This window comes from Mustela nivalis (genome assembly GCF_964662115.1).
Source record: "Mustela nivalis genome assembly, chromosome: 13".
NCBI lineage: Eukaryota > Metazoa > Chordata > Mammalia > Carnivora > Mustelidae > Mustela > Mustela nivalis.
This window is the reverse complement of record NC_139032.1, coordinates 88,398,877-88,680,440: the sequence shown is the minus strand read 5'-3', so window position 1 is coordinate 88,680,440 and position 281,564 is coordinate 88,398,877. Positions and strand designations below refer to the sequence as shown.

General features: G+C 53.4%; 5 protein-coding genes and 3 long non-coding RNA genes across 25 annotated transcripts; 2 read left to right on the top strand and 6 right to left on the bottom strand.

Moving 5' to 3' along the window:
- Positions 1-5,536: 5,536 nt before the first annotated feature.
- LOC309846676 lies at positions 5,537-20,101 on the bottom strand. Its single transcript, XR_014302073.1, has 4 exons — positions 19,507-20,101; positions 18,464-18,690; positions 6,809-6,987; positions 5,537-6,269 (listed from the first exon to the last, which is right to left on the bottom strand). It is a non-coding gene; the product is annotated as an uncharacterized lncRNA (long non-coding RNA).
- A 4,660-nt stretch (positions 20,102-24,761) lies between these two features.
- On the bottom strand, positions 24,762-39,856 carry PLPP7 (phospholipid phosphatase 7 (inactive)). The gene is made up of 3 exons (XM_082696046.1): positions 38,984-39,856; positions 25,603-26,019; positions 24,762-25,560 (listed from the first exon to the last, which is right to left on the bottom strand). The coding sequence occupies exons 1-2, from the start codon at positions 39,432-39,434 to the stop codon at positions 25,655-25,657; spliced, it is 816 nt and encodes a 271-aa protein (XP_082552172.1). The 5' UTR covers positions 39,435-39,856; the 3' UTR covers positions 24,762-25,560; positions 25,603-25,654.
- Positions 39,857-45,726: 5,870 nt separating this feature from the next.
- Positions 45,727-55,706, bottom strand: LOC309846674. Its single transcript, XR_014302071.1, has 3 exons — positions 55,349-55,706; positions 54,136-54,220; positions 45,727-48,335 (listed from the first exon to the last, which is right to left on the bottom strand). It is a non-coding gene; the product is annotated as an uncharacterized lncRNA (long non-coding RNA).
- On the top strand, positions 50,663-65,189 carry FAM78A (family with sequence similarity 78 member A). Of its 3 annotated transcripts, none has more exons than XM_082696040.1 (2): positions 50,663-51,619; positions 62,031-65,189. In XM_082696040.1, the coding sequence occupies exons 1-2, from the start codon at positions 51,297-51,299 to the stop codon at positions 62,557-62,559; spliced, it is 852 nt and encodes a 283-aa protein (XP_082552166.1). In that variant the 5' UTR covers positions 50,663-51,296; the 3' UTR covers positions 62,560-65,189. The 3 variants fall into 3 exon arrangements, with proteins under 3 accessions (XP_082552166.1, XP_082552167.1, XP_082552168.1); XM_082696041.1 differs by lacking the exon at positions 50,663-51,619 and adding an exon at positions 51,639-52,077; XM_082696042.1 differs by lacking the exon at positions 50,663-51,619 and adding an exon at positions 55,850-56,161.
- Positions 65,190-67,694: 2,505 nt separating this feature from the next.
- Positions 67,695-79,787, top strand: LOC309846673. The gene is made up of 3 exons (XR_014302070.1): positions 67,695-68,828; positions 74,191-77,286; positions 78,731-79,787. It is a non-coding gene; the product is annotated as an uncharacterized lncRNA (long non-coding RNA).
- A 2,536-nt stretch (positions 79,788-82,323) lies between these two features.
- On the bottom strand, positions 82,324-183,702 carry NUP214 (nucleoporin 214). Of its 14 annotated transcripts, none has more exons than XM_082695963.1 (37): positions 183,495-183,655; positions 180,386-180,581; positions 179,635-179,786; positions 178,600-178,798; positions 177,866-177,936; positions 176,732-176,795; positions 176,166-176,269; positions 173,941-174,047; positions 172,958-173,024; positions 169,747-169,873; positions 168,529-168,690; positions 164,594-165,032; positions 164,449-164,463; positions 162,800-162,972; positions 161,024-161,121; positions 157,600-157,686; positions 157,267-157,416; positions 156,152-156,310; positions 153,694-153,797; positions 151,419-151,601; positions 150,654-150,739; positions 150,470-150,553; positions 139,101-139,361; positions 138,024-138,185; positions 135,086-135,185; positions 122,910-122,985; positions 121,527-121,605; positions 118,661-118,751; positions 116,408-116,469; positions 112,505-114,322; positions 110,682-110,752; positions 98,210-98,363; positions 91,439-91,591; positions 87,182-87,353; positions 84,897-85,036; positions 84,045-84,069; positions 82,324-83,530 (listed from the first exon to the last, which is right to left on the bottom strand). In XM_082695963.1, the coding sequence occupies exons 1-37, from the start codon at positions 183,537-183,539 to the stop codon at positions 83,497-83,499; spliced, it is 6,270 nt and encodes a 2,089-aa protein (XP_082552089.1). In that variant the 5' UTR covers positions 183,540-183,655; the 3' UTR covers positions 82,324-83,496. The 14 variants fall into 14 exon arrangements, with proteins under 14 accessions (XP_082552089.1, XP_082552096.1, XP_082552095.1 ...); XM_082695970.1 differs by having other exon boundaries at positions 98,210-98,360; XM_082695969.1 differs by having other exon boundaries at positions 161,024-161,118.
- Positions 183,703-187,454: 3,752 nt separating this feature from the next.
- On the bottom strand, positions 187,455-205,948 carry AIF1L (allograft inflammatory factor 1 like). 2 transcript variants are annotated; one of them, XM_082696049.1, is made up of 6 exons: positions 205,783-205,948; positions 205,543-205,604; positions 194,882-194,948; positions 193,049-193,090; positions 190,504-190,666; positions 187,455-187,693 (listed from the first exon to the last, which is right to left on the bottom strand). In XM_082696049.1, exons 1-6 carry the CDS (start codon positions 205,811-205,813, stop codon positions 187,606-187,608), a joined length of 453 nt encoding a protein of 150 aa, XP_082552175.1. In that variant the 5' UTR covers positions 205,814-205,948; the 3' UTR covers positions 187,455-187,605. The 2 variants fall into 2 exon arrangements, with proteins under 2 accessions (XP_082552175.1, XP_082552174.1); XM_082696048.1 differs by lacking the exons at positions 205,543-205,604; positions 205,783-205,948 and adding an exon at positions 200,896-201,013.
- A 3,017-nt stretch (positions 205,949-208,965) lies between these two features.
- LAMC3 (laminin subunit gamma 3) lies at positions 208,966-264,288 on the bottom strand. 2 transcript variants are annotated; one of them, XM_082695977.1, is made up of 28 exons: positions 263,878-264,288; positions 250,325-250,629; positions 246,587-246,717; positions 243,592-243,758; positions 241,417-241,605; positions 241,215-241,332; positions 239,430-239,528; positions 236,636-236,772; positions 233,949-234,059; positions 232,484-232,676; positions 232,213-232,328; positions 229,714-229,932; positions 227,960-228,148; positions 225,636-225,881; positions 224,677-224,830; positions 223,846-223,988; positions 223,183-223,361; positions 221,739-221,880; positions 220,091-220,293; positions 219,418-219,494; positions 218,868-219,002; positions 217,631-217,778; positions 216,479-216,628; positions 216,205-216,307; positions 213,645-213,844; positions 212,974-213,120; positions 212,783-212,882; positions 208,966-210,487 (listed from the first exon to the last, which is right to left on the bottom strand). In XM_082695977.1, exons 1-28 carry the CDS (start codon positions 264,248-264,250, stop codon positions 210,237-210,239), a joined length of 4,725 nt encoding a protein of 1,574 aa, XP_082552103.1. In that variant the 5' UTR covers positions 264,251-264,288; the 3' UTR covers positions 208,966-210,236. The 2 variants fall into 2 exon arrangements, with proteins under 2 accessions (XP_082552103.1, XP_082552104.1); XM_082695978.1 differs by lacking the exon at positions 229,714-229,932.
- Positions 264,289-281,564: the final 17,276 nt, after the last annotated feature.

Genomic DNA, 281,564 nt, shown 5'->3' with positions numbered 1-281,564 from the left:
CAGTATAATCCCAAGTTCTCTGAAGAGGGAGGCCGGAGGGTTGGTGTCAGAGAGGTGTGACTTCAGGAACACGGGCTGGAAGGATGCTCCTCGAACATGGCAGAAGGTCTGTCTGCGAGCCCGGGGAACTTCCGAGACACTCAACATTTCTGAATCTCAGGGCAAGTAGGCCGAATGAAAGGGGTCAAAGAGTGCATGACATGTGAGTCAATTGATAGAAAATTCTAGAATATGTGAATGGATCTACTTTGACAGATCAGTGGGTGCCTGGGGATGGGGGAGGGGGGGAAGGAGGGTGACAAAGGGGACTTGTGGAGGCAAAGGAGATCTAGTGATGTGATGATTTCATGGGTGCCTACGTACAGTCAAAACACATCAAACTGTATGCTTTAAACGCAGTTTGCTGTCCATGAGTTTTACGTCAATAAAGCCACGAAAGAACAATGAAGGTATCTAGGAAAAGGCCAAGACTAGCTCAGGGTAATAGTGATGTTGAAAGTAGAACTCCAGCCCTTCCCCCAGTCCCAGGGCTCTAATTAACCCATAGGACTACTTGAGATACGTGTTTTCAGCCAGTCTCTCTCTCTCTCTCTTATCTACCTATCTATCTATTTATTTATTTAAAGATTTTATTTATTTGTTTGACAGACAGAGATCACAAGTAGGCAGAGAGGCAGGCAGAGAGAGAGGAGGAAGCAGGCTCCCTGCTGAGCAGAGAGCCCGATGCGGGCTCGATCCCAGGACCCTGAGATCATGACCTGAGCCAAACGCAGACCCTTAACCCATTGAGCCACCCATGCGCCCCTTTTTTAAAGATTTTTAATTTATTTACATGACAGACAGATCACAAGTAGACAGAGAGGCAGGCAGAGAGAGAGGGAGGAAGCAGGCTCCCTGCGGGGCAGAGACTAGGCTCCATCCCAGGACCCTGGGATCATGACCTCAGCCGAAGCCAGAGGCTTTAACCCATTGAGCCACCCGGGTGCCCCTGTGAGGTTTCTTAATAGCAAAATCAGAAGTATAAGTACCTTTGGGAGTCGCTGTTCTTCCTGCCGTAGTGAAACTGTCTGTAGTAAGAACTGTCACAAAAATAAAAACAACATGGCAAAGGACTAAAACGTATTTCTTCTATTTCTTCTTCTTCCTCCTCCTCCTCTTCCTCCTTCTCCACTTCCTCTTCCTCCTCTTCTTCCTCTTTCTCCCCTTCCCTTCTTCTTCCCCTTCCGCTTCCTCTCCTTCTCCTTCTCCTTCTTTCTTGATGGTTTTTCTTCATCAGCGAATACTATCGGAGGACCAGGTCGGGGGGTGGCTGACAGCACATCCCGGGACGCAGGTGGCAGCCCAGCACCCGCGCAGGCAGGTGGGGCGACAGGTGTTTTCAGCGCGTCTCAGCTTTCTGGCATCTGCCAGATTCTGCTCCGCGAATGAAAGACCAAAGTGCTACTTCTTAATTTGTGAGTCTCCAAAGCAAAGAAGAACCGGAGAAGATACGGTCTTGGCAGTAAAGTGAGTCATTTAATAAGAACAATGATTCATGGAAAAAACAAACCCGACTGTGGGGGAATAATCACCGACAGGGCAGCTGCTTTGGACCAGAGCGAACCGAGGACCCTGGGAGGCAGTTACGGAGAGAAAAAATAAAAATCACTCCCTGAGTGACTCCTGGGGAAGGAATGAAGCCAGAAGTATACCAAGTACAGTTGATTTTATTTTTTTAGTTATTTTTTAAAAATATTTTATTTATTTGTCTGACAGAGATCACAAGCAGGCAGAGAGGCAGGAAGAGAGAGGGGGAAGCAGGCTCCCCGCTGAGCAGAGAACCTGATTTGGGGCTTGATCCCAGGATCCTGAGATCATGACCTGAGCCGAAGGCAGAGGCTTAACCCACAGAGCCACCCAGGCGCCCCTATTTTGTTATTTTTAAGTAGCTCCATGCCCAGTGTGGAGCTCAATGCAGGGCTTGATCTCTTGACGCTGAGATCAAGACCTGAGCTGAGGTCAAGAGTCAGAGGCTCAAATAGACTGAGCGGCCCTGGCGTCCCCTTATTTTCTTAAAGTAAACTTTACCCCTGATGTGGGGCTTGAACTCACCACCCTGAGATTAATAGTTGCACACGCTAATGACTGAGCCAGCCAGGTGCCCCCAGAATAGAGTTCACGTAGTAGAATCTTTCAGTGGTTTTCAAAAAGGAAGGGAATGATCATAAAAATGTCTGCATTACAGAAAAGTTCATTGCTTATCTCAAGGCAAAGACTTGGACTACTCTAACTTAAACTAAAAATTTTCCACTTTTGCATTTTTCTTTTACAAAAAGTCGCATGTTTCAAATTTACTGGCCTTTTCAGAGATGACAATAGCTCTCAGTAATGTGCTGCCAACAAATCTGTCAGACACACACACACACACACTATCTGCACTTTGTGGAGGAAAGTTTGCTAGAGGATGACACAAAAATTACTTTTTGACAGATTTTCGCTAGGGACAGGTCATTATGAAAAATGGACATTTGGAATATTTCTAGTATTACACGATTGGGTCCTACATAAGAGCTCTTACATCTGCAAACTTAAATATGTTGGAAATAGAGGTGTTTTTTTTTTTAAGATTTTACTTATTTATTTGACAGAGATCACAGGTAGGCAGAGAGGCAGGCAGAGAGAGAGGAAGGGAAGCAGGCTCCCTGCTGAGCAGAGAGCCCGATGTGGGGTTTGATCCCAGGACCCTGAGATCATGACCTGAGCCGAAGGCAGCGGCTTAACCCACTGAGCCACCCAGGCACCCCGGAAATAGAGTTTTCTAATCTGTTTAAAAATCCTCCAAACAGGGGCACCTGGGTGGTTCAGTCGGTTAAGCATCTGCCTTCCGCTTGGGTCATGATCCTGGAGTCCAGGGACCGACTCCTGCATCGGGCTCCCTGCTCAGTGGGGCGCCTGCTTCTCCCTCTGCTGCTCCCCTTACTCTTGTGCTCTTTCTCACTCTCTCTCAAATAACTAAAATCTTTAAAAACAAAAAACAAAAAACAAAAAAACCTTGGGACGCCTGGGTCGCTCAGTTGGTTAAGCGGCTATGTTCGGCTCGGGTCGTGAACCCAGGGTCCTGGGATGGAGTCCTGCATCGGGCTCCTTGTTCGGCGGGAAGCCTGCTTCTCTCTCCGCCTCTGCCTGCATTCTGACTGCTTGTGTGCACGCGCACTCTCTCTCTCTCTGACAAATAAATAAATAATCTTTAAAAAAAAGAAATCTTCCAAACAAAGAATTTAAATGGATTTTTGGTCTACTTGTTAATGACATAAAAATATGATCCCTTTTTCATTTGTCAGGACAATTCGTAGACATTGTGGAAAATGAACCTTTCTTCAGTCAAAACCAGATATTCAGCCTTGACCTCTGCTCATCTTACAGAGAAACTACCAGACATGGGTGTCCTGAGACAGTAAAACCCTTCCTCCCAACAAACTGTCTTACACACACACTCACACACACGCACACACTGCCCCCAAACTGGAGCCTCCTGGAAGCCTCTAGATCCAACTCTTAATTTATAGGAAAAGCAGAGCCCAAAGACACGCACTAAAGTCTATCCAGAGGATACAGTCCTTGCTCTCCAACAGCGGGAAACTCTTGGAACAAACGTCCACGTTTCTCCAACAAGTTGCAAAGGTGGGGGCAGGGCCTGTTATGCATTGAACTGTGCCCCACCACTCCCCGACTCATAAGTAGAAGCCCTCACCCCCCAACGTGACTGCATTGGGAGACGGGCCCGTGAGGAGGTGATTAAGGTTCCATGAGGTCACAGGGTGGGACACAGCGGGGAAGGAGCCATCTGGAAGCCAGGAAGAGAGACCATTCCTGAGACCCACCCCGCTGAGCCTTGATCTCGGACTTCCAACCTTCAGAAGGGTCAGCAAAGGTGGGATTCTGTTCCTGCAGCCCAGGCCGACTCGCACAGTAGAGGGGCTGGGGCGGGGCTGCTCTGGGGAGGGCAGGAGGTGAAGGGGGACCGTCCAGACGTAGAGACACTTCCTATTAGTCAGTTATGGGTATTTTACCACATTGGAAATAAGTGAAACAAAAACCTTATCAATTAACCTGATTAATCCTCATCACCACCGTCTTGCACAATTTATGATACGGCGAGATAACAAGGAATTTGAACGCAGTGGGTATTGGAGGATAGTAAGGGATTCTCGTTTTCAGGTGGGACATTGCGGTTGGTGTGTGTGTTTAGAAGCGTCCTGCTGGGAGAGCTAGAGATAGAATCCTTGGCGGGGGAAAGGGTGCGATGGTTGGGGTTTGCTGTAGAGTAAGGTGATGGGGGTCGCCTGGCCGGCTCAGTGGTAGAGCATGTGGCTCTCAAACTCAGGTCAAGGTCGTGAGTTGAAGCCCCACATTGGGCGTGCACCTACTTAAAAAAAAAAATAGAATGTCGTGGGAGTGAATGGCTGCACATTGGGTCAGAGGGAACTTTGTTATACTCCTCCGTCTGACTTTGAATTTGTTCACAATTCTGCATAATGCAGAGTTTGGGGAAAAAAAAAATAAAGAAAGAAAGTTAAGCCAAAGGCAACCGAAAACTTCCATGTAATTGTAGGTAGAACTGACAAAAAACGTTGTGCCCTGGTTTACTGCTCTTAGCAAGGATACTCTTCCCCTCATCCCTACGTGTCCTGATCAGGTGTCTTCCCCAGCTGTGAAGGACATCAGGGCCGAGCATTGAAATGACCTGAATAGCTTAGAATACCTATAAAAGCATTAAGTCAAAATCTGGAAAAGATGAAGTATATTATTATATTTCTTATTAAAATACTAATACTGTTTAAGGGGGCCAATATATTTTTGTATGAACTATAAAGAAAATAAAATACAAATTGCTTATTAACAACACTGTGTACTGGGGCAGGGGCACCTGGGTGATCCAGTCCCTTAAAAGTCCAACTCCTGGTTTCACTTCAAAGCTTGATCCAGCCGTTCCGTCATTCAGTCCGTCATCCCTCCCCCCATCTGTCCGTTCATCCATCCGTCCATCTAAATACTTGTCAAACACCAACTCTGTCCCAGGCCCTGTTCCAGGCCTGGGGGCCAGAGCAGAGAACCACAGACAAAAACCCTTGCCTGCAGAGAGCTGGCATCCAGGAAGGGGAGACAGACAGTAAACAAAGAAACAGAGAAACCCGCAATGTCAGGTAATGACAGGGTGTAAAGATAGCAGCGGAGTGGGTAGGTGGTGGCCGATGTGGTCAGGACTCTCAGCCACCCTTGAGCTGAGCCCCGACTCAGGGGAGGTTTGAGCCTTCTGAAAATCGCGAATAAGAACAAGTTAAAAAGCCCTAGATTGGGACTTTGCTTTCCTTGATATTTTTCTTTGTTAACTTTGAAACTATTTTTTTTTTAAGATTGATTTATTCATTTTAGAGAGGGAGAGGGACTCTCAAGCAGACTCCAGACCCCACGCTGAACATGGAGCCCGACGTGGGGCTGGATCCGGCATCCTGGTATCATGACCCGAGCGAAACTAAGAGTCACATGCCTGAGCCACTGAGTCCCCCTGAACTTTTATTTACTTATTTATTTATTTATTTAAAGATTTTATTTATTTTTTTGCCAGAGACAGAGATCACAAGTAGGCAGAGAGGCAGGCAGAGAGAGGAGGAAGCAGGCTCCCTGCTGAGCAGAGAGCCCGATGCAGGGCTTGATCCCAGGACCCTGAGATCATGACCTGAGCCGAAGGCAGAGGCTTTAAGCCACTGAGCCACCCAGGCGCTTCCCCCAAACTTTTAAACGTCCTCCCTGTCTTTGGTGCACGGAAGGGTCAGTGTTAGTGTCCTGGGTGGGCTCTAAGATCCAGGGCCACCAACCAGGAAGGCTAGAAAACCAGAAACGGATGGTCTCACGGTTGTGGGGCCGGACGTCTGAAATCAAGGTCTCGGCAGGGTCGTGTCCCTCCAAGGTGCCGGGGAAGGAACCGCTCCAGGCCCCGCGGGGCTTCCGGCCTTCCGGGTGCCACATACGTCGCTCGGGTCCTCCAGTGCCTTGTCCCCACACAGCGGCCCCCGGTGTCCTCACGTCTTCTTCCCTCTGCGTCTGGTTCCGTGTCCCCGTCTGTCCTTTCCGTAAGGCGCCGTCAGATTGGGTTAGGGCCCACCCCGATGCCGCATCCTGCCTGGGTCACCTCTGGAAGAAGCCCGTCCCCGGTCCCCGAGGCAGGTCACCGCCTGGGCTCCGGGGGTTCGAGCCTCTGTCCTTCCTAGGTGGCACCATTCACGCCACATCTGCCGGACGCCGAGACAACCTCGTAGCGACGGTCCCGTGGAGCCTCAGCCCCTGGAGCTCGGCCTTTGTCCCCTGCCTTCCTGGGGCGAGAGGCCGGAGGCCCCAGCCGCCCCTTCAGTCCCCGGCGGAGTCTGCGGCGGGCGCTCGCGGGGGTCGGGCCGGTTCTGCGCCCCCCGCCCGGGCCGGCCACGGCTCCTCCGCGGCACACGGGGTGCGGGGCCCAGACCGGAGGGGGACGGGCAGCCGCGAGGTCAGCTGCCTCATGGTACAGAGGGGAAACTGAGGCCCAGGGGCCAAGGCTGGCCTCGGAAGACCGCAGAGGGAGGCAGGATGACCTCGGGTCCTGGGCTCGGCCGCCCCCTGCCACACTCAGCTTACACGTTCTGTTCTAGAAGACCTCACGGAATACCTAGGCCAAGGCCCCTCATTACGTGTCCTGCTGCACTGACCATGACACCCCACGCTCCAGCCCTCCATGCCTGGTGCCCTCCTGCCCCGCCCCCCCCCCCCCCCAGCTCCGCCGGGATCTCTCCCTCACCTCCTCGGGCATTTCGTCAGAGGAGCCTCCTCCTGGCTCTTCTCATCCCCTTTCCACAGGGTTTATGGTTGGAAGGTGAGGAGCCAGCCCTGGCGGGGTTGCCGGGGACAGAGGGCCTCAGGCCTTGGGATGGCCTGTCCCCCGGAGGAGCGGGAGTCGGGCCGGCAGGAGAGGGAGGCCTGCACGGGAGAAACGGACGGGGTGTGCGTGAGGGGAGACTCCCCCGGCGCCGTGTGACAGAGGGTCACAGCACTGGGGACAGCCAGGTTCTGAGAGGGAGGGAAGAAAGGAGGGAGACTATTACAGAGTTCAAGGAAAATCTAACTTTCGTGTTAAATAGGATTCAACCCTCTTCGTTTTACCTAAAACAGTATCATCTGTCACCTTTCAAACGCTTCAACCGACTTGACTTTTCTCCACAGAATTTATCACCTGAAATACTTGATGTGTTTACTCATTGCCCATCACCTCTCTCCGCTCTGTAGAGCAAGCACAGGGGAGCAGGGTCTTGGTTTTGTTCATCGCTGAGCCCTGATGCTAGGATGTAATACCCACTCACTAAAAACCCGTGGTGTCTACTTTAAAGTCATCTCCACCCCCAGCGTGGGGCTCGAACTCATGACCCCGAAATCAAGAGTCACACGTTCCACCGACGGAGCCAGCCAGGCTGCCCCTGCAGACGGGAGACTTGATCTCAATGAAATATTTGGTTCAGCAGGGACAAGAGCTGCATAATCATGATAAACTGTGGTTACTTATTATTATTATTATTATTATTTTACCAAACTTGTGATGTAACCATTCTGGGGAGATGGGTGTAAGCACTTTGGGGGAATGCAGGGTGACCGTGGACGTAGGGGGTGAGGGAAGAAAGTGTTTAGGAACCGTGGTGGGAGGTTAAGAGGTGATGTTGGAAACTGAAACATGAAGAAAGAGCTGGGTAAACATGATTTTAGGAAAGATGGAGGCGGGGGTTCAGGGAAACAGCCGGAAGCCTGAGGGATGTGCCTCAGGGAAAACAGCCTCGGGATGGGGAGAGAGGACCGTTATTTTCCAAGATAAGGCTTTTAATGCACTTTTCTTTTCTTTTCCTTTGTAAACTCTGTTCTTTCCTTACTTGTGTGTGTGTTTTTTTTTTTTTAAGATTTTTTTTAATTTATTCATTTGACAGAGAGAAATCACAAGTAGATGGAGAGGCAGGCAGAGAGAGAGAGGGAAGCAGGCTCCCTGCTGAGCAGAGAGCCCGACGCGGGACTCGATCCCAGGACCCTGAGATCATGACCTGAGCCGAAGGCAGCGGCTTAACCCACTGAGCCACCCAGGCGCCCTTGTGTGTGTTTTTTAAAGATTTTATTTATTTGATAGAGAGAGAGAGACAGCAAGAGCAGGAGCACAAGCAGGGGGAGTAGGAGAGGGGGAAACAGTCTCCCCACTGAGCAGGGAGCCCGATGCGGGGCTCGATCCCAGGACCCTGGGATCGTGACCTGAGCCGAAGGCAGAGGCCCAACGACTGAGCCACCCCCGTGCCCCCTTTCATCACCTTGTTAAAAATAAGTTAGTAGCATTGAGCTTGGAGGAAACAGAGACTCTCAGGGTTGCACGAGGTCCTCGAGTTCAGCCACTGGGCTCCCTCTCCGGGGGGCTCACTTCCCACACGCAGGTCAGCTGCTCCCATCTCTGCACCAATACCACGGGGAACTCACTGCCTGCTCTACGGAGTCACGGGCCTCGCTGGGCCCCGCGGAGCTCTGCTCCCACGTGGCCTGTGCTCACCGGTCCTGACTGTGTTCTCAACAGCCCCAGAGACAGAAGGGGTTTTACTGGGGTGAGGGAATGGCAGAGACACAGAATGCGGGTACTTTGTGGGAGCAGCAGGCCCCCGGAGCATCCTTAGCAAATGGACATTCATTTGAGGGCAGAGGCAGCTCAGCCTCGGGGAGCAGGAGGTGCTAGGAGGCCGGGAGAGGACGGGCTGAGTCGGCAGGCCCCTGGGAGCTGGGGGGCAGGTGCCTGGTCACTGCTGCTTCCTGAGTGCCTGCCGCCTGTGCCTGGCCTTCTAGGCTTCCTGTCCCACTGGCAGACGAGGACTCTGAAGGTCAGGGAGGTTGCTAAAGGGAACAGGACCCAGGACAGAACATGATGAAGGTCATGATGCCAAATCAGGCTGCCCTGTCCTATGAGCTGGGTGTCCTCCCGCTTTGCCTGCCCTCCTGTGCATCACAGGGGCCACGAACTTAAGTTGATCAGAAAGGGACAGTGTTGGACTCTTCAGCGCTGGGAAGCAGTGAAACCCACACAACCTGGGCCTGGCGCTCCGCAATAACCAACTTTTCCCACTAGAGGGCACTGCGGGACAGAAACCCGGTCCAGGCCAGGGGGACACCAGCACCTGATGCCATGCGGGCGGGTGAGAAGGAGCTGTCTCTGTGACAACGGACTCCTTGGGTCCTCCCTGCGGATCCAGGACTAGGTACTCTCCGGAACCCCCACTTTACAGGTTAAGAAATTAAGGCTCAGTGTTGTTCTATGATTTGTCCCAAGTCACCAAGTTGCAAGCGGGGGAGGAGAGCACGAACTCACCTCTGACCCCAGAGCCTCAACTGCTGACCACCTGACCCCCGCCCCTATGCTCTTTGGTTCTGTCTTTCCTCCTGGGTCCCTTCCAGATGGTCTCCTTGACCTCCGTGGGATTTGCCCAGGCTTGCTCGAGGTGCGGAGGGTCTCAGGAATTCACAGGAATCACTGCAGCCCAAGGCAGGGATGTGGGGAGTGGGCAGGCGCCTGGGGAAGGAGCTGGGGCTGTGGGACCAGCGGGGGGCATGAGAAGGGAGATCCCAGGCCACAGAGCTGGGAGTCCTCCTGCGCTGGCCCCTGGCACAGCCGGTCCCCCTGGGAGCCCGCCAGGCTTATTAATATCCTGCTGAGTCAGGGGGCTCTTCAGTTTCCAAATCACAAGACTCAGGGGCTGAGCGGGGCAAGAATATTCCTGACTCCCGATGCCCTGTCTCTCCCACCTGCACTGCCCACACCAGGCCAGAAGCCCCACAGCTCTGAGCTGCCCTGTGGCCTGGGGACAAGTGTCCTGACTGTGGAGACATGACCCCCCACTCCAGGGTTGGAGTCAGGCCGTGCTCCTCAACAGCCTGGCCCACAGGAGGGGCGAAGAAGCTGGAGCTCTTCTTCTAGAGAATGCTTTCCTGGGGGGGCCTACTGTGCGCCCAGCCCTATCCCGCTCACTGGGGGTTCCGCAGCGGGGGCAGCATGGTCAGGCAGCTCTGGGTCTGCCTACGCGGGGCCCCCCGTCGGCAGCCACAGCCAGCTGGTCTCAGCCAGGCACTGATGGAAGCTGGTCTTACCCGGAGCTCTCGGGAACACTTGGGGCAGGGTCCCGTGATCCCTGGTCCTATGGGTAGGCCCTGGCCAAAGGGAAGGGCACCAGAATTCGGGGAGGGATGTGGTGACCACGGCAGCAGAGCGGGCCGGACTGCAAAGGACAAAATAAAGCAGATACATCAAAAGACAGCCGCCCGAGACAGAGGCCTCCTGGGCCCTGGCTCTCAGCCCTTGGCACCCCTTCCCATCCTAGCTCCAGAGGGCTGCCCCGCACCCCTGTGTTGTAGCCGCAGACCCACGAGGCCCTGCGCAGGCAGGCGGAGCTAAGATCATCTGGGACCACCAGGTCCTCTGATTTCCCGAGTCACGGCCTAAAAAACGTTTACTGAGGACGTCCCAGGCTCCAGGGCCTGGCCTGATACGCAGGTCACCGACTTAGCTCCGCAGGTCTGTTCTCGCATTTTACAGACGCTGAGGCCCACAAGCCAAAGTCAAAGGCCACTAAGTGACAGAGCCAGGCCTCTAGCCCGGGGGTGGCTGATTCCAGAGCCTTCATTCTTCTTTTTTTAAGATTTTACGTATTTATTTATTTATTTAGAGAATCTAAAGCAGACTCCCCACTGAGCGCAGAGCTGAATGTGGGGTTTGATCTCAGAACCCTGAGATCACAACCTGAGCTGAAACCGAGAGGCAAACATTTAACCCATAGAGCCACCCAGGTGCCCGGCGATTTCCGCTTTTAACTGCCTCCCGTACCCAGGCCGTGCACCCTGCATGGGAACTCTGTCACGGCGACTGCCCCCCACAGCCTGCCTGCCGCTTCCCTCGGTGGGGCTGCAGCTCTGAGGCCCCTGTCCACTGAGCCCTTATCAGCCAGCTGCACAGGTCACAGAGCCCGGGACAGGCAGCCACCGCCCCAGGCCCTCGCAAGTCCCGTTATCAGGGCACACATTCCAACCGGGCCTCTCCCCAAGGAGGGGGAGATAAAGCCTGCCACTTTCCGGTCCTTCTTCAGAGTTTTGTCAAGTGGTGAGGGGCTTCTCTGGGGACCGTAAGGGGGCTGTGGGAACAGGAAGACAAGGCATTCTGCCTGTTTCTTCAGCCAGCTGGGGAACACACCAGGGGCTTGGCCGATTGGCCCCCAGGCCTAGAACCCGATCCTCCTTGGGGGGACCCCAGGATGGGGTGCCAAGCAGGGAGGGACAACTGCTTCCTTGGAAGCTCTGGGGCCCGAGGAGCCAGGATGAGGTTGGTGAAGAGGGCCGGGTCTCAGCCAGAGGCTGGCGGATGCTTCTGGAAGGGTCTCGAAGCGCCCACCTTCTTCACCCGCCTGCCTGCCTCGTGAAGCCTCAAATTTCTCATCCCTCCATTACTGTTACTGCAAGTCTCACCTCTTGGGGCTGTGGGGTAAAATATGGCATCGTGTGTAAAGGTCACCTGGCCGGCTTTGCTGGAAAGTCTGTGTGGGCCTCACACGCACGTTTATTCAGCACTAGCCAAGTGGCCGGCACACGCCAACCTCTGTGCTTGGCCAACTCCAGGAATGAGACACAATGGTTATACCCATGGCGTGCATGGAGAGTACAAGGCCTAGACTAGGAACTGGCTTGTCCGGGGTCACACAGCTCTAAGGGAGAACCAGGGCTGCATCCCAGGAGGTCTGATCTTGGCCTGCAGGCTCTTTGTTGCCAGGGTCCCAGGCTTTCAGATGAATTCACTTATCACCTTGTCTACACAGCAGGTGCTCAGAAGTCCCACATGAAGCCCAGGTTCCTATGGCAACAGTGCTGCAGGGGGGATCCCCCTAGCCCCCAGCAACAACTGTGTGGGAGCCGGGTGGTGGCCAGCTGGCTTTGGGCTCCAGCTCCGAGCCTGGAGTGGACATTCTGACGACAGGCAGAAGCAAAGCAAACCCTTCCTGCAGGAAGACACCACGGCCACATAAGGCCCCCAGGGCGCTCACAGACGGCACTGAATGGCATTCAGCAGAGCAAGCAGGCTCAGGGACAGTGAGACCCAGAAGCAGAATGGCCAGTGTGACGCCTACATCCAGAGATCAAGGGCATACTACGAGGGAGCCGGCAGAAAGGAGCGATCAGGAAAGGAAAGAGTTAAAAGTCAAATCAGGGGTTGGGGGCCTGGCTGGCTCAGTTGGTGCAGACTTCCGATCCTAGAGTTGTGAGTTCGAGTCCCATGTCGGGGGTAGAGATTACTTACAAATAAAATCTTTAAAAAAAAAAAAAAAAGCAACTTGTACGTCTAGAAGTGAAAAATATATTTCAGGGGTCCCTGAACTGGCTCAAGTCAGTTAAGCCTCTGCCTTCGGTTCAGGTCATCATCCCACGGTCCTGGGATTGAGCCCCGCATCGGGCTCCCTGCTCAGCAGGGAGCCTGCTTCCCCCTTTCTGTCTGCCTGCTGCTTCCCCTGCTTGTGCTCTCACTGACAATAAATAAAACTCTTAAAAAATACATATATATTTCAGTTAAAGTGACTGTCCATTGACTAGATCTGAAACTAAAGGGAAACGAAGATACGTGGGAGTTTTTTTCTCAGAGTGTGAAGTGGAGAGGGAGGAGGGGAGGGTAAAGAGACGAGAGTCCGGGAGGCCGGGGCGGGCCGGGGCGGGCCGGGGGGACTTCCTGTGCACGGCTGAACACACCGTGGGACTCTCCCCTCCGCCTGCTCGGGAGGAAACGGTTCAGGAGGAAGGAAGGTGATGGGGGAAGGTGATGGGGGACGGAAGGCCCGGGCAGGAAGGGTGAAGGCGCCAGCGGTGTGGGTAAGGGAAATCAGACAGGAGCAAGGGTTTCCCCTGGGGCTTCAGTCAAGACGTGCTGCCTCGCCGGACAGCCCGGGAAAGCAGATCCGGGTGGGTTAAAGCTGGAGGCTGGTGTTTCAGAGGGAGACCGGCCTTTGCCAGGGTTAGACCTTAAGCCAGCTACGCACACGAGCGTTTGGCAAATAAAGCAAGAGAAATAGTATGTATTTCAAATCTGAGAGAGAAAAGTGAAAAGAAAAAACAAACAAACAAACAAAAACTCAGTTCAAAAAGGGATGAGAGGGGCTCCTGGCTGGCTCGGTTGGTAGATCATGTGACTCTTCATCTCGGGGTTCTGAGTTCGAACCTCACGTTGGGGGTGACATGACATAAATAAGTAAAAATTTAAAGGAAAAAAAAAAAGGGACGAGAAAGGATAAAAAAGAAACAGGAAACGTAGAACATATAGAAAATGAAACAAAATAAGAAGGAAGAAATTAGTCCAAATATATCCATAAGAACAGTACACAGAATTAGACTCAACTCATCAGTGAAAAGATTCTAAAGTTGGGTGGGAAGTTTCATCCAGACGGATGAAGTTTAGAAAGGATCTGCTGGGGGGTGTCTGGGTGGCTACTTGGTGGGGCACCCAACTCTTGATTTTAGTTTAGGTCGTGAATCCGGGATTCTGGGATGGAGTGTTACGTCGGGCTCCGTGCTCTGCGTGGAATCTGCTCGTCCCTCTCCCTCGGCTCCTGCCCCGCTCGTGTGCGCTCGCTCTCTCTCTCTCAAATCCATAAATAAAAACTTTAAATAAAAATAAATTCTCTTATTCAAAATAATATATATATAAAGGATCCACTGAAAATGTAATGATCCAGAAAGGTTAAAAAATGAAAGGATGAGGGGGTGCCTGGGTGGCTCAGTCAGTTAAATGTCTGCCTTCGGCTCAGGTCATGATCCCGGAGTCCTGGGATCGAGTCCCATGTCGGGCTCCCTGCTCTCCCTCTGCCCCTCCCCCAAACTAGTGCGTGTGTGCGCACGCTCTCTCTCCCTCTTGCAAAATAAATAAAATAAAATCCTTAAAAAAAAAATGTGTGGGATGCACAGAAATGATCTGTCGAGGAAACTTTCAAGTTTAAATGCTTATCTTAAAAGAAAGGCTGAGGGACACCTGGCTGGCTCCGGTCGGGGGAGCATGGGACACTTGACCTCGGTGTTGTGAGTTGGGTAGAAAGAGGACTTTGAAAAAAGAGAAAGAGAGAGAGAGAGAGAAGTCTAGTGAAGTATAAGAATGTGGCAGAAAATGATGCCATTTCATGAAAAGACAAATCAGAGCTCATGTGTGCTAAAGAAAAGGGGGTGTGGTCGTGTAACAAGTCCGGGAAAGGAGGCTTCTGGGACCTTCTCTTTGTGAACCGAGCAAGTAAGGATGAAAGAAGCCCGCTTAGGGGGTCTGGGTAAGTGTCAGCTATTGCATCTTTGGTGCTTTTATCAGTGGAAGCTGCCGTTATCATGCTTGTGTGGGCTAGCCCAGACATGGAGACGGGGCAGGGGGTTAACGTGGCTCCCCCCACCCCCAATTTCCTGGGGTGGGGGTCCGGGAGCAGGGACTGGTCTGGTCTGGGAGCCTGCTCAGGGCCCCTCTGGTTAAAGTGAGTGCGCTTCGCTGCCGTGACCGTGCTGACAGCCTCCTGTCTGCGCCGGACTGTGTTGGTTACAATGAACAGAAACTCCGTCCTGTCCCGTCCCCAAGGGACTTGATCACTCACCCACCAGAGACATGTAAGGACCGAAACCCCAACACAGCCAGTTCTCAAAACAACCCCGTTCATCCCGTTAGAGATGCTGATGCCGGTGCTCTGAGCAGTCAGGAGACTCACCCAACGTCGTGCAGCCTCGACCTGCTGACCCAGAGCCTGGTTTGGGTTCATCCGCAGGAGGAAACACAGAGGAACTAACAGCCAGTGACTCCGCAGTCTCAGGACTTGTAGGAGCAGAATAAACACAAACCGGTTTCCCTGTCTCATCCACAGGGGTGGTGGGGTGGGTAAGAATTAGTGACAGAATTAGGTACCTAAGCCTTGCTGAACCAGCTGGGGTGGTGACTCTTGCTATAAGGCTCAGAGGCTTGGGCCACTCCCTAGCTGGACCCCACTGATTTTTCCAGCTGAGGGTCCTGGAGGTCAAGGTTGCTGGTTCTCAGTTTGGGCTGTCCTGGAGTCACCTGGGGAGCTTGGAAAAAAATCACCTGGTAGAGACCACATCCCAAGCCAGGGACATCCGAACCTCTGCAGGTGGGTTTCCTTATTCTTTTAAATAACTGAACAACATTGCTCTTTCTTATTCTCCCGCTCTGAGAGAGGCCACCTGCTTCCAGCGACCTCTTACCTCTGTCGGGCAGCACGATCTTGCTCTCAGCATGCCAGGCTGTGGACCAGCACTCGGGAGGGCCACCAGCATGCTTCGGGTTCATGAACAAGGGAAGGGCAGATGACACAGACAGGTAACTCGCAAAGAAGAAAAACAAAGGCGACAGCTAACAGTGCCTGAGAAAACATACAGTCTTTGGATGAATTTGCTGGGGCTGCCATTGCAAACCCCCCCAAACTGGCTGTCTTAAACAACAGAAATACTCCCTGTTGAACAGAAGTAACTCGTATTTACAGCAAACCTGGGGGTCCACTTTAATACCCATTCGAATGGCTACCTTGCAAATGCAGGGATGTGTGGGCAGGAAGGTGGAGACTTGGGGCTCCTGACATCCCACCGGTGGGATTGTACATGGTGCAGCTACTGTGGAAAACAGGTAGGTGGAGGCTCCTCCAAAAGTCACGCACAGAATTTCCCTGTCCCCCAGCCGTTCCACTCCAAAGTCTGTGCCTACAACTGACGACAGGGACTCACAGACACTCGTGCACGAACATTCATGACGGCACCGTTCACGACAGCTGGAGAATGCGGACTACCCAAACGTCTACCACAGGCTGGAGGGATAGACAAGATGTGGTCCTGCCACGCAATGGAATATTATTCATCTGTAAAAGGGAACGGAGTTCTGACATCTGGTATGTCAAGGATGAACCTGGAAGACACTACACCTAAAGCAACCAGATGCAACGATAGAATCATTGTATGATTCTATCTGCACGTTCTATCCAGAGGGACAGAGGGGCTCACCGAGAAGTTGGCGTGGGGTTTAATTCTGGAGTGATGCAAAGGGTTTGAAACAACCTTGTGAATATACTGAGGACCACCAAATTGTACACTTTAAATCGGTTAATTGTATATGGCATGTGAATTTCATCTCAATTAATAAAACAAACTGGTATAGATATATGGCTTTTCCATATCAGGGATCGCCAGGAGGCTGTTAAATGTCAAGGGGTAGATATTTAATTATTGATGGAGGCAGATATTCACAATATGTCAGTAAATGAAAAAAGTAGGTCATAGGACTACAGTGTTTAACGATTTTTTTTTTTTTTGGTCAAAATACATCATACTTTTATGAATGCATAAAAAATGTCTCAAAGGAATAACCAAAAAAATGTGTGCTTTTGGCTTTCCTCTACGTGCTCATTTTTAAATAATGAACATGCATTCTTATGTAACCAAAAAACAGGCTAAGTGGGGAAAGAGATGCTTTCTTAAATTAACCCTGTTCTCTGTGAGGCTCTCAGGAGACTCTCTGCGCATCTGCTGGCCTGGGACCCCGGACTAGACTTTCTCTCTTATACAGGGGGGTGGGGGTGGGCGGGGCAGGTCTGGGTCTTCCCCCGGGGACCCTTCTTTCTGTGCCAAGGTCACCCTAGGACCTTGCTCACTACTGTCCCTCCATGCAAACCCTTCTGGGTGAAGGATTTCAGCTGAGGAATGAGGGTTTCAAGACCCTTGCCCCGACTTGCCTGCCACCAGGGATGCCGCACCAGACGCAGCAGAGACCGAGCTGGGTCTCCAGGGGGCTCTGATCGCATCTCTGACCCCCCACTGGAGGTCCCTCCTGGAAGCCCGGCCCAGGCTTCGGCTCTGGGTGGGGCTCTTCCCAGGACTTAGCTGGGGCTCCTGCCAGACCTCGCAGCTGGGCTGCTGGCAAGAGGCTTTTTCTCAGGGTCCTAGTGAGCGCTGAGCTCTGGCTGGAAGGGCTCCCTCTCCCACCATCGAGCCTAGACGTGGGCCAGGCTCTTAGCCTCAGGAACAGGGAGGCCCAGAGTGGCGCCGTGGCCAGGGTGGCAGTGGCGGGGCCATGACAAGATGCAGGAAGGTTTCAGAAATTCTGCCGGTACCCGGCATGTCCTAGGCAGGGCCTGGGGACCTTACAATCCTCAGGAGTAAGAGTGTGTATGTGTGTGCACAAACGTATGCATGTTAGGATTCCAAGAGAAAACAGAGGTCCACTAGTTGAATTTGAACTTTGAATAAATGAACAATTTTTCAGTATACGTGCATCCCAAATATCACACCCTGCATTTTGACTTGCTAAATCTGGCAAGGCTGGTCTGTTTGCCAGTGTTTGAGTGTGCACATTAGTGCCAAAGCACACATGTGTATGTGTGTAGAAACATAGGCAAGGCCAGGTGTAACAGGGTCACTGAGTGTGAGCCCATGCGTGTGCCATTTTCTTAGGTAGGCGTGTGTATCAGTGTGTGTGCGTGAATGTGAACTTCCGTGTTTCCAGGTTTGCACCTACGTGTACCGCAGCCTGTGAGGCGTTGGGCGTGGAAGTGTCTGTGAACGCGCAGGTTCCCTAAGAGGGCAGCTGGAAGCCAGCTTAGTGGTTGCCTGGGTGTGATTTCACGCGGGAGGAAACGGCTCGGCCAGCCAGCCCGGACTGCGTGTGCACACATGTGCCTGTGCGCGGGAGCTCTGCGGGGCACGGGGAGGGCGCTCTGAGCTCCGAGCCCGTGCCAGGCACCCTGGTCCAGCAGCACCCTGGCTCCAAACAGCCCTCTTATCACGAGGCGCATTTCACACCCGGGGCAGAGTTAGGGGGAGCGCGGCCGGGCCATCAGCCCGCGCCCGGACACATGGGCTCACACGTGCGTTACATAAAAGCCGCGGGCCACAGTGGCAGCCAGATGTTCGGTTTCCTCCTGGAGCCCGATGGCCGCTGATCCGGGTGTCCGTGCATTTTTCTAACTCCTGCTATCCTGCCTCTTGCCCCTTCTGGAGTTTTCCACGGACGGGGAAAGGGGCTGGGGACACGGGGATTTCCGGCGGAACAGGTTGCTCCCACTTCCCCCAAGTGGGGGGCTCAGGAGGCTGGAGTGGGCTCTGCCGAGATGCCGGCGTCTCCTGCACAGCTCCTCGTACAGTGCTCATCCCACCCGGCCCACCCGGCCCCGGGAAGCGCCCCAGCCCCGCCAGCAGGGTGGTGCAGGCCTGGGCCAGGTGCAGTGCTCCATGCTCCATTCCTGCCCCCAGCCTGGCTCGGGTCCTGCTCTGCCCAGAGCCTCGCTCTTCCTGTGCTGATGGCTGAGAGCCAGCTGGCCTGATAAACTCACGGCATTCGTGCCCCTGGGCCACAGACTCGGGGCTCCAACAAGAGAACACGTTCACTCACGGTTCTAGAGGCCAGAAGTCCAAGGTCAAAGCGCTTTACCTTCTTCCTGGCTCTGCCCAGGGTCTTCCTTTTGTGTGTGTCCGTGTCCAAATCTCTTCTTGCGCAACCCCTGCCTTGCCGGGTTTGGGCCGCTCTCCGGGCTTCCTTTTAACTGAATCAGGTCTTTAAGGCCGTGGCAGCAAATGTAGTCACGTTCCGATGCTAGGGGTTCGGACGTCACCGTATTTCTGTACGGGGGGCGGGGGACACGGTTCAGCCCGTAATACCCAGGATGGTGTTTCCCAGAGAGGCGCCTCCCACCCCAGCCCCACCGTGGCCCAGCGGTCGTTTCTGGGGGAGCCTCAGAAACCCCAACTTCCTGCCTCTTAGTTTGACATATGATAACTTTATCAGGGGCCAAGGAGACATTTCAACGTTCTAGGTCGGGGGCACCCCTTCAATCCCAGCCACCAGCTCCTTTGGAAAGAAGGTTCGGACGACACACAGGGGACCTTGATGGGGCTGGAGGGGTCAGTGTGTGGCCTGGAGGCAGGGAGCCTGAGGGCGGGGGTTCAGGGGCAGCTCCACGGCGCCCTGGGCCCTGGGTGTGGTCCTGATGGTCTCACTGGGCCTCACGTCACCGTGTCACCGTCTGTGCAGAGGCTGCCGGGCTAGGTGATCCCAGAGACCTCGGCGGGGGCGGGGGGGGGCAGCAGCAGCCCCTGGGGCTGGGGGTGGGCCCTAGGGAGGCACGCGGGCCAGGCTCTCATCGCCACTGGAACACCCCACGTGCACTTAGGGGCTTAAAGGAGCAGCAAGTCATTGTCTTACCGCCTGTGGGTAAGTCCACGCCCGTCTCACAGAGAGGCAGGGGGCGGCTATGATCAAGGTGTGGCAGGCCTGGTTCCTTCTAGAGCGTCCAGGGGAGTGTCCATTTCTTTCCCAGCTCCCAGAGGCCCTTCCCCCAGCCCGGAGGCCAGCAGGCTGAGCCCCTACCCAGCATACTCCGAGCTTTCGTCCCGCCCCTTTCACTTCCAGGGATCCTGTGACTGCATTGGGCCCACCTGGAGGAGCCGGATTCAGCTCCCTGCGTAGGGTCCGCTGGTCAGCAGCCTTGATTCCGTCCGCTGTCCCAATGCCCACCTAACAGAAGAGTCATGGTCCTGGGCATTTGGAAGCGGAGGTCCCCGGGGGGCTGTTACTCCGTCCATCACAGCACGCCTCGTGCATCATCCGGCCCTCCCGACCCTTGGGCAGTGGAGACTGTCATTGTCATCCTTGATTTGTCTACAGCTGGGCAGCGGTGATGACCTCCTTCGGGGAGTGGCAACTCGTGGGCTTGCGCCCGGGCTGCCAGCTGGGAGGCCTGGCTCCTAGCCCCTGCCTCCCGCTGCCTGGGCGTCGCTTCTGCTCCCCTCCCATCTCTGAATGTCCCGTGAGGAGAATGTCACAAACGTGTGCACCGAGAGGGAGCTAGTTTGCACAGGGGTGTGGGTTCCAGCAGAGAGAAAAGCTTCCAGAAGCCTAAGAAACCGGTATCTACTCAGAGAGTCCTGGTTCAGAAAACGAATGCACGTGAACCACACTGGAATTAATACTTAAACATTAAAAAAGAGAAAGCGAATTCAGCAGGTGTGTGGCCGGTGGCCCCATGGGACGCTGTGGAAACACCCAGAGACACGACATCCAATGACACGAACAGCAGATTATAAAACAATATGCATCATTCCGCTTGGTTTGAAGTGTGTCTGTGTCCGTGTGTGTGTGTGTCTGTGTGTATGTGTCCGTGTGTGTGTGTGTGTGTGTGTGTGTGTGTCTATGAGAATTTGGGCGGCGGTGTAGGGCACGGTAACGTGCTGGGTTACCTCAAGGCAACGTGACAGCAAAATGATGGATTAACTGGAAGGTTAATTTCTTCGTGCCTGACTTTTCCGTTTCCCCGCAGCAGGAATCTAGATCCTTCGCCACAAGGGCATGTGGGTTTGGATATAGCATTGGCCCTACGAGCGGCCCTCCCCGTCTCCTGCTAGCTCACGCGTCAGGCCAGGGTGATGGGCACTCTGGACCCATAGGCTTGAGCTCTGGCCCAGGCTGGCACCTATGTGCGTGCGTGTGCACGTGCCTCTGTGAGCACACGGAAGGGTCACCGGGACAAGCCCCAGGGCCACCTCTTCCCATGGCGGGGATGCAGCGTTTGGGGGCCCCGAGTCTTCCCTCGCCAGGTCCTCACTGTGACTGTGATGAAGCCTGATGCTTTGGCCTTCTCCAAGGGTCCCCCCCCCAGTGCCTGCCCCCAGAAGGCCAACTCCCAGTGCCTCTGTTACCTGTGAACTTGGACTTGGAGGTGCAGCCCCCTCCCCCCAGGGCGGAGAAGCACTTTTTACAGATGAGGGCGCCGCTGCAGAGCCAGCAAGATCTCGGAGTTCCAGCCACGGGCCCACCTCACCCCTCGCAGCAGCCCTGGTCCTCCCACGCAGCTCCCTCTCTCCAGCCCCCCTTCCCCAGACCTCCCCACCAGACTGAACAGACGTTTTGTCCCTTTTCCGGGGCTGGAGTGGGCTTCCTCCGTCTCACGGGACTTGAGCCACAGGGACCATGGTCACAGACTCCCTGATGCCTGCGGTTGCCACGGAGACGGAAGGAGGTGATCGGTGCAAACTGTACTTCCAGCCACCCTGAGAGGTACTCACTGCCTCTGAGGTTCCTACAAGAGCTTTCCAGAAAGCCTGCTCTCGCAGGGAAGGAACACAGGTCCTCCACTCCCCGCCCTGGCCTGCCCGCCGCGACACCAGGGGCCAGGCAAACCACGCCGGAAGCCGGCCCGCGCCGGACCCACCATGACACGGGCACACGCCCACCCCCGGGTTCCGAGCTCCCAGCTGAGAGCTGCGCACCCGAGCCCCTAAGCCTCTGTGCCCGAGTGCCCCGGGGACACGCCTGGTCCTCTCTGGGGACACGGTGGTCCAGGGAGCTCATTCTGCTTTGCAACCTTCAGGGCGCCGGGCCCAACCCGGGGGCATGGCCTCCCTCACTCTAATGCTCACACCTGGGCAGGGCAAGCGTCCTCCCCATTTTATAGAGGGGGAAACCGAGGCTCAGAGGGATCAAAGGCTCGTCAGGGCCAGAGCCTGAAGCCAGGTGTGACTGACTCTCCGGGGTGCGCTCTTCCTCAACGCCCGCGGCCCCGCCCGACTCCAGCCTTGCCCTCCCCCCACAGGACCTTGACAGAGGAAGCCCAGGCACGCAAAGCTCTGGCCCACATCTTTGGGGCCGGGTCACCTCGAGGGAACAGGTCCTCAGGCCTTTTCCTTATGGCACAGGAGACACCGAGGGACACCTTCTCTGTCAAAGAGGCTCCCTCCAGATCCCCCCCAACAGGCTACGGCCCTGGCGTCCACACTCCCTTGGAGCCCTCAGTTGCAGTGACATCAGAGACGAGCCAACATTCCTGTTGCTTCTGTTGCCTGGACTTCTGCAAACCCTGCTCAGCCAGAGAGATGACCTTTGCAGGTTTCCGTGCTCAAGATCCTTGCGGGCAGCCTCCGGATTCCTGTTCTTCCAGCTCCCGGAAGGGATCGCCTTTGCCCTGGTGGCTGGGCACGTGGGTGGGGGAAGCTGGCCGACGGGGTGGGAGAGATTAGAAACCAAGAGGTGGGAGCGCCCTGGGTGGATCCAGGCCCGGCTCCGGCCCACAGGAGGAGCGAGTGGGAGCCCCTGGGGTCTGGGTCCAGCTGGCGGTGGGGGAGGAGAAGGAAGGGCAGAGGCGGTGTCCTAGTGAGAGCTCCTGGGGCTGGATCCTGCCCTACCTGACATCCAGCCTGGGGCAGTGACAGGGAATCTAGCCCAGGCGGACTTCAGACAACATGGCAGCCCTCTGGTACAGTGCGATTTGACCTTGTTTTTTTAAAAAGTGGTACACCTGAAACTAATGTGACCTTGTGTATCAACTCTACTTCTTCCTGCTTATTAAATATGGCTAAGTCCTTTCCCCTCCTCTCCCCTCCCCCGCTCTGCCCTCCCCTCCCCTCCCCTCCCCTCTCTCTTGTTCTTCCCCGCCTACCCCTCCCCTCCCTTCCTCTCCCCAGAGTCCGTTGTAAACTGAAGGGTCAGCTCCACTTTCTGAGAGGTTAGGAAAGGAGAAGGCTGAGATCTGAGGGTCAAAGAAAAAATCCTGCCAGTGCTACACAGACTCTCAGGAACGCAGAAGAGGCCAGCATTACCCTGAGGACCCCAGCAGACGCAGACAGAGCCAGGAAACAGCACAAACACCCCTCGCAGTCAGAGAGGCAAACATCCTTCACAAAATGTTTAGAATGTTTAGAAAAAGTATTGCGTCTTGACCCTGGGGTTTTGTCCCAGGTGTGCAGGGCTGATGTACCATCCGGAAACCAGCGCTCAGAATTCACCGTAAACAGAAAGGGCCGTTATTGGCTGTGGTCACAGAAGGGCATTCAGGATGCCCACGTGAGCACACGCACACACTGTCTCCCTGTTTCCGTCACCGCGAGCTAGGAGCTGTCCCCTAGCCACCCCTGCCCACCCACATCCCCCTGGGGACTCTGCAGGAGCAGTGGGGTGATGGCGGGTTCCCCAGGAATTGTACCCCACCCCTCCCCCTGCTCTGCCCTCGCGGGTCCCCTCAGAGGGGTCCGTCCATGACATCTGGGTGGCATCCTTGAGCACAGACCTGCCCGGCTTCCACAGCAAGGGCACCCCTGCATCACACACGAGCTCCCAGGGACCGCTGTCATCCCTGGCTGACCGAGCAGCACACGGGGTCTCCAAGGGGGGCTGGCATCCCTGCCAGGAAGGGCTGGCATCGGCCTGAGCCTGGGTCCCTAGTACCGGGGCTGGCATCCCTGCCAGGAAGGGCTGGCATCGGCCTGAGCCTGGGTCCCTAGTACCCAGGGTTCCCGACACCCCCAGGAGGTATCTCCCAGATGAGCCTTCCCAGGGGCCTTTCCTCGTAACCATTTATCAGGCCCTTGGCATCCCCCCAGCCCCCTCTAAGCCTTAGGGGGGTTGCTGAGAACCCTCCATTCTTCAGAAACCCCTTCTCATCCTAAAGACTCCAGAGACCACCCCCCACCCTCTGCAGATGGGGCACCAGAGGGCAGCAGCCCGTCCCCAGCCCAAAGCTGGAGCAGGATCCACGGTGGATCGCAGATTTCCAGGGCGGAGGCGAGGCGGGGAGGAAGACACCCTCACCCCTTCTGCTCGGGGTCTCATAAACTCAGCACCTGGGAGCATCTGGGGAAACGCGCAGAATGTATTTTAAAGACTCCAGAAGTAGCCAACGGCCTGGACCGGACGCAGGGGCTTTTCGTCGTGGTGGCCTGGCCGGTTGGGGGCCCCAGAACTCCTCCAGGGGAATGACAAGGTGCAGATGTCCTGGTCCCCTCCAGCAGGGCAGGGAGCCCTGGAGGCTCAAAAGAGAAGCCGGGGGTCTTGGGGGAGTGGGCGGGTACCCGTCTCGGGGGCCACGGCCCAGCTGGGTGTGGGGAGAGCCACAGCCATCCAGCATGTGAGGACTCGGGTTCCCTGCAGCAGGAGGGGCGGGCGGTCAGCCCAGAGGGCCATCCCGGTGGAGCACTCTGGGTCCGGAGAGCCCCCACCTCCATCACGGGCAGCTGGTGGGCTGCAGCATGTTGCCCCCTGAAACCTTGGGCAAGTCGCCCACCCTCTCTGAGCCTCTTTTTTCTCATGCACACGATGGGCACGTCAACGGCCCCACTCAGAGGGGTCGAGCCGTCACACACTAAGTGCTTGTTCCGGGAACCCCGAGCCCCGACCCCAGCCTGACGCGTGTCCCCCGTACCCTGCAGTCTGGGCTCAGCCATGGGGGGCTCACTCTCTTCTGTGACAGGCACAGCCTCCTTGTGCTCTCCTTCCCCTGCCCCGAACACTCCCCCCACCCCCCGCCCGCACTTCCTGGCTGGCCCCTGGCCTGAGCTCCCTGGACACCCCTCATCACGGCTCTCCTTGGGCTCGCCCGTGCTGGCCTGATGGCTCCTCTCCTGGCTCAGGGGCCTGGAGCCAGGGACACTTGGGACTGGAGCAGGAGAGGGTCTAAGGCCCCCAGGGGAGACCCTGACAGCAGCATCTTGGGGACTTCCCAAACGTCGCGACTCAGGCCCTGGAACCCCAGACAAGGACCTCAGGGAGAATGACCCATCAGCCTGGGAAAGCCCAGGAGCCCCTTGCCCCCTGACCACTTGACACCCTGGCCCATCTGGGGCTGGTGAAATCCCACCCTTGGATGTCAACACAGACTGTCCTGCCCGGAAACATGCGTCGCGCGAGAGAGCACGGGAGAGGGTCCGCTGCAAGTCCTCTGTATTGTCACGTGAAACGCACAGCCAGAACGGGGACTTGGAAAACGACCTATCAGGTCACATGGAGTCCGGCCCCTGAGGGCCAAAGCGGCACCGATGCCCATGGCCGGGGGCTCTCCGTAGGTGGCACGCGACACTGGGCCTTCCTGGGTGCTGGGAGGGGCCCATTTGTGCCTTGGGCCCCCCAGCTCCCGGTCAGCATCTCCCAAAACGTGCTTGAGGAGACGGCAGATCTTTGGGGGTTCATAGCTGTTCCTCGAGAAAAGGGGTCTGTGGTCAAATAAGTTGAAGAAACATGGAGTTCAACAGGGTCTGACAGGAAGCCTTTCTACAGGACTTGTCAGAGCCTTTATGACAACAACGGCTCTCGTGAATGGCCAGCATCGGGGGCCAGAGTATGCAGCATTCCCCAAGATTATTTGACCACAAAACCCTTTCTTCTTCCCAAAGCTTCTTGCAGGCCGGCGTCCGGCAGGGCGCCCTTCCGAAAGGGCTGCCCTAAGCTATTGGCGACCGTTAATGGCAGTGGCACCTGTGTCGGGCGGCGGCTGGGGGTGTCTTGCCAGGCACTGTGCTGTGGCACGGGGGGTGCAGCCAAGCACTCAGCAGTCACGACGACGACGGAGGGACAGGACAACGCTCCTGCCACCCTGGTTCTCGCCTCCCGTCTGCAGGGCAGAAGCCACGCACGGCTCTCCCCGGGGCCCCTGGCCCGCCTTGGGAGGACACGCCTAGTCCAAGTGCAGGGGCGGGGGGACAGACTTGGCTCCGTGGGCCCCACAGCTGCTGCCTCCTCTCCCAGGCCACCCCGGGTCCCGGAGCCACGGGCGGCCTCCTCTCCCAGGCCACCCCGGGTCCCGGAGCCACGGGCGGCGGCTCACCAGGCGGAGATGAGCATCTGACAGGTGTTGGAGGACATCCAGACCAGCTCCACCAGGCGGAACTGGAAGTAGCCAATGATGAAGCCCGAGATGACGTCGGTGATGTGGTGGCGGCCGATCATCACGCGCGACAGGCCCACACAGAAGGCCCAGAGCACCAGCAGGACCCGCAGGGGCACCGCCAGCACCAGGTGGCTGAGGAAGAACTTGGACACCATGGCCGCACGGCTGGCGTGCCCAGCGGGGAAGGCGTAGATGTCCATGGTGAGGTAGTCCAGGAGGCTGGGGCTCGTCTCAAACGGGCCGCGCCTCCTGATGAGCTTCTGGACACCGGCCACCGTCATGATGTCCAGGAGCAGAGCTGTGGGCGAGAGAGAGAGAGAGAGAGAGGCCCACGGGATGCTCAGTGTCCCCTCATAGTTCTGCACCCCACCCCAATTTGCTTTCTTCCTCCCAGCCACACTCACCCCTGAGCATGTTTCCACCGCAGGGCCTTTGCTTGTGCTGTTCCCTCCGCCTGAACACCCTCTCCTGGGCTCTCCACTGGCTCATGCCTTCCCGACCACCTGTTTACCAAAGCCCTGGCCCTCCCTACCCCGCCCGGACTTTGTCCTTACAGCGTTTCTCAGCCCGGACACATCACACACTTCTTAGTATTTATCTTGTCTCTCTTCCCTGATGCCCTGGGGACTCCGAGAGGGTCCGGACCCAATGTGCTTACTGTGCTCAGGCAAGGTGCTGCATGAGAGAGCAAGTCATCGGGGGCATCGGGGGCATCGGTAGCCCCTGCGGGCCCCTTGGAGGGCCTGACCCACCGCCCTCGCTGGTGATGGTTCTCAAAGGACCTCACTGGGGTCCCTGCCATGTAGAGAGCAGCACGTGACCATCCCTGGTTTTTTATTGTTTATTTACTTTTTAAAAAAGATTTTATTTATTTGAGAGAGAGCAAGCAAGCCGGAGTGGGGGGGGGGAGGGGGAGAGGGAGAGGAAGCAGGCTCCCTGCTGAGCAGAGAGCCTGACGCGGTGCTCGATCCCAGGACCCTGGGATGATGGCCTGAGCCGAAGGCAGATGCTTAACCACTGAACCACTCAGGTGCCCCCCCCCCGCCCACAAACCCTGTTCTTTAAAAGTTAAGGTGAAATTCATGTCACTTACAACGAACCAGTTTTAAGCGCACCCAGCAGCATTTAGTACATTCACAGGGCTGGGGAAGCATCCCCCCCACCCAGTTCCAAAACACTCTGATCACCCCGGCAGAGGGTCCCAGACCCAGTGAGCCACCAGCCCGTCTTCCTCCCCGCAGCCCTGGCCGCCATTCATCTGCTTTCCATCTCGATGGAACTTCCACCCACAGGGAATCACCCCGCGGCCCCTCGGCCATCCCGACCCTCCCGGTGTCTCCGTCCGTTCCTCATTCCTAAGGCTGGATGATACCCCCGTCTGGAGGCACCCCTGCGCGTGTCTCCGTCCGTCTGTCCGCGGACATCTGGGCGGCCGGCACCTCCTGGGGCTATTCCAAATGTTTGGGCACGCGTCTGTGTGGGTGCCTGTCTCCAGTTCTGTGGGCACACAGGTACGGGTGCAGTCACTGCGTGCCGTGGTGACCCGACGTGTCCCTGGGGGGGACCCTCACGTTCGCAGCAGCCAAAGGCATCGTCCCCATGTTACGGAGGACAAGACAAAACCTTAGAGATGGGAGCTTTCATCCCTGGGCTCCGCCTTTCCAGACGGTTCTGTCCTTTCCCTTCCCTACTGACTTAATCCTCCCTCATCCTTCAGGCCTTGGCAGGAATGTCACCTCCTCCGGGAGGCCTTCCCAGACCTCCAGAACTCCGGGTCAGGCCCCGAACGGCGCGTGCCCAGCACACCATCTTTCTCCTTTTCGTCACTCACTCACCCAGCTGCAGCCAAGGATCCGTCTGGCTGGGGAGACACTCGGCATCGACACCACCCCTCCATGGAGGTGCTGGCCGAGGCCACCTTGTTCACAGTTTTGTGCCCAGGGCCAGGCATGGAATGGCAGTCTCTAGATGTTCGTGGAGTCACTGCCTGGGGTGAATGGCCGGGGGTGGGGGGTGGTGAGCTCTTCTCCCATTTAGGAGCACGGGGGAGACCTGGGGCTCCATCCGTCCTGCCTCCCCCCACCCACTCTGTGCTGTGTGGCCTTGGAAGGTGCGCTCTGTCTCTCTGTGCTGTTAGCGGAAGGCACGGTGACAAGGCTCCTGTTCCACCCCGTGATCACAGTGGCATCCAGACAGCTAATGGGCTGGGGGTGGGGTGTATGTGAAATCTCGGCAGAAACCATCCCCACCCTTACGGAGGCCCTTGGAGACCCCTAGAGGTCACAACACCTTGGAGACCCCTAGAGGTCACAGCACCTGGAAACCCTTCTCCAGGTGACAGAGGAGACTGGGCGTCGCGGTATGGTGGCCAACCTCACAAGCGTCACAGAGACTGGAGTTTGCGTCCCAGCCCGGGACCTTCCTGGTTGTGCGACCTTGGACAAGTCACGCGCCTTTCCTCACCAGGGAGATGAGATCACAGACACCTGCCTCCTGGAGGAGGTCGGGCACAGGGGACCAGCCATCTCAAGTGTGTTTGGGACAGAGGGGTCTCCTGGGACACAAGACCTTCAGGGCTCAAACAGGGACATCCCAGAGAACTGAGGTGAGTCGGTCCCCCCCGACATGCCTGGCTCAGCATGGGTCGTCACTATTTGACAATTCACGGCGGCCTGGTGCGGGGAGCTTTTCTGGAAACTGCAGGGGCTTTCCAAACGGTTGGCTTACAACGGCTCTTGCTCAGACATGGAGAAAAATCCAACCAGCTTTTGAAGAAGAAAAAAAAAAAAAGATGCAGGAGGTAGTCGCTGTCGCAAATTTGCAAATTAGGAAACGAGTAAAATTTTAAATCACCTGTAATCCCACCGCCCGGAGGTCGCCGCTGTTCCCGGCTTTACCCGTCTACGGAGCATAGACTTAATATCATCCGCAACGCGCTCTGCACACGGGTCTGTAACCCGCGCTCTGCACACGGGTCTGTAACCTGCTTGGGAAAATCTGGCCGCACCCCTGCCCTACCCCTCGCTGCCACAGCTGTGGGAGATGAAGCCCGGGGGGTATTTATTTGAAGGGACCAGCAAGAGACTTCAGGCTGCTCCCAAATTAACCCTGGATTCCCCGGTTAGTGTGGGACTTCTTGGCCTTCCTGGTTACCTGCCCCCCACCCCCACCCTCGCCCCACCCCCACCCCTGCCCCACCCCTCAGGGCTGCTGCCTGCTGTCCCGTCTCTGGGTTTGGGATCTGAACCCCTGGCCTCTCCCGGGCCTTCCCCTCTCCATGGCTGACGTCTGCCCATCTTGGGAGGTGCCTGGCCAGCAAGGGAGGACGAGAGCTGGAAGTGGTGGCCCGCGGGGGGGGGGGGACCCCGTTCTACAGGCGTCCTCCCCACATTTCCATGGCAACTGGAGCTGGCCAGCTGGGGAACGTGTGTGGCCAGCCAGCCCACGGACCCAGGTGGAGGCCAGGCCCCGGCTGGGAGCCAGCTGGAGCCTTTGGAAGGTCACAGTCCCAGCAGGAGAGGAGGGACGGGGGACTGCCAGATTCCCCAGGGCAGGTGCGAGCTGAAGGGAGACAGCTGACCCCTGGGGCTCTCAGCCTCATGGAACAGCCGAAGCGGGAAGCCAGGCAGGAGGGGGGCAGTTCTTCGGGTGGGGGTTCCACTCGCAGCTTCTGGGATCATGGCTGGGGTCTTCCTGCATTCATTAAGGGTGAGTCCTTCACTTTTCGGGACCTCGACCTGCTCACCTGTAACAGGCTTGTCACAGGACACAGTGAGCTCAGTGGCCAAGAGGCGCCGACGGCATAGCTGTGTTATCCTCCCCCAGTGCCATCGGCCTGACCCGGCGGCTAGCTAGCATCAAGCAGGTGCATCGGCGAAAGGGTTTCCTTCTGTGACGCCCCACCGGGGTCAGATGTACTTGGCCCTGGTTCTGCGACCTCCGTCACCTGAAGGCAAGTCAGAGCGTCCAGGGCCTGGACTTCCCCGGTGCTGCGGGACAGTGGTCAGCCACAACCCGGGCGTCAGGTGGGCTGCTAGAGTCTGGGGGCGTCTAATGTGGACCAGGATCAGGGCCTGAGATAGAGCTGCGAGGGCCACTAGCCACTGGAAGACACGGTCGTCCGTCCACCTGCTGACCAAGTTTGTTAGCCAAAAAACCAGGGCGCTTCAACTTGGCAAGTTGTTGCTGGTTGGAAATCTGCCTTCCCAGACAAGTGTGAGTCCTGGCAGAGGTTTCTGCAGCAGAAGGCGGGCGGGAGGGAGAGGGTTGGCACCTCTAGGCTGCCTAGTGGGTGCCCCGGCTCAGATTCGGTGGCTGAAGGCAGGGAGGGCTTGTGCCTCAGACTCCCCACAAGCCCCAGCTCTCCTCACGGGTGGTCAGGACCCACTGGCCACGAACTGAGCTAGACCCACGCCCCCTTATTCTGTAGCAGCAGCAGAGCATTTCCCCGGGAAAGCATGTACAAAGGCTCAGTATACGAACCAGATGACACAGGCGGCCCACTGGTGAAGCCGGGGGCGGGGGCTTGGCTCCGTGACCCACCCCTGCCTTCCCACAGAGGCCATGGAGGCTGCCTGTGTCCCATGATTTAAAAACCCTGTCTCTGGGCCTTTGGGAACCTGCTATTTCTGGCTGATTGCGTCTCTTGAGGCCATAATGAGGTAGAGATGCCACCCCACTGTCCTGTGCCCCTCAGAGACCACTGAGCCACCTTAAGCCTTGTCCATTCATTCACTTGACTTCCAGTTCTCGGGTAGGTCAGGCAGGCCCAGGCCTGGGGCTGGAGAACCAGGCTGGCAGAGTGCCATCGGCCGAGGTGGTAGGTGGGCAGCAAGCATCTGACAGAGAGTTCCTTTACAGGTGCAAAGGGCCGGGGGTCTCCCCCTCACCATGTGGCAGCTGTCCTGTCCTGGGCTGTGGCTCAGAAGTCGAATGGCCTGCCCCAGGCCTCCCACTCCTCAGCCCTGCTCCTGCTGTCCCAACAGGCCGGCCCTCCCCTCCTCCAGCACGGTGACGGGCCCTCCCTGGGACCGTGATTCTGACACTGTCAGCGCATAATCTAGGGCCCAGAAATAGACGTAGATGGCGCCATCACTCAGGGCTCCGTGAATTCCGCTCACACGGCGCTGTCAAGTTCCCTGACCTACATTCCTCCTGGAGTTGGAGGCCAGGGGGCCCCTTGGGGAACGTCCGCCTGGCAGGACGCTTGGGGGCAAGCGGCAGGAGAGTAGCCGAAGCCCGCTGACCCCCGACAGCTAACCTGAGCGGGTGTCCTCCTCCCCGGCCTCCACTCCCCGCCGTCAGCCAGGGCACGCACCTGGGCTCCAGAATCAGAGGCCAGCTTTAAGGGCAGCTGCTTGCGAGCTGCGTGACCTCGGCACGTCCCTCTGTCTGAGCCTCCCTCCCCTCACTGACAAAATCCTGGAGGCTGCCCGGAGGGCTGCTCGTAGGAAGCGCTCCATAGACGGTCCCTGGGACAGGATCTGGCCTCCCTCACTGCCCCTCATGGCCATCCTGGTGGCCATCTCCAAGCTCAGATCCTCTCAGCAAGCAGGACTCTGAGGGGCCTGGACCCCCAGGGGGTAATCCCGGCCATTCCCCAGGCCCTGCTGCCCCGGCGGCCTCTGGGCCTCAGAGTAGGACGAGATCCTGCCTCGGTGCTCTCTGTCGCCCTCCCACCCCAGAGACCCTGGGGGCCTGTGCTGTCCAAGGAACCAGAGGGTTGCCGGGGTGCAGGGGTGAGGCAGGAACCAGAACTGTCTTAGAAAAGCACAGCTATGGAGTGGGGGGCGGATTTGGAATTGGCTGTTCTTCAGGTCTCCTGACTGCCTGTGGCTGGCAGCTTCTGTGTGTGTGTGTGTGTCTGTATGTCTGTCTGTCTGTCTGCCTGGGGGCAGGGGAATGCCTGGGCTGACCTCTCGTGGCCCCCCTGTGGAGCGGTTACTGCTTTTCAGCCTCAGGGAATCAGGCCGGGGCCGTACGGGGGCTCCCTGTTGGCGGCTGAGGGGACAGGTCGGGGGGCCATGGCTCTCACCGGCTGAGGCTGGGGGGTGGTGTCCCAGCTCTTCTGGGGTGGGGGTCGGCCCCCCTCATCCCCCATTCCAGCTCCTTTAGGAGTGGGGGGACCAGCCTGCAGTGCCGTGGGGCGGTGAAAACGGGCCTAACCTTTCTGAAGGGCATTCGGTCTCGGACTTAGAAGCCTTTGCAACACGTCTGCCTTGACTCAGCTCTCCTGCCTGCAGGAATACCTCCTCGGGAAATAATTAGGGATGTGCACGGCGATTCACGGTCAAGGATGGCCACTGCAGCACTCTCCGTAACACTGAAAACCGCACCGTGCCCTTGAGTAGGAGAAGGATGGGGTGCACTGCGCTCGAGTCTAGACAATCGTGCGCTCGGAGGCCACGGCCGGTGACCAGGAGGGTGTGTATTTATAGCCTCCGAGGGGGCGCAGCGGGGCTTTTTGTCAAGCGGGGAAGGACAAGCAGGATTCACGCAGGACGCCGTCCTTCTAAACTAAGATGCGAGCGTGTTTCTATGCAGAGGAAAGAAGTCTGGACGGCGCTGTGCTGAACGGTAATGGTGCTTCTCTCTAGTTTGGAAGATGAGGGTGATTTTCATGGTCTTTTTGTAATTCTGCATTTAAATTTTTTCCTTACCACAAACAGGCATTACTTGGGCACATTTTTTTTTTAAAGATTTTATTTATTTATTTGACACAGAGAGAGAGGGATCACAAGCAGGCAGAGAGGCAGGCAGAGAGAGGGGGGAAGCAGGCTCCCTGCCGAGCAGAGAGCCCGATGCGGGACTTGATCCCAGGACCCCAAGATCACATGACCTGAGCCAAAGGCAGAGGCTTAACCCAATGAGCCACCCAGGTGCCCCAACTTGGGCACATTTTTTAAAAAGGTTTTTTTTTTTTCTTTTTTTTCCCAGGACCATCTGGGTGCTGCCGTCAGGTAAGCATCCAACTCTTGGTTTCAGCTCAGGTCATGATCTCAGGGGCATGAGGTCGAGCCCCACGTTGGGCGCTGTGCTAGATGTGGAGCCTACCTGAGGTTCTCTCTCTCCTTCTCCCTCTGCCTGCTCTCTCTCTTTCAAATAAATCAATCTTGGTGTGTGTGGTTTTTCTTTTCTTTTTTTTTTTTTAATTTGTTTATTTATTTGAGACAGAGACCAGGGAGCAGAGCGAGAAAGAGAGAGTGCCCAAGAAGGGGGGGGAGAGAATCCGAAGCAGACTCCCCCTAGGCATGGAGCCTGATGTGGGGCTCGATCCCAGGACTCCGAGATCCTGACCTGAGCCGACATCAAGAGTCAGATGCTTAACCCACGGAGCCACCCAGGCGCCCTTCAAATAAATAAATTTTTTTAAAAAGTTATTTTTATACAAGGACAAATACTCTATGACTGCACTTTTACGGGGTCCCTAGGATAGACAGACTCAGAGAGACGGAAAGAAGGGGGTGGCTCCCCAGAGCTGGGGGAAGGGTGAGGACATTCCGCCAAGGGAAGTACGTGAATGAGGAGTTTGTGACTCTCGGGAACGAAGTTTCGCTTCAGGAAGATGGCCAAGTCCTGGCGGTGGACGGGGGGTGATGGGTGCACACAACGGGAATGCCTAAATGCTGCTGAATTTTAGCACGGGAATGTGGCTCAAACAGTAAATTTTATGTTATGCGTATTTCAGCACATGCACACAAAACTCTTGAAAAAACTAGCGCACGGTTCCGGCAGGATGCAGCTCTCAGGGAGGGGCACAGGGAGCAGAGGGGCCGGGTTGGGGGGTCCTGAGAGTAGGCGAGAACCTTCCAGCCTCTCAGCACTGGGACCTCCGCTCTGCTGGCCTGTAGTGTGTGTGTGCGTGTGTGTTTGTGTGTGCACATGCCGCCACCTCTCCTGACCTGGGCAGCCCCTGACGTCAGCCACAGCCGCACCTCCGGCCCCAGGCACCCGGGCGGCCGACACGGGGGCGCCGGCCTGTCTATCTCCCCTGGCCTGAGTGGTCCGAGCATGTAACTTTGCAGGTTTCCATTGCTCAACTGAAGAATCCAGACGCTAACGCCGGCTCTGCCTATCTCTGAAAACCATCGAGGTACAAGGAAATCAAGACCCCGCCGGGCACTGGAATCTGACAGCAACATCTATTCACTCAATGGAGTGCCAGGCAGTGTAGACATGAGCCTGTCCAACTATACGTGGCCACAAGGGCAGCCGTCAGGATGATGCCTGGGCAGGGGATAGCTGAAGGCCCCCAGAAGGACTGAGGTCTCCCACTGAGACATGACGAGTAAAGCAGGGGTGGGGGAAGCAGGGGCACCGCTCTCTCCCTGCAGAGCTGGCAGGGAAGGCTGGGGACAGCCTAGGTTGCCATCAGTTAGGGACAGGTTCTGTATCTCGGGGACAGTTATCACCACGCCACCCCTGACAGCAGGACCTGGTGGGCGGTGAGGGAGAGCTGACACCATAGATTAGACAGAGGGTCTGCATGGGGGCGCTGGGGGGGGGGGCGTATGGGCGCTGCAAGGCCGAGGGACCAGGTCTGGTTTCTGAACCTTCAAGCTTGAGGTAAAGGGACGTGGGGCTGAGACCATGATCCCCAAGGGCACGTTCACGGCCCAGCAGGTCCTTTGCTGCCCACGAGAAGGAGGCCACGGCAGGCAAAACACCCCAGGAGGTCAATTGAGAAACAGATGCTGTGTTAGCACGTGCAGAGTTAGGGGGCCACGTGGCGGGGGGCCCATGGAGCGAATGTCATTCCTGGGGAGGGGTTTAAGGGAGACACTCTCTTTATCATCTGCCCCTTGGAATGTTTGAATTTTCCTTACTGTAAGGACGGATATGAAAAGGTGCTCGTTATCACTAATCATTAAGGAAAAGCAACGCAAAACCATGGGCTACCACCTGTCACACTCGCTGGGATGGTTACTGTCAACACCCAGGGAACAGCAGGCGTTGGCAGGGACATGCAGAAATCGCAGCCCCTGTGCCTCGCCGGTAGGAACGGAAAATGGGGCGGCAGCCGTGGGCCATAGTACGGGGGCTCCTCGAAAAATGATACACAGAATTACCATTTGAAGCCACCAATTCCGCTCTGAGTATTTATCCCAAAGCCCTGAAAGCAGGGCCTTGAACAGACACACGCACCCCCGTGTTCCCAGCGGCACTACTCCCAGTCGCCCAAAGGCAGGAGCAGCCCGAGTGCCCACTGCCGGATGCCGGGTGGACACGGTGTGGTCGGTCTACGCACACGATGGAACGTTATTCAGCCTTAAAGAGGAAGGAAATCCTGCCACCTGCTACTGCATGGAGGAACCTGGGGGACATGAGGCAGCGTGAAAGGAACCCGACACAGAAGGATAAATACCTTATGATTCCACTTTTACGAGGTCCCTAGAGAAGTCAAGTTCATAGAGACAGGAAGTGGAACGGTGGGCCCCAAGGGCTGGGGGAGGGGGACATAGGGCGTTAGTCTTTACTAGGGGTTGAGTTCAGTTTGGAAAGGTGAAAAAGTTCTGGAGATGGGCGCGGTCATGGTTGCGTTACATGGGGAACGTTGACAATGCTTGTGAAGTGTGGATTTAAACAGTGGTCAACATGGTAGGTTTTGGATCATGACGATTTTTCACAATAGAAAATGACACATAGGGAGCGCCTGGGGGGCACCGTCGGTTAAGCGTTGGCCTTCAGCTCATGTCGTGATGCTGGGCTCCTGGAATCGAGCCCTGCATGGGGGTCCCTGCTAGGCGAGGGGTCTAGCTTCTCCCTCTCCCTCTGCCCCTACCCCTGTCTGCGCTCTCTCTCTTGTTCTTTCAAATAAGTGAAAAATTTTAAAAGTGATACAGAACAAGAAGAATGCGTCGTTTTCACAATCAGGAAAATCTCAATAAAGACGTCACAGCCACCAGACATGGGAGCCATTGTCCACCAAGGACCAGCCCACAAAGAAACAGGGATGGGCCTAGGTCACCTGTCACACGGCTCTCTTTGGGCTCATCAAGCGGAGTGCAGCAGGGGAGGGACAAGGGAGGGGGCGGGGCATCTCGTAGACATCTGGGGCCCGCAGGGGTCCTGGAACTGCTTTGACACGAGGGGTGGTAAGGACGGTGATCACCACGGGGGGCAGGGGCGTCGATGGGCGTTGGGACGCGCCATACTTCTTATGTGTTCTTTGGTGAAGTGTCCCAGCTGCCCATTTGACAGATGAGGGAAATCAAGTTCAGAGAGGCAAAGTCACTCGTCCGAGTCCGCACAGCAGGCCTAGGGTTTGCACCCAGGTCCAGCTGCCTCTGGAGACCAAGGTTTGCTCAGGTCCATTCTGGCTTTTTCTCCAGTCTGAGCAGCATGCCCTCGGGGAGGGAACACGGGGCAGGGGGCTGCGCAGAGGACTTCCTCCTGGCCCAGCTGGGACTCCTCCCAGGCCCCGGGGCTAGAGCTCCCATTTCCCAAGGCCCCTGAGTTTTCTGCTCTGGGGTCACAGGGAGCCCAGGTCCCAACTGTACAGGTGGGGCCTCCACTCCAGGGCACTGGGTGGCACCGGACCCCCACTGGGGAGCCTTGTGCCAAGGGCTTTCTCAGCTTCCCATAAGCCCTGGAGCCCCATGTACAGATCAGGAAACTGAGGCTCGGGGATGGGACTCCGCCTGACCAAGTTCACAGAAAGAGAAAGGGTCAGAGAAGGAGTGGACAGAGCCCAATCTGACCCTGGAACCTGTGCTCTAGGATTGAAGGCTGCCTCCGTGGCCCCCTGAAGACTGCAGGATGGACAGAAGCCCGTGGTTTCTGTGCAGTGGGTGGGCTGCTCTCCCAGGCGGAGGACGGTGCCGGCAGCCCCCTAGGCAAGCTGGGCCAGAGCTGTGGGACTAGAACCCACCTCGGCTACTTGCTGCAGTTTCCTCCCACGGAACTGGGGGGCCCACAGAGCACTCTGCCTGCTCGGAGCGGCTGCTTTGTGCCAGGCCCTCATTTCTCCGTGGTCTAGGTAACTAAGTACCTGAGCAAAGGGGCTGGGAGGTGGAAAATCTCTCCCCGGACCCTTTGCTCCCTTACCACAACCCTTCACCTCCGTGCTGCGTTCATGCTTCTGGAATGGACCGAGTGGCACCTTGACCTGCAGACGGACAGCGAGCGAGGAGGTGAGGGTCTGGCCGTCTGCGTATGTGGCTTTGGCTCCTGGGCCGAGCACTAACACTTGTGTGGGGTGGGTGTGTCCCTTGACTCCTCTGAGCCTCAGTTAACTCCCCTGTAAAGTGGGTATATTAATATTTATCTTATTAAGTCATTAAACATAGTTTTACATTATGACATACAGGACATTCACGGCACAGTATTTGGGCCACGATAAAGCTCGATAAACTCTTGTTCAAAAAGAGCGGCGTCTTGAATTTTGGCCTTCATCCTCAGAAGCCAACACCTTTGAGCTCCCAGCCGTGGGTTTTGCTGGAATGAGCCAGAAACTTCGGCTTCACAGGCTAGAGCTGCTCCCAGTTCTCACCCCTGCCCCATCTCTGACTAGCTGCACAACCAAGGGCCAGCCGCCTCCCTGTGCCTCAGTTTCCTCCTCTGTACCCGGAGAAGAATGACGGCCTCTCCCTCCCGGGCTGTGTGAGGGTTAGCAGCAATGGCATGCTTTATGCAATGCTGGGCACATGTAAACGACAAACTCATTCCCACTGCAGTGTCACCACCTCCAGCATCATCCGGGGGGGGACCCATGGACGGTCTGGTGGGCAGGTTTGAGAGGGAGGCTCAAGGGCACCTTCTTACCCCTGTCCTTGGACACCAGACCACCTAACTCCCAACACAGCTTTCTTGAACTGTGTTCTGTCTGGGGCTGCAACAGCCCCGGGGAAACCACGGGTCATGAGCCCCCGGCCTGGCGCCTCGGCCACCTTGCTCTGCCCCCGACTCCCGAGCCCGTGGCACTGCGCCTGGAAAGTGGCACTGGCCTCGGTGTCAGGCAGCCCTGGTGCAGATCTCCAGCTCTGAAGCCTTGGCCAGGTTGTTTTATTTATAGGAACCTCAATTTCCTAATCTGTAAAGTGGGAGTGATAACAGCAGCAGTCACGCGGGTCCGTTCCCGAGAAATCACGAGGAACGTCAGCAATTCAGAAGAACACGGGAACATTGTGGGTGCAGGAAGCACCCGTCCGAGTCCTCCCCACGGCCCACCCACAGAGCGTCCAGCCCCAGCCCCTCTGAGCGCCGGGTGAGCAGATACATGTTCTCCCCCCTTCCCCTAGGACCGCAGCTCTCAGCCGTCCAGCCTGCACCCCTCCCGGAGCTGTGTTCTCTCATCACGGTTTGAGAGCCTGGGCCATCCGCCTGCCTGTGCCCAACATGGTGGCTACGCTGGGGGGGGTCGAGGGGACCCACATGGGCCAGCATGGAAGGTGGGAGCCAGGGCTCCCCGAGCACCTGCAGGAAGTGGAGGTGCCTGGAAGCCGGCTGGATGGGGGCCGGGTGTCACCTCGTGACCGTGACCGGCGGGGAGGGCTGGCCTTCCGCGGGGGTCTGTGTGGTGCTGGCACAGGGCGGCGCTCGACTGAACGACGCTGGCGGCAGAGACTCTACGGTGAGACACACCAGGGACCCGCTCCCCTGGCTGCCCCCCAGTGACCCACCTGGGGAAGCAGCAGGTGAGGACCCTAGGTGGTCATAAGTGGGCGGAGCCACTGGCTGGACCTCCAGCTCCTGCAGGGCTGGGCAGCTGGCAGGGTCTCTGAGCCAAGCAGAGAGGGGACATCCGGGCAGCTCACAGATGTGGGCTGCCAGCAGCCTAGGAGCTCAAGGACCCCAACCCATGGGATGGGAGTTACCCCGCTCTAGGACACCAGGAACCTCCCTTCAGGACCCTCGCCAGACTCCTGACCGCCTCCCCGGAGACCACAACCTCCAGCACCCCTTCTCTCAAGTCGTCTCTGGGGCAGTGGTGCACTCTGCTGAGAGCTGGGCCTTTTCCCGGAGGCCCCACAGGGCCTCCACATCCTCGAGGTCCCCAGGTTGGAGGGGTCCCCTGGCGGCACATCCCTGGTTCTCTCTTTCCCAAACTGGAGGCTTGCCTGTTTCTGGGGCACCCTTCCTGCCTAACCTCATTAGATCATTCCAGTTGGTTTCTGAGGGCCTCACTCATCCTGGGCGGGTGGGGTGGGGTGGGGTGGGCTCCCTCCAGGGGGGCCTGGTGGCGTGGGCGGCGGGCGGCGGGCTCCTGGCGGGGGGGGGGGGGGGGGCGCGTGGGGTGGGCAGCAGGCGGCGGGCACACTCACCCAGAAGCAGGTTCATGAGCACCTCCTGGCCGGCCAGTGTGCTGCTCTTCACCAGGCAGAGGATGGTACCCCCGATCCAGGGGATGCCGTGGCCCGTGATGCCAATGAGCTTGACCATGGAGCGGGCGCTGGCCCAGGACGCGGCGCGGCCGGCGCACACCCCCAGCCGCTTGGACATGCAGATGTCGATGGCCAGCAGGGAGTTGAAGGCGATGCCCTTGAAGGAGGGGTTCAGCTGCATGCAGTCCTCCTCGGGCAGCTGCTGGGACTGGCGCCGCTCGCGGGCCCCATCGCCCGGGGGTGGGGGCTGTGCCGAGGGGCCCGGGGCCTTCCTGCCTGAGCTGCGGGGCTCCGGGGCCCCCTTCGGGGGCTGGTTCAGGGACAGGAACTCCGCCCGGTTGAGGACATTGTTGCGGTCCCGGGCCCGGGCGCGGCTCTGGGAGGCTGGCATGGTGCCGCTCACACGGCGAGGGCTGGTGCCAGCCCTGCTGCGAGGCCTGGTCCCCGAAGACAGGAGCTGCCCCGGGAGCCGCCGCCGCCCCCTGCCTCCCTGCCTTCCCCGCAGCAGCTGTTAAATACGGAGTGCGGGATTGCACATGGCTGTTTACCTCTGGCTGCCCCCGGGCTCCGGGGGGACGTCAGCGCCAGCTGGGCAGCCAATCGAGCCCACCGATGCGGCCGGCGCCAATGGAGCCGCCGGGGAGGCTGACGCGTGCACAGCTGTGGCCTGGCTGCCTCAGGCCTGGGCTATTTAAATCTTCCAATGGCTCACTCCCCGGGCCCCGGGGACTCTGGGAAATGTAGTCCCTGCTGCTCCAGCCTCCTCAGAGCCCCGCCAGAAGCCCTGGGTGTGGACCCTGGACCCACCCCTGTTTTTACCAGGTTCCCTCCGAGCAGTGCAGACTCCTGTGAGCCAGGCCTGCCTGCCCCCTTGGCCCGGACACTCGGACCTGGTCCCGTGGACGGGACAGCGGAGTCAGGTCAAAGACCTGACCGGGCACCAGACGGAGTGAAAGACGTCACTGCCAGCATCATCTTGGGGCCGTTGGGGCCAGGCCGAGCCCCTCCCCTCTGTGACAGCATTTCATTAAGCTGGCAGCCTGGAGTTTTATTTTTACTTTTTAATCAGTCTTGAATTTGGCTTCCCTGCCTCGGAGTCCAATCAAACGGCAATCTGTGAAGATTTGATTTCCACTGGAGGGAGGGCTAATTGATGGGTTGGTAAGGGATCTGTCCCTTGGAGGCTGTCTCTACTGCTCAGAGTTTTGCAGAGGACAGGGGCACTCCAGCGGCTCAGGCAGGCGCTTGGTCACTGGACACCTGGCACCACATGAGGGGCCTGGCACGTGCAGCGAATGAAACGTCCGTCCCTGTCCCTGGGAAGCTCAGTTCCTTGGGGATTAAACAAGCCACACATAAATGATTGGCGGTCTAGTGATGTAGGGTAGGATCACAGAACCAGGCCCTGGGTTTGGCTTGGGAATCATGGGGGGCTTCCCCAGGAAGGAAGAGCAGGCAGGAGGTCCCAGGCAGGGGAGAGCCTACCCCACAGGAGGCCCCGGAGGCCCAGGAGGCCGGTGGCTGGGACATAATTCAGAAGGACGAGAGAGAGTCTGAGATCCCAAAGAGGGCAGACCCAAGGGCCCAGTTGAGGATTTGGGGTTTGAGTCAGGCTTCTCCGTCCCCACACCCCGGATGACTGGAGGTACCCAAAGTCTCCACAGCCCTCATAGGGCTGACTGGGCCTGGGTTCAAGGGAAAGCTGGTAGAGGGTGACCGGAAGAGTCAGGAGTGAACGTCCTGGTCTCACAGTTCAGGGCAGCCAAGGCCTGTCTGCCTAGCTGGGCTGGAGAAGAAAGGCTGTGACTTCCCTTCCAATCATGGAGGCCACCTGTGAAGGCCCCAGCCCACCCCACAGCCCACCAGGCACCAGGTTCAGGGCCTCCCAAGGACAGTCAGCTGCCTGGGGTAGGGTGAGGGCTCTCTGGTCACAGGGCACCAGCCGTAGGGTCTGGGTCTGACAGAGGGGGGGCTCTGTCAGAGCTAGTTGGGCTCTGTCCCCAACTAGCTGTGGGATCTTGGACAAGTCACTTGGTCTGTCTGGGCCTTGGTTTTTCCACCTGTAACATGGGAATCATAGTGTCTACTTTTCAAAAGCTAGTGTGAGGTCAGTGAGATGATGCTTGTTAAACACTGAGCAGGGTCCCTGACACATAGTGAGCCTCCCACTCTATGGGTTGAACAAAGAAGGCACAGTCTTCTCTCCCCTCTGGGTGTCCCTGTCAGAAGGACCCACCACCAAAGTCTGGGCCCTGTTGGTGTGAAGCCAGACTCCAGGAGCCCTGAATCCAGATTTCCTTGCAGACTTCCCGGCACTCCTCTTCCAGAGGGGCCCATGCAGACCACATGGCTACAGGGGGATGTCCGAGCCTCTCGGGTGCAAATGATGGCCTGTGCTGCCTCCTCCGGGACCCTGGACAGACGCAGAGGGAGATGTACTCAGAATGTGTGGACACAGAGATGTGTTCACACCCCATAATCAACCTTTCGTGAAGATGTGGTACCTCCCCCATTTTCGAGATGACAATGTTGAGGCTCAGAGGTATGAAGGCCTCCAGCCAAGAAGCCTAAAGGAGTGAAGGCTCAACTCCCCAGCTGTGCCTGGGGGGGAACACAAGGACCTCCAGACAAAGATCCCTTAGACAGCAGGGACCTGGGAGTGCTCGCTCAGTTCTCCACCAGGGAGGAGCTCATCTCACTCTCCCTAGGTGGGGCCCCTGACCTCAGCTGACCTCTGGAGGGGAAGAGGAGCCCAGCCCAGACTGGGGCTATTAATACCCCGAGGTCTATGTCAGCATCTCAGTCTGGTCAGAGCTGCCAGCAGGCTCTGAGGGCCACAGTGGGCTCTATGAGGGGGGCCGGGGGGGGGGTCCATGAAGTCCAGCTGGGCTCTGGCCTGGGAATGGTTTAAGAGTGGGCTCTGGAGTGAGACAACCTCAGGTTCAAACCATGGCTCAGCCACCCCCCGTTTAGTGACCACAAATGAGCCTTGTGAGCCCTCTTGGTCTCTGTTCGCCATCCTGGGGGGCCGGTGGAAGGACAGGGCGAGGGACTCACTCAGCCTGGGAACTGCGCCTCGCCCCGTAAGGGGGGAGTGACCTGTTCACGTTCTCAGCTGAGAAGCAGGCGTCACCCCTTTTTGAGGCCTCATCATAGACCACACAGTCCCACTGCTCAAGGGCACTCAGAATCCACTCTTCATTCAATCGATGCTTTCACGGAGCTCCTCCTCATGAAGCCCAGTTTCGGAGACAGGACACACACCCGCGAAATAACTAGCCAGTTTGTAAAACAGTTTATTTTTATCAGTACCCTTAGTTTTTTTTTTCTTATTCTCAAGAGATTGCATGCTTACCGAAATGAATTCAGTAAATACAGATGAGGGGCACCTGGGCGGCTCCGTGGGTTAAGCCACTGCCTCCCGCTGAGGTCACGACTCTGGAGTCCCAGGATCGAGTCCCGCTTCGGGCTCCCTGCTTGGCGGGGAGTCTGCTTCTCCCTCTGACCCATCCCCCTCTCATGTTCTCTCTTTCTCTCTCAAATAAATAAAATCTTAAAAATAAATAACCACAGATGATATAGGTACAATCCTGCTGCCTGGAGACCACCACTGTTAACATGACGGTCATCAGGTTACAAAGGATTCTCACTTGTCTCATTTCCAATTATTGTACTATTTCACAGAACCAAGTATTACTTTAATAATCAGCCAGAATATATATATTTCTCAGCAAGAATATACATTAAACAAACTGTATCATTATGTACACAAATGCACATATAAAACATGGTTGTTTTATATCCCCTTTTATTTTATTTTTTATTTTTTTATATGCCCTTTAACCAACTGAGCCTCCCAGACGTCCCTTTTTTTTTTTTTTTTTTAATTTATTTATCAGAGAGAGAGAGGGAGAGAGAGCAAGCACAGGCAGACAGACAGGCAGAGACAGAAGGAGAAGCAGGCTCCCTGCTGAGCAAGGAGCCCGATGTGGGACTCGATCCCAGGATGCTGGGATCATGACCTGAGCTGAAGTATATGCCCTTTAAAAAAACAACCTATATGTTTTCACGTAATATAAACCTGGCCATGTTTCCATGACAACCTGCCATTTTCCAAAGGCTGCTTGGCATTTCGGCGTGTGGATGGGCCATACCTTCTGTGAGGAACCTCTTACTGTTGGACATGTAGCCTGTTTCCATGTCATGACCATACACATCTATTCCGCCGCGGCCTCCCTTACACACACACACACACACACACACACACACCACACACATCGAAGTGAACTGCCAACGTGTGGTTCAGGCGGCGAGTGCGAAAGACCGCATGGGCTCAGCTGCATCCGTGTGGGTCTGATGGGCCGGCCTGAGCGATGTACTGCAGTGCCCAGACCCGGGAAAACATGGATTATAGATGCTTCCAGGCATCGACAGGGCAACAGGGAAAGTCCAAGCACCCTCTTCCCATTTTAGAGATGAGGAAGGGCAGCCTAGGGTGGCGGCATCACCTGTGAGGCCACAGAGCCGGTCAAGGTCAGGGATGTCTGGTCCCTGCAACTCCAAGGCTGCAGGCTCTCCTTCGGGCCAGGGGTCCCCCAGCTTCTCCATTCCCCGAGGGCTTGGCACTCACTGATGCACTCGCCCACTCTTGGAACACTTCTGGAGGACTGCCAGGCACCAGGCCTCAGGCAAGGACCAGTAGGAAGCGCAAAGGTGACCCGCGGAGGTGCCAAGCCTGCAGACTACCGACCTGCCCGGAGCCACTACCCTACCTGACCCGTGGTGCACACAACCTTCCTGTTCTAGCCCTGTCCTGTGCTGAGAGGGCGAAGTGACTTGCCAGGGCCCACAGCGGGGAAGGGGCACTGCAGGACTCAGACTCGGACTGTGGAGCCTAGACACCTGCGACCTGTTGTGTTGAAATGTTTGAGAGAGATCTGCTACTACTGTTTACGACGACGCAGCGTGGGTAATATTAGCTGGCACCTAATACTGGCTCTGTGCCTACTCAAGCCAAGTGTGTCCCCGAACTGTCACAGTAACTTGACGGGCTTTGAGTCGTCCTCACCCAATGGGAACATCAAAACTCAGAGGTGAAGGGGTTCTATCTGGGTCATCGAGTCAGCCAGAGGGCACCCCAGGACCCCTTACCCTCCGCTGCTCTTCTCCTCTGCCCGTGGCCATAACACTTACTCTGTGTGTTTATGGCTCGTGTTCTCACAGCAGTGTCAGCCCAGGGGGTAGGGACTGTCCTCTATGGGGTCAGGTATGTGCCCAGGGGGCCCAGACAGGCCTGGCGCACAGTAGGAGGCCATGACTCCGTGTTTCCGCAGGCCGGACTCTAATGTACCACAAGCCTCACCATCAAAGACAGATGACCAAAGGAGGCGGGTTATTTGGGGTGACGACCCCAGGAGGGAAGGGGGAAAGGACTAGGGCGGGGGGGGGGGGGGGGGGGGAGGTCCACCCCACCCGGCAGGAGGGACGCCTCGCCCAGCCGGAGGGGACAGGAGGGAGGGGCAGCGGCGGGGCCCTTGCCCGGAGGGGGAGGCAGCGCTGGAACAGCGTTTTTCACCACCGCCTCCCCCTCCCCGGATCGCTTTCGCAGTTCGCATTTCCAAGGCCGGTCCCGGGTTATTTCGGTCGGAAACCTGATCCTTCGCGGGTTTATTTTAGCACCTTGGAGAACTCCCAGTGCCGCACCGATCCCGGCCGCACCCCGCCCGCCGCCGACGCCTCGGGGCGGCGGGGCAGGGGGCGCGGGGACCCGCGGAGCGGCACCGGCACCCGGGACCCCCACGCCCGCAGAGGCCGTGGGGCGCGACGGCGCACTGCCGGGTGCGGGGCCCGGGGTCTGTGCGCGCTCCGGCCGCTCCCTGACCTTGGGGCGCCGCGGAGCCGCCGCTCCCCAGCTGGGGCGCGATTGTGCGGGAGGGCGGGCCTTTTGGTGCCAGAACTGTGGCTCTGAAGGCTCCGCTGGGGAGGCCGGACCAGAGCGGCGGCGGGGAGAGTCCCTACCCGGGACCCCCAGAGGGCGGCCTCCCTGGGAGCCAGGCTGGGAGAAGCAGCCCCAGCCACCCTCCGGTGACCTCCCTGTGGCCAGTGGAATCTCCATCCCGCAGGTTACCGCCCCCCCCCCCCCCGCCCGGAAAGAACATTCCACACCCCGCCCTGCACACACACGCACTCTTAAATACACTCACGTTCAAAAATATGCTCAGCTCCACTCACCAGCACGCGCGCATCCGCACATCCTGGGGGACAGAGGACACAAGACCCAAGCTCATAGACACACGCACAGGCCCAGGGACACACATGGGGACCAGCACGCTCCGACACCCACATGCTCCTACAGACACACCCTCACACAAGGCGCACACACTGTCATACGTGATCAACACACGCTTGCTCCAGACCCACACCACACAGCACTTAACGTTCATCACACACACACACACAACTGTCCCACATACACACACCCACACCATCACGCTCACACGTACACTCACACACTCTAACCTCCCCTACTACGCTTACTACACACACCATCGCACCCCTGCTTCCCCCCTCCTGGAAGTGCTTTCTTCACTCTCCCTGCCCCAAGCTCAACACCGGACACCCACAAATCAAAACAATTCACTCGATATATCTGACTTATAGCAATCGATACTCACTCGTAAACATTTCAAGTATGAATTTGTATTTATATATTATTCATGTTAATTCATACCTCCATCCATCATTCCTGGATTTACCCTGGCCTCTCTCTGACCCATGGGACCTAAGTGCCGTGGGGACCATGCCTGCTGTCTGTCCTGGCCCTGCCCGTGTCCCCAGCAACCCCTGAACGCCCAGCCAAGCGCAGGGGTCCAGTCGATACTGGTGAAGGCAGGCATGTGCGGATGGCGGAGGCCCAGCTGAGAAGTCCCGAGCCTGACGTACCCTGGAAGCAATATGGTTCTGAATTTGTGGCCAGAAAGGCCTTTGCTTCCAGACCTGCAGCCCCCCAAAGCAGTTGGTCTTATGCCTCCCAGACGTTTCCCACCCCACGCCACTGTCTCTTCACAGAGAATGCCCTAGGTTCTAACGAGGGGGCCCTCTCTGGATGGCCTCGCGGGGCCCGTGTTCCCCATCTGTGGGGGAGGCCGTGGATCGGCCCTCTCTGAGATCCCATTCCTGCTCCCCGCAGAGACGGGGCGCATCAGTGATGTCAGGTGGGCCCTGCAGTGGGCTCCACCTCCTGGCCTCCCGATGGCTTTCGGTCCTGCCCACTGTTTCCTGAGTGGACATTCTAAGACTTACCACTGGCTTCCAGTCTGGTCCCAAACAGTTAAGGAGAGAACCTTGTTTCCCAGGGCAACAGAATTCCAACATTAACATTTCCATCTGCAGAACAAGAGCTTTTCCTTCCTGGGAAATGTCTTTCTAGTCCTATGATGACCGCACCCTGGGAGGCCATGATCTCTTGAAGGACCAGTGTCGGCCTTGAGATGCAGGTTGGCTGATGAGGGAGAGGGAGCCTGGAGACCAGCTCCGAAGGCCATGAAAACGAGGTCCCGACAACATCAGGGATGCCAGGGACAGCTCCCGTTCCCTTGAATCGCCAGCCTCCGGGTCTTAGAGCTGGGCTGCTGGGGGCAATCCACACCCCCACCCTCCCCGGGCCTCAGTGTCTTGGCTACAGAATGGCGCGGTGACAGAAGCCAGCTGGTGGGCTGACCGTGGTGGGCCTGGAGGGGAACTGTACGACGGCTTACAGGGGTGCTCGGTGAGAAGCTGCCTCCAGCTCTCTCCGCAGACCTTGAAGGACTCTCAGCTTGTTTGAGCTGCATGTGAAAATCAGCCAGGCTGGGCCATGTGGTTCTGATCCCGGCTTTGTTGTACGGCTGGTTCTCCGTGACCTCTCTGGGCCAATGTGGCCAGAATGGAGGGTACCCTGTCCTCCCACTGAGCATACTTTGAGTCCCCAAGTTGCCACACTGGGGAGTTCATCTCTTGGCTGGGGTTGGGGCTGTCCAGTCTCTCCTCTTTCTCATTCATTGGTGACTTTCCCGAGGGTTCTAGGGAGACTGAGATCTGGGGGAGGGGGAAAGGTCTGCGGGGGACACTATGAGTGTCCCTATGCTGTTGGGCGTGTTACCACCAGATGTCCCCTTCTGCGCTTCATACATGTGTGGACGGATCCTGGGCCTTCCACAGATGCTGAGGCAGCTGTAGGCCTGTGCCCGACACCCACGGAGCTCCAGAAAATGCTGAGCGGGAGGAAGACTGAGCTGGGAGGCAGAAGGACCAACAGGGCCCAAGAGCTGGGGAAGCAGCCAGAGCCTTGACTGGCCCAGCAGGACTGGGACAGGGCGCGTGCAAGAGCCCGGGCTACGGAGACCCTCTCTTGGTCAGGGCTGGCCTGTGGGGAGCACTCTTCAGCTCAGAGCCTGTGACCAGGCCCACGGACACCGCCATAGCCCTCCGTCCACAAAACTGGCCTTCAACTAGCCCAGGACAAGGTACTGCACGGGGTATGACGTGCAGGGAGGCATCTACGGGGCTGAGGTTAAGTGGGAGGGGGCTTCTGTTTTGCAAGAGTCCTCACCCTGGGGGCACCTGAGCACCCTTTCCAGTGGGACTCACTAGGGACAGGGGTTACTAGGGGTCAGTTCCATCCCATTCAGAGGGGTTGGCCGCAGCTAGCAAGGGCAGCGCCCCTGGAGGAAGGAACGGAGAGAGGGCTTTGGCCAGATGTGGCTGGGGATCTAGACTCTGAAAAGGTCCTGTCCCCAGATCCCTGGGTCTGTCTGTATAGCCCACCTTCAGGTGTCAGCGGTCATTCAGGCAGCACCATCTCTAGGGGTGTGGCTATTCAGTGACAAGGTTAAGGCTCTGGCCTCTGTCCTTTTCACATCAAATGAGAACAATGTGCAGCCTGGCATGAGTTCACAGAGCAAGCGACCGTGTCCTTGTCGCCAGGATAGCATCTGTGACTTCAGGGAACACCCTGGCCGGTGGGGGTTGCTCTGTTCCAGGCACGGGGGGTGATGGGGGTTGGGAGATGAGACAGACATCCCCACACGTTAACATCTTACCTATATAGAAACTGAATATGATAACAGTTATCTGAGGGCAAAGGTGGTGTCGCAGGCCCTGGTGAGTTCCAGAAGAGCAGAATGCTTTGGGGGAGCCATGATGTCACAGCAGGGAGAGGCCACCTTGGGTTATGAGGCCAGGGAAGTCTTCTTCATCAAACTGGACATTTACACGGGGTCTTTGGGAGACCTGTGCTGTCTGGGCTTCTCCTCTGTAGCAGGAAACAGGTCATGAGGGCCACCTTCCCTTCGTCTCAGTGTGCAGGACTAGAAATAAGGCACCTGTGGCCTAAGCTGGCATTGGCATGCGATGGTCCCTCTACCCGGCTGATTATCCCTCAAAGAAGAGACCTCAGAGGGGCCGGAACCCTCCCTCTCCAGCTCCTGCCCTCACGGGCACTCAAAATGTTCTAACGGGACACTGGCCGGAAGGGCCTGCTTCCCCAGTGGGCTGTGGGTACCTTTGGAAGTCAGAGTCATGGGGGCAGGGCAGGGGCAGAGTGCGGCTCTAAGTGGCTGCCAGGTTTTCTGATGTCACAAACCACCTGGCCTTTCCCTGGGGGAGTAAACTGCAAGGTGGGGGTGGGGCTGGTGGTTTGCAGCAGCTCAGAGAGGTTCATGGGACTCTCCAGGGTCAACCCCCCCCCTTGAACCTGGGCACTCAGATGGCTGGGGTCCCAGTATCAGCTGGGACACCTGCTGGGGTGGGGCCTCAGGCAAGTCTCTGGGGTCTCTCAGCTTTGAATTCCTGCTCTGTGAAGCACCCATTAATAGACCTCCCTCCCCAGGGGTGGCTGAGGGCAGAGGAAATGATGAAGCACTTTATCCCAGCAGGGGCCCAACGGCCCTGACCACCTGTCTGAGCGCCAAGAGGCTCGGTCCTAGGAATCCTGTCCCCGGACTTCTCCCCTAAGCTTCCCAGCCCTGGGGCCTCCCAGGGTCCCTGTATTGTTTCCACCCAGCCATGGCCCCACCATGGCCAGGAATACCACGAGCTGCAACCCTCCTCCCCAGGGAGGCTGCCCAGCTCCAAGGGCAGAGGAGCCCACCTGGACCCGACAGAAGCCGAACTACACTACCCAGAATTCCTGGGGCTAGCCAGAAAGGAAATGTCGTTTCTGCAAGGAGAGGCTTAGCTCCCCACAAGCTGCAGGAGGAGAGAGAGGGGAGGGGAGCCGGGGAGAGGGTTAGCAGGGGGAGGGCGGGCTGTGTGCGGGGAGCGAGGGTGGAGAGCAGGGCGGGCGGCGAGGAGGAGGCGGCGCCCGCCCGCCGCCGCCTGCGGACCTGCATCCCCGCGGGGCCGGCGAGCGGGCGGCGGTCCGTGCGTGCGCTGCGCTCCGGCCGCGGCTGCTGCGGACGCGGGGCCAGGTCGGCGCAGGGGCTGAGTTTCTGCAAAGTTTGACCTGGTTGCCTTTCCGATGCTGCAGCAGAGCGAGGCAGCGCGGGGCGCGCCAGGCGGCTGCGGCGCGGTGGCGGGTATGAGCGGCGACAGCGCGCTCACAATGATCATAAAATAAAGCGGACGCACGGGGTGGGGGCGAGAGAGCCCCGAGCCTCACCCCTCCGCCCCCGGCCACCCCCCCCCCCCCGCCCCGCGCAGCCCCGAGCTAGGAGGCGGCGGGGGCCGGGGGCGCCCACGGCCGCCCCGGACCCCAGTAGAGCCAAAGGACACTGCCCGGGGGAGGGGGGAACGCCCCGAGGACGTACCCGCGGCGGGGGTCAGGGGCGTCCGGAGGGCGGCGTCCGGGGCACGCGGAGCAGCCGGAGGGGCAGGTGAGTCGGTGGCGCCGCCCGGGTGGGGGCGTGCGCGCCAAAGTTCCCCGGCGGCGGCGAGCGCGCCCGACGCGCGGGGGGCCTAGGGCCGCTAAGGGCTGGCGAGGGTGGGGACGGAGGCGACCGACGCGGCGAGGCTGGGGCACTGCGCCCTCCGGGGTCGGGGGATCCCGGTTAGGGAAGGGGCGCACGCACGATCACACCGGCCTGCGGAGTGACACTGCGCCCCCCCCCCCCGGGGGGCCGGAGGGACCCGGCAGGGGAAGGGGCTCGGGCGCCGGGGGCAGTGCCAGGGCCGGCGAGTCCACGCGGCCCACTGCGGTGCCGGCCGGTCGCCCTCCCCCGCCACCCCACGCCACCCGCGGGCCGGGAGGGTGTCAGCGGAGATGTCACGGGCGGCGATTATTCGCTGGTGCGCGCGGTCGTGCAGCCGCCACTGACGGGGCGGGCGGGGAGGGGGGGCGCCGCCTCGGGGGAGACCGCCCAGAGCTGCGCCGTCAGCGCCGCAGCCCGCGCCCCGCGCACACGCGTCGCCGCCTCGCGCGCCCCCCGCAGCAAAGTTCGGCTCAACTTTGAGGCGGGCCCTGACGTCCTGTCTCCTCCACCCCCCCACCAGGTCCTCGGCGGCCGCGGCGAGCCAGGCGGCGGCCCGAGCGCAGCCCCGGAGCCCCGCGCGGCGGCGGGCGGCGGCGGCGGCGGCGGCGGCGGCGGCGGCGGCGGGGGGACGCGGCGCGCCCGCGTGGGGGCGTCGGCCCGCGCCCGCGAGTGGGCGCCGACCGGGACCCGCGCCGCGCTCCTCGGGGACCCCGCGGGCGGCCGGAGCCCGGCGCTCGCCTCCTGGAAGCCGCGGGTCGGCGCTCGCCCCCGAGGGCGCCCCGGCCTCCGCGCTCGAACAGAAACTGCTCTTCCATTGATCCGGCCCCGTTGGGCGAGCGGCCGGTGCGTGTGCCCCGCGCGAGCGCGTGCGGAAGGCAGAAGGGCAGGAAGCCGGACTTCTGCAGCGAGGGGGGCCGCACCGCGCAGGGGACGAGCCTTCCTCATTGATGTGTCTGCCGGCCTCCGCCTTCTTCGCCCCAAGACTTCAGGAGCGTCTCGGAGCTGCGTTCCCCGCGTGTGAGGCACGGAAGGGCTGCATGTCTGAACAACATGATTGTCCATTAGCCTCCAAACTTTCCTTTTTTTAACCCAAAGAATATCGGTGATTTTTGTCCACTGCTAGCAGAAGAGAGAACCCAGGGCTCTTGAAATGCAGCAAAATCCTTATTTATAAACGGGCCGGAGAGAGTGATATGCAAAGACCCTGTACTCAGTGAATTTTCTATCCTATGGATATCGGTCTTGAGATTTGAGGTTGGAGAGCAGTACCGTCTGCACTGGGTCGGGCCGCCTCCATCCTTTCAATGCCCAGTTTCCTCTGGGACTGCTGGCCCTCCCTGGAGATCCGAGCGGTACTGTGTGCCATGGGCTGTATTCAGAGCATCGGGGGCAAAGCCAGAGTCTTCCGGGAAGGTATCACCGTGATTGATGTGAAAGCCTCGATCGACCCCATCCCCACCAGCATCGACGAGTCCTCCAGCGTGGTGCTCCGCTACCGGACACCCCACTTCCGTGCCTCAGCCCAGGTGGTCATGCCGCCCATCCCCAAGAAAGAGACCTGGATCGTGGGCTGGATTCAGGCGTGCAGCCACATGGAGTTCTACAACCAGTACGGGGAGCAGGGCATGTGAGTACGGCCCGGGGCGAGTGCTGGGGGCGCGGCTCAGGCTGGGGAGCTTGGGGGTCTGGGGTGGGAGCTGGGGCCAGAGGGGAAGCTTCAGGCAGGTACGGAAGCGGCCTCTGAGTCCTCCCTCTTGGCCCGGTGCTCTCAACGGGTTGCCTGTCGATTTGGGTTGGGGTCATGGCTCTGGGACCTTTCCTCCCTGTGTCACCGGCCCCTGGGGTTCCTGTGTCGTTGCCTGTAAGAGGCCCATTTGTAGAGGCGCATTCCACCAGGCGTCTCTTTGGCAAAACCGACAAGCGTGCTGTCCCGGCGCCATGACCCCCCACCCCCCCGGCTCGGGCCTCCTTGGGAGGCACCTGTGGCCCATACTCCGGAGGGGAATGGGGCCCTTGGATGTCTCCGTGGTTATTTGTATCGAGCTTTGTGCTGGGCTCGAACTTGTCTCTGCAGTGTTTTCAGAGGTGCGTGAGGGCCTGGGGGAAGGCTTTGCAGTTCGTAAGGTGTTTTGTTGGAGAGGATGGCTAGTTTTAGAAACCTAGTTTGCTTCACGGAGTGGCGTGTTTCTCTCCCCGAGGCAGAAGGCCGCTGTATGTAGACATCCCCTGTCAGTGTCCCGAAGGCTCCAGAGGGGCCCTAACACTGGCTGCTTCTCTCCAGCTTGGTCTCCAGAATGTTCCCAGGACAATGCACGTCTTGGTGCAGGACACGCGGAACCTGGGTCTACTTTTCTGCTCTGTTCTCTGGCCGCAGAGGTGGTCATCCCCATTCTGGAAAGAGTACCTACTGGTACTTTCTACTGAAAGGAAAGCAACTCAGCTTTCGGGGCCGCCCTGAGATAGGGCGGTGAAAATAGCTCTTTCGGAGCACGAGGTCCCTCAGAGGGAGCTAGGCAGGCCCTGAGGGCAGCCTGCCACCCCGCGCACCCTGCTTCCCAGTTCTGCCAGGGAGGAGCGGAGCAGGGGGGTCCCTGGGGGTTGGACCTTTTCGCTGATTTCAGGACATCCTGGCACACAACCCCCCGCCAAAATTAGAGGGGGTGAGGAGGGGACGGTGGGTGGTGGGACCCCGGATCTTGTCGCTTTTCCACTGAACAACTCCGGGGGCATCCCTGAAGTTGGAAGGGAGACAGGAGGAAGGTGGCAAAGGGTGTGTGTGGGGGGTGGCCGGGACCGCCCCATAGAGGTGGGGGGGGGCACGTTCCTCCGTCAAACTGATGTCTACACCCGAAGGCTTTTGATTCTCAAAAGTGGCTATTAACCAAGGCAGGGCGCTGACTTCCCACGGCAAGGAGGGAAACATTCTTAGCTCCTCGGTGTGGACTCTCCTAGGAAGCCTTAAACCGGAAGTCTTCTGGGACTTTGTAAAGGATCTGGGAGGACGGACAAGACACAGGTTTTTCTAGGGGTTTTAGGGAAAGCCTGTCTTCTTCCTTGGAAGTGGAGGGGAAGGCAGAGGGACTCGCGGAACAGAGGTGAGAGTGCCAGGAGGGAGGACTTGCAGGAGGACCGGGGCGCTGAGTTGAGGCCGACAGGACACCACGGTGTGCTGCGGGGAGGGGCCGGCCTGGCTGGGGTCGGCCTCCCGGTGTGTGCGCAAGGCCTGGAAGCCTCCCTCTGGTGGCTCCTCGTCCTTCTAGGCACTATTGCTGGAGGCAGGCCTGAGGCCGGAGACCCGAGATGACTTAACCTTTCCGTGCCAGTCCTTGCTTCCTGGTTAGAAGCGCCCGGTGCACACCTAGCTGCGGTCGAGCGGGCCTGGGCGGGAGTCCAGGCTCTGCACTTTCCAGGCTGTGATCTGAGCCACTCTGGCCCTCGGTTTCCTTGTCTGCAAACAGGGCCGGTCACAGTCCTTGCCCCGCGGCTTACTGCGAGAATCACGGGAGGTGACGTTTGTCGAGCGGTCGGCACGGTGCCAGGCCCAGGGTTGTTGTCTTTGACATTGTTACCGTGACCATCCTCTCCGCTGCGGGGCTGTGCCTGCGGAGAACCGCGGCCGAGGCTGCAGAATTCAGAGCGATGCAGACTTCCCGCGGTCCCGAAGTTTCTCCTGAGCCCAGGTCTCCGTCTTTTACACAGCGCCCACTCCCTGACTTTTAAAAATTTAAAAATAGTGCAAGTCACGGATGATTTGCGTTTTCAGAGGTTGAAGGCCGTTTTCCTCGCTCTCCACTTGTTTCCCTTAGTTTCCTCCCCTCCCTGGGGCACCTCTTACAGGATGGAGGGGGCCTGTGTCCCCTGCACCCATCCTCCCTGGGCCTGAACTCCCAGCTGGGGCAGGACCAGCCCCACAGAGAAGGCAGAGCCTGTGTGCCGCAACCCCTCCTGCGCTCAGGCCCAGGGCCAGAACAGCCGACCACCCTGGCTCTGGGCCCTGGCTGGTCCCCTGGTGCTGTGTGTCAGCTGTTGGGATAGGGAAAGAAGTCCCCGCAGGCGGCTCTGAGGGCCCCGAGAGAGGACAGGTCTAGGTGACCGCCCTGTGGCTGTGATGCAGAGTTGGAAGCAGCCCCCTTTAGGACTCACCGGCCGAATCGTATTAAAAAGTGGAATGACCGAGCGCGTGGCTCCTCTGATCCGTGGGCAGAGCTCTGTATTCGACCCGGGCGCTCTGGAAATGAGAAGGCCTCGTTTAGAGAGAGCCCAGTGCCTGCTCCTTCTCCAGTGCAAACGGAAGCATTTTAGGTGCGATCTCTCCAACCCCAAAGGATGCTTTTTCGTCTTTTTGAGCCCCGTGACAATGCAGAAAGCGAGGGGTGGTCAGGAGGGACTGTGCAGAGACACGGGCGGGCCACAGCTGCCCCCGTCCTGTGCACTGTGGGGCGTGGGATGCTTCCCTAGACTCTGCCTACTTGGTGCCAGAGAATTCCGCCCCCGCCGGACGATCAAGCTGTCTGTGGACCTTGCCCGATGTCCCTGGGAGGGGTGCAGAGTCACCCCTGACCGAGAACCACTGGCCGAGACCCTCACAAGTGAATACTTCAAATGAAACCCACACTCTGGGCCTTCGTGGCCTGGGGTCAGAGCAGCCCAGAGGCAAAGGTCAAGGGTAGGGCTTTTGTCCCTTTACAAACGGGCTTGAATCCAAAATATTAATTCCAAATACTTAACCAAAACCCATAATACCCCTGCACGTTATCCCTGCTTAAAATTAATCTCTAATCCGGGAGACTTTTTAGAATGACACCCGGGTTTGAACCGTTTGAATTGGAACGCCTCAGTCGAACACCGACTCCTACGGACGGCAGCGTCTCTCCGTGCCAGCTTCGCAGGGTTCTGTATGGTTTTCGACCCACCCACACTGCTTTAAAAGCCACCTCCCCCAAACTGTTGGAGACACCTGCCTCCACAGCCCCCTCCTCCACGATTCCTCAACCGCCACCTGTCAGCCAGCACAGCCTTCGACGTGACAAGTCACAATTTCTAGCCTGTGTGGGAGACGCTTTATGTTGTCCCCAGCTTGCCCTCTCCGGGGGCCCCCAGGGAAGCTGGGGTGTGGCTGAGGCCCAGGGCTGGTTGGGGGCTAGGGGAGGAAGAGCTCAAGAGAGAGGGTCTCTGTGGGCGGCCAGGGCTCCCTGCCCACGCCCTAGCCCAGCTGCGAACTTGGGGCCGGTCTCTTAACCTTTCTGAGCCTCTCTGTCCCCATCTTTGAGATGGGGAGAAAGGTCCTTCCCTTACCGGGTGTTGGGAGGCGATGCACCGTACGAGCTCAGCACAGTGCCTGGTGCATTCCACGCACCTGATCGGTGGCCCTGTCCGTGGCGGAGCTGCTACGAGTTCACTGGTGATCCTGCGGTCCCTGGCCGCGTCCGCAGAAAGATGGCTCTCGTAGAGCTGTGCTCTCTTCTGGGCTGGGTTTCGCGGACCCGCTTACAGCGTGGGAACCTCGAGTGAGGAGACCTGCTGGCGGGGGTTGGGGGGTCTTTCCAGCCAGAGCATGCAATGGCACCTGCCGTCAGGGCTGCGGGAGGCTGGTGGGAAGGGGCCGGGCAGGGGTGGCGGGGCTGGGGACCGAGGCTTCAGGCGGAGGGGGACGCTGGAGCTGGGCCATGTGCACACCCGCCCCGGCTCCCCTTCCTCTCTTTTCTCCCCAGGACCTCTTGGGGTCCTCGTTTTAGGATGAGGAAACCGCCTCTGACACAAGGGGGCTTGCTCTGCTCCAGTGGGGGACCACGTGGCCTCTTCCTGCAGCCGCGGGCCCCGCACAGAACAATCGAGGACGAAGCTTCCTCTCTGGGACCGGAAGGTGGCCTCCCCCATCTGCCGGGCCCTGGCGGAGGCGAGGGCGGCTCCGGTGGGAGAGGGAAGTCCTTGTTTCCAGGCTTTGGGGTGGGAGGAAGTGGCGGTGGCGGGGCGGGGGCTGCCCGGCCCAAAGAGAGCCCCCCGTGGCCCGGCCCTAGCCAAGCGACGGCTCCAACCCTCCCCTTCCGAGTCCCGAAAACAAAAGCCGGCTGCCCCCGGAGACGTGCACGGGGGGACCCAGCCGCCACAGTGATCAGGGAGATAACAAATTAAATCCGGAGATCCTTGGTTGTTTGCTGATCAGATCCAGGTAGAAACGAAACTGATCCCTAATGCCCCGTGTTGGGGTCGGCGGTGGGGGCGGGGTGGGGGTGGTGGCAAGTGGACGGCCTCACTCGCTGTTGGAGGGGCACGAGGTCGGCAGCTTCTGGAAGGTGGGTTTGGCTGGATCTCTGACAATTTCAAATATACGCGTCCTTCATGCAGTTCTGCTCGTGGAGCTGGTCTTACAGAGACTTGGAGCACCTGGCCCGGTGCCTGACATATAGTAGGCGGACAAAAAAAAAAAAAAAATCTCCTGACCTAAAAAAAAAAAATTGCCAAACGATGAACGGAAGAGCCAGGGCGTAAGGATGTATACGAGGTTGAAAACGCCCGCAAAGTGCCAGGAGCGGCTCCGGTGGCCATTCGTGGGGAGGGCGAGCGTGGTCTGCCAACGCGGGTACTGCCCAGGAGGCCAGGCCGGGGGTGCCGCCACGGGGGAAACGGTCCTCGTGGGGCGTTTTCTTACAGAAGTTGTAAAATACGCAGGGCAGGAGCCCCACTTTGTTAAAAAGAAAACACTGTGAGTGGCGATGTGTGCTGCGTGTCTGTCCAGAGAAAGGTCTAGAAGGGTGTTTACCCAAGTGTAATGTGGGGAGTAACCTCAGGGAGGTGGGGGGAGGCATGGGAGACGCGGCGTTGGTTTCTTACTTCATACTCTTTTTGACTTTTTTTTTTTTTTTTTTTTTTTTTAAGAAAAGCACCGCTTTTGGGGCACCTGGGTGGCTCAGTCAGTCAAGCGTCTGCCTTCAGCTCAGGTCATGGTCTCCGATGTCAGGCCCTGCTCAGTGGGGAATCTGCTTCTCTCTCCCCCTCTGCCCTGCTGGTGCTCTCTCTCGCTCTCAAATAAATAAATAAAATCTTAAAAAAAAAAATAGAGCACAGCTTTTGTAACTAAGAACTCAAATTAGACAGGCACTGTTGGTCCTTTCTGGGGGACCCGGGCTATGGCCTGGACAAAGAGGGGGGCTGGGCCCCAGGAGGAGTGGGGTTTTTGGGGGAAACCCTAGGAGCAGGCAGGAAGGGGGGACTCCCCCAGACCCTCCGTTGGAGAGCAGGCGCTTGGAGGGAAGGGGCCAGCCCTGTGGGGGGTCCTCGTGAGGCAGAAGTCAGGAAACTGGGCACCTGGTTGCAAACTTTTACAGAATTTGAACTCTTTGCAAATGGTACGGAACTGTGAAATGTGTAAGACTGGGAGTGGGGGAAGATAAGGCCTGAGAGCCCGTGTGACCCATCTGAGGCCCGGAGACCAGCGTGGGCAGAAAAGCCTTGGTGCGGACAGCCCTCTTGCCCTCAAGCCTCAAATCCTTGTTTGTAAACGAGGCTCTCAGAGTGTCAGCCGGACATCAGTTGTGGGATGTGAAATAATATTTAAGTGAACTCGGTTAAGCCTAAGTATAACTTGGATGTAAAGCAACATAGTTATTTTAATGTATATCAGGGAAAAAAAATATATCTAGCCTACCCAACATGTTATTTTGGTGTGTTTCTTAGGAAAAACTCAATGTAGTTTTTAAAAAATGATGGATTTTAAGGAAAAAATTTGAGTGAATAATAATATAGGAGATTCGTGGACAGGATCGAGATGAACAGAGACGTGGAGTTTGGAAACTCGGCTCTGACGCTCAGGGCTGAGCCAGTCCAGTCTGGCTCTGGGGTCCAGAACTCAAAATGCGGCGGGAGCCCTGGGAGAGGTGGGGAGCCCCGGGGCACGAGGGGCCAGCCCTGCTGGGCCCAGGCTCACCGCCCCTACCTGGCACGGACCAGGGCTGTTCCTAGAGCCACGGGGAGCGGCGTGCTGCTGTCTTCCAAGGTCACACAAGGCTCAGGTCTCCCCTTCCCTCCCAAGGTGCTGCCCTGGGCATCCCTGGGTGCCTTCACCCTCCACTGAGAGGCCTTTGCCTTGGGCCAGTCCAGGGTGATGCTCCCCAGCCCCCACCCCTGCCCCTCAGCACAGCCCCCCCTCCGGCTCCAGGGAAGGCTTTTTTTTTTTTTTTTTTTTTTTTTTTAAGATTTACTTATTGGAGAGAGAATGCACACATGACGGATGGGGAGGGGCAGAGGGAGAGAGAGGGGCTCCCTGCTGAGTGCAGAACCTGATGCGGGCTCCATGCCAGGACCCTGCGATCATGACCTGAGCCGAATCCCAGAGTCAGATACTTACCGGATGGAGCCATGCAGGCGCCCCCACGGAAGGCTTTTCTATGACCCGTCAGACTCATGTTCTCCGGCAGTCATGGTGCTCAGAGCGCGTGTGTGTGTGCGTGCGCCGGGCAGGGCTCTGTGCGTGTGCACGTGTTGAGTGAGGGTCTGTTGGCAGCTGCTGGGGACCAGCTCACTGCAGCTGTGGGTCCCGGCCTGGTGGCCCTGTGGTTGCGTCACCTTGAGCGAGGGGTCTCCTGTCTCCAAGCCTCTTCCATCAAGTGCCCCTGGTCTTGGCCCCAGGGTAGTTGAGGAGAAGCACTGCATTGACCTGTATACACGGGGGACAGGCGTGGGGAACATGACCGCTGTTGCCGGCGTGGCCTGTGCTGGGAGGGGCTGTTTCAGGGGCACCTGCTCTGGGTGAGACAGTGCACAAGCAGGAGCGGCTGGGGGTTGGTTCTGGAGCCTGGGGAGGGCGTGGATGTGCGTGCACTCCACCGGGAGGGGTCCTGAGCTTTGACTACATCGGCTTTAAGGGCCATGAGGAGTCATGGCAGGTTTATCAGGGTTGCAGGCAGGGATGGTGTGAGCAGATTTATGTTTTTAGAAGATCACGTAGGCTCCTGGGGAATATTGTAGGAGGCAGGAGTAGAGGCTGGGAGACCTAGGCGGAGGTCCTGGCCAGCGTGAAGGCAAAAGGAAGGGGGACGTTCAGAGGTGAGGGGGAGAGTCAAGGATGGTGCCAGGTGGCCAGAGGATGTGGGGCCCTCCAGTGGCAGGTGCTCTGCAAACACTGATAATGGGTGCTCTGCAAACGTTTGGTGAATTGATGGATGGGGCGTGAAGGAAGCTGAGGAGTCTGATGTGATTCGAGGGGATCCCAGAGGGTTCCAAAGTCCAGCTTCAAGCCTGGACTAGCCTGCTGTCCTTTGGATTCACACACTTACGAGGACGAGGGCAGGTGTATGACAGGTGGCACCAGGGCGGTTTCCTGGTGTGCAGACTGCATGGTCGCCCTGGGCCCATGATCTGGAATGCCCCGTGCACGGTTCAGTGCTCTGCTGATGCCATGTTGAAATTCTTCATTTTTGAACAGGAGATCTTGAGTTTTGCTTGTACTGGGTCCCACAAGTTCTCTGGCTGGTCATGCCCTGAAGACCAGCAGAAGCCAGTGAACTGATCAAGGGGGTAGACACAAGGGAGACCAGTGTCTTCTGCTCGTGTGCGAACGTGGACACGGGCCTGTCTACACTTACCCACAAGATGTCTCTACTCCCAATCGACCCACTGGCCAGGCACTTGTGTGCTTGAGCGGTCCTGGGAGGCTCAAGCACACCTACAGACCTCCCTACAGCATCTCTGCTGTGCAGAAAGGAGGAGGTTCAGCGTGTGCAGGGCTGGGGTCCCAGCCTGCCCCTCCATGCTGTGGAGCAAAGAGCTAAGGGTCTGCCATGAAGTCCAAGGTCATTCCAGAGCAAACAGAATCTCAGAGGAGACAGTGACTGCATGGAGTTCGTTCCCTTCGGAGAATATGTCATCCCCAAACTGTAACTGGGGTCAGAGAGCTTCAGGTCAGTCAGGGCCGCACACCTCTGAATGCCTCCTGCACATGGCTTCCGGAAGCGTCCATGTACTGCTCTGTAGAGTGACTCGCTTAAGAATCAAAAAAATCTTGCAAGGTGGGGAGGATTATCCACAGTTGACTGATGGGAAAACGGATGATCAGAGATTTGTACCAATCAGAGCTGGTGGCTGGACTGAGGCTGGGTCCAGGCTGGTCTGCGTCTCCCGGAAGTTCCCTTCCACCACCTGGCGAGGGGGAGGGGCGGGGACCGGGACCCCGGGCAGTCCGTGCTGGCCTCTGATGATTTGAAGGCAGATGCCCCAGGACTTGGTTCTGAGTAATAGCTCACATGAGACACGGCTGTCTGTCAGCTCACGAGGACTGTCACCTGTCCGTGACCGAGTCACGGCGGGCATCTGGGGGTGGGAGGGGGAAGCAAATCTGAGGCTGGGCGAAGGGGCCATTCTGCTGCCGAGTCCCCCTCCCTCGAAACAAGCCAGCTCTTGGGCAGAGAAAGGGGGCCATGGAAGAGCAAAGTTCCTTTTGCAAATTTACTTTCTCCTTTTTAATTATGATTATGATTGATTATGATCAAGTAGGCCCCACATAGAGCCCAACTTGAGGCTTGAACTTAGGACCCTGAGATCAAGACCTAAGCTGAGGTCAAGAGTCAGATGCTGTACTGTCTGAACCAAGCAGCTGCCCTATTTTCTACCTTTGAAAAAAACCCTTTTGCAAGCCGGTAGAGCCACCGTGAGAGGACAGAATGGGTGCCTTCCGGGCACCTGAGCACAGGTGGGGCAAAGGCACGGGCTTCTGAGAAATCCAGGCCAAGGACCGTAAACTCCTTCTCTGGCCCACGGTACCCACCTAAGAGGAGAGCTGGTAGCCCCAGGCCTGCTACCACCCACCCGCGGCTGCTGTGGCCTGGTGGCTCTTGGGGACTGATGGGGACCTCAGAAATGGGAGGTCGTCTGAGCTGTTGCCCTAGTTCCCTGGGACTTTGATGAGCTCAGGGCCCCAGGCAGGAGGTGGCCTAGTAGGCAGGTGTTACCCTAATTTGTGACTTTTTCAGTGGAATAAACTCAAAACAGAAGGGAAGTAAACAGGAAAATTAGCAACATCGCATTCCTATTCATCCCTCCCGGAGTGGCCCCAAATTTGCTAACGGCTAACATTAAATGACACGTTTGGGTAGAGGAGGGCATCTCTTTATAACGAGAAGCCACACCTAACGATATCGGCCATTTCCCCCGTTTTTGAGTTCGGTGGCATTAGGCACATCCACATCGTTGTGCGTCTGTTTCCAGAACTTTTCCGTCTTCTCTGCCTGGAACGCTGCGTCCGTGAAACGCCGACTCGCCGCCCCTCCCTCTAGCAATCGCTGTTCTGCTTTCTGTTTCTATGAATTTGACCACACTAGGGGCCTCCTACACGTGGAATCCTATAGTATTTACCGGTTTGTGTCTGACTCAGTTTACCCAGCATGATGTCTTCAGGGTTTATCTATGTTGCAACACTTCCTTTTTAGGGCTGAGGAATAGTCCAGCATGTGGATGGACCCCATTTTGTTTATCGATTCTCCTGCCGAGGGACACGTGGGTCTCTCATCTTCTGGCCACAGCGAATGATCCTGCTGTGAACGGGAGTGCATTTTGTACCGTATCAAGTACTGTATCCCGGGGGGGGGCGCTGCTGGCTTACCCCGTTGTGCAGAATTCTGGGCGCGGAGGGTCCTGAGCTTCGGTATTACGGGTGCTCAGGTGGAAACGGCACTGGATGAAGTCAGGCTGCCTGGGTCCCAGGCCCCACTGCCGGGGAAAAAGCCCCCTGGCCCTGGCTTCGCTGTCTTTATCTGTCTGGCGGGATGGACACGATTGTTGATGAGTGTCCAAGGTAGGGGCTCCCCGGGTGCCACTGTGCCCCCAGCCACACGGGAAACGGGCTGGTGTCCTCTTCTGTCTGAGGGGTATTACAGCAACAGTATGATGACTAGTTGGAGAGGATGCAGGAGAACAGGATGTGGCTTTGAAGCGGGCTGTGTCTGGGGGAGCCCAGATGTTGATGGTGGATGTCTGTGCGTCGCCTGTCCCTGTGCCCCCACCTCTCGAGCGTGGCTGATTGAGTGAACTGGCCTTCCTGTCCTCAGGTCCAGCTGGGAGCTCCCGGACCTCCAGGAGGGCAAGATCGAGGCCATCAGTGACTCAGACGGGGTGAACTACCCTTGGTACGGCAACACCACGGAGACGTGCACCATCGTGGGCCCCACCAAGAGAGACTCCAAGTTCATCATCAGCATGAACGACAACTTCTATCCCAGCGTCACGTGGGCCGTGCCTGTCAGTGAGAGCAACGTGGCCAAGCTGACCAACATCTACCGGGACCAGAGCTTCACCACGTGGCTGGTGGCCACCAACACCTCGACCAATGACATGATCATCTTACAGACGCTGCACTGGCGCATGCAGCTGAGCATCGAGGTGAACCCCAACCGGCCCCTGGGCCAGCGCGCCAGGCTGCGGGAGCCCATCGCCCAGGACCAGCCCAAAATCCTGAGCAAGAACGAGCCGATACCGCCCAGCGCCCTGGTCAAGCCCAATGCCAACGACGCTCAGGTCCTCATGTGGCGGCCCAAGTACGGGCAGCCGCTGGTGGTGATCCCGCCCAAGCACCGGTAACAGCCAGGGCGCCCCGCGAGGCCAGACGCAAATAATAACCCCGCTCCAAGCACACCCACGGACTCTGCAGTCATTCAGCAAAATGCAACCACTCTACCTTCTCGAGCGGGCGGATCTCACTGTGCACATGCCCCAGGATGGCTCCCCCAGCCCTCCTGGCACCTGCTTCCTCTCGGGGAGGGGGAGGCGCGGCTGGGACACCCGACCCCACGTCCCCCCCCCTTCACCTTGGGTCTCCTTTCTTGGTGGTTTCAGTCATTCACTTGCGAGACTCCCGAAACAACTGCTTTTTCAGTTCTTCTTCTTCTTCTTTTTTTTAAACACCTCTTTTACGAGGTTCAGGGGCAGGAGACGGCGGAGCTGGTCACGGCCCTGACTGGCGGCTCCTGCTGGTCTGTGAGCGGCGGCCCCTATGGCAGCTCCCCACGTCGTCCTCCCTGACGCGGCCTTACGTAGACTTGCTTTGCCAAACTTTTGCCTTAAGCTGAATTTAAAGGAAAAAGCCCAAACCAGACAAAGAAAGCAGGATCTCGGCTCATCTTCTGCTAGAGGCGAGGGAGGGGGCAGGGCAGGGAGGAGCGAGAGCCTCCTGGGCCCTCGTCCGGGCTGTCTTGACAGAGGGGCGGGGGACAGACTTAGACCTCAAACCAGCTGCCCATTCTTTCCTTCCAGCAGAAACGCAACCAGAAGCCAGACCGACCACCTAAGGAGCCCCTTCTCTCAGGCTCGGGTGGCAAGCCCTGTCCCCACCCCTGGGAGAAGGTCCCTGCGCGCCCCCCCACGGGCGGGGTCTGCTGGGGCCACGCTCTCTCTCCTCTTCCCGCAGCCTTAACTTGCCTGGGGCGGATCTGGGCGGAGAGAGGGAGGGTTGAGCCCTGGGCTCTGCCATCTCAGTACCCAGCACCCCCCCCCACCCCCACAGCTCCACAGGCACATCTACGTGTTGTGCTGCTTTTCCTTTTCTGTCCCCGCTGGCCCCAGACGCCTGGAGGACCAGCCACCTTGAGCCAGATTTAGTTCGAAGATAAGCGAGGCAGGCAGCTTCCCTCCTGGCTCCTCCTCAGGGGTGCTCCTCCCAGGCGCTTTGGGAGAAGCTGCAGGTGGGCTCTGGGTGCCAGTGTTGGACTGGAGGGGGGGGAGCTGCCCAGGGGCGGCACCCAAGGATAGGTGGTCTTGGTTCTGGGGAGGCCGGGGAGGCCATCAGGCGGTTGCCCCCTGCTGCTTATCCTCAAGGAAGAAAACCGGGGCCTTAGGCTGGCGGGGGTGACATGGGGCCGTGGTTGACAGGCATTGGGGCCGCTCTGGAGGCTGGTTGGGACAGTGAGGTCAGTCTGGAGGGCCACCGTCCCTCAGGTCCAGGGCCCTCCAGGGTCCGAGGATGGTCCTGAGTGACCCCAAGCTTTCTTGGTAATGTCTGCCTTGGAGGCTGCTTGTAGGAGCTGCGGGGGACCCCCCCCTTCAAGCTTGCCAACCCCCACAGCTACTGTACCCGGCTCTGCACTCAAACTAGTATGACCCAAGCACAGAAAACCGTCAGAAAAGAAAAATAATTCATTTCTGCTGCAGATGAGCCACTTGTTAGGAGTCCCGGGGACAGCGTGGGAGGCTGCGGGGCACCTTGCTCTTGTACTTACTCCGGGGGTGCTCAATGTCCCGTGTGTCTCCCACGCGCCGCTCCTGACAGCAGGCCCACGGCTATCCTGGGACAGCTGGACCCGAAGCAGGCATGTGGCGCCAGCGTGCTGCTTGGGGAACCCCTTTGTCAGGTGCAGGGCCTTGCCCCTGGAAACTGTCTGTTCCCCTTGGTGTGTACGGAGACCCTGTCACCCAGAGAGGCCACAGCCTCGAGTGAGGGGGACGATGGGTCCCACTCTACCTCTGGGGAAGGGCCAGTGGGGGTCAGGCTGACGGCGTCCCGCTGCCGTGGACAGGACCTGGCCTCCTAAGGGAGCGGCCCTTCCCTGCACTCAGGTCTTTCTTGCACTAAAAAAAAAGGAGGAAGGGCCCTGGGCGAGGGGTCAGGAGGCTGGGGTTCGGGTGCTGGGCTGGGTCGTCTCACTGTGCGAGGAGTGGGTGCAGGAGAGGACAGTAGGAGTGGTCCTGAGCTGTCGGGGGCAGAGTACCCCCCGCCCCCAAGACCTACCTGCTGCGTGTGAGCAAGCTCTCCTGCCCGGGACCACGGCTGTGCCCACGGGGAGGGGGCAAAGCTGCTCTGGCTGCCTCCCTGGGCCTACCGCATGCCTGGGCCCCCGCTCGCCTTGCTCCTTGATTCACCCCACCCCTCCGGCACCCCAATCTGTCCTTCCTGGCCTTTCTGAAGACGGGGCTGGGAAGACCCTGGAGAGGCCAAAGGTCCGGCCAAGGACCTTGGGTCTGGTCCCTGGGCCTCCTCCCTGTCAGGAGCACAGGCCCCAGGCTTTTCCTCTGGGTCCCCAGTCCCTGTGGTGTCCCCCCCCCTGGCGTGGACACACTCCTCCAGCAATAAGGACCGTCTGCGGCCGTGGAGAGTACTGTGAAAACAAACCAATGCACTTACCAGGAGCCACGAGACTCTTGAAGAACATGTAAAACCTTTTTAAAAAAGAAACAACAAATATTCACAAAGAGAAATAAAATGTAATTTTAAAGTAGGCCTGCCTAGGCTCTGGATGTTTCTAAGGTGTTTCTGAAGTGGTGGCGCATGTGTGGCTTGGTGGCCCTGTGTTCTGGCCAAGGGAGCGAGCGTACTTGGAGGGGGGTGGCTTTGTTCACGCCCCCTCTGCCGTCCGCAGCCCTGAGACCTCAAGTCCCTGCCAAGAGTGCCCCTGGCTGGTGCCCTGGTCGGAGGAGGGACGGCAGGCTTGAGGTGGAGGCCGGACTTGGGGGCAGCTTGGACTTTTGGCAAACAGGAGAAACCCATGTGACAAGGGGGAGTTAGCGTTCCGTTGGCCATGGGGCCGCGAACCTGTCTTCACACGGGGAAACGGCTGTAGGACGGTGTCAGTCTAGAACATGGCTCGGTGCCCTGCCCTCGGCCAGGGGCTGACAAAAGGGGGTGGCGTGGAATTAGCGACCTCGTAGGAAACACTTTCTTCTAATGAGAACTTTCTTATGAAAGGACAGGAGGTGGGAGGTGGGCCATGGAGTCAAGGCAACGTGCATGAGTCGGGTAAGACGCTGAGCCCCTCTGAGCCCCGTTTACGCTGTATGGACAGTGGGGATTCCCCAAGTCGCTGCCTCTTAGCTGACACGGTGAACACACGCTGTTCTGCTTGGTTTCCAAGTGTGAACAACCCGTGTGTTCTCAGGGTCCCCATTTCACAGATGAGGAAACTGAGGGACAGCAGAAGTCAAGAAGCTTCTCAAGGCCCTGCAACTGGGGAGAGGCAGAGTCAATCAGACCCTGTGATCGGTTTGAATCCTGGCCCTGGAGCCCAAACCCTCACCACTACATACCCTCCATCCTGGCGTGTTGCTACGGAGCATACGTTTGGAGCTCAATAATTATCAAAGACTACTAAGAAGGCCATGTGCCTTTGGCTCGGTCCATTCTGGGCTCGCTGGGCAGGAAATGCCTCCCCCAGCCCCAACACTGGAAGGTTCTGTGCAGCAGTCAGTTCCCTGAGGCCCACAGTGAGTCCAGCTCATTCCCTTTGGGGAGGGGCTGCCTGGTCGGCTGCAGGCCATGGGCTCATCTTCCACGGTTGCCGGTGGCCGCCTGGCATCGCCGCGGAAGACAAGGGGCCCCCGTTCGCAGTGGGCATTGGGGATTTGGTTTCTTCTCTGGGTTTTCCACATTGCAACAACCCAACGGCACTCTGCATCCTGTCTCCTGGGTCTGAGACACCAAAGCAGGAAATTGCATAACAGGCTCCGCTGGCCGCCCTCCACCCAGATGGCTTATGGGTGGTACAGCTCACTGTCGTGGTTTCAGCTGTGGTGTCAGCTCCCGAGCTCTGCCTGTGAGAGCGCATGAGGTGTGTGTGTGTGTGTGTGTGTGTGTCCACGTGCACGCGTGGACAACAGGGCTGTGGGCCTGGCCAGTGGCGGGAGAAAGTTGAGCTGGAGCACACCAGGATAAAGCCAGAGTTGCTCAGGCATCGGAGCCTTTGGGCCGATATGCCACCGAGGACGTGCAGCCGGCGGTGCGCGCTGGGAGTGGGGGGAATGTTCCGGAGGGGAAGGTGCCAGGAGGGTGGCCCTGAGTGAAGAGGATTCCAAGTGGCGTTTAGTCACAGTGGAAGCCCTCCCGCTTCTCAAGCTGATAGCAGGTTAAATTTAGAAGTCCCAGACTGGGATGAGACACAGACACCAGACTCCAGCCAGCTGTCGCAAGGTCCCCTGCCGGAGCAGGGCCTGGGAGAGCCGGCTGTCGGGGCTGGGCCAGGCCCGTCTGCCCCACAAAGCTGGAGAGAAGCAGGCATGCCATGACCCTGCACACAGCCTGCCTGTCACCTCTGGTCACTTCTGGTGACAGTCCAACCTCTGGACTTGGGCTCCCTGTCGGTGAGGTCTTAAGGCCACAGAGGAAACCCCACCTGCTGGGAGATCGCTTGGTGGGAACCGCACAGAGGCCATGGCTGGAGGTGCTCGCAGGTCTGGGGACATTTCTATCACCCCCAGGTGCTTTTTTAGCTCCTGCTTGATTTCTCTCTTGGTCATCATCTGTCCTGCCGGGCGGGGCCCAAAGACAGGGCTTCCCACCTGGCTGGGGTCCGGGCTTTGGATTAGGGCAAATATTGGACGTAGGAACAGGTTACTGTGCACACACAGCATCCAAATGAACCACCCCAAACCCTTACCCCATAACCAAGTCTGGCAAAGACACATACGCAGAGCCCACTCCAGGGCTGGAGGGCCCTTCCTGCCCCCACTGAGTGCATATGACAATAAAACAGGAACTTTCATAGATGAGGAAACTGGCCCTTAGAAGGGGCCGCGGGACAGGCTAGAGGTCATTCAGCTGGGAGGTTGCAGAACTGGGCGGGTTTCAAACAGCCATCTTTGACCTTGCTGGGTCACTGCCTTTTGGCTACATCAGCCACCCCCCTCCACACTCCGCATCTACCAGCCTGCCCGTCCCCGCTCCTCTGGGACTGCCACGCGGAAGGCCCCTAGCCTAGGGCTGAACGCCAGTCGGCAGCAGGCTCGCTGACACAGGAAGATGAAAACTATTAAATGCAGGAAAGCCCATCTGAGCGAGTGAGCTCCGTCTCTGTGCCCGTGTCCAGAGAGGCCAACCTGCGCCACCGACATGGGCCCAGGCAGAGCCTTTTGCTCTGCTCTGTGCAGAATGGAAGGCAGAGACCGGATTCGTTCCTCCACCGGCCTGAGCCCAATTTAGCTTTAAGGGCCGCTGTCCTGCTTCATAGTTTACGGTCCCTTTTTAATCAGACAGATGATGGGCGGCGGCGCTGGGTATTTGCAGCAAGTGAGACGCAGTTAGAAACCCTGCGCTATTCCTGGCTGCCACTTGTCTTGCTGAGTGAGGTCGGCTGGTTGCCTGACCTCGCATGCCTGCGTTTCCTGATCGACAAGCCAGGACACGCACACCTCGCTGACCCTCCCGTCCAGCAATGCGCGGCAGCTGCGAACCCTGCCCGCAGGGCTGCCCGAGGGCGACCGTACTGGATCGGGGCTTTGGCGAGAGACCGGAGACACCCCTCCTTCCATACGGCGACCAGACGACTGGCCTGATTATCAGGACCATTAGACCCTCACTGAATGCACACTGGTGCCGGCCAGCCGGCCAAACAAGAGGATTTCCATGCAGTTTCCACGGCTGTATCGAGCCAGCGCTCGCACACTGAACAGCTCACCCATTTAAAATGCACTGTCCGTTGGGGTGCAGCATATACCCAGTTGCGTGGCCAGTACCCCAGTCAATTCTGGAATGTTTGCATCACCTCAGCGGGGAACCCTGCACCCACCCGGTATCATCATCCCCAAAGCCCCAGCCCTAAGCCACTGTCAATCTCCCTCCTGTCTCCGTCCATGGCCCTACCTGGGACAGTTTGTGGGAATGGAGTCTGTGCCTGGCGCCTGTCCTTCAGCTCAGTGTTTTCAGGGCTTCCCCTCTGCCGTGGCGCGCAGCGGCACCTCATCTTTGACACGTGTACGTACTTCCGACCATCTCCTCTACGGGGCCCTTTGACCGGCGCAGGAGAAGCCGCGGCTCGGAGCTTACCGCCCCCGGCAGGAAGTGGTCTGTGACCATGAGTCTGCGGGGGACTGACTGGTCTGGAGGGTCGGAAGTGGGTCCCGGAGGATGGCTGGCTTCTGGGGACACAGTGAGTATGAGAGAAATTTGACCTATTAATGCTGGAAAGGCCCTGAAACTCAGTTTCCTCATCGGCAAGATGGGGCTATGGTGCTCTCCTCGTGGGGAGGGAGGACTCCAGGGGCCTGGCAAGCCCGGGTCTTAGCCCAAGGCCACAGCTGTTAGCTGTTATTGACCTTGTGACCAGATGTTAAAAAGACTTTTTCCGGGGCACCTGGGTGGCTCAGTGGGTTAAAGCCTCTGCCTTCGGCTCAGGTCATGATCTCAGGGGCCTGGGATCGAGCCCCGCATCAGGCTCTCTGCTCAGCGGGGACCCTGCTTCCTCCTCTCTCTCTCTCTGCCTGCCTCTCTGTGTGCTCGTGATCTCTCTCTCTCTGTCAAATGAATTAAAAAAAAAAAGAAAAAGAAAAAGATTTTTTTCCACCCCAGGCTGCATGTGCTGTGGGACCAAGGGGCACTTTGGCCAGCCTTGGTCCAATCCCCGCTCAGGTGTGGAAGCGGGGTGGGGGGGACGAGGCAGGGAAAGGCCGCCCTACAGGGGACTGTTGATGCCCCAAGCACTCCCGTGGTGGCTGCTTCACGCCAGCCCCTGCCCGAGCTGACAGTCTGGGCCAGCCCAGCTGTGCGTGGGCTCGGCCTCTCCCACCAGGTGCTTAAGGCTCAGTGAACGTTTATCTCAATCTCTGCTGTTGGAAACAATCCGAAGAGCTTAGAGGTGCGGTCCCCAAGTCACTGCTATCTCCACCGCCGGCCACCTTGGCTTGACGGTTACTCTGAACATCAGCAGCGTTCTTAACTGGTCTATTATTTATCATGACTTGTGACAAGACACTGGCAGAATTGACCTTGGTAACCATGTTTCAGCGTGCAACGCTGTGCCGTTCACACCCGGTGGGCCACCGTCCTCCCCCTCCGTCTCTGGAACTTTGTCCTCTCGTATGACGGGAACACTCACCGCACAGCCGCTCTCCTCTCCCAGGACCCCGGTGGACGCCTTTCTACTTTCTCCCTCTGGATCTGACGACTCCAGGCGCCTCCTATCAGTGGACTCGCAACTTGTCTTGTGACCGCTTTACTTCCCCGCACGTCAGGTCCTCAAGGGTCCCCCAGTGTGCCGCGTGTCACAGTGTGCTTCCTTTCCAAGGCCGGCTACGACTCTCAAGGCATGTCCGTCTGAGGCCGTGGGTCTCGACGCCCCAGAGGCCTCATACAGCCTGGTCCCTGCTGCTCACGGCGAGTCCCCGTAGGCCAGCCAGTTACAGAGCTGCGTGAGAGAGAACATGTGGGGGTCATTTGGGAAGACTTCCCTCCCTACTGGTTAAAATAATAAAATTCCAAGTGCTTAAAGAGATGAACTTTTCTCATCTGGAAAATTCACTTATCTGGAAAACGCTCTTTTTCATAAAATGAAGTTATTTCCGGGCACGAGTAAGGAGGCAGGAGGAGGAGGAGGCGTTCTGGGAGGTGTTGTAGGGCCTGGAGAAGGTTCTTTACCGTATCCTCGGGGGCGGCTGTCAACTCGGGCTTCCCCAGTCCTTTATTCCGGATGCGGCTCTTCCCGAGATGTGGCCGGGAGCAGGAGGGGGACCTAGAGGCTGCGGCCAGGGCGCGTCCCCTTGGCCACCAGCTGATGTCCCCGCGAGTTACTGAGGCACCTGCCCTGCTATTCTGTGATCACTCTGTGAGGCTGCAGGTCTGGCCGTCGGCCATGGAAAATGAACTCTCTTTGGGACTTCTTCTGGAACCTCTGCCTAGTGAGGAGTTCTGCACCTCGGGGCCTCGGAGAATACACCTGGCAGCTGGCGAGGTCTGGGCCCCGGGCACCAGGCTTTCACTGCAGAGCACGGACTGAGCCGCTAACACAGCACTTCGGGGGTTGCTACGGGTGAGGCGAAGGGATCTCCCTGTACACAGCCTGCCGCTTCCTGTAAAGGTGAGCGAGGGGAGGCTGCCACGGCCTCTGCAGCTGCCCTCTTGACAGACGGCACCACACCACAGTGACTCTGCCGCCGGGACCGGTTCCGTCTCCTTCCGATGCACGAGGGGACTCCAACCCCCAGCTCCCGAGAAGCTGCTGATCCGATAGGAATGACGGTGTGAGAAGTCGTGGTGGGTTGCCGTATCGAGGGAGCCTGGAAAGATCTGAATCCTGCCCGCTTCCTGTGTAGCTGGACGGGGGTCGTGAAATCCAGCCTGAGAACCCAGAGAGATGGGTCCTGTGGAGAATTTCCCCCGAACTGCCTCTTCACATTGGTAAAAAAATCAGTCATATAGGTGCGGATCTATTTCTGGACTGCTTTGCATAACTTGATCTCTTCATCTTGACAATATCACGTGGTCCTAAATACTGTAGCCTTACACCGCGTCCTCCAACTTTGTTTTTCTTCTTTGAGGTTGTTTTGGTTCTTCCGGGTCCTTTGCATTTCCACAGGAAATTCAGAAGCAGCTACGAAAACAAAAACAAAAACAGAAGATCGTGTTCGTATTACCTGTGAATGAAGTTTAATTTCTTCCTTTCTAATCTAGATACCTTTTAAAAAAAGATTTTATTTGCTTATGAGAGAGAGAGACAGAGAGACAGAGATAGTGAGAGAGAGCACAAGCAGGGGGAGTGGGAGAGGGAGAAGCAGGCTCCCCATTGAGCAAGGAGCCTGATAGAGGGGCTCGATCCCAGGACCCTGGGATCATGACCTGAGCCAAAGGCAGATGCTTAACCGTCTAAGCCACCCAGGTGCCCATCTGGATGCCTTTTATTTATTTTTCTTGCCATGGCGCATTGGCTAGCTCTTCCTGTGCAGTGCTGGAAAGATAGGAGCAGTGACAGCAGCCATTCTTGGCTGGCTCGGCTTCTGGCATTCTTGAGCCATCACGTGTGACGGCAACAGTAGGATCTTCCCAGGTGCTTTTCATCGGGCCAAGAAAATCCCCTTCCCCTTCTGTTTTGCCAAGAGTTTGTCAGGAACAAACACTGGATTTTATCAAATGACTTTTCTGTATCTATCGAGATGATCATTTTTTTTCTTACTCTGTTAATGTGGTGAATTGTACTGATTGATTTTCAAATGTTAAACCAATCTTGAGTTGCTAGAATAAATCCTACTTGGTCATTATGCATACACTTTTTATATAGTACTGGATCAGATGACTAAACTTTTAAGAATTCTTACATCTAGGGGCACCTGGATGGCTCAGTCGGTTAAGCATCTTTTTTTTTTTTTTTTAAGATTTTTATTCATTTACTTGAGAGAGAGCGAGAGCACACAAGCAGGGGGCAGAGGGAGAGGAAGAGGTAGATTCCCCACTGAGCAGAGAGCCTGATGCGGGGCTCGATCCCCGGACCTGAGATCATGGCCTGAGCTGAAGGCAGATGCTTAATGACTGAGCCACCCAGGTGCCCCATTCCCTTTAATTTTCTGGAACAGTTTGTGTGTCATTGTATTATTCCTTCCTTAAATACTCGGTAGAACTCACTGGGGAAGCTATTTGGATCTAGAATTTATTTTATGGGAAAATTTTGATAAATTCAATTTCTTTAATCACTGTAGGGTTCTTTCTCTGTTCCTTCTTGAGTGAACTTTGATGATTTGTGCTTTTCAAGAAAATTGTCTACTTCATCTAAGTTGAAGAAACGAGTAAGGATATTCAGAATATCCTGATTATCACTTTAATACCTGAAGAATTTGTAAGGATGTCAGCTTTCTCATCACTGACATTAGTAACTTGTGTCTTCTCCTTTCCCCAATTAGTCTGTCTAGAGGTTTATTAATTTAACTGATTTTTTTTTCAAAGAACAGTTTCACTTATTTTTCTTGTCTTATTTTGTATCATTTTGGCTCTGTTCTTTATTATTTCCTTTTTCATTTACTTTTCTTTTTCTGGTTTCTTCTTTTGGAAAATACAGGGGTTGGGGCGCCCGGGTGGCTCAGTCGGTTGGGTGCCCAACTCTTGGTTTCGGCTCAGGTCATGGTGTTTGTTATTGTCTCAAGAGACTTGAAAAATCCCTTCCAAAGTCTTCAGACTTACCCATGGAGATACAATTTCTGATGTCCTTCAAATTTCCCTCCACCTCTCCTCTCTTTTTTGGGAACTTGCATTTACACATATTATTCGGCTGCTTGAAGTTATCCCCCTGTTGGCTGGTGCTCTGTTCCAACCTTTTCGGTCTTCTCGCTTTGTGTGGTTTACTTTGGGCATTTCTATTGCTAAAATCTTTGATCTCACTAGTTCTTTCCTCTGAAGTGGACAACATCTTCTTAGTCTGACCCGGAAGATTCCCATCTCAGACATGACAGTTTTCACCTCGAGTTTGATTTTGGTTCTTTCTATGCTAGGATGTAACGTGTGTGGTCTTTCTTCTAGCTTCTTGAACACAGACTACAGTTTTAATCATGGCTTCGAAGTTCTTGACTACTAATTTTATCTTCTGTGTCACTTCTGGACCAATTTCAGCTATTTGATTTTTCTTATTATTATAGACCATATTTCTCTACTTTTTGCATACTTGATTTTTTAAAAAATGATTTTATTGGAGAGAGAGAATGGACGAGAGAGAGAACAAGCACATGAGGAGGGGAGGGACAGAGGCAGAGAATCAGACTCCCCACTGAGCAGGGAGCCCAATGTGGGGCTCAATCCCAGGACTCTGGGATCATGATCTGAACCAAAGGCAGACACTTAACCTACTGAGCCACCCAGGCCCCCCTCATACTTGGTAATTTTTGATCGGGTGCTGAAAACCATGAAATTGCTCTTGTTTGGTACTGGGTATTTTTGTATTGCAGTAAGTTTCTTGAACTTATTCTGGGATCTAATGTGGAAATAGTCTGATTCATTTGGGTCTTGCTTCTGAGCTTTGTTAGATGGGATCAGAGCGGCATTTTGTTCAGGACTCATTTTTCCCTGCTACTGAGGCAAAACCCTTGTGAGGACTCAATCCCAATGCTGGGTGAATTATGAGGATTTCCGCACTGGCTGGCAGGAAACAGGACCGTTTTCTGCCCTAGAGCTCTGGGGATTCCGCCCTCTAACCCTTTCACGCTGCTGTTTCTCCAGACGCAGGCTCTCCTCAGATGTGCTCACTGATCGCTACTTGGCCAGTGCGCGAGACCCCTCTGCAGAGCCAGAGGCCGGAGTCCGAGCCCGGCGGGCCTCTCCTCCCCCTCCGATCCCTGGCCTTGTGAACTCAGGGAGACCGCTGGGCTCCAGCTGGACTCTCCTTCCCTGTGCTGGTCTGGAAATGATCTCCAGGCAGGAAACGGGAGCAACTACAGGGCTTATCCCATTTGTTTCTAGAATCTCAGGGGTCACTCTCCTTTGCTGCCTGATGTCAACTGTCTTGAGAACTTGTGTGACTGAATTTTTACTTGTTTCAGAAAAGAGGGCAAACCCAGTATCTATGAATTCATCTTGCTGGAAACAGAAAAGCTCATCTTCGTGTACTTGGGAATGAAACAATCTGTGGGCCAGTGCTACCTATTTCTGCATTTTCTAGAGGAAGAGAACTCAGAAATAACCAAGTTAGAGGAATCAACTGATTTAAAAAAAAAAAAAAAAAAAAAAAGGGTATGACTGCAGCAATTTCACAGGAACATAACAATGACTAAAGAGAAAAGCAACAGCCATTCTCCGATTCATTAATTCATCCAGGGGCGGCAACTGGAAACCATGACCCACTCAAGGCAACAGAGATACCTGCAGAAAAACCAAACGCGGCCCTCCCTCCCACAGCAGGGGCCCCAAGCTCTCCTGACAGGCGCTCCCCCAGAAGCACCCCAGGTTGCCAAAAATTGCACAGTGGCCAAGCATCTCAACGGGGCCTTAGAACTCCCCACAGACTTTCCCCACGCTTTCAACCGGGGGAGAGCCACACTGGGTAGCCCTTTCTAACTCAGCAGGTCACTTTCCTTACATGTGAAAGAATCTGTGTTGAATTCTGTGTTGAAGGAGAGACTTTCGTGTTTGGATCCACAGACGCTTAGAGAGAATGCTGCCCATTGGCTTGGGCTCTTGGTCCCTAAGAAGCAGCCCTGACGCCAGTAGCTGAGATTCAGACTGAGGGTTCGGCTTTAAGGTCTCTGTCTTCTTCTCTAGCCCTTTGCCCTCTCGTATCTCTCAAAGCTTATGTTAACACGGGGACAAACAACGATGACGACAGACAGAAACCCCACAATCGGAGTCATTATTCGACAGTGTGAGTAAACCTGCAGAAGGTAGTGGATCGCCTTATCACAGGTCCCCAAGGTCCTGTTTCCTGTTACGAGGCAGCTAAGCCAAGTGTATCTCGAATATTCTAGTCGATCTTGACAGAAGCTCAGCTGTAAGACAAAATGAACATCTTTGATTAAGAATCTAATTGGAAATTAAATTGGCTTTTAGATTAGGACAGCTTGTCTACTCGGGGACGCTACTCTCACGGCCTGGCCAAGATTACATGGCCAATGAACAGAGCCAAGCCCTCTCTCACTCCCGACCACCCCATCTCCTCACTTTGGTGTAAAATACTCTTTATAAGCAAGATAAGTCACTGGAAAGAAATATGAGTTGCAGAGAAGCCCAAGGTGCATTCTGATTTTATGCCTAAGGGGCAAGCGGATGGACGCCATGATGAAAAGGCTCAATTCTACAATAAAAATCCGACTAGAAGCTTCCTCAGAGGCAGGGTTTGAATTTCTGTGTACCATCGGCAGGTTCCCATTTCAGGCCCAGTGCATTTTGAGACCTTGCTTTAACATGGATTGCTGAAAAGTGAAATCTCACCTCCCCACAGGCGCCATTCTATCAGGAAAATGGCGCAGGGAGGACATTATGGACAGCCAAAGGCAATTAGCGACAACTGGTAAACAGTTGGAGGCGGGAGGAGACAGGCCCTGCCTGGTTTGCCCCTTAGAGCCACAGGCCCCATTTTCTGAGGCCAAGCAAAAGCCTCCAACAGCGCATGCGTTCCTGCTACTCCCAGGCCTTTGGAGACCACAGGGACGCATGTCTGCCGGATCCCCGTCATGTGACTTCCAATCATGGATTTCTATGGCTGAGTATGTGAAGATAAAACTATTTACCGCCACGAGTCTGGGTGTTTTTCTTATCTAGAGAACATACACAAGCTGACCCATCAGGCATATCTTTTTTAAGTTGTAACGTTCTGAGAACGATTATACTTCTGGCCAGCCCTTTCATTCGTTCGGGAGCATGACGAGCTCACAGAGCAAGTGACTCGCATCTTGCAACAGACGCCATTTCAGCTCCTCGACTGTCGCCACGTACACGTACTGACGAGTGTTAAGAATCCCTGTGTGCAGTGAAAGAGAAACGGGTCAAGGATGGGGAACTTCACACTCTGCTGTCACTCCCATAAATGAGGATGATGAAAGCACTACCAGCTTTATACACAATGTCTCATTTAACCCTCAGCAAATCTGGATGAATTATCACTCACCCTCTGTACGGAGGATGGAACTCTGAGCAACAACAGCTCAGAGAGGTGAAGCGACTTGTCTGAAGTCACACAGCTGGGGCAGGATTCCAGTGCACACAGTAGCCATGATCTTAACCAATAAACCCTACTTGCTGGAATGACTCACTTCTGTCTCGACTCCCTTCTGTGTTCAAGGAATGGAATTCAAACGGGATAATCTCCAGCTAGGCTAGAAATGCTAGGCTCCTATGGTCCCCTCGTGGGCCAGTTTTGCTGTGTAATAGGGCCACAGAAGGAGCCGCCTCCTCGCGGAACACACATCTGACAACCAGCCGTACCCTTGGTGAGAGACGGGCCTGCACGGCAAGTACATGGCTGGGACAGCCAGACCCAGCGCGCAAAAGGAGAAAGCATGACGGGCCTGCTATGGCGACGGCGTCCCGGCAGGGGACCGGCACACAGGCGGTAGGAGATGTCAGTATAGGTTTCTGGATGGTGACCACTGGTCCCACCATCTGTGGTGCTGACAACTGCGTGGTAGTCCGAGCACCACTCGGCTTGGAAGGCTCTGAGATGACGTTTATTCCTGTTTCCAGAATGGCTCCAAATGAGAAAAGACGACCCCACAGACCAGAGTCAGGGGTCAGCCAGGCCAGATGCCTGAGGCCCTCATGTGGGGAGAAGGCTCCAGAGCCTAATTTAGCTCCCAACGATTGTTGCTACTTGATAAACAGCCTGGGCTCCCTTAGGCCTTGGGCAAGAGGGGTTCAGGCCGTGCTGTCCCATCGCCTGTATATAGAACCTTGAAAATCATTATAGCAGTTTCATTTCCCTACTGGGGCACATCTTGTTCCCTAAAACAGAAAACGAAAGTGATTTAAAAGCAAACATCTCAAGACTTGCGAATTCGAAATGCTTCTGAAAATTCTGGCTGGTGACAAGCCGTTCCATCAGCTCATGCAGCCCCTCTGTCAGCGCAGCCGGGGACTCCAGATCGGCCCGCCAGCCCCCCCTGCTCCTCCCGCACCCCCAGGGCTGGCCGGGAAGCTCTGGGTTGGTAAGATTAGCAAGGGCAGGGCCAGAGAGGGGTTTGGGTGCGGTGGGAGCCGCGTGGCTCCCTGTCCTCCCTGCAGGGACAGAAACCTGCGGCCTGAACGATGGGGGGGTCCAGGGGCTCCTTTCCCTGGAGCCAGCCCTGCACCCTCCTGGGCCAGGAAGGGGCTGAGAGGAGAAACAAGGCCACGGGGTCTTTCTGCCGTAGGCCCTGCCTTTCCTTTGTGAGGGACGTGAGTGCTGCTGGTCAGCTCTGGGAGTGATGAAAACTCACGGGTGCATTCCCCAGGGCAGGGAGGGCTGGGGCTCCTCTTCGAGACATCTGGTGGCTTTGGCAGGTACTGCCCTTCGCCCTGTGCCACCTGCCCCTTGAGGCAGGTAGGATCTGCCCCATCTGAGTCTGGGCCCAATGACACATGGTTGCCACTGGTAAGAGTCAGAGAGCCTCACACGTGGGTGTCCCTGTGTCGGGTCTGTGTTTGTCGTCCCCGGAGTGCCACAGAGAGCTGCTCCTGCTCCAGCCCCCAGCTAGAGCCCTCCTGGGGTGAGGGCCGGCAGGTGCTCCGGTTGGCTCGGGCAGAGAGCACTGGAACCAGCCCGAGGCCATGATCTCCTTCTGCCCTTGCTGTGCAGTCCTGGGGGTGGTAGGCTTTTGACCGGCCCCTGACCCGTGTCGTCGCCTGCTAGGGTCTGGCCACAGAGCGAGTCCCAGCCTCTGTCTGGGGAAGCCAGTGCCTGACTCGTGCTGTCTGGGCGCTGCCGAGCAGAAAGACAAGGCGGACATGGTCCCTGCCCTCCGGGAACTGACTTTAGGAGGAAGGGAGGCAGAGGACAGGCTAGATAGACAGATCTGGCGACCGAGGACACACATAATAGTAATTGTGACCCATGCCTTGCCACAGCACAGTCGGCCACGAGAAGACGAGTGCAGCGGCTGCACCCAGCAGGGCGGCCACGGGGGGACAGTGGGATGATTTCACTTGAGCCCTGTGGGCGAGTGGGCATGGTGGGACGACACGCTGCTGCGGAGACCAAGTGTGGAAGCTCCCGAGGCGGGAAAGTTGGCAGGCCGTCTCAAGAACAGAGAGTGTGCAGAGGGGCCCTGGGAGTTAGGAGGGCAGAGAGGAGAGACGAGGGGGTGGGCGAGGTAGGAGGAACCAGACAAGGTCGGAGGGACCAGACGTGGGACCTGCCGACGAGGGTAAGGACTCCGGATGGAAGGCTGGGCCAAACTGGTTCGGTGGACACTGTCCCCGGGAAAGGCAGGCAGTAACACCTCTCCTGTGTTCTCCCAGCCCAAGGCCAGCTGGGCCAGCAAGGGGAGATCGGGCAGGGGCCGTGCTGGGGGCGGGGGGGACACCGTGATGGGACGGGGCCTGGCTCGCTGCCACGTGCTGCTGCCGGCTCCTGCCTGCGTCCCCCTCCGACACCGGACTCTCTCACTGCAGCTGGTGATCTAGGGTCGAAAACAATGCGGAGAATCTCCGGCCACGGCTGTGGAATGGACAGGATTCTATTTATAAGCAGAGAGGGGCTGAACAATGGAGCAACTGCCGCCTCGGTGGGTCTGTAGCCTGACCTCCTGTGAGACTCTGGAAAGCCTCAAAGCCAGACCCCGGAAGAGATGGCACAGGAAGGAGGCGATTAGACCACTCAAGGTCATGAAGCCAGCTGCTTCCTCCACGGTCCGACCACCTTCATCAGAGAACAGCTAGTAAGCCCCCATCTGCCGCTGGTGCACACCAACATGAGCTGAACAGATCCAGCCTCTGCCCCGCCTCCCTCCCGGGGGTGCCGTTTAGGTGGTGATCACGTACCAGGCTGGAGGCAGCAGAACGGGGGCAGGGAACCACACGATGGGCAGAACGTCTGTCATGGTTCACGTCCAAGGCCGGCTCACGTGCATGGGGCAGGCTGGACAGGTGCAGGCCAGTGTCCCTGGCACAAGCAGGCCGGTATTTCTTCTGAAATGATGACTCTGTTGGGGGAGAAAAGTTGTGAGAGACAACGGTGGATGGCCCAGGGCTAGCAGAGGGCGGGGGCCTGTGCTGCCAGGCTGGGCAGGGGGCCCTGCCCGGGTTCCCTCTGACTCTATCAACACCTGGTTTAAGACTCAGCAAATGGCTTACTTGCTGGGCTTCATGCTGTCCTCTGGAAGACGTGGGTCACAGTAGCTAGCTTGTAGATTAAACGTGAAACTGTCCGTGAAGTGCTTAGGACAGATAGTACCTGGCACACTGTAATTCTCCAGGGAATTATCGCTACTATTATAACTGCATACGAGAGAGGAATGTGTGTTAGAAACACAAGCCACAGGAAGTAAGTTACGCTCCTGTCCAGTGACACCAGCAGTGAAGCAGCTGCCAGCACGAGCCCCGGGGAATCCGGGTGCAGCAGAGAAGTTCCATGGTCAGACAGACTGGGCAATGGCCAACTACGTCATCTTCCTGGTTTACAAAGCAGATTTGCATATTAAAGGCTCAAAAGAGGCCTTCAATATGAAAATGTTACATTTTGCTCTGTTCATTCTTCTCTGCAACTTAGCGGACCACAGAGCCCTTTGTTTTGGCTGAACACGAACCTCTCCCAGGAGGAATCATTTCAAACACAGAGATTTGGGGTCCCAAACAGTCCCCGTTGTAACGGCTTGTTTCCACACACGAGCGAGGCAAGAGGAGACCAGCCAGGGAGAACGAGGGGAGGTGGGAGAGGGGGAGTCCCCTGCCCCTGCTTTCCACGCGACGGGCAGCACGGAAAAGGCACAGGAGCGTAGGAATCCGCAGGCGCTCAGAGGTGTTCTGGGAGACGGTGAGTGGGGCCCTTGGGATGACAAGGTCGGAGGGAAGGCAGAGACTGAGACCCAAGCTCGGGAGGGTGTGGGGGCAGGGGTCCTCCTCCCCTACCACCCTGTCACAGCCGGCTCCGCGGAGGCATCGGGGAGGACCCGCGCCAGGAGGCAGGGTGAGGGCAAGGCAGGTACTCCCACCCTCCCTGCCGGACAGAGGCGGTGTTCGGGAGCTGACAGCCCACCTGCGCTGCAATATAGATCTGTATCTATGGATACACACAGAGCAGACGGCCCGACGAGCAGCCGAAATGGAAAATGCGTGTCCCTCGTTGACAATTCGGAGACCCCTTACCTTGGATTAATGGAAAAAAAAACAAAAACAAAACAAAACACGTCCTTGGGAGTGAGATTCTCTTTCAGATGCTCCCCTGGAGGGGAAAATATTTCTGGTTATTGCACTTAAAAGGTTTCTCAGAATGTGGCCCACAGACCCCCTGTGAAGGGCCCAAGTCTGCTCTCTGATCAGAACCCCAAATGAAAGTCAAGCACAGCTGTGTTAGCTTCGTGAGGTGGGAGGCGAGCCGTCACCCCGTGGGGCCTTGTGTTGGGATGACAAGGGGCTCGACTGCCATGTGGAAGGCACGCCCCCACTCCAAACCCGGAGAGCTGAATTGGGAATCCGAACTCTCTACCCTGGAGGTGGGGCAGGGTCCTGTGGCCTTCCCATCTCCATCGCCACCAAGAGAAAGGCCCTCAAGGACTCCAGGAGGCGATGGACCTTGCCTACTTCTGGTGACAGAGCCCATGAGGGTTAGGATCAGGTCAGCCTAGAGGTCCATACTCTTCCTGCAGCGCTGAAGACCTGATCTAGAAACTTCTCTGGAGGTTGCCAGAGTGGGGAGCAAAGCTGAGGGCAAGCACCAGGTGCTCATGCTAACAGGCAGGAGGACACCGAGGGGACCTCCGCCTCAGGTCTCGGGGGCTTCCCAGCCACATCAACATGCAAGGGACTTGCACGCACACCTATTTTGTCGTCCGGGTTCTTCTGTCCCTGAGAAACCCGTTTTCTGGCCTCTTATCGTGTTGCCATCTGAAGCACCAATTACGAACACAGGACATCTGTGTGTGGAAAAGCCAAACAAAACACAACCTCACTCATTAAACTGTCTTCCCCTTTTCCTTCCTGCCTCTCCCGCGCCACACCAGCAGAAAGAGAAACCAGGCCAGTGAGCTGCCTACCTACTGGCGCAGCTGAGCGCGCGGCCTCCTCCCAGGCCCCTCGTGGGGACCCGGGCCCACGCGCCAGCGCTGCTTCAGGAAGGGCTCATGCCTGGGAGCTCGGAGACGACCCCGGCCATCTACCAGTGTAACGGAGCCCTGGAAAGGGAGGCAGAGGGGCTGGGGCACTGGCAATGCATTTCCGGGGGCTGCTGCCTGCCAGCGAGCAGCAGGGGCGTGGTCAGGTCCGGCACAGCTGACAACGGCGATGTCACATGCCACCTCTACACTGGCTTAGCGCAGAGAATTCGGGGTCAAGGGTTTAGGCCGAACCAGCTTCTATTTATAATAAAGAGCATCGAGGAGGGGGCAAACGGGACGGCAGGGGACTGGCTCAGTCTGGGTGCCCGTCGGCACGACGCTACGCTGAGGCAGAAGTCTGTGCTCAGCGCCTCGCCCCCGTGAGCGCGGGGCCTCCACTGGGAGCTCTTCCCAGGCAGCTGAGTGCTGCCGGCTCTAGATGGCCCCTGTGTGGGAGCTAAAGAGAGCGCAGGAGGGGGGAACAAACCCCATGTCTGGCTGTGTGGGTGTCGTGGGGACTGTCCCCTGCCCCACAGCTGAGGAAGCCTCGTGAGAGAGCAGGGGGAGACAGGCTCATTCCACAAGGACCCACATGGGTACATGTTAAGCAGCTCAAGTCGAAGCTCTCCGAGAGGCAGATGCCCTGACAGAAGGCACAGACGGACCCCACTCCTTTCTCCTGCTGCACCAGGGACCTAAATCTGGTTTGGGGCCCAACAGTGACGCCGGCTGGCAATCCTCTTCTGAGGGGCCGAAGAACCAGGAAGCTCATCGCCCTGGGATGTCCAGGCCCCATTTCAGGACCAAGTCCCGGTCTGCAGGACGGGGGCGTGGGGACCTGCACGTCACACCGAGGGTCCAGGCCAGTCTCGCAGAGGGGGACCACCAGAGTGGGCTGTGGCGCGCTGGAAGCCAACGGAAGCAGTGAGACCACACTGGCTATCACGGGACAGATTCAATCACATGGAAAACTTTTATTAAAGCATTTTAAAATAGAACTTTCCAATATGTAAAACTCTGAACAGCCCTTCCTGACCCTCCCCTGCCATGACCTGAGCCAAATGCACCGTCGCATCCTGGCCCGACCGCCCCGAGAGGCCGTTCTTGCTTGTCGGCAACTGCTTAGGGCACCGCAGCCCTAAGCAGTGAAATCGCCCAGACCTGAAGGGTCCCGCGCTCCCCACTCCCCGCTGCGGACCGGACTGAAGCTGGCCTCCGCCCGCCACGCTGGCAAGCACGGGCTGAGGCGTCTGTGGCGTCTGTGGTGTCGGCCGCAGAGATGTTGCCTCGGCTCCGGCTGCCCCGGGGTTATCTGCCCTGCGGTTAACAGACAGCGGACCAGGCCTGGTGACCAGTCGCTGTCACTGGAGATAAAGGCGTGCTTCTGCACCACGCCTCTCCAGAGTCGGAGAAATCAGCGGCGGGACATGCGGCCCCCAGAGCTAGACCAAGAAGACGAGCTGATGGGGCTCATCCAGGGGGCGGCGGCCCCATCACCGGGGCCCACGGGGCTCTTTTCCAGGCTTGGCTCCCGGCTCCCTGCATCTTCCCTTTAGGTGCCACGAGCTTCTGACACAGCTGACGCCCACGCGCGGAGCTTCCCGGCCCTCTGCTCAGTCGCCCAGGCTGGGGCCTGGAGGGTCCGGAGAGCCAAGAGCAGCAAGGACACGGAAAGGAGATTCCAAGTTACAGCCTCAAAAGTCTTGGGAGAAGCTCCTGCACGCCCTCTCCTTGCATCCGTCTCCGATGCTGCGGACATCCGGTGCCGCCCTTGAAGACATACACTGCCGGCGGGCGGAAGGCCAGGAAGGTTTCTCAGAGCCCCAGGCACGAGGAAACCTCTCTCCCAGGCGGTGACCTGACATAAGCCCCATGCGTTCAGCACGGGAACAGACCAGAGTTTACTAGTGGGGGACGGCGCGGGGTGGGGGGGTGCGACAACCAACACGAAATAGGAAAGAAAACAAACAAGCGATCAGGCGTCACTAGAGTTTTGGTTTCTGCTGTTTCTTTCTGGGTATGTTTCAGGGCGAATGTTCACGGGCAAGGGCTGCTCCGGTGCAGCTCAGTGAGAGCGGCTGAGAATGCAGCTGGTCACAGGGACGGAAAGGAAACACCGACACCCACTCAGCTTCTCCAGCCACCGAAGCCCTGCACAGACCTGCAAGGAAGCGCCGAAAGAGGCGGGTCAGCGGCCGCTCTGAGGAAGGGCTCCGGGGCTCATGCAGCTGCCTGGGCCAAGTTCGGGACTCTGAGTTTTGAGCGTTACACAGTTCCACACAGCACGGAACGAGGATCAAAATGCTAGACTTGGTGACGGGCCTGGAGACCCGTGGGCAGCACAAAGCTTCTGAGACACTACCAGGGATCTAAGGAACAGCATCTCTCAGGCCCCGCCCTCCAGCCTTTGCTCATCCGAAGGCACAGTCCTCTCTCTTACATGTGACCTTGGAGGAGGCCAGGCAGGGCACCTCCTGCTATATTCCTGTTCAGATCAGCAGGTCCATGAAACCCTAAACCTGCTGCTGAACCCCCATGCTTCCAGGACAAGCTTAGAAAAGGGGAAAAACAAACCAAATGTACAAAGAGAGCACAAGTTAGTGGTGTAACGTTTTCACATACCACATACTCCTCCCTCCTGATTTAATGGCTGAAAACTGGAGGTGGATACTTACGAGTTAGATGATCCAAAGCTGAATCCTGAAAAAATGGGAAGGGGGGAGTGAAATGAGCGCACACACACTGAGAGGCTGGGGGGGAGGGGTCCTGGCCGCACCACGTCCCTCCCTTCGCTCCCTGTGGAGAGCCCCGCCGCCCCCCACATAAAGGCCAGGGGGGGACAGGGAAGGCGAGGGTTGGCATCTCGGGGTTCTCCCGCCCCGATGCCCACGGTGGGCAGCAGTCCCTCCTGGCACAGTGCCTCCTACTCAGCTGGCCTGGGGCCACACGGACCCTCGTTGTCACGGAGTCGTATTTTTCTTTTCCCATCTACTTGCTGCTTCTTGGAGAAGCAAGATACTTGGGTTCTAGGCCCTGCTCTGTGGGCCACTCTCTGGCTCTTAGGGCAAATGAGCCCCATGGGGTATCTTCATCTGCAAAACGACGGTGCCTGACTTGTGCGCCTCATCAACGTATTGCAGAAATAAAAGCAAACATGCGCATTCCACTATCGGAAGAAGTGAGTGTGCAGCAGATCCAAGACATCTCATCTCTACATCTTACTGTTGGCATTTGCCGCCTTGGATTTTAAAACCAAGGTCTAGTAAGATGATAGTTATCTTGGGTTCTTGTCTTGAGAGAAAAATCAAGGCAGTCCTGCCTGTCTTTGGTAAGGAACGGCACAACGTTACACGTCTAATTAAAGCCAAAAAGAGCATTTTGTCTTTCACCCACTTTCAGCCTTCAAATTACTAAACTGAATCCCCAGGTAAAAATCACTCATTTCTTTGGGGTCAGGGGTGGGGGAAGGCATTTACTAAGGAGAAGGCAGGAGGCCTTCGGCGCGGGAACCATGTCTGGCCACCTACCTGTTCCACCAGATCCAAAGCCAGAGAATCCCCCGCTCTGGGCCCCGAAACCAGAAGTCTGCTGGGACAGTGATCCGAAAGTCGGAGCGTTCTGACTTGCAAGGGTGCCGAAGGATGTGGTGTTGCTGCTGCTCCCAAACCTGGGTCCCAGGGAGAAAGCAGTCAGTGGTTAGCCTGGCCACACAGACTCCTGCTGCCCCAAGGCCTTGGCCCAACCTGGTGGGGCTCAGGCTGCAAGCCACGCATGAGTCAAGGGGCCACGCCTGGCCTCTGGCCTCTCAGAGAGAACAGGCTGGAGCCCAGAGTGAATCTCAGCTTTGGGAGGGAGGACAGGAATGTGACAGGACAGCCAACTGGTCCAGGGTGTTGCTCCTCTCCACCGTCTGGAAATTCCAGCTCATCTGGAAATCGAGCAGCACTACATTTTTTGTTCCATCTCCAATAATTCTTGGATTTCATTCCATCATTTTCACATTTCTCATCTATCGACAACCTCCTTCCCCCAGTTAGTTGTCCTGACCTCCTCTCCAGATCTTGATTCTACTGACTTTTCATGACAAGTGAGGGGTCTTCGGGAGGCAGACCCTTGGAGCGGTCCTGACTGGTCCTGCTCTATTCCTGCCCCTGCTCCGGGCCTCTCACGAGCAGTGGGCGCTCCTCTGGGGCTGCCAGATATCCGCCAGATATCAGGGAACCGGGGAAAGGTGACGGGCTCTTCTGGAGGTCTCACACCCGAGTCCGTCCCTGTTAGCCCTCTTTGGCCAAACGGAACTAACCAGCCAGTCAGGACTTATGTGGGTGAGCTAGCCTCCACAACCAAGGCAGAATATGACACTTTCCTACTAGAAAAGAAAATAGCAGGTTTCAAATAAATAAAAAAAACCTCAAGATTCCCGGTCAACCCCAAACCCTCCCAGCCTGCGGCACCTGTGCTGGGCGGTCACTGGAGACATCAGTGTCTGTCAGATTCTAAAGTTGGTTCCAACTCTCCTTTAGAAGCTTTCCTTAGGGGCGCCTGGGTGGCTCAGTGGGTTAAAGCCTCTGCCTTTGGCTCAGGCCATGATCTCGAGGTCCCAGGATGGAGCCCCGCAGCATCCGGCTCTCTGCTCAGCGGGGAGTCTGCTTCCCCCTCCCCCGCTGCCTGCTTCTCTGCCTACTTGTGACCTCTATCAAATAAACAAATCTTTAAAAAAAATAAACGCTTTCCTTAACTTTAATTCTTGGGGTTTCCTGGGAGAAATTTAAAAGAACCTTTAGTTTCTACATGAACTCCAGGAAACAATTCATCAACTCGCTCACTTTCTGGAAACTTGCCAACACTTCTACACCGGCATCTTTCATGGGGTGGAGAGGAAGGGTATGAGTAAAAACACAGCTTAGTTTACTTTCAAGATAACGATGCTATCACCTTGCCAAGATTCACCCCAAGTGCCCTGACCATCCCCCCCAAACAAAGCCCCCACTCCCCTCCCCATGTCTCTAGCTTTCCGCATCCTGCCTCCTATGCCCAGGGCCACCAAACGGTGACTTCAGACACTACGATGTCCTCTGAACGAGGCACTTTGTAGTCATCACCACAGACATTTTATCGGGACTTTGTGGTGCGGTGAAGGCTATTTATTTTCTCCTTGGGGTTTTGGCAACCGGACTGAATTTCTGGGGCCCTTAAAAGACAATCCCTAATATGGCATTTTCAAGGGAGGATGTGCACGAGGCGCTAAGAGCAGCTTTAAAAGCCGAGGAGTCACTGAGACTCAGAACTGTGCCGGGGGTGGAGGCTGGCCCCTTGCACTGTGAACTGAATACCCACTCTGGGGGTTCTTGAGTGGAGCCAGGGACAGAAGGAGTAGTTTGCACAAGGACAATGGGTCGATGACACAACAGTCCCAAAAGGCAAAGAATGTGGCAAAAACTACTCATCTTGAATCCCCTGACAGAAGTCCCCACACAAGAGGCAGGCCTGGCTCTAAAGTAGCCAGGACAGGACTGTTTTCCTCCCTTAAGTCGTCTTTGAGCTCCAGAGAACAGGGTTCCGCCAACCAGCACTCCACGTTTGCGGGTGACGTAACAGCTCACGTCCACCTGCACGCCGACAGAGGCTGGCTTGGGAGAAGTGAGCCTTCCCCAGGGAGGAAGACACATCATGGACTGACTTGTTTGCGGATTTCGAGGGACGGGGGCTCAGCTCAGTTACAGTCGGGAAAATGCAAGAACTGTCTTTCCAAACCATGGGTACTGGGCCCCGTGCTTTGGGCCATCCCCAAGTCCCCCCCCGGGGCGCTTACCCGAATCCTCCCGCGCTGGCAGCCGCAGTACCCTCTCCGAACACTTTGCCTCCCGTCGAGCCCAGAGGGCTTGTAAAGGCTGGGGCTGAACCGAATGCTGGCACCCCTCCAAACCCAGGGGATCCCCCAAAAGTAGGAGGGCTGCCAAACACTGGAGCAGCACCGAAGCCACCTGAGCAAAACAGAGGCAAACAAACAGAAACGGGGAAAAAGAAAGGAGACAGGAAGAGAAGACAGCGGTGAGAAGCCAAATCAAAAGAGGAAGGAAAAAGGGGAAAATAGGTTAGAAATTCAAATTCAAAAAACTGTGACAGGGGCGACAGACTTTCTAAATACCGAGCCACCCCCTTCGCTTCTAGCAGGGGTAGAGTCCACCGGGGAGCTCCTCGGAGCCTTCAGAACCCAGCAGACGCTGTGTTTGTCTGTGAGACCCTCAATCCTTCCCACGGGCGCCCAGGCTCGTGGACTCAGGTCATTACCAAGCAGCAGCCTGGTGCATTTCGGACCCCTTCCCCGTCCCACTGCACCATTCTGAGGCTCCTCACTGAAAGAGCCTTCTTGAAAACTCCGATCCCTGCCCAGCTGTCAAAGACGACAGATGTTGTTACTATCACGACACACGCAAGGCTTCCAGCTTCGTGAAAACCCACATCATAAAGCCAGAGGCTCCTAGTCTCCTCTCGGGGGAGAACCTATGAACTGGGTTACAGGGAGATGGAGAGGCGCACGGCCCTGGTGCTCAGCCCGGGGCTTTTTATTTATTTAAAGCTTATGGCTCTCACATCTCTCTCCACAGTCTCTCTGCACAGAAGAATTTCTTTAAAAAAATGCTTTTTCTCTGCAGTCAGGAGCTACTCCTCAATAAAAAAAGCACATCGAATTTCCTCTCTGGAGGAAGGCGGCTGGATAAACATGATAAAACCATCAATCAACCCTGAGGAGAGGCCACCAGAGGCCCCACGCCCCTTGCTGCTCCCGTGAACAGAGGCGGGGCGGGGGCGTTCGGCCAGGGGCAGGCACCTGCGTAGCCCATCGTACCGCAGGTCAGGTGCACCGAGGTGGCCTCCTCGGACTGGCAGAGATGCCCACTGGGCGGGAGGACTGGCCGGTCTTGGGGTTCCCAAACCTCAAGATACTGCGTACATCATTTGAGGCTATGAGCTGAGACCCTCTGTGAGTATCCGCTGAATGGAATGGAACGGAATGAACTTGTATAAGAAGTTTGCTCTAGAAAGGAGTATTTCTTAAAATGAGTACTGGCCTAAAGAGCTATGTGCTAAAGGGAATGACAGTGGCCTTGGTGCAAGGAAAGAGGCGCCCCTTGGAAAGCGAATCCTGCTGTCAGAGGCACGAGTCAGGCCTTCTTACGTCAGCATAATCACACCACAAGCTTCTGCTACCTGAATCAGGAAAGATCAGACTCTGGGTGGGAAAAGCTGTTAGCTGAATTCTTTCGTTATTTATCATTTTGTGACTCAATCACGTGCTTACTTATTATCACTAGTGAAGATACTTTCTGCTAAGGCTCATGTTTGCGTTAACATTCTAGATTTTCAAACCTTGAGTGAAATTCCAAGCCATGATAATGGAGACTGTTGGGTTACAAATATAAGAGACTGGAAAAAAAAAAGTGCTAAAAAAACCCTTGCAGTTGAATTATTTACGACTGCTCACAGATCTAGTTACGCTTTCTTCCTAGACACACACAGCCGGATCTGGTGCCTTGCACGCAATATTACTCTGACTTCTTAGCGGAGGGTGAGTGAAAAATGAGAAGTCACAATGACAGAGAAAGTAAACTGGACAGGGGAGAGGAGGTTAAACACCCACCCACACACACACACACACACACACACACACACACACACGTGCCACCCCTCCCCCCACATACACCCATGCCACACCCACACCACACCCCCCCCCACATACATCACACACACACACACACACACACACTGCCCCCAAACAAACCTGGATCAGAATTAAGTGAAAGAGGAGGAAATGGGCACTCTGGTTTTATTTTTTCGAGAAGGCAACTCACTCCTGATGCTAGGATGGGTGTGATTTTATTAGATACTACATTTTCACGGTTTTCTTCTCCATAAGAGCAATTTGCTACTGATCAATGACAATACAAGACCGACTTCCTGAGGGCCCTCTGTGTGCCGGGGATGTGCCAGCTGCTGCATAACACTTGGCCTTCATGGTCCCAGATGAAACCTGCTTGACCTCACAGAAGGGAAGAGGCTCAGACAATGTTATTTGCCTAAGTTCAGCCAGCCGATCGTGGTAGCACCGGCTGAGTGACTCAGAGTGCGCCCACACCTAACCGCATGGGTCTGCCTGCCTCCCTCCACAACTGGTGTGAGCCCGGTGGGCTGGGCACGGCCATCTGGGCCCACCTCTATCCCCCTAAGTGATCTCCAGCACTACTACTTCCTAAGGCAACTTTATTTATTTATTTATTTATTTACTGAGGGAGGATGGACACTTCTGGAACTTTCCAAAGGCCCATCAAAATGGTCCATCTACAATCTGTATTAAAGCAAGATGCCAATCGTGATGTCTTAGGCATCTGCACTGCGTGGGCAGGAAGGATGACTCCTTTATTTAAAGCAGCCTTGCTTTATGCTCAGGACTCGGCAGCACCTCCTTCTACAGCAGAGCCCCCTGAAAACTGCCACGAGTCCTGCAGTGAGAGCCCAAGCACCCAAAGCACATGGGCCACGGGCTGCCTCCAGCCTCACTGTCACCCCCTGGCAGCCACCGGCTCAATCATCCCCTGCAGCTTTCTCCGTCTGCAGTCTGAGGGGTTCCATGGGGCAAAGAGTCAAACAGGAAAAATATTCTGAAAGGTATGAGGATATATTTTTCTCTAAGACTAAAAAAATGAAAGCGTAAGTTTCTCAAAGTCAATGGGGACCTGATTCCGGGATAAGGAGCAACACGTAAGAAAAACACATGAATCCAAAAAAACCATTATCTGGTTTCTCAAAATAAATAAATAAATAAATAAAGCCTCAATGATTGATGAATTAAAATTTCTTGGTCAAATGTCTGCTTTGCTGACTAGCACCCAGAGCTTTGTAGCCTTTTCATTTTTGAATCATTTACTGCGAGGAAGGCTGGGGGCAAAATAAAGCTGCAATGCTCTTGTCTAGTGCACTTGAAATTCTAGGAAAAATCAAAGACTAACCCACCCAAGCCACAGGTCTGAGTAATGGAGCATACTCATGGAGACCGGAGCAATTCAGGTTCTAGAAGGTGGGACTCCAGGCACGGAAGGTGGGGCGGTCCTAAGTTAAAGCCACCCACGCGTCTGGTCCTTGGGTTGGAGGGGGTCCTTCCTCTGGAACTCACAGAATTTCAGAGGCTCTCGGACACACGAGGGACAAGCATCTTGACCGCCTGCCCCTGGGGAATCTGCTTTAAAGAACTTCCTTCTCTGCAAACATCTTCCCCCACTCTGCCACTGATCTTTTTTTGGGGGAAAAAATCTTTTCACACAATTTTCCACACGACAGGGACAGGAATGCAGACCCTCTGGAGATCTGAGACAGAAAGAGGACAGAGAGGCAGTTGATAGAAATGAAGTATGTTTTTGTATCTAAACGTGTATTGTTCCTCGAATTTTGAAGTCCTAAACCACGCATATGATCACAGAAAGCCACACAGTTCACAAATGCATTTACGAGCGACGCCGGGCTAAGCAGTGCGGGTGGCGCTCTCCGCCCCTCACCCCACCGGCATGCTCTTCCCTGGAGAAGTCACGGCCCTGTGTACTTACAGTACGTGGATGCTGTATGGGGACATGTATATGTAATATATTAACATATGTTATGCTCAAAAGAAAAAAAAAAGTGACTCAAGAAAGAGGACAAACAAAAGAGACATAAAAACCAAGCAGACCACTTGTTTTGCTCATGACCGTGAGCGGGCCCCAAGCTCGTCTATGACTCGGGTATTTTCTTGTTTATATTTTAGTTATCACTGTCTTGTATGTTCCCTTACTTTAGATGCTCTGCACTTGCTGAATATCTACATTCTTGTTTTTAACACGTCTGGGAGACCTAGAACAGTGCTGGGGACACAGTAGATGCTCAGTGAATATAAAAATGAACCAGGGAGGAAAACTCACTTCATCTGCACTCCAATCCTACTCCCTTGAGAGCCACCCTAGAGACATTCCCTTCCAGATACCTACACATACATAATACACATCTTAAAAAACCCCACAGCTAATAAGTATCAGAGTACCTGTTTTATTTGGAGCGGAAAACCCGAAGCCTTGGGACGCCACACTTCCTCCTCCAGAGCTGAAAGTGCCGGCAGGCTTCTGCTCTCCAAACGATGAGCCGGCAAAGCCACCAAATGTCTTGGCCCCACTGTTTCCAAATAGATTAGAGGTATCTAAAGAAAGGGGGAACATGTTGAGGGAGATCAGAGTCAGAAAAAATGTCCTTATCTACTTAGAACAGAAAAGAAGCTGCAGCTAGGTGTTTGAGGAGAAACAAGTGAAAAGTCTGGGATTCAAGGGAGCCGGGTCATGGCGAGCACCTTCTGTGATTTGCTGCATGTTGATGACAAGTTCCTAATCTCTGGGAACTCGGGCTCCAGGTTCTATGAACACACCGTGCACGGGAGCTGCGACAGGGCCCAGGGAAGAGGCTCCTTTGCAGGCGCGCATCTGGGCTCCCACACGGCTCCAGTCTAACTACCAGCTTCCCCGCGAGGCGGTTTTCTTCTGGAGAAGAGGGCTTGCGCTCACTCATCTCCTCCCAGGAAAACCAGCTTCACGTTTTGTCGAGCTACAGAAAATAAAGTCGGAGCAAAATCGAAGCAAGCTTAATGGCTTCCAGCTTCTGCTTTTACAATCGGGTTGGACAGCGTGTGCTGTCGCCCAATCTGCGCAGGGAATGGCGGCGAAACAAGGGAAACCATGATGTTCCTAATTCTGATCTGAGGGGAGCTCGAGAGGCCCCGAAGAACGAAGAGGCAAGGCTTCCAGTCTCATTTCCTTTTCCGATGCGGCTCAGGGAAGCCCTCGACCTTTCAGATGCTTATCTAGGTGGGTCACTCGCTCGACACACCGAAGCCATGCCAAGAATGAAAGGAATCAAGGAAACCAATTCTTAAAAACCGAGATGGGTAAGAAGTGTTTCGTCAGTTAAGAGACGCAAATCTGACTGTTAACTGCCCAAGCAGCCACAATTGGAAGCACTTGGGAACGCAATCCGCACACCATCAGGAATTTCTCCTTCACCCTTTCTTGGGGGACGGGGGGAAGACGACTCACACTACCCCACCATGTTTGGATGGGTGTTTTATTAAAGTAAGTTTGAGCCCTAAGAAGGCAGGGAGATGCTGTCCTGAAACGGGCTCTAGGCCCAAAGGCACAGGCAGAAGCAGGGCGCTGAACTGATGCTCTGGGTGGGCAAGGGGGAGCACGAGCCGCCGTCACCACGGGAGAAGCGTGAACATTGCACTGGCCAGCCTTCCCCCAAGCTGATGAGGGGCTCACCGTGAAGGTGATGGGAGAGAAGTGGAGGGGAGTAAAGTCACTCCCAAAGTCCAGCTGTTTCAAGAGGTGGCCTGCCACTGACCTGTCAATCCCAAGGTCCCCCATTTCGCTCTGCTGCCGATCCCACCCCTGCGTGAGACATAACCGTTAACCCTTGTAGTGGTCATGCTCTTGATCGACAATCCAGGAAGTGACTAGCCTTATTTCAGGGACATGATCACCCCGAGTTTCTAGGCACCAGTGCACAGAGTCCTGGGCCACCACAGGGTCAGACAGCAGCGGGGAGTCCTGAAGTGAGATGACAGTTACTCTCTTTGCCATGGTTTTTTAATTGAAATATATTTGACATATAACATTGTGTAAATTCAAGGTGTACATGTTAATTTGATAGATTTATATATTATGATATATATATATATATGTGTATATATATATATATATACATAAAATATAATATAATTGCCTTAAAAAAAAAAAAAAGTGCAGTCTGAGAGCCAGGCTAGGAGCGGGCCAGGCACTGACAGCAGGAGAGGCTCACAAGTTCCTTTTCATCACCCCCCCGTTCCGCAGTACCACAGGATCACCCATCTCCCTTTTGTCGAGGGGTTTGTGGGGGTGAGGTGCTCTTAAGCAGCCCGAGCTCTCTGGCAGCGGGCTAGCTAGCTTGGAGGCCGCGTTTTATCCTCTCGGCGGCAGGACCCTCACTCAGCGCTGGAGATGCAAATCGGGCCCCTCCGCCATTCCTTTGCTCGGCGCCTCAGGAACGGACGACTGCAACTTCCTGACCTCCTTAATGCCACTGCAGCAAGAACCGCCAACAGCAAATCTGTTCAAGCACGAGACCTGGGGCTAGCCGTCCCCTTGGAGAAATCCGAGACACAGAGGGGAAACGATTTTCCCGGGACGATGCTGGGAGACTGAAAGGCCTGAAGTCAGAGAACAGAAGTTTCTGGGCATCTTCACCCTCCGTCTTCTCGAGGCTGCTTTGTCTGCAGATGCTCCCGGTGTTATGGTGGAGGACACGGGTGTCGTGTGGCAGCCCTGGTTCAGGACACCTAGCAGCCGGCGGCAAGGACTTCACCTTCCCAGGTCCCAGTTTCCTCTGAGATAAAACGGGGACAGCGAGGGGCGTCTGCACCGCTGCTGAGGCTCAGGTGAGCTGCCGTGTGCGGAGCTGAGCCGGGCCGATGGCAGAGCCTCGGGAAACAGAACTTCCCCTCTCTGTTTCTTTAACTCTTCCTTCTGCCACATCCCTCTTGTGTTCGATATAAGACGACACAGAACAGATGAGTGGCAAAAAACGTAATCCTTTTCATTTTGCAAAGACTGTGAGAAGTAAACCAGTCGAGTTGTAACAGTTTTGTTCACAGTCTCAAGAGGAGCTCTGCATGTTGAAACGTTTGAGGATTTATTTAAGCTGCTCTGAAGCAAAGTGGCATGAAGCAAGGTCCGCTTCTCTCTGTTCCCGCAGTCCACAACCTGCTTCTCAGTTTCTTCCCAGCGGCTCCAAAATAACACAGTTCCTGGCTCTTAAAATACGGCAAGTCAGGGGGTTATCTTGGCTGTTGGAACAGGAGGCGTCGCAGGAGCCTCTTCACACGTGGGCAGAGCAGCTGTCCTCAAAGAGTTGGCTGGTGACTTCTACTCTCGGGGGTGGCGAGTCCAGGGACAAGTGGCTTCGGCTCTGGGCTTCCCCCTGCCGGCTCGACAGTGGTCCTCTTGGGTCTTCCATTGGGCAAAAAACATTTGCCTAACTCAGCATCAGGGTCCAACCCTGCTTCAATTAAGTTATCCCTGATATAAATGTGATACAAACACTAACACGGAGACCCGGTCCCATGTCATTCTGCAGGCCTAAAGTCACTGATTCGAGTTCAACAGAAGCTCAGGCCCAGGACACTTTCCAAGACGTTCTTTGGAAGAACAGTTGTAACGGGAGCCTTGCTGGCCCAAGAGGTTCTCCTCAAATTGCTTTTGTATCCTCACACAAGTTATGCCTTTCGGGCCTCCGAACAGAGAACGTGCTGAGGATGGCTCTCACCAGTGTCCTTAGGACGAGACACGGGGAGGCAGCAAGCGCTCGTGGGTAAAAGTGCACGGTGCTGCTGAATTTTAAGCGACCCCTGAATTTTGAGCGTGGATCTCAGATAGTTTCTGGGGGCAGAGAGAGCAGAAACCTTCACGAGCTGCGGGCTTCTAGATAAAGAACAGGCCGGCTCCCAGCAGCAGTGCTCCGGCTTGGCTTCCGCCATCATGGCAGGGGACTAATGACCTCTCAGGGCGGAAGAGGGCAGCGGCAGGACCAGGCGGCCACCAGGGAAACTGCCGAGTGCCCAGCCTGTGCTCAGAGTCGGGCTGCACGGGAGTGTGTTCAGTGCCCCCGAGAACAGGCCAGAGGGCCGCCAGACAAGACGCGCCCAGGAGGAGCTGTGCTCCGCTGCAAGGCTAGGACGATTTCAGGAGGCACCGGGGTGGGTCAGGGTTCTGGAAACATACTCAGACTAAACCCCAGCAGCTCCACAAGCCCTCCTGATCCTATCTCCTGATCGGTAAAACGGGGATACGACATTGAGAAGTCCTGCTGTAAGAGGCAGTCAGCCCAACTACACGGCGTGGCACACAGGAGGTGTCCGTAAGGATCCGTTCCCTTCCACCTGATGTCATGTGAAGGCAGGGAATACAAGGGCTGTGGGATTCCAGAGAGGGAGAGACCACCGGAACCCCCGGGGCCCTCAGGCCCAGCTGCACACAGGTGTAGACTTGCAGTCACCCTTACAGGAAGGGTGGGTTCGGCAGGGGGAGTGGAGGGAGCAGGGGAGCTTCGGCACCGGAGCGGGCAGAGCGGGGCGGCGCGCGTACGGAGGATGGCTGGCAGACAGGCCGACACCGAGGGAATGTGGTGGGGGCACAGGAGAATGTGCGGGGCAGCTCACAGAGGGCCCGGGCGTCGAAGCCAAGGAGCTGGCTTCGTGTCAGTGGGAAGCTGCCAGGCGTTCTGCGTAAGGAGAGTGGCAAATGCAAAAGAGAGTTAAAAACACTCAGCTTGGCGTGAATGTCCACATGCCGGGGGAGGATAAGCAGGGAGGGGAGTCGAGACTACTGTGCAAACCCAGATGACGGTGAGGACGTGCCCGCAAGGACAGAGAGAAGTGGCAGAGAAGGAACCGTCTAAAAGGCAGAAAGAGAACCAGGAGAATCGGTCTATACAGCTCAGGAAAGACGTGCTCAAGGCGTCAAATACTGCAGAGTCACCCAAAGAGAAGGAGGTCGCCTCCAGTGGTTCGCAGAAAGCATCCTCAGTTCTGGTGAGGACAATGGCTGTCCCCAGATGCCTTCTAGCTCCTTCTCCTCCCCCGTTCTTCCTCTTCTGCACCTGGTCCTCTGGGCTACAAAGGCTCCTGTCCCTTTCACTATCGAATCACCTTTCAGTTTTCTAAACAAAATAATGGTTAAGTCTTTTCAATATCTGAAACTTCTCTTAGCATAGAAGTAAACTGCTGGCTTATAAAAACCAATGTTTAGGAACATGAAGACCAGCAGGTTTCTGGTATCAAGAATCTGGTATAATCCTATAAAAATATCTGGTTTAATTTTAAACCAGAATTACAGAATTAGAGAAGAGGTGTACCAGTGAACAGTGGACTAGGGGCGGAAGAGAGCAGTGCTGCCTCGCCGTGTGGCCCAGTTCCCGTGGGGTACACACCGACACGGTGGCAGGTGGCAGAGCTCAGGCTGCCCAGCACAGGGTCACTGGATGGAGAATTGGACAAAGGGGTGCACAGCTGGCTCCCACGAGCCAGGGCAAGCCATCGCCAGCCCCCCACCGAGAGAAGGCCATCCTCTGACAGGTAAGAACCAGGCCCGAAGAGATGAACCACGCAGAAGGAACGGGGATTTTACGAGGATACGATACACCTAAGATTCAACAAAGCTGCTTAGTAACACAGTCTCGCAGACTGTAACCTAAGGGAGAAACCCAGGTTTCTGGTACCATGTCACTGAGTGCTGCCTCTGTGCCAGATGCGGTTTTGTAGCTACACGTGATCTAGCAGAGTCCTAGATCTGCCACTTTCTGGCCTTGTGACTTAAAGTCACCTCACCACTTGGGACTCGTTTCGTCACGGGAAAATGGAGAGTGCCACACGAGGATCCTGCTGTCCAAGTATGCGCTGTGGAGCCCCAGGGCTCCACGCTGAGGGCGGGGGGAGGGTGGAAGATGGGGAAAGCAAGCAGTGTCTCTGGTTCTTGACCCCTGCTTCCAAGCAGACCTCTTTTTAACCTGTTTTATATACTGGGCCTCTGCTTAGAAGTTCATCTGCAGAAAGAGTTTTTGAAAACCACTAGACACAATTTCTAGGATCCCTTCATTCTAGGATTCTTTTTTTTTTTTTTTTAAGATTTTATTTAGTTATTTGATAGAGAGAAAGAGAAAGAGAGCATGTACACAAACAGGAGAAGCAGGAGAGGGATCCCGGGACCCTGGAATCGTGACCTGAGCCAAAGGCAGACGCATAACGGCACCACCCAGACGCCCCTCATTCTAGGATTCTAAGTTCCTCCCGGGAGACTGAGAGCTGAAGAAGAGATTTCTGCCACATAATTTCACAAGAGGTCTGTGTCTCTTGACTCTAACCTTCCCTTGTATGGCATGAGGGGAAGAGTGACACCAAGCAACTAAGCAGTGAATCTGGAGACTCAGGATGAAGAACTCTGCTTTGAACTGCAGGAGCCTTAACGCGAAAGCAGTTTCTGTCCTGTCTGAGAATATCAGCTCCCGATTCACGAGGACCTCGTGCAGCACAGCAGACGCCGAGATGCTCCGTGTGCGGCAGTTAAACGAGGGAAGCAGAGATGAAGATGACAGGCCCCCACCTGCCCATCTCAGCCTCCATCAGCGGCAGGGTTTTTTTTAAGATTAAAAAAAGAACAAACAAACCCAAATTTCTTTCATTTCCAACCATGAATAGACAGATCAACAAAGAATTTGAAAAATTAGCTGGAGAAAAAAGTGCCAGCAGAATGATACAGCTTCGACTGAAAATAAGGCAAAAATGTAAGAGATGACAAATAACCAAGGCTTTAAGTTTGGGGTAACATTTCTCTGTGGCAGCTGAATTTTCAAACCAATTCCGAGGGGGTACCACACCACGAAAACCCAGATGCTCCTTCTCCCAGCACACCCAGCTTGCTCTGCTGCTCTCATTTGTGCCTGTCCCCTTGCATTCACTTCAAGTCATTTCAACTCGAAGACACAGAGCGATCTGGGCCTTGGGAGAGGAGAGGGGAGGGGCGCAGCGCACAGAGCCTCACCGTGCAGCTCTGTTGTCTTTTTGTGATTATATAGGACATCTCATTAAAAAACCAAAAATAAAACTCAAAATAAAACCAGATCACACTGCTTTGATCCATATTATGGGGCTTCTGGACCCCTCTCTTTCCTTCTTGCACTATGGGGATGATAATGGCATTATGGGGCCGAAGAGATTGGGCAAACAGTCTCAACTTACTTGGGGTGGCTGCAGATCCGAAGCCCCCGCTGGCTGAGCTGAATGGGTTTTTGTTGGCTGCATCCTGGCTGGGTTTCCCTCCAAGGCCACTGAAGAAACCTCCCCCTCTTCCAGTGTTTCCAGACCCAAACACGCTCCCGCTGGAAGAGGGCTGCTGGAAAACAAAAGGGGCAGGAAGTGAGATAGGATGAGAGGTCATCGTCAAACGGCAGGCCACATCCGCGGAAAGGAGGCGCTCACAGCTGGGACAAATGGAAAAAGCAAGAGGACTCTGATTAGTTCGGGGACGGATGCTCTAACCACCACAAAAGACGCTGGACTCTGGACAGGGACTTCCTACAAATCAGAAGTTCTCAAGCTATTCCACACTCACAGTTCTCTGCAAACATGATTTATGGGAGGAGGGAACTCTGAATGTTTATCTGCCCCACGGCCTGCAGTCTCTGCTTGACACGATGCCAGGGGCAGGAAAGCCAACCCCTCAAGAGGTCCCCCAAATGAGAAAATTGAAAAACATTTCTCGGCGATTATGAACATGACTTCTTTTGATTCCTCCAGTATTTGGCTGAACTCATCAGCAACTGATGAAAAGTGATTTACACTGTCTCTTCTCCCAATTTGTGCACTTTTATTTCATAATGACTTTTCCATACTGCAGAAATAAGCTTAAATTAGCTCCATTGTTGAAATGATGACCATAGCTGAATTTCGTCCAAGTCTGCAAATCTTATGCTTAGAGGATGCTGCTAACTTAGGGCGCGTGCTGACTCAAAGCTGTCTCAGGCACCACATACTTTATTTCAGTTTGGAAACTGGTTTTTAAAGGAAGACCAGTGCTAGATTTGAGGGACCATTCATATTAGTTACATGGGACATCTTCTTGGCTGATAATGTAGAAATAAGATAGGTTTTTAAAGATTTTTTTTTTAAGATTTTATTTATTTATTTGACAGAGAGAAATCACAAGTACACTGAGAAGCAGGCAGAGAGAGAGAGAGAGAAGGAAGCAGGCCCCCCGCTGAGCAGAGAGCCCGATGCGGGACTCAATCCCAGGACCCTGAGATCATGACCTGAGCCGAAGGCAGCGGCTTAACCCACTGAGCCACCCAGGCGCCCCGGTTTTTAAAGATTTTTATTTATTTATTTATTTGACACAGAGAGAGATCACAAGTAGGCAGAGCGGCAGGCAGAGAAAGAGGGGGAAGGAGGCTCCCTGCTGAGCAGAGAGCCTGATGTGGGGCTCGATCCCAGGACCCTGAGATCATGACCTGAGTTGAAGGCAGAGGCTTAACCCACTGAGCCACCCAGGTGCCCCAAGATAGGCTTTTAGAAATGGATCACTGTTGGGGGTGCCTCAGTTGGTTAAGTGTCTGCTGACTCTTGATTTCAGCTCATCAGAGGTCTGGATCTCAGGGTCGTGAGTTCAAGCCCGACAGTGGGCTCCGCGCTGGGTATGAAGCCTACTTCAAAAAAAAAAAAAAAGAGGGAGAGAAATGGGAATAAAGCACTCCCCACCTGAAACCGGTGAGTCAATTAAATGTGCTAAGAAGCACAGCGCACTTTCCAATAGCGCCTGCAATGTAAGCACAGGCTCGGAAGACGGTAACTGACCAATGACTGAGCACTTTCTAGGTGCCAGGCATTTCTCTAACACCTCACACTGAAGTCACACCTCCAGGGGGCCACCTCAGAAACAACCCCCTAGCACACCCCCTCAGGGGCACGGCTACCACCCTGGTCTGAGCTGCCAAGCCTCGACTTGTCGCCTGGACTAAACAACTTAACTTCCTGCTTCTACTGCATCTCTGTTCACACAGCAGCTAGAGTAACATCTACGAATGGCAGTCAGATCCTTAAACTCATATTGAAAAGTTCTACAGGACCCTACACAATGTGGCCCTGGCTTCCTCTGACGTCATCCTTTATCGTCTCTCCTCCCCGCACCCCCAACATGGTCCAATTACACTGGTCTTTCGTACTGGAACACGACAGGCTAAATTTTACTTGGGGTGACTGTACCTAAGGCACTTACACTCGTCTCTAACTCCCTCTTTTTGCCCCCTAAATGTCTTTAAAGCAACAGTAAATTTACGACAATGATTTAATGATGAGTAAGAGCTTTATAAAACCTGGAATCCAATCCAATCATAAAAGCATGGGCTTTGATAACCAGTAGCCAGACTTCAAAAGGCAGGCAGGCATAGCAATGAAATCACGCATGTAGAAAATATCAGACTCTGTAGCTGACTTCCATGCATTAGACTGAAACACAGTCAACTGCCAAAATGTGGCTATTTTCACCCTACCAAAAAACGGCAATTTCAGATGTTTGAACTGTAAAAATAGGATTTAAATAATGGCTATCTGTAGAAATGAATGGAAGGGGACACAGAAGTGAATGTGATTTGAGTTACTACATCCTCAAAAATGGGTTAGAGAGAGTCTTGTTCATTCTAATTGCAATAGATTACAACAGTTTTAAAATTTTAAATTATGGAAAATCTCAAAAGTATAAAAAATGAAAGAATATAATGTTCCTACCCCATGCCCATCACCCAGTTTCAATGAACTCACATTCAGTTTTATCTAAAACACTTTTATTTCCCCCATCTTTTAACAGCATGAAGCAAATCCTAGACATCTTATCATTTGAACCATTGATTTTTCTAGTATAATCTCTAAAACATAAACCATAAACATACCATTGTCATGCCCCCAAAGTTGACAATTCCTGAATATTATTAAATAGGGAGTTCCTGTCCAAGATCCAACCTCATAATGGTGTCCAAAAAAAATCAAATCAAGGGCACCTGGGTGGCTTAGTGGGTTAAGCCTCTGCCTTCAGCTCAGGTCATGATCCCAGGGTCCTGGGATGGAGCCCCACATCGGGCTCTCTGCTCAGCAGGGAGCCTGCTTCTCCCTCTCTATCTGCCTGCCTCTCTGTCTACTTCTGCCTACTTGCGATTTCTCTGCCAAATAAATAAATAGTTAAAAAAAATCAAGTTAAATCAAATCAATCTCAAGCCTCCAGACCCAACCCCTACTTCACAGGAAGTTAACAAGGGCTGGGGGACCAAGTTAACCTAGGAGCTGTAACATGGGAATGCAGTCAGCAATCAGACCACAGGAAATTCTACAGAACTGAATTATGAGAAACAACAAGAGTAAGAGAGACACAGAAGGGTCATCTATATATAGAGAGAGACAGTTGGGAGACCTATCAAGCAGTTTCAACGTGTGGACTGGACTTGATGCTAATTCAAAGAAACAAATATAAAAAGGAAATGGAGACACTGATGAGACTTCTTCACAAGGGCTTTTCCTGACTACGTAACCTAAATTGCTCTTCCTGATTACTGCTTTATTCTCTTCATAGCACTAACTCTATGAAATTTAACTATTTTAATATGCGCTCTCTCCATCAGATGTAGTCTTACAATCCGTGAGCACTGGGTATCCTTCCATTCATTTAGATCATCTTTAATTTCTTTAAACAATGTTTTCTAGTATTCAGAGTATGTTTTACACTGATTTTGTTAAATTTATTCCTAAATTTATTCCCTTTTTGATATTACTGAAAGTGGAATTTTTACTTCCATTTTCAGATAGTTTATTGCAAACATATAAAAGTAGGTTTTCTTTTTTTTTTTTTTTTTAAGATTTTATCTATTTGACAGGCAGAGATCACAAGTAGGAAGAGAGGCAGGAAAAGAGAGAGGAAGGGAAGCAGGCTCCCTGCTGAGCAGAGAGCCCGATGTGGGGCTCGATCCCAGGACCCCAGAATCATGACCTGAGCTGAAGGCAGAGGCTTTAACCCGCTGAGCCACCCAGGCACCCCTAGAAGTAGGTTTTCAAAAATATTCTTGCACAATTCCACTGTGAACCCATTTATTAGTTCTGCTGGTATTTTAGTGGATTCCTTAGGATTTTCTATATACCTGATCATGTATCTGCAGATAAAAAGTTTCACTTTTTCTAATCTAGATGCCATTTTTTTTTTTTTTTTTTTCATTTTCTTGCCTAACGGACCTGGCGAGATCAACATAAAGCTTTTGATTGATCCATACGGCTACATGCACTGGTCACTCTTGCCTTTACACTGCTGAGTAGTATTCCGCTAGCAGAGTAAGCTACTGCTTACTGCTCTCCTGCCAGACATCTGGACTATTCCCAGCTTCGGGCTGTCATAAACAAAGCTGCTATAAACAGTAAGTCTTTTTGTGGACCTAGGTTTTCAGCTCTTTTGGCTAAATACCGAGGACTGGAACTGCTAAACCACAAAATTAGTGTCTATTTAAGAAATTGCCAAATGGTTTTCTAAATTACCATTTTATAATCCCACCAGCAACACATTAAGAGATCTATTTGCTCTAATCTCCACATTTGGTTTTGTTAGCTCTTAAATTTTAGTAATTTTAGCGGCTTTGGGGTATTGTCATATTGCGGTTCCAAATTACATTTCTCTGATGACTAATAATGGTGGGCAAGGTTTCAAGTGCTTATTGGCCATTCATATACTTTGTCAAGTATCTGTCCAAGTACTTTGCTTAGTTCTTAAAGTTCTTTATATATTCTTTACATATTCTAGACAGAAGCCCTTCATTTGACACACGCATTATAATTATTTTCCCCCAGTTTATATCCTGCCTTTTCATTTCATAACAATATTTTGATGAGCATTACTTTCTAATTCTGATGGAAGTCTACTTTTTAAATTTTCTTATTTTATGGTTAAGTGCTTTTTGGGTTCTAAGAAATCTTTACCTAATAATGGTTTCTTAATAGTGGCACTGACATTTGGGCTGGGTAATTCCTTGTTTTGGAGTGTTATGGAATGTTCAGCAGCATTCCTGGCCTTTACTCCCAAGATGCTGATAGCACCCCCTACTCATGAGAACCAAACAGGTCTCTGGCCATTGCAATTGTGAAATTCCCCCCACGGGGGTGGGGGTGGAACTGATACCATCTGAGAACCACTGGTCTACACAAAGGGAGCAAAGAATATTCTCTGCCTTTTTGCTCTGGTTATCATACATTTAACATCTCCCCATAACCATGAAATACATTATTTCCCTGTATGGCCTGAGTCTTTTTAGCTGCTTTAGAATTTTTCTCTTTGTTTTTGGTTTTCAGAATTCTGCTTATCTATGATGTGTCTAGGTGTGCCTCTCATATTTACTCTGCTTAGGGTTCACAGAGTTTCTTGGATTTTTGGATCCTTGTTTTTCAAGACATTTGGAAAAGCTTGGCCATTTTTCTTCAAATATTTTTATCTACTCCATTCTGTCTCCTCTCCTTCAAGGACTCTGATTACAAATACAACAGGCTGCCTGATACTGTGTTACACAGGTCACTAGTGTTCTCCCCAGTGGTTTTCTCAGTCTGAGTTTCATTAAAAAAATGATGTTTACTTATTTATATATTAATTTAAAACAGGATCCATGTCCAGCGTGGGGCCTGAACTCACGACTCTGAGATCAAGAGTCACACACTCCACCCACTGAGCCAGCCGGGTGCCCTGTTCTGAGCTTCATTTTAGATCATTTCTACCTGTGTTTGAGTTCACTGTACTTCTGTAGTACTCACTCTGCTGTCATGTCTGTCTAATAACTTTTAATCTCAGATACTAGATTTAAACTTCAGATACAGATCTAGACTTAGTACTTATTTTTATAATTGCCAATTCTCTGCCGAGATTTCTAGTCAACTGTTCTTTCCTTCTCCTCTACATCCTTGAGCACGACAGTCACAATAGTTATTTTAAAGTCTCCGCCTGCTAGTTCCACTCTCCGGATCATCCAAACAGGTTGTTTCTTGCTGTTCTCTAAAACACGACTGTGGATGCCCCCTTTTCTTTTTGCTTTTTCAGGTTATATGTAATATTTATGCGATATTTGTGTAAAATACATACATACATATATTTTGGTATACAAGACTTTGCGCGTGGACCAGTGGTGTGGGGACTGAAAACACGGCTCTCCTGCAGCATGAGAGGCCTCTCTTTCATCTGTATCCCAAAGCGAGTATGCAATCATTCACATTTCACTAAGTGTTGAGTTGATCTGGAAACAAGTCAAAGCTTGAAGAATGAACTCACCTCTGTGTTTGCTTAGGGTTTAAATTATTTGTCACAAGGCTGAGCCTGGAGCCAGGAGGCAGCTGGGCCGCAGTGTTACCTTTGGATTCAACAGTTCTGGGCAGTGAGAGATTGCAGGACTGTGCAAGTTCTTTCTGCTTTTCGGTCCTGCCTTTGTTTCTCTTCTCTTGGCAAAAGTGGGGGAGGGGTGGATAGGGAAGATTTTTATATTAAACAAATTACTGTTGTAACTGCAAGCCTTTCAGACTCCAATCTGTTTTGTTGTTTTTAAACAGAACAGCTTTATTGGGATATAATCCATATACCATAAATCTCACTGATTTTAAAGGATAAAATTCAATGGTTTTTGGTACATTACATTATTAGGTTAAGACTGCAGCGAAGTATCATTGTTATTTTAACCACGTAAGCATACAATTCATTCGCGAGACTTCTATTCACAATGCTATGCAGCCACCATCACTGCCTATTTCCAAGATTTATCTTTTCTTTCCTTTTTAAGATTTTATTTATTTGGCAGAGAGTGAGCACAAGTAGGGGAGCAGAAGGAAGAGGAGAAGGAGAAGCAGACTTCCCGCCAAGCAGGGAGCCCAATGAGGGGCTCGATCTCAGGACCCTGGGATCATGACCCGACCCGAAGGCCGACGCTTAACGACTGAGCCACCCAGGCGCCCCAATTTCCAAGATTTTTCATCTCAAACAAAATTCTCAACCCCTAAGCACTAACTCCCATTCTCTCCTCTAACAGCCACTGAAACCTCTAATCTACTTTCCTGCTCTATGCATTTAGCTGTTCTAAATACTTCACATACTCGGACTCATACGTTATTTGTCCTTTTATGGCTGGCTTATTTTATTTAGATTTATAATGCACTCAAGGTTCATCCACGTATATATGAATCAGAATTTCATCCCTCTGGAAGGCTGAATTATATTCCATTTTATGCACAGACCATATTTTGTTTATTCAGTCATCTGTTGATGGACATCTGGGCTGTTTCCTCCTTTTGGCTACTGTGAGTAACGTTGCTGTGAAGACTGGTGAAAACTGTCTTTTTGACTTCCTGCTTTCAATTCCTTTGGGTATATACCCCGTAGTGGAGTTCCTGGGTCATATGGTAATTCTAAGTTCGGCTTTTTGAGGAACCACTGACCTGTTTTCCACAGTGGATGCACAATAGTGCACATTCCAACCAGCAATGCTGGGTTCCATTCTCGCCACATCCTTGTCAATCAATACCCATTATTCTCAGGTTTGTTTGTTTTTTAAATGATAGCCACCGAAAGGGTACGAAGTGGTATTCTCATTCTGGTTTTGATTTTCATTTTCCTCATGTTTAATGGTGTTTCCATGTGCTTACTGGTCTTTTATTTTGCTTGTCTCCATTGTTGCCAGTAACTTCTGACTCCTTCTCTAGCCAGTACATCAGCAAGGCCTCTCTTCCACTTCCCAAACTCAGACCTGACATGCGCCTCCAGAATCTGCTATACCATCACACGCACCTACAACGGGCTCCCCTCTGTGGAAATGAATTCCACAAGGCTTTCTGCCACTCCTGAGTCCCACTGTGACAGATCACATTTTCCAAAGGTGGTCACAGCGACATTTCTAGACTCATGTGCTCTTCTAGGGTAAGAGGTAAAGCCTATCGGCCTCCTTTTACACCTGGATGGGATTCTGTGACTGCTTTGAAGAAGAGACCGCAACATAAGCGACGGTCTGTGACTAGGTCATAAAAGGTTATCTATCTTCTGCCTGGCTCCCTTTCTTTTTTGAAATTTCTCCTTGGAATCCAGCCACCACATTGTAAGGAAACACAGGCCACATGGAGAAGCGGAGAACTCCGGTTCTGTTCTGAGCCAACGGCAAAACCAACCATGGGATATATATAAATGCCACCAGGTTTAGGGCAACAGCATGAGATAATTGTGATTATTATACTATCCAGATTTTGCTTGGTCCTGTAATAGGAGTTAAGTTCTCCTGCATCCCAGCCAGAATCTGCCTTGTATCCTTAGATATTTCTGAGGAGACTCCTCTATCAACCGAAACTGCATTCGTTTTTACAGTGCTTCTCATATGCTAGCCATACTCCTAAGAACTGGGGATACAGCAATGAATACAACACAGAGGCCCCTGTCATTAGGAAAAGACCTATGGACTTGAGTTTGTGGCCCCTCCAACTGTAAACGTAATATCTACGACAGAAGAATATGGGGGTGGGAGGGGCAGGGAGGAGTAACCAACACAGAGTTAATCACAGTAAGTTTATTGCCCCTTAGCTCAACATCATGCCTGTGAGTTTCCCCATGCCACTCCAGTTCGGTCACTTTTGTAGTTGAATAAAATTCTACGGAGTAATACAAATTCACCTATCCACTGGAATACTGGTCAGCATCTAGGATTCTGGTTTTTGGTTACTAGAACATTGTGGCTATGAACACCCCTATATCCTGGGGCCCGTGTGCATGAGTTTCTCTAAGAACACACCTAGGAGTTGGCACTGCCAGTCTCCACTGGATCACGCCAAACTGTTTTCCAAGGTGGTTATACCAAATGACGCCCTCACCAGGAGGGGATGTCAATCTCCTCTGCCCTGCATATTCGCTGGCATTTGGTATTGTTGGGCTTTGAATTTTTGCTGTCGCACAAGTGTGTATCTCTGTTGGTTTAATGTGTATTACTAATTGACTATGTTTCTTGGTCTTCTAAGTAACCGTTATTTACTTACTATGTTTTCTCATTTCTCCTTCTTTAAAAATCTGGGATAAAATATACATGAAACTTATTGACTTCAGCATTTTTAAGTGTACAATTCAGTAGCATCAGGTACGTTCACAAGGCTGTGCAACCAACAGTATCTTTTTTTAATGAAATCTTTAGCCTCTTTTCTTTCTATTTTGCTTAAGTTCATAAATTTTATGTGTAGAGAGCTCAATGAATTTTGAAAGTGTTTACAGCAGTCAAGATAGCAAACATTGTTTTAGAACTTCAGGAGACTCCTCTGTACCCCATGTTTAATGCCCTAACAGCACCCACCGTTGTGATTTCTATCATGCTAAGTTTTGCCTGTGTCTGCCTCTTTACGGAAGTAAGTATAATCCAACAGTACGGACTCTCGGGTCAGGCTTATTTCACTTAACCCTACGTCTGTGGGACTAACCCAGTTTGTTTTGTACACGCATACATTTGATTTCACTGCTTTGCGGTATTCCACTATATAAATATACCTCAACTTAATTATCCATTCTTCAGCTGATGTGCATTTCGGCTGTTTCTTGCTTTTAGCTATTATAACTATGCTTCTATGAACGTCCTTATTCGTACCTTCTCATGAACACAGGCCCTCAATTTTGCTGGCTACATACCCAGAAGTAGACACGTCGGCTCAAGAGGAATTTTTTGTGTTTCTAGTTCTGATAGTGCCAGGTGGTTTTCCGAAGTGGTTCTACGGATTTACACTGCCTTCTGCAACACGTGAGAGTGTCTAGTTGCTACACTCCTCACCAATATTGGGTACTGTCAGCCCTTTCAATTTTAGCCATTTTGGTGGGGGTGTACTTTTCTCTTTTTGATTTGTATTGTTTATATATTCTGAATACAATTACTCTGTCAGTTTTACAGGCTGTAATTTTCCTATTTCATGGCTTGCTTTACCCTAAAATTAAGAGAGCCATAATTTTAGTGAAGTCAAATTTTCCTTTTGCCTCAAGAACATCCTCTAGAATTTCCTTCAGGTCTGCTAGGCATAAATTCTCCCAGTATCTGTCTGAAAAAGGTCTTGATTTCCACTCACTCTTTAGAGATGTTTCTTTGGTGGGGTTTAGAAATGCTAGGTAGCAGGGTGCCTGGGTGGCTCAGTTGGTTAAGTGATTGCCTTCGGCTCAGGTCATGATCCCAGAGTCCCGGTATCGAGCCCCACGTCGGGCTCCCAGCTTCATGGGGAGTCCGCTTCTCCCTCTGACCTTCTCCCTTCCCATGTTCTCTCTCACTCTTTCTCAAATAAACAAACAAAATCTTAGAAAGAAAGAAAGAAAGAAAGAAAGAAAGAAAGAAAGAAAGAAAAAAATGCTAGATAGCTAGACTGTCTCTGGCTCTCACTGTCACCGCTGAGAAGTCAGCTGTGAGCCCCACTACTGCTCTTTTGAAGGTAACCTGTCTTTTTCCCAAAGGCTTTTAACATCTCATCTTCCTAGCTCTGCAGCTTCACTATGGTGGGTCTTGGAATCTGTTTCCTTTCACACATTCTGCTTTGCGTTTGTTGGACTTTAGAATCTGTGGGTTACTGTCTTCGACTGGTTTGGGATACGTGTCTTTTCTCTGATATTCTCACACAATCCTTTCTCTTTCTCTCCTCTGATTATACGTGCTAAATTTTTCTTTTCAGATTCTGCGCTCTCTAGTGTATTTTCCATCTTTTTTGCTCTCCATGATGCATTCCAGGTAACTTAACCCGACCTGTCTTCCAGTTCGAGGGCCACCAAACTAGAGTCTGTGGGCTCAGTCCAGACTGCTGTTTTTGTCAATAAAGCTTTATGGAAACACAAGCACACTCACTCAGTTACTGTCTGCGGCTGCTTTCGGGCAGCACCGTGCAGCAGCACCGAGCAGCTGGGACAGAAACAGTATGTGGTTCTCTCAAAGCCTAAAACAGTTACCATCTAGGCCTTTACAGAAAAAGTCTGCTGATCCCTACTATAGAACTGTTCTCTTCAGCTGGATCTAATCTGCTGGTTTTAAATTGTAATTATATTTTTCTAGCAGTTCTATTTGGTTTTCAATGTAGCTAGGACACTTCTTATCTCCTACTCTTTACCAGTATGTTCAAGTTTGCCTTTTATTTCGACTAAACATGCAAAAAAACAGCGCTGTTCTATAAGTCTTTACAAATATATGTCTGATGTTTATCCTGGCCCTTGCTCATAGTTCTTTGCTTCTTTTTGTGATTAATTTAGGTGTGGGAATCAATGTCCTTAAAAACTGTCCGCAGTCTAGAGTGAAGTTACTCTTCTTCAAGGTGGGACTGTGCTGCTTCCGCCAGACATCCACCGACACCACCATCCCAGGACCCTGCCAGGCTACATTCACAGGCGGAGACCAACGGATCTGGAGACCCAGCTCCTTGTGGGGCAGGGTCTCTTTCACACTCCCTTCTTTGTGCATATCTCAGCTAGTGACTTCTGCCCCTTTGCCCTTTGGGGTTATTAAAAAAGGAAATTAAAATGTTCTCAGATTAATAAATGCCCTCATGGCAACACTGGCTCTTATGCTCCCATCACTTCGATAGGGACTCATTTTCTTTTCATTCGACTTGGTAAAATACCTTATTAGCTTGCCAGTGCCTTGAAAACTATGGTTTTTATGTTTTATCCACCATTTTTAGATGTTTCCAGTGAGGAACTTGGTTTACATGACTTAACCTGCTATTATCAGCTGGGAAGTTTCACTTTCCCCTGCCACAGATCACGGACCAGGGCAGAGCCCATCTTCGAAGGAAGGGGAGCACCAAGAAAACGTCTTCCTGAAGAAGGGGCAGAAACAGCTAATAGGTCTGCCACTTCGTCAGTTAACGGACACGTGCCAAGCCCACCTTCAGAAAGCCACCACTGTCTCTGACACAGAGGCCCTTCTTCAGAAGGACTCCTCAAGGGGTTATTATGATCTGAAAGCAGCTGACATATGACGTAACAGTACATTTACTCTCTCTGGGCCCTCGCCGTCCTCATCTGTGGGATGGGGACAATAACAGTCCCTACCTCATAGAAGCAGTAACGATTATGTGAGTCCATTTACGTAAAGCACTCGATACTGTGCCCACACACAGATAACCACTAGCTGGACAAGCTCAAGTAAGTCACCAAAAGGAGGGTATATAGCTTAGTCCAGGGACCCTGGATGGTGTTGGTTACATATTTTTCTTGTTGCTTAAATAACCATTTAAAAAGGTAGCTATTGTTAAATTATTATTAATCATTATTATCAAAAGGAAGCTATTCTTAACTTCAGAACCTTAAAACACACACACACACCCTCACCCCACACACAAAGGCTGAGGAGTAGACTTAGCCCATGGACTGTGGTTTGCCAACCCCTGCTCTAGCAGAACGGGAGGAGGAGGGATGGAGACCAGGCACTATGCTTTTTAAGTGCTTTCCTAGAGGACTGTCAAAGAAAGGTCAAAACCAGTGATTCTCTCAAATCAGAGGCTAAGATTTCTGCCACCTCAAGGGAGCTAAAGAAGGCCGAGCCTGAGAATTACGTGAGGCTGTTCACTGCCCCTGGGCACACGGTAGGAACTGCTTACATCATGTGGGAACAAGGTGGATGGGTCTGCTACATGTTGATGCAAACGGAGGCAAACATATGTTATTTACCTGGCCAAATACTGTTCCACCAGTGCTGGCTGCTTGACCAAACAAAGAACCAGTATTACTGGACCCAAAACCTGTAAAATGAGAAGAGAACAAGTTTAATTTGGATAACTCGTTCACGACATCAAGTATTTTGTTTGTTTTTAAATGGCATTCAGGTGTACTAGACACCCGATAATACATCACCTCATTTCTTTATAGGCAATGGAGAACATTATGAGTAAATAAAGACCTTTGGTCATGGCTAACATTTCATAGTAGCAGAAGCTCCAAAGTCCTGAGGACTGAATCCTTATCTCCAACTAAACCCTGGTGGGTAGTGGCTGATAATTTTCCTTAGGCTTAGCTGTCAAGGAGTCTTTCCAATGACGAACTCAGAATCATGAATAGCTTTACTCTCTGGTTTCCTCTGATCTCAAATACGAGATTCCTTTGGGGTAGTTCATCTTCCTTCTGGGTGGCTTGAGATGGTTGAGGCGCTGCTCTAGACAGAGCCTGGGAAAACTGGGGTGGGGGGGACGACTGTGTATTTTACCCAAAGAGCCCTAGACAAGGGGTTAGAAGGCTGGAGTTCCACTCTGGTCTCTGTCCCTGATCTAGGTAGCTGAGCTCAAGCGAGATTGAATCGCTTGCTCCTCTAGGCCTGGAGCAGACAGCTCGGCTACCTGTCTGCATTGTTACTGAAGGAAAGATTTTTTCAGAGGTTCTCAATTGCGTTCGAATGGTTTGATTATACTTGTGCATGAGGGATTCTCAAGTTCAGACTTCAGAAAAAAGGATGCACCTGAGGGCGTGTTGAACACCCTTCTCTGCAAGACTCCTCGGCTTTTCCCCCTGCCCGCCCCCCCACCCCGTGTCATCACACTTCCCGTAAGTTCCATGAGCCAAACAGCCTCTTGACACGTGGCAGGTAGATCTCAGGACTGTCTTTCAGCCCTGTGTCCTTGTAGCTGAACTTAGTGGGAGCTTAACAAACATTTGTTGGAAGGCAGGCAGGAAAAAACTTCCTTCCTAATAAAGCGAGCCACTTTCAAATAAATAATCACCAAATGAACAAATGAGCAGTTATTTGAAATCTTGCCCACCAAGAAATCACTAATCCATGTTTCCTACCCCCACGGCCTAACTGCTCAAGAAGTAACTGCCTTTCCTAAGATAATGATCAGAAAGTGAAACTTAGAAGCTATTTCAAATTATGCTATTGAAAATTTGGGGAAGTAAAAGCAGCTGCCAAAATCAGACACAACTGACATTAAAAAATAGTAACATTTAAAGATTTTTGTTTTAATGACACTGAAAATAGGAAAAAACCCCAAGTTTTCACATGTCAGTATCTGCCCTTCCGACAAGCGACCCGGCGTCAGAGGAAGCAGGGTATAAAACGCCGGCAAGCAGCGGACTAGGACGAGGCGCTCCAGAGTCTGGTTCTGTCTCCACGACTAGCAACTCATGCCATGAGATCGGTCTCCTCGAGGCTTGACAGTTTGGACATAATAGCCTCTAATGTACCTTCCAAATTTAAAGGTTTGTATTTATGCGCCATTCATTACTTGCCATGACCTTACACTAAAGATGCCTGTGTTTTCCCCACGAAACAAGCACTATGGCTAAGACAGTGGAGCGTCTGCTGAGCAGTAAAACTGCAGTGATGGTGACAAGGCCCAGGAAATTCCTGAGGCCACGAGTGCTCTCAGCACCCTTCTCGAATTCAGAGTCTTTCTTTCGTGTTCCCTTCCTTTCTTTTAATTCAAAAGTAATACAGGACTTTTGCAAACGTTTCAAAATAATGCGGAGGAGGACAAAGGGAGTCTTCTATAAATTCTTACCTGAAGCTTGACAAAAGCTAAACCCAGAGGATGATGCCGTCGTGGTGGTGGCTGAAGTGCCACCAAACACAGAGCCTCCCTGCCCGAAGCCAGGACTCTGCCCAAACGCAGGAGGGTTGCTCTGGCCGAACAGCACGCCCCCCGTGTTGGCAGAAGACTGGCCAAATGAGAAGGAGCTGGAGCTACTGGTGCCAGAGGAGGCACCGAAGACGCTCCCGCTGGCGGACGTGGGGCTGGAGGACACAGGCTGGCCGAAAGCAGGCGCGGAGCCGAACCCAGGCTGACTGAAGGAAAAGCTGCTCGCTGGGCTGCTCGTTGACTGCCCGAAGGCCGGGGCCTGCCCAAACGTCGTCTGTCCGAAGACCCCGGTGGCTGAGCTGCCGAAGGCAGGACTGCCAAAGCCCGAGCTGCTGGCCGGCGGTGTGGCGGTCGCCGTGCTGGCCACACCGCCCGCCTGCTGCCCAAAGAGGCTCGGGGCGGTGCTGGCCGCCACCTGCCCAAACACGGGGGTGGCGGAGGGGGCAGTGGCCGTGCTGCTGGTGAGCTGGCTGAAAGCCGAGCTAGAGCTGGCAGCAGGCGGCTGAGTGAAGACAGAGGAGCCCGAAGTGGCTGTCCCGAAAGCCGCTGCCTCCGTCGCCGGGCTCGGGGCAATGCTGGCAACAGAGCTGGATGTTGTTGGGGGAACCGGGGTCTCAACAGCCACAGGGCCAGTGCCTGGGGCCGCAGCGGCCGTGACAGCGGGCTGCGCGGGTGCCGAGAGCACGGGAACAGGAGATGCCGGCTCCGTCTTGACATCAGGGACCGCAGACGCTGTCGGGGTGGCCTCTGCACTGGGGGCCACGAGACTGGGACCAGATGCTGCAGGGCCGGGGCTGCTGACCGCGGGTGGCGCAAGGGCAGCTTCTTTTTTAACGGAGTCAGATGCCTGTAGAGGAGCTGGGGGGAGGGGGGCTGACGGGTGCTGCCCGAGAAGTGAAGCTGTGGATGCTGCGGCCTCACTGCTGTCTGGCTTCTCGGGCGAAGCCGATGGCGTGGCCTCCTCTGTGCTTTTCGCAGAGGACACGGGCGGGGTGGGAGCGGACACTGGGCTCAGGAGGCTACCAAACGACAAGGTGGGGAATGAGGTGGGAAGGGGAGCAGCAGTTGTCGCTGGTGGAGGGGTGGACGGGGGCACTGTACTACTACTGGTCTGTTGGCTTCCAAAGGAAAAACCGATCTTGCTACCACTTGGGGCCATCCCACTGAAACTGCCTCCCGCAGGGGACGCCGTGCTGGTGAGGGGCAGACCGCCGAAGATGCCAGTCGAGGAACTGCTAGCGCTTGTGCCAGCCGCCGCAGGTGCCCCTGCAGCAGCGGTCACAGAGGTGGTCACGGGGGGCTCTGCGTGCTTCCCTAACATGGGAGAGCCGGTAAAACTAAACCCCAATGGGACGGCTGAAGTCTTGGTCGGCTGGGCGGTAGTCAGGCTTGTGGATGGAGCCTTAACGGCTGGCTTTGTAGCATCATCTGCTTGGCCGACACGCAGTCCTGAGAAACTTCCCAGGGTCTCTCCAGCCAAAGAACTTGGAAACAGAAGCTCTCCCAACTTGGACGGTGGAGTTTCCAGCTTGCCAGAGGCAGCAGAAAGAGCAATTCCAGAAGGGGCCGCGGGCCGGCTGCTGGAAGGCGCAGGCTCAGTGGGAGAGGCTCCGGCGCCGGATGGCGCTGTCATCCCAGACGGGGGCGAGCTTTCAGCAGTGGGCTCGTAAAAGGGCTTGCCTCCCCCGCCAAATGAGAATGCGTCGAGCTGGTGTGACTCCTTAGTTGGGGGTGCAGCCCCTAGAAAGAAAAAGAAATTAGAAAGTGGGTTGGACTTAGCAACACATGACCTGTCACATTCCCACGGACTGTGTCCAAGCCCAGGTCTCTCTGCCCTTGATACGGTTGGGACGGCTGTCCTGTGACAGCGCTCTTCCTCGGGGAAAGAGTGAATGCTTCTCCACAGCAGGGCTGGCTCAGTGAGAAGGACAAATATCCTTTTTATGACCATTCCGTCATTATGACCGTTCGTGTTAACAAATAAACCATCCTATCTAGAAGGCATGAAATTCACAGCATTATCCCAAAAGAGAAAAAAACGGCATCTTCTCTCACTTTCCCTTGTGTGTGACTTCCTTAATAACACTCTTGAGGCCATGCTTGTCCGTGGACCCCCCTGGTAGGCCACGACTTGATCCAAAATGGAAGTTCCTCCTGTGTCTTTTACGGGCCAAGAAAGTGTCAGTCCACAGACAATTATTCTCACGTATAATGTAGGGCTACGTCCTAGTGCTCACCTCAGGAAGCAGCTCCGCAGAGGGCACTATGGTCTAGTGGTCAAGGACACGGGCTCGGGAGCTGGGCACTCTGCCACTTGCTGGCGGTGAAACTCTGAAAAAGTTACTTTACCTCTCTGGGCCTCAAGTTTCCCATTTGGAAAATAAACACAGTAGCAGTAGCTACCTCAAAGAGCTGTTACAAAGATTAAATGAAATACTGGTGAAGCCCTGACAAGGCCTGGTCAAACAGTAAGTAACCAAAATTGGATAGTTAAAGGTAAAATTAACCCACTACAGTGTTTATTGATGTTTCTAACTCCATATTGTTCTTGGGAAGGCTGCAAAGCCCCAACTTCCCATGTACAATTTCCTGAAAGACCTTGTCATATCACTGCTGTTGAACTGAGTTACTTATGGTTTCAGGTTATTTCTACTCTCGTATTAAGTAAAATGTTTACAGAATTACCACTGCATTTTATGAGTTTTTTACTTATGGCTTCCGACAGTTGTTATTTTGTTCCTCTTAATCTTTTTATACCACTGAGTTGTTTTTCCTCTAGAAAGTAGGACAGGGAAGAGATGGGCCTCGAGGGTACTCTGCCACATCTAAGTGGGCAAAGGTTACAAAAACAGTTTAAGAATCACTATTCTAGAAAGGAAGGAAATCACCAACCCTTTAAGTGCCACACAAAAATCAGGTTTAGGAAGCCTGCTATGCTTTCGGCCCCCTAATCTCCTTCCAGATCTTAAGGGATCCCCGTTTTACTAAAGCCTCTACCACTTGGGTTGGCACACAGAAAGGACTCAAAAAATATTTGTTGAATGAACAGATGAAACATGGCCAATGTGTTATTTATAATAGGGAAAATCTAGAAATGGTAAATGGGTTAAGTAGTTCACGGCATACATACAAGATAGAAATTATGTAGCCATTACAAATAACACTTTTATAAGATTTCCAGTAATACTGGAAAAGTTGAAAGGGATGGTGTTAAATGAAATAAGGTAGAAGACAAAAAACCCAGAAGCACATATAACAGAAATGCAGTAACTAAGGGGTATAAGGCATGATTCTACAATATATCACTTTCATAATAAGAGCTTGTTTTTTAAAACGAAAGAAAAATAAACTTAATTGCTTAAACTAAGAACTGGAAGGCACCTATGGTTTCTTTACAGATCCTAAATTCTTTTCAACATTAAAAACATGCCAGTTGATAGATACGTAAACAACACACCAGTAACACACCAGAGGACCAGTGTGTTTGCCAACAGTTTATGCAAGAGAGAAGATGAACAGTCTCTTACAGATAAGAAGATGGAGCGAGACATTTTAATTCACATGTTAACATTCACATTGAAAGCACAGCCTTGCTTTTCCAGAAGCAAATCCTTTCCTTGTTAATTTAAAAAGTCAACAGACGCCCCCCCCCCTTTAGTTTAAATCCAGCTTATTCTGAATGCACATCATCGACACCGAACTCACTGCAGATGCGTTAAGCAAGACTCAGCAGCAAGGAAAATGTCGACATCTGTACGAAAACCCAGCATTCGTTTAGAGGAAACACAAAAGGACGGCTACGCCCCGCAGAGAGAGAGACAGTACCTTGTGTGGTGGTGACGTTAGAAGACGGGGTTGGTGTGATTATCCCAAAATTAAAGCCAGTCCTAGGGAGCGCAAGAAGAGAAGTTAAAGAAGAACAAATACCTGGGGTATTTTTGCCCGTTTAATGTCACATTTTACAACTTAGTCACACGATCGATCTGCTCGTGGGAATTTACAACTGAGAAGATAAATGAGAGCAGAGTGAAGTATGACCTCAGAGGGAGTCAAGGGCTCAGAAGGACAGCCGGGCCTTCCGTGGCAGAGTCTGGGTGGGGACCTGCGTCCGGGAAAGCTAAGGAGCAGTCATGGAAATGCAACGGGAATGTCCATGCAGGCATGGTGTGTGAGGGCAGAAGGCGTGTCTCGTGATGGAGGCAAGAGAACTGGGCCAGGGAGAACACCGTAAAACCCACCGCAAGATCAGAGAGCTCGCCAGGAGCATGCCACACTACCAGGGGGCAGGGAAGAAGGCAGGAAATAGAACCCACCACCCCTGCTGTTTGGACAGAACAATTAGTTCTCAGCTGGGAAAATTCGGTTCAAACCCTTCCCAGACTCTTTTTTATCAAGCCCTCTCTCTCTCTCCTGTTGTAGATTTTCTTTAAACTGTGAGTAAAGATACCATGGCCAAAGGAGAAAATTCAGCACATGCATGAACCAGAAGAGACTACTCACTGTGACGAAAGTTCAAATAGCAAATTTAAAACCATAGTTTCAAAACATGAAGGGCCAAGCGTATGAAACATAGTATTATAAGGATTTCGGTTTCTCCAACCCATCCCTGCCTTCCACGAAAGGACAAAGACCATCAAAGAGGATGTGTTCAACATTTTATCATATTAAAAAAAAATCCTTTCTTTGTTCCAACCTCAGTGAAGAAATTTTATCTAACAGAGGTAAGCCACTGACCCAGTGACCCCAACTTTTGGGAAGATTATCCGTTTACAGAAGTGAGGATTCGCCTTTGTGAATTAGCAATAACTCCTGGCACTGACCTACTCTTCAAAATTGGCTCCAAACTATCTTTGAGAAGTATAAAACACAGTGATTGACAAAAAGAAGAAATAATATATAATCTCCTTCCTCAAATTCTATTCTAACCCCCTCCTTGCTCTTCACGTGTTAGGGTGAATGACACGAAACACACTCACATCAGGGGAGAGGCCATGGTTAATTTGATTACAGTCACAAAAGCATGAAATGGAAGAGCTCCAGAAGCTTTCCTAATGGAACTGAACACGCAACCCTGCGACGGCAAAAACAAAATCTTTGGACAGGCTTTTGTCTCTGCTCCACAGAGCTTAGCTACAGACACCTTCCACAGGGTCCCACACAAGTGCCCCCAGCAGAGAGAAGAGCCCTCTGAGGTTAATCCAGGCTCCCGTGGAAAGAAGGTTAGAAGACACTTGCGAATTTAAAAATGACTCAACTTTACAAGTATAGCCATCATTACTTTTAGAAAAGTGAAACACGAACGCTTCCCCATATCTATGTAAGACCCAGATTTTCCAATGGCTACTGTCTTTTATCACTTCTCCCAGTTTAATGTAGTGACCTCTCAAACAGTAAGGCTGATCTAAACGTCACACCTCGCCCCCAAATGGTGTGAGAAGGCAAATATGTCAGGGTGAATAAGCTGGAAGACCAATCACAGAATCTGACACGGACCTACTACTCAAAGAAAAGGAGGCTTATCCTGAAAAACAGAACAAAGAAATATATAGTAACATACATATAAACTTGAACTGAAAATGGGAAACACAGCTGGCCCTTGAACAATGCGGGGGTTAGGGGCACCCACTCCCACGCAGTGGAAAATCTGTGTATAACTTTTGATTCCCCAAAACTTAACTATGAATAGTCTATTGTTGACGGGAAGCCTTACTGACAACGTCAACATCTGATGAACTCATATTATACGCATTATATCCTATACCTTATAATGCAGTAAGCTAGAGAAAAAAAAATACTAAGAAAATCATAAGAGAAAAGACATCGTACTGTTTATCGGCAAAAAGCCTGTGTGTAAGTGGGCCTGCGCCCTTCCGACCCGTGTCACTCAAGGGTCAGCTGTAGATTGACATTAGGACAACAAGCGGCTGCTACTATCATCGGACGCATTATTGAAGTGATAAGAACTCCGGGCTCACATACAGTTAACAAGCAGATAAATATACCTCTGACTGTAAGACTGGGGGAAGCTATCTATAAGGTTGCTAGCGATCTGCCACGAAATTTAAGTTCATTACTGACCCTGCCGGAGAAAATGAGAAAGACTTGCTGAGCTGCCCAGCAGCAGGCGGGGGAGAAGTCACAGCTGTTTCTATCTTGGTTGCCCCTGGCCCTGAAATCATGGGAAAGAAAATAAGAACATTACAAAAAAACTGTTAGAAACACCGTTCCAGTTTGATGGTCTGTGCAGCCCCAGCCTGCGGGCCCCACTGTGCTCTCCTGGTGGATCGGGTCAGGGGCCAGGGGAGCGGGTGTGTTCCAAACTCGTGTGAAGGCCTCTAAACTTGCTCGTTGGTTCTGTCAGTGTTAATTCCAAACCAACACATACCCCACCCTCCTTTCCACAAAAACTATCAAAATGATTTCAGTGCACTTTAAATAGAAACCTTTGAAAGTAATTTTATAATTTTATAAGCTATAATTTATAATAAAGTTTTATAATCACAGAAAAGTAATATATATTGAAGGAAAAAAATCCAAAGAGAAACAGGGTAATATGAGAAATATGTCTGAATTAGTGATTTCATGGCCATTGACTTTCTCCCTACATCCCTTCATTTCTCACAGAGGATAGTTTTATATTTAACAAATAGGTTTCTTTCTCCTTACAGAAGTAATACATGATTGCTGTAATGCCGAGAAGTGTCGAATGCTGAAAGTGCAATCCAACCTCTTCCTCACGTTCAATTTCATTGTTAAGTACTCGTGAACAGTTCGGGGGATTATCGTCCGTCTCCCTCCTATTGCTCTACTTTAACAAAAGAGGGAGGGAGAGGGACACTTTATCTAAAAAGCCCAAACTGGGGTGCCTGGGTGGCTCAGTTAAGCATCTGATTCTTGATCTCAGCTCATCTTGATCCTGGGTTCCTGAGTTCAAGCCCCAGGCTGAGGTCCACGCTGGGTGTGGCACCTACTTTAAAAAAAAAGCCCAAGCCAAACCAAACGGAAGAAAAAGTACATTCTCTTCAAATGAGTCCAAGGTAGATATTAGTGAAATTATGTAAAAAACTACTATAATGTAGTGTGGTGTATAATAAGGATATTCAATGCCACCTTGCTTATACTCTTGAAGAACTGGAAACAGTCCGAACTATCAGCACAGTACTGGTAGACCGGAGCAGGGTCAAGTCCTAGGCTCCCACTGATACAGTGAGGTAGAGCTGTGTGAGATATGGAAAGATGAACAGAGTATTTACCGCAACGGGAGGAGGGTTAACACATACAGGATATGGCCATTTTCCTTTGAAAAACATCAATGAAGTAACCTTCAAGATATACAAATTAAATCATTAAGGGCTTTTACTTCCAAGATACGAATTTAATGGGCAACTTTTACTTTCTACATCATCTCTCTTCCATGTAGATTTCTCTGAGCAGCAATAACAGTTTTATAATCAGAAAAAACAATGAAGGTATTTCCATTCTTAACCATAGAGGTTTCAGAAAAAAATTTTTTGAAGAAACTTTTGGTAAACTTTTAAAAAGCATTTCTCAGGGACATTTTTCTGCCTCCAGAAGTCCCTTTCCTTTGATGATCCAGCAAGTGAAAATAGAAGTAAATGGTCTGCAATGGAAGACAGTATTTCACAATCGTTGCTACATGATGCATCTCAGAAATGTTGAGGCAATCACGCTAACTGGGTAAGATGTGCGTGAAGCAAATGCCTTAGGTTTCCTCAGTTCTTAAATTAAGGAGTGACAAAAAGCCCTTTAGAGTGGTCCTTGACAGAAGCTGGGATATAGGGTCTTTCAAAAACTTTCTAAAACATTAGCCAGAAATGGAAACCAACTTCTTAATCCTAAATGATTCAATAGTCTTTGGCAACTCCGCTCAGTTTTTCCTTCAGTTAACTTTAGATCTGCATCGAGAAGTGCTACATACCTCCTTCCCGTGGAGAGCTCGCACGGCAACAGTGGTGGCTCAGCACTAATCCAAATTCTAGAATACACCTTTGGCGTACACGCTAATGGCTCTCCTGAGTGCAAGGACTACTTACTGAAGATAAACCCAGTATCTAGCCAGATAGCTTTTGGTTACAGAGAAAGTTGGAATGACCGTATGGCTGAGCAGGGATGACGGAAAGCAGGCTGCTAATGTGCGGGGTTCTGTCTCCAACAGAATCTGCCCTGAGACTCACCTGAGGGCATGAATGAAAACAAATGCTGGAGTCCCAGGTGGGGCAAAAACTCAGAGCTGTGGGAGGCATAAGACCCCTGAAGCAGAAACTAACACATGCCAAATTAAGGGTAATAAAAAAGGCGCCAACAGAAGGGGATGCTGAGGATGACGTCACACCAACATCAGGTTATGTGTAACCTTGTGTTTCCAGGTGGTTTGGGCAATGTGGACCCCTGGGTCAAAGCACCAATGGGGATAACAAAAACTACAAATTTTAGCTAAGAATGACTAAGCGTGAGTGGGTACTGGGAAGTACGCAAGGTCATAAAATCTGATACTGACATTTACTCTGACCTCTTCTATCACAACACATCTGTTTTACCTTCTGCATTTTACCAGCTTTGAATTATCACTGTGAACCAAGAGGATTTTTCATCCCTTTTAGTAGAACAATACAGGTCATGTTCTACTCCCTTTCCCTCTTGACTTTCCAGCAAGGCTGGTGACGACAACACTGTTGCTCCTTTTCAGGAAAAGCATTTCTAGGAAGATTTTTCTCCTACTGTGCTCAAATTTCAGAAGTCTGCAGAGCTGATGAAAGGCTCACTGATTTCCTGGAGACTGTTCATTGACTGAGGCCTTCCAAAGATCTCTTTAATAGTATCCTATGTCAACTGCCTCTGTGATCTAGAACACTGAACTGCTGTGTATATGGGGGGGAGGGATCTTTTGCCCTTTTTTTTCACAAAAGTAAAAACGCAAACTGACCTGAAGCTTTATCACCTGATGACAACTGACCAGACACTGGCATGGGCGCTGATGGCTTCAGGGAATTTATCAGAGATCCCTGTAACAGAACACAAGCAGAACATTTATGTAAAACCACTAGCCATCCTTTAGAAAAGAAACATGTAAAAGGAGAACATCATTAAAAAGTAAGCAAAAATACTTCTATTTAGCGTAATTTAAAAAAATCCTTACAATTTAAGTGAGTATTTTTAAATGCCTGCTGTGTCTAAGGGCGCACTAGAGGATGGAAACAGGAATATCCAGCAAGCTCCAAGAACGCAGTCTTGCCCATGTGGCTATTTTCCCAGTGCCCAGCACAGTGCCTGGCACACAAGAGGCACCAGATTATCAGGCAGCTGAGTAAATGAATGAATGAAATGGGGGTGCTGGCTCTCAATAGATTTATGGTAAAATAAAAAGCCAAACTGTTTCACTTCTCCACCTCTGGGCAATGTTCTTACTCATTTGTTATGATTTATGCCTACTCAGGTGTCCTCCAAGGCCAACATGGAACCCTCCAGAAGCACGACCAGATGCTAAATGCTTAAATGCCATTTTAAGTCATGGCAAACTAAGGCTCAGAGCCACGCTGAGAACTCACAATAGGCAAATTCTAACGTCTAATCTCAAACACAGTCCAAAATGATTCATCTCAGAGACATGGAGAGTAGCAGAGAAAGCAGAGAAATCTTCTTAGGGAAGATTTCAGAGATAGCTTAAGCTACCTTTTAGCCATCTTTGATTATTCTTTTCTGGTTTAACTATTTACAATATAACCTATTTTTGTAAGAAACCATGTTTATCAGGTAAAAACCTAAATGTAGACATAATGAACATTACCAAAGAGGCAAGCTCTGAAAAACAGACATTGCAGGAGAAGCCAGAGAAGCCGCTCCCCAGGCACTGATCCTGAAAGGCGCAGTGTGAGAACCACAGATGGGAAGAAGGTACGAGAGCTGGGCTCCAGCTCAGGCTCCAGGATTTACTGGTCGTGTGAGCTTGCATCACTCGCTTGTGCCCAGCTTTTCCTCATCGGTGAAACACACTTAAATACCTGTCCCATTCTACTGCACACGGCTGTCGTGTGGTTTAATGAAGATCATGTTAAGTGAAGGTAAATCAGAAACCGAAATAACCCTCACAGTGATAAGGTATTAGAATTATGACCCAAGATGTCCAATGGCACGAGAAGACAGACTGACCTACTAAGTTAAGACCGGCATAAATTATAGGGAAAGCATCACAGGTCTTTGTCGGACTTACAGTTTGTTTAAACGAAGTCAGGACTTAAAACAGGACTGTCTTCAGTTTCAAAGACAGACACTGCATGGCTGTTCAAAAAAGCAAAAATCAGGAAGTCACCTGCTTAGCCTGGGTAGCAGCCGCTGGGGTCATCGTGGGGTGAGAGGTCTTGGCTGCAGAGTATGGCACCGAAGAACTGGGAAAAAAACAAAACACAAAAGTGTATGCTCAAGAGAAAGGCATGTGGGCAGAGACGTAATTCATTCTTGAACCCACTGTCTAGCCAATAAATGATACCCATTTTGGGCAACATATGTCAGGGACCCCAACCAAAATCACGTGACACTTTCCTGAAGAAAATATTCTTTAAATAAAATTTGAGTCTTCAGCATGAAAATCAAAACAGTGAGCTTAAAACTTTTTTTTCTTCCTGAAATCCTAAGAAAAAAAGTTAAAACTATTCAGAAGTAGAGCTTTTCCTTATCTGGACAGTCAGCCTACATTATCCTCTCCCTTGCCCCCATTCCGAGTTCCAGGACTGTGGGACCGGATTATCTTCTCCAAGCCTGAGAACGTGCTCGACAGGATCCACGGGATGTCAGGAATGACTGTGATAAATGGCTCTGGGGCGGGACTCAAAGAGGAGACAGAGACCGCCCCCTCGAGCCCAGCGCCCACGAGGCCAGCACACGAGAGAATCAGATGCGCCCCATACCATGCAGCTCGCACCTTCGTTGAGGTCTGAAAGTGTATCCACTATGTACGAAAACGAGATCTTTTGGTAACCCTGGACACAGTAATGCAGTGAACAGTTACTTCAATAATTATTTGGTGTCAGTGCGTGAGGGAACAGACCTGCCTGCTTAATGCAATCACGGATAAAAGCTCTATTCCCGGCTCCTGGGAGCAATGTGTTCACCTGTCCTCAGTCCAAAGCAACTCTGGTAAGGACAGCAGCACTACCTGTAGGATCTAGTTTTACTTTTCCGAATTCCCCCTAGAGTAGGGGGGATTGTTATTTTTCCACCAAAAAATTAACTTGGAAGAGGAAACACGAAAATAAATCCATGCCTCATAGAAGAAAATTATCAAACGATGTTAACGCCCTCGCAAGCTCCCCACGAATCTGTTGGATCGACACAGGACACTTTCCAGGCTTTGTGAGATTGGGCGACAAGAAGCAAATGGAGTTATTTTCAATGAAACAAATCCCCTTTGCTTTTCTGTGAAGACAGAAGAAGCTAAGAAGCTATAAAAGTGTTCTCTCAAGAAACATGTCTCTGCTCCCCTGAGATGTTCCACCAGAGAGAGAAGGAACGTGGGAGTGGGGCTGAGGAAGCCTGGGGCAGACACAGCAGACCTGGGTAAAGATGTGGTTTGAGCTCCTAAAAATCACAAGGGAAATCAAAATCTTTTATGCATTCCCAAAGACAAACAAAAAAGAAATTATAAGTAAAAACAAAAGCAGCAACTCACCCAACTTTGGAATATTTTTTACACCCAAAACTTAAGTCATGACAGGACGGTAAATGAAACCATGCACGAAACAGACTGAGTATAATTACTGCTCTAGCTGCTCGTGATAATGCTATAAAATCTCTCGGGTGTCCTAAATCCCCCAACACACAACACTGGGAACTCACAGCACCGCTGCACTGGGCCACGTGACAGCTCTGCAGAGAGAAACCGCTCAGCACAGTCCTCTGACAAACCTATGGATTAGATGGGACCGGCCATGACCACAGAGTGCGACAGTGAGAAGGGATGGCTGACTTCTCCCTTATAGCAGTACAGGCCTGAGAGATCAGAACTTCATCTGATGTGCTCTGTTCCACACCCGAAAACACAAGTCAGAGGGCCGCAAGCAGACACGGGCAGTGCAACAGGGCTCCAAAGAGACACCCACTACAGGCGTCGCGGATGACATTACATTACTGGCGACACTTGAGTGCTGCTTTAGAAATGAGTAACGGGGTGGCATGGGTCACGGAGTGTGGTCCAATTTGGTTCCTGGAGAAAAACACTTTGAACGGAGTCCTCTGGCTCTCATTCCCTAGATCTCTGATAAAAATTAAGCAACAACTACATGTGAAAATACCAAGTATCATGAACACAGGAGACGTCACTATAGACCTTCAATTCAAGCACTGCCCTGAACAAAAAAGAATCACTCTGCTCTCTGTTCTGTTGTTTGCCACCCCCATCAGTGCCACCTGGCCACACAGGCAGGCCAATGTGCCCACGCTGCGGGGTATGCGTTCTGCACACGATGACAAAACTGAATTGTTAAGACCATGAAGTGTTAAAATGTCACCTAGACCTTTCTCAGTAGTACTTTTGAGGTTAATGAACTTGAAACAAGGCAACTATACTCTTGTTGTGAAAGGGGCCAACTACTCGTTCTTTCACCTATTTTAACGTATTTTTTAAGTAAGCTCTATCCCAACGCCGGGCTCAAACTCAAGACTCCAAGATCAAGGGACGCCTGGGTGGCTCAGTTGGTTGGACGACTGCCTTCAGCTCAGGTCATGATCCCGGAGTCCCGGGATCAAGTCCCACATCAGGCTCCCAGCTCCATGGGAAGTCTGCTTCGCTCTCTGACCTTCTCCTCGCTCATGCTCTCTCTCACTGTCTCTCTCTCAAATAAATAAATAAAATCTAAAAAAAAAAAAAAAAAAACTCCAAGATCAAGAGTCGTATGTTCTACCAACTGAGCCAGCCAGATGCCTCTATTTCAACATTTTAAAGGACTTAAAAAATAAGAAAGCCAGTTATGCCTTATTTTGGTAATTCTTCATCATTATCACAGCATCCTGCTACAGATTCATCAATGACACAGCGGATCTAAACTGTGGAAGCAACTCAAATGCCAACTAATGAACCGGGAATTTTTTGGTAATAGTTTAAGGAAAGGTAAGGCAAGTGAGGAGGAAGGACAACATTTCAAGAGCAACTGGGGAAATAGAACAAAGATCAGGAGAGAAAAGGAAAGCAGATGATACAAGATGCAGAAAACAAAAGCTCTTGGTCCATTTTCTCGCCTACCAGATGGACAGTCACCCTGAAGTCTGATAACAAATGTGACACTCTGGGCAAGGATACAGGCGAGCTTGTCATCATACACTGCCTGCGGGAAGATAAACGATACGACCTCTACAGGGGTAAATGCGGCAACAGCTGTCATAATTACGTCCACGTATGTCCACGAGTCCACAGATGCCTCCGCGCCCTCCCCAGTCCTGCACTGGAGAGGTAGCCTGCAGATACAGCGAGCTGCAAGCATGCAAAGTAATCAACACGTCCATTTATCCTAGCATCGTTGGTAACAATGTCAAGAGGAGCAACCCCCATGTCAATCAGTGCAGGGAGGGAAAAAAAGCTAACAGTTCATTTTTAGGAGTTTCTTATGTCAGTGAAGACTGTAACGGCCAACCACTGCTCCCCATTGGTAAATTTTGTGTCCTTGAAGATTTAAAACATTTTCCAAAATATCATTAAAAGTCTTCTAACCCAAACTGCGGTTCCTGCATGAATGTTCAGATGCCAAATGACTTAAATACTGTAGGAAATGCTTTAGAGCTCTGAGAAAGGCCTATGTTAAATATAAAAACGGGATTCTGTGAAGAATTCATAAGAACATGGAAAACGTTCACAATAATGTTTCATGATTAAGCTGAATAGAGGAGGTTGGTTACAAAGCAGCATGTAGTCAAACTTTAAAAAAACTAAATTTTCGGGGCACCTGGGAGGCTCAGTGGGTTAGGCCTCTGCCTTCGGCTCAGGTCATGATCTCAGAGTCCTGGGATCGAGCCCCACATCGGGTTCTCTGCTCAGCAGGGAGCCTGCTTTCCCCTCTCTCTCTGCCTGCCTCTCTGCCTACTTGTGATCTCTCTCTCTGTCAAATTAAATAAATAATCTTTAAAAAACCAAATTCTCAGAGAACAAAGATGAATAATATGTAAATAGTGACTAAACCTTTGTGGTGGGAATAAAGGTGATTTTAATTTTGTTCTTTTTAGCTACCTGCTTTTTATAATTTCTACAACGAACATTTATAATCAGGAATCAAAGTTTTTCCTAAAGTTAAAGTGGGGCAACAACTTTAAATCAGTGAAAGAAAGAACTGTCAATCTAGAATTCTTGGTGAAATATCCTTCAAAAACAAAAGTGAAATAAAGACTTTGGCACACACATGAAAGCTGAAAGAATTCAGATCTACACCTAAAGAAATGTTAGAGGAATCTCTTCAAGCAGAAGGGAAACCACAGCAGACAGAGATACAGGACTAAACAAAGAAGGACAATAGAAATAATAAAACCATCTGGGTAAGCAAAAGAGGTTTTTCTTCTTTAAATCCATTTCAAATATGATCAACTATTTATAACAACATATTGTGGAGGTGATAACACAGCTAGAAGTAAAATGTATGATGATGACAACGGCACAAAGGTGGGGAGGGCAGAAATAGGAGAATACTACTGTCAGATTCTTACATGGTATTTTAAAAAAAAGACTTTAATTATTTATTTGAGAGAGAGAGAGAGTGGGCCTTCATGAGCTGTGGGGAGGGTCAGAAAGAAAAGGGAAGCAGATTCCCTACTGAGTGGGGACACTGACATGGGGTATGCCAACAGACTGGGGTAAGTTAAAGGTGTACACTGTAAACTCTAATGCAATCACATAACTAACATACAGCATTATAGCTCATAAGCCAACAAAAAAGATAAAATAGAATCATAAAAAATACTCAACCCAAAAAAGGAAAAGAGGAAAAATGGAGCAAAGAACAGATGAGACAAAGAGAAACCAAACAAACCAAACAGCAGTACCAGAGATTACAACCCAACATCATATACCACATTAAATGTAAATGGTTTAAGTACTCTAATTAAAAGTCACAGATTATCAGACTAGATAAAAAGCAAAGACTCAACTACATGCTGTCTACAAGAAATCCCCTTTAAATATAAAGACAGAAAAGAGGTTCAAAATAAAAGGATGGGAGAAAGATGTGCCATACTAGTACCAACCAAAGAAAGTTGGATTGGCTACATTAATATAGAAGAAAGCAGCTGCCTTCGGCTCAGGTCATGATCCCGGCCTCCTGGGATCGAGTCCCACATCGGGCTCCTTGCTCCTTGGGGAGCCTGCTTCTCCCTCTGACTCTGCCTGCCACTCTCTCTGCCTGTGCTTGCGTGCTCTCTCTCTGACAAATAAATAAAATCTTTTAAAAAAACAAAACAAACAAAACAAAAAAACTTAAAAAAAAAAGAAAACCTCAACACCACTTTTAGTAACTGACAGAATAAGTAGATAAAATCATCATGAAAATAGAACACTTGAACAACACTAACAATCAACCATCTTAACTTAATCGACATTTATAGAACACGCCCAACCCACAAGACAGAATACATGCTCTTTTGAAGTGCACAGAGAACATTTACCAAAATGACTGACACTCCAGCTCAGAGGCTGGCAAACTACAGAACAACGACCAACTACCTCTTTTTATAAATAGTTTTATTGTTAACAGCCATGTCTATTTATTTACATATGGTCTATGGCTGCATGCAGGCTACAATGGCCAGGATGAGCAGCTGAGACAGAGACTGTATGTCCTGCAAGCCTAAAGTATTTACTGTATGGCCCTTTAAGAAAGGGCCTTCCATGGGGTTATGGACATTGGGGAGGGTATGTGCTTTGGTGAGTGCTGATTCACAGACCTGTACCCCTGGGGATAAAAATACATGTTTATAAAAAATAAAAAATTAAAAAAAAAAAAAAAAAAAAAAGAAAGGGCCTTCCTGATCTCAGTTCTGAATCATAAAAGAAGTCTCAATAAATTGAAAGACTTCAGGTCATTCAAAGCATTTTTATTTTAAAGATATTATTTATCTATTTGACAGAGAGAGAGAAATAGATCACAAGTAGGCAGAGAGGCAGGCAGAGGGGTGGGGGGAGTAGGCTCCCTGCTGAGCAGAGAGCACAAAGCAGGGCTTGATCCCAGAACCCTGATATCACGACCTGAGCCAAAGGCAGAGGCCTAACCCACTGAGCTACCCAGGTGCCCCACAAAGCATGTTCTTTGATCACATGGAATTAAGTTAAAAATAATAAAAAGATATCTAGAAAACATCCAGTTATTTAGAAACTAAATAATATACTTTTAAATAACATAAAGGTATACATATATTAAAAAAAAAACCTAAAAGGATAAATTCAGAAGTATTTTGAACTGAATGAAGATAAAAACATAACATATTCAAAATCTGTGGGATATAGCCAAAGTGGTTCTAAGACAGAAGTGTACAGCACCAAATGCCTGTATTAGAAGAATGGTCATAAACCAATGACCTTAATTTCCACCTTATAAAACTAGAAAAAGAAGAGCAAATAAAACCTTAAGCAAACAGAAAAATGAAAAAAAAAAAGTAGAAAAATAATAGGAAAAAAAATCAGTGAAACAAAAAGCTGGTTCTTTGAGATCAATAAAACTGATAAACCTTTAGCTAGACTGATCAGGAGAGGAAAAAAAAGATACAAATTACCACTAACCGGAAAAAGGGAAGTGAAATCACTATGAATTCTGAACACATTAAGAGGCTACTAATCTGGGACTATTATGAAAAACTTTGTAAGTGCTAACAGACTCAACAACTCAGACAAAATGGACACATTTCCTGAGACACACAAACTACCAAAATTCATTCAAGAAGAGAAGCTGAAAAGTCCTACAGCTATTCAAACAAACAAACAAACAAACAAACAAACACCTGGAAATTTTAAGCCTAGATGGCTCTACAAGTGACTTCCACCAAACATTTAAGGATGAAATTAACAAATCTACATAAACTCTTCCAGGAAACTGAAGAAGAAAGAATACTTCCCAACTCATCCTACAAGGCCAGCATTGTTCTGATACCAAAACCGAACAAAAACATCACAAGAAAAGAAAATCTACACACAAATATCCTTCATTAAGGTAGATACAAAAATTCTTGATAGAATTTTAGCAAATGGAATCCAGCCTTATATGACAAGGGCAATGCATCATCATCAAAGATTGGTTTAACAATCAAAACCCAATCAATGTGATGAGGCTACCAAGACAACTTAAGAGGGGGTGGGGGGGAAGAGTCTTCGACAAATGGTGCTGGGACAACAGGATATCCACTTGCCAAAGAATGAAGTTGGACAACCGTGTCACACTATTTACAAAAATTAAGTCAAAATGGATTAAAGACCCAAATTAAGAGTTAAAACTAAAAGATTAAGAAGAACACATAGATGTAAATCTTTATGACCTTTGATTACACAGTGGTTTCTTAAGTATGACATCCAAAGCACAGGTAAATAAATAAATAAATAAAACTTCATTAAAATTAAAACTTTTGTGATTCAAAGGACACTATCAACAAAGTTGATATTAATCAGGTGGTTTTTACCTGGGGAATGGGAGACAAAGGATCCATTTTAAAAAGGGCAAAGATCTAAATGGACATTTCTCCACAGAAGATACAAATGGTCCGTAAGCACCAGTGGATGCCCAACATCTTTAGCCATTAGGAAATGCATTTTAAAACCACATGATATACCACGTAACACCCAAATGGGATGACTATAATCAAAAACATGGACCGTACAAGTGGTGATGAGGATGTAGGAAAAATGGAACTCTCACTCAATCCTGCTGGGAATGTAAACGGTGTAGCTGTGCTTTGGGAAAAAGTCTGAGCTATGTTTGGCTTAAAAAGCTAAACACTGAACTAACAAGATGATCTAGCAATTCTTCTAGCAATTTTTCTTTTTAAAAGATTTTATTTAGTTGTTTATTTGAGAGAGAGAATACACTCACAAGTGAGCAGGAGGAAAAGAGCAGAGGGAGAGGGACTCGATCCCATGACCCTGAGATCATGACCTGAGCCGAAATCAAGAGTCAGATGTCCAACCGACTGAGCCATCAGGTGTCCCTAGCAATTCTGATTCTAAAATATTACCCAAAATACTTGAAAACAGGGACTCACACAGACACTGGCATACTGTACAAGGACAGTACACATTGTCCACTACATTATTAACAATAGCTAAGAGGGGGAAACCTACGTGTCCATCAACAGATAAATAGAATATATCCATACAATGGAATATTAATCAGCCATAAAAGGACTGAAATTCTGACAAATGCTACAATTTCAGTGAATTTTACAAATTCAAGTGAAATACGCCAGTTATAAAAGGACCAATAATATATGATTCCACTTAAATGAGGTACTTAAAATAGGCAAATTCTTAGAGACTGAAAATAGGATAGAGGTTACCAGGGCCTAGGCGGGGGAAGTGGACGGTTACTTAATGGGCACAGGTTCTGTCTGGGATAATGAAAAAGTTCTGGAAATAAATAGCGGCGAGGCTTACACAGTATGGTAAATGACTTAATGTCACTAAAAATGTATACTTAAAAATGGTTAAAATGGTAAATGGTAAATTTTGTTATGTATATATTCTACCATGATGGTTCTGTTTCTACCATTCCTCCCTTTAGCCCTTTCTTAATGTAAGAACCAGAAGCTTCCTGCTAAAGCCATAGGGCATCACAACTATTCATGCTTATCAAAGCTCATAGAATTTTACACTAAAAAAAGGTGAATTTTAGTATATATAAATTATGCCTCAATTTAAAAAAATTGCTAATGTAAAAAACAAATCAGATCAGGTTATACAACTGCCCCAAAGCATGCAACAGTCTGCAGCCAGGTCCTGACTACGGCTCACTAAATGCTACAGGGCACAGAACTCCACCCCTGCCCCTGCTCCCTGACCTCGGCTCAAAGGTGTCCTCCCCCCTGCTCCAGCCACCAGAAAAGCCTCCTGGCCTTCCCGAACTTGCCAGACATACTCCTGCTATAGGCCCTGTGTTTGGGGCTTTCTGCTTTAGGATACTCATGAGATCTGTTTGGTCTTTGGCCTTTTGGTCTTTACTCAAATGTCAAGTGTCAAAAGCCAATGGAAGGAAGAATTTTCCATAGGACAGGAAGATCCAGTTTAATGGTGAGAGCAATATGGTCTGGTGCTTCTGAAATACTGTAGCCACTAACCACAGGGGAGAAGCACCTTCTTTGGCCACCCTTTTCTAAAACTGTAGCCCACACCCAGATCAGTCCTAAAATCCCTTCCCTACTTCAATTTCCTCCATCACACCTATCACCATCTTAAACACTGCATATTTTACTTACTCATTTCACTTATTGTTTGTCTTTCCATAACTAGGGCAGAATTGGTTGGTGGATTTTTTGTATTTTTTTTTTAACTGCTTTATCCCCAGCACCTAGAACAGTGTATTAAAAGTATTTAATTAAGGGGCGCCTGCATGGCTCAATCAGTTGGGCTTCTGGCTCTTGATCTCAGCTTGGGTTGTGATCTTGGAATCATGGAATCGAGCCCCCTGTCGGGCTCCATGCTCGGTGCAGAGTCTGCTTTCTTCTCTCGCTCCCTCTCTCTTTGCCACTCTCCCTGCTGACAAGCTCTCCCTTAGATTTTTTAAAAGATTTTATTTATTTATTTGATAGAGATCACAAGTAGGCAGAGAGGCAGGCAGAGAGAGAGGAGGAAGCAGGCTCCCTGCTGAGCAGAGAGCCCAATGCAGGGCTTGATCCCAGGACCCTGGGATCATGACCTGAGCCGAAGGCAGAGGCTTTAACCCACTGAGCCACAAAGGTGCCCCAGTAGTTTTTTTAAAGTACTTAACTGAGCATTTGTTGAAATAAATAAATAAATGAACACCAAAAGCCCTGAAAGAAATGATGTATCAGTTAAGCAACTGCCTTCAGCTCAGGTCATGATCCTAGAATCCCAGGATTGAGTCCCACATCAGGCTCCCTGCTCAGCAGAGTCTGCCTCTCCTTCTGACCCTTCCCCTTCTCATGCTTTCTCTCTCTCTCTCTCTCTCAAATAAATAAAATCCTTAAAAAAAAAAAAAAAAGAAAAAGAAAAGAAAAAGAAGAAGAAATGATGTGTCTGGTGTGTTTTGGTAAAAAAATCAAAGAAACCAGCACCCCCACCTCATTTAGCCTCTCGTCATACTTCACTTCCTGCCAGGAGTCTGGCCATACTGGTCTTCTTTCAACTCTGCCTCAAATGTGCTCTACTCTGTCGCGGGTTTGGGCTTCTGGATAGGCTGCATCCTCTGTCCAGAACCCTTTTCCCTCCACAGGCAGCTTCTGGTCACTTTCAGCTAAAGTACCTTTCCCTTACCAAGCTCCTCACCAACCCAGACTCCATTAGGATTCCTCATTACATGCCTGTACTTCCTCACTGCACTTACTATACTACAATCAAGTAACTCCCTGTGTAATTGCCAGTGGCTCTTGGTGGCTGTCCCGCTAGAACGTAAGTGCTGTGAAAGTGGAGACTTCTAAGTCTTATTCACGACTACCTCCCTAATAACCCAGGGCAGCATCGCACTCCTAGGAGATGCCCCGTGAGAATCGGTGGAATCCAAAGCGACTGAGGAACCGTTGGTTCGCACTAGATAAACCCTCTTCCTTAAAACAGAGTGGCAGGCTCGTCAATGAATGTAACAGATGAAGCCAATGAACACGGGCTACCCCAGTGGCAGAAATACGTACGCTCATCGTATAATAAATCTTCTGTAAGATACTGCTCAGAAAAAAATTATATGTAAAGTTAAGTACTTAAAATACATTCCAGGAAACTACCACTTACCAGAATATGAAAGTGGTTTCATAACAAACATGTTTTTCTCTCCACCTTTCTTATTGGAAGAGGTGGTAAATACCAGTTCACATTTCTCGATTATGCTTCGCATTAACCCATTACTCAATGCCTGGTTATTAAGGATGAACTACATTCCGGACACCGCACTAGAATGTTGTTTAATACCTCTACTACAGTCCAAAACTACAGGGAAGGAAGAGAATGCTTCTTCGAGATTCCTTTTGATTTGTTGTGTCTGTTTTTCTTAACTCAGAGAACAGGGCAAACTTGGAACTCTTCCTCTGACAAAGCCCTGATGAGAGATCTGCTCAGATGGACCAGGTGAGGAAAGAGTTTAAGAAAAGGCAAAGGGGGGGGGGGCGCGCCTGGGTGGCTCAGTGGGTTAAGCGGCTGCCTTCGGCTCAGGTCATGATCCCAGCGTTCTGGGATCGAGTCCCACATTGGGCTCCTTGCTTGGCAGGGAGCCTGCTTCTCCCTCTGCCTTTGCCTGCCGCTCTGTCTGCCTGTGCTCGCTCTCACTTCTCTCTCTATGACAAATAAATAAATAAAATCTTAAAAAAAAAAAAAAAAAAGAAAAGAAAAAAGGAAAGGCAAAGGGAGGGGTGCTTGGGTGGCTCAGTGGGTTAAGCCTCTGCTTTTGGCTCAGGTCATGATCTCAGAGTCCTGGGATGGAGCCTTGAGTCGGGATCTCTGCTCAGCAGGGAGCCTGCTTCCCCACCTCCTGCCTGCCTCTCTGCCTACTTGTGATCCCTCTCTCTCTGTCAAATGAGTAAATTAAATCTTAAAAAAAAATAAAACGCTAAGGGAAATCACTAAGAGGTGTTTGTCCTCCGTGGTTAGTGACTACAGTATCTCAGAAATCCCAGACCATAGTGTTTTCACTATTAAGCTGGATTTAACTGTCTTATGCAATATTCTGCCTTTTGGTGGCTTTTCTTTGCCTTCCCTGCACTAGGAACCTGGCTACAATTCCCCAGCTCTAAAGCACAGTTCTTTCCCTTGGAAGTTCACAACAACCACAAATGCCATCTTGGTATAAACAGCATACCAAAGCTTCAAGGTCACTACAAGATAGGAGAGTGGGTAGGCTTGTTTTTGGCTCTTAAGATAGCCCTGAGATAACTAAGAAATTCCTGGAACAGGCAGTGTTGATAAATGGACCAGCGAGGAATAAAAAGAAGGCTGATGGACTAGTGAAGCAGGGCCACCCGATAAGCCCAAAACAGAACAGTGAGCAGACCTGCTCCATGGGGTGGCAGAGAGCAAACATGATGTGGAAAAAACACAGGGCCTGCGGCCGCTCTTCCTGCTCCCGGACTCATCACCAAACACCAACTCCCTGAATGACATTGGTCCCCACCATCCCTGTGTTCAAAGTGAAGAAATGCCCCCCAACTCTTCCTGTGTCAGGGAGAGGATGCAGTGGATAAAGAGATCTAACCTAAGAGAACCTACGGCTCTGCCACAACAGTGTGATGACAGCAGTGCTGCCCCCTGCAGGCGATCCGTTGCTACTGCAGAAGAACTGCCTGGCGGAAACAGTCCAGGTAGTAACATACCCCATGGCTGCAGAGGCGGCGGTAGGATTAGTCTTCAGTTCCTGCACATTTACCACTTGAGGGACATTCTTCAGAGTTGATTCAGTCAAAGTACTTACAGCTATTTAAATAGGGAAGAGAGAGGCATATTAATTGCCGCAAAGGATCACAAATTCCAGCCATACACAAATGAATAACCAGGACAAAAAAATTCAAGCAGAATGTAATCTTCTTATATAAAGGAAATCTACTCTGGGCAGTTCCGCAGCTCTGTGCTCAATGGGACAGCTGGCATACTCCATTCGTAAAGATTATGAGATGAGGTTTTGTGCAATTTAATCAAATGTACTCGTTTAGGGAGAAAGAATCCCCCAGCCAGCTGTCACAGAGCAGAGCCGAGCTCCATGCGACACTGTCGGCTCATCCTGGAAACAGGTGGAAAGAGCTAGAGGAGTGGTGCTCAGATTAAGGGTTTCGGCCTGCTGCCCTCCGTCCGTCTGTCTAACCGTTCTTTCCCATGAGCGGCTTATTACTGTCAGATTCTGTTAGGTGCCAGCAAGACAAAAAACGTCAAAAATACAGTTTCTTCTGGGGCACCTGGGTGGCTTGGTGGGTTAAGCCTCGGCCTTTGGCTCAGGTCATGATTCACGGTCCTGGGATCAAGCCCCATATCGGGCTCTCTGCTCAGTGGGGAGCCTGCTTCCCTTCCTCTCTCTCTGCCTGCCTCTCTGCCTACTTGTGATCTCTGTCTGCCAAATAAATACATAAAATCTTAAAAAAAAAGTGTGTATATATATATATGTATACATATATATACATATATATGTATACATATACACACATTTTTTTTTCCTTCTCTAAAGCTCACAGCTTCATGAGACAGGCACACGAATAAGATGTGGGAAATGGAGCTTGGACAAGAATGGGGGGAAAGGCCAAGAGGCCTGAATTAAATAATGGCAACCGGGACTGGCGTGACACCTTTCCTGTCTTCAGCATGTCAGCTTGCATGTGTTTTTGGTCTTTTCACTTAAAACTGCATTCCAAAAACACTTAATGACATTTTATAATTATTTACTAGCACAGTCTGAGCAATGTTCTCGGATGAGTTCTTCCACACAGTTGACCGTGGTGGTGAAGGTGGAAGGGGGGGTGTGGGGCAGCTTGTGCATTCCTTCAGAAAAGTGAGCAGGCTTTTCTTGCCCTCGGCTGCACATACTGCATCTTTCATGTTCAAAGGTGCCTACACCTTAGAAATTTTTTGCCTCCAAAACGATAACGGAGATCACACCACCTCCTGCTGACTGGAATCATCCTACGCCCTGGCAGATTTTACGTCTATAAATAATCGACTCATCAGCGTGATTTGGGGCCAATTCAGCACAATGCCAAGATCCTGCTTCCTCCAGGTAACATTTAAAGGAAACATGGCAGATTTCTATTTTTTCAGAGGGCTCAAAGGTACCTTAAAAGGTTATCTTGTTTGTGCTCCTTCATAGCGACTTTAGGTTCCTTAATAAGCATTTTAATATTTGAACTTTTCTTAATGCTTTTATCGTAATGGTAATCCCGTCTTTGTCTAAATCAAACCACTATGTCTCTTTAGTCTTTTAAAAAGAACTGTCCAGGGGTGCCTGGGTGGCTCAGTGGGTTGGGCCTCTGCCTTTGGCTCGGATCATGGTCTCGGGGTCCTGGGATTGAGCCCCGCATTGGGCTCTCTGCTCAGCAGGGAGCCTGCTTCCCCCTCTCTCCGCCTGATTCTCTGCCTACTTGTGATCTCTGTCTGTCAAATAAATAAATTTAAAAAAAAGAACTGTCCAAAGTGGTAATGTGTTCCAAGCAGTGATAAAACTAAAAAATAATTTTATTCAACTACAACAAAAATATGTGATTTATAGCAGAGTTTCTCAACTTTGGCACTACTGACCTTTTCGGCCTGGATAATCCTTTGTTGTGGGGGTACCCTGTGCACTTGAAGATTTTTTTGCAGTGTTCCTGACATCTACCCACTAGATGCCAGCGGCACTGCCAACCGGGGTGGGGGGGGGAGTGCGGGGTGCAAAACAGCCTCCCCTGAGAACTACTGGCTTGTACAAACTGACTACTGGTGATAACCAAAGCCCTTGAGGCCAACCACCTAGAAACCCTAATGCGGGAAGTTCTGGAGAGCCAGGAAGCACTGACAAATCAAGTGCTGAGGATGACGAGCTCATCAGTTTCCCTCTGTGAAGGCTAAACCGGCAATCTTAAGAAAACACTGCACTGACACAGAAAGCGCAGGGCTGGAGGCCGGGTTCTGCTACTTTTCGGCTGGGTCACCTTCGCCTCTCTCCGAACCTGACATCACTCAGAAGCAAAATGGGCACACTCATACCCACCTCCCAGCGCGGCTGGGATCCTTATGACACTGGCAGATAATTCTAATGTTATCAGATGATCTAACAGCAAAGATTAAGGTGGGGCTTAAAGCAGACATTATTCAAATGTAGGGATCAACAACTTCATCCAAAAACCAATGATTCCCCACTCAGCTGGATGTGGCAGATCTAACAGCTCCCCTTGAAAGGAAAAAGCTTGGGGTGTCTGGTGGCTCAGTGGGTTGATTTCTGCCCTCAGCTCAGGTCATGATCTCGGGTTCCTAGGAGGGAGCCCCATGTCGGGCTCTCTGCTTGGCGGGAGGCCTGTTTCCCCTCCCCCCACCCCCGCCTGCTCCCTACCTACTTGTAATCTCTCTCTCTGTCAAATAAATAAATACATAAATGAATGAATAAATGAATGAATGAATGGGAAAGCTTCAGATCTAGTCTCAGCCTTCTTGGGCCCTGCTCCCCGAAATAGTGGGTGGGGGGCGGGGACTGCCCTGTCAGTCCTCTCTTCTCAAGGGCAGCAGAGGGAGCGAGCTGCCGGCCAGGGCCTGCTGTGCTGGACTGCAACAGCTGCAGCTCACGACCGAGGCTACCTGGGGCCTGGCTGGCCATCTGACGTCTCAGTGCTGCGGCGGCGGCCGCCTGGGGGGCCGAGAGGCTGTGGGAAGGACCGGGGGCGCCATGCTTCACGGTTTTGGTTGCAAGCATTGTGCTGTCAGCTCCTTGAGGAATAATTTTGCTAGCGGACGTTGACGCTGAAAAAAAAAGAAACAGCAAGTGAGAGAGTGGGTCGGAGAAGAGGAATACACAAAAGTGAAGGTGGCAAGCCTCCCATTGTGATGTTGCAGGGGACATGCAAGGGTTACCAATGCTTCAGCACGCACGCACAGGACGGAACCGAGAAACTCACGGGCTGGCTGCTCCACCAAAGAAGCCACGTGCGCTGTGCCCGCCCAGCTCTAGTTGCTGAATCTCTGATGTGAGCACTTCCTTCAATACTGACCGAGATAGAACTTTCATGCCAACACAGGTAAACTCCCTGCTCTCCTCTCGTAAAATCTCCCCCTTCGCGTGCCTTCCCGTGGATGTCTGTTCTCTGTCAGAAGCCCCTTCAGTGTGAAGTCCTGACACTGAACCGGAGGTGGGACAGCCCAATACCGGTCACTTCTGAGAGCCTGTACTGCCACTGAGCGTGGCAGCCGGCAAGTCCCGGGGCAGCATATGGCTACAAGTAGCGAGCTGACTGAGCTAGGATTTGAAAGGCAGGAGTGCGAATGTTGCTTTAGAGCGAGGCAAACAGCCTCCTCCTCTAACTCCTGAAATCCCCTGTGTGTGTGTTGTTTGTTTGTTTTAATGTGTGCAGGTAATCCCTCTACCCAACGTGGGGCTCAAAGTCAAGACCCTGACATCAAGAGTTGCACGCCCCTCCGACTGAGCCAGCCCGGCACCCCACACCTGTTTTAGAACCACCTGCTAGACTCATAGGAAAGCCAGGCCAGTGTGAGCCCTGCAGGGTCCCTTCTCCCTGCCTCTTTCAGATTTTCTGAATTCAGCTTCTATTTTCTGGACCATCAGCAGAGAGGGGCTGGACTTGGTGGTGCAACAGCAGAAAAGCCAGGTACGGCTCCTCCAGCAAACACGCACCCCACAGCGAGTCACTGTGCACTTACTGGTCGTTCCCATCACGCCAGGCGAACCATGAATCAGGGGAGATTTAGCAAAAGGCGTTGCCTGCGGCAAGACTCCGGGCTGGATGGAAGGGGTGCGCACCACAGGTGCGTGCCGTGGGACCTGGGCCACCGTGTCATCGTCCTTACAGGACACCCGCGTGTCCTCGCCCTCCAACGACTGGGACACAGATGATGTGGAACTGGCTTCGTCCAAGTCTTCGTAGTATCTCTGAGACAGGAAGGCTGACCGGGACAGGCTGGCTGCCAACCAAAACAAAATGCAAGTTAGATGATTCAAGCAAGTCTGCAAGCTGTGTCACTTTCACTGTCGACATGGAAATATCCGGTTTAGAAACCCTTTAGTTACAACTTCTTTTAAGCGGAAGAAGCTGTCGGGGAAGGTGAACACCCACAGTTTGGGGCCCTGCTCGAAGGAAGCTTAGAGAAACCGAGCGGCACAGGCCAGGAACGTGTTGACCATCGCCAAACAAAAAAAATGGGCAGTGAGAGACGGAATACATGATGGGCAGAGGCGGAGAGCTCAAGACACCGCTGTGAGCTCTCACAGGCAGAACCAGCAAACCAGGAAAGGACCAGACAAGCGTGCGGAGAAGAGCCTCTCGCCAACAGCAAACTTCTAAGAACAGGGCACGCGAACCGGGAAGACTGAATGTCCTCCGTCCTGGCGCTTCCAACATTCCCAACCCTCAAATGATTCTTTTGAATCAATTAGGCTTAAAAAAAAATCCCTGAAATAAAAACTAACTTGCCCTCTTTTTTCCTCTCTTCTACAAATGATGAAGTAAGGCCTCATGCTATTTTGAAGTACACAGGGCTGCCTGTATACTGGAAAAACCATAAACCAAACCAAAGACCTAGCTCTTTCTCAAGTGACCTAAAAGCACAGCTACTATTTATTGACTTGGTTGCCTTATGGGCACATCACTCCGTAAGATTTTATTTGTAGCAATCAACAAATGCACCTGAAAACCCAGGCTACCTGCTAGGGCTGCAGCACTGCTCAGTTTCGTGGCCATTAGCCACATGTGACTATTTAAGTTAAAAATAATTAAAGGTAATTAAATGAAAATTTCAAGTCTTCAAGCTTCGCCAGCCACATCTCTCCTGCTGGGATCAAGGATGTGGCTACCTTCCTGGCATTAAAAAAGGGGCCTGGGGCTCCTGGGTGGCTCAGTGGGTTAAGGCCTCTGCCTTCGGCTCAGGTCATGATCCCAGAGCCTGGGATCGGGCTCTCTGCTCCACAGGGTGCCTGCTTCCTCCTCTCTCTCTCTGCCTACTTCTGATCTCTGTCTGTTAAATAATTAAATAAAATCTTTTAAAAAAAAAAAAAAAAAAAAAGAAAAAAAGAAAGAAAAGGGGCTCCATTGAAACCTAAAGAATCTTATTCTGGAGGTGCCTAGGTGGTTCAGTCCTTAAGCACTGGCCTTCAGCTCAGGTCATGATCCCAGGGTCCCGGAATCACACCCTGCATCAGGCTCCCTGCTCCAAGGGAAGCCTGCTTCTCCCTCTCCCGCTCCCCCTGCTTGTGTTCCTCCCTTGCTCTGTCTCCCTGTGTAAAATAAATAAATACAACTTTAAAAAAAAATGTATTATTCTGCTTAAACTCTAACTCAGATTAGAAAAGGCAAAAAGGCACGTTAACAGAAAAAAAAAAGGACAGCAATCTTCATCTCAGTAGACAAAGCAAACCTCATGCCTTGTGGGAACTACAGAAACCCCTCCCTTTGAGCTCAAGACAAGGTTGCTCACTCACTACTTTAATGGCTTCTGCACTGGTGGTCCTAGCGAGTAAAATAAGGTAAGAAATATAAAGGACCAAAAAGAAGAAACAAAAGTATTAGTACCTATATAGAATTTAACTGTTCCCATAGAAGTTCAAGAAACAGGGACGCCTGGGTGGCTCTATTTTTAGGCCCGCTGCCTTCGGCTCAGGTCATGATCTCAGGGTCCTGGGATCGAGCCCCGCATTGGGCTCTCTGCTCAGCGGGGAGCCTGCTTCCCTTCCTCTCTCTCTGCCTGCCTCTCTGCCTACTTGTGATCTCTCTCTCTCTCTCTGTCAAATAAATAAATAAATAAATAATCTAAAAAATATAATAATAAAAAAAAGAAAGTTCAAGAAATAGTTACAGATATTATTTGAATAAACCAGTTTAGCTACGTTGCTGGATACAAAGTCAACATACAAAAGATCTAATATATTTCTATTATCACATCTAACATAAAACATAAAATGAAACTTAATGAAGAAAATCCATCATCACAGGAATATTAAAATTTTTTTTCAAGATTTTTATTTATTTTAGAGACAGAGAGCAAGCACAAGCAGGGGGAGGGGCAGACAGAGAAGCAGACACCCTGCTGAGCAGGGAGCCCCATGTTGGGCTTGATCCGTCCCAGGACCCTGGGATCATGACCTAAGCTAGAGGCAGACGCTTAACTGAACCACCCAGGTACCCCCATTAAAAATATTAAACTCATGGGAATCAGTCTAACAAGAGATATATATGTTCTTCATGAAGAAAACACTGAAAGAAATTAAAGACGCAAATAAAAATATACCATGTTTAGCAACTAAAAGATCAACACTGTACAAATGCCAATTCTCTCAAGTTGATCTAGAGATTTAATACAATCCCAATCAAAATCTCAACTTTTCTTTGAGGGTTAAGGGAGACAGAATTTAGCAAGACAATTCCAATATTAATACGGAAACAGAAAGCACCAGGAAGAGCCAAAACATTCTAGATCATGGGTCAACAAACTAAAACCTTGGGCCAGCTACCTGTTTTTCCAAATAAAGTTCTACTGAAACACCGACATGTTCATTCATTTGTATACTGCTTTCCCATCACAAGGGCAAAGGTGAATTAGGCACAACAGAAACCATGAGGCGGGCAAGCCTAAAATATTTACTACTCAACCCTTAAAGAAAAAGGCTGCACCTGCCGTCCTAGATTACAGAACCTCCTGTGACGATGAAGTCACTACTATCCTGTTAGGGCAGCCACTAGTCACACGTGCCCACTGAGCACGTGAAATGTGGCTAGGGGATTGTAAAACTGATTTTTTAGCTTGATTTAGTTTTTATTAATTTAAATAGTCCAGTGTATTAAGACTGCACAGCTTTAGAACCTAGAAGAACAGTACTGAGGTTTATTTAGTACAAGTTAATTACGGCAGTGTGGTAGCAGTGGCTTCTCATCACTGTGTGAGGCCAAGAGACCTCCATATAAGGATAACTGATTTACAACAAAGGTGGCCACTCAGCAGGGGGCAAAGGAGTCTTTTCAATAAACATTACCAGGACAATCAGCTATGTAAATACAAAACACGTGAGCCATACTTTGTATCTTCAGCACAAATCAATTCCAGACAGTATAAACAAAACATGGTACACCCATAGGACAGACCACTACTCAGCAATTAGAAGGCGTGAACTACTTATGTTATACATCATGCTGCATGAACCTCAAAAACATACTAAGTGAAAGAAACCAAACCAAAAAACTATGTAAGATTCCATTTATACGCAATTTCAAAAAAAGGCAGATCCCAACAGAAAGAAAAAAGATCAGTGGTTGCTGGGGGCAGAGGAGGGAATGACTATAAACAAGCATGAAGAAACTTCCTGCGTGGTAGGAGTATTCTAAAACTGGAATGTGGTGATGGTTATACAATTCCACAAGTTTAATAAAAACCATCAGACTCAACACTTACAAAAGATGAATTTTATAATATATATTTTTAACGATTTTATTTATTTATTTGGCAGAAAGAGTGAGAGACCACAATCAGGCAGAGCAGAAGAGGGAAAGGGAGGAGCAGGCTCCCCACTGAGCAGGGAGCCCAATGTGAGGCTCCATCCCAGGACCCTGCGATCATGACCTGAGCTGAAGGCAGTCACTTAACCAACTGAGCCACCCATGCGCCCCTGAATTTTATCATATGTAAGTTATACCTTGATGCAGCTGTTTAAAACAAAATCATTCCAGGTAGATGGCAGATCTAAATTTGAAAAGCAAACTATATTTTCAGACAATAATAAAAATGCATGCATACTCTTAAGAGGTATTTCTTTCTTTCTTTTTTTTTTTTTAAGTTTTTATTTATTTATTTGACAGAGAGAAACAGCAAGAGAGGGAACACAGCGGAAGGGAGAGGGAGAAGTGGCTCCCTGCCAAGCAGGGAGCCTGATGCGGGGCTCAATCCCAGAACCCCGGGATCATGATCTGAGTCGAAGGCAGACACTTAAGAACTAAGCCACCCAGGCGCCCCTAGAGAATGACTTCTTAAAGAGAACACAGAAGTATCAACTGCAAAGGAGAAGGCTGGTAAGTCTATTTTAAATAAAGCACTTGTTTGCCAAAAGAAGGAAAAAAGCAATAAAGTGAGTACCTACAACCCATATAACCAACAAAGGGCTGGTATCCAGAATGAATACAAACTTCTATGCATCAGTAAGACAGATTGCCCAGTAGATAAATGAGCAAAAGATGCAATCACAAACTTGTCAATGTTGTGTCAATGACACAAAAGTCAACTATTAACCAAATACTTAACACACACAAGGGTTACACCACAGTAGTTAGAAGGAAAAAGACTGACAATATTAAGCTTGTAGAAATGTGTAAATGTAGAACACCGACATAGTCACACCTTGATGATAAAGCAGAGTAAGCTGGTATAGCCACTTTGGAAAACTGTATAGAAGAAATCTAAGGAAGCTGGGCGGTGGAGAGTACCAACCAACAATGTAATGAGAACACATGTGCCTGAAGATGTTCAGAACAACATTTTGTTCCATTACAGCCAGAAACTGGAGACAGTAAGCGGCCACCAAGAGGAGAAAGGATAAGTAAATGCAGTACATTTATACAGCCGGATACTATGCAGCAGCACAGCAGGCAAAACCCCCCGAAAACAGGCAAAACCAAACAGTGTCTGAGAAGACATCGCTCAGGTAATAAAACTGACCCAAAAAAGCACAATTAGGGAGATTGAAGAGAATGGCAACTCAATGCAATGTCCAATTCTGAACTGGATCCTTGATTTTTAAAAGATGCTATGAAGGTCATAAGAGGAACAGTTGGCAAATTGTTAGTATGGATTGCATACTAGATAACAGTGCTCTGTCAAGGTTAAATTTCCTAAATCTGATCATTGTATTATTGTGGAAGAGAACATCTTGTTCTTAAGGGACACATGCTAGAATACTTAGGAGTAACAAGTCCGGTCTGCAACTTATTTCTAAATAGTTCATCAAAAATAATAACAGAAAGACCTGTACTCTGAAAACTATAAAAACTATAAAAACTGATGAAAGAAATTCAATAAGACACCAAGAAATGGAAAGACAGGGGTGCCTGGGTGGTTTAGTCAGTTAAGCATCTGACTCTTGATTTCAGCTCAGGTCATGATCCGGGGGTCCTGGGATCAAGCCCCCTGTAGGCTTTGTGCTCAGCAGGGAGCGTGCTTGGGATTCTCTCTCTCCCCCTCCCCCTCGCCTCCCTCATGCACACGCTCCATGAAATAAATCTTAAAAAAAAAAGGAAAGACATTCCATGCTCTTAAATTGGAAGAACAAATAACAGAATGTCTATATTACCCAAAGCAAGCTACACATTTAATGTGGTTCCTATCAAAACACCAAGAGCATTTTTCACAGAACTAGAACAAACAATCCTAAACATGGTGTGGAACCACAAAAGGTCCCAAATAGCCAACAGCAATCTTGAAAAAGAAAAACAAAACTGGAAGCATCGTAATTTCTGATTTCAAGTTATGTTACAAAGTTACGGTAATCAAAATGTCATGGTACTGGCACATCAAAATAGACACAGACCAAAGAAACAGAATATAAAACCTAGAAATAAACCCATGATCAACTGAGGAAAGAATATGCAATGGGGAAAAGACAGTCTCCTCAACAAATGGTGTTGGGACACCATTTAAAGCGGACCGCCACATAAAAAGTAGTGAAACTGCACCATTTTCTCATGCACACACAAAAATAAACTGCAAATGGATTAAGGACCCACATGCGAGGCCTGAAACCCTAAAACTCCCAGAAGAGAGCACAAGCAGCAATTTCTCTGACTCTGGCCATAGCAACATCTTTCTAGATATGTCTTGAGGTAAGGGAGACAAAAGCAAAAATAAACTATCGGGACTACATCAAAATTAAAAGCTTCTGCATAGCAGAAGACAACATACTGAATGGGAGAAGATATTTGCAAGCGGCATATCCCATAGAGGATTAGAATCCAAAATACATAAAGAATTTATGCAGTTCAACACCAAAAAAACCAAATAATCCAATTAAAAATGGGGCACAAGACATGAGCAGACATTTCTCCAAAGACATGTAGACGGCCAACAGACACGCGGACAGATGCCCAACATCACTCACCTGTCAGGAAAATGCAATCAAAGCTACCATGAGACACCACCTCACACGTGTCAGAAGGACTAAAACCAAAAACACAAGAAACAGGTGCTGGGGAGGATGTGGAGAAACAGGAACCCTCCAGCACTGCTGGTTCAAATGCAAGCTGGTGCAGCCGCTGTGGAAGACAGCATGAACGTTTCTCAAGCAATTAAAAACAGAACTATGCTACTACCATCCAGGAACTGCACTACTGGGTATTTTCCCAAAGCAAAACACTAACTCACAGGGATCTGGGCATCCCTGCATTTACTGCAGCGACACTGACAACAGCCAAACTATGGAAGCAGCCCGAGTGTCCACCGATGGAAGAATGGGTTAAGAAGATGCAGCCTCTGTGTGTGTGTGTGTGTGTGTGTGTGTGTGTGTGTGTGTGTGTGTGTGTGTGTGTGCGCACGCGCACAGACATAGAAAAGAATGAAATCTTGTCATTTGCACCAATATGGATGCATCGAGAGAATATAATGCTAAGCAAAAAAGTGAGTCAGAGAAAAAGAAATACATAATTTCAGTCATATGAAGAATTTAAGAAAAAAAAAAAGAATAAAGGGGAGAAAAAGGAGAGTGGAGGGCAAACCAAGAAACAGACTCGTAACCGTAGAGGTCACCAGAGGGGAGGTGGCGGAGGACGGGTGAAACAGGTGACGGGTCAGAAGGACAGCTCTCACGATGAGCACCAAGTACTGAACCGAACTGTGGATTCACTGCATTGTACACCTGAAACTAACATAACACTGCACGTTAACTATACTGGAATTAAGATAAAAAACTCAGTAAATATATTAAAAATATTATTAACAATAACGTGAACATGTGTGGTAGAGAGGAGAAAAATAAAGCAACTGTGACCAACATTACTAGAAAATCTGGGTGAAGGGTAAGTGGGTAAGTGGGTGCTCACTTATCCTTGCAGCTGGAGTTTTGAAATTTTTCAAAATAGTAAGTAAAAATTACAAATATCAAAAGGAAAAAACCAGACAAGTAAAAGCAAAGGCACACTTTCACATATGTCCATACAATGGTACTTCTTGGGAGGCGGAAGACCAAGATGCACGAGAGGGGTCTAGGAAGTTGGCCACGAAAATATTCTGTTTCCTAACCGAGGTAGAGGTTACACAGATGGGCAATTCTGTTTTGTGTTCTTTTCTGTACATGTGTTATAGTTCATAACTATTTTTTTAAAAGATTTATTTATTTATTTGACAGAGATCACAAGTAAACAGAGAGGCAGGTGGTGGGGGCGGGAGGGAAGGAGGCTCCCTGCTGAGCAGAGAGCCCAACACGGGCCTCGATCCCAGGACCTTGAGACCATAACCTGAGCTGAAAGCAGAGACTTAACCCACTGAGTCACCCAGGTGCCCTATAGTTCGTACTTTAAAAGTTAAATATTTTGGCGGTGCCTGGGTGGCTCAGAGGCTGCCTTTGGACTGAGGTTACGATCTCAGGGTCCTGGGATCCAGCCCCAGGTGGAGCTCCTTGCCCAGCAGGAGTCCGCTTCTCCCTCTCCCTCTCCCCCTGCCCCCCTCTTCTGCTCATGCTCTCTCAACTGGGTCTCTCTCAAATAAATAAGTAAAATCTTTTTTTTTTTTTTTAAGATTTTATTTATTTGTCAGAAAGAGAGAGAGAGAGAGCAAGAGGGTGAGCACAAGCAGGGAGAACAGAAGGCAGAGGCAGAAGCAGGCTCCCCACTGAGCAAGGAGCCCAATGTTGGACTCAATCTCAGGATCCTGGGATCATGACCTGAGCCAAAGGAAGACGCTTAACTGACTGAACCACCCAGGCATCCCTAAATAAAATCTTTTTTTAGAAAGTTAAATATGGGAGGGGCGCCTGGGTGGCTCAGTGGGTTAAGCCGCTGCCTTCGGCTCAGGTCATGATCTCAGGGTCCTGGGATCGAGCCCCACATCGGGCTCTCTGCTCAGCAGGGAGCCTGCTTCTCTCTCTCTCTGCCTGCCTCTCTGTCTACTTGTGATCTGTCAAATAAATAAATAAATCTTTAAAAAAAAAAAAGAAAGTTAAATATGGGGGCACCTGGGAGGTTCAGTGGGTTAAAGCCTCTGCCTTCGGCTCAGGTCATGATCCCAGGGTCCTGGGATCGAGCCCCGCATCGGGCTCTCTACTCAGCAGGGAACCTGCTTCCTCCTCTCTACCTGCCTCTCTGCCTACTTGTGATCTCTGTCAAATAAATAAATAAAATCTTTTAAAAAAATAGTTACGAACTATAACTATAGTTATAACTTTTTAAGAAAGTTAAATATGTTTATATGCTCTGATTTATCCTTTAATGTATATTTCCTAGATTTAAAGTGCTTGACTATAATGTGCAATTTCTACTTAATGTCTATATTATCTTCCAAACTGAAAGTCTAATGTGGTCATACACTAAGTTTCTCTAATTAACCATAATGTTTGGGACAAAGTAGGCAATCATATTTGTTGAATGAGCAAGTAAATTACATAAATCTCACTTCTAAGGAATTTATTACGAAGATACAATCAGAGATGTGGTTAAGGATTTGTGAACAAGGATGTTCTGAGCAAAATCTTGGCAACGAGATTAATACTTAACAGGAACTGGACAAGTAAATTACAGCCTTCTAATACAAGGAAATAGTGTGCAGTCATCAGAAGGCGTATGTTCAATATTTAAAAACAGAAGGCATGAAAGTTTTTTAATTTTTAAAATGTCTAATTTTTTTTCATTATGGCAAAATACACAAAACATTAAAATTTACCACCTTAACCATTTTTTAAGTGTACACTTCTCCAGCTTTAAGTACATGAACACTGTGGTGCAACCATCCATCTCCAGAATTCTTTGCATCTTGTAAAACTAAAACTCTGTCCCCAGTCTCCGTAATTCTTCCATTCTCTCCCCTGCGGCCCCTGCAACTGCCATGCTCTTTGTGTCTGTAAATTTCACGACTCTAAGGATCTCATCATACAAGTGCAGTCGTACAGTGTCTGTCTTTTTGTGACCGGCTCATCTCTGTTAGCACGTCGTTCTCCTGGCTCATCCGCGGTATAGCATGTCATCAGAATTTCCTTCCTCTTTAAGGTGCGCATAATACCCCACTGCACTTATCTTTTCAGCTGCTGATGGACACCTGGCTTGCTTCTACCTTCCAGCTACTGTGCACAGTGCTGCTATGAACATGAGTGTGCAGATACCTGTCTGAGTTCCTGTTCTCAGTTCCTCTGGGTACCTGCCCATGAGTGATTTACTGGATCACATGGTTAACTCTCTTTCTCATTTATTTTTTTAAAGATTTTATTTATTTATTTGATAGACAGAGATCACAGGCAGGCAGAGAGACAGGTAGAGAGAGAGAGGAGGAAGCAGGCTCCCTGCTAAGCAGAGAGCCGATATGGGGCTCCATCCCAGGACCCTGGGATCATGACCTGAGCCAAAGGCAGAGGCTTTAACCCACTGGAGCACCCAGACATCCCTCCGCTCAGGTCTTAATCTCAAATTCAGTGAGTTCAAGTCCCACACTGGTTGTGGAGACTACTTACAAAAAAGAAAAAATTCCCTTATCTGTGACTACTACTTACTCTCAATATTACATGATTACACTCAATATTATATGATTACAGAAAAATTAATAAGTCATGGTACAGTAAGATTAAATTTCCTTCTGTTAATTACCAAAAAGCATCTGTTGTTGGTATTAAAAAACAGTTTCAACTTACAACACAATTTCAAAGGAAAAAAGCAGATATGGGCACTAAAGCAAAGCATGATTATGTATGAAGTTGTCTAGGACAAGTACTTTTTTTAAAAAAGGATTTGATTTATTTATTTGACAGAGGAGAGAGAGAAAGCACACAAACAGGGGAGCGGCAGGCAGAGGGAGAGGGAGAAGCAGGCTTCCCACTGAGCAGGAAGCTGGATGTGGAGCTCAATCCCAGGACCCTGGGATCAAGACCCAAGTCGAAGGCAGAAGCTTAACTGACTGAGCCACCTAGGCGTCCCTAACTAGTATTAAAAAAGAAAGAAAAAAAAGAAAAGATTTTTTAATTCACTTTAGAGAGAAGGCGAGCATACTCAAGCAGGGAGAGGGGGAAAAGGGAGAAAAAGAATCTGAAGCAGACTCCGCACTGAGTGCGGAGCCCAAGGCGGGGCTCAATCCCACAACCACGAGATCATGACCTGAGCCAAAACCAAGGGTCGGATGTCCAACCAACTATGCCACCCAGGTGCCCCACATGACAAGTATTTTTTAAAAACAAAATTGAGATAATAACATAGTAATTTAATGATAAAATTATTTTCCATTAGTCACATGGCTTCTTTTCCACAAGTGTGTTGTGCCATCATTCTCTCATAGTAGGTTTTTGCTTTATTTCCTAAGTTGTTTTTTTCTTTCTTTCTTTCCTTCCTTCCCTCCCTCCCTCCCTCCCTCCCTCCCTCCTTCCTTCCTTCCTTCCTTCCTTCCTTCCTTCCTTTCTTTCTTTCTTTCTTTCTTTCTTTCTATTTCTTCCTTTATTTCCTAAGTAGTTTCCTAAGTATTTCCCCAACCACAATGCAATTCTACTCCAAACCCCACACAAGTTAGACAAGTAAAGCATCTTCAGACAAAGCAGAGGTCTGGGTCCCTAGTACCAGCTCAGTGTTCTCCAAACCCTTGGGAACCATCACCACATAACCGAAGGACTACGGAACACAGTGTCAAAGCCACAGCTACTACCTTGAACTGCCCTGAACAGTATGTACAAGCTGCTTTCTACTCTAATATTCAGATGGGCAACAGATCTGGGGACATTTCTTCTATTTCTTACTAAGAGCCGAAGGAAAGCACAGACACACAGACACGGATACATCCAGACTCCTCCTTCCTTCCTACTTTCATACCAGGCACTGTATGTTTGAGGCTAAAAATTCAGGACCGGTTCCCTTTACCTGGGGCAGTGGATCTCACTGGGGGGGTCTTCCTCTTGGCCAAGAAGTTTCTTAGCTGTGCTTGTTTCACGGGGGACAGTTTAGCTGCAAGAAATTCATGAACCCATAAATGCTTAAGACTTGGTTTTTAAGAAGTCAACAGAAGACAATGCAGAGAGTTAAAGAATGAGAAGAATGTGTTTACCTGGCACTCTGGACAAAGGCTTGGTGTGAGATTCTATGGTGGTTTTCAACAAAGCATTACGGAGACTTTCGAGGTCACTGTCAAAACTAAAAGACGATTGTGTTACATACAAACCAACTATGACCTGAGAAATCTCCCCAAATATAAATGCCAGAAAGCCTCCCCAATATGGTAACAGGAAATCTGACCAATCAATCAACATAATCCAATCCAAAAGGAAAGAGATTACAACCTCAATACCCGCCCCCTCCCCCCACCAGGGCAAACACAGCACTAACTGCGCTATAGCACAAAGGGCAGTTAGAATGTACACATTTGGCCTAAAGGCAGAAACATAACAACATCCCAGTAACTTCAGGAGTAAACTGTCTAACTGCCAGGTCTGAAAGTTTTTGCTCAAAATGAGAAGTCAGAGCTTCTAGACACGTTAGTCAACCTAATTCTACCAGTTAATTTTCAAAACAACGACACTATTTACATAGAATCTGCCATCATCTACTGGCACCTGTCTCATGTGGCACGCTCAATTTCACTCTCCAACAATCCCAAAGCAGGTACTGTCACTCCCATTTTATGGGCAAAGCAACAAAGGCTCAGAGAGGGTGAAGGACCTGACCAGGATCACACAAGTGAGAGCAGAGTCACTTTCAAACCCACATCCGAAATACTCTACAGCTTCTGCACATGACTCCCAAACAGCTAGCTGCTCCTTCAACCACATTCATGGAGTGCCAGTGGCCCAGATAAGCCCATTCCCCTGCACACCCTTGAGTGCTGCTCTGGGAGCTGACATCCGAGGGCAGGCTCCACTGAGAGGTTTGGTTATAGAGACGGAGCTGTTGGAGACTGTCCACCAGGTGATTCAACCTCTTCCTCTGCTGGTTGATGATTTCCCGGTTATTGGCTAGCGTGTTAAACAGCGTCTCTCGCTCTGGCACAAGCAAGCGCCTGTTGACAACAAGGAAGAAAGAATTCAACATGAACGTTCAAGTACCACAACGATAACAGTGAAAGAATAAATCTGAGAACCCCCGGTGGCCAGGCAGCGTAGGGAAATTAACCAGAATATAAAAAGGGGACGAAAGCTTTACAAGGATAATACAGAATGAGGAAGGAGAAGCTTAGGGGAAGCAGGCCAGGCCTGTAGCAAAGGACAGCATCATCAGACAACCTCACAGAGGTTCCGGGGAAGAAAAGGGTAGGAAACAGAGTAAAAAATGGGAGGGGGCAGGGAATGCTTTCAGCTATATACTTAGGGTTTGGCTATTTTCCTGCATGTCAATTACACCAAGAAAAAAAAGCCCTGGGGTCCACTAGAGTTCTGTGGGCATCAGTCACTTCCTCAGGGTGAAAGTGAAACACTGGGCTAGGGGTGCCTGGGTGGCTCAGTGGGTTAAAGCCTCTGCCTTTGGCTCCGGTCGTGATCCCGGGGTCCTGGGATCGAGCCCCTCATCGGGCTCTCTGCTCAGCGGGGAGCCTGCTTCTCCTTATCTCTGCCTGCCTCTCTGCCTGTAAAATAAATAAATAAAATCTTTAAAAAAAAAAAAGAAAAGAAACGAAACACTGGGCTAAGCTCTCAGTTTAGCACCAGGGAGGTACCCCACCTGAAAGATCTAAAACAAGAAAGGAACAATAGTCCCTTTCTTTCTGGTGACAGTTCAACATAAATTTTTAAAATGGTATTTTAGTAGGATACAAGGTAGTATTTAGATGGACTTGAAAGCAGAGATGCACTAGAAAAGTACAGATTTACAAACTTAAACTCTGCAGAAAAGGAACTTTAAAAAAACAAACATGTGAGGCAAAGAATACATGGTTATCCTAAAGGGGAAGAAAGTCCGGTTTTCTGTTAGCATCATACATTAAGAAGCTAACTTATTAATTAGCTGAGAGAAATCCTTCTGTCATGAAGAACAGAAGGCCCCTACTGTCAGGTCAAGCCATGCCCTCCCATACACTTGAACATGAATTTAGACCAGTGCAGTGAGCTGTGACAGCTCTAATGGGGCCCAACTGCCCAGGGGACAAGTGCCCAGGTCACAGACTGCTCCCCCTGACCAGCGTCTGCAGCATCGATGCTCACCTCTACCTTCCCCTACCTATACTCCAAACTGAGGCACTCAAGGCAGGTACAATGCCATCCTCCGTGTTGTACAATATGACATATTAAGTTCTGTTTGCTGAATTTTAAGCACATTCTAGCCCAGCCCCTGACATCACGCACAGCTCGTCCCACTTACAAGTTCTGTGATCCCACAGAACAGCAAGTAAACAGATCATTTCCCGGTTTGTTTCCTTACAGGGCTAATCACACTACTCAAGTGTAGGTGTTTCGGAAGCCAAGCATTCTGAGGGCTGATCTGTTTCTCTGCTTTCCTGTGGGCACCTTCACTGTTCTCACGGTGTACCACGTGCAATCACCTTCAGGAAAACAGATGGCATACGACCAAATGTCTGGGGACAGAAGACCACAGCAGCACAAGGTTTTCCTGTGCCTTTCTTCCTCTCTTCCTTCTAAGTCTTCCACACTAATTAGGAAAGTTTTCTCAACAAGAAGATTTGGAATATACAAAAAAGTATAAAAGAAAAATTCCTCTTAATTGCATCTCACAGATATAATTGAATATTGTGACAGATTTATTTCTAGCTTGTTTTCTACATTTAGATCTCCAAACCGAGATCATCCAGTGTAACTTTTGTATTACCTCGTCCATATTTTGGGGGAAAAACATTCAGTGGTTACACAGTATTCCCCATTAAGGAAAAAATGTGCCTGGACTTATTCTGCCACCCCTCTAACTTCTAATATTAAGTTGAATCCAATTTTTCACTGTCATAAACTGTACTATGATATAAATTCTTTTATGTAAACTGCTGCAGATGTGGCTATTACTTCTGTAGAACAAACTTCCAGAAATATAGTGGCTGGGTCAAAGAGAATGAACAACTGCAGGGCTTTAATCAGTGCCCTTAAGTTATCTGTTCAAAAGGCTATAGCAGTGTCTCCTGCAACCCACAGTGGATGAGAGACCTCGCTCACTTTTGTTTTTTCTTTTGTTCCAGATGCCGATCCCATTCCAAGTCTAGCACATCGTTCACATCCTGGACAGCAAATTTCACATACTGATGAAGGCGCCGAATTTCCTATAAGAAAAAAATGAGAAAGCAAATGATTAGTTTTCTAGTAGCCTGGAGGAGGGATCAAAACAATCAAAATAATTTTGTAAGATTTTTCTAATGAGCACCGTAGCGAACAAAGAAAACACAAGAGCAGAACCTTTAATATAATCATTATATAATCATTAGAATGTCATAATTAAAACAAAACAACAGAACTCAATCTTTCTAACTGAGACAGAGGAGTGGTCACAAAGCACAGGGAAGCAGGCCGGGTGTGCCAGCCTGGGGCTCCAGGGGAAATGCTGTCGCACATTCTCATTTGTCAGTGCCTATTAAAGCAACTCAACATGCTCCAGGAATTTTCCACTGCACTCTGCTGCTCCAACAGCACACCCATTGGGCTTTTGCTATCCTACCCATGAAATTGACTATAATACAGACAAAATGATCCTAAAAAGTGCTGAAACTAATTCTGCATCTATCCATTCATAGCATGTGACACAGAAGTCTTCTTACCAGGTGAGAAAAACTCACCTCTTCTCAAAGAACAGTGTCAGCACTAGGCATGGAACTGACCATTTAATGAAATTCACATCTATTTTATTGGAGGCCTGCAGTAATTCCCAGGCCGGTGTTAACCTTCGTGGTTACACAACCTGACTCTCGAAAATTAAAAGTGCAATAAAGACGAAGCATTCCATTAAACACGCATACAGAGAGGACGATATGCCATACGCTATGAATAAGTTTTTACACTTGTACAAAGTTCTTCCCGTGTTTAACTGGACTTTTAAAACTACTCCGGGCTAAGGGTATACGCCCCAAGTGAAAAAGAGCAAATTGTTCTTTAGAAAGAGCCAACCCGATTCCAGGAAGTAGCAGTAACCTTAGCTCTAAGTATAAATTTCGGCTCCCTACTCCATGGTTGCAGGGAGGCCCTGTCCTTTGAGCACCAGTGCCACCGGGCCTTGTGCATTCGAGAGCCCTGCTGCTCCTGAGTGCCCCCCCCTCCATCTACCTGAAAAGCCAACTTCTCTTATGCGGCCTGTCACAGACACTTCTCTGTGGCTTAGCTGCTCCCTCATCGGCACCGCCACAGCAACTGATCCCACATTCATAGATTCCCTTTCCCACGGCCACTTATCCACCTGGGTCAGCACGGCACGGTGGTGAGGAGCCCAGGCTCCGAGCCAGACTCAGGCTCTAGCATTTACTCACGGGGACACCCGTGCCGTTCCAACATCTGCCTCCTTATCCGTCTTTTGTACGTGGTATGTGCTCGATAAATGCTAGTGGTTATTATCTTAGTTTTGTGACAAAAGAAAAGCATTTCCTTTTGAATGGGGCAAGTGTCCCCCCAAAGCTACATGCTTTTCTTTTGCTCTGGACACAGAGCAAGAGGTAAAACGTACAAAGGGACGATGTGTTTGGAGATGCAACGAGGAGGCAGTCGTCTGCTGAGTGGCAGGTAGGGCGCCCGCTCGCTTGCTACGACAGTAAGCACTCACAGCCCTCACGGACTGAGAGACACAGCGGGGGTTCCTCAGACTCTCTTCCTACCAGCGGTCAATTTGCCCGGGATGGGACGGAGATGGCAGAAAGTGCCGAGTCTGCAGTCTCAAACCTCCCAAGGCGGGAAGGCATCCATCACACTCTCAGACCGCACATCCTAGGGGAGAAGCTCAGAGGCACCCTTTCCTACCAGGACTCGGGCAAACGCAGAGAGAGGAGGTGACCCCGTGAAAGCTTGTGATGAAACAATTTTCCATAAACTGAAAGATGGAAACGAAAACCAGATTTTGCTACAACAGAGAATAAGAATTATTATAAATGAATGAGAGAAGTAACTTTGCTGAGGTCTGGTGTACAGAAAAGAGCCCACGAAGAGCCCAGTTAGAGCTTTCTAACTGTTCACTCTTACTAAAACATCACCATTGTGGTCAAGCTCCTGAGACCATAGGGCCCAACTTCCATAACTGCATAGAATAAGATCAGCGACTCTCATCTTGCAGTGCAGCTGAAGTCTAGAAATACAGTGGAAAACACACCCAGCACCGTACTTAGCACTCAATGAGCAACTGCGACATGAAATCTTATTATTCATGATTTGATTTTTAAATATATTTTTTTCAATGGTATGCTTTCCACCAAGCTTACCACTGAATCAAGAATTCTAATGCCAGTTTTAATTCTGTAAAACATGAAGTGGAAAAGTGCTCTTTTCTTTGTCACAACCAAGGACATCTATGGAAAGCGGGCAAATTATTCACAGAAAATCAACAACATCCGAAGGGCAGGCCCCTGATTCGAGACCTCACAAGGGAGAATGACTTGCAGGAGTTGGTTTTAAACCTCTCACTTGGGCTGGATCCTCCTACCTGGAGCTGGGCTTCACTCTTGGGGTCCAGGGGTCTCTTATAGAGCAAGTGCAGATACCCAGAGTCGCAATCCCTCTCGTTTTGTTCCCTGGCTTCTTCCACACCAGCAAAGCCCTCAAGTAAAGTTGTTTTCAGGGTACTGATGTCTCCATGGAGAGACTAGAAAAGATACAAGGGCCATACTGAGACAAAGTGTTTGTTTCCGAGAAACAAACCTTTCCGTCTGGATCAAGGACAACTACTTGGTGTTTCTCCAATAGCTTACATGATGCACCTGTGAGTCTACAAAAAGAAAGTCAGTATTTGAAAAGAAAAATACAAACATTCACTTTCTGAAGTTTTTTTTTTTTCTTCCTCACTGAAAAACCACATATTCCACTGACCAGAAACTCAAAGAGTAAGAAAAGCTACTGGTTTTACCTACAGTCCCACTACCCGAAGACAATCACTGCCGACAGCCTGGAGAACTGGTCTCTTTCCAGGGACAGTTTTCAGAGCAGGGCTCTGGAGGCAGACGGTCAGGGACTGGCACATGGTAACTGGGTAGCTTTGGGCCAATGCTTTCACCTGTCTATACTGCAGCTTCCTAACTTGCAAGAGAGCAATAGCACCTACCAAACAGGATGGTCTGAGGAGTCTGCAAGATAACACGGTGCCTGGCACGCACGGTGCCTGGCACATGGTAAGCAGTAGTAACAGTAACACAGTAAATACCATTAACAATAAATACATGGTATTTTTATACCATATACGCTCTTAAACCTAACCCTTTACCATAATCTAATAATTTATTATAAACTATGGTCAATTTTCAAATATACCTAAACTAGTAACTGTAAGAGACTTTTATAGAGTGGCTGGTATGGGTCAGTGGGGTAGAAACTATAATTAGTCCATTTTCTGTATGAAAAAACGAAAACCTAGAGTAGCTACATTAACTTGCCTAAAGTCACATAATTTGTTAAGTGCTGAAGACAGGATCTGAACTTGGGCATTCCTAGGTAAACTACTCATCCTTCTTAAAAAAACAACACTGGAGCCCCTGAAGAATGGAGTGCTGGGGGAGCGACTTTGAAAGCACAATTCAAATCAGGAAGAACATCACAAGCCCAGACCTCCGTGGTCTCCTTGATCTCCAAGAGAAAGGTGTGCAGGTCATCAGACTCCATCCGCAGCATCTTCATCTCCTCCAAATTACCCACTTGGAAACAGGCTTTGGAAGTCCGGGCTTTCAGTTCTCCCAACTCCTTCTGAAAGTGCGCGATCTACAGGAGCCAGAAAAGAGGAAGGGCTGAACTCACAGCTCCCAGGCCCTCACAGCACGAGGCCCCAGGGTGCACCATGGCCGAATGCCAGAACAAAACAGTCATGCACAGGTCTGCACTCAGAGTCACTCCAGTCTCATGGTCAGGGCTACTTCTGGAAAAAATCTGCAGGAAGGACTTTACCTCCTCCCCGATTCCAGCCATCACGGGATCTGACTCTTTCCACTGGTGTCCCTGCTTCTCTGCAACGGGAGGCTGAAGTGATTTCGCCTGCAATGGAAGGCACAAGGTTGACAGACACACCCCCAGCCCGTGTTGAAGCAGTAGCTTCACAATACAGTCACTGCTCCCTCGCTCCTTCTTTCGAACCCACACTGACCGAGTACCTACTTGCTTTAAGGCATGTTCTAGACGGTGGAGAGAGGTGAACAGGACAGAAGAGGTCTCTGCTCTGCTGGTCCTTACCTTCTACCAACACTAAGCTGTAATCCAGCCAGATCATTTTAGCTGCGGACAGTGACAGGACAAAAGTAAACAGGAACCTAAGAAGAGAAAGGGGGCACGAGTGGAGAGGAGGGGGCCTGGAAAACCCTCACTGAGCATAGTCACTGAACTGAGTCCTGAGATAAAGCAGAAAGCTACAGAAAGTTCTAGGGGAAGCACCTGCCAGGCAGCAAGAAGAGCAGGTGGAGAACGCGAGGCAGGAAAGAGCTCCGGCACGGTGGGGGCCGAGAGAGAGGAGACGTGGGCCGGGAAAGTCAGGGAGGGAACTGGAAAGGGCTGGGCAGGTCGTGTACGACTAAACTAAGGAGTCTGGGTATGTTTCTAAGGGTGCTGGAAAACTACTGTTGGAGCTCTGGGAGACTTTGTTCTTTGATTTAGGATTTTAAAAGATCTCTCTTGCTGCTAAATCAAGCAGAGATGTCAGTGAGAGGGAGAAGAAAGAGGGAAACCAGGCAGGAGGGTAATGAGGCAAGAGATGACAATGGTCTGAAATATGACGTCCACGGGGACAACTGCTGTGGGTTCATGCCACATACACGACACATCAGCGTACAGCTGACAAGATCTTCTGCTAGTAAGGATTAGGGGAGCTTCTGTTAAGTAGCGGGATCCAGAATGCCTTCTGGGTTTGGGGCTTGAGCACACCACCTGGAACAGGTTCTTAAGGAGACAGAAATCAAGAGTTCTGCTGTAGAGACATTATAACTTGAGATGGCTTTTAGATTATTTGATACCTACAGCAATTACCATATAGAGGATTTGTAGACTGCATAAGCAACCATTAAAACAGCAAACACTGAGGGCATCTGGGTGGGTTAAGCCTCTGCCTTTGGCTCAGGTCATGATCTCAGGGTCCTGGGATTGAGCCCCATATCAGGCTCTCTGCTCAGCGGGGACCCTGCTTCCCCCTCTCTGCCTGCCTCTCTGCCTGCTTGTGATCTCTCTCTCTCTCTATTAAATAAATAAATAAAATCTTTAAAAAAAAAAACCGAAAAACAAAAAACAGCAAACATTGATCTAACAAATACCATGTGTTGTGCACCAAGCCAAAAGCTAGACCTGTAAGCTGGGCATTTACTGTGTGCCCTGCAGGGTCCATGCTGAGGGCAGGAATAAGGTCAATTGGCAAAGAGAAGGAAAAACCATGACTCTGGTCTCCAGGGCACACAAATCAAGTGGGAAAGTGACATAAAACTCTCTCAAAGTTAAATCATAGTAATAAACCGAGATGATAAATTGTAAATCTAAATATGAAAAGAAAATAATAAAGCTTTTAGAAAAACACAGGAAAATATCTTTTTGACCCCTTGGAACCAGAAATAATTTCTAAAACAGAACACAAAAAGCACTCATCATAAAAGAAAAGGTAGTATACTGAACTATATTAAAAACTTGCCACCAGGGGCTCCTGGGGGGCTCAGTGGGTTAAAGCCTCTGCCTCTGGCTCAGGTCGTGATCCCAGCGTCCTGGGATCGAGCCCAGCATCGGGCTCTCTACTCAGCAGGGAGCCTGCTTCCTCCTCTCTCTCTGCCTGCCTCTCTGCCTACTTGTGATCTCTCTCTGTCGGATAAATAAATAAAATCTTAAAAAAAACCAAAAAAACAAAAAAACCTTGCCACCAAAAGACACCACGAGCAGAATGAAAAAGCAATTCACAGAGAAAGTATTTGTAGTACAAGGAACTCTGACAGAAATCTGTAAGAAGACAGAAAATCACATAGAATAAAAGATTAAAGACTTGAGAACAGACGCCTCATTAAAGAAGATAGTCAAATGGCCAAAATCACATGGAAAAAAGGTTGAATTTAGTGGTCACCAGGGAAATACTAATTAAAACTGCAAAATATAACAATAAGAAATGAAAAATCTCAGGACCAATGAGGATATGGAACAGCTGACTCTCTTATACACCCGTTGGGCATTTACTGAAAAGAAATATACAGGTGTATCCTGTGGCCCAGCAATTCCACTCCTCAGCAGACACCCCACAGAAATGCATATATATGTTCACCCCCAGACCTTGACCTCAACTAGCATGCTCACAACAACGCTATTCGCAGTAACTTCAACCTGGAAGCTCTTCAGATGTCTGTCAGGTAGGATAAATACTTGTCGTATAGCCACCCCATGAATTCCACACGGCCACAATGATACGGATCAATCTCACGAACATAATGTTGAGCCAAACTGCCCGATACAAGAAAACACCATGTGATTCCATTTTAGAGAAGGTATGAACTGGCCAAACTAAGCTCCGCTGTCAGAAATCATAGCAGGGGGCCTACTTCGACAAGGGGAATAATTAAAAAGGGCACATGTAAGGGAGAATTCTGGGGTCCTGGTAATGGTGCCATTTCCTTTTTTTTCTTTTTCTTTCTTTCTTTCTTTTTTTTTTTTTTTTTAAGATTTTACTTATTTACTTGACAGAGAAAGATCACAAGTAGGCAAAGAGGCAGACAGAGAGAGACGGGGGTGGGGGCGGGAAGCAGGCCCCCGCTGAGCAGACAGCCCAATGCTGGGCTCAATCCCAGGACCCTGAGATCATGACCTGAGCCGAAGGCAGAGGCTTAACCCACTGAGCCACCCAGGCGCCCCATAATGTGCTATTTCTTGATCTGAGGTGAGTGTTGTTACCAAGGCGTATTCAGCTGCTACACGGAAATACTTTTTTACCCATGTGTATTACATGCCAATAAAAAAGTTAAGTAAAATAAACTGAGATGTTATGGAAAGCACAGAAGACGGAATTGGATAGATTTCTCAGTTATTTTGGGAATGAGAGGGAAAAAAACAGGCCCTACAGTCTTTTCAGAGAGAGAGAGAGAGAGAGAGAGAGAGAGAGAATACACCAAAGTCAACAGCACAGCACAACAAGCTCAGGAACCAGCAGAGAAAACAGTGCTGACTCTGGGGCTGAGAGAAATGGCATTTAGGAGCAAACATTACAAACGTTCCAAGCTCCGACTTCAGTAACTCCCACCACATAGCTCGAAGTACTATTTCAAAGGCATAAATTCTAAACCACAAAAACCCACTTTAAAAAGAGCACGCATGATGGGACAGTAGATGAACACACACCACGATAAGCCGGGTTTGAACATACCTGGGGAGAGCCTGACTTGGCCAGTGGAGGGGTTATCCTGGGTGACTTCTGCACCATGGAGGGCACGGGGCCTGGGCTGCCCTGAGTAGACCGCCCTGCTGGAATAAGAGGTCAGTGAAAACAGAGAGCATTTCTTGCCTCCCAGCACAGGTGTCCTTCCCTCAAATCTAAAAAAGTAAGCTTCTCGGTGTCCCTGGCCTCCCTTCCATGATTTATGTTACCAAGAGCGGCATCTAGGTTGTCAAGACTGATCCAAGATAATGAAAAAAGACAAAATACATTTTTAGATGTGAAACTCTATTTTATAAAGCAGATAAAACTGGAAAGTCTCTGACAGTAGCAGATACCTGCATTTTTGTGCACGCCCCAGAGGCTGGCCATTCGGCCCATCCTTACTCCCCAGAGACTCCTGTTGCACATCTGGAAACTGGGTACAATGTGCAAATAATCCCATTACCTTGTAAGAACTCACATGATCTTCAGGACCCTCCTGGAAGCTTCTAGAAAAAGGCTTGCTTTTTTTGCATATTAGAATCACCTAGGGAGCTTTTAAAACAACTATACCAGAAACTCATACCCAAACCTCACCTCCAAAGAGCCTGATTGACCTATTAGGGATAGGATCCCCCAGGGAGTCTAGAATGCCACTGGATTTATAATCCAATAACCCAGGACCCTCCAAACCGTAAGAATTAAATAATGGCAATGGGGCAGGGGATGGAGATCCTGGCAGTGAGCAGTGGAAATGGAGACCATGTATGCACATCACAGTTCAAGTTTCCTCTCCTATACTGAAAAGAGATATGAAAAGACTAAGGCAAGACTTCCCAAATTACTGGCCTGACCTCTCCACGAATGTCAATGCTGAGAAAGATGAGAATGGCAAAGGAATATTTGACACTGAGACTAAAGAGAAAAAACTGGAATAGAATATGTGGTCCTTGACTGGAGGGGAAAAAACCAGAAAGAACATTATTGGGACAGCTGTGCAAGTGTCAATATGGGCTACAGATTAGATTATGGTTAATTTCCTGAGTGTGAAAACATATCACGTAACCCTGTATTTAAGAGATATGTGCTTACGTGTTTAGGGGTGAAGTCTCTGTGATTAACTCTCAAATATTTTAATGAAAAAAAAATGTATGCTAAGAAGACACAAAGCAAACGGTGCAGAATGTTACCAAGTGTTGTCTTGGTGGAGGGCACACTCACTGTTACATAGTTTACACAATCTTTCTGCAGGTATGAAAGGGAAAAAAGGCCGGGGACGGTTGCTCATAGAGCTATACTATGCACTTGGATCCAACTTGGTCATACGAACTATTTCCACTTATAATCGTCATTTATTAGAGATTTGCTCACAGTAGGGCTGAGTGTGAAAATCACAGTCAGCCATCAGAAGCAATAAGCCTATGAGTACTGCAGGCCTTCCCTCGTCTATGGAACTTTTCTAACTGTTCTATAACTGCCCTTCACGTAGGGCAGGCTGCACGTGAAGAAAGATGGCACCCAACAAGAGACTTCCTTTTGAATCATCAGGTACACTTAGCTCCATGAGAAATGTCGGGAGAGCCAAGTGTGGCAGCACCCAGGCTGCGGCAATCCTCACAGCCGAGAATACCGAGAGCACGACTGTCAGAGCTCACCAGCATGAGACACAGGAAGCAAGAACAAATGGGTCTCGTCTGACTACGGGGGCGAGGGTTCCTAACAACTGAAACACGCAGATGCAGGAACTCAGGGCTGAGCTCTGGAGCAGTTTGCTTAAAATCATACCTGATGCCGAGGGAGAGACCGAGGACTTTGACACGGAGCTGGGCGGTGCTGAGATGGGCGTGGGGTGGCTGAGGGGTCCAGAAGTAGCCGGCTTGGTGGCAGAGGGGAACGGCAGTGTCGCGGACACACCCTGGGAGCTGATGGCAGGAGTGGAGGGAGCCATGGCAGTGAACCTGAAACGGCAGCCCGACTGCTTGAGGAGCGCCCGCGCTGAGGCCCCTTCACGCTGGTCGTGAGCAATGCCACGGAGGGGACTTACTGCTCCTGTGCTTTTGCCTTCATGAGACAGAAACATTTAGCTATTTCTTACAAAAGGTGAACGCTGCCAAGGAAACATTTGATCTTATCTTCTGCATACTGAGGAGTAAACTACTCCATGAACATGAAGAAGTGAAATTGTGAAATATTTTTCTTTTATCAAGACAAGTGAAAAAAAAAAAGGAGGCGGGGGCTCCAATAAACTTAGGGAGAAGCTAGCATTGTCCTTCTGCTGAGGAAATCACTGAGAACTCACTTCGAGGCGCTCACCCCTCTGGGGAGTGAGAAAGGCAGAGGGGAGCAGATCACCGTCTTTGGGGTGTTCATGGTCATGGAAAGTTAAGTCTCACCTACAGAGCAAAAGCCTAGAAACAATCTAAACGTCCAGTGTGAGCTGACTGGCCAGGGACATTTCAGTGAGACTACAAAGTGGATTCCAAGCGGGGATGACAGCCAGTACTGCCTCCGGGCCAAGGGGAGCCAGCAGAGGGGAGCGCGGGCAAGCTGGGATCGCTTCCTGCAGGCTTGCATGCTAGCGGGGCGAACATGAGCAGCAGATAAAGTGGTAAAAAAATGCGACCTGAGGGAGTCGGCAGGAGCCCCACGGGGAAGAAAGCAAGGACCACGTTATGGAGTCTGGACTGTCCTGGAACAGCACTGAGAGGCCCTTGAGGACCATCGGGCAGGAGAGTCACCTGACACAGGGACAACTTCACAGACCACCGTGGTGGCTATCACGAAGTGCCTCAGAGAGTAAAGGGGAAAAGGACCACAAGAGATTCATTCCCCTCTTAGGACATATATTCCTTATTGCTTCACTTTTTTAAAAATAAGGAATATCGGGGCACCTGGGTGGCTCAGTGGGTTAAGCCTCTGCCTTCGGCTCAGGTCATGATCTCAGGGTCCTGGGATCGAGTCCCGCATCGGGCTCTCTGCTCAGCAGGGAGCCTTTTTCCTCCTCTCTCTCTCTCTGCCTGCCTCTCTGCCTACTTGTGATCTCTCTCTGTCAAAAAAAAAAAAAAAATAAAAAAGGAATATCAGGTCGCCTGGGTGGCTAAGCTGGTTGAGCATCTGACTCTTGTTTTCAGCTCAGGTCATGATCTTGGGGTCATGGGATCGAGCCCCGCAGGGGGATCCGTGCTGGGCATGGAGCCTGTGTGGGTGTGTGGGATTCCCCCTCCCTCTGCACAGGTGCTCTCCCTCTCAAAGTAAATAAATAAATTAATTAAATAATGAGTAAAAATAAGGAGGATCTCCTACATTTTAAATCTAAAAAAGCAAAAACAAGCATATAAATATAAACCTCTTATGATTAAAAAAAATTCTAAGAGACTCTTCTGGACTCCAACCACTGATTAAACACAAACATTTTACGTTGTTTAAATTCTTACCACTTGCCATTATTACTTTGGAAGGCAGGAAAAAAGAGAAAATCTAATTTTAACTTCACTCACAATAACTCAATTTCCAGCTACTAACACGTGATATTTCTACTCATGCCACCAAAGCAGCAGACTTTCTTCAAGTGTTACTTACTTCTCACTAAGGTTGACCTTGACCACTGAGGGTGGTAAGGCGGTCTTCAGTCCTATGTTTGGAGCAGACGCACTTGATATCGGCGTGCTTTCCAGGGGAGGCTTAAAACCCAAGGATCCAAAGGAGAACGAGGCTGCGGATGGCGTCATGGGAGAGGCTCCAGGGGTGGGCGCCAGGGAGGCTTGAGAGGAAGGGAAAGAGAAGATGGACGCGCCCGAGCCACTGGAACACGGCGGGGGCTCCCCTGGGCCAGCAGCAGATGACCTCAAGGAAGGGCCGAAGGAGAACACAGAAGGAGCTCCGACAGCAGAAGGCAGAGAGAAGGTGGAGGGGGGAGCAGACAGTGATGAAGGTGGACCTGGTGGACCCGGGGCTGCGGGGGCTGGCGCGTCGAGCTTCTGTGGGGCTGGAGACGAGGTTGGGGTAGTGGGAGTACTCCCTGTGGTGAACAAAATGGAGAAAACGGGAGAAGTTAGCGCAGTAACAACGGATGTCCACGTGACAGAAAACAACTGAAAAGGGCTCGTGGCAGAAGGAAGCCAGAAAGAACAGTCCTAGTTCACCAGGGGGGAAAGAGGGGAGCCTGGGTGGCTCAGTCGGTTAAGTGTCTGCCTTCAGATCAGGTCATGATCTCAGGGTCCTGGGATCAAGCCCACATCAGGGTCCCTGCTCAGCAGGGAGCCTGCCTCTCCCTCTCCTCTGCCTACTGCTCTGCCTACTTGTGCACTCTCTCTCTCTCTCTCTCAATAAATAAATAAAATCTTGAAAAAAAAAAGGGGGGGGTAGTGGGATGGATGTGGACTTTCCACATGGTGAAATGGACAAAACTTTGAAGGCAAAAGAAGACATGAAAGACATTAGATTAATAGGACTTCACAGGCAGAATCAAAAAATGCATGTCTCAACGTTACAGTGAAAAAGAAACCATTCTGCAACATTTCACAGAAATCAGGGAAAAATTTTAATTCAGACCTCCACTTTGTAATAGTCACTAAAACCAATTCCAGATAAATTAAGGATGTCTACACATGCAGAAGCACATGTACGTGTACATCTCCAAACAAACGTGGCAAAAAGTGAAGAGTCACTGAAGAGCCTAATAACTTGAAATTTAGAAGTAACCAAAAGAAAAAAACCACAAAAGGAAAAGATTAAGATTTGACTGAATAAGGGGTGGCTGGGTGGCTCAGTGGGTTGAACCTATGCCTTCTGCTCGGGTCATGATCCCAGGGTCCTGGGATCAAGCCCCGCATCGGGCTCTCTGCTCAGCATGGAGCCTGCCTCCCCCCCTCTCTCTGCCTGCCTCTCTGCCTGCTTGTGATCTTGCTCTCTCTCTCTGTCAAATAAATAAAATCTTAAAAAAAAAAAAAAAGATTTGACTGAGTAAAAATGGTTACATAACTTAAAGGTAAATGAACTAAGAAAACTCTGTGGCAAATGGTAATATGTTTTATATTTTTTTAAAAAGCTCATATAAATTGAGATGAAGAAATTTCAAGACTCTGATAGAAGAACTTAATTCATAAAATACATTCAATCTGCCTCATCAAAGAAATGCAAATTAAAATGGCATATATTTTTATTATCCTATAAATTATCAAAATTTAAATATGTATAATCCCTATGTTTGGAAGGGAAAAATGAACCTGAAACCTTTTACACCAGCAGGTACCTAAGTTAGCATAACGTTTCAGAAAACACTTTGGCATTATGTCTCAAAAAATCCTAAGAAATGGACTTGGTAATCCCACTTCTAAGAATAAAGCCTAGAAGAATAACCTGAAACATGAAAAAGACATTTAACACAACCCAAATTCTAAAAGATGTTCAATGGAATAGTAAGCATTCTTTTAAATCAATCACAAAGATTACATAAGAACCTAGAAACACAATTTAAATTAAAAGCATGAACACCAAAGATGTGTACAACAGGATCACAACTATGAAGAAAGAGGTTTATGAAAAAAACACTAGAAGGGAAGAGCAGGTTTAAATATTTTTCTGTTTTCCAAAATTCCTATAAACATCTTAATTTGCCAAGTTCAGTAAGTCAATAAATAAGTAGGAAGCAATATTTTTTATCAATAAAGTTACTGGGTCTTGATTCTTCCAAACGGTCTCAGCTGACAGTTTACCTTCACGATGTCAAAAGTAAAGAAAGACTTAGGGTACAAGTATGAAAACACTTCTGAAAAAGAAGACCCCAGTAAACTGCCACTTTTATGGCAGGGTAAAAATGCTAGCAAATGTATTGTTAATACTTCCTTCGCACAATATGGAACCAGTGACAGCTAACTTCTTTAAAGACACAAACATACAGATGTTCCTCAGTTCCACACACATTCAAAAGACCAATGTGAAACGTATATGCCAGACCCGAAAGAAATCAGGGGCATGTTCCTAACCGAAAATAGAATTGAACATATGAAAACCCCCTGCTCATTCAGCCCAGCATACGTGGAACTGTAGCGTGGAAATATGCAGAACCATTAACGTTTCCCTGGACCGCTTTAGCTACAGCTGGCTGCCTACTTTCTCCCTTCCAAGGCTCTCTTCAGCTCATCTGAACACGGCCGCCTCCTTTGGACCACGTGTGAGCGAAGACGGGGCTCTCTCTAGGAGTGGCGAAAAATAAAACTAGCCTCTCCGTGTGTTTGGGGGTTTGATGGGCTAGTTGCAAAGTCCCTCACACTGAACTGTGCTCAGAAACAAACATCATCCTGCAGGCTCCCAACCCCACAGGTGTACTGCTTGTGAACAGACAGACCGACCGTGCAAATGAGTGTAGCTGGTGGTACTCAGGAGCGCTTAAAGTTAAAAAACAACTCGGAGGCCACACTGTGGATGATGAGACACGCCAGCACAAGACTAATACAGGGTCAGCCTGGTCCCTGTTTACTTCTTGGGCTCGCACTGCCAAACAGCAGGAGCCCAAGTGTCTCCACAGCTCTGTTTATGAATGACGCACTCTGCACTGGGAAGCAGAAAGAAAATACACTGTCAGCCTTACCCAAGCCAGCTGGTCAACATGCTTTTTCTTAGATAGAGAACTGGTCCCACCACACTTTTTTTTTTTTTTTAAAGCCAGAGACAGCTACAGTCATGGAATTCAAAGAGAGAAGTGGTGAAATTTTAAAATATGGAACAATCCTCTTTTAATGTTTTATATGTAGTTCTCGCAGGTGATACACTATCACTGAAAAATGTGGAAGTACAGATTAGCGTCCGCACGGGCACATTTACGTGTATAAAGACTCTGCACCAAAAATGCTGACTACGGCTACTGATGATGGCTGATGGGCTCCAAAATGATTTTGTATTTCCTAATTTTCCTCCAAGAATCACATACTACTTAAGCAATATTTTCAAAGAGGAGGAAAAGAAACCTAAAGAAAATTAAATATAAACAAAAACAAAATCTCCATGTTCCCACCAACCAGATAAAACCACTATTTAGATTTTAATATGCACCTTTCTAGTATTTTCCCTATGTACATATTTTTTTCTCATGCAAAAACAATAAAAAAGTATACAGTGCATTTTCATGATACATTCCATAAGCGCTTTGTCAATGAATGTGACATTCGTAAGTTACACGGCATTCAGCGCATGCATGTACAATCCCTTAGGACCGCAATGTCTGTAGGATTCAGACCAGAGAACACAGGGTGCTGTAAAAGGACACTGCTGCTAGACGACCTGATGGGACCCATCTGGCTGGACTTCCTTTTCCCTAAAGTAAAGGTTGGAAAAAAAAGCTTGTGGGGATGCAAGAATGTGCGTATGCTCAAGGAAAAGTTAGTCCCAGCCTCATTAAGACAGACTGGCCCAATGAAGAGGACCACTGTGCATCCCTACACAGTGTTCATCCTCGGCAACGGTCCAGAACAAGCCCCTGGTATTCCCTCTGTGCCAGAGCAGGAAGAGGCACGTACCTGACGACTTGGGTTGTCGCTCTCCTTCTAATGAGAGCCTCTCTGGCGTCTTCATGAGGGACCTAACCCCAGGATTTTGATTGATCATATAAAATGGACAAAGCACACCATCTGTTGAAAGTAACATAAGAACTGGAGCAGGTGGGAGAGTCTTCTCATCATCTGTTAAAAAAAGAAAGTGCAAGTGAAAAAAGAGCCAGGCCATGAAGTGACTGGCGGGAAGAGAAAGACTGCCCCGAGCGAGAAGGTGAATAGCAGACTCATCCCCACAGTAGTTCAAGTCCATTTGTTCCGATTCTCACCCGAGTAGCCTCGGGAGCACTGGCTCTAGAAAGAGAGCTCCTGCTGTTATGGACTGCCACCATCTTGCCAGACCCCGCAAAGAAGCTCCAGCAGACTAAGGCAGCCGTGACTGTCCCTAAGCTCCTGCAAGTCTTACGAGTCTCTCACTGTTTAAGATGTTCCCCTGACTGAGACAGGCATGTCTACAAGAGGCCTGGCCTAGCAGAAAAGCGACAGACTACTCACTTAGCAAAACACACAGAAGGACACAGAGAAGTGAGTCAAACTACCTTATATTCATTCACAATTGAATCCTAACATGTGTTTTGTCAATTAAGACTGAAGAGAATCAGTGTAAGTGAACTAAGGAGACCCAATAACCTGCCCAGGGAAAGGACAGGAAGGAACTTAGTGGTGCTCACGAGGACACCACTCTACACTGAAGCACCGAAGAGCAGAGACTCCGTGTTCTGTGGCACGTGTGCAGCCCTGCCACCCTCCAGCAGGGAGAAGACACACTCAGAAGACACACTCAGGCCCACTTTGGAAGCCAAGTGCTTGAGGTCCCCATTCTCTGACCCATATCTTCACACTAAAAACTGCTATGCAGGACTGGACGAGGGTGCTGCTTTTCCTGTGCAAAACCACCGGGGAACGAGACCCCTGTTCTAGATTTCACCCATATGCGAAAGCACATGCAGATATGTGCGCGTGCACGCACACACACAGACTGGCTTTTGTCTTATTGATAAATGTCCATCAAGTTAATCTCAAATCGTCAAGACATACTCTCTATCATTCTTCAAGTGGAAACGTGCTACAGAAGTTAAAAGCGCCCCGCAGGGTAGATTCTACCAGGAATACGACGAACTGGACTTAAATATCAACCATACTCAGAAGACCACGTCTGCATAAGCTGCATCGGGCCATACTTACTGATGGTGATTTCCACTTGGTTAGTATAGTCGATGGCAACTCCCACAGGCAGCGAGTCATCGCTCTTGTCTGTCACAGGCAGTTCAGCTCGACTAGAATCCTCCAGGAGCCAAGATTCCCAATTAATCTGGAAAAAAGTAGAAGATGAAAACGGTATGTTGGTTAGAGCTCTGCATTGGTTCTCCCATTGTACAAAGAGGAGAAAAGAAAAGACAAGTCACTGGGTTTAATGTGTTGACTCAACTCTGAAATCTGGGAAGATAGTCTAAAAGCCCCGAGCATCCTGGCACGTGAGGCGTTCATTTTCCAAATCAACCTATGTGCTCCTCATAGAACAAGTCCGTGCCTTGTGAATAAATCACCACTATCAGGGAACACTTTCCGAGGTACCATCCACCCCAACTAGGGAGATTCCTAAAAATGGTAGATGAATCTAATACTTGCACCAACCAGTTATTAGCTGCTCCTCGAAATGTGGGACTCGTACCAGCAACTCGGGTTGACTGCTACCAGTCTTGAGCAGTGTGGCTTATAAAGCTGGCCAGGTGCCCTACGCTCACTTGTCCATGGAGAGAGTTACCCTTAGTTCTTGTCTTTCCAGATCTTGGCATCAGTTCCTCGCACAGGCCCCTCTTCCTGCCTTTGGGGTCCTTGAGAAACCACTAACTCTTTCCCATAAACTCCCCTTCTGCTTTTGTCTATGCTTGAATGGGCTGTATTCCTGCAAATAAATGATTTTTAAAAATCACTCTATTTACCTAACTTTCAGTGTGGACCAAAATTGGCCAGCATGAATCAAAAGGGAATAATGCTCCATGAATAACAGAAAATCAAAAAGCTGTTTACGAAAGGGAACATAATCACACCCATGACTTAGCTATACTGAGAGTAAGTTGACTTCAACTTTGAAAAACAAAACATAAACAAAATTGACTTCAACTTTGAAAAACCATCTAAAGACAAAATAAAAAAGACTTTATAATCACTATAGAACAGAATGCCAATGGTACCAGTTTCGATTTTGCAAAAGACAAGCCGCAGGTGGCAACAGCTGGGAGGTGGGGGTAGGTACACTCAAGGCAAGGGGGAGAAAGTAGTCCTCTCACAAAGCAGGTCAAGAGATACTGTGTATGGTGACACCATAAGAAATGAAGTAAAAAACATTACTTACACAAAGGAAACCAACAGAAGGAACTACAACAGTGCTAGAACCCCTCTGAGAGGAAAGATAAGGATTTAAGGGCCATATGTGAGCTATATTCTCACCTGCCACAACAGGTAATAAGGTCTAAAATCAATAATCACTGACTAGGGACGAAGCAGACCATTATTTTTTTTTTTTAGAGGTGCAGAGAGGGAGAGGGAATCTTAAGCAGACTCCATGCCTAGCTCAGAGCTTTACATGGGGCGTGATCTCACAACCCTAAGATCATGACGTGAGCCAAAATTAAGAGTCAGAGTGCCTGGGTGGCTCAGTGGCTTAAAGCCTCTGTCATCGGCACAGGTCGTGATCCCAGGGTCCTGGGATCGAGCCCCACACTGGGCTCTCTGCTCAGCGGGGAGCCTGCTTCCCTTCCTCTCTGCCTGCCTCTCTGCCTACTGATCTCTGTCAGATAAATAAATAAAATCTTAAAAAAAAAAATTAAGACTCAAACGCTTAACCAACTGAGAGATGATAAGGAGGTAACCTTGAAAAGTAAAAATTTATGGGGCACCTGGGTGGCTCACTCAGTTAAGCATCTGCCTTTGGCTCAGGTCATGATCCCAGAATCCTGGGATGGAGCCCGGCATTGGGTTCCCTGCTCAGTGGGGAGCCTGTTTCTCCCTCTCCTCTGTCCTCCCCCCCACTCACACCCTACTCATGCTTCCTCCCCCTCTCTCTCATGTTCTCTCAAATAAATAAAAATTAAAAAAAAAAAAAAAAGTAAAAATTGACAAGTTAAAAAAGGTCCCCTCTAAATAGGTTTGGATAAGGATGGGGTAGGGCAGGGTTGATCTTTTCATTTATAAGCACTTTCTATTATTGGACTTTTTTAGCCACATGCATAAATCACCCTGATAGGAAACAAATATACAAGTATATTTTAAATGTTTCAGAACATAAAATAGTTGTGTTCTTAGAAAACCGTTACTAAAGACAATCTAAAACTTCACATCAGACCGCTGAACTCTGGCCTGTGACCCCAAAGTGGACCATCTTAGACACTAAGAAAGCCACGTACTTACAGTGGACTGCCTAGCCACCCAGAGAATGAGGGATAAATCCCGAATGGTTGGAGAGGCCTAAGTCTCTGTGTGGGGGTGCACACAACGTCTTTAAACTCAAGGCAGAGTTTTAAGAAGTTTCCCAGGGCCCCTAGGTGGGGCAGTCAGTTATACACCTGACTCTCGGTTTCAGCTGTCACGATCTTGAGATTGTGGGACGGACCCCTGCATAGGGCTCTGCACTCAGTGCTGAGTCGGCCTGAGTTTCTCCCTCTGTCCCTACCCCCTGCACTAATGCACATGCTCTCTCTCTAAGATAAATAAATAAATCTTAAAGAAAAAATAAAGGAAGAAAAAATTCCCTTTTACCAGATCCCTCTGTGGTCACCCTGCATAACCTACCGGGTTTGGAATGGCTTACCACAGTCAGCTCAGCCCGACTCCAGTCAGCAAGGAGGAGAGAGTGCGAGAAAGGAGGCGGCGCTCACATACACAAGTGCTTTTAGCTCTCTGCTGGTTTTTCAAAGTGAACTACAAAGTATTGCTGCTGAGTCACAATTTGGTACGATCTGCATGTTTCTCTCCATTAATCAAGGATGGGTTAGAGGTGACTGATCAGAGGGGCAGATTCAAGCAACAGGAAGAAAATCAAGATGGTAAAACAGAACAAGGCAAAAAAACCCTCCTATACACCCAGATGTGCTCCTGGGGGAAGCTGATTATATCGTATATTTTTCCACAGATTGGGGGTGGATCTGGAAAGGACAGAAGGGTTTTTTATGACAGTGCAGGAGCTGCTGGGTCTGAAACCCACATCTGTCCAACGCAATATCCAAGCCACCTGGCCCAAAGCATTCTGTCACATCGGCCAAGTGTCAGCTTTGCTCTCACACAGAAACTCATCCAAACGGAGCAGGCTTCATCTAAACCTTCTCCATGAGTTAACTCTCTCCAGAATCTTTCTTAGAAAAGTACCCCAGAAAAGCGACCAAAGAGTGAAATTTACCTGATCTGCCTGTCGAGCAAGGATACTGACTTCTGTTGAAGCCGCAGACGCAGCCAGCACTAAATCCCTTAAAGGAAGAAAAGCAGAAGAACATTAAATTGAAGGTCAAAGACATGACAAGATCAAGTCAGAATTTCCAATAATCGACTACCCTCCAAACAGAATAATCCGGTAGAAGCTTTGCTTCTAGCTATCTATCTATCAAGGGAAGCTATCTATCTCGCTCTCAGAGGAAAACTTTTTTTTTTTTTAATTAACATATAATATTTTATTTGCCCCAGGGGTACATGTCTGTGAATCTTCCGGCTTACACATTTCATAGCACTCCCCATAGCACATTCCCTCCCCAATGTCCATCACCCAGCCACCCTCTCCCTACCCCCTCCACTCCCCAGCAACCCTCAGTTTGTTTCATGAGATTAAGTCTCTTAGGGTTTTTCTCCCTCCCAATCCCATCTTGTTTCATTTTTTTCCTCCCTATCCCCCATGACCCCTTGCCCTGCCTCTGTGAGAAATAACTTTAATATGTTCCTTAACTATCAATATTGCCCTAAGTCTTCACTGGGGTTATTGAGAAAAGAGGGGTTTTAAGATTTTTAAGTATTCGATCTAGGTAATTTAAGATTGGGAAAACGGAATTAGTCAGAGAGGAATTATCCAGCATCAGAGGAAAATATGTTCAAGGGCATCTCAATTCTCCGTTCTCCTTTCCTACAGAAAATAATTTTAGGGATGCCTGAGTGGCTCAGTCGATTGGGTGTGTGCCTCTGGCTCAGGTCATGATCCTGGGGTCCTGGGATCGAGTCCCACAGCCTGCTTCTCCCGCTCCCTCTGCTCCCCTAATCCTGCTCTCTTGCTCCTTCTGTCTCAAATAAATAAATAAAATCTTAAAGAAAAAAAGAAACAAATTGTGAAGTTGGAGCACAGCACTGTGGGCGGAGCCCGACCGAGAGGGAAGGCGGCCCTGCTGGCTCCCAGCTCACCACTCTTCGATGTGGCTGAGGTAGTAGTGGTGCTGCCGCTCGGTGCAGCTGCCATAGCAGGGCTCCATGAAGTTCACAAAGATCTCTGGGTGCTTTTCTTCCTTTTTCTACAATAAATAGAAGGAGAACACATACCAAAAAAATCCCATGTGCAATTTTTCTTTAATGCTACACAGATAAGGGTCTTGAAAAAGAAAAATCACTTGTGTTTTATGAAAAAATTCCCTCAAAAACCTATGTCCGAACACACAACATACTAGAAAGGCAGAGGTGAGTAGCTGGGCAACTTGAACGCTGGCCACTGACAGAACTGGACTCCAACTGCTTTGTCACTTTCTGGCCGTGGGACCGGCACGGAAGGATTGCTCAGCCTGTCTGATACAGTTTTCTCGCATCTGTGGTGGGCCTGCTGAACCACTCCACAGGCTGTCTTAAATGTGGAACAAAATGATACATGTAAAGCCTCTAGACCAAGACACGGAACCTAAGAAAGAGTCCAGAAACGCCAGAGCTAATATTATCCCTGGGAATAGGAAATTTTTATGACCTCAATAAACATTATTTTGAAAGTTCAACATTATCAGGAACCCAAGACTTAATAAAAACAAGGCCCTTTTCTACATGTCACTGGCAAAGATTAAAAATGGTACCACTGCAGGGGCGCCTGGGTGGCTCAGTGGGTTAAAGCCTCTGCCTTCGGCTCAGGTCATGATCCCAGGGTCCTAGGATCGAGCCCCGCATCGGGCTCTCTGCTGAGCAGAGAGCCTGCTTCCTCCTCTCACTCTGCCTGCCTCTCTGCTTGCTGTGATCTCTGTCTCTCAAATAAATAAATAGAATCTTTAAAAAAAAAAAAAAAAAGGTACCACTGCAACTTGATACATGTGTGGGGCAACTGCTGGTGGGAGATGTATAAACAGCCACAACTTTTGTAAAAGACGCTTTGGCAAAGCTCTGCATCTACCACTCAACCAAACTCATTCCTAGGTATTTATCCTAAAAAATAAACATAATTGCATAAAATGCACATCAAAGAACACATTGTGGTATTCCTTAGAACAGGAGAACACTGAAAACAACATGAGCATCCAACAGTGAAGGAAACAAGGAAATGATCTGCCCAAAAAGCCAGATATAGACTGTATTCACCGACTTAGAAAGATGCTCACAATTCCCCACTAAGTAAAACAAGGTTGCAAGACAGAGTAACTCGTGCAACTCCCACTTTTGTTACATTTAGACATTTGTTTATGTATTTGTAAATATTTTTTGGACTTTGAGAGCAAGTAGTGATTTGAAAAGACAAGCTCTACCTCATTTTTTTTTAAATGCCCCTGCAATTTAGTAACATTTCATAGATCTTATTACTAATGTTCTTCCCAGTTTCCAAAATGACTCCTTCATTTCAAAATGACTTAGGTCATTCCACTCTCTGCTCCAACGGCTCCTTGAGCACCCAATGTACACCTCACTTCTGTCCTCCGTCCCTTGTCGTCTTCTGCCTCGTACGCTTCGTCGTTCCCTCCCTCGCCCTTCCCATTCCTTGCTCTACACTTACTCGCTAACTAGCACACTCATCAGAATGTCAAATCCACAAAAGCAAGGACTCTGCCAGGTCACCACTGTATAAAGCAGTGCCTGGCACGCTGCAGGCATCTGATAAACATCAGATAAACATAAATAGGTGAGAGAATTTTAAAAATCAAGATGTTGGAGCACCTGGGTGGCTCAGTCAATTGAGTGTCTGCCTTTGGCTCAGGTCATGATCCCAGGGTCCTGGGACTGAGCCCCACATTGGGCTCCCTGTTCAGCAGGGAGTCTGTTTCTCCCTTGCCTTCTGCCCCTCCCCCTCACTCGTGTTCTCTTTCACTCACTCTACTCTCACTCCCAGATAAAAAAATTTTTTTTAAATCTTAAAAAAAAAAAATCAAGGTGTTTTCTTGTTTTCCTAAAATCTATCAGGTTAACAGCTACCAGGACTCGCAGCTTCCAGTATAAGCAAAAGTTAACTTTTAGGATTATTTTTATCTTATGACTAAACAGGAGAACATGCTGTAAGCAGACACCATAATTTTGGCCCCCAGGCCAATGGTACAGCATTTAAGTTTTACACTTAAAGTTGTACTAACCCTACCAGCAAAAAAAAGAAACTGAACCCAAAGGCTTGAACTTTATTAGAGGATCTCTATGATTCTCAAAGGACAAAAATGTCCCTTTCGTACACATACCGGGAGGAGAGCCATCACCACATCTGGAGACGTTTCCAAGGTCCCATCCGCAGCAGCATATACGATTGTGAAGACGTAAGTGCCAATCCACAACACATCCAGAACTGAAACACACGAACTCTGATAAAGTATCTTATGTTTGGAGTAGCTCCTGTATGCTAAAAAATTAACAGCCCATGGATAAAAAAAACCCAGAGTGCTGTAGTTTTAACAAAGGTCCAGATTTCACTGACTAAACACAATTCACAAATACAAAGAATTCAAGAAGCCCAAATTCCTCCCAAAGTGATTTTTTTTTTCTGGCAGATTACAATGAGGGCAAATCTTGAACAAATCCTAATAAAAAAATCAGGACCCATTTACTGTTATTTACCACAAGACAGAGGTATCTACCAGAGGATGACTGTTATGCTGAATTAATTAGCTAACTGTAATAATGGAAGTGTTCACACAGCAGGTGCTAACAGTTTCCTGAATGGGCATGTAGCCGCATCACACGATGTGAAATTTCTGCAATACTGTCACCGCATTAGAGGTCAACTCAGTAAGAAAAGCAGATGGGTTACCTCTGACAGGATGATCTGACTCATAAAACGGTGGGCAAGGGATGACTTTTTTTTCCTGCAAAGTCTGAAAGAGATTGGGGGGGGGGGTGTCAAATAAATAAACCTTAACCAATGAAACTCTGTCAAACCCAGCATGTTCCCCCCAGAAAGCACTGTGTTTCATCTTCCCAGCCAGGAGAGACTGAACACTGGGAAGAGTGAATGACTACATCCAGGATCCTGCCCTCCTGAAATCTCCCACAAATGTGTTCAGGCGTAGAGAGAGAGGATGCTCAAGCCAGTACCGTGTATCTTAGCAAAGCCACCCACACTGACACAGCCAGCCTCCAGCACTGGAACAGAGAAGTAAGTTACGGTACATTCACACAGTGGACTACTATGCAGTCATTCAAAAGAATGAAGCGGTTCCATAGATAATACACTGGAAAAAAGACCCTGACAAAGTATGACGTTTAAGACAAAAAAAGACAAGAGAAAACCAATAAAACTAAGCCAATTACCTTCTGACAGGCTAATGTCCTAGAAGAATATGTACCAAATTTCATATAACCACTTTTTGCAATAACAAGAAATAAAACCTTAAGGTCAAACCCACACCACTACATTCCCTGCTTTACACCCACAGAGAACGGTCTCTAGAGGAGGAATGCACAGCAGCACAGTCCTTGGTACTGCCTGTAGACCCCTCCTTTCCATCCAGGCTTGAATGAACATACATGGATTCTTCGCCAATTTATACTGAAGAATATCTGTGACTATTATCTCAAGAAGACCCCCAGGAGAGGACGACAGAGTGACGGGCCATCCACTGTCGTGGGTGCCTATAGTTGGAGAAACTGACCTTTCAGATGGGCTCAGCTAACAGACAAATAGTATGGCAGATGTTTAGTAACACATCCATACACAGACCATATTGTATAAGCATCCAGAAAAGTCTGGAGGCTGTCACTAAATAAAACACAGAGCGTTTTAGAAGAGTTCCGCTCTTTCCTGCATTTACTTGTTTACTGATGAATTTGTTGCAGGGAGCATAAATTACATCTAAACAGAAAAGAACACCAGTGAACCCCCAAACCATCCCCAAAAAACAGTGGGTAACTTAAGAAAAGGCCTGAAGTCCAAGGCAAGACTTACGGGAAGATACTGGACCACAGTTCCATTCTGCTTCCCCACTGCCAGCTGCTTTCCTTTGGGGCTCCAGCACACTGAGCAAAGAAGAAAATGCTGCCAGTTAAGAACTGAAGAGAATGGAGCACACCAGTGAGGTCTGTACTGAAACAGCCATATAATCACCACTTCATGATCCTCTGTCAGTCCATGGAAGGCTGTAGGATCATCCTTACTTGGCAAAATTTAAAAAAAAAAAAAAATCATTTTGACAATACAAACCAATTACAACTCATCACTAGGCCATTAAATCAACTTCTAAAAATGTTTTTTTCAATCAAGTGTTGTCCAGAAAGCTGGAAAGTACAGAAAACTCTATAATCTTTAAAGAAGGAGAATAAAGGTTTTCAAGTATCAAGAAATCATTCTCTTACTCATACTCAGTATTTGTAGTGCTTTCCCCATGCTTTTCAGTGTACTCTCCACCGCTCTTGTGGATCCAGAAACAATCACTCTCAAAAACACATCTCTAAACCAGCTGTACCAAAAGATCTCTTTCCCCAGAAAACCCACACACATTCAAGTTAAATCATGTCTGCTGCATGGCTTCAAACATTCACTATGGCCATAAACAATGCTCTCCACTTCTACCAGACCACTACACACAAAATGAAAAGCCCACTTGCGTTTATCTCCAGGAATTAATTTTTAAGTAGGTCACCATTACTGTATGTTACAGAGTGAAAGCCTTTATTACCCACCAGATGTTACGGCCACTGTGGAAGGGAGAGTCGCACACACTTTCACTGTTTCTGTGATTTGCAGGACAGCGATGCTGCCATCGGCCAGACAAACTGCCACCATGGAGGGAACGGTGGGGTTCCACTTCATATCGATCACCATGCCGCCTGCATCTTTCAAAAGCTTGTGATACGCAAATGGGCGTTTCTGCTGTTTGGCCTTTTAGAACAAATGCCCAGAAGCAAAAATAAATCGATAAATTAATAAACACATAGATATTTAATAGAGGAAAGTCATCGAACGTGCAAGTTTTCTCAAACTACAGTTCACTTTTCTCCATGACCAAAAATAAATGAGCTCTACACAACAGTCTATTTGTTGTAGACGATTTCAACACAACTCTGAAAAATTGCAATCAATTATCTGAGCACACTAGAGGGACTCCCAGCAGGGGAATACACAAATGCAAATTAATCAGTAAAGAGCAAATGTAACATTAAAATCTTGGCTCTGCTTCTTAATAGTGTTGGGTCCTTGGATGTTTAAATTCTTTGGGCCTGTCTCTCCACCTATAAAATGAAGATAATAGCACGTACTTTGTGAGGCCGTGGTACGTATTGAGTGAGGACAAGGCATACAGAGCACAAGGCCTGGCAGACAGTCAGGATAAACACTCAAATTAGTGGCAGTTTCCATTATGAAACTGCTTGGAATGGAAGAACACTATCAGAAGTGGTCAGAGACCCAGGATGTAGGAATTTCTGACATTACTGTTAATTCTACAACCTTGGGCTAGCCACCTAAGGATCCCTGGGCTCCGGCTGTCTCATTTGTAAATGAAACAAAACACCCTGGGGCAGATGTTATGAAAGAATTTCTTGAAGTCCCTTCTATCTCAAGGATCTATGATCCTACAGTTAAGGATTTTCTTTTAAACCCATACTTCAATCTAGAAAATAACTCCAACGGTCAACCCAGAAAATTCTAGATTATGATTCAATACCAGAAGATCTTTTTAGGTCTCATGTTGACATTACAGTTTGCTGGTAGCTTACCTCATTTGAAAATGTGCGAACATCAAAAAAAGCGATAATGGAACCATATTCACTGGACATCATGCACACGGAGAGTGTGAGGTTATCACAGCTCAGGGCCAGGTGGTGTATCGGGAATTTCATAGGAACCAGCAAGCTTTGAACTTTATCAACTAAGAAAACATAAAAAAAAGACAAAGCAGAAGCATAAGCCATAAGCCCTTTACCTGGGTCTGTGTGAAACAATTTTCACATCTACGTAAACATACGAGCACACTTTGATACCTGCTCATGCAGCTAAATCTTAGCTTTCTTACAGATGGACAGTGATGCATTAAATTTCCCAGACTCTTCCCCGTATGACCTAGGCAAACTGTGGCTGCTACCCTCATTAACAATAACGTCCTGTACCCATATTTTTGCAATGACGTTTCCTCTCTGTTTGGATGGTACTATTGCGCAAACTAGAACGCCAGGCAACAAAACCCTTCTCCTAGGCATCCCGAACCCAGGTTCAACTGAGCAAAAATAAAAGCATGGTAAAATGGTCAATTCTTCTTCCCTGAGTTCAGAGGAACAACTCATCAAAGAACCAAAGAGAACAACCAGAAAGGCTTCCACCATCCTGGCTGGAACTTATTCTTCTGGGGGATCAATGGGAAGAGTAACACCAGTTTTCATTTATATCCTAGAACGATTTCTGGGAAAGGACACCACATTAGCACTTCACTACACCTCTCTCTCTACCGTGCAACAAAATTAAGTAACGTACCTATCTTATTGGGATCGTCACCAGGTTTATTTTGAATCAGAAGATTTTTCGTAGGAAAAATCTGCAACCCACTGGCTCCACCAGCAAAGACCAGGCCGTATTTGTTGGACACGGCAAGCAGACTCGAGCGTTCCTTGGGCAACTCCTCAGGCGAGTCAAAGATTCTCACCTTCTTCAGTGCTCTAAACTGAAAATCCTGTTGAGGGAAGAAAACAAGATCAACTCAGGGAAAAGAGAAAAATAATCATGTCTGTCATTATATTCCAATAGACCTAATTCCAGTATAACAAAATGAATATTACCCTGAGACCAAGGGATATGTGGCTCAGTGGTTTTTAAGCTTCCTGTGCCCACTGTGGTACCTGGTATAGGGCTTGTTAATGTCGACTGAATGAAATAAAATTTTAAAACTTCTTTCGTTAAGTCTTCCTTAACTAATTCAGCTCATACTGATCTTTCCTTTTCTGAATTCCAACTTTATTGTCCTAACCACCACATGTGCTGCACATTCTAATTCATAATCTTGTCCTATTTCATGGTATTTCATCCTATTTTCTGGGTCATGTGACCCACAGTGGTGCTTAATAACTCTGGTTAAGGGGGAGCCTGGGTGGCTCAGTTGTTAAGTGTCTGCCTTTAACTTGTGTCGTGGTCCCAGGGTCCTAGGATCAAGCCCCACATCGAGCTCTCTGCTCGGGGAGGCTGCTTCTCTCTCTCCCTCTGCCTGCTGCTCCCCTTGCTGGGATCTGTCCAGTAAATAAATACAATCTTTAAAAAAACAAACAAACTGTTGTTAAATATTGAAAGCATCACCCAAATACACTGTTAGCCTGAACTTCCAGTGCAGTACTCAACAAATATATGCATATATTCATGGAAATAATGATCCCAGGATGATAACCAAATCCCAAGAACTGGCTTAGGTGCATTAAATACTAAACAAAATTCCATCACAGAAGAGGGCAGGTATAGTCAATCTCTTAATATTCCAGACCTGTAAACATACCTAGATGGTATGAGGACATCTAAACACAAGTCCAAAGCCCTAGGCTGTAAGGCCAGGCATGGCTTGACATGTCCACCTCTCTAAGCCTCACAACACTGTGCTTTCCTCCCATGAGTGCACCATTACCTCTACAACATCCAGGGTTACCTCAATCCCAGGCCTGTTTCTTTCAACATTCATGCTCTTTAGCACTTTAGGGCCGGGAGCCTTCCCCAACCTCCTGTCAATGCCTGACTCACCCAGTCTTCCACAAATATATCTATACACTTCCAAAGACAATTTTCAGTGTGTATCACCTCTTAGTAAGAATTCCCTAAGTTTGGAGTGCCTGGGTGGCTCAGTAGGTTAAGCCTCTGCCTTCAGCTTGGGTCATCATCCCAGGGTCCTGGGATCAAGCCCCCCAATGGGCTCTTTGCTCAGCAAGGAGCCTGCTTCCCCCTCTTTCTCTGCCTGCCTCTCTGCTTGTGATATCTCGCTGTCAAATAAATAAATAAAATATTTAAAAAAAAAAAAAAAAAAGAGGGGCGCCTGGTGGCTCAGTGGGTTAAAGCCTCTGCCTTCGGCTCAAGTCATGATCCCAGGGTCCTGGGGTCAAGCCCCACATCAGACTCTCTGCTCAGCAGGGAGCATGCTTCCCCCTCTCTCTCTGCCTGCCTCTCTGCCTGCTTGTGATCTCTCTCTGTCAAATAAATAAATAAAATCTTAAAAAGAATGCCCTAAGTTTACCAATCACTGTATTAAATTGTACCATAAATGGCTGATTCTATTCTTCAATTCCAAATCTATCTTAAGTCAAGGTTTTGGTAAAAAAGGTGAATTCCCTTTTGCTTACATTCCAAAAGGGTAAAAGCCAAAGACAGCCTTTCTCAACTTTCAACTTTCAGTTTTGTACACTTGTGGTGTTCCACACAGAATCCCTAACACACCCCACGTACTAATTTCCTTAGATTTGGTGTTTTACACATAAGTGCTAAAAGATGAACTGAAATACTCCTCTTTTTTTTTTTTTTTTTTTAAATACTCTCCTTAATTCCAAATGAGTAACGCGACCAGAAACTCCCAGAAGAGACCATACAGGAGTAGACTGAAATTTTCAGTATTTTTGTACTTCTCATCCTGATAATCCTAAATACCCTATTTGGGTCGCGGACACGGGGGGTGTGAAGAGACACTGGGATGAACAGGCACAGGAAAGCATTTCTTTCTGTTATAATCCTTAACTCAAAGGGAGACTGTCATGATCCAAGTCTGTGGTTCTGAAACCTTTTTCTCCCGCCCCAGCACAGCTGGGAAACTGGCAGGCTCTCATCGGGTGGCTCGCCACTCCCGCCCCGCTCCCGACCAGTCATTCTCAACAAAGGGGAATCCCGACTCTAAATACGGGATGGATTACTACTCCCTAAAGGCACTTCAGTGACGGGTTCAATCGCCTAAAAGCTTCCGGAAACTTACTCGTCACCGTCACCTGGATCACCTGCCCCTCTCTTCAGGTTCCTGACTGTACCCTGATTCCCAGCACCGAAACAGTCCTCCTATCCCGTTCCACTACAGGTTTTGTGGAACGGGTCAGGAACCCTGGCTCTGCGTCAGGCACGCCTGGACCGATGTACACAGGTAGTGCAGTGAGTGTCCAGGAGAGGGTCTTTAAAAAAAAAAAAACAAAAACAAAAACAAAAACCTACATTGCAGCCCCTTTAGCGAACGCGACTTTGGGTAAGCTACTTGCCCAGCCTCGCCGCGCTCCCCTTCATGAACAACTACTCATACGGCCGCTGTGATGAGTACCACAGTGTCCGGCACACGCTGAACGCTCAACAGACAGTCATTATTACCACGACTCCGACCGCCACATCAAAGTAACTAGGGTGACTCGAGCGGCGCGCACAAGACCGGAAAGGGACGGGGAAACTGCATTCGGCGGGGCTGTCGCGCCGGCCGCACGGCAGAGCACAGCAGGTCGCGCCGGCGAGAACTCTGAACGCGGCAAACTGTTCAAGCAGGAGGCGGGAAGCCGGCAGCCGGCCCCCGCGCGGCGCCGTTCAGCGGGGTTCCAAGGCAACGCCGGACCTAAGGAAGGGAGGGAGGCCCCGGCCAGTCTCTGACCTTCATCTCCCGCTCGGGGATCATGGCATCCATCTCGTCTCCCATCGCGTTACCCTCAGTTGGTCGAAGCAGCCGCCGCCGCCGCCCGCGCGCGGCCTTGCCCACACAGCCCAGGCTGCTCTGAGGCCAACTTCCTTCCCTCACCGAGGGCGGCGCGCAGCAGACCTCGTATTTCCGGCGCGCTTTGGTGACGTCGCGCGCCCCGGGCCGCCTAGCGGTCGGAGGAGGCTGAGCGACCCACTGAAGTCGCGCGCTCTCCAGACCACTGCTTCCCATTGGCCAGGGGACTGGAGGAGGCGGGCGAAGCCCCGGGCCGACGCGCCTGCGCCCTGAAGCTCCGAGGTCCCGCCCACTTTGTGTGATTAATGGCCAGGCACCCGCTCCGTTTCGCTGCGCTCCTCGTGGCGCTGAAGCCTCGCCGTTACGGTGGAGCGCACGTGGTTCTTAACAGTCCCGGAAGGAGCGGAGTTAGGAACCTGACCAACATCTCCAGGGCGCGGCTCTTGAGAGAGGCTTTGGAGGGGGGCGAGGAGGAACAGAGGTTCCGAAAGTGGGTGGATGGGGGCCTCGGGGGCCTCTTCGCTCTAAGCGCGGGGATCCAAAGGGCAGGGCGACGGGTACCAAACATCGGCTTTGTCTACTGCCTTCAGGGTAATCATTTCCCGAGCAAGAGCGCGGGCACTGCGCAAAACACTTCACTCGCGTTGTTTAAGCGCCAACGCATCCTAGTTGCCGAGGGGTTTATCGTTGCCATTTAACTGATGAGAAATCAAGAAAATTCCCCAGTGCCCCGCATTCGCAAAGTGTTGGTGAAGGCAGGGTTAGAATTCCGCTTGTCCGGACATGCTGGTTGACGACAGTCCACCGTACAGGTGTTTGTGTTGGTGTAAATGCTCTAGGACAGAAATTCATCTGGAGCCTGTGGGTTGACTGGAGGGCGGGGGACCTTCTGCCTCTGTTTGGTTTCCAGCAAATTGCCTATCTGTTCCAAGACTGCTTCCATTTTTATTTTTTAAGACTCTTATTTATTTGAGAGAGAGCGCATGATGGGGGTGGGGTGGAGGAGCAGACTCCCCACGGACGTGCGCTCCCTACTTGGACCCGGAGATCATGACCTGAGCCAAAGGCAGCCGCTTAACAACGAAGGCGCCCAGGCGTCCCCCTGCTTCTCATTTTGAAAATAAAGTAACATAATAGTATCAGCCTCATAGGGTGTTGTGAGGAGTAAATGAAGTCCTGCCTTTAACAGAGCCTGGCAGGCACATGGGACACCTTCATTTAGAGCTGTTACTATATTAGCTATCTTTTCTGAATTTGCTGAGCCCAGGAACTGTCCCCAAAACACACAAGTCAAGACATTGATGTTTGTCTGTTTTATTTCTATCTATAGAGATGATATCTGGTGCCACACACACTCATTCTCTCTCTCTCTCACTCACACACACACACACACACTTCGTCCACCTGAATGTGCCCGGCCGACTCCTTCCTTTTGTCACAGGGACAAAGCCATACTTGGCAGTCCCTGAGTTGCTGGTTACATTAGTTAGATTTGGTCTTTCAGAAAGAAGACAGCTGAAGTTCGAAGAAGCTGAGCCCTTAGCCATAGAAGTAAGTCCCAGAGCCAATAGCCACAATCTGAACTACACAATCTACAAATCCCCTTTCCAGCGACCACTTTTGAGCCCCTCTCACTTCAGGAATTGAGTTCTAGTAAATGGTGGAGGAACTGGTGGTGTTTCCCAGGACACCCCTTCCAATGAAAGAACTCTTTCCTGCCCTTTCCAGAAGCTGGGGACACACCCATTAAAGTGTCTCCCTCCCTTAAAGGAGGCTTCCTGCAGTCTTGCAAACCGTGGAACCCATTGAAGTAAGTCTGGTTGCTTCTGCCCTCCTCTCTGGAGGAACAGGTACACTGACTATAATGGGTCATTAAGGAAAGTATCACCTTGCTCAAAGGTCTCAGTCTGTCCCAGAGAAGAGAGGCCAATGCAGAGGCGTAGGGACAGGCAGTGGTTCATCTAATGATCTGGTGGGAGAGGGACGCAGAGGAGGTGCTGGGGTGAGATTTTTCATTTACAGGGAAAACTGTTTTGTTGGGGTTTAAACTTCAACTAGTCCTGTGCATTTGAAGCAGCTCCTTAAGCTGAAGGTCAGCCAGTTACGGCCAAATAATCCTGTTCCTGAACTGGCTGAGACCGACCAGTGGATTAACCCAACCTGGGCAATTCCCCAGCCCCTACCTGCTCCACTCCCTTAAGCTGCTGCAAGGGCAGCTCCTCAGGTCCCTGATTATGGGTCACTAAGGAGCCGCAGGGAGGCCACACCGACTCCCACCTCCCAACAGCACCCTGACATTTCCACTTAAAGTTTGGCAAGGGCTTCTCCAAGACCTTTGCTCAGTCTTGGGCCCAGGATTGCAGTACAGTCACCCCGCAGTCCCCTCTCTCCATAGCATTCATCCCACGGGTCATTGCCTGATTCTGACTTCCCCCACTAAATTCCACGAGTCTGTCCATTTCACTACCCAGTTCTTAGCTCTTGGCCCAGAGCAGGTGCTTAATAAATAGATTAAAGGGATGAGTGCATCTAAGTCCTGAGTGGGTAGGGTAAGGGACTCCAGAACACAGATGGGGTCAAGGTTGGCGTCCCTGCTCAGCCAAGATGAGGCCGAGGAGGACACCTTCCAGGGTGAGTTCTGAGAAATGGCTTGGCAGAGAAGTTCTAGGGAAGGCAGAACTGCAGAGGGAGCCGGGCCTCTACCCCACCCCTGGTGCTGACATGGAGACACTAGGAAGGCTGGGTCCTGGCCCAGAGCCTTCCCCAAGTATTGACCTAGGAGACTGCCCCTCCCCGGCCCAGCCCAGAGCAGAGATGAGGATGGGCACGGCATCTGAACAGCTGGGTTCCAGTCCAGACTTCCGTCTCCTGATTAACCCCTTGGCAAGGCACTTAACCCCTGTGAACACCAGTTTTCCCACCTGTGAAATGGGACGATCGGTCTGGATAACCTACGGAGTGGATCAGGGCTCTCAAACCTTGGGAGTCCGTCACAAGGGAATCCCAATCCAATCCCCAAGCTTGAGCTTTTGAGGGACTGGAAATGGAGTGATGGGTTATTGGGCAAGGCACATGTCAGGACAAAGTGGGCGGACTTAAAGCTTATAACAGGTGGTCAATAAATATCCGTTGGATGACTGATGAGTGAATGAGTGAATGAATGAATGGACGGAGTATGGCAGGAAGGCACATAGGGGAGCACAGTCAGGTTTCAAGCAGATCTGGATTAGAAAGGAAACCTTCTGTCTATCAGGTCTTGGCTTATTAGTGGTGCTGACGGTTTGCCGTGAGCACTCTATTCCTCCTCCTATCCTGTCTGTTGTCCTCAGCATCCTCCCCAAAAGGTGGCACCAGACCGAACAAACACCCCTCCCAAGCCCCCTCGCCTTCTTTCCACCCCTAAAGACCTTTGCTGCTCCCACAAAGGACATGGGGGCTGCACTTTTCCTCCGAGCTGCCTGTAAAGGTGTGACTGTGGACAAGACCAGAGGATTCCTTCTGGAACCTTCTTCAAGGGCTCAGATCGCCAAGCCCCTCGTCTTCTCTCCTTCTGTCTCCTCCCTGAGGATGAGAAGTGTGGCATGGGGGAGGTGGGACAGTGGGTGGTCACGCTCTAGATGAGTCAAGAGCACGGAACCACAGAGCTGTCCTAGGAAAGTAGGGTTCCCACTCTAGGGTCTTCTGAGGCCAGCAAGCCTGGACTTAGCTCAGGGACCCTAGAAGGACAGACTGTGCCAGCTCCAAGCATGAGGATCACAGTCTTCCAGTCTCCCTGTCCTGGCTGCCCCCTCCAGGTTTTGGTCTGATGTCAGCCCTTCTGCACTGGGAAGGGAGAAGGACGGAAGACGAGAGGGACAAGGCCCAGAATTCCCTGGCCCAGAGTCCCTTTAAGGCAGATAATTTGTGCTTTACAAAGAGATCACTGATTTTGCTGATAGAAAACGAAACAAACGCACGACGATCGGACAAAACAAATAAGACAAATCACGATGCATCAAGAAGGGCAGCCAGAGCAGGAGGGAGGAACAGGAGCCGGGCCAGATGGTGGTCCTCAGGGCAGGCTGGCAATATCTCTCTCTGGCGGGGGGCCAACCGGCTTGGGGCTGTTCTCGTTGGCTTTTCCTTCAAACATCATGACTCTGGTTTGGAGACAGAGGGGGGAAAAAAGGCAGGATTAGGATTCGTTCCCTCATCCAGGGAGAGATCATCCCAGTCCTCATGTCTGCAGGGTCCTCAGCCGAATGCCCTTGCATCCATTCTCCAGTGGGATCTTCTCTATGTGAAGGGGCTGCTAGACCCATTTCACAGAACAAAAAACTGAGGTACAAAGATCTCTGTATTCGAGGCCATGCATCTTCCCTTACCCATGCTGCCTAAAGGCAGAGCTAGGCTGGGTCATGGCTCTGCTCAAAACCCCTTCAGATCTTCAAAAACCACCCAAGGTTTTAAGAGTAACATCTGGGGCGCCTGGGTGGCTCAATCAGTGAAGCGTCCGACTCTTGATTTCGGCTCAGGTCATGATCTCAGGGTCATGAGATCGAGCCCCAGATCAGGCTCCATTCTGGGATGGAACCTATTTAAGATTCTCTCTCTCCCTCTCCCTCTCCCTCTCCCTCGTCCCCTTGCGCCTTCTCTCTCTCAAAAAACAAGGTAGCATCTTGGAAGTAGAGGACAGGGGTTCCGGATGGAGCCTCTGAAGGGAAACAGCCTGATTTGAATCCCAGCCCTACTATTTTCCAGCTGGTGACTCAAGGACAACCCCACTGGTGCTCAGTTTCCATTTGGAAGTAAGGATGCCGAAAGGGCCAACAGCCCTAGAGCTGTTTTGAGTACTCTCATTCTTCCTGTGGTCACCCTTTGGGTGGGCTCTTTCTGTCCACTGGCTATAAATCCCATCCAAAGGGTGACATTCCACAAGCAGCTTACCTCCGCGCTGATCTGCACACCCAAGACTCCTTGACCTCTCCCCTTGGATGTCGAAAGGACACTTCCAACTTAATCCCTCAAAAACTCAGCTTCTAATTCCTGCCTCCCCCACCTGCTCTTCCCCCTAAAGTAAATAGCAACACTCACCCCAAATAGATCGGGATCATCTGACTCCTTGTTCTCTTCTACATAATCCGGGCATTGAAGCAAACCTTCCAGCTCTCTCCCAAACCATTCCTGATTCCAGAAGCTTCTGCCTACCTTCACTGCAGCTTCTCCAGGCCAAGTGGCCTCTATCTCTTGCCTGCACAGCCTCTCTCCTGCCACTCTCACCCCTCCTGCAGCCAGAGGCTTTTAAAAGTCAGCCCCTAGCTTAGAGTCATCCAATGGCATTGCTCAACATTAGTGCCAAATGCTGAGTGGGACCAAGACCTACAAGGCTCCATGTCTCCTGGTCTGCCCATCTCTGCGAACTCAAACTTCACTTCTGCACTCACTGATGGCCAGACACACTAGCTTCTGTGCTGTTCCTTTGAGCACAGAAGCACAGTCTGCCTCGGGGCCTTTGCACTTGTTTCTTCCGCTGTCTAGAGTGCTTCCCCCCTTCGGATAGCTCATCTTTTCACATCTCTCTCCCTTGAGGCTCTGGTCAAGTGTTGCCTTCTCCGTGAGATCCTCCCTGCCTACTATCCCCTCCCTCTCTGTTCCTCTGTCCACTTGGTTTTTCTTGGTGCTACACCACGGCAATCTGGTGTTTTAGTTTCTTGGGTTTTTGATTTTGTTCTTGTCTGTCTCTTGCCATGAGAATGTAAGCTCCATGAGGCCAACGACTCCTGTGTCCCCGACACCTACAATAATCCTTAGTACATCATTGGTGCTCAATAAATATTTGCTGAATTAACAAATGACACATCTGAGGGGTCACTGGGTAGACCAGAGTCGACCCCAGAGGAAATGCACTAAATCCTGGGTGTGTTCTGAGAGCATCAACACTCCCGTCGCTGCCACCTGTGGCACGCGGCATCCCAGGTGTACTGTGGTCTGACCTTGATGGTTTTCCACACCGCTTGCCCCACCGCCTCCTCACACTAGAAGCTCTGCAGGCTGAACCATGGGCTCATGAGCCGGTTCTCAGCTTCCTTGGGCCTCGACTTCCCCCTTTGTGACAAATGAGGCAGGTTTATTTGACATTCGTATGTTCAAAACCAGAGAGTCTCCAGGGTATCTCTCTGCAGTGGGGGCAGGGGCTGGGAAGCGTGACCTTGGCCACCACAGACCAGGTGTTTGCCAAGACCCAGGCACTGGGCTGCAGCCTTCATATACGTCACACCATATATGTTAGGACGACATTTCACACAAGAGACTCACCATCATCTCTCGCTTACAAACCAAGAAACTAAGGCCCAGGACCAAAGGGGATTTGCCCAGACTCAATCAGGGGGCAAGCAATGGCATCAAGATTTGAACTCTGCCTCCCTTCAGAGCAAGTTGTTAAATATATAATGTTCTCCACAGCCTCGTGGAGGCAGGGTAGTGGGGGGAGGGTAGTGGAATCACCTTGCAAATGAGGAAACCCAGCCTCAGAAGGTTTCACGGTAGATTTTTTTTTTTAAGATTTTATTCATTAATTTGAGGGAGACAGTGCACAAGCAGGGGAGGGGCAGAGGGAGAGAACAGATTCTAAACTGAACCGGGAGCCTGACGCAGGGTTCGAGCCCAGGACCCGGGGACCATGGCCTGAGCCGAAGACAGACACTCGACCGACTGAGCCCCCACCCCCCTCAAGGTGCCCACATGGTAGATTCATCATCCCCGCCATTGTTCTGCTTCCTGAGCGCTCATTCTACCGGAAAGTTCTGGGTACGTATTAATGTGCCCATGACAGATGAGGAAATTGGGTTCAGAGAAATCAAGCCCCTCGTCCAGCAGGTCCCACGAGGTGTTCCCTCCTGGCTGGGCCGTGGCCTTCCCACGCACAACGACTCTGCCTGCAGAGGCCCCGCGAGAGGCAGGGGGTACTCACAGTTTAAGGACAGCTGACCGCTTTCCCAGCATCATGTTCACAAAGTCTCGGTAGGAGATGGTGTCGCTGACCCCCCCTGTCACCTCTGAGATCATCTTTTTCATCTCCAGATGGGTCTTGGGGACCCCAAGCTTCTCCATCATCCTCTTTAAAGACATCAGGTCTGCGAGAGGAAAAGCAGGTCTGTTAAGCGGAGACAGGCTGCGGGCCAGGCGAGGAAGCCGGTAGAGCTCCGTGGCTCTCAGCCCCTGCCCGGGGACTGCAGTCCAGGGCCCTTCTCCTCCCTGGCGGATGAGCCCATCACACAGTCCCCGCTCTCTTCAGAGGTAGTACAGGGTAGTGGTTAGGGACAGGGACCTGGGCTGGAACCCAGTCCTGCTCTTTCTGGCTGTGGGACCTGGAGCAAACCACTGAACTTCTCTGAGGTTCTCTGCCCCCATAAGCCATCAAATGGGTTGACAGGATCATTTGAGAGGGCGCAATGCACGAGAAGTACCCACCACAAAGCAGGTGTCCAGCAATGGGGCCGTTAGGGGTCTGTTAGGTCTGCTGCGCCCCAAGGTCAGGGGGAGCCACTGCCCAGCAAGGTGGGGTCAGGGAGTAGGCTTGACCCAAGGCAGGGAAAGCCATCCTGCAGGGTGCTGGGCGGCAGCTTCTCTCCACCTGCCACTCCCACCCGGCAGTCCCAGGGTTCCCGCCTCGCCCACAGGGCAAGGGAGCCAAAAATATCCTGCAGAGCAGGAAAACCAACAAAGGAACAAAATTCAAGAAAAACAAGGGAGGCACCAAAAAGTCAGTACTCTCTGTAGAATCGATGCCTCTGATCTCCCTGCTCCCCCGATCTTAGGCAATTTCCTCCAGATTGTTCTGTGAACAATGGGAGAGAGGCGGGATGGGGGGCCGATTTTGGGGGCCAGGGGTGTGGCACGACAGCTCACCCCAGAGCAGGGCGGGCAGGACGGATGCCAGACCCCCAGGTGCCAGAATGTCCAGGGCATTTCAAAGAAAACTAGGCAGCCTTCTGCAGGGAAAAGTAAGAGGTCCCCCCCGGACACACACACACCATGCTGCTGGCCAGGATTGAAATTGGCAAGACCTTTCTGGAAGGCAGTTTGGCAAGATGCCTCAAAAAAGTCTTTGACCCAGAAGATCCAATTCCCAAGATTTACTCTAAAGAAATAATCGGAGATCTGGACAAAGATTCACGTACAAAGACGCTCTTCACAGGACTATCAAAAGTAGTTAAAATTGGAGCTTTCTTTTTTTTTTTTTTTTAAAGATTTTTATTTATTTATTTGACAGACAGAGATCACAAGTAGGCAGAGAGGCAGGCAGAGAGAGAGAGGAGGAAGCAGGCTCCCTGCTGAGCAGAGAACCCGATGCGGGGCTCGATCCCAGGACCCTGAGACCATGACCTGAGCTGAAAGCAGAGGCTTTAACCCACTGAGCCACCCAGGCGCCCCTAAAACTGGAGCTTTCTAAATGCGCAATATTAAAACACTGACTAAGTAAGTTACAGTCTGGCCAGCGATGGAATATTATGCAGCCATTAATTATATTTCAAAAGAAAAATTAATCATATGTCAAAACACTCACAATATAATATTTTTTAAAATGAGGTTCTAACACGGTTATAAAACAGCATTTGTGATTAGAATCAAGGGTGAGACTATATAAGCCAAAATATTTCTGGGAGGGAAGACTGCGGCTGACTTATTTTCGTCTTTGTGCCTTACTGTGTTTTCCAAAAGTTTTTATGATGAAGATGTATTCATTTGATAACCCCAATTTTTTTTTTTTCCTGAAGGAAAATAAGGATAAAAATATTTAACAAGGAGAAGAAGGAGACAAGACGGAGGAGGAGTAGAAACATCGCAGAGGCGGCAACACTGAGCTCAGGGCCAAACAGAGAAGGGAGAGCCGGTGTGGGAACCAAAGGCTGGGATCTGGACCCTGGGTCGACCACTTGACCGCCACGTGCCCCAACCCAGTCGGTTCCCCCTGCTGAGCCTGGCTTCCTCGTCTGTAAAATGGGGATCATTAAGCCGGCCTTGACCATGTCATAGCATTACTCGTGAAGGTCAAGGGATGGTCTTGGCCCCAAGGGCCATGGGACCGGCGTTTTGTCACCCCCCACGCCAGGACCACATGATACAGTCAGGGTCTGCTGGAGGAGGAAAGCTACGTACACAGAAGCACCATGTCCAATGCCAACCAGCGTACAAAGGCAAGGACAAAGGAACCGCCAGTCCCCCGGGACCTGGATGTCAAGAGCTTGAGCATCTCCAACCCTGGGGCAGGGGTGGCACCTGGCCTGGAAGGCTGAGACGTGTGCAGGGAGGTGTGTGGGAGGGAAGCAGCAAGGAGAAGAGTCTGGGGGCAAGTGGGTCTAGGCTTAAGTCTGGCAGACAGGCCTGGCCCATAGGGAGAGCTTCGGTGTGTGCCCCTCCCCCACAAAGACCGCCCAGTAGTTCTCTCCAGACCCTCAGATCCTCCCTCCTGCGAGGACACCCGCCTCCCCTTGCACAGTCGAGGCCTCACTTACCAATCTCGCCCTCATTGTTCAGGTCAAACTCCATGTACTTCTCTGGAAATCACAGAGCAAAAACTGGGATTAATTAGCTCCGAAGCAGGGTCCCAGAGATGCCCTTGAAGGCAACCGGCCGCGTCCCCAGGGAGCCCACATCCTCCTCCTCCTCCTCACACCCTCACTTCAGGGTCTAGACATGAGTCCCATCATCTCCGCCACTGTCTCTGGAGAAAGAGCTCGCCCTGCCTGCACCCCTCTCCCACAGGCGCCGGTATAAGGGAGCTGAGGGCCACTGTAACCTTCTGCTGAAGTGGGGCTTCCGCCCAGCTACTTCCTCCCAGCTTCCCGCCAGCATGAGCTGGCTGTGTCACAGTGGCTCCAAAGTGACTGGAACAGATTGCCAGGCCTTGATCTATGGGTGCAGTGGCTTTAGGAAGGGTGGGGTGAGGTGAGGAACGAGTCGGTTCTAGTGATTCTGATCCAGGTGTGGGAATCACCAGTTTAAGGAATCCCTGTGGTTCTGAACTTTTTGGGGGTGGGGGTGTCTGTGGGCACCACTGAAAATCTGGTGCTCTCCCAAGAGAAATGCCATGAACCTGCCCTTGACCCAAAGTGGCACATACAATGTCCAGGGGTACACAGACCCTCCCCATCAAACCTCACCTACAGACCTTGAGTTAAGGCTCTCCGATCAAAGGCAGAGCCTTGTCCTCTCTCACCTTTGCATGGCTCTCCTAGGGGTGGTGGCAGGGATGGGGGGGGGGGGATTCCACTCCTTCCTTTTGTTCATGGAAACAGCCCCACTGCATAATGGTTCAGAGCAGGGGACTTTGGAGAGAGACCAAGACGTGATCAAGCCTTTAACTCTGCCATGGGCAGGTCGTGTGACCCCACACAAGGGACCCCCATCTCTCCGAGCCTGAGTTGTTTCTTCTATAAATCAAAGTCGCACCCGTCTCCCTCCTGGCTGACTTGGGAAGAGTTGGGGAGCTCACGACACAGCATTCGAAGTGCTTCCCACAAGGTCAACACTCAACAAATGCTTCGCCATCGGGGTCCTGCCTGAGGACAACGAAGCAGGGAGCGGTTTAAGGAGCGCTTGGCAGGCTCTTCGCCTTGGAGCGCGGAGGACGTCCACGGTGCGAAGCCTGCGGGGGAGGGGCGGGGGGGTGCGGCCTCGAGGCGATCCGGCGAGGTCCTCCAGCGGCCAGGGCTCCCTGCGCGCAGAGAGCATCTCCCAGGCAGGAAAGGTGGGTCTGCTGGGCTCCTTATGTGCACGGCTCCTCTCCTTTCGAGCCGCTGGCTGGGAACCAAGCGCCAGGGCCCGGAACAGAGGGACCTTTATGCCGCCCCCTCCCCGCGCGGGCTCCCGGGCCCTGTTTTCTTTTCATCCCGTGCTGCTGGGATTCAATGGGCAGAAACTCTGCCCCCTGCCCCACTGTGGCGACACAAACGTCCATTCTGCACAGGGGCTCTCGAGCCGCTCCCCCGTGGAGGGGAGAGGCCAGGGCTGCTACAAAGGGCTGATTGTGTGCTGGGGCCCCGGGAGCGAGCAGGGCCTGGGCAGCAGCGGACAGGAGCCAGCCTGAGCCCCGCCCGTCAGGCAGCCGTGGGGTGGGGTGGCGGGGCTTCGGGCAAGGGTGAGGGGCCTGGGGTGGCATGGAGGCAGGTAGAGGGGCCAGTGCCTGTGCCCGTGGCTGGGGACCCCATCTCACAGCCCTCCAGGAGGAGCGCGTTCTGGAAGAAACAGGGGGGCACAGGCTGGCCTTGTGGGGTAAGGAATCCTATGCACCAGGGGGCCAGCCCCAGCTCTCCCGGGGAGGGGAAGGGCAGACAGCCCCAGCTCACCTTTGAAGGCCGCAAGCTTTTCTGGCAAGTTCTCTTCATCACTGTACTTCTGGTCACAGAGAAACTCCTTTGAAAGTGAAAGGACAGTGCTGAGTCCCAGGTCAGCAGGCACAACTCGCTGCCAGGCAGGCCCGCGGTCCTGGTGTCTGCTCCCACGCCAGGTGGCTGGGCTTGGCCAGGGAAGCACAGGAGGCTCCAGTGTTTGTCCTGGCCTCCTGTCAACCCCCCCAGAGGCAGATCTGCAGGAATCTGCCCCTCGGGCAGGAAGGGTCTGCCCTAAACACCTCCAGCCAGCCTCTGAATTCCCGGGGCAGGGACTGGCCCTCCTCCCCCGGGGCACCCCATGAGGCCGTGAGCCCCACACACAAACTGCCTGGTTTCCAGCACTCACTTCTTAAGTGCGTGACCCAAGCTTATCAGTTCTTCCCTATTCCTCTATGGTTTTATCTGACAAATGGGTATAGTCGTCGCAGCCACTCCTCAGGTTTGTAAGAGAATCCAAGGCGCGTGTCCATAGGACTCTTGGCACACAGCCAGTGCTCAGGAAACAGCAGCTACTGCGTGGTTAGCCTCTGCTCTAGCCAGAAAATGATTGTATATTGTTTGGGAGGTCGGTTACTCTCTCGTCTGTGTCCTCAGCTGTAAAACAGGGCCACCTTCCGCTCACATGATGCCTTCCAGAAGCAGATGTGCAGGAGGGGGAGGGGCTCGGGACACGAACAACAGCCTCCAGAATGAAACACTGACCCGCTCGATCTCTCGGGCTCTCCCAGTGGGCCCACACGGTAGCTACTATTATTACTCCCATGTTACCGATGACAGGACGGAGGCTCACCCAGGTAGAGCTTCACTTCGGCTCCGACTTCCGGAGAGCTCGCATCCCTAACCCCGACACTTAAAGATGGGCGGATAGCAGCCGTTCATCGGGCTTCAGAACAAAATGCTGCTAATTAGTAAGCACTTGCTATGCTGGGCATAGCGTCCAGTGCCTTGTTGCTGCTCTTCAAGCCGCCCCAGAGCCTGTATTCAGATGGGAAAGCAGAGGGCACGTTCCCACTAGCGCCAGACTCCGCAGATCCTCTCTTCTCCCTGGACCTCGCTTTCCTCCTTACGGAGCAGACCCAACACAGGCGTCGCCCCCTCCGCCCCTTTCTGAGGGACCACAGGGTACACGGCTCTGGTTGAGGCATCAAGGGAGCAGGTGAGACCAGGGAAGGAAGGTCTGTACTGTAAAATGACAAGCAGCCCGTGTTTAGAATGACGTTAAACGTCATCTGGACCTGCCACTCCACCTGTTTCTAAATTCCGGTGAGCATGTCCCACTAACCGACCCCTGAGTCTGTACTTCCGCATCTCCCAGGACATAAGACTGTCCAGTCGGCCCTGTAAACCCCCCTTTAATGTAGGAGAAAGAACAGGAGAATAACTGAAGATAAAGTACTCTGGGTTTGGGTCTCAGTCCCCTCCTCACCAGCTGTGAAATGGGCACAAGGGAACCCATCTCCTCGGGCACCTGCCCCTTGACGGGGATAACCCGCTGTGAATGCTCAGCGCCAGGCGTGATCGTCCGAGCTCAAGAAGCAGCGGCACGGCTAAGAGCGAGGAGAATGTGATCCCTTCCAAGGCTCACGACCTCCACATTAACTCACCCCCTTCGACAGAGAAGGAGATATCCACCTGCCAGTCTGGCTCCCCTCCTTGGTTTTGGGGGCTCTTCCTACCCCTTGAACCCAATTTGCCTAGATCCCTAGAGGGGATCGGTACCTACTATGGACGGGCTCTGGTCAGTGCAGGATTTCTGCTTTGGGAGGGCATTGTGCTGTCTCATTAGGGTAGGAACGGCCCTGCCAGAGAGGTTAGATGACCTGTCTGAAGTCCTAGAGCTAGAAAGGTACGGGCTCAGTTTGGAACCCGAGTCTGTTAGACTCCAGGGTCCAGGCCTCCAACAGCAAACACAGGGCCACCCCAGGGCCCACCATGTGGATCGGCCACACATCGGACCTCATTACCAAGTGCCATGCAGGGTTCTGCCCCCACTTAGCCGGAGCTGGGCTACCCTCCTCCTGGCTGGCTCTGTCCAGGACTTTTCTTCTTGGCTCCGTCTCGTCGCTCTTTTCCACCCCTCTCCCCATTCTGTGACCTGAAGTAGGACAATTAACTCTTGTCTGCGGCCCCAAGCAAACCAGACGCCTCCCGGGGTCACAGGTCCCATGGTCTGCACAGCAGAGGGACAACTAGGTTCCTCAGTCAGCGGTTCCCAGACTTTGGGATAACGCAGAAGGAAACACTTCCCAAAAAAGTAAAAATAGAGGGAGGTGCTAAGAGAGGGCTGCCAAGGTTTTATTTTGCCAAGCGGAGACTATACACAATCACCACTGACTGTTGCCACGAGTTCAAAGAAGGACATTCCGGGGGCGCCGGAGTGGCACAGTCTGTTGAGCATCCAACTCAACAGAAGGTTTCAGCTCAAGGTCATGATCGGGGCCCCTGAGATCGAGCCCCGTGGCGGCTTTGCACTCAGCACGGAGTTGCCCTGTCCCTTTCCCTCGGCTCCTCCCCCTTCTCTCTCTCTTACTAAAGACATTTTGTGAAAGTGGGAAGTTCATAATTTTTTAAAAGATTTCATTTTTAGTGAGAGAGCATGTGAGGGAAGGTCAGGGGGAGAAGCCGACTCCCCAGGGGAGCCGAAGCGGGACTCGATCCTGGGACTCCGGGATCATGACCTGAGCTGAACACAGTCACCCAACCAACTGAGCCACCTCGGCGCCCAGGAAATTCATAATTTTTTAAAAAAGATTTTATTTATCTATTTGACAGAGATCACAAGTAGGCAGAGAGGCAGGTAGAGAGAGAGGGGGAAGCAGTCTCCCTGCTGAGCAGAGAGCCTGATGCGGGGCCTGATCCCAGGACCCCGAGATCATGACCTGAACCAAAGGCAGAGGCTTTAACCCACTGAGACACCCAGGTGCCCCGGAATTCATAATTTCTAAGTGGCCTCCATTTAGCCTATGTTCGGCTCACCTCATCGCCCCCATGTTCCCTCAGCTTTACCATCTCCAGAACCGGAAAACCTTCACGTGGGAGGCACCAGGGTATGGGCAAGGCCCAACACCCGGCAACCTCTGGTGAGAGGCCTAGAAGCCCTCCCAGCTCCCCCGTTCTGGTCGACCAGAAATCCTGCACCAGCCAGAACCTGTCCCCAACAGGTACCAACCCCTGTGGAGACCCAGGCAGGTTGGGCTCAAGGGGTAGGACATGGGCCCCATCTTGGAGAAAAACCACACAAGGACGATCACAGGACAGCCAGGCAGTGGCTCCTGTTCACTGGGCCCGACCCTGGGCTGGCTGCTGTGCCTGGGGTGGGGCACGATTATTGTTTTCTCACCGACGAAGCCAGTTTTCTCGTTGGCGCTTCTGACCACCTAATGTGCTATTTTATTGGTGTTCACCCCCTGTCCCCCCCACTGCTAGAATGAGTGCCTCGGCCACCCTGGCCCCCTGTCTGGGGCCTCCCCCATGCCAGGCTTGCTCCCACATCGGGACCTTCGCCTTTGGCTGTGCCCTCTCTCTGTAGCGCCCATTTGCCCGCCGCCGACCCCCCTGCCCCGTGGCTCTCTCCCTCACCAGCTTCACGCGCTGGCTCAACTCTCCCCTTCTCAAGGAGGCAGACCCCATCCACCCTGCCCACTGCAGTCCCCGCCTCCACTCCCCACCCCCCCTTATCTTGCTGTGCAGCCCTTTTCATCCTACAGGATGAATCACCTGCTAACACAGTTCACAACGCGATGCTCACGAAGGGTGCCATCCAGGGTCTGTCTCCCCGCCCGCCCCCCCACTACAGTGTAGGCTGCACATAGTAGGTGCTCAGGAAACACGTGCAGGCTGAGTGAACGAACTGAGACCCAGGGAGGATAAAGAACTTGCTCAACTCAGCACAGCCGGCAAGTGACCGAGCTGGGATTCAGGTCCACAGTGAAGGCTATGGGCTCCTTCCCTGCACGGAGCTAAGGAATCCAAGCGACCCACGGCAGTGGCTGTTGGAAGGAGGCCGGGGGGGGAGGCAAGCCTTGGGCCACAGGTGCCAGGAGGATGAGCTTACCATCTCCTGCCCCAGAGATGCCTAGCACCCGGCAGTGCCCAGCACACAGTAGGTGCTCAGGAAACATCGGCCAAGAGACCAGAGAAGCCTGGCATTCAGCCCAGGATCATTTTCTCTACTCTCAGTCCAGACACGATGGGGTTGCTTTGCAAACGTGTACACGTGCGACACAGACTAGAGGGGTCAGAGATGGGAGTCCCATTTTTCCTTAGAGCCCCAAATGACAATGGCTTGAGCCAAGGAGCGACCAGGGCTGGGAGAGGCATCTGACCCGGTCAGGCGTGGGTGGGGGTTAGGGCAGCTGTGCGGACCAGGCCTTTGGCAAGGTGCCAGGGAGGGGGCAGGTGGGCAGCAGAAACAGGAGTTTCCATTGGTGGGGCTGCCAGCTCCCGCCCCAGCTCCAAGCTTCGGATTCTTGGTTCCTGCTCATGCACAGCCCACAGCTTCCCTACTTCCAGGCGTCCTTCCCCCCCGCCCCCCTTCCCCGGGATCTTTGCCCAGCCTCGGGGGCACAGCCATGCCCAGTGGGCAGGTACCCTGTGTGTCCACACTCCAGGACCCACAGCTGCCCTGTCTCTGGGTCCCCAAGCAGAGAAGAGCGAGCCACAAATACACATAAGTGCTCGTACAGTGCCCGTTCCCTAGTAAACACTACATGAATGGTGGCTGTTTATTACTGGGACCTCCACACACTTACATGAGTACAGTCTACTTACAACCCCCCAGCTCGCCATCCACAACATCATTACCCCCTCCCCCGACCTGGGCTGAATACGGTTTCTCTTTCCCCTTTCCGGGTATTCCCATTGGAGAGACGGGACAACTGAGGCCCTGAGACATTGCTCAACCTGCTCAACGTTACAAAGTTTTAACAATTCAAGCAACGTGTACCTCCCTTCACCACCCCAGCTCCTTCCCTGCCCCAAACAAGGAGAGGGCGGTCTGGCCACAGGTTTCTGGGCAAAGAAAGTCAACACTGAGTGTTACCTTTCCTCTTAGGCTGCTGTAGAAAGAGGTTATTTCAGAGGCCAGGGACCCACTCAATAGCCCTCTAGGGGGATGGGAGAGTATGTGGAGGCGTTCCTCCACCCCCATGCCCCTCTCCCACTCCAACTCCCTGTCCCCAAAGACCATTTTTTCCAGCTGCAGAAACTGCTGTCAGGGCCTCCAGGGATGAGGGCTGCTGGGGAAACTGAGGCATTAGAAGGGAAAGTCTTGCCTCAAGCCACAGTGGTCAGGAGACCTCCATCAAGTCCCCAGGGGCAGGGTGTGAGGGGCAGAGGGCTTGGGGAGGGAGGTTGAATCAAGTTTGGGTTCAAATCCCAGCTCCAGCACTTGCTAGCTTTGTGGCTCTGGGCAACTTGCTTTACCACTCTGGGCCTCAGCTTCCTCATCTGTAAAATGCGATCATAACAACAGAACCTCCTCCTTGGGTTGGTGTAAGGATTAAATGAGCTAACTGCATAGAGAGAGCTTGGCTCCTAGCACACTGACTAAGCGTGAGCAGTTACAACCAAACCCAAGCCTCACCACGAGATCAACGTGAGCAGGGGAAGGGCAGAGACCTACCCACAATTCTCCATCCCACACTGCGCCACGGAGTCCTCCCGGTAAGCCCTGACCCTCGGGCCATCCACATGGGACAGAGTGCTCCCATCTCAGCCCCAGGGGACGGTGCCCGCAGGCACACCTGCTCGCTGCTGCCTCTCTTGGTCCTCTCCAACCTCTGATGCACATCACAACCCGCCCCCCCGTCCCTGGGAGCCCCATCTAGGCACTTATGCCCGGAAGGGAATATTTCCAAGACCAGCAGAGGTTGGCAGCCCCTGCCGTGTCCGGCCTTCCAGATCCCCTGCCACCTGCCTGCTCTCCCCTCCCCCACTCCCCCTCCTTAACTCTCTTTCCGGGCTGGTACCTCTAGCACCTGCTCCCGGACGCTCGCTCCCGGCCCTCCGGCCTTGTCCTTATGTACCAGCTGCAGCAGAATTTTGGGGCGGGCACATATCACCATTTTGGAGGCCATCCAAGGGGCTGGTGGCTGCAGCCCTGCGCAAAACCCCCAAGGACAGGCAGCTCCATAGTGGGCCTGGGCCGAGAAGGCTGTGACACCACCCACAGGCTCTTAAAGGGCCAGTGCCAGGTCCGTGCCGGGCCTGAGGCCTGGTGCGCAGTAGGAGCCTGGAAGGTGCCCCCACAAGGACAGCAGGCTCACGTTGCCCATGGCAGCTCCAAGGCCTCATCTGGATGCAGCATCCTTGCCAGCAGGTGGGGCAGCCAAAGAAAAACAGCCCACAGACTACGCAAACGAAGCGGCCCTGACAGAAATTCCATCCCCGGCTTCCTGTGACACGGCCACGCCAAGGTCGAGCCCGGCTGTACCCGCGCGGACACTGAATCCTCGGGGGCTCACGTGGCCACTTATCACCATCTCCCTTATAATATATTAAGGAAGAGCAAGAGAGACGGGTGCCGGCAAGGCCAGCTGGGCTCACTCACCCGGGCAGGGACAGGCAGGGTGGCACAGGGTACACAGGGAGAGAGACACACCTGCGTCGTGCCCTGCTCGGGTCTCAGAGGTCCCCTATGCTGGGGCAGGACAGGGGATCTATAAAAGCAGGGCACAGATCCCCAGCCTGCCCTGTCCAGCTCTTCCCAGTACAGACGGCATGTGGGCTCTGAAATAACCATTAGACCCCTGAACGCTGCAGGGAATGCCAAGTGCCCTTGACTCGACCCAGGAGGGCTGGGAAGGCGGGACAGTAGCCAGAGATCCTTATCACCTAAGCAGGAGAGGCTTGTGTCCCAGCTTGGCCGTGGCCACCTGACAGACAGGGTCCTGGGCGGGCCACGGGTGCCATCAGAGTCAGCATCCCAGCTCTGCCACTTCCTGACTCGGTGACCTTGGACAGGTGACTTCACCGAGCTGTTTCCTCATCTCTAAAACATGAGCCTGAGGAAGCCCTGTCCCACGGAGATGTTTATAGATTCCTCCTGCACATCTGTCTAGTCAAGCGCTCCATCCAGAGGGTCACTGAGATGACAGCAGTGCTGGCATGGGGCAAAGGCACGACCCACGTTATTGGTTCAACATTCCAGCCCCTGGCTGGTTCGAGATCCAGCCCTCGCCATCCTCCGGGCTCCTCCTGCTCAGTCCCAAGGGTGAGGGCACTCTGCGGGGCAGCCCCCCAGCCCCACTGCCTCTCTGGGTCCCTGTGGGAAGCTGCAGAGAGAATCTGTCCCGTTGCCATATAAGGCCAGGCCTGGCTGGCCCGGGGTCACCTGCCATGCCACCAAGGCTCAGGGAATGTCAGCTATGTGGGGGGAGTAGGAGGCGGGCTCAGGTCCTGCCTGCTTCAGTAGTGCCGAGAACGCCCACACACACTTGCGCGCACGCACACGCGAGTGCACACACACACACGCACACACAGATGCACATGCACGGCAAAGGCAGGGAGGCTGGCTTCAGGCAGTTCACTCAGCCCCTGCGAGTTTTGTTTTCTGTAAAATGGGAACAGACACTCACGAGGAGAGCGAGTGTTTCATGAGGTAACACCCGGAGTGCTCCTGGCGTGCTGCCCGGCTCCTGCCAAGTGCTCAGAAAATGATCACAAAAACGAGAGCAAAACCAAAAAGGGTGCATTTCAATGCAGGCCCCCAGGACCTCCAGGTCCACCCTAATCTCCTTCTACTTTGGCTCCTAACCCTTATAACAACAATAGCGAAGCCTTGAGCTGCCCTCCCTGGAAGCTGGCCTGGCCTTGGGGCGAGGGGAAGGCTCCAGAGGGAACTGGGGGGCTGGTCCGGAGAAGCCCCCAGAGCTGCCGGCCAGGCTGGGCTTGGCCCGAGGCAGCAGCCCCAGAGGTGCTCAGGCCCGTGCAGCCGGTGAGTCCTGAAGCTCCACTCTCCAGGGGCTCCTGCCTCCATAAGGCCCATGGGAAACTGCTCCATCCGATCCAGCTCCCCAGAAGCTCTGTGCCAGCAGGGGCAGTGAAGCTGCACCCCAAAGAAAGCCAGTCTGGGCTGCCAACAGGGTTCCCTCTAGAGTCCACGCACACCAGGGAATGTCTGCTGTGGTCACAGTCATGGGTGAAACAGACTTTGACCCTCAAACAGAGCAACTCCCTCAGTCTGCCAAGAGCTCCTGTCTGGTCATCTCTGATTGTCGCGGGGACAGAGCAGGGATCTCTGCTCCCTCTGAAGGCAGGGAGGCCTAAGGTTCTGCTCTGTGGAAGGGTCTGGCACTGAGCGGCCAGCATGGGCTGTGGCTTGCACTAGACCTTGCCCCTAGAATTCCGCTCCCAGCATCTTTAAGCACCAAACTGATAACAAGGACCATGAAAGCTGTGTGATTTACAAGGATTATCTCCCTGAAAAATCACCGCAACCAAAATGCCATGATCTCAAGTGGCATGCCCAAGGTCACAGAGCCAGCAAGCGCTCTGCCCACCCCTGCACCGCCACCCAGGACTCCACAGTACAGGGGTCCCCCTGACCTCCTGGGCGGGCGAGGCAGAGGGGCGGGGGGGTGGCACACAGCTCAAACTTCTGGTTTGATCCTGGAGTCCCCTTCCTCTGGTTTGATCCAGCAGCCAGACAGTAGGCTGGGTTCCCATGGCAGAGATCAGAATAGCTTCTGGGCAGTCAAAAGACACTAGACGACAAGCTCTGTCACTGGCTTCTGTGTGGCCTTAGCCAGTTGCCTGCCCTCTCTGGGTTTTGGGGTCCCGTGGTGGTGACACATGGCCCCTTCTTATTTTCACTTTCTCCAGTCCCAGCACTGTCCAGATCAGCCCCCTGAGAGCCACAGCCCCACCCCCTTCTGAGCCAAGCCAGTCCACCGCCCAAACCACCAGGTAGCCAACTCTTACAAACCCCCCCGACTGCTCCCCCAAGGACAGGGCTGGCATGAAAGTCCCACACACTCTCAGCAACTGTGGGTTGTCTGATCGTAGTCCCCTCTCCCCCATCTCCAGCTGTCTCTGGCTCAGGGTCCTGCTGGCTGTGGGTGGATTCAGCCAGCTTGGAACCCGCCCTGTCGAGTGGCCCAGGGGGCTGTATGAGGTCAGGGTTCCAGGCTTCTGTCCAGAGGGCAAGAGCAGCCAAGACCAAGACCAAGGGCGGGCTGGCTGCAGAGTAAACTGGGAAGGAACCCAGCAGCCTGGACCCCTGAGAGCCCCAGCCACACGACCAGTCTCCCTCCCAGCTATGCTCAGGATGGCCCCAAGAGGCAAGTGATGATGGCACAGAAGGGACTAGAGATTACTTGGAGGAACCCTGGGGGTCCCTAGAGCCCTGCTTGGGATTCCTACAGCCAGCAGAATGAAATCAGATAAGCTGCCTCATTCCAGATACTCCGAAAAAAAAGCAAGACTGCAAGCCCAGGCGAGAAGAAATACTACAAAATATGACGGCCGTGCGCAGCCCCCGGACCCACTTCCACACAGCCTTGACCTGGACCCTGCTGACCGTCACCAGCTTCCCACTTGGGGACTCTGAGCTGGGTTTGGACCTTGGGAGCCCAGCAGCTGAGGGAGCCAGCAGGGGGGATGCCCAGCCTTGTTTCAGTGGGGAACCCCCTGCAGCCTGTTGGGAGGGAATCTGGGAGGTGTCTACCTTAGGAAAGAACTCTAGCACCGTCCACAGAAGTCAGCCCTACTGCCAGGTGCTGGGCCACACACAATATATATTTTCCCTCTGTGAGCCCTCAAGGTGGCCTCAACTTTGTTCTGAGGTCGGGATTCCTGATGGAGACCCCGCCTGAGCCCAGATCTCACGGGACCCCAGACCCTGGGTTGTGCTGCCTTTGAGTTTTGGTCAATCCAGGCAGGCCCTGACACTTTTCCTTATCTTCTAGAATTTACTTGGCCGTTAAGCAAATGTTTGTGCACCATTGTGCACCCAGCAACAGCGGGGTTTCTGTAAAGAAATCCACGAGGTCCAGCAAGAAACGCATCAAGTGTCTCAGGGAACCTTCCCTAAACGCTGGAGTGAGGAAAGAGTTGTGGGGTGGGGTGGGGGGAGGGGCCTTGCATTTTCTGTCTGGGAGGGCGCACCCGCGCGGCAGTCTGGACCCCAGGTTCTAAAATCAGCCCCACCTGGACTTGCCGGGCCATCGCGGGGCAGCCACCGAGCCTCTCAGGGGCCTCCATTCCCTCCCGCGGCTGTACTACCGGGGGCGGGGAGGAGGGGCGGCTCAGAGACATCGGGGGTCCCTCCCTGGACCCAATTCTCGCCGCTGGTCCCAGGCGGGCTTCCGGGGAGGCCGGGCCCGGAGGCATCAAAGCTCCCGGGCGAGCCCCACCTCCCCAGTCTAAGAGTAACAACTTGCAACCCGAGCCGCGGGAGCCGAGCTGGGTGGAGGCGGCGGAGGCGGCGGAGGGGGACCTACCTGGAGTCGGAGGCGCGGGGCGGGGGCCGGGGAGGAGATCGGGGAAGCCCAGAGGAGCAAGAGAAGGGAGTTGATGTTGCGGCAGGCACAGCCTCGCAGACGGGGGCGGGACATGAGGGGCGCTGGGATATTTGGGGGCGACTCGCAAGCCGACCCCGGGCGGCGCGCGCTTACCCGGTTGATCTCGGCCAGCCTCCGCTCCTGCCGGGCTTTGAGCAAGCCGAACGCCTTCCCTCCTGCAGGAGACAAAGAGGCGGCCCGGGAAGCTGGGGGGGGGGGGGGGTCTCCCCGGGCCGCGCGCCGCGGACCCCGCCGGCCGGCCGGCGCGCGCAGGTGGCGGGCGGGGGGACTCCGCGCCGGGGTGGGAGGGGGTGGGACGGGGGCGCGGGACAGCGCGGGGACGGCGGCGCCTACCTTGGAACCTGTTGCTGAGCGCGAGCGACATGGTGAGCGCCGGGCTCCCGCCGGCTCGGGGCTACGCGGCCGCGGCGAGGTACGACGAGGAGGGACGGGTGCCGGGTCCGAGCTCCGGCGGCGTGTGGCGGCGGGACGGAGGGGCGGAGGGATGGCGCGGGCGGCCGGACACACCCCTCCCGCCCTCCTCTCCCCGCCCCCCCGCCCCGGGCCCTCCCGCCCCGCCACCCGGCCGCCGGCATCAAAGCGCCTATTATGCGGGACGCCGCGCCCGCCGCCCGCCCCTCTGCTGGAGGGCGCGGAAAATGCACGGCCCGGGACCTCCCCGGGCCCCTTCTCCGCTCCGGGCCGCGATGTCCCCCCAGAAAGAAAGCGGGGACGATCTCGGGACGCACTCGGGATCCTCGAGGATCAGCTCGGGTCCCGGTCGCTGCCAGCGCGCGCTCCAGCACCCGCCGCTGTTACGTTACGGTGGCCCTGGGCGCGCGGCGCTGGTAGAAGGCAGGCCAGCCTCCCCAGTCTCCACTTTTAACTCTTGTACGAAAAATATGAAAACTTTGAGGGTTTTTTTTTTTTTTTTGATGTGGTTGGGTAAAGGCATAATGACAAAGCTCCGCGAAGACATCCGTGACACTTTAAATCCACCAGAATGATTTGTGTTTTGTTAATGAAACCTGTTCTTGAGCACTCACTATGCCCCAGCTACTTTGCTGGCTCAGTACAGCACAGATTTACGTCGTTTAATTCTCAAAACTCTGCAAAATAGGACTTGGTGTTCCCAGTTGACAGACAAGAAAAGTCAGGGAGCTGAAGCTGGGGACAAGTCCACTAGGATGATGCTACGCCAAGCCTCCAACTCCTGGGGGTAGAGGGGCGTGGGTGGAGGAACCAGGGACTAGTGACCCGACCGTAATGAAGTCTCACGGCCAAATCAGGACATTTCTGAGAGTGAAGGGTGGCAGTCCTCCTAAGTATGCCGACAGCCACAGGTACAAGCAGGAGCTGCCCCGGGCAAACAGCTGTCCCAGTCACCAGTAATGCAAACCCCCCACCCCACCACCACCACCACAGAGTGTGTCCCTGGGAACTGGATCTGGGAAGTCTCCTTCCCCACAGACTTACCTTTGTCTTGCCCCCAGGACTGGGATCCTGGGGCCAGCTGGTCGTCTCTTCTGTGGTTGTCCCTGGGGGACAAAGTGGCCAGGTTGTCCCAAGGAAGGGGACTGGACAGGATGGAATGTCCCACAGTGGACCCATGTCAGGGCAGCAGCAGTTCAAGGCCCCATGTCCCCGGCACTGTGATGTTATTACTTTCCCCCCGGTTATTCTCTGATGCAAACCCTAGAGGTGGGTTTGGATCTGGCCAAGTTGTGTGGTCTGGGGTCCAGCACCAGCCTTGTCTGAGGCTCAGTGTCCTTTGCTGCGGAGTGGAGGAAACAGTGCCTCTCACCCAGCAACGGCTGTTAGAACTTTTATGACTTTCAGGGTGTTTGGAGCAGAGAGTAAAAGCTTGCAGGGGAGCCGGGCTTGGGAATTACAACCCTTGGTTGATGGGAGATGTTCCATCTGGAGGCCAGATTAGGGACCTGACCTAGAATGGGGCCCTATGACACCGTTCCCAGTCCAGGCTCAGAAGGCCTGTTGCCCTGGTCGGTTGCGGTGGCCAGCCACTCCACCTTCCAGTGCTCAGCTGCTGGGCTGCATTGCTAACCAGATGTTCAACATCTGCCACATTCCACCCAGCACAGCCCCACCTCTGGGGCCAGAGTGGTTCTGCACACACCAGGCATGACCGGACTGCATGAGTCATGAGATGTCAAGCCTGAGGTACGTCACCATGGAATGGAGAAGAGGCCTGGGCTGCACATCCCCACCCCACTGGGATGACGACACTGGGCTTTGCTGAACCCCACAGCTTGAGTGGATAGGGCTTCAATGCCAAGAGCAGGCATCAGAATGGCTGTGTGCCTCTATCAGCACAGAAACTGGGTGTTGAGGAAGAGGGTCTGCAGGGCATCAGGCTCGATCTATCCTGGGGTCTGCCAAGAACCTTGGTCTCCTTGGCCCTTCCTATACTAGACACCAATCATCCAAGCCCCTGCAGAGCACCAGCCTCCCGCCCCCGTCCTTCCTCTCCTATCTACCCAGTCACTCCCTGGTCATTGGTGTCCACCACGTTATACACACACACACACACACACACACACCCCTCACTCGCCGTGGCCTTGGCTTTTAGATTGTCTGTGGAGGAACTGGCCTCTTTCTCGGAATGCTCTCCCTCAACAGATCTGGAGAGGATACAGACAAGCTCTCCGTATACGGCTTTGTACTGCTCTTCTGACTAGGAATTGGGGGCCCTGGCCCAAGCTGGGTCTGTCTTTGGCGTGGGCATCCTCTCCATCACGCTCAGGAAGAGCAAAGAGAGCTGCTCTGCGCGCAGGGTGGGGAGGTAGGAGACAGAAGCAAACATGGGGGTGGGGGGCAGAGGGAAGGGGCGGGGCAGGAGGGAGGGGACAGGAGGGGACAGGAGAGTCCCCAGAGGTCCCCATCCCAGGATTCTAGGAGAGCCTCCCACGTCCTCCCAACAAACTCCCCTTTTTAATTATACCAACTTGAAAGGCCTTCAGACTCTGTGGCCAAGAGCTTAGACTGCCCACGTTCCATAGTCCATCCTACCCACACAACCTGGGTTTCTGGGTGATCTGTGCTGGCCAGGCCCCCACCCTGTGAACCCTGAGCTATTGCCCACCCTCCTGCCTGGAATGTTCCCTCTGACTCCCCGCTCTTTAAGGTCTGGCCCAAAGCCCTCCTTCTTCTCATTGGTGTCCCTTTCTGAGCGGGGGGACACTTGATTTTGAGTTCACCGTGTCCTGCTTCCCTGTCTCCGGCCTGAACCAGAGGCCAGCCAAGGGCCCCTCGTGCTCTCCTAGGCTTTGCCTGACAAACCCCCCGGAGCAGAGGTGGGACAGCGGGTGCCTGTGGCCGCCGGACCCCAGCCAAGCCCCCACGGGAAGACCCTGGCAAATCCAGTAAGCTCCACTTCTGCCACCTTCCTGCTACTGCACGTGGACCAAGAGATCACTGAGCATTCCTCTACCCACATGCCAGGACAGTGAGTCCGCACCCACAGCCGGGGCCCCTGCTTCCAACCAGCGGGAGATGACCACAAGCATGCCACCCAGCTAGTAAAGGGGTCCTTTATTTTCACATTAAACAGAACCGGTCCATGTTGCTGCCTGTCCACCCTGCCCCCTCTGTCTGCAGGAGGAAGAGCCCCAGGAGGGAAGGTGGGCTCCTGGGGCCTGGGTCCGGGGTCCCGGGGCCCAGGGTGTGTTGTTGGTGGGAAGAGGGCCCCGGGAATGGGGCGGAGCTCAGGGAGGAAATGCCAAGAATCCTGGGCAGAGGCTGGCAGGGGGCCTGGGCACAGGGGGCTCCCCAGCATGACAGGCTGGGGCCACAGCCAGGCTGCCACACCCAGCAGGGACCTCCCAGGTGGCAAGTGCGGCCACAGGGCCTCAGGGCCAGTGTCAACCAAAGGCTGACAGGGGTCTTGGGAGCTCCCCCAGCACCCTAGTCCCCCTGACCCAGGCCTGCTAAGGCCCTTGAGGCTCAGCTCTCTGGCTAGGCCACAGGCTAAAAGGAGCACTGGGCCCGGGGCAGGCGACTCCCAGGATCCCGAGACCAAGCATTCCAGGAAACCAGTGATAACCATGCAGGGCTGGGCCATCCTCCTGGTGGGCCGAGGAGGCCGCACCCTGGCCCTAGGGGTCCCTGGGCCTCAAGCTCCCCTGCCCCAGACTGCTGCCGACGATCTTCTATCTCTTGGTCTGCCTGGTCCCTCAGCTGTGCAGAGTGGGCGACGGACAGGTGTCCTGGGATGACCTGCTGCTGGACATCGGGCCGCTCTGGGGCCAGTGGCTGCGGCTCCTGCCCCGCCCAGCCTGGATCCCTGCAGAGGCCCCCTCAGCCTCTCTGGCACCAACTCTGCTTAGGTCCTTGCCTTCAGAAGCAAGAGTGAGCGTGGTGGTGCCAGAGGGTAATCAACATACCTCCCCCCGCCAGCATCCAGAGGGCATACGGCAGACTTAGTGCCCAGGAACTGGCTGTGGACTGAGCAGAACGTGTACATGCACAGAGGAACTGGTGAAAGTGTGTGCCTCGTGCACACAGGCGTGTCCCCACAAGGTGTGCATGTGTTCCTGACACTGGGGTGTGCACGTGTACACATCATGGCCTGGGAGTGCCTGCCCGGGCAAACTGTGTACGTACACGAACTCTGGCGGGCATGGAGGGGGCGTGGCTGTGGACTGGGAAGGCCACGTGAGTATTCCTTTGGGGTGGGCACACAGCTGCAGGCTCCGGGGGGTGTGTCTGCAGGGCTGCACCTGTGGGGTGCATGTGCCTGCCCCGGCCAGGGCCACAGTGTTGGTGGGGGGGGGTGTCCTGGGCGGCCCTCACTGCCAGCTGGCACAGCTCTGGGGCAGGCTATGCAGAATGGCCTCCAGGTTCTGCTTGTCGGCACGGATCTCAGCGAGGTCGTTCTCGAAGCTCTGGATCTGCAGCTCCTGCTGCTCCGACTCCTGTTGCAGCAGCCTCAGTTTCCCCTGCAGGGCCCCCGGCGGGCTCAGCTGCAGCCTCAGGCGCTCCAGTGCCCATTGGGTCTCGTTCAGGGCCTGGGCTGGGGCCTGATGGGTGTCCAGCGACCCTGCAGGGGGGCACGGACAGCCTCAGCAGAGACCAGCCCTCCCGCAGGCCCCAGCGTCCATTCAGGGCCCTCCCCCGAGACCTCTGGAGGCCCAGACCTTCCAGGATTCTGACTGCCCACGCTCTGCTAGGAAAGCAAGGGACAGAGAAGGCAGTGTGTCTGGTCTTGGGCACCCCAGGGGGTGCACATGAAGACTCTGGAGCTTTCCCCCTAGGCAGCACTGGGCAACGGTTCCTTTTTGTCGTGGGTACTACTGTTATTGATAGAAAGAACTCCCCGCGTGGGTCCTGAGCCCATTTCCCAAAGCCGTGTGTGGCACAAGGTCCCCACGGCTCCATGCCGATTTGCCGAGAACACGCATTTAAAGATGCCTCCTGTGCCAAGACGCGGACGGCCACTGGGGTAAAAAGCAGTGCCCCTGGCATTAGAATAGAGCTGTGGAAGCGGAGGGGGCAGGAGGGGCTGCGGACTCCTGTAAGCAGGCACCAGGGGTCTCGTCCTGGCCCAGCATGGGTTAACTCTGTTTCTTGGAGTTCAGTACTTCCCAAAGCCTCATGGAGGCTAAAACAAGGAGGCGGGGCCCGGTGCCCACACTTGAACTTGGTGGTGGTAGTGGTGGCATGGAATCCACGGGCTGTCTCCCCAGTCTGGCCCTTGTCACCTTCTCATTTATGGGTGACATTTCACAGGAAGATGAGGTTCAGCCTTGGGGATGGGAAAGTAAATTCTAAATGGCTTCTAATCCCACAGGATCCCACAGGGGCCAGAGCTCCCCTGAGCCCCCAAATTTCCTGGGCAACGAAGGTGGAGGTCAGAGGGCAGGCAGTTGAGGGCGGGGGGGGGGTGCGGTGGGCAGGAGGAGGCATCGGGAAGCTGAGCACCGCTGGCCTGGGCAGATCCCGCTCCCAGCAAAGACCCCAACCACGGGGAGGCCCCAACTACCTGGCCTTCAAGATGCAGGTTCAGCTTGTAGCCACACTCCACCTGCACTGTGGGGGCCCCCAGGCAGGGCCCTCTGGGGGCTGCTCACGCCTGCGCCCCCAACTCAGGCACAGCACCGGACAGCAATGCGGCCAGTGCTCTGAGTCCTTGGCGTCAGGAACAGACCAGTGGCTACCAGTGGGCACCCCGAATCTGTCAGACCTGTGTGCAAACCTCAGTTTCCCCACTGACTGGCCATGGGGCCCCGGGCACATCACTTAAACTCTGTGCCTCAGACTGCCTGTCCGCAAGACGACAAGAGAATCCGGGACCTTGACTCCCAAGCAGAGCATTCCAGATCACGAGCATGCAAAGCTTAGGGCCTGGCATGCAAACACGACGTGGAACATGGTGATTCTTCCCCTTATTAGTAATGAGGCCACATGTGTGCTGTTATGTAGGTGACCCTGAGGACGTGACACTAAGGGGCAGAAGCCAGTCACAGAAGGACACAGGGACATGAGGTCCCTGGAGTGTCAAGTTCACAGAGACCAAAGAGGTCCCAGGTGGGGGTGCCAGGGGCTGGAGCATAGGGAGTTTGTGTGTAATGGGTACGGTGTTTTGGTTTGAAAGTTCTGGAGACAGATGGCAGGGACGGCTGCGCCACGTGTGAATGTACTTAATGCCTCTGAACTGTGTGCCTGAAGATGGTTAAAATGGCCAATTTTATGTTGCATGCATGTTACCACGGTTTTGGAAAATGCACGGCTACTGTCCTCCGCTCCCCCGCCCTGCTCATCCGGGCCTTGCCGGATGCTCTCCCCTTCATCTGAGAGGCCTCCTTGCCGAGGCTCCTCCCCGAGAGCTGCTGCTCACCGGCTCTCACCACGCAGGTGGCAAGCACTTTTTACATGACGCTGGTGCTTACGTCCATTTTACAGATGAGGGAACTGAGGCTCAGAGAGGCACAGTGGTTTTCCCAAGGTCCCACAGCCAGGGAAGGGAAAGCACCAGACTTGAGTCTTGGTCTGATTCCAGACCATCTGATTCGAGGCCATCCTTGCTTCTCTGACATTCTCTCTCCTCCTCTGAAACCCTCAGCCACGCAGAGCCCATCTGCTCCTGTGGTCCCCACAGGTGTTTCGTCTGCTGAGTTTTCTGTGCCCCCGTCCACCCCCGCAACACCAGACTAGCGGCCCCTGGAGGGGCACAGTGACATCAGCCCTACCTTGCAGGACAGCCTGGGGCTATTTCAAATGCTTGTGGCTGAGGAGGGGGGACCGTGGGTATCTGGGGGTGAGGAGGAAAGCTTCTCTAGGACTGGGCCTCCCAGAAGCTCCTGGGGGTGCTCCAGGGACCCAAGGGTCTCCTTACCCAGCCTGGAGAGCAGCTCCGACAAGGCCTGGACGTCCCTCTCCAGGGAGGCACGCGATTCTCGGATCTGCCGTTCCAAGGAATTCAGCCTGGCACCCATCTAGGGCGGGAGGGAAAGCTTGACCGGCTCCCTGCTGGCTCGGGGGCCAGGAGGAAACGGGAGTGGGGGCTGGGGGTCTCGGCACACGTACCTGCCCTGCGTCCTCCAGCTCCCGTCTGCGGGCCTGCGAGGTGAGCGCCTGCCGGGAGACTTGTCGGAACATCGCCCGCGTCTGGCTGGAGAGCCGGCCTGCCCGGCGGTGTTCCTGCTGGCCCTCCCTGAGCAGGGCCTTGGCGAGCTGGGGGGTGGGCAGCAGCAGAGCGGGGAGAGGGTGAGCGCACTGAGTCCTTTCAGAAGGAAAGGGCACCGACGGCCGTGATGCCGAGCAGTCGTCAGTGTGAGCCCCAGGTCATTCGTTCATTTCACAAACACGGACTGGACGCGGGCGACACGCGCAGAGGCAGCGGCGGGCTAGAGGGACGCACAGTCTGGACTTTGGCCCCAATTTAAAAATAAGAGCTTAGAGGTTTGGGGGAGTAAAGCCAAACAGACGTCGGTGAGAGTCCTGGTCACCCGGACTGGGCCTCGGGGTCCACACCCAGGACGCCAGTGACAACAGTGACACCTACTTCTTGAGGAATCAACAGGGTCACTGGCCTGGGGCCCCTGAGCCCTCGGTAAGTGCGGAGCGTTCAGCATGGTCTACGCGGATGGGGGCAGATCTGTGGGGACCCCGTTTCACCTACAGAAGGGGCATTTCTTCCAGGACCGTCCTCCCACAGGCCCAGAAGGCAGGGACATCGTCACACCCATGGCCCTGACCTTAGCACTGTCCTTGGCCAACAGCTCGGCTTCCCTGCCCTTCTTCTTGGCACTGGAGGAGACAGACGCTGCGTTTCCCAGCATCCTCTCCGCCTGCTTGGTCTTCTTCTTCAAGTCTACGAGGAGCCTGTCGCTGACAACACCTGCCTTCCTCCCCAGCGCGGCCTGGTCCCTGGGCTGCGGAAACTGCCGCTTCAGTCCTGCAAACCCGGGGGAGGCAGTGTCAGGAGGGTGGCCCCTGCCCTGAGAGCCTGCCAGGCAGCCACTGCGTGTGGTCCCCAGACAACGTGAGGGAGGTGCTGAGGGCAGGAGATCTACAGGAAACCTCCGGAAGCTCTTTTGGGAAACAAGCGAGCAATGAGTAACATGCACTGTTCAGTGAATTTAAAGATTCATGTTATATCGTGGTGTTTGTTAAAATCATGAGATTACACGGCTGATACCTGGGCTGGGGTTGGGACTGGATGGGGAGCCACACCTCAGTACCCAGAAAATCCATTCAGCTCTTTCTCTGTACCTCTCTTATGTCTAAAAAGGCTTTAAAGCAGCTTATAGTAACAGTGACAGGTACGTCAACAACTGGACCACTGAAGTGAAAAACCAAGGACCATATGCAACTGAGGGGGGGGCGGGGATGAGGAGGGAAGGAGAGGAGTGCGAAGGGCCAGAAAATTAGGATAATGACATCTCAGGCACTAAATGCTCTGTTCACCTCTGAGCTTCCTAGCAGCCAAGACAAAAAGGGAAGTATTATGATTTGCATAGGTTTTATTACCTAATAAGAAGTGGCTTCCCTCTGTAAAGAAGAGAGACTTTTTCCTTTTCTTTCAAATAAAATTTGAAGGGAAATTGGGAGTTCTAACGATAGTCAGATTTTAAAATGAATCAAGCCATCCAAGGCAGAATGTCATGCAATTTTCCATGAAGATAACAGAGAAATTAGATCTACTTTAGTTTCTCATACACGAAGTTGATGTTTCTTAAAATGCACTCCATGGAGTGCTAACTCTACAGGGTGTTACTAAACATCAGGAGGAAACGTCAAACTTAAAGAAAGAGAACCAGGTTTCTTTGTTACAGGACTTCTCAGGACCTTTAATATCATAAAGTATGCACTGTATGGCCTCGGGAGGGCACTACAGTAGCAACATTTCCTAAACTTATCTGAACACAAACCGACTGGTGGTCTTGGGCTAAAGGCCCCAAGGCCACCCCCTTGGGGAAAGCTGTACCATATTCAATGAATTTTCCTTTCATTCTAAATATCCACTGAGCACAGACCGATTGGTGGTGAGAGGGGGTGTCTCTGAAAAGGGGTAGGAATGGGGACATTAGCCCAGGGTTAGCAGTTTGAGATGAGTCCTCACGTGGACGGAGGTACTGCACCAAGGAGGCAGATTTCCACGCAGTACGTCCCCCAGTGAGAAGGCGATAGCTCGTGGGCTGGTAAGCACATGTTGCTGGAAGTAGGGAAGCAGAGGGCGGAGGAGCCCCCTGCCCGCCGAGGGGGCTGCAGCAGGTGGCTTTAATAAGCCTTAAGATTTTAATGTTCAGAAGTCCTAATATTCCATCTAGTCCTAATTATATTCCTATTCCCAGAAGTCCTATTATATTCCATCTAGTCCTAATATTCCATCACTAGTATCACAGAATTTACTGAACGCGACTCAGAGGCAAGTACTCATGGCCACGGCCCCCATTGGAAGTCCCCGGTCAGTGGGTGGCCAGGCCTCCCACCACAGAGAAACCTAGAGAACCGGAAGCACCGGCCAGCTCGCCCTCTGCCTCAGGGGGCAGGAGGCCGAGGCTGGAGGCACATCTCTCAGCGGCAGCGATGGAGTTGGGGAGGAAGTCCTTGGAGCCGAGGGGAACGCAGAGCCTGACTCCCAGTCTCAAACCCCAAGGGGCCTCTGGGTCTGCCTGTGTTCCTGCCTTACCCAGTTCACTGGGCGGAGCCACAGATAAAGGGTGAGGGGGCTTCTCTCTGGAGGGGACAGGGAGCTGGAGAACCTAACACTGGACAGCTTCTCTTCAGCGCACCTCTGACCCAGGGACAGCCGTCAATCCCTTTCCTTGGTCTCCAACATCTATAAAATGGGGCCACTCAGCTTCATTTTCCTAGAGCTCGAGGAGACCTGGACTGGCATCAACCATACCCCTTTCTCAAGAGAAGTCTGTCCCCTTCCCCGTGGCCCCAGCTGAGCCCCGGACGTGGCAGGTGTTTGTACCAGGTGACAGGACCCCGGTCAGAGCAGACTAGACCAGGTGCAGACGGCTGAGGGCATCAGATCCTCTCGGCCCTCACGGGTGTGGTCTGATGGCTGATGGCCGTGTAGGCGAGATGCCAGAGAGCGGCGTGGGAGGGCAAGACCGGCGGCCACGGGAGAGGCCCTGGCTGGGCTGGGGCAGGGAACGGGATCTTTGACTTATGCCCCCACAACCGGACTTCTGCCCCCCTCTTGTCCCCAGGGCCACACCGGCCTGGCTGAGGCAGGAGTCCGGGTGGTGGTCACAGGCATTTGTGCCTCAAGAAGCCTCAGGCTCGGCAAGGCATGCGTACCTTCCAGGTCGGCCAGCAGGGTCCTGGCTCCTGTGACAGTCACTGTGGCCGCCTGGACGGATGAGGAAGCCTGGGTCAGGGCGTCTCTGGCCTCCTGGCGGAGCTGAGGGAGAAGAGAGAGGCTTGGCAGGCGGCGCTGCAGGCGGGAGGCACTGGAGGGTCGGCAAGGACGATTTCTGGTCTTGGCCCTTCCCCTCCCTTCCCCGCCCCCCCTGACTCCAGGACACCCTCGGGACAGCCCCCCAGATGCCTGCCTCAAAGGATAGGAGCCCACCTGTGTGAAGGGCTCAATCTTGCGCAGCACGGCCCGGGCGGTGGCCTGGAGAGTCTGGGCCGCCTCAGTGACCCGGCGTTCTCTGGATGCGACCGTCTCCTCCAGGGCCTGCACCTTCTGGCTCAGGGCCCCCGCCTGGGACTTCTGAGGCTGCAGGGACATGGTGAGCTCAGGCAGGGCCTGGCAGGAAGGTCTGAGGGGCAGAACCCTAGTGGGTGAGAGGTGCCTGGAGAGCAGGAACGCTGGGGACCGGACCCGGGGAGCAGAGGGGCTGGGGGTGGGGGCCACCAGGTGGGAGCAGGAATGCTGGGGACAGGATCCGGGGAGCAGAGGGGCTGGGGGTGGGGGCCACCAGGTGGGGGAACCTGTCTCTATTTCAGCTCTACTAGCTCTACTAGTTACTAGTTACTAGTTACTAGTAGGCCTCCCTGACCGGCATTTCCTTCCCCAGGCCCACAGTCTCAGCGGAAACCCTGGGGCCGGATGTACCTCCATATTCAGAATCCTCCTGGCCGGAGAGAAGCAGAACTGTGTGGGTTCTGAGCACAAATATGCAGCCTCAGGCCCATTAGGTTTTGCCCCAAATATATCTGTAGAAGCTCAGTCTCTTCCTTAAAGGGCAGGTTCCAAGTTCTGGGATTTCAGGATTACTAGGCAGATGTGATGGAGCGGGTTTCCCCAGGGGGCCGACAAGCACTAAGGCCACCTTGCCCACGACTCATGAATCCTCTCCCAGCCCCGTAGACCCAGCCCTCAGATAACCGAAGGGGCGAGCCCTAGCGGACAGAGGACCTAACCGAAGTACGGGTTGGGGAGTGGGGGACATCCTTGGCCAAGGTCACAGATCTGGAGCGGCGGAGCTGGGATTTGATCCCACGTCTGTCTGGTGCCTTTGCTAATGCCACCACGGAGAAGACGCCTGGTCTCACTATTGTCATCACAACCCACAACAAAGCCTGGCCCAGCGCTTACTCGGAGCCAGGCAGGCGCTCGGCCAAGCCACGGAGGTGGATCAGCTCGTTTTAATTGACTGCCATCTAGTTAAAAATAAGCCACATCATCTGCCCAGGCCTGGGATGCACCGGCTTCCCAGCCGCCGCCTTCTCCCACCCCCACCCCAGGCTGAGCTCCGGGGCAGCCGGCGGGGCTGACCAGTGCTGAGGAGGCGGCTGGCGAGGCCAGGCCCAGGGCGGCGTCTGCACGGACTCGCTGCACGGCGGCCAGTGCCCTCTCCGCTTCGGGCAGCGCCTGTGCCACAGCTCTGCCCAGCGCCTTCTGGGCCGCCTGGACCTCTTGGTACCTGAAAGCAGACAGCTGAGGTGGCTCACAGAGCAGAGGGCACAGGGCCATCCTGCCCCATGGCTGTCTCCCCAGACCCCCGACTGGAGCCCTCTTCAATGTCAGAACTCAGCAGCTGGCCTCGGAAACTGGCCGCTACCCTGCAGCTCTCGGATGAATGGAAAAGGCAGGAGAGGCAGCTCATTCTTGTTTCTTCATTCATTCAATTCGAGCACTCTTTTCTGAAGGGGCTTGCCCCTGGTTTCCACTCTCCAGTCATCTGCTTTGCAAATGCTGGAAGCCTCTGGCTGAATCACTAAGTGGAAAGCGCCTGGTGCTGGGGAAGGGACAGAAGCCCAGGCCCTGGTCTTGGATCTGCTGTGCCCTCGGGTGACCTTGGGCAAGCACTCTCCAGATGCACGGAGAGCTCTGGGGCTCCTTGGGCTCCAAGGGGGTGTAGTCAACCACCTAGAACAGCTCCCTGTCCCACCCAGCTGATCACCCCCTCCCCACCCAGCTCTGCCACGGACACTGCCAGGGCAGGGACATCTGGCTACCTCTCATCTCTCCCCACTTCTCAGACAGCCCCTGCCCCCACTCCTGCCCCGGGAGGGGGTCATGTGATTTCACCCTAGTCATGCCAGGGGACTGGGGGTGGGTCATCTGACTGGAGGTGGGCCAACTGGATTCTCTCATCTAGGAAGTCAACTTGAGACTTTTGAGACCTTGCTGTGTCTCTCCTGACCCTCCACTACAGAAGACATAAGAGGGTCACCCATGGCAGAGAAGCAGAGGCCAAGCAGGAAGCTGGTGTCTGAGAGGAGCTGCCGGGAGGAGGGTGGGGGTCGGGAATGGGGCTGGGGATGATGCAGGGGTGAGAAAGAGAGACGCACTCATCCCTTCTCTCTAGAGGCTGAGCTGCACCCCAGGCCCAAGAGGGCTCCTGTAACTCACCACCCAGTGAGCCCAAGACCTCAGTATCTCCCCCGCCCCCACCCCAAGCACATCAGGACTCGGGAAGGAAGCCAGCTCTGGGCCAGCAGCCTCCAGCCAGGATCTGGCCGCTGGAGGAGGCCGGTTCAAGCTTCTACCCACACCGGGGAGGCCTCACCTGTCCTCCAGGTGCTGCTGGGCCTCCGAGGCCGCCCTGCCCTCCAGCAGACTCCAGAGAAGTGCATAGCTGGTGTTGGAGGCGACCAGGGCCCTCCGAGCAATGGCTTCAATCCTGGCAGTGGTGTCCCTGTGGCTGTAAGGAAACGTCCACCTGACCTTCAGCAACAGCTCACAGAGAAGGGGACCTGGGACCGAACCCACCGCTCCCACCATGTGGGAGTCCGGCCCCGAGCGCCAGGCTCCACCCCTCCCTCCGCCTGACACAGCAAAGGCTGATGGGCAGGGACCCACGGCCCTGCTCCTGTCACACGGAATCTGCCCATTGTCTTGCACAGTGATCTGTCAGGCCTTTCGTCGCATGTGAAGTCTCAGTTTGGACAATGATGATACGGGCGCCCTAATAAAGCCGTCACAGGAGAGGGTGAGCAGCACAATCTGGCTCTGAATCCGGGCAGGGGGACACCTCTCAGGCTGACCCTGACCCCAGAACCTCCAGGAAAAGGGCGGGGCTCCCTTCAGGACCAGGCTCCTGGGACCTGGGGGCTCACCTCATGGCGAGGGCACGGGCCTCTGTGGCCAGGGGGCTCCAGGTGGTGGGCTGGCTGGACCCTTCCTGAGGAATCACCTTTAAAGCGAGAGAGAGAGGAGAAACTGAGGGCCATCCCTGAAGGGCAAGGGCCTCGTTCAGTTAAATTACTGGGAGAACCAGACCGTGCCAGTTACTTTACAAATGCTACATAAAGGGGCGCCGGGGTGGCTCAGTGGGTTAAAGCCTCTGCCTTCGGCTCAGGTCATGATCCCAGGGTCCTGGGGTGGAGCCCCCATCGGCTCTCTGCTCAGCGGGGAGCCTGACTCTGAGCACCCCGCCCCCCCCCCCGCCTGCCTCTCTGCCTACTTGTGATCTCTGTCAAATAAATAAATAAAATCTTTTTTTAAAAAATGCTACATAAAGCCTCCAAGTCAGCATCCGGCGAGCAGAGCCCCAGAACGTGGCAACGGCAGTAATGCCGCCCAGTCCTCATTCAATGGGCATTCACTGTCCACCTGGAACGGGCTCTTGTCTATGCGGACGTGATCCCACAGAGTCAGCACAAGGGGTACCGCGTGACACCCATTCTGCGGGTGAGGAAACTGAGCCTCTCCAAAAAGGCACACCAGGGCCCACCAGATCAATCGCCAGGGGAGCCTGGGGCGGGTAGTGAGGAGGGGCCCCTGGGGTACCAGAGATTTGAGGATGATGGCCGCCTGCACAATCTCTTCTTCTGAGGACTCCAGTGCTGTGTCAAGCTCTGCCAGCTGGCTGCAGGTCTTCTCTGCCTGGGCCTGGGCACAGCGGGCACTGCTCAGCGCCCGCAGCTGTTCCCGCGCAGCCTTCACCGCACCCTCGAGGCCAGTCACCTGCTCCAGGAAGGCCTCCTGGGCTCCTGCATGAAGCCCACAAAGCCCAGGGGTCACGGAGCAATTGAAATTTCTCGATCAAACGCTCACCCTCGGGGGAACCCCCCGTCTGTGCCTTGCACTCTGCCTGGCACAGCTGAGCTCTATCACCGGACCTGAGCACCACCAGCCAGTTCCACGGCAAGAGCCTCGCCATTTTACAGATGCAAAGGCTGAGGCCCAGCAGAGGCCAGTCACAGCCCAGTGCTTCCGGTGCTGACACCGGAAGTCAGCACAGTGGAGGGGCTAGAAGGAATCCAGACGGGTTAGAGTCACAACAAGCAATTCCCAAATCTGAGACCGCAGAAACACAGCTGCCTCGGGTCAGCTCTGTGATCTGCAGTGGGGCTCAGTATGGGCTTTTTTAGAAAAGATTTTATTAATTTGAGAGAGAGAGAGATAGAGAGAGGGAGAGAGAGAGAGAGCATGGTGGGGAGAGGGTCAGAGGGAGAAGCAGACGCCCCACTGAGCAGTAAGCCCGATGCAGGACTTGATCCTGGGACTCTGAACCGAAGACAGATGCTTAACCAACGGAGTCCCCCGGGCACCCTAAGTATGGATCTTTTAACTCAGAGCATCTAGAAGCTCCCTATTCTTTTTTTTTCTTTTTAAAAAGATTTTATTTATTTATTTGACAGATGGAGATCACAGAGAAGCAGGCAGAGAGAGAGGAGGAAACAGGCTCCCTGCTGAGCAGAGAGCCCGATGCGGGGCTTGATCCCAGGACCCTGGGATCATGACCTGAGCTGAACAAAGGCAGACGCTTTTGTCTAACCCACTGAGCCACCCAGGCGCCCCTGGAAGCTCCCTATTCTGATAATGAGTGTTGCTAACAGGTGCTCAGCTTACCTATGCCTGGCTGCGAGATGAGCACAGGTGCTTATGAACATAAAATTACACAGAAGAATCAATTCACTGTCAAGCTTCCCCAGATCACAGTGTCCGGAGGCCAGATTCCACCTGGCTCTAATAACAGCTTCCCCTTCCGCCCCCATACACTGGTTTTCTATGCTGGGGAGTGAGCAAAATGGCCAACAGGCAAGACAGCAACAGGCCACCTGTTCAGCACCCGGGACAGCGCCTCAGTGGTCATTTGTCGCGCGGTGAACCCGTGAACGACTCCAGCCCTGTCCTCACTGTGCCTGTGCTCTGGGTGCGACTGGGGCTAGATGCTCTCCTCAGAGACTAGTATTCTTAAGGTTACAGAGTAGAACCGGGTGGGGGACAGTGAAGGAAAGATCCAGGAGAGAGAAGACTGTCATGGGAGGAGCCCATGCAGGTGGGCAGGACAGACAGGCACTCCTAGAAAGTGACTTCTTCTAGGGCCGAGCCAAGAGCTTCTGAAGCATCGTGAGAGCAGACCAAAGGGCCGGTGGGGTGTGTCTGGCCAGCCAGCCAGCCCGCTGCCTCCCGCTCTTCTCTCTCACTGTACCTTGCAGCAGGTGGTGACCCTGGTAGACACCCCCCCGTGGGGCCTCTCCCTGCAGAATGTGCAGTGGTTCCCAGGGCTGGCCACAGTCAGACCCCTGCAGCCACCCCTCCATCAGGGTCAGCCTGGCCTTCAGCTTGGCAGCCTGGAGGAGTGAGGAAAAGAAGGGTGTGTGAGGCCGGCTGCCTGAAGTCGTGCTGGACGCGTCCCCCTGGCTTCTGCCTGGCCTTCCCTGGCTAGCAGTTGGCTTCTCCCATCTTGTCCTGGGCATCAAAGCTGAGGATGCAGCAGATCTTGGAGAACCAGCCTTGCCCACCCCTCCTCCTAGTGGTCCCTTCCCTTCTCACGCCCACAGCACCTGCCGCACCCGCTGGTTCAGTGGACCACATCCTTGTTCCACTTAGAGAGGGATGAGAAGGGAAGCCCCAGGAGCATCTGTCTGTCCTGCTGTATTGTCACAGAGAAGGTGCACCTGGATACCTGTTGGCCGAGTGAGTGTGCCATGCAGTGTCTCCTAGCGCTGTTCTTTTAGTCACACGAACAGTAACTGTATTTACAGGGCACCTGCCAGCCACACACTTGCTCACGTTCACCCTGTAACGGCCCCAAGGGCCAGGGGATGCCAGATCCAAGCCCTCTCTTTGATTCCAAAAGTCCAGAATACTCTGAAAAACCCTACGTCTTTCCATTCCCTATTTGATGGCAAAATCCAGGTTAAAAAAACAAAATTCTAAACTCATTGGGAAGCAAAACTGTTCTGAACAAGGCTGTTTGCCACCCTTGTTTGTTTGGTGTGACTATTCGCCCGTTTTCCCGCAGACACATTCCTGGGTTTGACCTCAGGGACTGGCCCAGGCACTGCCCGGGGGCCACTTATGCTCGGCGCCCATCATTGCGTCTTTCTAGAGCACCTTCACTCTGTCGGCTGGCCTCCCCGGTCAGGGAAAGGGCTGCAGGCTTAGGTCCACTGTGGAATAGGAGAGACACCCAAACTTACCAAACCTGTTACCTGTTAACGGGAATAACGAATGGGGCCGGGTAGGGGAACCCCAGAGCTCACGCTCTTGACCCCCGTACCACACCAGCTCCCTGCTCAACATTCTACTTGTGCCCCAGAACGGGCATGGCCCTCCTCCTGACCCTCCCCACAAAGGGCCTTCTACTGTCTCATCCCCGCAGAACTTGAGAAAGGGTGAGACGTGGGTGCGGGTGCTCGGGAAGGACAGCCGGTGCGAGGCGCTCCTCTGTCCGCTCAGAAGCCAGCGACGGGCAGACGGGAGGGGGGAGCGGGGCTGACATCGGCCCGATGGCTGGGGAGGCGCAGGCGGGAGGTGACCAGTGGCCCCAGAAGGCCTGAGAGCCAGGGCTGAGCGGGCCATTCTGGTGCCCAGCACAGAGCGGGCACTCAGGGGGGGGTGTGAAGTGATGGGAGGTAGGGTGGGCTCACCTCCTCCTTCACCAGGGCGTAGCAGGATGGGCACTCCTCACAGCGTGTGCCACCGGCCGTAAGGAAGAAGTTGTCCTGACAGCGGTCACACTTGTAGCCCACGAAGCCAGGCTTGCACACGCACGTGCCGTTCTTGTGGCACTGGGCCGAGGCGGCGCCCAACGGGGAGCACCTGCAGGCTGAGGGAACCGGGGTGGATGGCACCCGCACCCCTCACTGGGACCTCCACGTCCCCTGCAGCCTCACGCCTGGCCACTCCGGAAACCCCAGGTCCAGCTCAATCACACTCCTGGGTCCTTCCCGGAAAACTGAGTCGGAATGTCAGAGGTGGTGACTGACTTACGTCAGGGTTCCTGGGTCTGCGAAGCCGCCATGTTTAGGAATGACCGGGCAGCCCAGCTGTGCAGGGAGGGGCGCGGGGGCCCAGAGAGGGAACTTGATGGCCCGCGCACACAGTGAGCAGTGAATCCTGGGGCTAGAGTTTGGGTTCCTATACTCTCTCACTCCCTGTACGTATGGCTGCTCTTAGAAGACAGGCCTTTCTACAGGAAAGTAGCCGATCTTTCCTTCCCTGGCCACATGGCTGGCGTCCCAGTGGCTCTTCTGTCCAGAAACCTCAAGGCCCCACCCTCCGGGCGGCCGGCACACAGCCAGCCTCCTCACCTCGGCAGCCCTTGATGGAGAAGCCGAAGAAACCCAGCTGGCATCTGTCGCAGGCCTGGCCCTCAACGCCCGGGCGACACGGGCACTGCCCAGTCTTGGAGTGGCAGCGGTCCTCCTGGGCGCCCAGCGGATGACACGTGCAGCTAGGATAGGGAAGGGGGAAGGAGCCCGAGTGGGAGACCAGCTCTGGGCCGCTCCCCACCCAGCCTCGGCTGGCCGCAGCCGGCGAGGAACTCTGGGATCACACCCTCTGCTGGCAAGGCCCCATTGCCAGGTGGCTACACGTCCAACAGCTTACCCCCAGCTGTGTCCTGGGAAGCACAGTCTCACAAAAATGCTACCCCTTCCCCCCAAAAAGGGCTATGGGGACCTATAAATCTTGCAGATTATATATACCCCTGTGTTGGAAAGTCACAATGCAATTAGCATATTAAAGGCTCTGAGAAGTCTTGCAAGGGAGAAGCCTGTTTGTTGCACTGGACGTTTTCCTGGGGTCCTTCACTGCTCCCTAAAGACATTAAGGTGCCGCTCTGGCCAAAAAGGTCATGGAGGGATGGTGTCACTGAGCAGGGAATCAGAGACCAAACCGGCCCCCTGCCCACCCAGATGTCCCTCAGGGCTGCGCTTGGCCTGCGTCCTGGGCTGGCAGGGCCACGAGTCTGACCCCTCAAGGGACCGTTCCTTTGTCCCCCTGTGGGGCAGGGCACAGTGTTCCTGGCAGGGGGCCTGGATGACACATTCCACACCTATCTCCCCTTCGGGGGCTCCCTGGCTTCTCCCATCCTGGAGACACAGCCAAGGGAAGGGCCCTCCCCGCCTCACCCCACCCACCTACGGCAGCCCCTCCCAGCCTGGAGGTCGTAGAAGCCAGGGCTGCAGCGGCCGCAGTCCCTTCCCATCACATGAGGCAGGCAGGGGCACTGGCCGGTTACCGGGTCACAGGTTCTCTGCTCACTGACGGAGCCCTCGGGGTGGCAGCCGCAGGCTGGGGACGGAAGCAGAAACGGTGTTGGGGAATCACCAGATCATCAGCTCAAACTCTGGGAGTCCAGGAGAAGATGGGGAGCCCACGGGGATGACTCACATTCAACCCAGGATCCTAAGCTTTGTCTGGAAAAAGACTCTAGGCCTGTGCTCAACTCTCATCCTATTTCCTATGTCTTTGGAGAGAAAGTCTAGAATCATCACGTGACACATGGCTCTTCTGAGCCTGCCCTGAACCCCAGTCGGCTGGAGAGAAGGCCAGAGACCTGGCAGGGAGTCACGGGTGGACCCATGTGCCCACTGTTCTGGGTCTCTTGACCCGTCTCCCCTGGGCTCCACAGAGGCCGGAGAAAGGGCTCTGGAGCAAGTAAGTTTGGGGGCAACGCCCAGATTCTCCCGCCAGCACTTCCGGAGGCCTTCCACGGGCCAAGGCACGCTGTGGCCCTCTGAGCGGGACGGGGGCTGAGTGCTAAGGGGAGAGGGAGAGCCTGATGGAGCCCAGGGGCGGCACTGACATGAGGGGTGCTGCCTGCCACCGCCACCGAGGACAGTCGTAGGCACTAACCGTAGGGCTTGAGATAAGTACGAAATTACCAAGGCAAAGAACAAACGAAAAAAATCACAGGATTGGCCTTGATTAGAACGAGGCTGAGAGAGTCCCTGACCTTGGAGGAGAGCAAACCCTTCACCTTCCAGGCAAGGGGACAGGGAAGGTGAGGAATCTGCCTGAGGCTGCACAGCCCCCCAGAGCTGCGGGCTGGGTGTGGTGGAGGGGGTCCCCCGCAGGGCGGGGCGTGGGTGCTCACGTGTGCATCTGTCTGCCGGCCGAGGGGCGAGGGCGTTCCCGTAGAAGCCGTCCTGGCAGCGTTCGCAGTGGGCCCCGGTCGTGTGGTGCAGGCAACGTAGACAGTGGCCAGACAGGGGGTCGCAATTGCCCACAGCGTTGGGGTCTATGTTCCCACTGCACTGGCACCGCTGGCAGGGCTGGGGAGCCCCAGAGAGCCCCAGAGGATCCCCAAAGTAGCCATCATCACAGATCTCACAGCGTCGCCCTGGGGGGAGGGGGGAGGCTGTGTGTGGAGGAGCCAGCCCGAGGCACGAGGCTGCGGGGTCCCCAGGCGGGGAGGGTGGGCATCTGTCAGGTTTCCCTGTGCAGCAGAGCACAGTCCCAGGGCCAGGGCCCAGCTCAGCCATCAGCCGGCTGTGTCAGACCAGCCCTGGGGTCTCTCTGAACTCGGGCTCCTCGTCTGCAAAGCGGGGACGATAAGGCCAGCCACGTCTGAGGGCTCGGTGAGGCTAAGTGTTCAACTCCCAGCCCAAGCTAAGTGCCCAGCGGAGCGGGTGGCGCCACCCAGTCCCTGTCGTCACCCTCCTCAGCCTCACGGCCACCACCCTCTTCCTCAGCAAGGCCTGCAGGACGTCGGTGTGGTAAAGGCGGGGGTTGGCGCCCACCCGGGCACCCTCCCAGGGGGCTGATCCCTCCATGCACAGCAGCGCCTCGCTCCCCCAAAATCCTTCCTTGGGCACATCTCAGCCTGGGCCAGACCAACGTCTCGAACTGTCCACACCCACTGAGACGGCTGCCATCACGTCTGCAGAGTTGGGGGGGGGCGGGGGCAGGCACAGCCTGATGGCGGGATGGGGTGCAGGGTCCCCAGGTAGGACCTGGCTCTGTCAGGTCTGGGGCCCCCGCCCTGCCCCCCCCCACCACTCTGTAGCTGGCTGTAGGGAGCTGCTTCCAGAGTGCTCCCCAGCAAGGCTGGCCTTTGATGGGACGGATGTGATGGGCTGTCCTGAGGCAGCCACAGTCACTACACACACCAGCAAATGTCTGAGAACCTCGGCAACATTATGTCAACACAAGCCGGACACAGAAGGACAAACACTGGAGGGTTCCACTCACGTGAGGTCCCTGGAAGGGTCAAATGCAGAGAGACAGGAAGTAGGACCCGTGCCTACGGGAGGGGGGCGGGAGTGGGCTGGAGGAGGCGGTGGGGGGCTGCTTAATGGGGACAGAGTCTCTGGGAAGATGAATCAGTTCTGGGGACGGACGGTGGGGACGGCAGGGCAGCCGGGCATGTGCTTCACGCCGCCGAACCGTACGCTCGCGTGTGGCTGAACGGAGACTTTGTGTTATACCTTTTTTGCCGTAATTTAAAACATTATAAATGGGATATACAAAAAGAAAACACCAACCGCTGAGTTGTCTACTTAGAATGGGTGAACTGTCAGGTACATAGACAATATCTCAAAAGAGCTGTTAAAAAGAATCAGTTGTCAAGGGTGGCCCCGGGTCCTGGAGCAGGCGCTGGGGAACCTTCTGCCTCACAGGACATCTGGCAATGAGTTTTTTTTTTTTTTTTAAGATTTTATTTATTTATTTGACAGAGAGAAATCACAAGTAGAGAGAAATCACAAGTAGACGGAGAGGCAGGCAGAGAGAGAGAGAGGGAAGCAGGCTCCCCACTGAGGAGAGAGCCCGATGCGGGACTCGATCCCAGGACCCTGAGATCATGACCTGAGCCAAAGACAGCGGCTTAACCCACTGAGCCACCCAGGCGCCCTGGCAATGAGTGTTAAAAACTGAAAGTTTGGGGTGCCTGGGGGGCTCAGTTGGTGAAGCATCTACCTTCGGCTCAGGTCATGATCCTGGGATTCCTGGGATCAAGTCCCATGTCAGGTCCCTGTTCAGCAGGGAGCCTGCTTCTCCCTCTGCCTCTGCCTGCTGCTCCCCCTGCTTGTGCTCTCTGTCTCTCTCTCTCTGACAAATAAATAAATAAATAAATAAAATAAAAACTCAGAGTTTAATCAGAGATTTTCTACCTTCACTCTGTGTCAGACTAGCCAGAGCCCCTGTTATGCATGTGGATTCTTAGGGCCCATCTCGAGCTACCAGATCAGGCTCTGTAGGGCCAGGGCTCAGACAGGGATTTTCAAAACCTCTCCTGGATATGCTTAATTACTCCAGTTCTACTAGGAGCCCACAGCAGCCTGGGGCCCTGGCCACGGCCCCAGAGGTCAGGCCTGCCACTCCTAAGCTAGGCCCTCCCCCATCCGTCACGCTCTGAACCCAGGACCCCATTCCTGGAGCCCAGGACAGAGGCAGGGCCCCAGGGTACGAGCCACTCACCTCTCTGGCCCAGGGGGCAGTGGGTACACACCACTTCGCTGCTCTCTGGGATGGCTGTGCAGGCTGACCCTCCGGGGCACGGACAGGGCTGGCAGTCGTCGGCCTGGCCTGCGAAGGGGTTGCCATAGAAACCTGGCAAGCAGCGCTCACAGGAGGGGCCCTCGGTGTGATGGCCGCACTGGCAGATCCCTGAGGGGCAAGAAAAGCACCACCTGACGAGACCACCTGAGCCCAGAAGGCTCCAGAGACAGGGCCGTCTTGGTGGCAGAGGTCACAGAGCACAACCCCAGCAGAACTGGGGTGGTAACCTTCTAAGTCGGGGGCAGCACAGCCTGGGGAGAAAAAAATCTACCACTTACTAACCGTGTGGAGTTGGGAAACCCATCTAACACCTGCTGCCTTAGGGGGACACAACAGGGGCTCTGGCCTCGGGGGCTTTCGTCCGCGGACAGCCAGAGCGCCCCGCACAGTCGCTGGCTCAGAGTGACCTGGGCTGTGATCGGTGGCATCCTGCCTTCCATCACCTATCGGCGAACCAACAGACGGCCCACCCACGTCTGCACACGTGCTTTCCCTGCCCTTCCTCGGTACTCTCTGAACCTCAGGGGCCAAAAGCAAGAGTGACGCAGACCCAGGAGTCCGTTCCTGACAGGAGTTTGCAAGGACAGTCCCCACGTACGGGGTCCGCAGGTTCCCGGAGGCAGCCTGGTCTCATGGAACAGACCCCTGCCCCCGGCCGGTCATGCTGGGGGTGGTGTGCAAACCCTCCTTCTCCAGCACCTGCCGTCTGCTCAGAGCCTGTGCCCTGGGGAAGGGAGGCTCGGCGGCCGGGGACTGAGGGAGAGTCTGGCTGAGAGGGGCCCAGTGATGCAAGACCCCCACTTCCAGGAGGCCCAACAGCCCCTGGGGACGGAGGGGGCAGTGGGGCACAGAGGGAAGTCAGGATGGACAATCTGAGGGCGCCATCACGGCCGCGCTGCTCTCTGGGGCCCCTGCCTTGGCCCAGACCCAAGCGCTCACTCCTCTCTCTGTCCAGTGGGAGCCGCAGTGGCTGCTCTGCCCATCAGCCAGGTGAGGACTTGGCCACATAGGGCAGCAGGTCAGGGTGCGGCCAAGGGCTCTGAGGGGTGACAGACAGGCTGTGCCATGCTCCTCGGCAGGGGCTGCCTGGAGCAGTGCAGGGCAGGATGGGGGGCCTCGCCGGGGCTCGGTGATTCCTGCCACGGCAAACCAGGGGAGGACGCCCCTCGCATGCGGCACGTGCCTGTCCCCGCTCGCTCGGCTGCCGATTCCCAGGCTGCGGTCCTTTGTCGGCTCCGGCACCATCATTTCCCTTCTCAGAGACCCCCCACCCCCTTCACCTGCTCCAGGATGGCATCAGAGCACAGACCCTCCCACTTCCGGAGTGAGCGGCCCTGCGTGTGGAGAGAGACCCCCATCCAGCACCTCCTGCCTGGCGACCTTGGTCCAGGGCTCCCTCGAGCTTCCTCCTACAGGTGAGGCTCTGGCAGTGAACCTGTGGCAGGAGCAGCTCTGCCACCTACCTGCCGAGCAGCCTCCCTGCACCCTGGGTCCCTCCCCTGTCAGACGGGACCCGTATAGAAAGGTCCCGGGACGTGGAGGACCCTGATGACACGGTCTCGTGAGTCCCGCTCTTGGTGATGGCTCGTGTATGCACAGAGCGGACCCTGATCAGGTCGTCGGCTGTGCCGGGAGTCGCCCCAGGGCCCTGTGGATGGGGTGCCAGGACTCACCTGTGTGGGGGTCACAGGTGCCGTGCTGGTTGCAGGTGCAGGGGACACAGTCGGTATAGGGACCCCCGAGGGGGGTCTCCCTCTTGTGCCCTGGAGCACAGGACTCACAGAACTGGCCTGTGTACCCCTTGGGACATGAACAGGTCTCCACCCACGAGGCTGGCGGGGAGAGCCCCCGCTGGGCGGATGTGAGCCGGACCTCGGTCAGGAACACCTGGCCTGCAGAAGGACGATGGAGAGGAAGAGGATTATAGGCACATGTTTCCCTGATGAGACCTTCCTGTTCACATGCGTAATAGGCAGAGGGTTACTGACCCACATACAGAAAGGCAGTCTATGAGTCAATTGCAACTTAAAAAAAAAAAGAAGGAGAAGAAAGAAAAAGGACAAAGGAAAAATAAGGTGATTTTCAGAGCAAAAAATGGAGATGGCTGGGAATGTGACGAAAGACGTTCATTCTCACAGGTTACTAAAGATATGTAAATTCAAACGACCAGGATACCATTCCTGACTCTCAGCTTGGTAAGCATCGAAGATCAATGACAGGAGGGGCGCCTGGTGGCTCAGCCAGCTAGGCATCTATAGAACTATACAGAGCAGCAGGACAGTCTTTTCTACGTATAAGACAAGTCAGGGCCACCAGGACACACTGTTAGCTGAAAAAAGCAAGACCACGGAGAGAGATGGCCCAGAACGTCCTCAGTGGGAAGAGGAGGTCTGGGGCTGGGTTTCGGTGGCGAGAGATGGTCACTATATCCACCTGCCTCTTTGGTTTGCCCTGGCACCCAGCACGGGCCTGGCCCAAGTTGGTGTTCTGTGAACATCTGATAACTGAAGGCTGAGTGGCAGAAATGAATTCCTATAAGGAGGCCCAGCACGGTGACCTGGGGAGCAGGGAGGTTTTGGGGAGTGAGGGTAAGGATGGTGAGGATGAGGCTCTGAAAGGAACAAGGGAGCTGAGGCAGGAGGAGCCGGGTTACACCCCAAGCCTGGGCTAGAAGGGGCCCTGGAAGTCAAAGTTTCCCAAAAGGAGCCCGTCACCCCCCTAGAAACAAATCTGTGGCTATTGTGGTTGTCACAAGGAAGGAGATAGGAGGACCAGGGCTATCAGACAACTGACATGAGGAGAAACCCCCCCGCCCCCGTGACCCTTAAAGGTCTGGCTGGGTTCCAAAAGGGGCAGGGAGGCCCCTCTGCAAACACGTGAGCCCAGACTCCGACTCCATTTTATTTTATCTATTCATTTGACAAAAAGAGAGACACAGCAAGAGAGGGAACACAAGCAGGGGGAGTGGGAGAGGGAGAAACAGGCTTCCGGCCGAGCAGGGAGCCCAATGCAGGGCTTGATCCCAGAACCCTGGGATCATGACCCAAGCTGAAGGCAGACGCTTAACGACAGAGCCACCCAGGCGCCCCCAAACTCCATTGTGAACAGAAGCACAAGTAAGTCCGCCTGGGGACGGCCGACCCTGACCCTGGTTTTTATTCTCCCGTCAACCACACACACCCCCGTGTCAGAATTTCCCTGCTCGCCAGGTATGCAAACAGCTCCCGGGCTTCCGTTTCTCTGGCACGCACACTTATTCGTCCCCGGCAGTGGGGGAAACTCTGATTACCTCCTTCTGTCACCCAGTGTGGTCGTCTGAGCTCTAACCCTTCGGAAATCAATGATTACTTTCATATGTCACTTACTTTCCTTTTATTTGCTCTGTAGATCACAATCAGGATACTATATGGGCTTCAAAAAGTTGTGTCTAGGTTATAATCTGTCCAAGTTTCCCTTCTGCTCGGTAAAGGGGTGTTTCATGTGAGACACCTCTTCTAAACGGGGGTACTGGAGATGTCCAGTCTAGGCCCATACAGGTATGGGTGCAGGCTGGGGGGGGAGGGGAGAGAGAGTACATTAAAGAGAGAGGGAGGAGCCAGGACATCAGAGGACCATCAGGACGATCACCAGGTGAGCAGGGTGAGAAATCCCCCTGGAAGCTGGGTCCTGACCCAGCCCCCACTCCGAGAAGGTTCAGAAGGCAGATCGGCTCCCAGGACGGCTTAGATGCGATACCACCAACGACCAGCAGGAGGCGCCAACTCAGGGCTCCTCACCTGCACCCCGCCTCCCCCCAGCCCAGCACCCACAGAAGCCCCTCGGAGGTCCCGCCTTCTGGCAGTGGTGGCCTCGGCCATGGCCTGATGACACCCAACGGTGCTTGGCTGCTTTGTGACCATACACGTCTGTATCCTGGAGCTGTCCGCCCTCGGGGCCCCTCACCTGTCCAGCCCCTGCCTCTGACCTCGGAGTCCACCCTCCGGTCCCTTCCCAGTTCCATGACCTTGGGTGAGCGTCCGACTCCTCTGACCTTCAGATGTCTTTGTGGTAAAACGGGGGTTGGTAACTGTCTGCCGTGGGGACTCGGCAAGACCAGGCACCAAGGAGCCCCGGGCCGGCTGGTTCTGGGGACGGGGTGGGGGGTGGGGGGGCAGTCCCTTATCATTACTGACCGGAAGGGCCTGGGCCGCGGCCGGCCTGGAGGCGCAGAGCCGTCAGATTGGCGAGCAGCCGCTGGAAGTGGAAAGGGGGCAGCGGAGGGTCCGCGTCCTCAGAGGTCTCCTGCAACCTGGCAGGGGCGCGGGTCAAACCAGAAGCCGAGGCGGGGGTTAGGGGTGGAGAGGGTGGGAGCCCCCGGACCACAGGAGGACCCAAGTGCGCCCAGACCTCAGGGGCCACCCTGACTGCCCATCCCTGCCTCTCAGGACACACCAGGACACTTACCTGAACCTGAGCTGCACCTCCCTGGGCTGGCCGGAGTCTGGGGGCCCGGAGAGGCCGGAGTGCTGCAGAGTCAGAGCCAGGCCCGCCCCTTCCAGCCTCAGCTGCATGGGGGGCGGGGAGCCCCCAGGAGGGACCCGGAAGGTCAGTGTGAGCGGCTGTCCGTAGCTGAACCGCTGGTCTCCCAGGAACTTCTCTGAAGACGAGAGGAAGGCTTGTCTTCACTTAATTAGCTTGATTTTAAAGATTGTAAGTGTCTACGGGGTATTGATTTTATTGACAATTAAATATTCAGACAAGATAAAGCGACAGCAGGGACAAAGCCAAAGACTCCCTAGACAGGAGACGCTGAGGCTGGCCGCCCCCAACCCTCCCCAACCCCCCCGCAGGCCAGCTTCATGTCCCCGTGTCCCTGTAGTAACACAGGGCCCCATGCCTGGCTTAAGCTCTGCTGTCACTGTCTTGAGCTTGGGTTTTATAAGTGAAGTCTGATGGAACAATGGAGTGTCTGGGGGCAGAGCAGACACGGGCGTCATGCACAGTGGTGGCATCCTGCTGTCCCCTTCCCCATGCGTGCTCAATACCCCACCAGCACATTCTGCTGGCCCCACGCTGGGGGAGCTTAGTGAGGCTCAGAGCACGTACGAGGTAAGCCTGCTGCATGTGTGGCCAAGAAGGGGAGCTGACCGCCCCGAGGCCACGCTTCCCACGGGCGTCAGAACACGCTTCGAGCACAGAGAAGGTGGTGGAATCCTAAGAAACACGGAGGACCTGGGGCCCTATCATAGCCTTCAAACTCGGGCTATTTTTCTGTATCTTTCAACTTCTTCAGCTGAAAACCCCCATGTGGCAGGAAAGCGCCCCTCCCTGCCTGTCTCCCTCCGCACCCCACCCCACACTCAGCAACCAGCCGGAGGCAAAGCAGCTTGGGAGATTGGGGTACGCATCAAGACGTGAAATAAAACTGGTTGAGTCCGTCCACCTGCCTTGCCCACTGCACTGTGCCCAGCGCCCAACGCAGGACCCAGCAAATACTTCTTAAGCAAAAAACTACTTTTTCTTAAGCCTGTCAACAAAGCAACCACGGAGTACAGTGTGTTTTGTAAAGCTCTTCGGCCTCTGAGCTTGGAGCACCTGTCCCTGGACTGGGGTCCTGTGACTTTCGCTTCTTCCCAGGTGCCGTGTCCACAGAGCAAGCCAGACATCGGGGCACCATGTGAGCTAAGAATGGACTCCTGGATCCTGGTTCCAGGTCTGGTAGAGCTCCCAGGAGTCCAAAGTTGGGGACGGTTCAGAATAATCTAGAACTTCTTGCTTCTGCAAGAATCCCAGGACCCTGTGTGGAGGGTACCAGGGCCTGGTGGGGTAAGAGGCTGATGGGAAGTATACAGGGATTTCTGGGGCCTGGGGGGGGGGCTGGTGGCAAGGCCTTGATCAGAAAGCGGGGGGGGGGGGGGTTGACACGTACCTGGTAGCGTAAGTTCTTCCTCGTCTTCTGGATTCAGGAGGAGCCCCCTCGGGCTCCCTCGTGTGGGATGCTCCGGGCCTCCCACACTTCCCTTCCGCCAGCCCTCGGCTCCTGGATGGCAAACGCACATGCACGCGTGGGGCTCTGGGGGGCGGCCTCCCTCCCCTCCCTCCTCACACCACCCGTCCCGGGGGGCCCACGGATGGCTCCCAGAGGCCTGAGCCAGCCTGAAACAACCGACCTGGGGGTAGAGACTGTTCTAGAGACAGTGGGGGTTGGGAGGGCGGTGAGAGCTGGCTGGTGCTAGCAGTGGCTCCGTGCTGCCCACAGCCAGCCAGCTCAGACCCTCGCCCCAGAGTCAGGATGGGGGTCTCCGGGAGGGAGGGAGACCCCCAAAAAGTGAGAAAGCTGAGGGTCCCAGCTGTGTTTTGGGCAAGGGGAGACCTCTGAGCCTGCCTGGCCCCTTCAGGGGGTCCTGAATACAATAGGAGGACACAGTCTGGAGACCCCAGCACGGGGCACTGAGCCATCGGGATGGTCTCTAACAGTACTGGACTTGACCTCATCTTCAGGTCTTCACAGAACTTGCTCACCCTGGACCTCACCCTGCCTGTCCTTTGAGAAGCGTGTGTCGTTAGCCCCCACTGCGCTGAGGGAGACCACCTGGTTAGGAAGTGGTTCAGCCAGGATGAGAACCCAGACCTTCCCATCCCCCGTCCTGTCCACCCTCCCTTGGCGATGGCAAAACACCAAGCAGAGTCTGGCACAGAGCAAATGACCTGAAGGGAGCCGCTGGGAAGGGGGGTGGAGGCCCGACCCCCAGGGCACGGAGGGCTGAGGAGGGCGGGATGAAGGCAAAGGGGTCAAAAACAGGAGGTCTGCAGCTGCCCGGTGCTAGACTAGGTTCTGCCTCTCACTGGCTGTGTGGCCCTGGGTGAGGTACGTCACCTCTCTGAAGCCGGTTCCTTATCTGCAAAACGGGGACAGTGGAGTACGTCTGGCCCTGGCGACCGTTCTCAAAGTTGGTCTGAGACCCCAGGAGATGCCCGAGACTCTTTCAGGGGACCCGCGAGCTCGAGCTACCTTCTAGTAACACGAAGATGAAATCTGCATCTTTCATGCTGTGTCTGACACATGGTGGAATTTTCCAGAAACTTCAAGTCATGTGCTATCGCAGCAGACTGAGCTCTACTAACCCAGCCGTAAGGAAACGTGCCAGAGTTGATGAGTGCACTCCCGTTTTTGTCTTTTTGAAAAAGCTCTCTGTTTCACAGGCTCATGTCATTCTGTTACACACTTATTCCAGTCATTTTTAAGTAAATTAATATATGACTATTTTACGGGGCGCCTGAGTGGTTCAGTGGGTTAAAGCCTCTGCCTTCGGCTCAGGTCATGATCCCAGGGTCCTGGGATCAAGCCCCGCATCAGGCTCTCTGCTCAGCGGGGAGCCTGCTTCCTCCTCTCTCTCTGCCTGCCTCTCTGCCTGCTTATGATCTGTCTGTCAAATAAATAAATAAAATCTTTAAAAAAATGACTATTTTAAAATTACTGTTGTCATTTCTAGTACAGAAAACACCCACGCTAACTACCACGTAAAGGACACTGCTGGGAGGTCCTCGGTCATTTTCAAGAGCATGAAGGGATAGGGGAGTGAGGAAAGTTTGAGACTGCGGCCCCGGGATCACAGTGAGGTACGGGAGATACTGAAACCGACGTGCCAAACCCAGCGCCTGGCTCAACCTGAGAGCAGAAAATGGTTTTGTTCTTAGGATCTATAAAATGAGTCCTGTCTGACGCTAACGTCCTAGACCCCTGCCAGGGGACCGCAAGGCGGGACCCCATCTCCACCCTGCTTTCTGTGCAGTGTCCAGCAGAGGGCGCACTGCCTCCGCGTCTGGGGCGCCCAGGGCTGACAGGGCCTCCTGCCTGGTGGAAATTCAGGAGTGGGGGGGCCTCTGTAGGGCAGGGCAGGGGTCCCCATAGGCTCTGATTAAATGCCGAGCTCCATCGCCCTCTAACTCCAAAGACGCACAAGCACACACCTGCCACTGGGGACCCAGGGCACCACGGTACCCCCGGACCCTGTCCCAGACAGAAGGCTGGCAAGGCAGCGGAGAGCGAAACTCAGGAGCTGACAAACCTGAGTGGCAACCACTGAATTCTGTGACCTGCCTTTTCTGGGCCTCAGCTGTCTCTCCGGTAAAATGGGAATAACACTACCTTCCTAGGTCTGTGGGTTCCATGATGTAAAGAGCTCAGCACAGTGCCTGGCACACAGCCGGGGCTCAGTGAATGGAGTCTGGGGACTGAGTGTGAATCCCCAGCCTGGGGGGACGGGGGGATATGTTAAGGGATTCTTGACATGACTGATTAGGAACTCTCCCACAGGGTCTAAAGGCTGCCACCTACCCAGCTCCCAACCCTGCTGGAGGCTCGGGAGGGAGCCGAGGGGTGCAGGTAGATACCGGGGAGCGCTGAAGGGTGCAGAGGGCACATCTTGTAAGGCCTGTTTGTGTGACCCCAGAGACGCCTCCCCTGCAGCCTGAGCCTGCCCTCTCTTTCCCACTCCCGCCCCAGCCCTGCCCCTAGCCCCCCACAGGATGGCCCAGAGCCCAACAGCTCCACCTGGGCGTGGAGCAGGCAGACCCCAGGGAGGTGGCTGTGGGGGGAAGGGAGGCGCTTCCTACCCTGGCGGAGGTCGGAGAGGATGTGGTGCTCCCGAAACTGGGCAGCGGCTGCACACACCTTGGAGTGGCCAAAGCAGAAGCAGCTGGTGCAGCCGGCAGGGTTGTGGGGCTGCAGGCTGAAGGTCCCGGGGCGGCACCTGGAAGGAGCGCATGCCCCCGAGTTGGGGGGACGGTGGTGGTGAGTCAGGGAGGTTCAGGGGATCTCAACTAGGTCAAGGTGAGCCAGCATCACTGGGGAAACTTCAAAAAATATGTGTCAAGTTTTGAGATTTCCAAGAGTTGCAAAGATCACGCAGAGAGCTCCCGTGGCCTCGTGGCCAGCTTTCCCAGATGTCAATGACTTTGCGAGGGTGCCCTTAACTGGGCCAAGACCGTCTTGTTAGTTCCCGTTATTTACTCAACTCCAGACTTGATTAAGTAAGAACTCTGCCCTTTTCCCACCAATTCTGGTTTTTCTGGCCGGGACCTGATCCGGGACCACGCCACCTCCTCTGGTCCACGCAGCAATCTTGTCGCTCACGACCTTGCCGGTTTTGAAGGGCGGTGGTCAGATGTTTTGCAGAATGCCCCCAGTTCGGGTTTCTCTGATGCAGTCTCATGAGTACACTGGGGCGTGGGTTTGGGGAAGAAATAGAGGCGAAGCGTCCTTCTTGTCACATCACACTGGGGTCAATGCCGCCCCTGTGCCTTCACCAGGAACATTAACCTCCACAGCCCGGCCAGCACTCCGGCACCACGGAAAGTGCCGCGTTCAGAAGGAAGTCACTAAGGGCAGCCGGCAGCGGCAGGAGTTACGCCCCATCCCTTGGAGGCCAGGGGGTATTAAAGGCTTATGGATACACTTTGGGGCCACCACCGTCATTATGAAATATTTTGCAGGGGAGATACCTGGGGTTATGCAAATATCCTGTTTCTCCTGAAAATTCTGCCCACTCAATCAGGCGGCTCTTGCCCACCGAGACGGTGACTGTGAAATTAGAACTGATTTCCTATTTCCCCCACTTCCTTCTACATTTATTACTTGGAATCCTTTTGCTGGGAAGCTTTGTCCTTTCGTCCTGGTGTTAGCTACCCCCCCCCCCCGCCCCATCTGTTTGTAGCAGTGTGGACCTGGAGGTATCTGTTTGACTCTTTGGGTCATAATCCAATACCGTCATTATTTATTTTGTTATTCAGACTGGTTCCAGCTTTAGGGAGCTCCTCCAGGTCAGGCTTACGTCCTTTTGACCCAAGATCCCCATCTTGGTTTAGAGTTTTTTGTTTGTTTTCATCTGGTTTTGTTTGTAATGAAGCACTTCCTTGCTCTCTGTGATGACCAGACATCCTGGGTGCATCCGGCACGGTCCCTGCCCCAGCCCCAGAATCAGCTGTTTTTCTCCGAGGAGCCCTGGAGACGCAATCACAGATTCTGGGTCTCTGCCTGGGGCCCCACGAGAGCCCGCCAGGGCGGAGGAATCGGATTCTTCCGAAGCTGTCGATGAACCCAGAGGCCCAGCCAGCTCTGAGGAACACTTCTCATCAAGACTCCCCATTTCACAGATGGGCAAAGTGAGGCCCAGAGGGAGGACCCCCTCTAGGCGCAAGGCGGGGTGGGGGCAGAACTGTGGGAGAAGGGGTCCGGTTCCCCGACTCCTCTGTTTCCTCCCCTGGGGATCTCAGCGAAGGAAATCCCACAGGGAGCTGAACCCTGACTCCAGGGCCTGCAGGTCACACGTGGACGAGATGAGGGGGTGGCCTGGGGCTGACCTAGGTGAGTCAAGGCCAGGGCCAGCCACAGCTTTGGGACCGGCTTCTTCTGAATCGGCAGAGGCCGGGCGCGCTCCGATGAGGGTAGAGTCCACAGTATAGTGCTGTGTCGCGGGCTTCCCACACGGGTCAGTGGCCAGAGAATCAAAGCGCCCCAGACAGACCCTGCGCTGGCTGCTTCAGAGATCAGAGCCAAGGCCAGGAAGAGGAGACGGTGTGCGCCCGCGGAGGTAAACCCACATTTGTCCGCCAGCCCCCCACGGCTTGGAGCTAGGAGGCCTCTGAACACACAGAAGAAGCTGAAGGACCACGTGATTTGGGGAAGTAATCCTGCCTCGTGAACTTCAGACGCTCCGTCTGTACCTTTGAGGATGACAAAGGTGGCAACAAGGCAGGAATCGCAGCTCCGCGGGCGGGAGGCCCCGGGAGCAGGGCCAGGAGGGTTCTGAGGCTACAGTAGGGCTCGCGGGAAAGACTAGTGTGCTCCACCGGTGACGTCCGCCCCGGGGGGGGGGGGGGGCGGGAGGGCACGGCTGGAGTATCAGGGATCTGCCATCCCCGGAGTAGGGAATATCTCCTATCCTTTCTGGTTCTTTCGTTTTCAGATATAAAAGGAAAATGGCTGTCACAGCTCGTAACCAGTGGGGAGGGTCCGCGCACAAACGGTGCAGGGCGCCCCGGTGGCTCAGCCGGTCACGCGCCTGACTCTTGGTTTCCGCTCAGGTCCTGATGTCAGCGCCATGGGATCGAGCCCCAGGTCCGGCTCCGTGCTAAGCATGGAGTCTGCGTCAGACTCTCTCTTCCTCTCCCTCTGCCCCTCCCGCCCATGCGCTCACTCTCTCTCTCTCTAACGAGTAAGCCTTTATAAAAGAGTATAAACAGGGTCAAAACCTTCAGATCACCTCCAGGACGGCAGACCCCACAGTGCCCCAGGAGGGGCGCCAGGTGGTAAAGTTACCCAGGTCTGTACGGACCCTGCCCCCGCTCCTCCACCACCAGCCCTAAAAAGTCACTCCCAGCAAGCTGAGGGGCGGGGCGGCTCGCCCACCTGTCGCACAGGTGGCCTTCCACATTCTCCTTGCAGGGGCAGCGTCCGCTGTGGGGGTCACAGGTGCCCAGGCTGCCGGCTTCACTGCAGGCACACGGTCTGCCAAGGAGAGACAGGACAGCAGGGAAGTATCAGACGCGCAAGCCCAGAGGGAGGATGGCCCATCCTCGTGGGAGGGAACTTCTCCATCCTTCCCGCTTCCCAAGAGGACCAGGAGGCAGGCTGACCTGAGAGCCTGCCGCCCGGCTTTTGCCATTCCCACCTTGCCAAGGAAGCGGCCCGCCCACTCACCTGCAGACTGAGCCGCCCGCCGACCAACCCACTCACCCACCTGTACATTCTTCCAACCACCCACTCGTGTCCGTCCTCCTAGCCTTCCACTGAGTGACCCGACCACCCACGCAGGCACCTTTCTGTCCACCTGCCCTTCCGTCATCTGACAAGACGTGGTTCCTGCTCTCACAGAGGCTACGGTCAACGGAATAGGGACAAGCAAACAGGTAGCTCCTGTGATTCGGTTAAGCTCTGAGAGGAAATATGAGAGGTTGTACGTGCACCAAGGAGGTTGCAGTGAAGGATCAGAGAACAGGCAGAGGGAAGACGCCCTTGGGGAGGGGTGCCTGGGCCGAGAACTGTGGAAAGTGGAAGGGTTTGCCAGACACGGGCCCGGAGAGGCAGGGCGCCGCAGGGGGAAGGGTATCTGGGGTAGGAGCATATACAAAGGCCCAGAGGCCAGAGAAACCCCGGGGATGCATGTGAGTTCTGGCCTCATGCCCAGAGCTGTGCCTAGACCCACTGAGTATTCCGTGGGGCATCCAGGACCCCCCATCCGACCCGGATGCATTTCCACTGCGTCTCAAATACACAAAGAGCCTGTTGCAGCCAAAGCCAAGTTCACTTAAAAGTGTTTCGGAGTTTCTGAGAGCCTCATGTTGTCGGTCACGCAAGTTTCTCAATCAGGTGATCGAGTTAGATGAGCGTGTTAAAGCCTTCTTCTGAGGTCTGGGCCGCAGGAGCCCCCTGCCCGTCTCTCTCCCCTTGGATGCCCCACCGGCACTGCAGACTCAGCCCCTCCCTGCCCCGTGCTCCCCGTGTCATGAATGGCCTCCCTCCGCCCAGGGACCTGGAGGCTCAGCCGTCACCCCTGCTTCCTCTTCTGTTCCCTGGTGACCACCTCCTGCCAACTCTGCCTTCCAAGGGGCTCTGGAATCTGTCCTGTTCTCTGCCCCTCCGTGGTCAAACGCTCGTGCGAGCTGCCACGTCTCCCAGCCGTTCCTGCTGCAGCCTCTACCCCGGCCTCCAACCTCATCCCACTGCTGCCTCACGCCCGTCCAAAGCTCCTCCTGAGGCCTCGAGGCCCCACCGGACCTCCTCTCCCGTGCACCCTTCTGCCCGGCACCCCTGCTCGTCCACACTGACCTTCGCCTCCCACTTGCCTCTGAGCATCTGCATGCGCTCTTCCTCCGCCTGGAGCACCGGGCCCTCTGCCGCCTCTCGGCAGCCCTCCCACTAGAACTCGGTGCCTCTCCTGCGAAGCCTGCCCTTGACCGCTGAGGCCAGCCGGGCTTCCACGGGACTCACGCCCTGTCTCACGCTCTCCGGAACAAGGTGTCTCTAGACCCCTTGAGAAGGCTCCAGAATAATAAGATGGAATGACGGACAGAAGGACGGAAGGAAGGCGGGAAGGACAGCTACTACCCCTTCCTCCCGCCTCCGGGCTTCCATTCCCAGTCCACCAGCGGCGCCCCACACAGCCGTCCCCCCCCGCGGCCCTGGCCGCCTCACCTGCAGCCTCCCTCACTGAGCGAGTGGAAGCCGGGCCGGCAGCGGTCACACTTCCAGCCCGTCACCGTGGGCTTGCAGACGCAGGTGCCCGAGGCATCACACTGGAGGTGCAAGGAGCCTGGGGGAGGAAGGGCACAGGGCAGCGGGGGGGGCGGCGATCGGGGCAGGGGTGGGGCGGGGGCCACGCGGCGGGGGCGGCTACCTGCCGGGTGGCAGTCGCAGGGCTGGCACGGCGTCTGGGGGCTCCAGCGGTAGAAGTCCTCCTGGCAGCGCTCGCAGTGTGGCCCGGCTGTGTGGTCCCGGCAGCGGAGGCAGCGCCCGCCGTGGCCCGTGCTGCGGAAGAGCTCCCGGTCGAACACACACTCGTCCGAGTGGCCGCTGCAGTTACAGGCTGCGGGCAGGGGGGTGGGGGGCGGCACGTGAGGGGCAAGTCGGGGGGGGGGGCGGTCTGAGCCAATCGGCGTCCTGGTGATGAGGAGCCGGCAGCTCCAGGGGGGCCCGGGTGAAGGGCAGGCCCAGCCTGACCAAGGACACAGAGAGCAGCCGACCCGACCGTCTTCCCCAACAGGACTGTCAAGAGCGAAGGGGGCGCGCCACGACCCAGGGCCCTCCCAGGAAGCCGGACGCGCCGCCCGCACGCACGGACCACGGCGGGCCACCTTTGGAGCAGCAGTGTGGCTCACGCCGAGCTCTCTCGTGGGCCCTGGCTCCTAGGGACCACGAGGTCATTCAGATTCGTGGAAACACAGGCCACGCCTCCTTCACTCATTAATTCATTAAGAAAGGAGGGCGGGCTGGCGATGGCTCAGGCCGCACGTGGGTGGGCCGGCGAGCAGCGGGCGAGCGAACACCCCACCGGTGGGCAGAGCTGCAGGGAGGCCCTGGGAGCTGAAGAAGGGACCTGACAGAAGGAGGGAGGGACAGCGTCCTCAGGGCGGGGGCGGTCCCAGGCCGGAGTGAGGGGCAGAGAAGATCCGCCCAGCGCTGCAGGGAGCCGGTGGGGTGGGGTGGTGGCTGGAAGGTCACCTCTTGAGCAGCCTGATGGGACAGGGTAGGGGGGTGCGGGGCCGCTATGGGGTCAAGAGGTCAGCAGAGCCTGATCCAGGGAGGCCGGGCAGCCACGGTCAGCGGACTTCACCTCGGAGCAAGGCAGGCTCTGGGAGGGTCACCCAGGGGCTGGGTGTCACTGGGCTGGCACTTCAGCAAGGGCCTCGGGCTGCGGGCGCCGCTGGGCTGGGGGCTGGTGAGCAGGGCGGGGGCGCTTCAGGCCTGGAGGAGGGGTGACGGGGTTGGGACCGAGGCACAGACTGCGTAGAAGGACAGGCAGCCCGAGAGGAGTGGATGAGGCTGAGCTTGGGGTTGTGGGGAGGGGGGCGAGGGGTCAGGCACAGCTTCCGGGCTGCCGGCGGCGGAGAGGACAGAGATGGGGCCACTGGGTGAGAACACAGCAGGAGAAATGGTCTGGCCTTTTGTGTCCCCACCGTGGAGACAGCCTCAGGCTCAGAATGGGTGAGCCAGCCGGCCCGCCTCTTTGGCCTCAGGGAGGACTTCCTGGGGGAGGCAGAGCAGAGAAGGCAACAGAACCCCAAGAGGGCCATGGTGGCCGTGGGAAGCCCCTGCAGACAGGGCTACTCTGTTCACCGAAGAGGCTGTGCCCTCCTGGCCCCTGCTCTGGAGGCCAGAAGCCTGGGCCCATTCACAGGGTGGGCCCAGAGGCCAAGCTGTCAGGACAGCCGCCGGTGAACACACCCCTCCTGCCACCAGCTGCGACCCGGCGCCCAGCAACGGTCAGCTACACATGGGGAGCCCAAAGAAGTTCGGGTGACTCTCTGGGGGACAGGGCAGGGCTTGGAGCCTGGGGGAAGCTGGGGTGGGGGCTGGGACGGGCGGTGATGGACGGTCCCACACCCGCTGTGGGCAGCCCCACGTCCCCGGGGAAGGTACGCTGCCACCATCGTCTCCAGCCGGTCTCTGAGGTTTGGTGGTCAAAGCCACATCACATGGGGACCTCGTCTTCAAAGGCTGCCTGGGGGGCCGTGGGAGAGGCTGGGTGGGCAGGTCAGAGTCCCCCAGGACCTGGGGCCTTCTGTTCTGGCTTTGATTAGCAGCTGCGGTTGGAACCATTGAAACAAAGAACAGTGCGCAGGGACTCAACAAAGAACAGTGGGGGGGCTTCCCACATGCCTCCTTGACAGCGTGGGACTTGGTCTGGGGGGCGCTTTGTAGGGGCAAGGCGGAGGAACACACGCCCCTTCCTGCTCTCCCCTTGCCTCTCCTCAGCCCTGCAGCAACGGGGTGGGGGGGGGTGGCAGGAGCAGCCCCCACTACCAGGTCTCAGGGACTCGGCCCCTGGGGCCCAGAGCCCTGGGACACTCACGCACACACTCGTTGGCGGCCTCCGCCGTGCCGCGGGCCCACGGGCGGTCCTGGAAGAAGGGCAGGCAGCGCTCGCAGTCGGTGCCCGTGGTGTTGTGCTGGCACCGGCAGGCCAGCCGGCCCGCCGCATCGGGACCACACTCGCTGGCGTGCCCGTTGCACTTGCACCTGGGGAGACACGGAGATCGGGTCCAGAGACTGGGGAAGGCACCGTCAGGGGAGGGGCTCACTGCCAGGCAGCCCAACTGGACCACTCAGTGAGCTACAGGGAAGCCCTATGATGCGCCTGGGTCCACGGGAACGGAGAGCGGGCTGCGCTGCGCTATTCTGAGCTCTGTCCGTGGACAAACACACCACATCTTCGTTAGCCCGCTAATAGACCCATTTCACAGACGGAAGAACTGAGGCCCATGCAGGCTGCCCTGGGCCAGCTGTTAGGAATGGCAAAGTTTGCGAGGCTGCTGCTGAAGGAGTCCTAGCCCAGAAAGACCCAGAAAGAGGTCATCCCAGTGTCCCAGGTGGAGGCAGGGGTGAAGGAAGGGCGCAGCTGGCCCGCACTCCTCCTTCATGTCTGAAGGGGCGAGAAAGAGGTTGTTGTTCCTTACGGAGGATAGCCCCCAACTCAAGTCCCCGGTGAATCTGTGCCTCTGGGACAGCCCCTGGGGACCGTTGCCCACCGCATCCACCTTCCCGTGGTGACAGGAGACCGGCAGAACTGGGCAGACACAAGTGAGCCCGTGGGGCCACCACGAGGTCTGAATTCCAGGTTTCCCCTCTGCCCCCCGCCCAGCAGAGCTCAGACCTTCCTGCTGCGGCAGGAAGAACCACACCCACCCCCATTTCACAGATGAGGAAACGGAGGTTCAGGCTGAAGTGACAGGTGCGGAGTGGCAGAGCTAGACTCCGCACCCTGTTCTGCTCCGTGCAGACCCCATACTCCTGGACACTAGTCTCAAGCTCCTGTAGGCTGCATTCCGTGCTCTGCCCTTGGCAGACTTTAAGAAATTGCTGACCGCTGCCGGCACCCCCACTGTCTCCTCTACTTAGGGGACACCGGGTTTAGTAAAGGCACAGGCCATTGTTTTCTCCGTGGGAGCCCCGGGTAGGCAGGGAACACCCCAGCATTTCTGGCGGGGATGAGGCAGACAGTGGGCAGTCTTGGGAGATAGTGACCCCTGGCCTTGGGACAAGGGACCACCCATGTCCCCGGCAAGGTCTGCAAACACCCCACCTCCCCCATAAAGCCCTCTAACCCCAAGGGAAAGAATGAAATTCTTCCAGGCCACTGTGGAACTCCGGGTGCCGGCCCACCTGCCCCCCAGCCAGCGGCAGGCCCGAGGGTGGTCTGGCTCGGACAGCTGGAACCCAGATGTCCTCTGGCCCGCAGCGCCCTGACAGCAGGCGCTGGAGCTCGCCACCACCCGCCAACCGTGGAGAGCGCCTCCTCCTGGGTGGTTTGACCCGAACCAAGCGTGGGAGGGGCGGGGGAGGAGGTGTGGAGGAGCCCTCACGGACACCCGCACCTCCCCTCCCCTCCAGCCCCAGCCCAGCCTGGAGGGGGCAGACCCTGCGAGCGCAGGCAGCTGGGCCCCGCCTTCCCTTCCTGGACCTTTCCACCCCTCTGAAGGCCACCCAAATGTCCCTGAATTCCAACATCAGCCCACAAGCGAGAGGACCTCCCGTCCTAGACAGCCTGTGGCCCACGAGCCTCTCTGAGCCTCCCACCCCCTCCCGTGGCCGCTTCCTAACGCTCTCTGGCTTTTCACTCCTCTTACCCTTGCCCATGCGATGTCAGGGGGTTGGGGCCTTTCCAAACCCTGTCACTACCCTGGCCAAATCCTTCCATGGCTCCCCACTGCTGTGGGTCCTGAATGAACTTGGTCCACGGTCCTGACCATCTTCCGGCCTTGTCTTTGGAAGAGGCTCACACACCGGCCCTTCTGCCCAGGATGCTGGCCTCTTCCCACCCGGGCTGGGCCGCCGTCTGCAGAGCAGTCTCCCTGACGGCCGGTACACCGCCCCCCCCCACCCCCGGCCCCATCTGTGTTATTCTGGGGTGCGCGGACATGTTCGCTGGAGAGTGATTACTGTCCACCACCCCCTTGGGGTTGGGGTGGGAACGCCTGTCTTCCTCTTTACTTTCCAAGATGGAAGCCCCCGAGCGCTCCTGCTAAAGATCCCGTGTGTGCCCGCCCTGGTTCCACAGCCTGCCGTGTGTTCCCACTGTGTGTGCCCGCCGTGTGTGCCCGGGACCCACAGCCACAGGGGAGCCAGCACCAGGGTTCCAGAAGGCAGGAAGTGGCAGTTCCCACAGGAGAGAGGAAACACGACCCCCGCTCCCTCGGGGCCCCTTCTAAGGAGTTGGCTGTGGAGCTTTGGGGTGGCCTGGGCCATTCGTCTGCACAGAGGCACCTCCAAGTCTTATTTAAAACGTCTGGGTCCCCGGGAAGCCCGATCACACCCAGGATTAGAAGGAGACTCGGGCAGGAGCAGGGTGGACGGGCTTCGCGGTCTGTGACCTCAGGAGGGCTGGCCGGAGAGGGGAAGCTCTGGAAGCTTCCAGACCTGCAGCGGGGTGTGGTCACCCCAAACCGGCTTGGCTTGGAAAGGAAAAGAAGGAAGGAGGGAAGGGAAAGGAACAGAAGAGAAGGGTCGAGGAGGAGGAAGGAAGCAGGGACGGAGGAAGGAGCACGGGGAAGGGCGAGGACCCCCAGGCCGAGGGTTCGGCGGGTGCGACGGTCTCCGTGTCACGCCAGGTGGTGGAAACACAGCCGATGCAGGAAATGCCAGCGCCAGAGTGTGGCCGGGCCATGAAGACCCCGAGCGTCCGGCCCAGGGGACCAGGACCCTGCCCCTCCTTTCTCCCCGACGCATCTCAAGTGGCTTCCTCACCCCCCACGGCAGCCACTGGGTGACGCCCACGGGGCGGCTGCCTTCCTTCTGCTCCCCACCGGGGGTCTGGGGTCCCGGGCCGCACGGTCCTGCGCGCCACCTACCGGCCGCCCACGGAGAAGTCGGACACGGCATAGTAGTAGGACTGCAGCACCTTGGGATCCTTGAAGATGTCGTCCCCAAACGTGTTGAGCCGGTCCAGGGAGATGAGGAGCTCGGTGCTGGTGACCCACTCCTGGGGGGGGGGGGAGCGGTGGGAGGTGAGGGCGAGGTGGGGAGGCATCAGCAGGCTCCTGAGTACTCGCTCTCACCCTGTTCTGCCTGGAGGTCTGGCCCACTGCCCTGGGGGTCTCCTGGGCCCCAGGGACAAGCCAAGCTTAGGCAGATCCCAAGAATGGGGCAAAAATAAGGGGCCTATGATCTGGGAGCACAGGTGGGGGTCGGGCCACCTACGGGCTGTGCACCTCTGGGGACTTCCTCCATGTCTCAAAGGCTCCCCTCCCCCATCCGTAATATGGGACAAGGAGTCGTGCCAACCCCACAGGGGTGTTTGGAGAAGGATGGCCCGTGTCAGCAGTGGGGCGTGGGGTAGGGACGTGCTCAGGAAGGGGGCGAGGTGCTGGGGGCAGGGCTGAAGCCACCCATCCCATCACGTGTCGTGCCCTTAACTACTCCCATCCTCGATGTGAGCAGAAGGAGAACATGTGCCCTTCTCCCCCACTCAGCCGGGCCTGATGCGGGGCGGGTCCTAGTTTCTAGGCTTCTCATATGCTCAGGCTCCCACAGCCAGGCACCTGCCCCAGGGGACATCTGTCCCTACAAGAGTAGGGATTTGGGGCCCCATGTTCTCACGGCTTCCCCAGCCCCCAGGTTCTGCCCGGCACGTAGCAGGTGCTCAGTAAATACTTGCTGATCGCTGAATGACACCTTCCCCCTGGAAGATCCTGGCGGGGAGGTAGGGGAGAGCCCACGTGAAGGCTGACATTTTCATCCGCCTGCTGTTATAATCAGAGGTACACAGAGGCGGCTCCAGCTGAATTTTAATCAGCATTTTAATTCAGCCCAGGAGCTCCTGGGTTAGCAATCAGGCCCATCAGGGCAGAAACAAACTTCTGGCAAAGTCTGTCTTCGGGCCCCAGCGTGACAAGGCAAGCGGGTCTCGGCTGCTCCCTTGGAGCTCGGCAGCTCACCGGCCTGCTGCCTGGGACCCGGCGCCTCTGCCCAAGGAGGTTTCTGTTGGGGAGGGAGGGTCCAGCACCAGAAAACCTTCAGTGGGAACCTCTGCACTGAGCAGAGTCTCTAAGTCCTGTCACTCTGAAAATCGCCTCGCAAATGTCAGTGTGCCTGCAGGGATCTGGTTAAAACAGCCTCTGAAGCTGAGGTCAGGGGCAGGGCCCGAGGTTCTGCATTTCTAGCCAATGCCCAGGCCCTGCTGAGGCCATCAGGCCCATCAGGTCCCCGAGCAGAGAGCTAGCGTCTGGGGCAGGGGAGCCCAGCGTGCACGGGGTCACAGGCTGGGAGAGAGAAGGGGAATTTGTTCCCTCAGCCCAAATCATTATGGGGCTCTCCCTGATGCCGTAAAGGTCATTTTAGGGCAAACCGAGCTCCGAGGTACAATGGGCCTGTGCGGTCTGTAATGGCGCCAGCTGAAACCACAACCGGGCTCTGGGGTGGATCTTGGCCAGCCCCGGGGGTCCAGGATGTGGCGTTAGAGGCAGGGGCAGGGGGATGCTCAGGTGGCCACTGGGTTTTGGTGGCCCGATTCTGCCTTGGCAAGCTGACCTCTCCAGGGTTCTTGGAGCCTCATGGGGAACAGAGGGACCCAAGACCCCGCAGGCATGTGGACTCCTCCATCACCTGCCCCCCTGAAGCACTCCAAGTCCTCAGAGGAAGCACCCGTCCCAGATGCGCCCAGAAGGGAGGACAGAAGAGCAAGGTGGGCTTGCCTTTCATCGTCCTTCTCTGACCTTGGGGTCCGCCTGGGATCAGGGCGCCAGGTTGGGGGAGCATTTCTGAAGAGGTTGTCTCTCTGTCGGGGACAATGTCCAGCCCATAGGAGACAAGTCATGGGCGGGTCTCAGCCTTAGCCTCTACCCTGGAGTGATGGCTCAGACTGAAGAACTCTGCCTGGCCCTCTGCTTGTCTTCTGATGACCTTGGCTAATAATCGGTAATCTGCAGAGCTTGGAGCCCCATGGAGAAGAAATTGTCATTTTAAACAGAATCACAGTGATGATATGGGAACATTTTTAATGAGACAAAGAGAGCCCCGGCACCTGGAAATGTGACCCCAACATGGGGCCCCAAATGTGACCCTAACCCAAGGGTTAGCCTTGGCTCAGGGTCTGACCTTTGCCCCCACTCCTGGGAGGTCACTTCTAAGCCCTAAGAATGCCCTGTTTGGTAAGAGTTCCTTTGTTCGGGGAGCCTGGGGGCTCAGTCGCTAAGTATCCTGGGATCAAGCTCTACCTCGGGCTCCCTGCTCCGAGGGAAGAGTGCTTCTCCCTCTCCTGTTCCCCCTGCTTGTGTTCCCTCTCTCGCTGTGTCTCTCTCTCTGCCAAATAAATAAAAATCTTATTTTAAAAAAAGAAGAGTGCCTTTGTTCACCTGTCATCTTGGGCCGTTCTAGACAGTCTATGCTAACAACTGGTAGATGCGGGCACCTTGGGCCACGCAGGATCAGTTTGGCCTCTGCTGGAGCTGAAGGTTAGGGTCGGCTGTGCAGGCCATCAGCCGTCTATGTGACCGGCTCCTAGGTACAGGGGAGCCTCCCGGGGGGACATACCCTGCATACTGTCACATCGCTGTTGAAAGAAATAAATGCCATCTCCACGACTCCACTGGGAGCGGACAAGGGGAAGTCCCACACCTGGCCCCTCTTGTCTCTGAGAGTTTCACGGCTGTCTTACTCTGTGAGTCCTTCAAGATAATCACTGAACCTGAGGGTAGTCTTGGGGACCCCAAATCAGCAGATTCCATGTGCTCTGTGCTGGGCAGCCAGGGCAGGGACACGATTTCTTTCTGGGCCTAAATGTTCCCTCTAGAGATAAGCAGGAATTCCATCCCTGGCGCCCGGTTATCTCTGACCAGCAATGCTCTGAGCCTGTCGAGGGCTCAGAGTGGGGCAGACTTTCTCAGCACTGGAGACCCAGGGAAATGCACTAGAGGGCTGTCCAGGGCTCAGAAACATCGAGCAGAGCACCGCGTCTGTAGGGGAAATGTCACCGACACTCAGGAACGTGGATGTGTGTAGGGACCAATACTGGTAAGGCCATAAACCCGAGCAGACCCCAGTGTGAACGGACACAGTTACAGGCCTGTTATTCTTTTCATGTTTCCCATGTTATCCTCATAACAGCCCTTGGGGACATATGGGGCGGAAAACATTGTCGGTTCACAGAGAAAAGAAGCAAGGCCCTTGGGGGTTGTGCTAGAAAGTTCTAGAAAGAGCACCAGTGAGGATTCAGGACACCCAGGTTCTGGTCTGGGCCTTTCACCAACCAATGTGTGCCCCTGGCAAACCCCTTCTCCAGTCCAGGCCTCAGGGTCCCCACCCACATAAGGAAGGGTCAGCTGAGTTGGTGGCTGTCGCTGGGCTCCAAGGAGCCACAGGGCTCCACCACAGCAGGCAGGGGAAGGGACACTTCTGCTTGGCTGAGCAGGCTGTCCTCCATCTATCTCACTGGTGGCATCCACAACACGTGTAGACACAACAAAAGACTTTGGTTGTTTAAGATCTGAAAACTGTGGGATCCCATAGGACAAATTTTCTGTGCTCTCCCAGGCCGGGGGGCCACCCCCTGCAGCCCTGTCCCGACCCGCCAAGCCTGGCTCCTCTCTGACCTGCAACACGGGGCTCTCCTCGAAGTTGTAAGCGCTAGGCCGGCCCTCCAGCGTGGAGAAGGCCACGTTGCCGCCGCTCAGCGGGGAGATGTCACTGAACTCGGAGGTGCAGAAGGCCATGCGCTCGTCCTCCCCAGGGCGCAGGTACTGGCCCTCGGGCCTGCCGTAGGTCTTCTGGCAGGAGGCACTGTAGTACTGGTAGGGCTCCCACGGGCCGCCAGCCTGGGTGCGCTTGTAGATGGCAAAGCTCTCAGGGCGACTGGTGTGGAACTTCAGCCTCACGTAGGTGATCTCGTAAGCCTTCCCTGCAGCAGGAAGACACGGACCCATTTTACAGAAGGGAAGGGAGAGTCAGAGTCCTGGTACAGGGAATGGCAACGTTGTGTAAACTCTCTTGGGTGGGTCATTAGAGGCTGTCTGGAGCACTGTGCGTGGTGTGCCATGATCAATTAGCGATGCCTGTTGGGGCGACGGAACCGGGCAGACAGAATGATACTGGTGGACCTCCTGCCATCCCTGACCTAGGCCAACTTGCCTCCATGCACAGGAATCTGAATGGTAACACCCCTGACAGGCAGCCAACCCTTTTTGCTCAAGCAACCAGTTGTTGCTACATCCTGAAGAAGCCTACTTTACCATTAGAAAGTTATTTCTTTTACTAACCCCCAGCAAAGCCAACCATTCCACCTGTGTCTTTACGCTCATTCCTCCCCAGTGACTTCAGACTCTTGGGAGTCTGGAGAAACCCCGTTTCAACTCCCCCAAACCCTAATGCAACCCTTCCAGGACTCTCTAGTCTTCTGGGGTCCATTTAACTTCTCTCTTGGTCCAAATCTCTCAAGGGAATTCTGCCTCTGCTCGGCCCCACAGCCTCTCCTCCCAGCTTGGCGCTCAGGCCACTGCAATTCAGCTTCTCTGAGCTGCTGTGAAGCAACCTCACCAATAGCTCTCCTTGGCCACAGCCCAGGGCCTGGCCTTGCCTTACCTCCTGGACCACTGGCCATCCCCCTAGGCCTCCATGCAGCCCAGCCTCCTGGGTCACGCTCCTGGGCTGCTCCTCGGCCCCGGGGCTCGTCCCCTTCCCGAGTGCCACCTCCTCCATCAGCTTTAGCCCTGCCCCCCTCTCTCACACTGCCCACACCAACATGGGCGCTTCTGGCTTTGGGCCCTGCCCTGCCCTCCTCTCCGCCCAGCTCCCTCCATCACGTCCTGGGAGAACCACAACTATCCCGAACCTGACAATGAGGCAGAGCTGTGCTAGCGGCCCAGATGGGCAGGAGGACTGTGGGTGGGGGGCAGAGCGGGCTGGGAGGAGAGGGTCCCTACATCCTCATCGGCCTTAAGGGGGCCTCAGCGAGCAGCCTAAGAACAGAAGACAGAGTCCCGGGGGTCCCCAGCCACAGTCTTCCTTACCCACTTCAGTCCTCTGATTAAACATCTCAGTCCTACGGAAGCACTAACCCCGTAAAACTCAGAAGGAAACACAGAAGCAGGTCTTTGTGACCTGAGCCGGAAAAGCCTTCCTACATATGACCCCCAAAGCACACGTGACAGAAGCAAAAACGGACACACTGGACCTCACTGAAGTAAAATATTATGTGTCTCTAAACACACTATTGTTGGGGCGCCTGGGTGGCTCAGTGGGTTAAGCATCTGCCTTTGGATCAGGTCATGATCCCGGGATCCTGGGATCGAGCCCTGGTCAGGCTCCCTGCTCAGTGGGGAGTCTGCTTCTCCCTCTGCCCCTTGCCCGGCTCGTGCTCTCTCTCTCTCTCTCTCTCACGGTCAAATAAATAAATAAAATCTTAAAAAAAAAAAAAAAAAGACACTATTGAGAAAACAAAAACCCACAGGATAGGAGATTTATAGCAAATTTATAGCTGAGAAGTGATGTACTGAGGATATAGAAACAATTCTTACAACTTAATAATAAAAAAGGCCACCCAATTAAAAAACAGGCAAAAGGGAAGCCTGGGTGGCTCAGTGGGTTCAGTGGCTGCCTTTGGCTCAGGTCATGATCCCAGCATCCTGGGATCGAGTCCCACATCGAGCCCTTGCTCATCAGGGAGCCTGCTTCTCCCTCTGCCTCTGCCTGTCTGCCTGCCTGTGCTCGCTCGCTCTCTCTCCCTCTCTCTCTCTCTGACAACTAAATAAATAAAAATAAAATCTTAAAAAAAAATAAAAAACAGGCCAAGGATCTAAACGGACGTCTCTCCAAAGAAGACACGCAAGTGGCTCAGAAGCCCACGAGGAGATGCCCAACACCATCAGCCAGCAGAAGACGCAAACCTGAACCACAGGGGACACCACTTCTCTCCCCTAAGCCGCATACAACCACAAAGACATAAAAGTAAGTGCTGGTGAGGATGTGGAGAAGTTGCAGCCCTCCTGCCCTGCCGCTGGGGAACAGCCGGGTGGTTCCTCGAGAGGCCGACACGGCACACCATGTGACACAGAGGCTGACACGGCACACCATGTGACACAGCGGCTCCAGCCCCGAGCCTGTGGCCCAGTGAAGGCGAAACACGTGTCCCTGCAAATGCACATGGATGTTCACGGCGGCATCACGCGTGATATCCCAAGAGTGGAAGCAACTCAAATGTTGTCCAACTGACCCGTGAATTAATAAATCGTGGTACGTCATACAGCAGAACAGTGTTCTGTGATAAAAAAGGCATTCTTTTTTCTTTTTTTAAGATTTTATTTATTTATTTGACAGAGAGAGACACAAGTAGGCAGAGAAGCAGGCAGAGAGAGAGGAGGAAGCAGGCTCCCCACCGAGCAGAGAGCCCAATGCGGGGCTCGATCCCAGGACCCTGAGATCATGATCTGAGCCGAAGGTAGAGGCTTAACACACTGAGCCCCAGGAAGGGCCTTCTTTTTTTTTTTTTTTTAAAGATTTTATTTATTTATTTGACAGAGAGAAATCACAAGTACACTGAGAGGCAGGCAGAGAGAGAGAGAAGGAAGCAGGCTCCCTTCTGAGCAGAGAGCCCAATGCGGGACTCGATCCCAGGACCCTGAGATCATGACCTGAGCCGAAGGCAGCGGCCCAACCCACTGAGCCACCCAGGCGCCCCTGGGAAGGGCCTTCTGATATACACCACCTCGTGGATATGCCCGGAAAACAGTACTGTAAACAGAAGAGGCTAATCACAAAAGACTACACATCGTATGATTCCACTTATCCTGGATGTTGAGACAGAGGGTAGGTGAGTGGTTGTCAGGGTCTTAGGGAGAAGCGGAGACTGAGGGGTGCTGCTAAGGGGTACAGGGTTTCTTTAGGGGGTGATGAAATGTCCCAAAGGCGACAGCGGGGGTGGGGATACAACTCTACGAACAGACGAAAACCCACCTTGACTTTAAATGGGTGGATTTGGAGGCACCTGGGTGGCTCAGTGGGTTAAAGCCTCTGCCTTCGGCTCAGGTCATGATCCCGGGATCCTGGAATCAAGCCCCGTATCAGGCTCCCTGCTTAGCGGGGAGTCTGCTTCTCCCTCTCTCTCCCTGCTCATGCTCTCTCTCTCTCCCTCACTCACTCTCTCTCAAATAAAATCTCACAAAAAAAAAAAAAAATATGGGTGGACTGTACAGCGAATTACAACTCCACAAAGTTATTTTATCTGTATTTAAAAATTGGACCTTTGGGCATCTGGGTGGCTGAGTTAAGCCTCAGCCTTCGGCTCAGGTCATGATCCCAGGGTCCTGGGATCGAGCCCCTCGTTGGGCTCTCTGCTCAGAGGGGAGCCTGCTTCCCCCTCTTTCTCTGCCTGCCTCTCTGCCTACTAGTGATCTCTGTCTGTCAAATAATTGAATAAAATCTTTTAAAAATAAAAATAAAGAAAATAAAAATTGGACCCCTCACCACCATTAGGATGGCCATGATTCAAGGCAAAAACCAACTATTAACAAGTGTTGGCAAGGACGTGGATAAATGAAAACCTTGTGCATGGTTTGTGGGACCGTAAAATGGTGCATTTGCCATGAAAATGTTTGGCATTTCCTTGAAAAGTCAAAAAAGGAAGGGCCCCACAGTCCTGGAATTTGGGTGTAAACCCCACAGAAATGAAAGCACGACTTCGCAGATATCTGTACCCCCCTGTTCCCAGTGGAACTCTTCACAACAGCCAGAAGGCAGAAAGCAAACCCACGTGTCCATCAACGGATGATGGACAAACTGTGGCCTATGTGTAACGTGGAATAGCCTTCAGCCCAACAGTATTCAGAAAAAGAAGGAAATCTGCACACCCATTACAACAGAGATGGACCCTGGGGACATTATGTGGAGTGAACTAAGCCAATCGCCGAAGCACAAATACCATGATCTCACTTACAGGCGCTTGTTAGGGTCACCGAGCTCGCGCGATGGGGAGGTGAGCTGGCGGGGCCAGGAGCTGAGGGAGGGGGCCGGGGAGTCAGTGTTTAATAGGAACAGAGCTTCAGTTGAAGAGGGAAAAGCCCTGTGGGTAGGTGGGTGACGGTCACATGACGACACAAATGGTTAAGACGGTCAAGTTTTACCTTATGTGTATTTCACGCAAGGAAAGAAAAGCCGGGGACCCTATCTGTGTGCATCGGCCCTTTGGGAAGGCAGGTTGGCGGCATGACTGAAGAGCCAAGGAAGGATCTCTTACCTTAGGTAAAATCACCCCATTTCTGGGCATTCAAACAAGGGAAGGAGCCTACATGCGTGAAAACCAGCATCTGCGCGTTTTTTAGAATGGGCGAAAAATGGGAACCCTCAGAATCCAAACAACAGTATAAATTCACGGGATGATCGAGGCCACAGAAACAGCCAGCAGTGAGCCTGGAACACACGGGCAAAGCTTCAGCCAGAATGGTGAAGAGAAAGACACAAGATCATATGGTCAGAATCGTCAGATTATAATTTAAAAATCCCCAAAGGATAGGCAGCAAAGGAGTTGGCGCGGCTGCCCTCTGGGCAGAGGGCTGTGAGTGACATTTCTTCCTTTTCAACTGTTCTCCGTTCTCCTAATTTTCTCTCACAAAGCTTGTTCTAATTTAAAAACTGGAGAAAACACATTTAAAAAAAAATTTTTTTTTTTTTTTTGGAAAAGCAACCGCCTTGCCATGCTCTGTTTCAGATGTTTTTCAAAGTTCCGTTGCAGCTCAGCTTGGCACCAGAACGCCAAGCCCCCGACAAGAAAGCACGTGTCGGAAACTGACTCAGTGTCTAGGGGGCAGCCGTGGCTGCTCGTGTTCCGAGGTCCGGGCTTTGGAACTGGGGTGGGCCTCACCCCAGATGTGCGTTCTCAAAAGCACGCTGGGTGGAGGCAGCTGTGGGTCCCACAGCCCAGACTCTTCCGTAAACATCAAGCAGCCAGACACCTCGCGGGCGGGGAGCTTGGAGCCACTTAAAAGGTAGCTGGCAGCTAGAAGCGTGATCGGAAAAAGGCAGTCACTGGGATTTCATGCAAAGAAGCAACATCACGCACTAGGAGACATCACGGCTTTTCCTCTTCCTTGCCAAACCAGGAGGTGAGAGAAGACACGGGAACATCACAGAGACTCGGCAGGGACTTTCTGTTATAAGAGTTAATTAGAAGGGCCAAGAAAACAACTTAATCCCAGCTTTGTGATGAAAAGGTTTCTGCCAAAGGCAACCCAAAGGCTGAGGAAGGAAGCAGCCCCCAGATCTTCTAAGCAGTGGACAAGAATTAAATTTGCAGCCTCAACCCATACCCTCACAAGCGCCAGGCGATGACAAGGCTTCAGGGTGATTAAAACAGGTGTGTTTCTACCAGAAAAAATGAGCCAAAATGTCATCCCCCATTGTTAACTGGGGACGATACTGCTTGGGAGTGCACAGATCTCAGCCCAATATGCTGTTCCCTCTGTCTGAATGCTGTTCCCTGTTCTCCTCACCTGTCTTCTATGTATCTCTCTGGCTTAGCCAACTGACCACATGCCTCAGCCTCAGCCCAGGGTGGAATGCCCTTTTTCCCACCTTTCCTGGGTGACGACTACTCACCCCTAGTGCTATGGGTTTGCGTACCTCGTCAGAGCTCCCAGTTTCCCTGGGCTTCTTCATCTAGTTCTGGAAGGACCTTGCCCCTCTCTCCCACTAGTCCGTGACCCTCTTGGAACAGGGCATGGGACTCCTTAGAGCCGAGCAGTGCCCCCACACAGTAGGTACTCAATAAGTGCTTGCCATATGAGCAAGTAAAGACAAAACATGATCTGTGCCTTCAAGGAGTTTATAACCCAGTGAGCGAGCTGAGACAGGCAGGTCTCACAGTGCTGCTGACACTGCAAGCCACGACCTCTGAATGTGTTTCTTCTAAAACAGCTGGCATTTAGTGAGCACCTACTATGTGCCAAGCACCATGCTAAGTGCTTTATTTATACCATATATCCCCCAACAATTAAATCGCTCTGCCTGTTTTAACAGCAAGGGGCCTGAGGCTGGGGTGGGAGATAGGAACTCGCCCAACATCATGCAGCAAACAGCTGGGTCTCTGCTTGACGGCAGGCTCATCTGCCCCCAAAGTCACTGCCCTGAACGAGGCTACCCTCGGTCTAGGAATCTGTGGGTGCCCAGAGACAAGGTGCTGCCCAGGAAGGGGATGCTGGTACCCACAAAGACTGCGGAGGCCACGCAGACCCGCACCAGGAGCACCAAGCATGTCCTCTCCAGCCAGCTGGGACAGAAAGCCCATCAGAGATGACACCAGGGCAGTCATAAAACCAAGCCAGCGCACATCCGGCACTGACCAAGCAGAATGAGCTCGGGACAGAGAGGCTTATTTTGGGAAAGTGGAAACAAAACAAAGCTCTCTAATCGGAGCCATCTGGGCAGCAATGGCCCGGGGGTGGGGCTGGGGGTGGGCAGGGTGGGGAGCTGAGCTGGGAATGTGTGGGTGAAGCTGCCCTGCCCACTGGGGCATGAGAACCAGGTGGGGAGAACTGCTCCCGGCCTATGGGGTAATCACTTGGCCCAATCACGGTCATTCACTGTTCCCGTCTTCCTCCCCCACCCCAGCTCTTGGCAGTTCAGGGCACAGCGGGGCCTGCGAGAGCTGGGAATTCCCACGAGTGCAACGCCAGACGCCACGAGAGCCCGGCAGACGGAGGGCCGGGCCCGTCCCAGTTCTCTCATGTTTGCACCAAGAGTCTACACCCTACATATGGATCAAGATTGTCAAGCGTGTTGTCTAGCCTGCGAAGAGCGAGCGGTTTCATCTGATTGATTATTGCCTAGGGCTTTGTGTTAAGAAGGATGCTGAGGTCTGATCTGAGATGTGGCTGAAATGTACCAACTACACGTTTGCAAAGGGAGGTGGCGGGGCATTCGGGGCCACTGCAATAAATCAGGGAACAGATGAGGGGCCGAGTGAAAATGATGGAGAGGAAGACATTCCAGAGAACAATCTGGTGATCTAGTGATCTGGTGATCCGGTGATCCGGTGAATGCTGAAGTCAAGGAAGGGAAGAATCACAGAAGGCACCCAAGTTTCTTGCTCTGGTGTGTGGAGAGATGGGAAGATGATGCCTTTCCTTTTTTTTTTTTAAATACGAACGAAATTTGCCACCTTAACCTTTTTTACATTTTTGGTTTTTTTGAGAGAGAGAGAGTTTGTGGAAGAGAGTTGGCTCCATGAGCAGGCTCCACGCAAAGCGTGGAGTCCAGTGCTGGGCTCGATCTCATGACCCTGAGACCAAGACCTGAGCCAAAAATCACGAGCTGGATGCTCAACCCATTGACCCAGCCAGGGGCCTCAAGTTTGTGTTTTTTTTTTTTTTTTTAATTTAAGGAGCTCTACACCCAACATGGGGATCGAACTCAACCCTGAGATCAAGGGTCACAAGTTCTTCCGACAAAGCCACCCAGGCGCCCCCATCTAAACTATTTTTAAGTACACAGTTCACCGGGAGTAAACACACCCTCCCCGCCACACGGTCCTCACCCCGATCTCCAGAATTCGTCTTCCTAAACCGAGAGTCCTCTCCCCGCAAGCGACTTCCCACTCCCCACCCTGGCACTCACCATAGACGTAGGCTGTTCTAGGGGCCTCCTGCGAGCGAAATCACCCAGCACGTGTCCTTCTCCGCGTAATGCCCTCTGGGCTCGCCCACCCCTTTGCAGCAGGTGTCAGAACCCCCTCCTCCCCCAGGCCGTGCAACATCCCGTCAGGTGTGAGCACCACGTTTCGCATCGTTATTCGCAGGTCAGCACACAGCTGGATCGCTTCGGCTCTGGCTGCTGTGACTACAGCTGCCTTTACCTTTGGACCCGAGGTTTGAGGCCCATGTGACATCCCACAGCTGACATGCAGGAGGTTGTCAAATGACCCGGTCGAGGGCTCCGGTGGGAGACTGGGAGAGAGGGGCTGGGGGAGTCCTGAATGTCGACCAGGATTCCAATAGGCACAGCGGAGTGCTCGTGTGCAGGGGAAGACAGGGGAGAGGCGGCTGGAGCGGGGCAGGACCAGGAGGAGGGTGGGGAGGTGGGGAGCCCCGTGAAGGCCACAGCTTAGGCATTGGGGATGCATCTGGAACGCTGCCTGCACTCACGCACTCGCTGCCTTGTCCCCAGCGAGGGACCGTGGTGTGGGTGTGGCCGGGACACGCTGGGGTTCACGTCCAGCGCCACACTTACCTGCTCTTTGGCCCCTTGGACAAAAAACCTAACTTCCTGGGGGTTTAACTGGGCAAGGGACTTGAAGGCAGTGCCTCATCTTCCTTTCCTTTTTTACGGCCTTGCAGAATGGGCATAATAACGGGGCTTATGGAGGAGATGCTTGCAAAGGGCTCGGAACGATTCTACGCAGGCGGCACGCACGCGGCTAAATGCTGGCTGCCCTTCCGTTCATTACACGGCCAGCGTTTAGCGAGCACCCCTGCGCAGGGGGCCTGTGCTGAGCGCTGTGGCGCAGCTGTGCAAACAGGCTTTCCTTCTGCATCTCAGAGCTAGGGCTCGACACAAACAAACCTAAACCCCAGTGTAGCACGACCTGCTGTGACGGAGTAAGGCCGGGGGGCTGCCCGGAGGAGGGCGCCTCTAAGCTGAGCAGGGCAGACAGTGGCTTGTCCACAGCTGCATCCCAAAGGCCTGGCCCAGGGCCTAACACACAGTAGGTGCTCAACTGAGCTTTGGGATATCTCTCTCCTGTCAGTCCTGGGTCGGTCCTGAGCAGCCCAGACAAGGGTGAGGCGGCCGGGACCAGCTGGACGCAGGGGCTGCGGGGAACGGCAGCTTCTGTGAGTGGACGCACACCAAGGCTGTTGCCTTGACCCTTGGTCTGTGTAGAGCCCAGCGTTCCTGCCAGAACCTCCAGGGAGAAGGAAGGAGGATGCGGCCCCCAGCCCCGGCTCCAGCCAACGCAAACACGGCCGCCCACGGGACAGGAAGCCGCCATGCAGCCGAAGCTCTAGAGACCTAGCGGCTTCGGGGCTCTGCAGCGGCCAGCAGGGTCCTCGTGATGTCCAGCCCCCACCCAGGCCAGGCCCCTCTGTCTCCTTGTCCCCTCTGCTCCCGCCATCCAGTCTCCTGGCGGCCCCGGGCTGTCCCCTTGACCTGAAAGATCCTTTGCTCCTTTGACAGCCCGCTACCCTAGAGATCTCAGGAAGGCCCGCTAACCATGTGTGTTCCCAGGGCATAAATCCTCATTCCCGTCATCCTGGGCTTAACCCGTCTCCTGGCAGACTGTGCCCCTAGGCCAGCAGGGCCGAGGCTCAGCTCAGGCTTTGGGCAGCCAGCTGAACAAAGGCACAGAGAAGGCCTGCACATGGCAGGCAGATCTGAGCCTGGTGAGGGGCCAGTCAAGAGCCCACCTGCCTTCCCCCTGCATCTATCTCCTCTCGGGGCTCAGTGCGCACCTGCTTGGGTTTTCCTGTCACTTCAGGAGCTTCTTAGAAATCCAAGGAAGTTTTCAAGTGAGAAAGGAGTTTCTCTCCACCCTCTCCAAAAGCCAAGGCGCAGACCAGCCTAACTCTGCAGATGATTGTTCTCACGTGAAGCACCGTCATACGGGACCCCGGGGTGTGCCAAGTACTGGCTGCGTGACCCCGAACAGCTGACCTTACTTTCAGAACCTCAGTTTCCCTGCATGTAGAAGAACTTGGGCTGGGCTGCGGTTCCGAGCACTAGGTGGGAACCCACGGAACTGTGTCTCTCATTCCCGATGACCAAGCACCTCCCCCAGCCTGCCCGCTTCCCCGGGCCTCCGTGGAGGGTGAGGAGCCGCCAGACCCTGCTGCTGCCTTTCATCCCAGACAGGAAGGCTCAGCTTGGCGACTCCGGGATTTGGAACAGATGTCTGCGAGATCACAGGGGGCTGGGAAAGCAGCGACCTCCATCCCGGAGCTGACCAGCCGCCTCTCCCTCCCCGGCCCCTCTCCCCGCTCCTTCAGAGGCCCCAGGCCAGAGCCAGCCACCCATCCTCCCCTCCCAAGAGCCCCCAAGGAGTGGGGGACCTGCAGGGGAGCCAGCAGAAGTGCCCCGAGGACCAGGGGGAGAGGACGGGGGCCTCGCTGGGAACACCCTGACGACAACCCCAGACCTCCTCTGCCCCCGGTATTATGCAATCCACAGCTCAGCACGGAGCAAACCGAAGCTGAATGGAACCCAAGATGGGCTCAGTCTGGGGTGGCTATGGGTCTCTGGGACCCCCAGTGCAGAAAGAGGACCCAGGGTCAGGACATCTTTTGGAAGCCAGCTCGGCGAGCGCTTCCTAATCCCTGGGTTGAGGCCACCCTCGGGGAAGCTCAGCCCTGAGCTGTTCTCAGCAGTGTGGCCTTGGCCACACACAAGGACTGTCACAGCTCCTGTAAGCACGTGGCCAACCTGAGCTCATGGAGCCTGCACGATGACCAGGGGGAGGTGGCCAATCTCAGCCCTATTTCACAGGGGAGGACACGGAGGCACCGAGAGGCGGCAGCACTCGCCCAGCAAGTGGCTGAGCCCTGCCTGCGTCCTAAGTTCATTTTGTGATATCTACTCCACTCTGTCCCCAGAGCAGGCCAATGAGATCCCAGGCTGGGACCAGATGCACAGGACCGAGGAGGGGACACTGGCATCCATTCATTCGGGCTTCCTTTCTCCACCCCTGAACATTCTGGAGCCCCTCCTATCCGCCTGGTGCCGCACCCGGTGATGGAAAGAACACTGGGTCAGGGCAAGGTGTGTGTGTTTGTGCATATGCGTGTGTTTGAGTGTGACTATACCTGTGTGTGAGTTTGAGTGAATGAGCAAGTGAGTATGTGTGGGTGTGTGAGTGTGAGGGTGAGTGTGTGACTGAGCAAATGCAAGTGAATGTGTGTGTGAATGGAGGGGTGAGTGTGCGGGTATGTGTGTGAGCATGTGGGTGAGTAAATGTGTGCGTCTAAGTCGACGTGTGATGGTGAGTGTGTGGACACGAGTGTGAGTATGGGCGCGTGAGTGGATGTGAGTGTGAGTAGGTGTGTGGGGATGAGTATGAGTACACGCGTGTGTGTGAGTGTCGAGGAGTGTGTGCACATGAATGTCGAGTACATGTGTGCAAGTGTATGAGTGTGAGTAGATGTGTGTGCACGTGTGAGTGTGACTACATGTATGTGGATAAGCATGTGAGTGAGTGTGAGTGAGCACACGGGTGTGCATAGATGTGTGCAGGTGAGTGAGTGGGAACAGATGTGTGTGGCTGAGCATGAGTGTGAGCCGATGTGTAGAGACAAGCATATGAGGGTGCACAGATGTGTGTGGATGAGCACACAAGTGTGAGTAGATGTACGTGAGTGTGTGAGTGTGCATAGATGTGTGTGGATGAGCAGACGTAGATAGCAGCAGTGTGAGTAGATGCATGTGAGTGTGTCTGAGTGTGTCTGAGTGTATAAGTGTGAGTAGATGTGTGTGGGTGCGAGCGTGAAGTTCCCTGTGGCTAAGGGTCCCAGGCAGAGCTCAGCAAGGTCACCCAGCCAGGCACAGGGCCCCGCTTGCGAACGCTCAGCTAAGGGGAGCTGCTCCCAAACCCCACCCCAAGATGCTTCCTGCCCTCCCACTTTGTCTGAGCCGGGAAAGAGCCTCTTGCCCACCCCTGGCTCCACTGACACAGGCAACACACCAGCCAGGCCCCCACCCTCTGTCATGGAACAGCATCTTCCCCCACAGCCCCCACCCTGTCCCAGATTCCTTCTCCAATGGTCTTGGGGTTCTGCCAGCCCTGTCCAGCCAGCTCCCCCAGACTCCCTCCCCACGCTGGTTTCCTGTCACCCGCTGGGCAGAGACCCCGCCCCATCTAGCAGTCCAGACAAGCCAGTGACAGTGACAAAAGCCCGGGGAGCTGCGCTGCTTGGGGGTGATAGCGCACAACTGGCCTGCTCTGCTGAGGGGCCCAGTGTCCCCACCCTCACCTCACTTCAATGTCATCTCCCAGTCCTCCCTGAAGCGCTGTCACCCAGGGTTGGAAGAGCCAATTCCATGGCTGGGTGGAGCTCGTGTAAAGGAATTTATGCTCGACCTTGGATATCCATGATTGCTTCTTTCCAGTCATTTAGCAGCTGTGTGCCTTTGGGCAAGACACTTAACCTCTCTGAGCCTCAATTTTCTCATCTGAAAACTGGGCATATGGTCCCATAACCCCTAACCCAAACTGCTTAGCTGTGGATGTGTTTTGGAATTCAGAATTGTTCAGGGTTTAGAGAGACGATGTAGTCCTTATACTACGGCTTGTGTGAACACCCCCAGCTGGGTTTGCTCCCCCCGAGGCTGTACTTAAATGAGATTTCAGTAGCAAAAACGTATGAATATTCATTCTAACTAGGATAAACAAGGTCTATAAATAGCCTTGGGTCGGATTTAGCAGCCAAAACGAATTACAAAAACACTTGAATTTTCAAAGTTTGGGGAGATTTCAAACCCACAGACAAGGGAGTGCAAACGGGTGGACCCCCACCCCAAAAAAAGGGCTGCAGGCAATAGATAAGATGTGGAGTTCAGGGTCTGGCACGTCTTGGGGCCCAGGGAGTACCTGGACCGGGCTGGACTCGAAGGGGAAGGGGATACTCCCATTTCCAAACGGGAGTGAAGGGCTGGGTTCAGACTCCAGATGCTGAGCCAGAGGGGCGGGAGGGGCGGGAGGGGCAGGACGGCCTGGCCGTCAAGCCCAGTCACCCAACAGCAAGCTTCGCTCCTGCTCAGGGGCTAAGCCTTCCCGGAGGTGAAGCCTTGTCTCCTAGCCCCAAGAACACACCCAGCACTGCCCACAGCCCCAGGGATTCATGAGCCCCCAGAGCCCCCACGATTAAGAGCTCCCGCCCCAGAGGGCGGACTAGTGCACCCCCGGGTGAGTCCCCCCTTGTCCCCCACAAGGCTCTGAGTCTAGGAGGCAGCAACCCCTTTGCAGCGCACGACCCTCAATCCAGACCCACAGCTCTGTAAAGGGCTCCGGGGAGGCTTCCCGCCCCTGCCAGCCCCCACGGGGCCACCCACCCGTCCTCCCTTCCCGTTACCCGGGAAGGCGGGCAGCGGGCACGGGCCGCGTCGGGTCTGCCGCCAAGCCGGGGCGCGCGGCGCCCCCCGACGGGCTGCGGTCCGGGGACGCGGCGGCGCTTACCCAGGCGGAGGGTGAGGTTGACCGAGGTGGGGTACTGCACGCCGAAGGCCATGGACGGGCTCTGCCACCAGGTGCTGTCGTCCTGGCTGTGGAAGTCGGTGAGGTAGGCGGCGTCGTGGCGGCGCCGGGGGTCGGCGGCGTCGCAGCGCTGGCACTGCGCCCCCGCGCCCGGCGCGCCCACGTGCGGGCAGAAGTCCTCGGGCGGGCGGCCGCACGTGTGCGAGGCCTCGGCGCGCCGGCCGAACGCCGCGTTCTCGAACACCGGCAGGCAGCGCTGCGGCCGCCCCGCGTCGTCGTAGCACGCGCCCATGCCCGCGCCCGCCGCCCGCGGCGCCAGCAGCGCCAGACCCAGCAGGAGCCCCGCCGCCGCCATGGCCCCCGGGCACCGACGCCCGCGCGCGCCCCGCTCTGCCCCGGCCGGCTGCGCCGCGGTGGGCGCCCACCCCCGCCTCCCTCCGCCCCTCCTCCGGGAGGCGGGTCCGGGTCCGGGGCGGGGCGGGGGTGAGGGGAGGGGCAGGGAGGGGCGGGGCGGGCGGGGCGGGCGGGGCCCCCACCTCGCGGCCGCGCGGTCCCTGGGCGCTCACCCCCACCTGCTGGACGTGCCCGGGAGTGCCCCAGCTGCCCCGGGGCCCTGCGGCGAGAGCCCGCTGCCAGGAGCCTCAGCGTCCTCATCTGTGAAATGGGACTGGTCACGACGCGGGGTCATTTGCCCTCTGTGCGGTGTCCGTGGCTGCTCAGAAGGTGGCAACGGCTCGCCGGGGTCTTGCCAAGGCCTAAGAGAGAGAGTCTTTCTGCCTAGTCCTTCCCATGGCAGCAGAGTCACCCAAGGCAGATTCGTGGGATGGCTCCTCGCCTTTCGGCCTCCCCATGACCTCTGAACAGTCCTCCCACGGGTCACGTCTGCCTGAGATATTTGTGACCAAGGGTACTGGTCTCGTCACAGTGTCCCCTCAGAGAGGCCTTCCTGGCCCACCCCTGATCGCTCTCCCCTTTGATTTACTCTCCATTTCCTAAAATTAGTAAATCAAGAGGGAAAAGCCATATGCTTAGATCAATAGATGGCAGGGGAAACACGGGAATTCCAGCAGCCCTTCCAGAAAACGCTAAGGAAAATGGAAATAAATGGTCTGACATGCGGAGCACTGTTTTCCAGCGCTGGCCTCTGCAGCGAGGGTCCCAGATGCAAACTAGGTCCTGCCAGGCGGAGGTCCTCGCTTGCAGTTTGGAGAGCAGAAGTGGGCGGGGAGCCATCTCCTGCCCTTCTGGTGGCCAGCGGGGTCACAGACGAGGACGGTTCCGGCAGCAGGGTGCTTCCAGTATCCCACTCTGCAGGGGCGGAGAGTCCTCTGTGGGCAGTGGTGGCAGCAGTGGGGTCTCAGTTCCTATTTCCGGCCCCCAGATTTGCACTTAGAGGGCGAGCTCCCAGAGGCTCCTGTGGTGGCAGCTTCCCAGGTAGGTCAGTTCTGCAGTGTCCTAGCTCTCAGCCCTTCCAGTCTTTCCAGCCATCCACGAGCACGTCATTCCTGCATTCAATCCTTCCTGTTGGAAATAGCTAAGCCCCTGCCAAGGGCTTGGCTCAGAGCCCAACGTGGAATGAGTGTGCGGAAAATTGCTGTCGCTGTAGTGAAGACAAGAGCCTACCCCTTGGGAGCTCTCCATCTGGTCGGAGAGGGAGATCATGCACGCCCCGGGAAACAGGCCGTGATGATGTTCCAAAGCTTGTTCTCACCTGGTTCATAAGACAGGTGTGGCCTCGTGTTTACAGTCATCTGTTCCTCGGCAAACCACGCTGCTGCCCACTGTGCCCCCAGCACAGTGATGGAGCAGGGACCCAGAGAAGAGTTAGACACCTCCCTCCCAGTGCCTCTCTATGCCCAGATGTCCATGAATGTCTTGGGGCTTGGGGGTGGGGGTGGGTCGGTGATGGCTAGCTCTGCCTAGAGTTGGAGAGTGCTTTCCAGAAGAGGTGACACGTAGACAGAGCTGTAAAGGATCAGTATAGGGAAGGGGAGGAGGCCCAGCAGGTGCAAAGGCTCATGGGTGCCTGGGGAGGGCAAGAGTGTCGTGTGTTTGCAGCTCAGGGTGGGGGGTTGGTCGCGGGGGAGACTGGAGCATGAAGTGGGGGGTAGGGGACACCTCGGGGATAAGCTGGGGCTTCAGCTTGCAGATGGTTCATGGGGACAGGGACTTCGTGTGGCTCACCCTGGCGTCCCCAGAGCCTGTGCTGAGTGTGGTCCGGGGAATGTTTGTGGGGTGAGCAGGAACAACATGCCCGGGAAAGCCTGATCCGACAGGAGTGGGCAGGAGATGATGGCTCCTTCGAGAGGTGGGTGTTCAGTGACCTTGCCTAGCTCCGGGACGAAGGGGCCATCCTGCCTCTGCTGACGACCTCAGCCCCACTCTCTCGTCCCAGGTTCCCACTTGCCTCCTGGTTTTCCCAGTTTCTCCTGCCTCAGATCCACATCCAGCTGTTCATGTTCGCCCAGGACCCACCACCAGGTGGCGACATTGGCCAGATGACAGGACTGGTCTCTCTCGCCCCCTGGCGGCCAAGGGCACCTTGGGCGGAGGTCCCCGTGCAGCTGGGGCCCAGGGACCAGAATAGTCACTTGGTCCAGGTGACAAATGGGTCCAACGTACAAATGGGAAAACTGAGGCTCAGAGAGGGGAAGTGGTCTGCTGAAAACACATGCACAGCGGGACATGACCAGGTCCCTCCCACCCCAGAATGGAAGTCAGGGAGGGACTGGGATCTATAGATGCTGGGAAGCCAAGTGTGGCCCCCCAAGTGCACCCACAAAGTCCCAGGATAACTGCCAAAATCTGCGTGACAAAGAGACAATGAACACCTCTGTGACCGCGGGAAAGGGACCTGGAATGAGCAGAACTGCGGACGTGACCATTTGGGACACTGGGCAGCACGGGGCCTGCTACTGTCAAACTAGAGAAGGCTCCGAGAGTTCCTTCCCAGCAGGACTCACCACGACCCCAGTAAAGGCAGCTGTGCCCTGCCCCCAGGGGATCCTCCGCACACACATGAAAGCAACCCAGTCTTCGCAGCCCACAGGAGTTATGGACCACCTAGCCTCGGTTTCCCTGCAGCTTAGACCTTTAACACCCAGTCCCACAATCTGCCCGTGATCCTAACCCATTGTCTTAGTGGTGGCAGGAAGCCTGGAAATGCTCTTTAGCAGCAGAGTCAGTTCCCTCCAGGAAAATGGATGGGGATGGAATCCAGGGGGCCAGCGTGGAGGTGGTGTGGGAGGAGGGGCCAGTATCTGTGTGGCTGACGGTGGGGGGGGGGGGGATATGCCTATGCTGGGGACCTGTGGAATCTCTGCAGAGGCCTGGCCTCCAGCTTGGGGCTCTGAGCAGAGGTGGCAGACTGCCCTCCCCGCAGCCCACCTACCAAGGGTTAAAACCTTCCAGGCAGAGAAAGGAGAAGAACCCTGTCCTGATTTGCTTAATGAACGCTAATTAAAAAGACAGAAGATAGCAGATCCCTTCAGGACAAAGATGAAAGGCCTGTTAATTAAATCTGGGGAGATGGGGCCAGGACCCCCTGATCCCACCTGACAGCCCCACAGCCTCCTTGGAGCCCAGGGTTGGGACACTAGCAGAAGGGGAAAAGCAGCCCCCTTCCCCAGCCTTGAGGCCCCACCTGGTGGGTCCTGCCCCTCTGGGTTTTCCCTATCCGGACAGCACGAGCATTGGCCTAGGTGACTTCCCACAATGCCCTGTCTGGCTCCAAGGCCCTGAAAGCCTGCGCTCTCTATCTGTATGCCTGGGCCTCAGTCTTCCCTTCTGTTAGGTGGGGAGACGCTACCTGCTCAGCAGTGAGACAGACAAGGCATGAAGTCAGAACTGGGGGTCTGCCAAGGCTATATGGGGAAGTTTAGTGACTGGCTACAGCTGGATCCCCACGACCCTACTGCCAGGCCCAAGCCCATGTGTCTGTGCTGTGATCACCCTCCAGGGCACCATCCTGTACCTCTGAACAAGGACAATGTGGCCTTCACAGAGGTTTCCTGGGAGCCGGGCCCAGGCTAAGTGCACCACTTGCATAGGGAAGTGTAGGCAGTGGGCTGTCCCACTCATGGGGCTCCCCAAGGGGTTAGGGAGACGGACAGTGACCCGGGAAACAAACAGTGAATTAGGCAGCGACAGGTCCCTGATAAGAGCCACAAAGGAAACAGATGAGGGAAGGGGATGAACTCTGAGAGGGGGTGAGTTTAGTTAGGGTAATCAGGGAAGGCTTCTCAGAGGAGGTGCGAGATCAGTGGAGACTGGCAAGATGGGTTGGGAGGCGGGGTAGGGAGGGAGGGCACCCACTGATGGGAGGTGACAGGGGACCCCCTCAGCTGTCACCAGCACAGAGCATCCTCTCCCTGGAGTTAACAAGTTCAGACAGGCCGAGGGACATGGCTGGCCTCGGGCATGTCACCACTCAGTCTAGCAGCAGTCTCACGACCCTGCCCCCTGCACTGTGCCCAGCCAGGGCCCAGGATGAGTCGGTCCTAGGTCCCCTTCAAATGGAGGGGACCCAAGAGGACAAAGAATGTCCTCCTCTGGGTGGTCCAGGGGCCAGAGGGCGGGGCTGGAGAGGAGGCTCTGAGGACAGACATTTACTGGGTCCATACGCTAAGCCCTGGGGACAGAATGATGAGTGATGGCAAAACTGCCCCTACATTTGGGGGATCCAGATGATAAACCGGTGATTATAACAGAGGAGAGCCAGTTAAAGCCCTGGGCTGGAGAGGCCAGGGGAGGCTTTCTGGAGGAGGTGGGGGTCTCCGCTGAGAGCTAGACAGGAGATGGCCAGGAAAGGGGGGTGGGGGTGAGCATTCCAGGAGAGGGGACAGAGTATGAAAGGCTCCGAGGCAAAACGGTGAGGAACTGAAGGGTGCTCAGTGTGGCCGGAGGTGGGAGTTCGAGAAGAGGCTGGGGGGGATGGCCGAGGTGGGAGCCGGCCGGCCGTTGGCCGAAGAGCTCTCATTTCCCCTGGGGCTGCGGGCGCCCATGGGAGGGTGGGGACAGAGATGACACGGAGCAGGGCTGGTTTTGGGAAGTCTTTCCTGGCTGTAGCAGGTCGTGTGGTGGGCTGCGGGGAAAGGATCTGGAAGCTTCCATACGAGGCAGGAAGAGAGGGGGGTGGCCTGGACAGGAGCGGGAGCCGGACGACTCTGGGCTGGGCGGGGGAGGTCTCTGGCTGGGGAGGGGCGCCAGGCTGAGAAAGACGCCCAGGGAGATGGGAAGGTCAATTTTAAGTGCTCAAAGTATGTGTCCCAAAGGTCACCTGAGAGAGGCATCCGAGAGGCCAGAATCTTCTCCCTGCTTGTCCCCTCCCTCACTATGTGTCCTTGGACAAGTCCTTTCCCCTCTCTGGCCCTCAAGATTCCCACCTGTATCCTGCCTAGAAGGTGGCCTAGAATGGCCTCTGAGCCCGTCTGGAGTGGCTTCCCCTCCCTAAACCTCTCGCAGGGGCCCAGGTTGTCCCCTCCCCAGTGAGAGACTCCCTAGACCCAACCTCTGGCCCTTACCATGTCTGGTTCCCATTTTCTCTGAGTACCCACGGTCCGGAGGGGCGCCCATGGGTCTGGGACTCCCTGAGGAAATGCCCATGGCCAGGTCCACGCAGACTGGCCTGAGTGGTCCCGGTGTCCAGACACTCCCCACAGAGCCGAAGTGTGCGGTGTGCTACTCACGAAGGGCCCAGCCGGGGATACCAGGGCCATGGAACCCATCCTATGGGGAGATTAAATATCCGAGCTGCCCCCCAGTAAGGTTTCTTGTCTGTCTGCCCCCACCCCAGACCAGGGGCTCCTAAAGGGGAGGCAGGAAGGGGTCTCACTCATACCCCAGGCAGGTGGCAGAGTGGTTGGTCACAGAATTGTCCAGTGAGCGAATGAAGGGTGATGAGGGAGGGATAAATAAATCCAGAAAAAGTGAGAGATGAGCGTACCTGCCACCCTTTCCCGTTGGCCGCTCCGTTCTGGCCACACCGGCCTCCTTCCCAGAGACAGAGCTCATTCCCACCACACGTGTTTGCAGCTGCCTTTCCTTGTGCCTGGAGCACTGTTCCCGGAGAGCTGGGCATCCCTCCCTGCCCAGCCCCTGCACGGAGAGGCCACCCAGACCTCCGGACTCTCCCCTGTGCTTCCTGCCTAGGCACACTATGTTACGTTCGTCTCTAACCGTCGCCACGCCTGAGACGGCGTATTGGTACTTGCTTGTTTTTCTGTGGTCTGTCTCCTCCCTTAGACTGTGAGGTCCCTGAGGGCGGGGGGCTGTGCTGCCCTCCGCCGTCTGGCTCCGCGCCCAACACCTACACGTGTGGGATGAATAAATGGAGACACGGTACCCATACGGCGCAAGGCAGCAGAGCAGGGCCCAGAGTCCCTCGGCAGAATGACCGGCTCTGTGTAGACGCTGGTCCTCACCCAGGGTTCCCACTGCAGGGAAGCTGTCCTCAAACAGTAATCTCATTTCTGAGCTCTTTTTGCTGAGGACAAGGAAACAGCAATTACAAGTCAGCAGCAGAACCCAGCCAGGATGGAAAAGGCACAGGAAAGCAACACTGCCCTCCAGCTGCCCTAGGGATTCTGAGTCAGCGCCGTGAGCACCACTGGGGCCATGCTGGGACCCCCCCAAGACTGAGATGGACCCCGTCCATCCCCAGGACCTGTCACGACCCTGCAGGGGCTCCCACGGCCCTTGGGTAAAGGCAGCCTCTTGGGCTTCAGCTCCTCAAATCCCAGAACTCCTGCCTCACTGGCCAGCATCTTCCAGATGCTCAGATATGCCAGGTTCCCTCCTACCCCAGGACATTTGCATCTGCCAGTCCCTCTGCCTGAAATGCTCTCTGCCTCATCTCACCGGCTTGATTCTTGCTCCTCCTCTTGGCCTCAGGGTCAGGATAATGTCGATTCCTAAGGAAACCCTCCCTGGTGCTCCATTCCCAATTTCATAGCACTTCGAACTCTCATTATTAGTTTCCTGTCCTTCGTTCCTACTAGACTCCCAAGCCCAGAGGATAAGAATCCTACAGTTTCCTGCTCTGTCCCTGACCCACACCCCAGGCAGGACATAGACCAGATGGTCCCTAAGTGGTGTGGAGTGAGAGAACAAGAGAGCAAGTGAGGGGAGGAAATCGGGTGCAGGGAGGAACGGAGGACGGATAGAAAGTAGGAAGGAAATGCGGAGACAGAAGCTGGCTGCCAGGCCCAGACTCCGCTGGCTTCCCTCTCCCGGCACGCTGGTGCTTTAAGTGGGTGAAGGCCAGGGCAGGGAAGGAGCTGGCAGGCCCATGACAGGGAAGTGATCTACTAGTGCGCCTCACCCTTCACGTGGCTTTATTTTGAAAACGTGAACTTTACAAATGTCAGGGAAAGGTGGGATTCTCAGCCTGGGACCGCTGAGAAGCCAATTAGCATTCCCGGTGCTGTGCTAATGGGGCTGTACCTGGACTGTGGGAAATTTATGCCGCCTGCTGGGGCCGATGCAGAAGCCAAGGCGGGAGGGTCTGAAACATAAAGCGGCAAGACTGCCAAATCTGTGCCTCCCCAATGAGGACCTGGGCCACTGTGGGGACGCCCGGAGGACAGGGAGGCAGGTAGGGTCACCCCCACGTGTGGTGGAGGCTATGGGGGTTGGGCAGGGTTAGAGGACCTCCGGCTGCTGCACCCTGGGAGGGGTCACCCCTCGGCCTCCCTCCAGGGGGCCAGGCCCTATCCCTGAGTGCGTGACTAGGAAGGTCGTTCTGATTCCTCTTCACGGGGTCCGGTTGGGGAGAGACAAGAGGTTGCGGGCGCAGAGACCAAGGGTCAGGGAAGCAACGTCGCTCAGCTGGGAGGGGCAGGCTGGACTTGAATTTGGTTCTCTTGGACTATCAGCAGCCTCCTTACTGGCCTGCCCCCGCATCTCCCAGTTTCCAGGACAAACCTCATTCGGGATGGCCCGCAGCATCAGGGTCCGGGCTCTTCCGCGTCCGGACAACCATCCAGGAGCACCTGGGGAGTACGGCGTGGGCCCGCGGAGCACCGACACAAGCTGTTCCCTCTGCCGGAACGAGCCTGCTCCACAGGGTATTGTCTGTGCCCAGCCCCAGCAGGGAAATTTGTCTCCTGGACAGACTACCCTTTCTTTGCAAATCACCCTTCATGCAATGCCATGTCACGGGGTTGTGCTGGGAGCTGTTAGGCTTCCGTTCGGATCTGGGTGTGGGTGAGTGTGTGGTATGTACGGTGTGTGTGTGTGGGGGGGTGCGTGTGAGTGTGTGTGTGTGGATGTTGGGCGGGATGTGGTACACATGTGTGCGTGTGACTGTGTGTTGTGGAGGGTAGGATGGGGCGAAACAGGCCAGGAGCACTGGCGGGGTGCTGGGGCCTGTCCCCGAGGGGCCCAGGAGGAAGCACTCTAGGCCATTGCCGTCGTGGGTGCAGGAGCCCATGTGGCCGCCCCAGAGAGGCTGCCGAGGCTCCGCCGGACACGGGTCCTCAGGGCTCTCCAGCTGTCCTCCCACAGACTGAGGTCCTGTCCTTCAGAAGATGCAGAGGCCTGGGACACCACTGGGGATCAGTGACAACCCCGGGGCCTGGCCTCTGATGCCTCCTGTTGTCCCCAGAACGGAGCTCTGCTGAGAGCAGGGACTCCGCTCACCCTAAGTGCCTGGGCAGCCGCTGCGCCTGGAGGGGCTGCCCGGCCTTGCGCCCTGAGCCATGTGTGTCAGGCCTGCTCCATCCTTGGAGTGACCGTCACCCCCACTCTCAGAGGAGGAGGCCAGGCTGGGGGACAGCAGACTCACCCGGGCACCCGGAGCTCCGAGGGGCAGGTGCTTAATTTCGAGAACGTGGTTCAACTCCAAAGCAGAAGCGAGGCTTGGCCAACAGCATGGGGTTTCCGTGGGAGCACCAGGCCGGGGAGCGCAAGTCGTGAGTCTGCCGTGCTGTCCAGATGCAGAAAAACGAGGACACCAGGCCTCCCGGGTCCCCCGCGGGCAAGCGGCGAAAGGCTCGGGCTCGGGTCCCGAGCAGGGATGCCATGGTCTGGTGGTTGGCAGAGGGCGGGCAGAGCAGCCTGCCAAACGGAGGCCCCTCAATAATAGGGAGTGACCGGCACGTCTGCTCCCTGTCCCAGCCAGGGGACAGGCTCTGCCTTCATAACGCGTGATCGATGGGCCTAATATGGGACTGGAGACGGCGGGCTGGCAGCCCCGGCCCGGCCTGCCGGCTGCCATTTGCCCATATATTTATTTATTTATGCATTCTCCTCCGTGGCAAAAGCCCAAAGACAATAAAAGAAATTGAATTGCATATCAGATGGGACATCAGAGGGAGATACGGCCATAAATCGCGCCGTATTTATTCCATAAATATCAGCGCCTCCCGAATAGCCAGTGCCCGTGATGAAGTTATAATCAGGAATCTGGTCCCAGGATGCCCGCCACCGGCCCCTCCCCCACTAGACAAACAGGCCGGGTCCCCCAAATAAATAACCGCTTCCTCAGGCCACCTGCCCCCGCCGACGCAGGCATCTGCTCGCCCGGGCCGCCTGCTCCCGGAGCAAGGAGCGGGGTCTCTGGGAAAGGGCAGAGGGGGTGGATGGCACTTGGGTGTCCCCAGGCCCAGAGGGAAGTCACCTTCTCCAGCTCCTGTGTCCCCACCTGCCCATCTACACCCCACCAGCACCTGGCTGGAGCCACATTCTTCCTCTCTTTCTCTCCAGTTCCCTGCCCCCTTATCCAGGGTATAATTTACATTTGGTAAAATGCACAAATTAGTATATGGCTTGTGTCTTCTCGTGTCCCCTCCCTGTCGCTGGTGCTCCTCCACAGGAAGCTGCTATGCTATCCCCTGAGGTCACTTTGCGGGTTCTAGAATTTCAGAAAAAGACAGTCATATAACCTGGCCTGTTCCTCGTTTGCTTGACATCGACACCCAGGACAGCCGCTCACGTCATTGTGTGCATAAGGGGCTCGTCCTTTCTCCTGGCTGTGTGGTGTTCCTCGGGCGTCCACACTCCAATCTGTTCGTCCGTTCTCCTGTGGGTGGACATCTGGGCTGCTTCTAAGCTGCTGTGAATGTCTTTGCGTGTGTCTTTCTGGGGATATGAAAACTCGTTTCTGGAGTATGTGGCTGGGCGTGGAGTGGGAGGGTCCTGGGCTGGAGGTATGTTTAGCGGGAAGCGCCGAGATGGTCTTCAGAGAGGCTGCACTGTTTTATATGCCCACAGGATTGTGCGAGTCCCCGTTGTTCCAGGTTTGTGCCAACACTTGGCTTTGTCTTGTCTTTAATTTTGGCCATTCTGCTGAATTTGTCTTGAGATCTCTTTGTGGTTTTATTTTTATTTTTTAAGATTTTATTTGTTTATTTGACAGACTGAGAAGAGAGCACAAGCAAGGGGAGAAGTAGAGGCAGAGGGAGAAGCAGGCTCCCCACTGAGCAGGGAGCCCAAGGCGGGGATCGATCCCAGGATCCTGAGATCATGACCTGAGCCAAAGGCGGAGGCTTAACTTACTGAGCCACCCAGGCGCCCCCTCTTGGTGGTTTTGATTTGTTTTCTCCACCACCAATTGTTACCTAGATGACTGCATTGGCCCCTCCCCACCCACCCACCCACCCTCTCCCCCCACAGGGTCCCTGGCTGGCCCTGGCCCCTGCAGGACCCCCTGTACCCAGCAGCCAGAGGGACCCTGCTGTCCAGTCAAGACCCACCTCTGATGGAAACCCTCCCGTAGCTTTCCAGCCCGCTGAGACTGAAAGCTGAGGCCCTGGGGGGGCTCTCCTCCAGCTCTCGGCTCCCCCACACTGGCTCCGTGCAGTGCCCCTCGTCCCGCCTCCAGACGCCCTGTGTCACCTTCTCAGGGCCCTCCGCCCACCTCCTCCTGGTGTCCCCCAGCACTCTCTGCACTTGTCACCTGTCTGTTCCCTGATAGCAGCTCTCAGGGGACTGGACCCGGGTTTTGTTCATGGTTTCATCCCGGGGGCCTAGGTCAGTGCCTGGCCCAGAACAGCGGCTCCACCCGTGTTGGCTGAACAAAGGAAGCGAGTCCGTGGCGGGTACCGTGGCGTTTCCCCAGAGCCGCTTTTTTAAAAACGAAGGTGAAATTGACACACCGTGGAACTAAGCGTGTGAACCTGTGGAATCTGGTGGCGGATCTCGCATTCGCATCGCTTTGCCTCCACCATCCCGGTCTTGTTCCAGACGACAGCTGGTTTGGACGGGGCCTCACCAGCCTCCGAGGGGACCCGGATAGTCTTCACTTTCTCTCTCAACATCTGAACGTCTCTGAGGTTCTTTCTAGCTCCCTCCCAGCTCTCGGTCACCCTGGGTCCCTGAACTTCCTCTTCTCCAGTTAACAGACTGTCGGACGGACCGAGTGTCCCCCCTTGACGGTTGGCCGATGGCTGGCGGCGGCTCCCTCCGAGCTGAGTGCTCAGCATCCCTCCGGGGGCGCGATGGAGAGGCCAGGGTTGGGGGCGGGGGGGTGGGAAGCAGCCAGCTGGGGTTTCCCTGTACCCCCACCCCCACCCACTAGCCACTCTGCCTGGGCCCTCAGGTGCCCTGGAGGTGGGACAGCCCCGGGCAAACCTCGGCTCTGCCATCCCACGCCGCTGCCCGTCTCCCCCATGCCCCCGGGCTCCCTCTTCAGCCCGCAAGAATCTTTCCTTTCCTTTGGCTAATAACTAAAGGGAGGAAGACCCAATTTATTTGGCAGCAAATAAAGAGCTGCCATGATTAAGCCAGGGGGGCGGGGGGAGAAAGTTTAAAGGAGGAAAAATATCTTGGGTAATGCCATCTCCTGCGTCTTTATATTCGGAAACGGATCGTTCTGGACGCGGGCAGAAGGCCTGATTTAATATCCTCGTGGAAAATACTGCACCTGATCCAATTACCACGGGAATCTTGATACAGTCAGCAGTCAAGATGAAAGATTCAGAGGCGCTCACCACAGGAGTAAACACAGAGACCGAATTACCCCGACTCCTCTGGGGGCAGATAAGCGGCTCGGGTCGCGGTGAGGGCACCTTGGGCCAGGCTGGGGGGCTCGACTGAGGCCAACTTGCTGCCGTTGGCTGCCAGGGCCATGCTGGTCTGTCCCAAGGCAGCCCGCCAAGCTGTCCTCTGGCCTGTGGGAGCCCCTGGGTCGCGACCCCTGTGTGGCAGGTCAGGGACCATGTGGAGGGGCGTCCCCACACCGTGCCTGTGGTGCCGCTGGGCCCTGGAGGTCCTCCTTGATGCCCAGCCCCTCCCCCTGCTACGCTTGCCACTCCTGACCAACTGTCCCTGTGCCCTCCTGGTCCAGTCTCCAGGCCCCCAGGATGGCTCAGCTCCGCAGTGTGGACCCCTGCAGCAGCCCCTTTCTGTTCGCCCTGTCTCATCCTGCCATCCTCCCTGACACAGGGCTTAACAAACACGAGTCTAACTGCCTCCTCTGCGCTCAGATCCCTCATTGGCCTCCAGAGGTTCTTAGGAGGAAGTCCAAAGTCAGGACACACCTCCAGGGCTGCACGCATCTCCTTCCCCTGCTCCCACCTGGCCTCCCTGGTCCCCAGAATGGTCCAGTTCTCCCCTTACGTGCACCCGGAGCCCTGTGCTTTGCTGCACAACACTGGCCATGACTCTGATGATGGGACCAGGCGAGCCCTGAGTACTGCGCAACCATCTCCCCTGCGGGGTTCCAGCTGCACACATGTCGTGGGCCTGCTGCGTCTGTCCTGTGCAGGATGCGCAGCCTTGGGTGAAGGTCTAGACTCCCTGAGTTCGGGGGTGTGGGCGGATCCAGCAAGATGCTGATGGACAGAAGGGTGATAAGGAGCCAAAGCTCCACGCCAGGTTCTGCAGGGCCGAGCGCCAGCTCCGCGTCTCAGTAGCTTCATCTGTGAAATGGGTCGTTAGGGCAATTACACCCATAAAACACCTACGTCCCTGGCATTTAACGAACCCGGTAGCAGGGTTACCTTGCTCGGGACCTCCACCACCTCCTGCACATCACTAGAGCTCCAGGAGACATTCTCCCCAGGGATGGGGAGCCGCTTAAAGCAGACCTGTGGTCAAAGCCTGGGTCAAAGCCCGAAGTGCTTCCCTCCAGAGCCAGACATTAGCCCATTCACTACAAACCTGTGACCACAGCTGAGTCTGGGACCTCTAGAACCCACCTCTTGGGAAGGGATTGCCCCCACCTGACCCCTGCCAGGGGAGTATGCGGGAGGTTATGTTTTGAATGGGGTCAGGGGAATATCCTCCCCGAGGGGACTGACTCCCTGGAGGGGCCTCTGGGCACTATTACCCGGATGATGCCTTTGGTATTTATTTATTCATTTTAAAGATTTATTTTTTGTCAGAGAGAAGGAGCACAAGTAGGCAGAGTGGCCCACAGAGGCAGGGAGAGAAGCAGGCTCCCCGAGCCCGACACGGAACTCGATCCCAGGACCCTGGGATCATGACCTGAGCCAAAGGCAGAGGCTTAACCCACTGAGCCACCCAGGTGCCTCAATGACTTTGATTTTGAAACACTAACATTTGAGTCATGAATGTTACCCACGCCCAAACACGGTTCTTTCTTGAGCCTTCAAGTTTGCTTCAAGTTCACTTTCTTGAGCCCACTTCAAGTTCAGGGGGCAAGCGTGCCAGGGGAAGGGACTGGGCATCCAGGAGGACCTCCAGGGCCCAGCAGTACCACGGGCAAGGAGCCTTGAGCCACTTGACGTGGCTCACTCTTCTATTCTGTTTACACATTTATAAACTTTGCACATGGACAATCCCCTTTAAGGGCAATTTGATTACTGCTTGGTCCAAGTTACAAACCCAGTTAACCCGGCTCCTTTAAACACTTGAAACTGCGGGAATGCCGTGGACGCGCTCTTTCTTCTGCCTGAGAATCCAGCCCCTCCCTCCACCAACCTGGGTACACACTGGTCCACGGCGTTTTGTAAACGAGGGAGCCGTCCCGCACCGCTTCCAAACTTCTGAATGGCGCAACTCCAAACCCCAAGTCTAAATCAAGCATGCGCGTCCCCATTTTCAAGTCCAGCTGCGAGGCTGGGCTTTTTCCTTTACAATCAGCCGGACGCTCCTCCCCAAAGCTGAACCCTGCACCCACTTAAGACAGCGCTAGCAATAGTACTGTTTTGATTCTCCTGAACGTGTCTATTCTTCATTCGAACCCTTCTTGGGGCCGAGAGAGGCTTGCCTGGTGGGGGAGCGATTTTCCCATACCCGGGGGTCTGGGGGCTGCTTTCTCAGCTGGCCGAAAGTCTGAAGGACTGCCGTGGTCTGGCCCAGGGCACCCACTTTCCCGGCCGCCACCTCCAGGAAGCTGGGCCCAGTGCTGGACTCCCAGGGGCCCCCCAGGCTGGCCGGGATGCCCCAGGGTGCTCCCCTCGGTCCTCATTCTTCTCTCTGCTCACGCCCCCCACACCCCAGTTATGGGATTCAACTAATCAGTTTACGGATCCGTTCATATTCCTCCTCTCAGCTAGGACCTCCACCATGGAGGACACTTAATGACAGTCAATTGGATTCCCTGGGCTTCCCAGGGCTTTTGTCACACTTCTGAGGTCACCTCAAGGACGGGCATGGGGTGGGGGAGGCGGGTGGGGCGGAGGCATGGCCAGCTCCCCGGATGAGGTGTCAGTGGGAGTGGCCAGGAGGAGCGGTGGTCTCTCGGAGGGCTCCAGGGCCACCGGCTGCTCCAAACTCCCCACCTTTGCAGAAGCCACACTAGACGCTGGGAGAGCTCAGAGAAGGGAGACCCTGGGGCTGGTGCAGCCGTACGTTTCCTGCTGAGCGCTGTAGGGACACTGATGGCTCTCTGATTCAGTGGGTCTTAGTGCTCCCTCCTGGGCTGCTCCACGTTCCCTCCCTGCAGAGGCTCAGGGGAGGGCTGTGCTGTCCAGGACGGTGTTGGCATTTTCTTCTTGAGCTCAACAAGCCCACGAAGACAGTAACCAGTATCTGGTCAGTACCGGGGCTCAGACAGGTTAAGTAACTTGCCCAAAGTCACACAGCTTAGAAAGGGTAGAGCTGGGGTTTGCACTCAGGTACCTCTGAACCTCAGCCCCCGCACCCCCGTGTCCTGGCCCCGGTGCGATCCCTCGCCAAGGCCTTGGGACCCCAAACGTGGGCTTGAGCTGGACAGGACAGAGGCAGCAGGAGGAGGCGGCCGTCACTGAGATTTTTTCCAGAGCGGGGAGGATTCCCTCTATCTCCGATCACTCCCTTCTTAATTATTTCACCACCAGGAATCTGGGAGAATCAGATCTGCTGTGAAGACGGATTCTCTCTGATAAAAGCCGCAGCAGGCAACCCGAGCTGGCTGCCCCATGGCGGGAGCACCTGCCAGTGCCCGGGCCTGCAGGGGCAGCCCCCAGGGGAAGGCGGGGCGGGCTGGGTTGGGGGCCTCCCTCCAGCCTCCCCTCCCTCCCCGCCAGCACCAGCGGTGGCCGGGGAAGGTTGTCTTGGTAACTCGGGCTGAGCAGCCGCTCATCCTCTTGCTGGGATTTCTCTCCTGGTGATGAAAGGCTCAGGGAGGAGAGGGGAGGCAGAGCCAGCCCAGCACCCTCCTTCCGAGAGGGGCCGCCGACTTAATAAGTGATGCTGCTTTTCTGCAGGAAACCTTAACCACAGGTGCTCGCGATGCGGCGGGAGTCTGGGAAGCCAGGCCCGGGGCAGGGGCGAGGGTCTTCCTGAAGTCTGGACCCCGTGGGGAAAGCTGGCGGGTCCCAAACACTGTCCCAGATGGGGGCAGAGTCTCCGAAAGCCCCAAGGTGGGCTTACGGCTCTGGAGGGTGGGGCAGGCAGCCTCTAAGAGGGGGGACAGCAGCCCAATGGTATGCTCAGCGCTGGTTGGCCTGAGTCCCCTCCACTCCAGGCTGGTAGCCTTTCCCTCCCCAGTGCCAGGGGAGTGATGAAGGAGGGATTGAAGGGGGTTGAATGAGGTGATGCTGTGAAAGCCCTTCGTGCTGGGGGACAGACAGCCCCACCCAGATGCACCGGTGTCACCCTTACCACGGATGCGGGGGATGGCCACACGCCAGCCGGAACCCGATGTCCACCCCGAGAGCCCTGCCTGGCGGGACACTGACCAGCTTCTTTTTCCCTCTTTCTCCTTTTTTTCTAACCAGCTTGCAGAATTGCAAAAGCTTGGACTCAGGAGGAGGGACAGAAGGGAAACTGGCCACGCTGGGCTCCCGGACAGGAGCATGTCACCCTCCCCTTTCGCGGATGCAGCCACGCGAGCCCAGGGAGGTGCCGTGACTTGTCCTGGGCCACCAGCCTCCTGGGTCTTCACCAGCAGAAGTGGTGGCTGGAGGTGGGGGTGAGAGTCCACGGGGCCCTCAGCTCCTCAGCTCCACCCTCTGCTCAGAGAGACCCTCGAATCCCCCCATAGTGAGGACGGCTTCACAGTAGAACACCCACCCCCTCTATGCGCAGCCCACAGGCCGAGGCCGCCTCTCTGGGAAGTGACCGAGTCAGAGGCCAAACCCCATCTTGCCACTGTCTGTCGCCCGAGACACCGATCCGTGGCCCGAGTGTCAAGAGTGTTGTAAGCACGGAGCCGGGGACGAGAACTGGTCTGCTGGGAAGGGGTGAGTAGGCCGGGGCCAGAGAAGGGGCAGGGTCCCGGAGACATTTTCTGTAGCTGTTTCTTCCTCACCAAGGTGCAGGAGACCTGGGACGTCCCCCCAAATCCTCAGTAACGTCGCCGACAAGATGGCTTGTGTCCTCCCTGCCGGTCAGAAGAGTGAATTTAGTGAGTACTCACCGCGTGGCCGGCTCTAGGCTAACTTCACGTTGTGGGGGAAAGTTATGTCCATTTTACAGATGAGGTAAGTGAGGCTCAGAGAGGCACAGACTCCTGCTGTCTCCGGTGGTCCTTCCAAGGGCAGGTGCCAGTCCAGGATTTCAGGGCAAGTGAAGGAAGTGCTCCCCGGAGAAGCCGATCAGGGATGGAGAAAGCAGGACAGAGAAGGGATAGGTCAACAAAGGTGTGGTTTCAGGCGATGTCCTGGACTCAGGCTGAGACGCTGGGGTGTAGACTGTACATTGGTGCTCGTCCCATCCCGACACCGGAGGGGGCTTTCATACCCGCTTGTGAGCCAATGTCCACAGACAGACAATGGGGTCAGGAAAAGGGATTCACAGGACCCGGTCGGGACACCAAGGTCTCCACCACACTTGCTCTAAGTCACGCATCTGGCAAGTGACAGAGCTGGGATTTGAATCCGGCTGTGCCCCCACCAGGCCCTGGGATTGTAACCGCCGCCCCGCCCCGCCTTTCCCGGAGCTGGAGCTCTGGCTTCCCTCGGGGGCGTCTCCCTGAATCTCCTGCCCTCTCCCTGGGAAGCCGAATATTTTGGTGTCGAGGTGACACAGGCATACATTGCTTGCTTCATTATACCATGTGTTGTGCTGTGCTCTGCTACACGGCCTCGCCACAAAATACAGCACCGTGTCTCATGTATTATTTATACAACGGGACTCTTGGTGGGGGCACGAGGGGGACAGCCTTGGAGAGATGCACATATGGCTGCACACACTCGGAAAGTCCCCCGTGCGCAGAGGAACAATTAGACACTCCTGACTTAGGGCCCCTCTCCTCGTGTGGCAAAGCAAACAAGCACACAAATGAATTGATTTAAAGAAAATGATGTTGTAAATGATGCTACAGTCGGCCCGTGGATGGG

What these genes read in the sequence shown, in the direction of transcription:
- FAM78A (XM_082696040.1), top strand. Translation starts at nt 51,297, where the DNA reads ATGCCCAGTTTCCTCTGGGACTGCTGGCCCTCCCTGGAGATCCGAGCG. An exon ending in CAGTACGGGGAGCAGGGCAT is followed by an intron (nt 51,620 to 62,030) that starts GTGAGTACGGCC and finishes TCCTGTCCTCAG; the next exon opens with GTCCAGCTGGGAGCTCCCGG.
- AIF1L (XM_082696048.1), bottom strand. Translation starts at nt 201,003, where the DNA reads ATGGCCTCCAAAATGGTGATATGTGCCCGCCCCAAAATTCTGCTGCAG. An exon ending in GAACAATGAGGGCGAGATTG is followed by an intron (nt 190,667 to 193,048) that starts GTAAGTGAGGCC and finishes TTCCTCTCGCAG; the next exon opens with ACCTGATGTCTTTAAAGAGG. An exon ending in CGGTCAGCTGTCCTTAAACT is followed by an intron (nt 187,694 to 190,503) that starts GTGAGTACCCCC and finishes TCTCCAAACCAG; the next exon opens with AGTCATGATGTTTGAAGGAA.
- LAMC3 (XM_082695977.1), bottom strand. Translation starts at nt 264,250, where the DNA reads ATGGCGGCGGCGGGGCTCCTGCTGGGTCTGGCGCTGCTGGCGCCGCGG. An exon ending in ACGCCCTGGTGAAGGAGGAG is followed by an intron (nt 221,881 to 223,182) that starts GTGAGCCCACCC and finishes TCACTCCTCCAG; the next exon opens with GCTGCCAAGCTGAAGGCCAG. An exon ending in CCATCATCCTCAAATCTCTG is followed by an intron (nt 219,495 to 220,090) that starts GTACCCCAGGGG and finishes CTCGCTTTAAAG; the next exon opens with GTGATTCCTCAGGAAGGGTC.
- NUP214 (XM_082695963.1), bottom strand. Translation starts at nt 183,539, where the DNA reads ATGGGAGACGAGATGGATGCCATGATCCCCGAGCGGGAGATGAAG. An exon ending in TGGTGATGGCTCTCCTCCCG is followed by an intron (nt 174,048 to 176,165) that starts GTATGTGTACGA and finishes TATTTATTGTAG; the next exon opens with AAAAAGGAAGAAAAGCACCC. An exon ending in GCCGCCTCTGCAGCCATGGG is followed by an intron (nt 122,986 to 135,085) that starts GTATGTTACTAC and finishes TTTTTTTCCCAG; the next exon opens with TTCTTCGGTGCCATACTCTG.
- PLPP7 (XM_082696046.1), bottom strand. Translation starts at nt 39,434, where the DNA reads ATGCCAGCCTCCCAGAGCCGCGCCCGGGCCCGGGACCGCAACAATGTC. An exon ending in GCTCATGAACCTGCTTCTGG is followed by an intron (nt 26,020 to 38,983) that starts GTGAGTGTGCCC and finishes TCTCGCCCACAG; the next exon opens with CTCTGCTCCTGGACATCATG.